At 42.0% G+C, this 286,716-nt stretch overlaps 12 protein-coding genes, 1 non-coding gene and 1 pseudogene across 22 annotated transcripts; 8 read left to right on the top strand and 6 right to left on the bottom strand.

The window, feature by feature from the left end:
* Positions 1–19,929: 19,929 nt before the first annotated feature.
* Positions 19,930–27,598, bottom strand: LOC112435965 (tubulin alpha chain-like; annotated as a pseudogene).
* Positions 27,599–32,655: 5,057 nt separating this feature from the next.
* Positions 32,656–38,663, top strand: aqp11 (aquaporin 11). Of its 2 annotated transcripts, XR_013093037.1 has the most exons (5): positions 32,656–34,277; positions 34,732–34,909; positions 35,007–35,097; positions 35,887–36,003; positions 37,902–37,922. XR_013093037.1 is itself a non-coding variant. In XM_004569658.2 (3 exons), exons 1-3 carry the CDS (start codon positions 33,512–33,514, stop codon positions 38,000–38,002), a joined length of 984 nt encoding a protein of 327 aa, XP_004569715.1. In that variant the 5' UTR covers positions 32,671–33,511; the 3' UTR covers positions 38,003–38,663. The 2 variants fall into 2 exon arrangements, 1 of the variants encoding a protein (XP_004569715.1); XM_004569658.2 differs by lacking the exons at positions 34,732–34,909; positions 35,007–35,097 and having other exon boundaries at positions 32,671–34,277; positions 37,902–38,663.
* A 1,761-nt stretch (positions 38,664–40,424) lies between these two features.
* Positions 40,425–45,694, bottom strand: clns1a (chloride channel, nucleotide-sensitive, 1A). The gene is made up of 7 exons (XM_076873450.1): positions 45,295–45,694; positions 44,206–44,342; positions 43,877–44,008; positions 43,661–43,771; positions 42,232–42,405; positions 41,471–41,537; positions 40,425–40,794 (listed from the first exon to the last, which is right to left on the bottom strand). Coding segments are annotated over exons 1-7 (741 nt in total). The 5' UTR covers positions 45,414–45,694; the 3' UTR covers positions 40,425–40,793.
* A 51,940-nt stretch (positions 45,695–97,634) lies between these two features.
* LOC101471250 (rhomboid-related protein 4) lies at positions 97,635–108,778 on the top strand. 3 transcript variants are annotated; one of them, XM_004569655.5, is made up of 8 exons: positions 97,635–97,722; positions 99,585–99,736; positions 101,247–101,559; positions 103,733–103,865; positions 104,009–104,097; positions 104,320–104,376; positions 106,646–106,789; positions 106,918–108,778. In XM_004569655.5, the coding sequence occupies exons 2-8, from the start codon at positions 99,593–99,595 to the stop codon at positions 106,962–106,964; spliced, it is 927 nt and encodes a 308-aa protein (XP_004569712.1). In that variant the 5' UTR covers positions 97,635–97,722; positions 99,585–99,592; the 3' UTR covers positions 106,965–108,778. The 3 variants fall into 3 exon arrangements, with proteins under 3 accessions (XP_004569712.1, XP_076729563.1, XP_076729564.1); XM_076873448.1 differs by lacking the exon at positions 97,635–97,722 and adding an exon at positions 97,896–99,508; XM_076873449.1 differs by lacking the exons at positions 97,635–97,722; positions 106,918–108,778 and adding an exon at positions 97,896–99,508 and having other exon boundaries at positions 106,149–106,783.
* A 29-nt stretch (positions 108,779–108,807) lies between these two features.
* LOC101471740 (solute carrier family 35 member F2) lies at positions 108,808–116,727 on the bottom strand. Its single transcript, XM_004569656.3, has 8 exons — positions 116,571–116,727; positions 114,830–115,005; positions 114,214–114,341; positions 113,518–113,677; positions 112,348–112,504; positions 112,212–112,264; positions 110,870–111,024; positions 108,808–109,063 (listed from the first exon to the last, which is right to left on the bottom strand). Exons 1-8 carry the CDS (start codon positions 116,633–116,635, stop codon positions 108,815–108,817), a joined length of 1,143 nt encoding a protein of 380 aa, XP_004569713.1. The 5' UTR covers positions 116,636–116,727; the 3' UTR covers positions 108,808–108,814.
* A 1,491-nt stretch (positions 116,728–118,218) lies between these two features.
* On the top strand, positions 118,219–142,913 carry LOC101470783 (cullin-5). 2 transcript variants are annotated; one of them, XM_004569652.2, is made up of 19 exons: positions 118,219–118,311; positions 121,111–121,220; positions 124,699–124,798; positions 125,409–125,585; positions 126,123–126,264; positions 126,576–126,721; positions 126,904–126,984; positions 128,553–128,646; positions 129,057–129,187; positions 129,597–129,704; positions 130,353–130,417; positions 130,524–130,656; positions 130,749–130,880; positions 131,704–131,827; positions 132,037–132,212; positions 133,069–133,230; positions 134,141–134,259; positions 134,440–134,563; positions 135,532–142,913. In XM_004569652.2, the coding sequence occupies exons 1-19, from the start codon at positions 118,288–118,290 to the stop codon at positions 135,724–135,726; spliced, it is 2,343 nt and encodes a 780-aa protein (XP_004569709.1). In that variant the 5' UTR covers positions 118,219–118,287; the 3' UTR covers positions 135,727–142,913. The 2 variants fall into 2 exon arrangements, with proteins under 2 accessions (XP_004569709.1, XP_004569710.1); XM_004569653.3 differs by lacking the exon at positions 118,219–118,311 and adding an exon at positions 118,380–118,747.
* A 1,552-nt stretch (positions 142,914–144,465) lies between these two features.
* On the top strand, positions 144,466–152,540 carry dcun1d5 (DCN1, defective in cullin neddylation 1, domain containing 5 (S. cerevisiae)). 2 transcript variants are annotated; one of them, XM_076873446.1, is made up of 10 exons: positions 144,466–144,613; positions 147,326–147,375; positions 147,540–147,582; positions 148,174–148,270; positions 149,194–149,299; positions 149,531–149,622; positions 149,700–149,808; positions 150,367–150,471; positions 150,588–150,690; positions 151,266–152,540. In XM_076873446.1, exons 4-10 carry the CDS (start codon positions 148,206–148,208, stop codon positions 151,319–151,321), a joined length of 636 nt encoding a protein of 211 aa, XP_076729561.1. In that variant the 5' UTR covers positions 144,466–144,613; positions 147,326–147,375; positions 147,540–147,582; positions 148,174–148,205; the 3' UTR covers positions 151,322–152,540. The 2 variants fall into 2 exon arrangements, with proteins under 2 accessions (XP_076729561.1, XP_004569707.1); XM_004569650.4 differs by having other exon boundaries at positions 149,134–149,299.
* Positions 152,541–152,578: 38 nt separating this feature from the next.
* LOC101469446 (uncharacterized) lies at positions 152,579–157,755 on the bottom strand. Its single transcript, XM_004569646.3, has 4 exons — positions 157,588–157,755; positions 156,518–156,687; positions 155,127–155,514; positions 152,579–154,927 (listed from the first exon to the last, which is right to left on the bottom strand). Exons 2-4 carry the CDS (start codon positions 156,678–156,680, stop codon positions 154,093–154,095), a joined length of 1,386 nt encoding a protein of 461 aa, XP_004569703.1. The 5' UTR covers positions 156,681–156,687; positions 157,588–157,755; the 3' UTR covers positions 152,579–154,092.
* Positions 157,756–159,828: 2,073 nt separating this feature from the next.
* LOC101469159 (calpain-5) lies at positions 159,829–191,874 on the top strand. The gene is made up of 13 exons (XM_004569645.2): positions 159,829–160,083; positions 167,031–167,190; positions 177,150–177,281; positions 185,990–186,198; positions 187,209–187,401; positions 187,473–187,666; positions 187,761–187,838; positions 187,931–188,126; positions 188,210–188,332; positions 188,454–188,650; positions 188,961–189,082; positions 189,442–189,578; positions 189,681–191,874. The coding sequence occupies exons 2-13, from the start codon at positions 167,035–167,037 to the stop codon at positions 189,855–189,857; spliced, it is 1,914 nt and encodes a 637-aa protein (XP_004569702.1). The 5' UTR covers positions 159,829–160,083; positions 167,031–167,034; the 3' UTR covers positions 189,858–191,874.
* On the bottom strand, positions 182,097–184,597 carry ompa (olfactory marker protein a). Its single transcript, XM_004569644.6, has 2 exons — positions 184,421–184,597; positions 182,097–183,561 (listed from the first exon to the last, which is right to left on the bottom strand). The coding sequence occupies exons 1-2, from the start codon at positions 184,493–184,495 to the stop codon at positions 183,130–183,132; spliced, it is 507 nt and encodes a 168-aa protein (XP_004569701.1). The 5' UTR covers positions 184,496–184,597; the 3' UTR covers positions 182,097–183,129.
* A 788-nt stretch (positions 191,875–192,662) lies between the features above and the next one.
* On the bottom strand, positions 192,663–210,908 carry rsf1a (remodeling and spacing factor 1a). 3 transcript variants are annotated; one of them, XR_013093036.1, is made up of 19 exons: positions 210,638–210,908; positions 206,736–206,827; positions 206,526–206,618; positions 206,235–206,440; positions 206,023–206,147; positions 205,134–205,241; positions 203,485–204,805; positions 203,150–203,351; positions 202,844–203,056; positions 202,002–202,106; positions 200,914–200,993; positions 200,699–200,747; positions 200,241–200,347; positions 199,768–199,832; positions 199,205–199,379; positions 198,895–199,127; positions 198,032–198,229; positions 196,764–197,783; positions 192,663–195,285 (listed from the first exon to the last, which is right to left on the bottom strand). XR_013093036.1 is itself a non-coding variant. In XM_012924241.2 (18 exons), the coding sequence occupies exons 1-18, from the start codon at positions 210,789–210,791 to the stop codon at positions 197,017–197,019; spliced, it is 4,293 nt and encodes a 1,430-aa protein (XP_012779695.2). In that variant the 5' UTR covers positions 210,792–210,908; the 3' UTR covers positions 192,663–197,016. The 3 variants fall into 3 exon arrangements, 2 of the variants coding, with proteins under 2 accessions (XP_012779695.2, XP_076729559.1); XM_012924241.2 differs by having other exon boundaries at positions 192,663–197,783; XM_076873444.1 differs by having other exon boundaries at positions 192,663–197,783; positions 203,150–203,333; positions 203,491–204,805.
* A 5,317-nt stretch (positions 210,909–216,225) lies between these two features.
* On the top strand, positions 216,226–228,093 carry LOC101468551 (pannexin-1). Of its 2 annotated transcripts, none has more exons than XM_004569643.5 (8): positions 216,226–216,388; positions 220,087–220,286; positions 221,389–221,504; positions 223,082–223,269; positions 223,455–223,733; positions 224,108–224,330; positions 225,339–225,537; positions 225,999–228,093. In XM_004569643.5, the coding sequence occupies exons 2-8, from the start codon at positions 220,106–220,108 to the stop codon at positions 226,076–226,078; spliced, it is 1,266 nt and encodes a 421-aa protein (XP_004569700.1). In that variant the 5' UTR covers positions 216,226–216,388; positions 220,087–220,105; the 3' UTR covers positions 226,079–228,093. The 2 variants fall into 2 exon arrangements, with proteins under 2 accessions (XP_004569700.1, XP_012779687.1); XM_012924233.4 differs by lacking the exon at positions 216,226–216,388 and adding an exon at positions 217,154–217,313.
* Positions 228,094–232,231: 4,138 nt separating this feature from the next.
* LOC111501261 (U1 spliceosomal RNA) lies at positions 232,232–232,396 on the top strand. Its single transcript, XR_002721447.1, has one exon. It is a non-coding gene; the product is annotated as a U1 spliceosomal RNA (small nuclear RNA).
* A 1,918-nt stretch (positions 232,397–234,314) lies between these two features.
* Positions 234,315–285,615, top strand: map4k1 (mitogen-activated protein kinase kinase kinase kinase 1). Of its 2 annotated transcripts, XM_076873443.1 has the most exons (33): positions 234,315–234,411; positions 236,848–236,966; positions 258,385–258,442; positions 261,348–261,438; positions 261,524–261,588; positions 263,281–263,336; positions 264,597–264,644; positions 265,139–265,181; positions 265,511–265,583; positions 268,362–268,493; positions 272,162–272,224; positions 272,400–272,481; positions 272,804–272,920; positions 273,006–273,087; positions 273,699–273,751; positions 274,047–274,093; positions 274,182–274,226; positions 274,661–274,681; positions 274,770–274,815; positions 275,704–275,857; positions 276,076–276,176; positions 276,498–276,539; positions 277,769–277,847; positions 277,940–278,016; positions 278,791–278,851; positions 280,481–280,583; positions 280,684–280,742; positions 281,931–282,034; positions 282,897–283,074; positions 283,183–283,251; positions 284,143–284,235; positions 284,319–284,445; positions 284,967–285,615. In XM_076873443.1, the coding sequence occupies exons 1-33, from the start codon at positions 234,330–234,332 to the stop codon at positions 285,061–285,063; spliced, it is 2,667 nt and encodes an 888-aa protein (XP_076729558.1). In that variant the 5' UTR covers positions 234,315–234,329; the 3' UTR covers positions 285,064–285,615. The 2 variants fall into 2 exon arrangements, with proteins under 2 accessions (XP_076729558.1, XP_004569699.1); XM_004569642.3 differs by lacking the exons at positions 234,315–234,411; positions 236,848–236,966 and adding an exon at positions 242,276–242,576.
* Positions 285,616–286,716: the final 1,101 nt, after the last annotated feature.

The following is a 286,716-nucleotide window of genomic DNA, read 5'->3' as shown; positions in this document are numbered from 1 at the left end:
AAAACACAATCATGACTGTTATAACTGTATGACTCTGATACAGGATATTGGACTGGATTATCAAAGTTAAAGAGGTAATTGCAGGCTAGCCAACAAGCTACCAGGCTAACAGCTGAGAAAGCTAACAGCTGACCGAGGAAACAGCTGACTGAACCTGCTACCAGTGGAACCAGATACAATGGGGCTGAAGAAGACTCCATCAGCTGAGGACATTAAAAGGTCTCTTTACTTCTTAATGGAGGAAATTTCCACTATCAGGTTGCAGCAGAAAAATATCCTTGAAATTGTGGAGGTAAAGCTCCTTCACATCCAAAATGCAGAAAAATTACTAGACTACCAGGATCACATCACATTGTGCAACTCTCATAGACAACATTTTTACAAATGACATTAAAAATAAGACTGTAAGTGGACTCCTGATTAAAGACATAAGTGACCATCTTCCAATTTTTACCATCTATGATAATAATTACAAGATCAATAAAGTGGACAGTAAAAAACAGTACAGACAAGCAAGAACAGAAGAAAGAGTGAATGCATTGAAAAAAGATTTAATGAAACAGAACTAGGGTGAAATATATCAGAAACAAGACGTTCATAGTGCGTATAATGAATTCCTTAGAATGTTTACATTATTGTATAATACCAACTGTCCAATAAAGCAATATAGTAGGAAACATAAATATATGGGCTGTCCATGGATAAGAAAAGGTCTGCAAAATGCATCTATAAAGAAAAATGTCTTAAGAAAGAGAACTGAAGATGCTGAAATCAGATACAAAAGATATAAAAATAAGTTAATTAATATACTTAAATATAGTAAAAAGGAATACTATAAGAAGCAATTAGATATAAATAGAAATAATATTAAAAGTTTATGGGAAATACTGAACAGTGTTATAAAACGTGGAGCTGGACAAGAGAACCATCCCAAGTATTTAATTTGTAATGACCGTGAAGAATATAATATGGATGTTGTGGCAATCTTTGGATTGTACTGATATTAACAATAATGATAATAATAAATTGTATTTATGAGCGCCTTTCAAGTCACCCAAGGACACTTTACAATAGGATCAAAACATAATAAAACAATGTCAAAATAAGAACAATAAAACAAAAAGCACAAGATTAAATTAACTAACAGTTTCACAGTGAATATGCAGATTTGAACAGATGGGTTTTGAGTTGGGATTTACACTGGAGGAGAGAACCAATGTTTCTTATATATGGGGGTAGAGAGCTCCACAGTCTGGGAGCAGAGCAGCTGAAAGCTCTGCTTCCCATGGTGGTGAGGCAGAAAGAAGGTACAGCAAGCTGGATAGAAGAAGAAGATCGAAGTAAACGGGCAGAACAGGTACTGCTTAACAGGTCAGAAAGGTAAGAAGGAGCGAGGTTATGAAGGGCCTTGAAGGTGAGCAGAAGAAGTTTGAATATTATCCGGAATTTCACAGGGAGTCAGTGAAGTTCCTGAAGAACAGGGGTGATGTGCTGGTAGGAGGGGTTCTAGTGATAATGCGGGCAGAAGAGTTCGGAACCAGTTGAAGCTTATGGAGGGATTTTTGGGGGAGACCATGCAAAAGAGAATTGCAGTAGTCAATACGGGAGGTAACAAGACTGTGGGCAAGAATGGACGTAGACTGGGTGGAAAGAGAAGAACGTAATCTGTTAATGTTACGTAGATGGAAGTAGGCAGAATGGGTGAGATTATTGATGTGAGATTTATAGGATAGTGAACTGTCTAGGATGACACCAAGGCTCTTAACCTGAGGAGAAGGGAAAACTGTGGAGTTATCGATGGTGAGAGAGAAATGGTTCACCTTCAAAAGGTTGGATTTGGTACCAATAAGAAGAATTTCACTTTTATCCTCATTGAGCTTGAAAAAATTAGAGATAAACCAGGATTTTAACTCGGATAGACATTCTGAAAGTGAGGAAGGTGGGACGGAGGAATCAGGTCTGCAAGAGAGATATAACTGGGTGTTATCAGCAAAACAGTGAAACTGAAGATCAAATTTGCGGGAAATGGTACCTAGAGGGAGGATGTATATTATGAAGAGAAGAGGGCCAAAAACTGAGCCTTGGGGTACACCAGAGGTGACGGGGAATAGACGAGAGCGGAATGATCTTAGTTGAATAAACTGGGAGCGGTCAAGGAGATATGATTGAAACCAGGCGAGGGGTGTGTCAGAGATGCCGAGAGAGGAAAGTCTGCTTAGAAGTACAGAGTGAGAGATGGTGTCGAAGGCTGAGCTCCGATCCAAAAGGATGAGAATGTTGAGAACACCAGAGTCAGCTCTGACTAAAAGATCATTAGTGACTTTAAGTAAAGCAGTTTCTGTACTGTGACATCAAATCAAATCAAATCACTTTTATTGTCACATCGCATGTGCAGGCACACTGGCACAGCACATGCGAGTGAAATTCTTGTGTGCGAGCCCCACAAGCAACAGACAAACACAACAACATAAACGAGCAAAATACAAGAATGGCTACATCTGAAACTAATAAATATATGTACAATATATAATAGTGTATGCATTTCTGGATGTGTATACTAAATATTATCCTACGTGTGTGTCTGTGTGTGTGTGTGTGTGTGTGTGTGTATACACAGTTTTACAAATTAAATAGTAAAAAAAATAAAATAATAATAATAAATAAAATATATAAAAATATACAGAGTTGGATATGTGCAAAACAAGTGGCATTTATGTACAGTGTGTGGAGTGCATAGTGTTGCAGTTCCCGTAGTGAAGCTGAGGTGTCTATGACGTGTTCAGCAGTCTGATGGCCTGATGGAAAAAGCTGTCTCTCAGTCTGCAGGTACGGGACCGGATGCTGCAGAACCTCCTTCCTGATGGAAGCAGTCTGAACAGTTTATGGCTGGGGTGACTGGAGTCCTTGATGATCCTCCCCGCTTTCCTCAGGCACCGCTTCCTGTAGATGTCTTGGAGGGAGGGAAGCTCACCTCCAATTATCCCTTCAGAGCACCGCACTACTCGCTGGAGAGCTTTGCAGTTGTAGGCGGTGCTGTTGCCATACCAGGTGGTGATGCATCCAGTGAGGATGCTCTCAATGGCACAGTGATAGAAGGTCCTGAGGATGCGGGGGCTCATGCCGAATCTTTTCAGTCTCCTGAGAAAGAAGAGGCGCTGCTGCGCCTTCTTCACTGTTTTGTTTGTGTGTACTGACCACGTAAGATCCTCAGCCAGATGTACTCCAAGGAAACGGAAGCTGCTCACTCTCTCCACAGCAGCGCCGTTGATGGTGATGGGGGTGTGTACTTCTCTGCACCTCCGGAAGTCAACTATCAACTCCTTTGTCTTTGCAACGTTGAGGGTGAGATGGTTGTCTTGACACCAGTGGGTCAGGGCGCTGACCTCCTCCCTGTAAGCCGTCTCATCACCGTTGGTGATGACATGAGCAAAAACCAGATTGAAATCTCTCATAGGTCTTATTGTTAACCAGGTGTAAATAAAGTTGAGCTGCAACCACTTTTTCAAGTATTTTAGAGATGAAAGGTAGATTAGAAACCGAACAGAGGTTGTTAAAGTTGCTAGGATCTAAGGAGGGTTTTTTCAGTACTGGAGTGGCTGAAGCAATCTTGAGTGAACGATGCCGGTGGTGAGTGAAGAGTGAATGATAGCAGAGATGAGTGGGAGTAAGGAACAGAGGCAGGATTTCACAAGCCCTGTGGGCATGGGGTCAAGATGACATGTGGCAGGTTTTGATTTACATATGAACTCGGAAATATCGGATAAATCGGGAAGATGAAAAGTGGAAAACGGCTCAAAAAGGAGAAAAGGTTCTGGAGAGGGCGTAGACACAACATTTGATCTGAGTTGCTGGTGGATGTTATTCATTTTCGTAGTCCAGAACAGCATCAAGGAGTTGCAGGTTTCAGAGGAATAGAAGTGTGGTGGTAAAGCGTTGGGGGGTTCAATTAGTTTGTTGGGAACCTAAAACAGAGTCCTTGCATTACCCTAATAAGACCTGATAATACCAGAGTAGAAACTTTGTTTGGCCTTGCTGATGGAGTCTTTTAAGTACATGGTATTTATAGATTTCTGCGTCAACAGTTAAAGCAGATTTCTTATATTTACGCTCTAGCTGCCGAGCTTTGGCCTTCAAAACTCGGAGGTCAGAGGTAAACTAGGTGTTACAGGCCTTCGATGGGGTCTGTTTTTAAACTGTTTTTTTAACAGAAAAGCAGAGACAGGAGACATCATTTGGGTTCGGTCTGCAGGCTCTTCCTCGTCTGATTTATTAACAGAGTTTAACAATGTCTTTTTCTTTTCATTTACACACACATTTCTCTTTTAACAACACAAACATTCAATTAGGTCCATAGCTCAAACCCTTTTTGTTACCTTGCACTCTCACAAGAATAAACTTACAAAATAATCATCGTATATGAACGTCCTTATTTACAATAAATCTGTAACCAATTCTGCTGCTGTTCAGCATCAAAAACATTTCTGTGCAGCACCACTAACACTGCAATTAACCCGCTTATGTCGCCTTTATACTTTTCTTATACTTTAACAGATCCAAACAATATATTACATTTGTAACCAATAAACAAAAATATTCTTCCATTGCTCACAAACAGTTCACAATCATCCACAAACAGTATACATCAGACTATTTACATTTGACACATAAGAACTGGGTAGGTCCTATTCAACTGTAACTTCCAATAATGTCAGGATAAAAGAAGTGTCTTAAGAGCTGCATTTGTCACAAAATAGAACAGGTAATAAGACCAGCTGCCTATTTAGACTACGAGTGAAATGGCGGCTTCCATTACAAATGGCGGTATAGTTAGCTTTCTCTCAGTCAGTGAAAACACACTCTCTCACAACATTCGTGGTCTTTAAACAAAGACAGACAAAGGTTTCTTGCCTTTATATGTACATTGCAGTGAGCAAACTTGAACCACTAACCTGTTTTTTTAACAGAAAAGCAGAGACAGGAGACATCAGTTGCGTTCGGTCTGCAGGCTCTTCCTCGTCTGAGGCAGAGACGCGTTGCAACGGCCTATCGCACTCACCACTATCTCCCCCTTGTGGCAATGCCACGCAATTACATTGTCCATAACGCTAAACGAAAAGTGCAATACCACCATAAAATCAGGTCTTTTACATCAAAAACAATTCACAACAAAATTACAATTGTGACCATACACTTGTGGGCGTCACATAGGCAGCAGAGCGAGCAAAGGAAACAGAGTGGGTTTTTACAGGAGCCAGAGAATCAAGGACACATCTGGGGAGAGAGATGAAAGATGGGTTAGTAGATTAGCAAAGTCACTGAGGAAGACAGGGTTAGGTTTGGGGGGGGCAGTATACAGTAGCTATGATGGTGGGAATGGGTCCAGTCAGCTCACATGCAAGGCACTCAAGGGAACTAAAGGTATCAACATTAACTGGCAGGACTTTCAAGTGCTGGCGAAAGAAGATCGCGAGACCACCCCCACGACCTATGCAGCGAGGTTTAGAAAGGTAAACAAACCCCAGAGGAGTAGATTCATTTAGCTGAGAAAAGTCATCAGGTTGTTGCCAGGTTTCAGTTTAGCAGAAAAAGTCAAATTTACGGTCAGATAGGAGCTCTTGGATGAGAGGTCCCTTTATTTGTCATTGAGCGAATGTTTAGAAGATCGAAACTGAGTGGAGTATTTTCTTTTTTGCTAATCGCAGTCGGCGCCCTGGGCAGGTGGGCTAGAGATCGGTGGTTGACAACCCGATCAGGGTTCCTGAGAGGGCGGCAAGTAACAGACCAAAACGATTTAGTTCCATTGGAGTTATGGAAAATCCTGCGGGACCCGCGATGGATGTATCTCCGGCGAGGCTGGAAAGTGATGTCTGGGTGGTAGTGGAGCTCCGCCGGCGACGGGAGCAACAGCTGCCCACGAAGGCGCAGGAGCTCAGCGGCTGTATAGCGGAGCAGTCCAGCCATAGGATGGTAGACGAGTGTCAGGAGAATCCATAATAGTGCCGACCAGCTCAGGAACATCTTGGGCCACATCTTCGATTATGTGGAGGAAAAGGAGACGAGCCAGCCGGAGCGACGAACAGGTAGACTAAAATAGCTCAAACAGTTAAGCTAGTGCAGCTCACTGAGAAGAAGACATAAGAGCACATTCAGCTGAAACAGCAGATGTTGAGGACAAGCGTTGCAAATCAATCCCTGGCAGAGATCGATCTGGTCCTGAGTGTGAATGTCCCTGTTCATTCAAATCTGAATCCAAATAATCTAGATAATCAAAAATGTACCGGTGAGTAGCTCAGCCAGGCGCACCAGTGTTCACTCAAGCAGGAACCCAATTGATATTGATATGATAGTGGTTAAAAGATATAGTAAGGCTATTATAAAACCGTTTACGTACATCTGTAATTAATCGTTTCAAACTGGTCGATTTCAAGACAGAATGAAAATAGCAAAAGTTATACCTCTATACAAATCTGGCAACAAACACCATTTCATAAACTACAGGCCGGTCTCTTTACTACCTCAATTCTCAGAAATTCTTGAAAAACTGTTTAACAACCAAAAGTGTCCAAAGTATTAAAAATGGTTCTCTTTGCTGACGATACAAACATCTTCTGCTCTGGTGATGATCTGCAGAATTTATTGGATGATATGACTAATGAAATAAGTAAAGTGAAGTTCTGGCTTGATAAAAACAAATTATCATTAAATTTGAATAAAACTAAAATTGTGTTATTTGGAAATAGTACTTTAAATACAATGCTAAGATTAAACTAAATGGTGTTGATAACCCCCCTTAAACTAAATGGTGTTGATACCCTAACCCTTTAATCGAAAGGAGCCAGCTGAGGTGGTTCGGGCATCTGATGAAATTAAGTGAATGTCGCTATTTAGAAAATTTCCTGATGTGATATTATAGTATATATTATATCAGAAATCTGTTCACTATTTTTATTACAGATTATATCAGTAAGGAAGCTGACTAAATATTGACGGATAACTTATGGCAAAGGGGTGCGATTAAATAAGTGTGTACTTCTTCATGTCACGGTGAGTGAGAAGAGCCGTGTGGAAGAAATCAAGGAGGATCCAAGCGCAGGCAGTTGTGAAGGTGGTTTATTGAATAAATGGCAAACGAAGACAAACTAAACTATACTGGAAAACAACTGAACTACAGCGCAGAAACCAGAACACGAACATGAAGGAGGGCGAGCAGAGGCAGACGATGGTAGATAGCAGGGAACACACAGCTGAAACATGGTGAATACGCAGACGGACCAGCAACTACAATGACAGAGGACACGACTTAAATACACAGAGAAACACAGGGGAATTACACACAGGTGGTGGACACAGCTGGGAATAATCAACAAGACGAGACAGAGGTAAAACTGAACACTCACATGAGACGCAGACCTTCACAATAAAACAGGAACAAGAAACCATCACACTAAGATGCAGACTCGACATAGAGAGAGACAGAAAATGACACATGGAACTAAACTAAACCTGCAAAAAGATGACAACTCAAAATACTGGGTCAAACTGACCCAGAACCATGACACTTCTCTCTCCCTTTCGACATGTAACTGAATCAGAACAGAAGCAATATTGAAATGTATTAACTTTATTTTGTATAAAAGGCAACGGCGGCGACTCAGGCGATGGCAATCCGGGGGCCGGCCGCGCGGAAGGCAGCAGCGAAGGAGACGACGGAGCAGTTCAGGGGGCCGGCCGCGCGGAAGGCAGCGGCGGCTCCCAAGTGTCAGGCGTACCGGCCGAGGCTTGGAGGGCACAGGACCAGGCGAGGCAGGACCAGACAGGGGTGAAGACTCGGATGAGGCCGAACCAGACGACGCTGAGGATGCTGAAGCTGGACCAGATGAGGCTGAAGCGGAGGCTGAAGCGGAGGCTGGACCAGGCGACGGCGTGGGCGAAGCTGGACCAGGCGACGGCATGGGTGACGCTGGTGGAGCAGCAGGCAGCTGAACGGGCCCCTCGGACCCTCCAGCGGAGACGGGAGCCTGAACGGGCCCCTCGGACCCTCCAGCGGAGATGGGTGGCTGAACGGGCCCCTCGGACCCTCCAGCGGAGACGAGGAGGTGCTGGCCGGGCTCACTGGAACCCCCAGCGGACAAGGTAGATGGCGGCGCGGGAGCCGCGGAGTCCTGGATGAGCTCATTAGAGCTTCCAGCAGGAGCTGATAAAGAGCCAGAGAGGATTGGGACCCCTGGCTCAATGTTAAGCTGGCTAGAAAACTGCACTGCTACGGGGAACTGGGCCAATGGCTCAGGTGCGAGCTGAGCTACTGGAGACACGGGTGAGAGTGGGAGCTGAGCTACTGGAGACATGGGGAGCTGAGCTACTAATGGTGGTGAAGTAGATAACTGCACGGGAGACTGAACTGATGTCTGTTATAACGGTGGTGGTGAGAGTGGAGTAGGCGGTGGAGTTGATGACTTCACAGGAGACTGAGCCAGAGGTGAGTGCACAGGAGACTGAACTAGAGGTAGTAGTGATAGTTGGGGGGAAAGTGGAGCTGGTGATTGAGTGGATGACTGTGCTAAGGGAGGCTGCACTGGGGAAAGCTGAGCTGCAGGGGACTGAGCTGGAGACTGCAGTGACGGTTGTAGTGGAGGTGTAACGGGTGGAGGAGTGGCTGAATTGGTTGCGGGTCGGGCGGCTAATGGCTCAGCTATAGAGTGTATTAATGGCAGGGCTATGGGTTGAATGACTGACTGAGTAGCAGCCTGAATGGCTGGGTGTAGTGATGGTTGTGGTGGAAGGGAAACAGGTGGTAGTGTGGATGATGGAGCTAAGGGCGACTGAGTGGCAGACCGAACTGATGACTGAAGCGATGGTAGAGGTGAAAATGGAGCTTGTGGTGGAGTTAATGACGGTGCTAGCAGGGACACAGGAGATGCAGCTTGTAGCTGGGCAGCAAAGAGAGCTTCTGGCTGGGCAGCTGAGTGAAAACAAACGGCTCCGGAATAAACAGTCCCAAATCCAGGAAACTCTTGAATATTGTCTCTTTCTTTTACCACAGCTGGTAACTCAGAGGACTCAGGGTCCGGCTGTGGCGATGGACGCCGGCGGCGTGATCGCCGCTTCTTTTTTGATGATGGCTCCGACAGGCCGAGCAGCTCCACGTCCAGCCCTTCAGGCAGGCAGGTGGGCAGTAGCAGCTGGGGGATGAAGGTGGAGCTCATTTCGGATTAAATCCTGTTCGAGTGGGTGGAGCGCACTGAGTAGCCAAGGAAGACCAAAGATTAAACGCTGTAGTCTGGTTTCCACAGCACGGCGAAATTCCCTCCCCTCATGTTCAAGCCAGAGATGCAGGAGTCTTTCCACGGAGTAAATTATGTCCAGAAGCAGTTCTTCTGGTGGGTTGAGTGCTGCTGGGTGCATGTCTGATCGCGTCATACTGTCATGAATCGCTGTGCGGCGGGCAGGAGTTGGACCCAAAATGCAGGCACGAGGTTTAAACACAAAGAACTCAACTTTATTCGCTGGCAGGAGAAAGTCATACGAAGCAAACTAACTGGAAACTCACAAACTAAACCCACAGGAGACACAGGGAGATGCACACAGCATGAGGGACGACACAACACTGACTCAGAGAAACACAGGGTTTAAATACACTGGGGAGTAACGAGGGGAATGAGACACAGAAGGAGGGCACAGCTGGGAGAAATCAGGACTGACGAGACAAGCAAAGCAGGACACATTCACATAAGACACAGACCTTCAAAGTAAAACAGGAAGGATCACACAGAGACGCGAACTTGACACAGTGGAGACAGCAACTAAGAAACACAGAGCCATAAACCATAAGGTAGAGGACACTAAGAACCGAGAAACACAGAGGGGAACTCAAACATGCAGACACAGACTTACACAGAACAGAGGGGACACAGAGCAACATGAAGGGCAAGGGATCAAAACTAGAAACCATAGAATAACTCAACCAAGTACAATAATACAAACATCACAAAGAACTAAAAACGCTGGGTCAGGAAACCCAGGACTGTGACACCTGGACCCATGCAACGAAGTATAAAAAAAACGTGTCCACACTTTGGCCTGTGAAGAGTGAAAGCAGATATACGGCGTGATATCGAGCCAAATGCTTCAAAGTGTTCCTTGATGATGTGATAAAGAAGTGACGTTCCTCCTCCAACCACAAACAGGAAGCTCATGAAGCGAGCAGTGTCAGTGCTTGTACGACACTCACCAGGAGACCTCTGAGCAGGATGGCTGCAGTCGCACAGCTCTGCTTCTCCCTGCTGTTCACTCTCATCAGCAACATTCATGCAGAAGAATTTATCGCCATAAGAAAAGAAGGAGACTCTTTACAGTTCAAGCTCCCAGATCGAAACAGCTCCTGCATCACCTCCAGACGTGTTGGTGAAGATACTCTGGTCCTGTGGAACATCTCTGACCCCCAGAACAGAAAATTCACAGTACATGAAGACCTGACAGGACGACTCTCATTTCCTGAGACATTTCATGGTTCTCCTTCATTTACTCTCAACAACCTGGCCCACTCAGACTCTGGACTGTACCGAGATGTGTGCTGGACTCAGGGCAGCGTGACATATGAGAGAAACATCAGCCTGACTGTGTGCAAGACAGTAAAGGGGGAAGAATCTATCACAAGTCTTGAAGACACTGAAGACGTACAATGTAAAGGAGCAGGTGAGAATCTGACGGTGCGTTGGATCAGACATTACGGGGAGTGGCAACAAGCCGGGCTGAGTAGTTTCGAAGACAGAACAATTTTGAAGGTGAATAAAGTCCAAGAAAGTTTCCTGCAGGTGACAAACGCATCACTTCTTCATGTCAACACACAACCAACGTCTTACATCTGCCTGTTGATGAACCAACAGCAGTGTGTGAGCACTTACTCTGTACATTTGACCAAACAAACAAAGCTACGTTATGCTTCAGAGGGAGACACAGCTGTGCTGGAGTGTCCCTTCATGGACCCCATTCATGACCAGCCCCCGGTTTGGTTGATGATAACACCTCCCGACATTATTAATCAAGACATTGGTCGAAACTTCTCGCTGGTACTTCCATCATTAACGTTAAATGATTCAGGTATCTACTACTGTGTAGGTGAAAAAGTAATAAATGCGTACTGGCTTTTGGTGTGCCCTAAATTTGGTCCACCTGCAGTAAAGGTTTTCTCAGAGGGAGATGAAGTCACTATGAGATGCTCTGATGATTGGGAAAATAGTACTTCGGGCTTTTGGCTCATGAAGTCGATCCAAACAGAAGGCAAAATTGTGTACGATGATGAGTTCTGCAGTGACAAAAGAATCACTTGTTCCCATGACAGCCTGATAATCTCTAATGTCTCACTGGAAGATGCAGGAGAGTATATGTGTGCAGGTTTTAAGTCAGAGTATGAGTGTGTGTCAGGAGAAAAAACAGTTCTGATCTACAGAGAGCCTTTTGGGGTTTACTCGACCTTCTACAGAGTCAGGTGGATACTGCTCAGCGGTCTGCAGGTGATGCTTTGTGTTGTTGTGGTCTGTGTGACACAGAAAACCAGGAGAGAAGAGCAGCTTTCAGCTCAGACACACACTTAATATGCTTATCAGCATTTATAATGATAATAAATAAATAAATAAATAAATAAATAATAATACATAGAAGTGAAGAAATCAAAACAAAAACAAACAAAAATATTATTGTAGATATGAATCTGTGACCTGACTGGACGGTTCAGTCTCTTATGTGATTATATATTTTAAACATTTTGCCTTTTTCTATCTTTCGACTTAATTCTTCTATATTTCTGCTCATATTTTATTTCAGCTTTAATGATTTTGTGCTTTTTGTTTTATGTGATTTGATGTTTATTCATATCTCATTCATGTATCTCTCAGAGTATCATTTTGAATATTCTTCTGTTTCTATCAGTGATCAGTTCGATCTATAAGAAATGTTAGAAACCAGTTGTAAATGTATTCGTTCTTCACTCTGATGTGAATCATTATCATCTCTCTTGGAAAATGTATTTTGTTATTGTGTTTAAGAGCAGATTCATTACAGCGCCATGTTTATCTGCACTATATTGTTTTCATTGTTGTGAATAAACATGATTGTCTGATACAGCAAACACTTCATAATATGGACTTTACTGCTTTGATTGTGTTTTTATATTCTCCATTTTTGTTAGGAATCATTTCTGAAATAAAAATATCTAAATATAATTTAACAGGCTGAATGTTGATGCTCTTCTGTCAATGACTCCGTGATGATTTTTAATTTTAATAAACACACAATCCTCATATTTCAGTGCAGGATGTAGAGCAGAGTATATCAGTCAACTGGATCAGAGCTCATCAGCATTTTGACCTTAATATGCAGCCAACACACTTTAACACGTGTCTGATGTTGAGTGAAACACATCAGGGAAAAATGGAAGACGAGAGAAGCTGCACATGGTTATCATCATTTATTTATTTGCCTGTCCCATTTGGATCTTTAGCCATCAGAATTGTTGTTTGAAGGCCGAGAAAGATGCCATGTTGGTCCATTTGATTGACCTTTATTATAATTGTGTATTTATTTTATTTTATTATCAGTTGTTACAGACGGGTGTAGAATAAGGAGGGGATGTTTTTCTCATTATCATTTAATATTTTAATATGTCATTATTAGTTCATTAGAAGTATATAACCAGCTTTGCATTAAGCATAAATTGAAGTTTTTGATCTTATATTATTCTTTGCATTACAGTGATGGTGATAACTTTAATTTGATCTTTCTTACAGGTATCAGAATAATAACATGATTTTCCATTGCAGATGTAACCATGATCATTCCACACACATTGCAGTTTGTTGCTCATTTTAGAGTTGTGCTCAAGGTAATTAAAGGTTAAAAGCTACAGCCAGCGCGAGTCTGGCTGATCTATGGAGGGCAAAGGCTTTGAGCTTGGAAGGCCGCACGCGCTTACACAGCACTTATAAGATGTCATTCTTGGTGATTTTGTGCTTAGTCATGTTTTAATATGTTTTAAGTAGAAGTAGCTGATCCAGCAATATTCATTTAATATTATATACTTGATTTAGAGCAATACACACTAATGGTCTTAATAAATGAAAGAGTCCTTGTAGCTGCCATGTTGTGTCTCAGCAGGGTACAGACGGTTCCAGGAGAAGGGGGGCAGTTAGCGTCTGCCCTCGGGAAGGAGACAATGTTATTCTTTGTGTTAAATAAAATTGTCAACATTGATTGTATTACACCTGTCACTACGCATGAGGGGGCGTTCTAATACCCTGATTTCATAAAACTATGGAAATGTGTTTTTTGAGATGAGATCTGAGACTGTCTGCATACAGTGTCCATCTCCCACGTGTGTGATCATTAAATCATCGTTTGACTCAACCCGACCGGACCAGTGTTGTTATTGTGGGTTTTTCCTCTGGTGTCCATCTCCAATATTTTTGAACCATAACACGGGACAGACATGACTGGGGGAAAGGACAGGGAGAAGGAAAGAATGAAAGAAAGAGGGAGAGAAAGAAAAACAGAGGGGAGAAGAGATGATGAGAAAGGGGGGAAGGAACAAAAAGAAAAACAAACAAAACACCTGGATCACCTGTATGGAGAAAAAAAACAGAAGAGAAATCAAACAAAGAGCAACATAATAAATACATGTTATCATCATTTATTATTATTTTTATTTTTTGATTTTTGGTGGTAGAGTTTAAATTTTTTTTAAAAATATTTTATTTTAATTAAAATATTTTAATGAAAAACTATGAATTTTTAAGCATTATTTTTTAAAATCTTTTTTAATCATTAACTCTGTTTCCCTGGGTCTTTTCCCATGTGTTTTGAATAACTCTTCTTTTTTTGGCAGCGGTACTGGTTTTATTTTGTTGTATTTATCCTCGACACCTTAAAGGCCGGTCCTTGAGAATATTGTCGGTCATAAACCGGTCCGTGGCACAAAAAAGGTTGGGGACGCTGGTTTACAGGACTGACGGGACTCCAGGAAACACAAACAAAGTCAGTGTTTAAGTGGAGACTCATCAACAGACCCGGGCTATCTTTCCATCATCTGGATTCACGTACCCTAACGTTTGTTATCAGGATAAACTGTCACACAGAGTTTGTTATCAGTTCTCTAACACAGGGTCTTCCCTGCACGCTTACATGAAAGGGGCGGAGTTTGGCAGGATTGAGAAAAAGATGCCTGCCAGCAGATTCGGATACAACACAACCCACAATGCACTGTTAGCACAATTTGAGTCTACAGCAGCGATAATGTGCAGAATCTGCAGTGGCGGTACGCTGGACCTGACGTCCCTAAAGGGACCCCACATGACTCCACTCACTCACCTCTGGCAAGCAGAGTGTGTGATTCAGTTGAAACAGCCCTCATGTCAGCTCTGCTGGGCACACTGGGCTGTCAGGTGTCCCTGTCCCTTTTTGCCTGGGCTCCAACAGACTTGAGAATCACCCCTGCAGGTTACATAGGAAATATATTAAACCTTTTCTGCTTCAGCAGAGGATCTTTGTCTCGCTGTTTATCACTACTACTGTAACTCGTGTTTTCTGAGAGGTTGCCATCAGTCTGTGAGCTGTACATCTGGACTGCACAGCAGTGGAAAGATCTCGTCCACTGTCACTGAAGTGGTTCTGTGTTATCTTAACTGAAATACCTCTTCTGTTTCAAAATACATTTCTAATAAAATCATTTTTAACATTCATGAATGCAGATTATGACTGTAAAAGGAGAAACAACATTAGTGTTCCCATGTTCTAGTTATGGTGCGACTGGATGGCCTTTGAACCCTGGGGCACATACTACGAAGTGATTTCAGCATGCCCAAGTTTTCTTTCCATCATCTGGATTCACTTACACTGATCAGGATAACCGCTGGTTAGCAAAGTTAATCCAGGGTTTCTCATGCACCTTCACAAGGAAAGGGAGGTGTTGGCAGCATCTGACCAATCACAAAAAGGGAAATTCACAGATCATATGACTTGTCTTGATGCGTAAAATGTTTTTATGCTTGATTCAATTTAGCTGTTTAGTGTCTTTTACTCTGCTGGTGCCGGTTAGGTTCCAGATTAGACATCAGCAGGTATGAAATCACGACGTACTGACCAATCACTTCTCCAGAAAATAGTGTCACTATTCCTGGAAGATCCCTTTGACTTCTGTTGGGGGAAGAGAGGGTCTAAAGTTTCATTTTTGTCTAATGTCTTTGTGTTTCACTAATGAGCATCAGTAAGAAAAAAACGTGTTCTTAGATGCAACTTTTCTCCTTTGATGTTTTTTTGTTGTCAGCAAACAACCACACGATCTGCGTTAATGTCATGGTCCTGGGCCATGTTGGCCCAGTGTTCTTAGTTTTCTTGTATGTTTGTATTTTGTTCCCTGTTTAGGCTCTGTTTCCTGAGTTGCCCTGTTGTGTTGTTCCCTGAGTGCTTTTCCTTTGTGACTCTCACCCCCTGTGCTCCCCTCTGTGTATTTATGAGCCCTCGTCTCCCTTTGTGGTTGTTCCATGTTTCCCCAGTCCGTTATGTCTGTGTTTTCCCCGTGCTCTCTCTCCTCCTGTCTGAACCTCTGTACTTCCTGTTTTACTTTGCCCGTCTCCCGCCAGTGTGGTGTTCACTCCTGCCGTGTCTTGTTATGATTATCAGTGTCACCTGTGTTCCCCGTGTGCTCCCACTTCCCTCGTTAACCCTCTGTGTATTTATGTCTGCGTCTTCCTCGGTTCTGTGTCGCGTTCTCCCTCATTGCTGTGTGGATTCCCTGTGTCTCCCTACGAGTGTTAGTTTATTGATTCCCAGTTTAGTTGAGTTCTGTATTTCCTATGTTCTGCCTGTCAGCAATAAAGCTGCTTTTGAGTTCATCCCCGTGTTTGTGAATCTTGCGATTGGGTCCTCCTCCCGCCTGCCACACAGCCGAATCATGACAGTTAATTCACTAACGGAGATTTGCCGCGTGGCGTTAACATCATTTTAATGAGATTAACACTGACAGCACTAGTTTTAATATTTAATATATTTAAGGATTTAATTTTGAAATCTTTTTTTCATTTATGTATTTATTTTATTGTTATTTCACTTTCTTTGTCTGTTTATGTTTTTTTTTACTTTTATCTCAGTTTTTGTGATGGAAAGCACTTTATTCAACCATGTTGGTTTTAACGTACTCTATAAATAAAGTTGGATTGGATTGGACTAATATGATGAAAGCAAGCCCAAGCCTGAAATCGACTCCTGATCTTTGATCCGTCCTCACCTGGTCGTGAACGTGATGGTCAGCCAGGTATCCAGTTTACCTTTGAGTGTCAGATTTAGGCAGATTTGATTGCTTCCGTTTCATGATGACAGATTTAAGTGAACTCCTCTGTCTCCATTCCCAGACTGCTACTTTTGAATAAACTTTCCTTTAACTTGCTCCGAGTGCTCTTTTGTCTGCATGGTGTAACTGCAGCCTGGCACGCTGAATAACCAGTGAGTGGACCTTCCAGAAATATGTGATTTTGGCTGTTGAAGTAGGTCAGTCACCTTTGAAGGGCTGAATAATTATGGAGTCATCAGTTGACGTTCGTTTGTGGAAGTCTGTTTTCATTCTGATAATAAAGAGGATTTATTTATTTCATTGACCAATAATAAAAAGACTTATTATATTTTTAACATTATATGATTACATTCACAGTGATGCTTTGAGGAAGACTGCACTGTTTGTCCCAGAATAATCAAACTGCCATGAAATACATTCACTAATTTACTATTTGGAACTAACACACTATTAGTACATCTCAGAGATACCTTCTTTCTCAAGAAGTCATATGAAGAGTAACAGATTACATCTCTCACTGTGTCCGACCAAACAACTGCTGTGGAAAGTCAGTTATTAGCAGTTTTTTTTAGCTACACCCGTAAACGAACGTTTGACTGAATGCTGATAAGTGAATACTGAGAAGTTATGAGGAAATGTTTTCAAATTTTCCTGCAGAGAATCTGATTAAAATGTTTTTTGCACTCAGCCAGCAAGAATCAGTTTGATCAGTGACCTTTTTTCAGCCAGAAACCTTTAAGGTCACACATCTGCTGTAATATTATAATTTGCTGTGCTTTTTTTAAATACACCTTTATGGAGAAGAAAAACATCTGGATGCCTGGTGCTTTTCTTTCCAAGTTCTTTACAGTGGCTTGCAAAAGTGTTCGGCCCCTTAAACTTTTCCACATTTTGTCACATTACAGCCGCAAACATGAATCAATTTTATTGGAATTCCACGTGAAAGACCAACACAAAGTGGTGAACATGTGAGAAGTGGAACAAAAATCATACGATTCCAAACATTTTTTACAAATAAATAACTGTAAAGTGCGGTGTAAGTAATATTAGATTAGTATATTATTAGATAATTAATAATTAATATTACTAATAATTATTATTAGTAATATTAGAGTAAGTAATATTATAGAGTAATAACCCGCAGTTCAAAAAAAGGGTCAATATTCGTACTTGTAACTTGCAGAGATTCACACGTTTTTTTTTTGGCTAAGTCCACATACAAATCTTTTTTACACACACACACAAATTCTTTTTACACATACAAAAGTACAAGTACAAAATATTTATAACCACATTTTGAGCCCACAAAGCTGTACGTAAGCTCCACTGCAGTGGCTCGTGCACCGCTGCGTTCACGGCGTTTGCTGTAAATTATACAGCATTGACATATGTATGTAAAATGTTTAATGAAGTTAGTGAAACAGTGTTTGTAAGGACTATAAGGTCCATAATTACTGAGGCAGTTGGGCTGTTTTGCAATCTTGGCTCAGTACACACACACACACACTAGAGCAGGGCGATATGGCCAAAAATATTTATCACGATATATATTTGAAAATTTGCGATAACGATATAACTGACGATATAATTGATGCGAGACAAAATACAACTCCACAACATTACTAGCGCAAAAAGACAACCTTCCATTTATTTTCACTTAAACAAGAAGCTGGTTTTTATGTACATTAAAGCTTTATAAAAATGTAACAGTGCAAATGCAAATTCCTTGCTGAAAGTTTAACCAAAAGGCATTTCCAGTAGAAATGGGCTGACATATCCTGAGCATAACCATGTATAATATCCACTGAAGTTAAAAAGAGGTGCTTTGCAACATTAAACTGCAGTGTGCAGTACGTATTTTTCGGACCATAAGGTGCACGGGATTATAAGGCACATTAAGCGAAACAAAGCAGTCAGATAAATCAAACTTTATTAAACTCATTCTTCTTGCTTCCTCCAATTCTGTACCATTGATTCATTAATGTTGAATTCTCTGGCAGCTGCTCTATTCCCATGTTGTTGCAGTATACTAATGACTAACCTCGTATTGTGGACGGATTATCTCAGTTGTTCTCCTGACTGAAGATTGGTCCTTTTACAGCATCCTGCCATGCGATTGCATTTGTCTCTAACCATGAGGAACCTTAACGTTAACTTTTATAAGTGGAAAAGTGTTAGTGTTCGTCCTCCAGCTTCACTGTTTATGTTATGCTAACATAGCTGTGTCGCTAGCGATCACGTAGCACATCATTATATACCAGCTAGCCCAACTTCAGTAACCCTACAAACGTCACTGCTGTTTAGTTTTCTGTCTTCATTTATGTTGGAAGTGATAGCAGAGCTGTACGTTTGATTTTTTTCAGAAATCTCTCAGTCAGAACATGCTATATCATGCTTAGGTAACTAGCGAAACTAGCGAGCTAACTTCCGCTAGCTTCCTGCTAGCTTCTAACTCCGTTAAATGTAATACATTTTGTTTTCATGGATGCCTGGAAGTTAAACTTCATAGTTACACCTGGTAAAGCAGCAATGCTGATCGTTTTATTAAAGATGAAAGAATTTAGACAGTTTTTAACTCTTAGTGATGCTGCAGTGTTCGTTTGACCTGAAGTATACGGAGTTTAGGACCCAGATTACTCCCAGATTTAAGGGCATCTTAGTCCGACAAATACGACAATAACGATGGCCGCTTGCATGTTCTGCAAAAAAATGTGCTTTGTCGTGTATCTGACGGACAAACACCAAACCAGTTCCACATCACGGAAGTTGCACCATTTTTACAAACCAATTCTGGTTCATCTGTTTCACTCAACAATCGGCCATGTGCGTATGAAAACAAAGGCACTGCGCATGCGCGTTTTACTCATATTCTATCGCGATATTTCATTTTCCTATCGTTGCCTAACATTATACCGGTATTACCGTGAACGGTATAATATGGCCCAGCCCTAACACACACACACACACACACATACACACACACACACACTCCATTTTTATCTGTATCTAACATTTCCGAGCAGCATGTCTTCATTATCTGTGTGTCTGCACTCTGCAAACACTCTGATTTCTGTGGTTTCAGATCCATTTCTCTCTCAAGGGAAATAAAGGGATTACACGGCCGTCTTTTCCTGTTTCATATGTTAGGCTATGGCTGTTTCCCAATTCAGGGTCTGCAGCCTTAAAGGCCGCATTTTAAGGCCGATTACGTCACAGCGACGCGACGAAGGCTGTCCCACTTCGAAGGCTGCTCGAAATCCGGCCCTCAAATGCGTCCTTCATTTCCCTGAATTTTAAGGATGTGGCGGTGTAGACTTTGTGGCCCAATATATCCCAGAATGCATAGCGCGGCAGTGGGTGTGGATAATTTTGGCGGAAAAAAACGGGGGATGAGGGGCGCCCGAAGAGTAAAGGCTTTGTGAACTAGGGGGGTTAAGAAAGATATAGATTCACTAAAAATGTTGCTTTTAGTTATTATAATGTTAAATTATTATATTTTAATTTATTTACGTTATTTTACTTTATTCAGAATTAACCTAGCGGTTAACTTTCTTTTCTAGATTTTGGAGGGTTAAAATTAAGCATACCAGTGATTAAACAGCTCATGTACTCTTTATTAAGCAGCACCTTAATAAAAGAAAGTGCTGATATTGAAAGAACAGAACTACAAAACAAAGTGGTCATGTCTCCATGTTACACTCTCACATAGCATTAAAACACATTTTCAAACACATTTATTTAAAGTTGAAAAATATACACAGGAATGTGTAACAAGATTTGGTAGAACGTAACAGTGCTTCTGAGCGAACTTGCATAACTTTGATGATTTTATTGCAATGAACCTACTCCTCACCTTCCTCATCTCCCTCCCCATCAACAGAGTCAACTCCAACCTCTTCATAATCCTTCTCTAGAGCTGCCATGTCCTCTCTAGCCTCAGAAAACTCACCCTCCTCCATTCCCTCACCCACATACCAGTGAACAAATGCACGCTTGGCGTACATCAAGTCAAACTTGTGGTCAAGTCATGCCCAGGCCTCAGCAATAGCGGTGGTGTTGCTCAGCATACACACAGCCCTCTGGACCTTGGCCAGGTCTCCACCAGGAACCACAGTGGGTGGCTGGTAGTTGATGCCAACCTTGAAACCGGTGGGGCACCAGTCCACGAACTGGATGTTGCGCTTGGTTTTGATGGTAGCAATGGCAGCGTTGACATCTTTGGGCACCACTTCGCCACGGTACAAAAGGCAGCAGGCTATGTACTTGCCGTGGCGAGGGTCACATTTCACCATCTGATTGGCTGGCTCGAAGCAAGAGTTTGTGATTTCTGATACAGTTAACTGCTCGTGATAAGTTTTCTCTGCAGAAATGACGGGGGCGTAGGTGGCCAGGGGGAAATGGATACGAGGGTAGGGCACCAAGTTGGTCTGGAACTCTGTCAGATCAACATTGAGGGCGCCATCAAAGCAAAGCAGTGATGGAGGACACAATCTGGCTGATCAACCTGTTCAGGTTGGTGTAGGTAGGACGCGCGATATCGAGGTTCCTACGGCAGATGTCATCTCGTTATCTACCATGAAGGCACAGTCAGAGTGCTCTAGGGTGGAGTGGGTGGTCAGGATGGAGTTGTATGGCTCAACCACAGCGGTGGACACTTGGGGAGCTGGGTAGATGGAAAACTCCACCTCCTGTGCAAATCTCCCATCCAGACGTTTAGGAGACACAGAGTGAAAGTGGACAGTACATCTTTGGTTTCTTAACATGAAACTCTTTGCTGTAACCAGGGGGAGCACCAAAGTGACCCCCCTTAGACTTGTTAGTTTTAATCTTGTTTTCCACTGAGGTTCACTGGTTTTCTAATATAATGTAAGTCTATGAGCTGCAGCCAACCCACCAACCTGATGACGTCACGTTCTGTTGTAAAAACGTCAAGGACTTCTTTCTTAAATCTAACTTCACAGACAATGTTACATCTATGCAAGTTTGTGAGAGCAGGGCTTCATGGTGCAAATTAATGGCCTGTATTTATATAGCGCTTTACTAGTCCCTAAGGACCCCAAAGCGCTTTACATATCCAGTCATCCACCCATTCACACACTGGTGATGGCATTGTAGCCACAGCCACCCTGGGGCGCACAGCCAGTAATCCTCCCCCTTTACTAAATTATAAGTTTGGTGTATTTTGCTTTACTAAGTATTACTTCTTAGGGCTAAATGCCCGCAATGTGCTGATGAAGGGATGCAGGGATCAAGAGTATGGAGGGTCAGGAGTGACAAAATTAATTAATTAATACACCATTAATAATTAATTAAATGTGGCAATAATTAATAGATACCCATTAATTTCATTTATGTATTCAATTTTTAATTCCATCCATCCATTCGCTTCCGCTTATCCTTTTCAGGGTCGCGGGGGGCAGGGTCGCGGGGGTGGGGGGGGGGGGGGGGGGGGGGTGGGCAGCTGGGATAGGCTGGAGCCTATCCCAGCTGTCATAGGGCGAGAGGCGGGGTACACCCTGGACAGGTCGCCAGTCTGTCGCAGGGCCAACACACAGGGACAGACAACCATTCACACTCACATTCACACCTAGTGGCAATTTGGATTATCCAATTAACCTATTCCCACAAGCTCAATTTTTAATTAATTATACAAAACATTTAATTCATTATTTAATTATGTTTTTTTTTTTTGTTCATTTTGGCACTCCTGACCCTGCAGCTGTGTTCTTGATTTATTTTTATCCATCAGCTTCACCCATCAAACTCAGAGGGCGGGGTTAACGCTGTTTGAGTCAAAACCATTGCTTCAGGCTGGTGGCCATTCCTTCAGCGGGTGTGATAAGTTTGTAGCATAAACCTATTCACTGGAACGTTAAGGACAATTCAACTACACAGAAAGAAGCATTAAACACCAAGTAGGCAAAGTTCTTCACGTTACTCATGCATGAGGGAGAGAACCACGACAAGCGCCGTTCCTTCGCTTGACCCCAGTCGCTCTCGTCCACTCCCCCGTAACACTGCTCTTTTATTGAGGTTACATGAATATACATAGGTTCATTAACATATGACGTCTACATACACACAAAGAGTACCTTGCCTGTGTGTGTGTGTGTGTGTGTGTGTGTGTGTGTGTGTGTGTGTGTTGTCAGAGTGTGACCCCATAAACGACTTCCCTAACCCTGCTGGTTTGGAAGTCCAACAGTTCATCTAAACAAAAGGCACTTAGCCTAAAACAGATATAGACACGTTTATCCGACCATAAAACAATAAGAGAAGGTACGACCTCTCCCATGCTCCCAGAGTGTGGGTGTGAAAGCCAGAGCACTCTGGAATGCACACAAAGCCTTTGCAGACTATTAAGGATCACACATCCTATCACTACACAATCGATTATACACCTCTAAGCATATATGGTTAAATATTTCTAAGCATAAATGACAATAAATAATACAAATTTAACAGGGCGTTTCTCAGCAACAATTATGAACATGTAGAAAATAATAATAATGGATACTTTATTGATCCCCATGGGGAACTTACTTGTTTTTCTCTGCATTTGACCCATTCACTCAGTGAAGCAGTGGGCAGCCCACTAAGCAGGCGCCCGGGGAGCAGTGTGTAGGGACGGTACCTTGCTCAGGGGTACCTCAGGGTAATCGTTAAGTGGATTCGAACCGCCGACCTTCCGATCATGGGGTGACCACTTTACCTACTGAGCTATCCCTGCCCCCTAACTGAACTGTGCTTTGAAGTACTCTGTTTGTGTGTCACCAAATATACTTTTAATATTTTTTTAGCCGAGGATGTAGCGTTTTTTAAGATAGAGCCTCTTTGCAGAAGTGCTGATTTTGTGGATTTCCTGGATGTCTGCCCAGCCCAGCTCTCATGACCCCAGCTGACGGTACACCGGCTTCATTTCCTAGGGTTATATCTACTTGTTTCAGTCGCCATTTCTGAATTATAATGAATATTAAAAAGGAGGAGAGAGCAAATAAATCAGATTAACACCTGATCTTTGTGCTTTCTGTTCAATAATCAGCGTGACCTGTGTATACACATGTAAACTTTATTAAAAGAGATAATATTGGTGTTTCTGTCATGTAGCAACTCTTAGGTTTAACTTCATCAGACTTGTTCGACACTGTGAAACCCATCAGTATTAGTTTTCTTCTAACATCCAGAAGTCTGCACGATGTGTTTTGTCTTTCATAGTTTCTAAGAAGCCTTTGAGAGTTAAAAGGAACATGAACATCATTTTAAAAAAAGAGAGAGAAAAAGAAAACACCCCACACAAATCAGATGTTACTCTGATTTTATTTTTATTTTAGTAAACTCAGAAAATTCTACAGTTGAATAAATATTAAACAGTGGATATTTCTGGACAGACTGGAGTCTTCATGATCAGCATGCTGGTTCAGATGCTGCTCCTCTCGGTGGAAAATGTGCTTTCTCGTTCCTCCTCTGTCAAGAGATTTATTCTAAGAGACACTTCTTCAGCTGAGAGTCAGAGAGTGGAGACACACACGCTGCAGTTTTTACTTGCAAGGGCGATCACAGAACGCTCACACCAGAGTGGGGGCCCTGCGATGTGCGCTCTGCCACTGCCCTGGTTTTTATTTATATACAAAAGTAATACAATAGTGAATAGACAGAGGAATGTTGGTGCGTATGTATGTGCGTATGTTAGGTGTATTTTGTGTGTGTGTGTGTGATTCTGAAGGACGCGGCCCCTCTTCTTGTGAGGGAGCGCTGATAAAAGTGTCCAGCTCTCCTCTTCCTGGTAGGAGATAAACTGCTTGTTCAGCTATTATCGCTGTGGGAAAGAATTTATAAAACAGAAACAAATCTTATAGTGGACAACAGTCTAAGTCATACAAAGGTCATCATGCAGTGTTCTATCACATGTAAACTTATATCATTAAAAGCTTATACTGACTACTAAGTACAATTTTCCATTGACATCCTCATATAAAAAAGATTTTTAATGTTAGTTTTAATTCAAAATTCACGATTAAAAAGAAAAAAACGTAACACATACGAACACCAGATAAAGAAAACCGAATGTTTCAGTCTAACATGTGTGCCAGTGAGACAATAAACTTCAGTAAAACTACGCAGTCATGAAACTTAACTTTAATCTGTGCCAAACCGATTTGCTCAGCTGTAAATAAAACAGCGAAGTAAGCACAACCTGACAGACAGAACCTGAGTGAATTGAGTCCAATGTTTAACCACTGAGAGCTAAAACTCAGTGGTTTTAAAGCTGTGTGCCAGTGATTGGATAATCAGCCACTGATAAAGTGCTCTGTAGTTTTCTAACTGCCTTTTAAATCCTGTTTGTCATCTTTAACCCAGGTCAGTCACTTTATGTTAATCTTCCCAGTTATTGTCAAAATCAGCTAAGCTAGAACACCGGGGCTGTGAGCTCAGTACACTCTGTCAGCTGACTGTTAGCAGAGCTAGCGACATCACCGAAAACATCGCCTGTGCTGAATTTTCACAACCTGAACAAACGTGAAGATTACATTACTACATTTGTGGCTAAAAAATTATTAAAAATGTAGTTGGTGACAGAAAAACGCGGTATTTTAAAACTTTACTTACATTTTAGGGCGCCAGCACGATTGCTCCAATGACTGTAGAAAACATTGTGTTTTGAAATGCATTCTGGGATACCTGGCTGCCCCAAGTCCACACACCAGTTCATAGCAATTGATTGTTTAGGCCCTGTCTTCACTTACTTTGCAGGGTAACCAATCAGATGTTAGACAAGCTGCAGTGGCAGCATTAACCCCGCCCCCTGAGCTTGATGGATAAGGCTGACAGATAAAATGAATTCATGAACACAGATGTATGACAAATTCATCATTAAATAATTAATCAAACGTGTCAATAATTAATTAAAAATTGAAATAAATAATTTAGTAAATGTTGTAAATGAAACGAATTGGCATTTAATTAATTATTTAATGGTGTATTTAATTAATTCATTTTGTCACTCCTCACCCTCCACAGCAGAGAGGCCTGCTGCTGCATTTTGTCTTTTAGGTACGTGTAAATGTTAGAGATTTTGTGTTATGTTTATAATGAGTTCGTCACCTAAGGCGGCACGTTAAATAGTGTTTTCAGCTATCCTGGGAAAAGTTACTTTTTTATGAATATGTGTTTTGTAATTGACCCATCTTAGTGAAGATTTAAATATTTTGAGTAATTATCAGTAGTTTATTTTTACTATACTTTGCTTCATACTTTCAGTTTTACCCCACTATTACGTATGATTTTGAAGTGGCTGTTGAGGGAAACTGTTTGTCATTTTTATGTTTTTCATTTATTGTGGGCCAGAGTTGCATGGACTCCACACTGGGATGAACAGATCGTTCAGCATCGCCTCAGTCAAAACACGCGATGGGTGCTTTGACTTACGAAAATTTTCGACTTACGAAAGACCCTCGGGAATGAATTAATTTCCTAAGTCGGGGGTTCCACTATAGTTTTTAATGTTATTTTTGCACAAACTGGCTGGAAAATCCTCAGTACTATAAATTTAGGTCTTTGACATTTAATGAGAAAAGGGATTTCATTCAAACACTTGATTGTTTTTAGGAAACAGCAACTAATACACAAAGCCTGTGAATGCTCCGCCAGGGCTGGGTATCGTCACTGATTTCTAGAATCGATTCGATTCTAATTCACAAGGTCCTGATTCGATTCGATCCACGATTTGATTTGGATTGGGGAAATTGTGCCTCAGACAGTCAGAAATTATTATAATTCTGATCATTTATCAGTACATATCCATATTTTTACATCTATAAAAAGAAAGCTGACACTTGTGACACTTCATCAGAGGTGTAAGCATCACAGCAGATGCCTTTGCGTCAAAGTAACTGAACATAAAACACAGACAAAGATGAAGGAGATTTTCCTGGCCTGGCTTTTTAAAGCAGATAACCTAAAAACTATTCTGCAGTAGAAGAAGACAGTTAAATAAAAATTTAAAAAAAACAGCGGCCAACAGTGCTGTACACAAAGGTAGACTGGTGTGGAATAAGCAAGCGAATAATGCAGAAAAGAGAGATGTTTAGATGGGAAACTGTTCTTGAAGTACACTGAGAGAGAGAGAGCTCAGCAGGAAGTGGGATTTTATTGTGGTGGTTCAGTAAAAGGACTAGATGTTACAATCCCTGATAATGCACTGCTTCGAATAGAGAAAGTCTTGAGGGATGGCTGTTATGAGGAAAGGCAGCCCATAAACTTTACCAGCAGGACACATCGTTGTATGCCTGAACTTAACAGGGTTTTTTGGTCTTTTACCCAGGCTAATCTGCCATTTTTTAACCTTCCTTGGTTATGTGTAGGGATTAGAGATCTGATCTAGATTATCATATTCAATTTTGGGACACATCGTCAGTAGTGGACCTTGGAATCATCAGGTGTTTCGGCCTTTATCACTAGACACCCTCATCCAAGGAGGCTCTGCCAGGGTTGATCAGGCCCTGGAGTGTGTCACTGGTTTATGTTAAATTGTTTTTTCTCTTCTTTCTTCTGTTTAGTTTTCTACAATTTATTTTCTTCTATCAATTCCCTGCTACTGACAAGTAATACTTACCTCTTTAACATTTATGGAGGCTCACTTCTTTAAAGGGATAGAAAAGGTGATGGAGAGAAGTAAAACAAAAGAGACAAGATAGGAGAGAGCAGAGAGGAGAGCCGGAAGGGGGGCGCCCAATCTGGCTTCCCATACCTCTCCGCCAGATCAGGCTGTACGCTCTACCTCCCCACTGCCTCCCAGGAAAGAGAAGAAGAGCCCTCTACTTAGGCATGCCCTCCACGGGATGATCCATCCTGGGCATGTGTGCCGCGGTTAGCTGACTGCCTTAGCTGCCAAAGTGATGTCAGCCCTTTTTAACCATAGCCAGTGACTGGTCCTCTCAGCAGTGTTAGCTAATTCTCTTATAGCCTGCCATTGCACTGTCCTCTGATCCCAATCTCTCTAAGCAGTTTTGCTGTTGTACTGGCAACAAAGCCCCTGCACCCCACTTCCACTTGGCGCACCTTGATCTTCCAGCCTCTGTCCTCTGCCTCAGCTGCCAAGTTGGCATACCGCAGCTTCTTACGCTCAATTGCTTCCTCCCATGGTACCGTCAGCTCAATGACGTACGCAAGTTTTCGGGAGTTGGACCAAAGGATGAGGTCTGGTCTCAGAGTAGTTGTTACGATGTTTGAGGGAAACATTAGCCTCTGATCCAAGTCCACTTGCATCTACCAATCCCTGGCAACCTTCAGCGGGCCCAGGTCCGGGGTTGAGGGGCTTGTCCTCGGCTTGTCTCCCTCCCGGACAAATGTTGATGAAGGCCGACGATCCTCTTGGTTTGTGAAAGGTTGAGTGTTGATGGATTTTCTCTTGCACTCAACTTTCTTGGCTAGACACCTGAGGACCTGGTTGTGTCTCCATGTGTCTCTGCCCTGAGTAAGGCTAGTCCTACAACCAACCAAGATGTGCTTGAGTATTGCTGGGACTGTACACAGGGGGCAGGATGGGTCCTTTCCAAACCACAGCTGCAGATTTATTGGGGAAGGTAGCACATCGTATGTCGCTCAGATGATGAAACTTAGTCTATTAGACTCCATTCCTCAGATTTCACTCCAGGAGAGTTCCTCTTTTCAACAGTCTCCCAATTCATCCAGTGACCCTGCTTGGCCAGCGCTACAGCTTACTGTTTCCTCCTGTTGACGCACCTCCTCCACCACCATTTTCCGACGTTCGGTTATGGATGCCTGTTGCCACAGAGGTGTTACTGTTCCAAGACCAAATCCTCCTCTGCCCTGTTGGATGTGACCCACCACGTCACGATGGCGAAGAGCAGATTTGGCCTGTAGCACAGATGTGGCTGGAGTCCACTTCCTCCCCTTTCTTCTCACTATGGGGTCCCGGGAGTCCATGAGTGACATCTCAAGCCTCACTTTTGCACATTTAAACTCCTCTACCAGACTAGCAATGGGCAATGACAGTATCCCGTCGCTGTAGAGTCTAGCGCTGGGAATTTTGGAAGGCCGAGCCACTTCTTAACGTAGGGAATTCATGACGGTGTTTATGTGACGCGAATTGTGAAATGTAGTTGGGATCTTCTTTTGCTGCTGGTTCAGTTAATTTTGGTTGGAGAGTGATAAGACCTGCAGCTTCAGAATCTAGCGCAAAAAAAGACGTAAACACAAAGTGTAGACCCGTCATCAGAATCTGTGAGCTGTCAGCTTTCCAACGGCATGTCCATGGTTGGGTGAGAAAGCCGACATCTGTTTCATCACTTCTTTCTCCCAACAGTTGCCATAAGAAGTCTGTGTTAGCTGCTTGTGTTTTGTCCTGTGTTTTAAGAATTTCTGCAGGTTGTTCCTCTACTGAAGTGCAGTGGGCTGCTGATTGGACCATGGATCACGTACCTGGGTTGAAAAAGCCCCTCCGACAGCTGCCGAGAAAGAGAGAGAAGCGAGTGCTTCTATAACATCGTCTATGACATTAATATCATATCTATAAAATGCAAACAAGATACTTACTCAAGGGTATAAACTACACCTTGGACATGCATTCAAAAACACAATCACGACTGTTATAACTGCTGCTGTTACACATTTACATGTGACAGTTATATACTACTGATTTAAGAAGTGTGGATGCTCCGCAGCCTGTTTTTTATGGTAAAGTTGTTTTCTCTTTGACTTTATAATCTGATACTTTAGAAAATGACCCTCTCACACACACACACACGTGGCTTTTATCTGTTTCGTACACTTTCCCACATGCAGTTCTTCATTATCTCTGAAAACATGTTTACTTCAGTGGTTTGACGTCCGTTTCCTCCCACATATCCTCCACATTGTCCATCAATCCTTTCTCTGCAACAAATGACCTTAATTTTTTCCACTTGTGTAGATTTGGTATAAATCCCTACAGATACAGGAACAGGATGTATTCAGTATGTGCCACATCTGATCCTGGGCCTCATAGTGAGAACAACAGGAAACACCTGGAGTGAAAGGCAGTTGAGATCCTAAGTGTTATAGAAGAGTGCCAAAAAAGGAATTCTATCTAGCCGCCACGAACTGTAACTGACGCATGTTATGTTATCTGCTTACTCATGAAGGGGCGTGCACCCTGAAAAATAAAACAGTAGATTTCATGTGTTTTTCTTTGAGAGCGACACAGAGACTGGTATTTTGTACTTCTCCCATACATGTATGATAATAAATAATTGTTGATTGACTGGACCTGCTCTGAGTATTGGTTGTTTGTTCTCAGCCCAACATCAAAGAATTCGGGACAGCCTAAAACATATTAACTATGTATTTCTTCTAAATGCTGCCAAGATAATATAATTGTCACATGTGTAATGCCATAGTTCCGCAGCGACCTAGCGCCCCGCCATCTTTCTGTCTTTTTTGTGAAAAAAAAATTCAAAAAGTTTTAAATAGTTTAGAAAGGACTTTTACATTTTCATAAATATTCATGGCTGTGTGGTAAAGCTGACATTATCTCACTTGTAATGGTTCAGATTGGACACTGTGACTGGCCGCTTCTGTGCTCCAGACCACATGTTTGATACCCCTGGACCCATGCAATGAAGTATAAAAAAACGTGTCCACACTTTGGCTTGTGAAGAGTGAAAGCAGATATACGGCGTGATATCGAGCCAAATGCTTCAAAGTGTTCCTTGATGATGTGATAAAGAAGTGGCGTTCCTCCTCCAACCACAAACAGGAAGATCATGAAGCGAGCAGAGTCAGTGCTTGTACGACACTCACCAGGAGACCTCTGAGCAGGATGGCTGCAGTCGCACAGCTCTGCTTCTCCCTGCTGTTCACTCTCATCAGCAACATTCATGCAGAAGAATTTATCGCCATAAGAAAAGAAGGAGGCTCTTTACAGTTCAAGCTCCCAGATCAAAACAGCTTCTGCATCACCTCCAGACGTGTTGGTGAAGATACTCTGGTCCTGTGGAACATCTCTGACCCCCGGAACAGAAAATTCACAGTACATGAAGACCTGACAGGACGACTCTCATTTCCTGAGACATTTCATGGTTCTCCTTCATTTACTCTCAACAACCTGGCCCACTCAGACTCTGGACTGTACCAAGATGTGTGCTGGACTCAGGGCAGCGTGACATATGAGAGAAACATCAGCCTGACTGTGTGCAAGACAGTAAGGTGGGAAGAATCTATCATAAGTCCTGATGCCACTGAAGACGTGCGATGTAAAGGAGCAGGTGAGAATCTGACGGTGCGTTGGATCAGACATTACGGGGAGTGGCAACAAGCCGGGCTGAGTAGTTTCGAAGACAGAACAATTTGGAAGGTGAATAAAGTCCAAGAAAGTTTCCTGCAGGTGACAAACGCATCACTTCTTCATGTCAACACACGACCAACGTCTTACATCTGCCTGGTGATGAACCAACAGCAGTGTGTGAGCACTTACTCTGTACGTTTGACCAAACAAACAAAGCTACGTTATGCTTCAGAGGGAGACACAGCTGTGCTGGAGTGTCCCTTCATGGACCCCATTCATGACCAGCCCCCAGTTTGGATGAAGGAAATTTCCTACGATGCTGATCAAGAAATTGGTCGAAACTTCTCGCTGGTACTTCCATCATTAACGTTAAATGATTCAGGTATCTACTACTGTGAAGGTGAAAAAGTAATACATCAGTACTGGCTTTTCGTGTGCCCTAAATTTGGTCCACCTGCAGTAAAGGTTTTCTCAGAGGGAGATGAAGTCACTATGAGATGCTCTGATGATTGGAAAACTAGTACTTCGGGCTTTATGTTCATGAAGTCGATCCAAACAGAAGGCAAAATTGTGTACGATGATAAGTTCTGCAGTGACAATAGAATCACTTGTTCCCGTGACAGCCTGATAATCTCTAATGTCTCACTGGAAGATGCAGGAGAGTATGTGTGTGCAGGTTTTAAGTCACAGGATGAGTGTGTGTCAGCAGAAGCATTTGTTCTGATCCACAGAGAGCCCTTTGGGGTTTAATCGACCTTCTACAGAGGCAGGTGGATACTGCTCAGCGGTCTGCAGGTGATGCTTTGTGTTGTTGTGGTCTGTGTGATACAGAAAACCAGGAGAGGAGAGCAGCTTTCAGCTCAGACACACACTTAATTCTTCTATATTTCTGCTCATATTTTATTTCATAATGGATTGGATTTATATAGCGCTTTACAATGCCACAATTCATTCACTCTCGCATTCACACACTGGTGGAATGCGCCATCGGCCCCCTCTGGCTAACAGCAGTAGGCGGTAGGGTAAAGTGTCTTGCCCAGACAAGATACGCTTCCCAACCCCCTGAGCCACGGTGGCCCCAGTTATAATGATTATGTGCTTTTTTGTTTTATGTGATTTGATGTTTATCCATATCTCATTCATGTATCTCTCAGAGTATCATTTTGAATATTCTTCTGTTTCTATCAGTGATCAGTTCGATCTATAAGAAATGTTAGAAACCAGTTGTAAATGTATTCGTTCTTCACGCTGATGTGAATCATTATCATCTCTCTTGGAAAATGTATTTTGTTATTGTGTTTAAGAGCAGATTCATTACAGCACCATGTGTATCTGCACTATATTGTTTTCATTGTTGTGAATCATTTATATTTGCATTTCAATTGTTGTGATGCAGCAGACTGTAAACATGATTGTCTGATACAGCAAACACTTCATAATATGGACTTGACTGCTTTGATTGTGTTTTTATATTCTCCATTTTTGTTAGGAATCATTTCTGAAATAAAAATATCTAAACAACAGGCTGAATGTTGATGTTCTTTTGTCAATGACTCCATGATGATTTTTAATTTTAATAAACACACAATCCTCATATTACAGTGCAGGATGTAGAACAGAGTATATCAGTAAACTGGATCAGACCTCATCAGCATTTTGACCTTAACATGCAGCCAAAAACAGAATGCCGGCCAACACCTTATTGATTTAAATAATTTAAGGGATGGTTTATGGTGTCTGCTTTATTTCTTCACTAATTTAGATTTCACTGCAGAATATGAAGTAGGTTAATTGAAATAATCTACTGCAACAAAATAGTGAAGAATACTTTAATGAACCAGTACTCATGATCATACTTCATGATTCTGCACAATATAAAAGTATTATTGACATTAAATATAATTTGATAGTAACTCTTTTGTACTGTAAATATGATTATTGCTTCTGTTTGAGTAAATTTTAAAATGTTTGTGTGTGATGTCACAGGGCCGCGAGTGGGAGAAAAAACATGGAAGAAGGAGAAGAAACGCAGTGAATCAGCCCTCCTTTCCCTACATCGTTATACTGATCTGAGTCCGTACTAGTGATGGGATTCCCGGCTCTTTTTAGAGAACCGGGTCTTTCGGCTCAGCTCACTAAAAAGAGCCGGCTCTTCAGGTTGTTTTGTTGCTTTAATTTATTGTTAACAATAATATAACATTATGCACAAAAGGAATTACTAATGTAAAAACAAGTGGTTTTATTTATATATGTTTATATATAAATATATGCGGTGGCCCCTAGAGACAAAACACTTAGTACAAACTCCAAAACACATTTCTAGCATTAACTGAACTTCCAAAACAGAGCTACTAGATCACTTAAATTACACAATTGAAAGCATTTGTGTATTTTCTGTGTATTTATACACAAGCACTCATATATGTTCAAATAATTTAAAAAAAAGTTCATTTACCTGTTACTACCACACACCAAATCCGGTCGTTGGTACTTGCTGGCTTGTGTAGCCACAAGATAACAAAAGCTCAACACTGCGCCCAGCATCCTGGAGCACTTCTGTTGTCTTTTGTATGTGTTTTGAGTTTTTGTGTGTTTCTGAGTTTTTATGTGTTTTGGAGTTTGCACATGCTTTGTCTGTAGGGGCCACCGTAAATATACTTTTATTTATTCACTCCACATAAAATGTAAGAAATAAATCATATAATACAAAAACCAACTATTCACATTTCAACTCTTAACTATTTAAATTTTCAGCCTTTTCCTTTTACATTTCGTTCGCGACCGACACATCACTAGTCCGTACTGTGAGCAGACAACCAGCAGGAGGAGGACTGCGGAGCTCAGTCACTTCCGCACCATGTGAGCCACCGGGACTGGAGCTCATTTGCTCCCGCATGAACTCCACATCCTCCGGTATAGAGAAACAGCACCCCGGCACAGCAAAGACTTCCGCACCCCATCATCAGGGCGCTCTAGTGGGAGAAAGGAGGCCCGCAGCTCAGTGCACGCAGCGGCCACGCACAGGGATTGTCCCCGGCTGGGAGCACGGACCGGCCGGCAGCATGTCTGCGGACGTGGCGGTGTCTTTGGCGGTGCTCGCGGGGATCGTCGTGCTGAGCGACGTGACCCGCAGGTTGCTGGCTCGGGCCCTAGCAGACACCGGGCTCTCCGAGTACGTGGTGGAGCTCGTGTCCACCTTCCAGCTGTGCTGCTGCACCCACGAGCTCAAGCTGCTGTCCGAGGTGGGCGGCATCGAGCCTGGTCTCGCGCTCACCTTCACGTATTTGGCGTCGGTGGTCCACGGGCTCACCTTCAGCGGGGCGATCGGGAACCCCTCCGGTGCGCTCGAGCGCGCCTACCACGCCAAGTTGTCGGGCTCCCGCGCCCTGCGGAGGATCGCGTGCCAGTTCGCGGCGGCCGCCGCTGCACGCGCTGCCGTGCCGAGGCTGTGGGGGGTCGGGCTGTCGAGACTGCACGCGCGACACAAGCTGTTCGGGTTCCGATGCACCAGCCCCATCCACGCGCCCCTGCACGAGGCCGCTGCGGTTGAGCTCGCGTGCGCCTTTGCGGTTCAGACTGTTATCACGCACACGCAATCGGTGCAGGAGAAATTCCGCGTGCACGCCGTGGCTGCGGTCATCACCACAGCGGTTTATGCAGGTATGATAACTCTATATGACTGCTGCAGGGAATCAAATCCGGCTCCACCGCTAATTAATCACGTGATCGGAAATCACGAGCACATCAGAGTATTTACATGGTGCCGGGGTCTGTTGGGGGAGACACGAACCGGGCACTAATCATACACTTCAGCCACGAATACATAAAAATCACCTAAATGTGGCTGAACAGTGGCTCAGACCTCCTGCTCTCATAAACACGCATTAGCGGTGTGAGGGTCGGAGCCGCATTGGTTGTGTAGTTTTCATCATATTACACACAAAAGTGTGCAGCTTATAGTTATGTGGCAACGTGTCCCACCTCAGGGTAGTGCAGGCATCAAAAGGCAGTGACACGTTACCCTGCGGGAGAGCCATCATAACGGTCTCTCATCACAAACACTGGGGCTTGGAAAAGCCTCAGTCCTAAAGTGTTAAGAATGGGAGCCAATCAGGTGGCAGCGTGACCGGTGAACCTTTACTCTGAGTGTGTGTAGAGGAACACATGTTCACTGTGTGTTTATATAGAACAAGCAGACTGGAACAATTATGATCAAGCCAAACTCAACGCTTAAAATCGACTCCTGATCTTTGATCCGTCCTCACCTGGTCGTGAACGTGATGGTCAGCCAGGTATCCAGTTTACCTTTGACTGTCAGATTTAGGCAGATTTGATTGCTTCCGTTTCATAATGACAGATTTAAGTGAACTCCTCTGTCTCCATTCCCAGACTTCTACTTTTGAATAAACTTTCCTTTAACTTGCTCCGAGTGCTCCTTTGTCTGCATAGTGTAACTGCAGCCTGGCATGCTGAATAACCAGTGAGTGGACCTTCCAGAAATATGTGATTTTAGGATTTTATAAGTCATTTGGCTGTTGAATGAGGTCAGTCATCTTTAAAGAGGTGAATATTTATGTAGTCATCAGTTGACATTCATTTGTGGAAGTCTGTTTTCACTCTGATAATAAAGAGGATTTATTTTTCCTCATTGACCAATAATAAACTGTTATTATTTTCACAGTGATGCTTTGAGGAAGACTGCACTGTTTGTCCCAGAATAATCAAACTGCCATGAAATACATTCACTAATTTACTATTTGGAACTAACACACTATTAGTACATCTCAGAGACACCTTCTTTCTCACATGAAGAGTAACAGATTACATCTCTCACTGTGTCCGTCAACCAACTCCTGTGTAAAGTCAGTTATTAGCAGTTTTTTAACTACACCCGTAAATGAACGTTTGACTGAATGCTGATGAGTGAATACTGAGAATTTAGGAGGAAATATTTTCAAATTTTCCTGCAGAGAATCTGATTAAAATCTAAGCAAGAATCTGTTTGATCAATGACCTTTTTTCAGCCAGTAACCTTTAAAGTCACACATCCGCTGGAATATTATCATTTTCTGCTCTCTTTTTATACCTTTATGGAGAAGAAAAGCGTCTGGAGTCCAGATGCAAATATGACCTGGATGACTGAGAAGCTTCACAGACTTTAACTTTCTAAGGCAGATTCAGGAATGCATTCAGCTGCTTTGTGCTGTATAGCAGATTTAAATGATGAGCAAATGTGAGTTCACTGATAAAACTGTGCATGTGTGTCCAGGTGGCAGCGTGACCGGAGCTGTCTTTAACCCAGCGCTGGCCTTCTCCACACAGTTCCCCTGCGGTGGACACTCCTTCCTCGAGTACTGCGTGGTCTACTGGCTGGGCCCGCTGCTCGGTGAGACTAACACACCTGACAGAGACGTTAGAAAAATCTCAACTTAAAGAGATCACAAGTATTTTTCCTGCTGCCGACTGAAGCCAGTAACATCAGTTTGAAAATAGTTTTTATTCGGATTTTTGCACAAACTGGCTGGAAAATCCTCAGTGCTATAAATTCAGGTCTTTGACTTTTAATAAGGATAAGTGAAATTTCTTCTGGCTTTTCATTTTGTTTATAAACACGACAGCTCAAAAAGTCCTGAATGAATTCTGATAAAACTTTGAGGGGGTGTAGCGTGGAGTCATGTTAACAGTCCAGTAACATTTGCCTTACATGCTATTTGAAAACAGACAAAAAGCCTTTTAACTAAGAAACTATGATTCTTACAAGTGTGGTGTGTATCGTCAACATATAGAAAATACCATATAAAGGTTTAAAATATCATATCACATTTGACCTCCGACCTTTCCTTCAAGGTCAGTTGATTGCTCTGAATGTCAAAGGGATAATAATAGAGCTATTTAAAACTATGTTTCTTACTGTCATTGTATTTTCATTGTGTCGGCGTATAGGGAATGATAAATGGGGTTCCTGAATATCACTTTATTTTGGACCTTCTTTCTGACCTTCTCAGTCTTTCCATGTTCTGTGCAATATTTTGGTCTCAGTGAAATTACCATCCCCACCCTAAATGACCATAGCCCCTCCCTTATTTATTTATTTATTATATTGTATAACTGTCCTTGTATACCGCCCCACAATGTTTCTGTTTCAATTTTTGTATGCACACACCATGCAGTTTACATATATATTGCTTTTTATTTTTTATTTTTTCCCTCCTTGTATATTGTTTTCTTTTCTTTACTTTTGCACCTTTGTGGTCCAGCTACCCAATTTCGCTGTGCAAGAAACCGCTCGATGACAATAAAAGGCTCAAGGTCTAAGTTCTTTAAGGTCAAATACAGCCAAACCTTCATAAAACGTTTTTAATCTGTAAAACTGTGCTTAAAATGCTGCTGCCTTTGTTTGTATTGACGACAGTTAGGAAGTTGCACTGGTATATGCGGATTTTAAATATCACAATATAGTTTCGATCCAAATATCATGTCACATTTGACCTCTGACCTCACTTTTACCCTTCACATCTGCCTTTCTTTCAAGTTGAGTCCAAAACGTGGTGCAGCCTTAAAGACAGTTTCGTCTTTATATTTCCAGGACAGATTCAAGATAGAAAATATTTTTACACGACGGTACACAGAAATAAAGAGCTGTGGTCATAAATGACCCCTCTTTGCCACGTGGATCACCAGTAAAGGTTTTAATTGAACTGTTAGACAGAAGAAACCGCATTAGCGATGAGCACTGCTACGTTTTAGTGCCTGTGTCTCTGGCAGCCAGCGAGCCAGTTGTGTTCAAAGTGTTGACACAAATCTGATAAGCTGCTTAAATATTAAAATCTCATGACTCATTTGTTTGAAGCAAAGATGTGTGTAATTTACCTTCACTGGCAGAGCGACGAGCGTCTAAAAATATCTCTCGGTGCTTCAGGAATGACATCGTTTGTTTAATGGAATAAATCCCATGATTGCCGTTTCAGGATTCAGGCACATTTAATTTGATGCAACAGCAAAACTCAAAAACGTGAGAGAGCACACATCAGATTTTGGTCGATGAAATATTCCAGTTTTTGACTGACATTTGTTGTGTAGTTAAAAAATAAGACAGCTTTGGATACAAAGCACCTCGAGGTGACTGTTGTTTGGGAGTTGTTTCATTTATCTGAGCGGTGTGCATCGCTTCACAGTAACACCTTAAATGTTTTATTCAGAAGTTTCATGGTTGACATACAGAAAACAACTTTTGTCTTAAAAGTTTAATTTTTTTCCTCTTCTTCTGCATCGTGGTTCTTTCAGGGATGATGAGCTCGGTGCTGCTGTTCGACAAACTCGTCCCTGCGCTCTCAACAAAACCGTCACCTCGCCATCTTCCCACGGAGAGCAAGAAGAAGGCGTGAGCGTTGCTGGACGGCGATTTTCAGGTGAAGCTGTTTGTGACGGACTGTCAACCTGCTGCTGAGAAAGAAGGAAGAAGAAGAACCGCACGAATGCACTTCTTTTTAAGGGATACCAGAAGCACATCTGAGAAGTTCAACACAAAATTAGCTTTTAAATTTGTGAACAGGGCAACGCCAACATTTTACTTTCAATCAAACCTGTAGAACTTTTTGTATTTAATCCTGAGTCAACACACTGACCTTTTTTAGGGTTACTAAAATAATGTTTGCATGAGTTTTTTTTTTTTTTTTTAAAGACTGGAACCACAGAGCTGATATAAAGGACACAGATGTGTTGTAACCCTGCAAACAAATGTTATACAGTAACATACACTTAGCCCCTATTTTATGTTTCAATCACTTTTTAAGCTACTAAACTAATCTGACAACTGCAAACTGAAAATGTGATGTAGCATAATATTGCAACAACCTCATTAGTCTGTCTTTGAGTGAATGATCTGTGTATTTTAGTCATATTTTTACCTAATACAACATTCCTGAGCCATGCACAGTGTAGGAGTGTACATGCACATGTCTGTTAGTTTTTGCACAAATGCAATTAGTGCCTTTGAGCTCTTTGTAAATACTGTACATGCAAACATAAATAAACAGTGTAATCAGTGCTGATTGGTTGTTTCTTTGATCCTGGGAAGGGTTCAGCAAAAACATTAGTGTTTCCAAAGAAGCCACGAAAAGTTATTAGCTTCATACTTCATATTAGCTTCATGAAATTTTGCACATTTCAGGGCTGAAAAACACATTTCAGCCAAATCCAAGTGTCAGTCTGAACACATCTGTTGCTGTTAAATATGCATCAGTTTTATGTTGATACCATAAAGCAGGGGTCTCAACCTTAAATGAGCTGTGGGCCACTTTAGTGTTCAAGTAGTACCAGGAAAACAAGAAAACATTGCATAATTGTGTTTGTATTTAACAAAATAAAAACGCAGACATAAGTGTGCATATCAGTTTTTGACTCTCTCACTGGACTAACAGCCAATCCCTCAGCATGTTTGTGCTCTCTGCTCTTGTTGCCTTCATATTAAAAAACTTTTTGCTTTTTAAAGAACTCACTTTAACAAGGACCAAATTCCACTGTATTTCTTCACGTCAATATATGGGCCGCAAATAGGTGTGACGTGGGCCGCGAGTTTGAGACGCCTGCCGTAAAGTTTGATCCGTTTTCTGAAGATTAACTGAAGGAAACTTCAAAAATGGTGTTTTCATTTCACCGTGTGGGATACATGGCTGCTCAAATAAGTTAAATAAAGATATTTTTGATTTCTTCTGTGCAGATAATCTGCAAGATGGAAAACTTTTACAAGCTGATGCAATAATTGGCTCATTTACTATTTTATGATTACCGTTTTTTGATAAAGTCCATTAAACATTTGCAAAATTCAAGACTCAATCCAGTGTCAAGATGCCCATCAAGAAAATATAATTTTGTGAGATTACACTTCCTCTTTTGACTGACCTTAGTGAGACCATGCAAAGCTGAAAATTACTCAGAAGCTTCTATCATATATAAAATCCTTAAAAAATTGCCACCAGAGGCTCCTGGCGCTGCTCCTCGCATATCCAAATGAGTGGGCATTCACTGCCTGTTCAATGATGGCTGAGGAGGAAGTGCAGGCTGTTTACCATTATTGGAAGGCTGGTGGTTTAATGGTCAGCTTCTCCAGATCCACCAGTATGGTCTATAGAATATAATGTTATGGAACTGTTCCATTTACAAACCATGTAAAAAATGATGCAATCCAGCGGTCCCCAACCTTTTTTGCGCCACGGACCGGTTTATGCCCGACAATATTTTCATAGACCGGCCTTTAAGGTGTCGCGGATAAATACAACAAAATGAAACTAGTACCGGTACCAAAACAAAGAAGATTTATTCATAACACACGTGAAAAGACCCAGGAAAACCGAGTAAACGATAAAAACGATAACAAAATAACGCTGAAAACCGATAAAAACCCTGAAAACTATACATTTCACACCTGAGCCTCAACTCTCGCAGCCCGGTACCAAACGACTCACGGACCGGTACCGGTCCGAGGGTTGGGGACCGCTGATGTAATCAACACTTGGAGGACGATGGTTCAGCTTTTTTAGTTTGTAGGAAATAAATCACATCTATAACTCACACAGCTGACACCGACTTTAACCAGGACCGCTAGAGCTGCTGGCCTGAGAACAGCGCCTTACAAATGAACTGTTGATGCTCAAAAACAGGACTGAAGACAAACACCTCAAACTGTTGTGGTGTTTGAAATTCTGTGATATACGAATTAATGAGCAGCTCCAGACGGACAAACTTTGGTGCTCCCATCCACATTGAGTTTGACTGTTATCTGCACTAACACTGAAATAAACAAGCTGATACAAAAACTACTTGTTTATTGACAATCACATACAAAGATCCACTGTCCTCAGCAAAAACATCAAATATTCAATTGGTCATTAGGTACAAAACAAACAAAAACTCAGCGTTAGTTGGTTTTACAAACACGTTCAGGACTGCATCTCAAAAGTCCAGAGTAGCTTTGTTACAGAAGTGCCTGACAGTATGTCGATGTGACCGTTATCGAATTAACAGAAACCACACGATGCGGCAGAGCAGATGTCGGAAGCTCAGCGGTAAAAGGTTTCACAGAAAAGAGAGTAAGAGCTTTAAAGAAGTGCTGTTGTCCTTGTCTTCAATCCCACGATGCAACACTGATGCTTTGACCGGCTGCAGACACGATTTCCATCTACAGAAAGAGTCAGAACGCACACGAATGAACCAAACTGCAAACGGGCAACTTTTCTGTGGTCGCAAGTTCACGACACGGTTAATCAATGCAAACACTGATTGATGGGCCGTGTGCAGTATGTTTCTCATCTCAGCACACATTTTACATTTTATTCTGCATATGATATTCTGTATATATTATCACTGCCTTTTTTAAATGGTAAATGGCCCCTAAGGACCCCAAAGCGCTTTACACATCCAGTCATCCACCCATTCACACATTTTTAGTTAAACAAGTGGTAGTGTAGTGTGAGTGCAGTTACATTTCACCGGCATGGTGAGATTCAGACGGTGGATCTGGACCCAAAAGATCATCACATGATCTTTTGCAGCCATTATAAATGTAATTGTACTTATTTTTGAAGCATGACGTAAATGAATTCTTATTTCAGTGCTAATTAAAATCAGCACTTATAGCATCACCTGTTAAATCAGATTAAAATGCTTAAAAGTGTGCCACCTTTGCCCCAAAATGAAGTTTTAAAAAGATTTCCACCCTCAAGCTACTGTTTTACCACCACATTTTTCACAGAGCTTTCTCTTTCTCTTCATAACGTCTGCTCTTTGGCCAGACTGCCTGTTCCTGCTTCTAAAGGCCAATTCCTGCAAATGCTGACCGACACACTGAGACCTACCAGTGCTCTACGTCAGCATCCTCGAACTGACCCGCCTCCATCGCTGCTGTGTCCACCTCCATCCCATCTGTCAACATAAATGTACACACCAGAAATAAATCTTAAAATAATTGATCCTCATCTTGCAAATCATCCAGAAATACTTTAATTTTCACTGCACAGAAAAGATTTTTGAGGAAATGCAAGTAATTTATATTTGCTCTACATTATAAACTGAACAGTATATTTATTAGTCTCTCATTGACTGGTTAAAGCAAGAAAAACATAGGATAGTTTCATTTTTAGTAACAACTGTACAGGTGATGATAACTCATACCAGAGCTTAAAGTTAGGGACTGGCTGCTTTGATTCACAGGTGTGTCACCACAGGTGTAGCTGCTAGCTGCCTGCTAAGCTTCACCTCCACTCTGTCTATGCTGCTGGTGCCTCCTGAAGCATTTTAATGAACTTATCTGACAAATACAGTTCGTTGAATAAACCAACATGGTGGCAACCAAAACACTAATGCTGCAAAGTTCAGATAGCAATGGATGACAGCCAGGCTGCATGCTGATCAACCATCCGCCTTCCCGATACGCATCAGAGCAACGTCGAACATGAGTTGACCTTTTTTGTATCTACGGTGCCATTTTGTTTAGTTTTAGTCTAACTTTGTGTTATTGTGTCCCTCACATCGGTCTCATCGTGCTCCGTGTGTCATGCCATTACTTATTAAGACTAAAACACAAAGAGCGACAGGTCGAGGTTTGTGCGACTCTGACCTTCAAACTCGGCTTTTGTTTCTTCCGTCCGGACTCCAGCCATGTGGTACTGCTGAGCGACTGACTCAGCCAGCATCCCCTCTAGCCTCTCCAGCGTGGCCTGACCCTCCTGCGTTAGCGCCGACAGGCCCTCATCGCAGGTGTAGAAGGTTGGGATGTCAGCGTGACCGTGCTCTAAGCAGGTGGAGGAGAGAGATGGTGATTCAGCAGCAACAATTTAAAGACAAATTGGACCTGGATGCAGGGTTCACACATCATCACTTAACAACAGGATAGCACAATCCCCTCACTCTTATTTTGAAAGTTCAGCTGCTGATAACCATCTATTCTCAGTCCTGCTGCTTCTTCAATGATTTAAAGACAGATTTACAAAGAGTACTGTTTAATCCACCTGTCCACACTGCACTGCCATAAACATCAGTTACTCTGTGCTCATCTCATTTAAACTTACCAGCCTCTGCAAGCAAGCAGTCCGAGTCACCAGTCCGTGAAGTGGAAAGAGAAAAGACAGAAGGAGAAAAATGAAAAGACTTTTACATTCAGACAAAAGAACTATTTTATCAAATGTTCTTTACAGTAAACTATTTAAACTGGAACTATTTGGTAATCCTTATTTTCTGTCATATATGCAGCTACAATGGTGCGTGCTCAGAGTAAAACAGCCACCATAACAAATCATGAGATCACCATACTAACAAGTAATCATTATGAGCTTTTAAGCGCTTATTAATGAGGATTAGTTTATAACCTGGATCTGTCTAATCTCAAACACGGGGACATCCATAATGTGGCTAATCAGACCTTCTCTTTGCTAGACAAAGCTAATCAGCAACAATTTCCCTTGTGGGATTAATAAAGTATCCATCCATCCATCCATCCATCAGAAGGAAGCTTACTTAAATGGGAGGAGCTAAAGGAGATAAATGGGAGGGGTTTGTGTCAGACAAAGGAGGATCGAGGATGAACTGTGGTGCTGTCGGAAGGAGGAATAAAGTAAATATGAAATGTGTTTAAAGATAATTTAGTGTCCAAGAATAAAACTTTAGGTTGGAAATGAGCAGAACAGATCAACTTTACAAGAACAGCCATTGGTGATGTAAGAAATTCACTTCAATAGAAATACAATTAGGCACAAAGCCATTTCTACTCTGTATTCTCAAATACAATAAAATGCTTAAAAAGAAAACTTTTTTTTCTGGAAAGATTTTCTGCTTGTTTTGTGTTTCTGAATTAATTTGAGGATTTATATCACTGTTTGTTGGAATGCGAGGAGCTGTTGTCTTCTTTGTGTCTGCTAAAGAGACAAAGAAGTGCATGAAAAGAGGATCCTAAATCATCCAGACTGAAATCAGACCCATTTTTACAGGCCACTCCATTGTAACGTTGAGCCAGGTGCATTCTGCATCTATGCGTTTGAGTTTTGCCTCACCGGCTTCCTCCACGTCGTACTCCTCTCCTTCAAAGTCGTTGTCCGAGTCGTCATCCTCGGGATCGGGGTGGAGCGCCTGGCACTCGCACATGGCTGAGAACATGGACTCCACTGCAAGTAAGGCACACAAAGGTATAAGTGTGATGCTGCGCCATCTCCAACTGTCGTTTATACAGGATGTGCAGCCTGCTGCTCATCCTCAGCGAGGTCACTCACATGCCGCTTTGTCGCTGGGAACAAATCGAATCTCTGTGATCGCCCCTTCGTCTTCATCATCGTCACCACCATCACTGCTGCCGTCATCATCATCATCAGCTGCTTTCTCTGCCATTTCTGCCTCGTTCTCTTCTGTAAGGAAACAGGAGAAGTCAGCAGTGACCCAAAAACTCCTTCAGAAACTGTAAAGAAACTATTTGTACACAACAGGTCAAACACGCTTTAACAACCCTGAAGACTGGACTCCCCTCATCCCCCAAAACTACATATTTTTGGGGGCCTAAACAAGTAAAAAGAGATATAAAGTTCAGATGTAAACTTCGCCTCACTGTTGAGTTTGCCGTTGACCATGACGTAGAGGTGTTCCTGTGGGTAAGCGCTGACGTCTCTGGAGATGGCGTGCAGACCGATGGAGGGATACTCCAGAGAGAAACCCAGGCCTGAGCTGTCAAACCACGACAGGCGCCTGATAAAAAGAAAACAAACTGCTTTAAACAACCGCACTAAACAACTTTTAGATGCTTTTAAATGTCTGCCAAGCTTATTATCTGACTTTTCTGGCAACGACTAATTACGGTCTCAACTGACTATTAATTTATCATATGATATTTTAAAAAAATGTTACAAAATGCCAACTAAATTACTTTAACATTGTTTGCTTCTACTTCCTAAAAGTAAAAAAGTGCTTTGTAAAAAAATATGTAATAAGAAAATATGTAATTGTAATGCAACAGCGAGGGTCTGTGAGAAACATAACACAGCTGTAAAATCTGAATTTACACACACACACACACACACACACACACAATGTTTCCTTCCCAGTTTATTGCTGTTTTGTGCTTTTCCAAATTTTTTTACTAGCTTAAGAAAAATAAATATGAAATTAAATTAAGAATTGAATAACTGAAATAATATAACAACACGAAGACAACAAGAAGAAAAAGAACGCAAAGACAATGTAAAAAAGGAAAGAAATAAAATGATAGCACAGAAACAAATTCCAAAAAAATTAAAATAAAAAATACATTAAAAAAAAAAAACATGAAAAAAAGGAAAAAGAAACCCGCCTTTTAACATTACCGAGAGTCCAAGTAATACCAAAACACACACAAAATATATCATGTTTACGGAGAGGTACCAGAAAAAAAATGTAATATAAATAATAAGTAGACATATTTCTAATACTGGATTTAAAAGAAGACATCCACATTTTGTTCTGCAATGTATTATTTTGAAAGAGTGCGCTCCGGAAGTGATTTCAGCGCGCGGAGCAGACCTTTATTTTATGTCTATAATGTAAACTGGTGTGATTTCCAATGAAGTGCGCGTGAAATCCCGATAAGAACCTCAATAAACACGAGCCTGAACCCCAGACCCACGAGCCAAAGAGCAAAACACGCGCCACGTGCACCACTTACGTTTCTGCGACGTAGAGGGTGCCGCAGCCGAGCCGCTGGCCGTCCAGAACCGCCGTGGTCTCGGCTTGTTCGTGTCTCACTCCCTCGGTGGGAGGGTGGAGGTTTTTCAGTAATACCATAGTCCTCGGTCCGCTCGGACGGAAAAGAACAGAAACCGGTGAAAACGCGCAGCTGCGTGACAAATTTTGTGCTGGCTAAAGCTGGCTAATTTTACCCGGGGTAACTTCTCAGTGCTAAATCAAAGTCCGACAGCTGGAGGCGAGTAAACGTCAGCCGTGCTATAACGCCTCTTCCCTTGGATTAGCAGATCCGGGACAGAAAGCTTTGAGTGCGAGAACAGGCGTGACAAAAACTGAAAACAGGTTACAAAGTGCTTGTTCAGGGTGACGTCACGCTAAAGTATCGCGACAACACAGAACTCCCAACGAGAATTCACATACTCCAGATTGGCAGTTTAAAAAGCTGTCGCGAGATGGAGCTGTTTCGTAATCTTTTATTCCTAAAGATGTAGAAACATAAATTCTTACATTATTTACCCCCCCCCCCCCAAAAAGTAAAAAAAAATAACATTCTAACAAAGACTGAGCATATAGACAAAACAAACACGATTTTTTAAATAAACAAGCACAAATCAACAAGGTAAAAAAGGGAAAGGACACACTGAGTAAACACCACTGATTTTATAAGATTTTTTTTCTTTCTTTTTTTCACTTGTTGGTAAAGACATTAACTTAAGGGCTTTATAAACTGATTTAAACACTGACTTAATAAAAAAGAATCATTAATATTCAAAATAGTAACTCATTACGTTTGGATAATTGATCCTCGTTATATCAGTTTCTTGAAAAATAGTTTGGAAACAGAATAAAGACAGAGTTTGTTTGTTTTTGTTGTTTTTTTTGTTTGTTTGTTTTTTTGCCAGTCCCATTTGGTTCTTTAGCCGTCAGAATTGTTGTCTGAAGACCAACAAGGATACCCAATGGATTTACTTTGCCAAATGGATCATCGTGGCATTGCCGTATTGGTCCATTTGATCGACCTTTGTTTTTATTGTTTATTATATTTTATTTTCAGATGTTACAGACGGGACAGACATGAGTGAGGGATAGGAAAGGGAGAAAGAAAGAGGAAGGAAAAGAAAAACAGAAGGGGAGAGGGACAGTGAGAAAGGGGGGGAGAAAAAAATCTCCTGGGTCACCTGTTGAGAGAAGAAGAATAGAAAACAAGCAAAAAAAAAAAAAAAAACCAAAGCAACATACTAAACACAACACCATCGCATTAATCTAGCTAAGTGTAAACAGCAGTAAATACTGAATATTCAATGTTGTTGTGCAGCACGCAGGACAGACAGCGCACAATGTGCTTTGAAGTAGCAGCCAAGAAAGGTGTAATTTAAGTCTACGAGCAGTGAACACCCGTGTGCATACCTGTGTGGATCAGCGCGCTTGTATTCAAATGGTTTCCACATGTAATGGTCTGCAAGAGGATGTAGCAAGCCATAGCCCCGTCCCCCAGGGCATGAAGCAGGCATGGAGGAGATCCAGGCCCCAGACATCCAGAGGCTCCCAAAGCACGAGAGCCCAAAGAGGACCACCGGAGGGGCATCCGTGCCACCCTCATGGGAAGGGCTGAGGATCCCCAGACGAGGCGTCACCCAGTAGCCACCGAGCAGAAGCTAGAGGGGGCTGCACCGGCGTGCCCGCCGGCTCTGCCGGCAGCCACCTGTGCCAGAGTGAACCGAGCGGCAGGCCCAGAGGCCCGAGGGCCCCCCGCACCCCGGAGGAGGCCCGACCGAGCAACAGGCGCCAGGCCCTGCCAGGTAGCCACCGGGAGTGAGCCGGTACATACCTGAGTGCCCAGCCCCGGACACCAAGAACCACCAATGCACCGACCCCTAAAGGCATCAGTCACCGGCAGGGAGTGTGGTGAGGGGAGATAGGCCTTGGAGGGCCTGGGAGTTCCCAGAGAGGTGGAGTGTAAGACCCGACCTGACATAGACACAGAAAAACAGGCACACACAGACACAAACATGCATTCCCACCCTCATGCACACATATACAAACACTCAGCACTCACCCAACGTAAGGATTGACATAAATGGACATGTACACACAATCACACTCCCCAAACATATTCTATACCCCGGGTCCAGGTACCCTCGCCCCCAGAGGGGGAAACAGAACCCAGACCCAATAGATGTTACCCTTCCCCCCGGGGTGGAGGCAAGCAGACCGTCCCAGGCTCCGCAGCAGCAGGGAGGCCAATCGGACAGCTAACATCTCCTCCCAGCCCCCCCGCCCCAATGGCTAGCAGAGAACGGGGGTGTGTGAAGACCCCATACCTCCCTCCTCCCGCTCATGTGTAGTGTTGCTGCGTGTTGTTCTAAAGTCTAAAGTGCATTTAAAACAAGGGAGAGCATGGTGCTGCTGCCAGAGAGCAGCAGGTGTTAGCACGGCCCCTCCCGAGAACCCTCAGTGTCTACATGGATTTAAAATTGGGAGGTGGGCACCAGCGCCAGAGGTAGGTTTGAGTACACAGACCGTCCACTGGACGCCGTTAACGTGCCCACCCTCAAGGCCCTATATATATGTGTGTGTTATGAGAGTGTAAGTAATGTGGATGTCTAAGTTGTGAGATAAAATTGAGGCACAGGTGGCCAGAAGGGGACGGGGGGTGGACGGGGGGTGGGGTGGGGGGGGGGGGGGATGTCTCCCATGCACCCTTGTGACACACCCGCACCCCAAGGCCCTACCTGTGTGGGTGAGTGTGGTGGAGCGGGAAGAGGGAGGTAGCTGGGGATGGGGAGGAAAAGGAGGGAGTGGAGGATGCCCCTCCCTAGGGCCAGCTCCCCCGCTGACCCCAGTAGGCACCCCCGTCCTCTGGTACCCACCAAGGCAAGGGAGCCCAGGTCCATCCAGACCGGGGCCTACAGTAGCAAAAGACAGAGTTTGTAAGGACTATAAGGTCCACAAGCACTGAGGCAGTTATGCAATTTTCTAATCTTGCCTCAGAACACACACGCACACACACTGATTACTCATTTTACATCAAAGTTTGGGAGCTCTGATCCGGTTAATTAAATCCTGCATAGAAATATGAGGATTGTGTGTTTATTAAAATTAAAAATCATCATGGAGTCATTGACAGAAGAACATCAACATTCAGCCTGTTAAATTATATTTAGATATTTTTATTTCAGAAATGATTCCTAACAAAAATGGAGAATATAAAAACACAATCAAAGCAGTAAAGTCCATATTATGAAGTGTTTGCTGTATCAGACAATCATGTTTCCAGTCTGCTGCATCACAACAATTGAAATGCAAATATAAATGATTCACAACAATGAAAACAATATAGTGCAGATAAACATGGTGCTGTAATGAATCTGCTCTTAAACACAATAACAAAATACATTTTCCAAGAGAGATGATAATGATTCACATCAGAGTGAAGAACGAATACATTTACAACTGGTTTCTAACATTTCTTATAGATCGAACTGATCACTGATAGAAACAGAAGAATATTCAAAATGATACTCTGAGAGATACATGAATGAGATGTGGATAAACATCAAATTACATAAAAGAAAAAAGCACATAATCACTTTAGCTGACATTAAATGAGAATATATGAAAAGAGATCATCAAGATGTACATCAAAGAATTTAAAAAAAAAGGCAAAATATAATAATAATAATAATTTATAACTTATATAAGAGAGTGAGCCATCCAGTCAGCTCAGAGCACAGATTCATATCTACAATAATATTTTTGTTTGTTATTATTATCATTATTATTATCATCATTATTATTATCATTATAAATGCTGATGAGCATATTAAGTGTGTGTCTGAGCTGAAAGCTGCTCTCCTCTCCTGGTTTTCTGTATCACACAGACCACAACAACACAAAGCATCACCTGCAGACCGCTGAGCAGTATCCACCTGACTCTGTAGAAGGTCGAGTAAACCCCAAAGGCCTCTCTGTGGATCAGAACTGTTTTTTCTGTGAACTTGCACTCTTCAAAAAAGTCTAAACCTGCACACCAGTACTCTCCTGCATCTTTCTGTGAGATATTAGAGATTATCAGTTTGTCATCAGAAAGAAGGATTCTGCTTTGATTTTCAATAATCTCAGTAAACTCAGTGATTTTTCCTTGTGCCTGGATTGACTTCATGAACCACCTTGTGAGCCATTCACTTTTTTGTGAACATCTCACAGTGACTTCATCTCCCTCTGAGAAGACGTCCACTGCAGGTGGACCAAATCTGTGGCACACTACAAGCCGGCACAATTGTTTGATGGTTTGACCTCCACAGATGTACCAACCTGAATAATTTAACATCGTGATGGAAACACATGCGAGTAGTTTTGCCCGGCTTTCTTTGATCCAAAGTAAAGGTCCACCTTCTCCCAAACCGGTGGTTGGCCATGACTGAAGGGACACTGCAGCACAGCTGTCTCTCCCACTGTGTGATAGATGAACATTATTGCTTTGGTCACATCTATAAAGTGAGTGGTCACACACTGCTGTTGGTTCATCTCCAGACAGATGTAAGATGTTTGTGATGTGTTGAATACATGCAGAAGTGGTGTTTTTTTCACCTCCAAGAAACTTTCTTTTAAACTTTTCACCTTCACAATTGTTGTCGTTGTAAAAGAATTTCTTTGCCGTGTATCCCCCTCGTATTTGATCCACTGGACCAGCAGATTCTTATTTGCTCCCTCACATCGTACCTCCACTGTTGCTGTTAATAAAAACCACAATCACCTTCCACCTCTCATTCATGTGCGTGCTAAGGCTCCGCAAGAGCCAATGAGAAACTGGAGGTGCTCAGCATAGAAATTATGCTGTGTGCAATGTATGTGAGAAGACAGTTAAATACTGTGGCAACACAACAAAGCCTTGAAGAGAGGATGTAATGTGTGTCAGTATGTAATAAATTTCCCAAAGAACTTCCAAGCATGCCTCCGTCGTCAGTTTCGAGTTGATCGCTGTTGATGATGCACTGCTCAACACTTCTCCAAAAAAGTAATCCAGTTACTAAAAGTTAAAAGTAGTTAGTTGTATTGTGAGGTTAGGACTTTGGCACTGGAGAGGGTGGCTGAGACTTTCATCCTGATTTGCTCTGCTTCTGTTTGTGATAATTCATTAATCCATATGGCAGTTTCTGTGGCTGTGATGAGGGCCACTATGGGCAAATGTTGAGGAGAAATGGCAAAAATGAGTCCTTTGGCCAACACTTTCTTTTCAGGTTCAGTGAGATTCCGGTCAGAAAGGTTCTTCACCCATTTTTCCTGACTGTCCTCAGGTGTGTGTTCTTCTCTGAGTTGTGTAGATTCAGACTGAGGAGTGAGTGTTTTTGAAAGCAAGCTGTGGATTTTCCTGCATTGTCTTTCTTTTCCTTTAAAGTGTTGGCCCGCTGAGCCTTGTCCACAAACTTATAAACCTCTTCTAGGATAGGAGAGGGTAGAAGGGTTTGTCTAATCTTGCTCTGGAGGGCATCTATAGTGACATGGACCTGTCTTATCCACCATGTGACCCTAGAACTGAAGAAGCTTCTCGGAAGCTTCTCGGATGAGAGGTGAAACGTCTTCAAGCAACCTAAAGAAGTCCAGACGACTTTCTTTACAAGCTCCTTAATCTCTAGTTTATGTTTTTGTTTCTCATGCTGCTGCTCAAAATCACGTTCTTGTACCTCTTGTCATAGTTGTTTCATCGTTCCTCATTGTGGTCACGGTTTGTCAAATTATTTAGTTCTCCCAGTTTAGGTTTTAGTTTAGGCCCAAGTTTGATCTCGCCTTGATTTTTGGTTTCTTGTGTATCAGCCCCCAAAAAGGTTCGCTCTTTGTTTAACTTCAGTTCAGTTCTCCCGTGTCCGCATTTGGGTCTGTACCTTTAACACACTGGCTGCTCAGCAGTGACAACTGCATCTTTAATGATTTTTTTAACAGTCTAATTATTTACGTAGCACTTAAAAGTGAGAGAAATACAGTTTAGTTATGAAGATAGCTGTTAGTTTCTTGAGTTTTTCTGAATTTGAAAAGAGTATAAAGATTAGTTTGAGAATTTTAATCAGCTTATCTGGAAGAAGTTTAAAACATCAATCTCTGTGTCTAAAAAAAGACTAAAAAGACTAATAACTGACTTTCCACAGCAGCTGTTTGGTCAGATACAGTGAGAGATGTAATCTATTACTCTTCATGTGACTTCCTGAGAAAGAAAGTATCTCTGAGATGTACTAATAGTGTGCTGATGCTTTCTTTGTGGGTAAAAGATGAGGCGCATGAAACCAGTCCAAGTAGTTTCTGGTCCTGTTTCTCTTTTCATGTCACAAACTGGACGGTAGATTAGTGAATGTACTCTAGGACAGTTTGGTTCATGTGTTAATGTCAGACATCCCGATCCCTCGCAGCACAGAGTCACAGACTGTGACTCTGAAAATCAAATGGATTAGAAAGAAGATGGATGTTTTTTTTCCTCAGTTGATTATTTTCCATCAAGTCAAACCAACAAAAATATTTTTGTGTTTTCAGAATTTTTTTTGTTTGTCCTGTTGGTATTTTTGTCAAGTGAGAGAGACAAAAATTTTACAAATCAGTTTGATCCTCACTAAATGGCCTGTATTTATATAGCGCTTTTACTAGCCCCTAAGGACCCCAAAGCACTTTACATATCCAGTCATCCACCCATTCACACACTGGTGATGGCAAGCTACATTGTAGCCACAGCCACCCTGGGGCGCACTGACAGAGGCGAGGCTGCCGGACACTGGCGCCACCGGGCCCTCTGACCACCACCAGTAGGCAACGGGTGAAGTGTCTTGCCCAAGGATACAACGACCGAGACTGTCCAAGCCGGGGCTCGAACCGGCAACCTTCCGATTACAAGGCGAACTCCTAACTCTTGAGCCACGATCGCCCTATATCAGCTTCTTGAAAAATAGTTTGGAAACAGAATAAAGACAGAGTTTGTAAGGACTGTAAGGTCCATAAATACTGAGGCACTTGTCACATAGGAGGAAATCACAGCTGATCCTAATTCACAATATGAAAGGGAAATACAAGCTGAACACAGTTAAGTCACACACAGATCTCCAAAGTAAAACAGGAAGTTCCCAGACAGAATACAAAATCAGAATAAAACTAAACATGAGAAAATAATCAAAACAACAGCACTGAGTCCACAGACTCAGGACCATGACAATTATATAAGTTTACATGTATACATTATATACATCAAATGCATTAAATATACAAAGGTTTCATATAAATAGTCTATAACTTAAATATTTTCTTTAGCTTAGATAATTAAAGATTTCAGTTACATAAAAAATTAGAATTTTGATTTTATGTTTTCTATTCTCTATATAATGTGGACTTCAGGAAGCACACAGCTCCACTCCCCCCATCATCCTGTCTGACACCCCCATCACCTCTGTGGACTCATTCCGCTTCCTGGGTACCACCATCACCCAGGACCTGAAGTGGGAGCCCACCATCACCTCCGTCATTAAGAAAGCCCAGCAGAGGATGTACTTCCTGAGGCAGCTGAAGAAATTCAACCTGCCAATACGGACGATGATGCAATTCTACACTGCAATCATCGAGTCCATCCTCACCTCCTCCATCACCGTGTGGTACGCTGGAGCCACTATCAGGGACAAACAGAGACTGCAGCGTGTTGTGCGCTCTGCTGAGAAGGTGATTGGCTGCAGACTCCCATCAGGACCTGTACACCTCCAGGACATTGCGGCGTGCAGCTCGGATCACAGCTGACCCTTCTCACCCTGGACACAGTCTGTTTGACCTGCTCCCCTCAGGCAGGAGGCTCCGGTCCATTCGCACCAGAACCTCTCGCCATAAGAACAGTTTCTTCCCCTCTGCTGTTGAACACATGAACAATAACCGTATGACTGTTCCCACCACTAACACATGACCCTACGCTGTGTTCACTGCATCATTCCATGTTTGGCACTGATCACCACCTGCACTCATGTATATATCATGTATATATCTATCCACTTAGCACTTTTAATTCTTATTCTCATTTTTATTTCCATGTCTATTTAAGCGTAATTTATGACAGTATGTTTGCACTGAAGCACCGCAGCAATTTCCTAATGTTGTAAACCTGCTCAACATTTGGCAATAAAACCCTTTCTGATTCTGATTCTGATTCTGATTCTGAATAAATCCGTATGTAGCTCAATAAGTATAAAATCAAGAAAGCTACACAACATGGGGTGGTTCATTTACAAACACTAGTCTAACTTAACTTTCACTCTGTTTTTGTTAGTAATAATCAAATTGTTACCTGCTTTAATTTACACAAAATGCCAGAAATCATTGTCATGAATACATTTTTACCAAAAATTTAAACCTAGCTTCTCATGATTTATTGGATTAAGCCTCTGGGGTCCAGGGTATAATTGGCCATTTTTGGCTACTTTTGATTTTACCTTTCTATTTCATCACCTTTAAATTGTTTTTACATTTTTTATTCTTGCCTTGTTTGGTATCAACCTTTTCAGCACAATCTCACATGTCTGAATTTAAAGTTATTTATTTATTGACATACCGTACTAACACAACTGATCTGAAATCACACAAAAACATAAATGAGTAAGAAAAGGCTGTCGTTGGTTTTTTTTTGTAATGTAAAAACCACAAACATATCTATAGAATTATTTTCACAGCTTGAAATACAAAAATGAATTGTAAATTAAAAAAAAAAACCTAGGCACAAATGTTATAAACAATAAAGTTCATACAACTATTTACCTAAAAATGTTGTCAATGCCTCAGGTGTTTTTTGAACAACCACTTGAAACTACTAAAATTAAAATGAACGAACAAAGGAGCTGTAATCTGATGGAAAAATATAAATCATATTTAGAGAGTTCGTCCGCTAGTCGAACCTCGGATACAGGAGGAACAATGCGGTTTTCGTCCTGGTCGCGGAACACTGGACCAGCTCTTTATCCTCTCCAGGATACTTGAGGGTGCATGGGAGTTTGCCCAACCAGTCTACATGTGTTTTGTGGACTTGGAGAAGGCATTCGACCGTGTCTCTCGGGGTGTCCTGTGGGAGGTGTTGCGGGAGTATGGGGTGTCTGGCCCATTGCTACGGGCCATTCGATCCCTATACAACCGTTGCAAGAGCTTGGTTCGCATTGCCGGCAATAAGTCGGACTCGTTCCTGGTGCGTGATGGGCTCCGCCAGGGCTGCCCTTTGTCTCCGGTTCTGTTCATAATTTTTATGGACAGGATTTCTAGGCGCAGCCAAGTGGCGGAGGGCTTTCGCTTTGGTGGCCTCAGAATCTCATCTCTGATTTTTGCAGATGATGTGGTTCTGTTGGCTTCATCGGGTGAGGGCCTCCAGCTCGCACTGGAACGGTTCGCAGCCGAGTGTGAAGCAGCGGGAATGAGGATCAGCACCTCCAAATCTGAGGCCATGGTTCTCAGCCGGAAAAGGGTGGAGTGCCCACTCCCGGTCGGGGATGAGTTCCTGCCCCAAGTGGAGGAGTTCAAGTATCTCGGGGTCTTGTTCGTGAGTGATGGGAGCCGGAGATCGACAGACGGATTGGGGCTGCAGCTGCAGTAATGCGGACGCTGCACCGGTCCGTCGTGGTGAAGAGGGAGCTGAGTGTAAAAGCGAAGCTCTCAATTTACCGGTCGATCTACGTCCCTACCCTCACCTATGGCCACGAGCTGTGGGTAGTGACCGAAAGAACGAGATCGCGGATACAAGCGGCAGAAATGAGCTCCCTCCGAAGGGTGGCTGGCCTCTCCCTTAGAGATAGGGTGAGAAGTTCGGCCATCCGGGAGGGGCTCAGAGTAGAGCAGCTGCTGCTCCACATCGAAAAGAGCCAGCTGAGGTGGTTCGGGCATCTGACAAGGATGCCTCCTGGGCGCCTCCTGGGTGAGGTGTTCCAGGCATGTCCCACCGGGAGGAGGCCCCGGGGCAGACCCAGGACACGCTGGAGAGATTAAATCTCTCGGCTGGCCTGGGAACGCCTTGGTGTTCCCCCGGATAAGCTGGAGGAGGTGGCTGGGGAGAGGGAGGTCTGGGCCTCTTTGCTTAGGCTGCTGCCCCCGCGACCCGGAAAGCGGATGAAGATGGATGGATGGATATTTAGAGATGAAACAGAAGTCTGAACAAGTAACAATGAAGCAAACAGTAAACGAAACATGAAAGTTGTACAAATATCAGCTTTTACATTCACATCTGCTTGTGGGCTTAGAGTATGACGTTTTTATCAACGGTTTCCTTTTTCCATTTATTTATTTAATTAATTAATAATTTACTTTAAATTGGTTTAAATTAAAATGAAGGAATGTTTTCAGAAATACTTTTAGTGCAGTGAAAAATGTCTGAAAAGTCAAGCTGTCTGTAAAGTTTGGTCTATTTGACATTTTCAGTTTTTGTGAAGAAAGCGCCACCTCTTGGTGCCACTCTGTGACTGAATGAAAGGGGAGTGTAGAAAGCCCAAACACCCCAGGAGGAGGAGGAACGGCCAACAGGTAACTGGCTGGCAGTTCGCTGGTAGCTATCTGGGGGTGGTCATTCTATGTGGGTGTATCTGTACACTGAGACGCACAACCAGACGACTGGGGTAGTGCACGGGAACATCTGTGTCACATGTGGATTACAAGTCCTCAACTCCAGCTGTGCTTCACTGTTGGAGGTGGTGGAGAACAACTGGAATTAGATCCTGTGGGACACACATCAGCCCCCCAGGTGTGTGAGGGGAAGATAAATGTGACCGCAGCAACATCCAGTTTGCTGTTTCTCATCTCTCTCCTCAAACCAGGAGAGAACTATTCAGATTAACAATCGCTTTAGAGTAACAAGTTATTTAGGGTCCTGAACCCAGATCGGTGACATTGTGGAGCCATGATCCTCGCTGTTCTTGCTCTGGCGAGGATAAGAAAGCACAAAAGTGATGTTAAATCCATTGGCACAACCCACACTTTAGTCTTATTTCGGTATTATCAGTGAACCTCTGAATTTTTTGCTGTTTTCCACTGTGTCAAAAACACCTTAGCAGTGTATATAAATGCACGTGGCTGTTATGATGTTATTGTTGGTGTGTGAAGCGACCAGTGCAGTGGGTGTAATGGTTCTCTTAGCCTGAACTGTTTTTGATGACTGGAGAAATTGGAGCTCCTTAAGAAAACATGCAAACCCCTCACAGAGTTCTGACCAGGTTTGATCCCAGGACCCTCTTAGTGTGAGACCACAGAGCTAAGGACAATAACACCTGATTTACATAGCACTTACAAATTGGAGAAAATGTTTAAATTATGAAAAAAAAAATAGATTTCTTGAGTTTTTCTGAGTTTGAGAGAGTACAAAGATTAGTGTGACAGTTTTAATGAGACTATCTGGAACAAGTTTAAAACATTTCCTTCTAAATTCTCAGTATTCACTTATCAGCATTCAGTGTGCGCGATGCAATCTATTACTGTTCATGTGACTTTCTGAGAATGTATGAAAAGTGATCGGCTCTACCGCAATGCTCTTGTTTTGAACACCCACAGCAGGACTGAGGCCACGATTACAGTTTCACCTCAACTTTTATCCTAAAATCAGTCAGGCTCGTGCTTCAGTGTAAATGATTTTCACTGATTGATGTTGGTGATATTATGTGATCTACAGTGCATTTTATTTTCATGTCCTTCATCATTCTTTTATCTGCCATTGTGAGCTAAGTGCATGATTTACACTAAACTATCAGTGCACATTAAAGAAAAGCAGGACGACATTCCTTAAAACCTTTTGTTTGATCATTTCTCAAAAATAAGGTGAAATGAACAGTCAGACAGACATTTCTCTCTCAAACAATCACCACGTTAATAAATGATGTAACAGCTCTGTTTCACTCTACATCAGAGACATGTTAAAGTGTGTTGGCTGCATATTAACTCAAAATCCTGAAAACAAAGTTTGGGAGCTCTGATCCGGTTAATTAAATCCTGCACTGAAATATGAGGATTGTGTGTTTATTAAAATTAAAAATCATCATGGAGTCATTGACAGAAGAACATCAACATTCAGCCTGTTAAATTAGATTTAGATATTTTTATTTCAGAGATGATTCCTAACAAAAATGGAGAATATAAAAACACAATCAAAGCAGTAAAGTCCATATTATGAAGTGTTTGCTGTATCAGACAATCATGTTTCCAGTCTGCTGCATCACAACAATTGAAATGCAAATATAAATGATTCACAACAATGAAAACAATATAGTGCAGATAAACATGGTGCTGTAATGAATCTGCTCTTAAACACAATAACAAAATACATTTTCCAAGAGAGATGATAATGATTCACATCAGCGTGAAGAACGAATACATTTACAACTGGTTTCTAACATTTCTTATAGATCGAACTGATCACTGATAGAAACAGAAGAATATTCAAAATGATACTCTGAGAGATACATGAATGAGATATGGATAAACATCAAATCACATAAAACAAAAAAGCACAAAATCATTAAAGCTGAAATAAAAAATGAGTACAAAAAAATAAGAATTAAGTCGAAAGATAAAAAAGGCAAAATGTTTAAAATATATAATCATATAAGAGAGCGAGCCGTACAGTCAGGTCACAGATTCATATCTACAATAATATTTTTGTTTGTTTTTGTTTTGATTCCATCAATCCTAGGTCCCTGTATTAATATTAACACTATTATTATTACTTATAATAATAATGTTGTTATTAAATGCTGATGAGCATATTAAGTGTGTGTCTGAGCTGAAAGCTGCTCTCCTCTCCTGGTTTTCTGTATCACACAGACCACAACAACACAAAGCATCACCTGCAGACCGCTGAGCAGTATCCACCTGACTCTGTAGAAGGTCGAGTAAACCCCAAAGGGCTCTCTGTGGATCAGAACAAATTTTTCTGCTGACACACACTCATACTCTGACTCTAAAACTGTACACCAATACTCTCCTGCATCTTCTAGTGAGACATTAGACATTATCAGGCTTTCATTGGAAAAAAGGATTCTGCTTTGATTTTCAATAATCTCAGTAAATTCAATGATTTTGCCTTCTCTTTTGATCGAATTCATAAACCACCAGGGCTTCATACCCAGTTTTCTCTCAGTAGTACATGTGAGATTGACTTCATCTCCCTCTGAGAAGACCTCTACTGCAGGTGGACCAAATTTGGGGCACACCAAAAGTTTGTACCATTGTTTTATGGTTTGACCTCCACAGGTGTACCAACCGGAATCATTTAACATTAGCAATGGAAGCACCAGCGAGTAGTTTTGACCGACTTCTTCATAAGTCTTCGAGCCCATTTCCCACTTCCTCCAAACCGGGTGTTGGTCATGAATGAAGGGACACTGCAGCACAGCTGTCTCTCCCACTGAGCCATGGACTATCTTTGCTGCTTTGGTCAAATGTACTGAGTGAGTGCTCACACACTGCTGTTGGTTCATCACCAGGCAGATGTACAATGTTTGTAATGTGTTGAAGACGTGAAGAAGTGACGTTTTCTTTACCTCCAGGAAACTTTCTTTTAAACTGTTCACCTTCAAAGCTGTGCCATCATCTAAAACTGTTAGCTTTAAGTCTTTGTTATACGTAAAGTCATGTTTGATCCACTTCACCATCAGATCCTCACCTGCGCCTTCACATCGTACGTCCACTATGGCTTTGTGTGTTACATTACGCGTTGTTTCCTTACTTACTGTCTTACACACAGTCAGGCTGATGTTTCTCTCATATGTCACGTTGCCCTGAGTCCAGCACACATCTTGGTACAGTCCAGAGTCTGAGTGGGTCAGATTGTTGAGAGTAAATGAAGGAGAACCATGAAATGTCTCAGGAAATGAGAGTCGTCCTGTCAGGTCTTCATGTACTGTGAAGTTTCTGTTCCAGGGGTCAGAGATGTTCCACAGGACCAGAGTATCTTCACCAACACGTCTGGAGGTGATGCAGGAGCTGTTTTGATCTGGGAGCTTGAATTCAAGAGAGCCTCCTTCTTCAATAGTGAGAATAAATTCTTCTGCATGAATGTTGCTGATGAGAGTGAACAGCAGGGAGAAGCAGAGCTGTGCGACTGCAGCCATCCTGCTCAGAGGTCTCCTGGTCAGTGTAACATAAACACTGACACTGCTCGCTTCATGAGCTTCCTGTTTGTGGTTGGAGGAGGAACGCCACTTCTTTATCACATCATCAGATTTATGCATGAAACATTTGACTGGTTATCCAGTGGTCTGTCTGCTTAATGTTCACTTCACTATATGTCTATTTTTTCATCATCTCTTTCTCATTATTTCTCTCCCCTCCTTCGTCACAGCTCCCGCTCCTTCCTCATTTCCACCTCAACCAAAATACAAAAACATGCATAAACACTCTTATTTACTCCTAATATCATCAAGTTATTTATTAGATTAGATAAACAAAACTCTCACCTCCCAACAACTGACAGGAGCAGACTAAACAACAACAGCTGGTTAAATGCTAATATTAAGCTAACATTTTGCCAGATACTTTTAGGTCCGAGTGTCTTAAAAATCAAACTTTCCATCCGACTGAGAATCAGTTTCCCTCATTTTGACAGATTCAAGTGGAAATTCTAAGTGATTCCAAGTGTTGAACTCATATTATTATTTGTATTAGAGGATCAGAGATGTAAATCAACACATTTTGAAGTTTGAAAAATGGACTCAAATGTCTCGGTGTGGTGTGATCCACTGCCTTCCATTACCTGCCTTGTTTATGTTACTCAGAATGTAACGAAGAAGTATCTTATCAGCCAATCACATGGAAGCACCAAATTTTTTGCAATGGTCTGAAAAAAGTTGAGTGCCGACAAACTACGCTTCACATTTGATAAACATCATCATGAATCTTACCGTTGCTGCTTTGCTTCCACCACGATAAAAATCACACTTCATGCACAGCTCTCTCTCTCTGTACTTCCAGAACAGTTTTCCATCACAAATCTCTGTTTTCTGCATTATTCATTCGATTATTACCCAACAGTCTGCCGTTGTTTACAGCGCTGTCGGCCGCTGGCTTTTGTTTTTTACTTAAATGACCTCGGACAAGAAAGCCTAATTTCTGCTGTTCAATACTGAAGAAATTTAGACTTGCAAATTATGTAAAATTGCAGAATATTGCAGAATGTTTTTAAGGTTATCTGCTATAAAAACTCGGGCCAGGAAAATCTCCTTCATGTTTTGTGTTTTGTTCTCAGTTACTTTCACACAAAGGCATCTGCTGTGATGTTCACAATTCTGATGAAGTCTCACATGTATCAGTACTGATAAATGTTCAGAATTATAATATTTCTGGCTGTCTGAGGCTAAATTGAATCGAATCAAATCGGGACCTTGGAAATGAGAATCGAATGGATAATAGAAACCAGTGATGGTACCCAGCCCTAGTCAGCAGCCTAGGCCCGACAGAAGTGGATGTAGCTGTGAATAAGAAAATATGAAAAGAACTACTGATAACTTTTTTGTTAAGTTAAGGCCTGTTCCATCTGAAATTCATAGCCAGTGTTCTGACACGGAGCCATCAATCTCTGAATGCTGAAAAAGCACAGTGTATCCAGAAAACACATTATATGCTGCGATAAATGCACTGCAGCAAGTGTCCCCTCTCCCCACTGCTTTTCAGCGGCAGGCAGCAGCAGACAGGTCGTCAGAGGAGGCCGAGATGATGGTTAAGTTTAACATTGTCTACAATACTACCAAAGAGTGCCAAACCACTTTAAGCACAAGCACAAGATTTTTAGTTAATCATTTACAAATCGATATGGACGGCAATTTTCCTCCCAAAAAAGTGCACATGTAAAATTGCAGTGCTAAGCGAAATGGTGAAAAACTTGGGTGCGCCTAACTTTACATTTTTGTATTTTTTATTTTTTTACATTTAGGCGCACCACACACACACACACACACACACACACACACACACACACACACACACACACACACACATATATATATACCGATATACAAAAGAGATGTGCCTGAACATCACTCTTGTTAATTTGGGACAACTCAAGAGGAGCATGGAGTCTCCTCTTCAATTTGCCAGTTTACTCACAATACAGTACTGTGCTTAGGTTTGGAGTCACCCTTCATTTCTTAATACTTTGGTACAAATACTTTGGAAATAGGAAATATGTACATATGTATAAGGTTGAAATTCAGTATTTGGTGTTAACACCTTTAGCCTGCAACACAGACCAAACTCTCACTGAACTCTACTTAAGGAAATTAGAAGAAAGATGTCTTCAGGAACAGTTCTCTGGACTTTGGGGAGGCCAATCCCTGACTGTTTTTATATCTAGGTATGCTTTTACTGCATTGGCAGTATGTCATACTGAAAAATGAAGCCATGTCAAATCAGATGTCTTACTTAGTATCAATGGCTGTGTGATTATGTCGTTTTTGGTGCATGAAGCATTCCCTTAGCCTGAAATGTATTTTTTGGCTGGAGAAATTTAAGCTCCTGAAGAAAACATGTTACTGTGAGGTCACAGAGCTAACCACTGAGGAAAATAACACTTTGCTGTGAATTATTTACACATAGCAAAAAAATAAGAGCAAAAAATGCAAATGATGAAAAAGAGTTGTTAGTTTCTTGTTTGCAGGGTTTCAAAAAAGTATAAGGATTAGTGTGACAGTTTTAATCAGATTCTAAATTCTCAGTATTCACCGATCAGCATTTAACCAAACATTTTTTATCTCTGTGCCTAAAAAGACTCAAAGCTGACTTTCCACGGCAGCTGGTTAACCAGATACTGTAGAGATGTAATCTATTACTCTTCCGAGAAAGAAGTTGTCTCTGAGAGATCGTGTACAGTGATCGTGTATCTAGCAATGATTTCTTTTAAAACAACTAGAATGAGGCCATGATTATAGCTCCTCCCAAATCATATTCAAAAACAGCCAGGTGTTTAATTTTTATTTTTTAAACGAAGCAGAAGCGAGCTTGCAGAGTTGGAGACAGCCTCACAAACCACCAACCTCCCAGCCTTTTCCTCACTAATACCAGATCCCTCCTCAACTAAATGCAGTCATGGAGAAGCTGAAGTTCACATCTAACTAGCGGAGAAGTTGAACTGCTTTTTTGCTTGTTGTCACTATAAAGGCATCAGCCTCCTGCTTCAGTACAAACTGCTCTCCCTCCTGGCTGCAGCACAGTTCCTCCTCCTCCTCTTTACTCTGTGGAGGCTCTGGCTCCTCCTGGTCATCCAGACCCTCCTCTTGCATTAATGCACCAGAGAAATGGGCAGTGGTTTCTCAGAGTGACCCAATATTTTGTTCTAACCAGTTTCGAAATCCATGCTGCACTTTTTCAGAGAGCAACTTAAAGTCTCCAGAGCTCAGAAATCAAATTAAAGGTGCAGTCGCAATTTAATTACGCCATATTCTTCCTTTTTTTACTTCTCACAACATAAACAGCAAATTTATAAAGAAAAAATAAATGCCTGTTTTTATTCCCTTATTTGGACTCTCAGTCCTCAAGAAGCGACTCATTCTCACCACTAGGAGGCGCCATCTCCCCATTCTCCTCCTTTAGTGGCTGAACGCGGCAGTGACGTGGATTATTTAACTCAGTGTGTTATTTTGCAAAAAGTAAAACCATAAAAAATTGTTTATTTCTGTATTTTGATTTCAGTTTTTTCTGTTTATATTTTTCTACAGTGTGAACAACAAGAGAGGAATAATGATATTAAGAAAGTTTGATCCCAAAAAGTTGATTCTGCTCATCTGGGCGTAGCGTGTTCAGTGGGAGAAACGGTTCGTCACTCATCCAGGTGACTTCTTCAGTCTCAGCTGACTGCAGGTTTCCCCAAATCTTATAAACAGTACATTTGCACAATGACTGAAACCAGCACCAATGAAGGAACAATGGGCTGGGAGGTCAGTTCCTTAATCATTTAAGGTTTGACTCATCATCAACTGGAGTACAAACTGGGTGTCATCAGGACGCAACACAGACCGAATAACATCCCCACAGACACAGCGGCCAGGGAAGCAGAAGAACATCGTATCAAGAAGGCCCTGAATAAATGTGGTTATCACAGCAGCAACATCCAGTTTGTTTTTTCTCATCTTACTTTAGACGTTTTTCTTGAACCAGGAGCGAAATAACCAGATTAACAATCGCTTTAGAGTAACAATTTCTTTGGGGCCTTGGAAAGTTAGTTATTAGTCTATTTTTAGACACAGCCGTTCACCTGAATCCTGATAAGTGAATACTGAGAGTGTTGCAGGAAATGTTTTTAGTTTTCCTCCATTAGTGCTGCCACACTTATCTTTATTCTTATTTTCACAGGTGTGCAGAGACATTCTTTGGGGCATGTGGTCAAGCCAAAAAAGGGCAAATTATTTTTTATAAATATTTCTAATAATATTTGGGTGGCATTCAGAGGCACTATCCATCCTCTTATCCTTGTGAGGATCACAGCTGGGCTGGAGTCTATCCCGGCTGTCATAGGGCCAGAAGCAGGATACACTCTGGACAGGTTCCTAGCCTGTTACAGGGCTAACACATAGAGACAGACAACAATTCAAACTCACATTTACATCTATCGGCAATTTAGACTCATCAATTACCCTAACCCCACTAACTGCATGTCTCAGACTGTGGGAGGAAGCCGAAGTACCCAGAGAGAACCCATGCAAACACGGGGAAAACATGCAAACTCCACACAGAAAGATCCCGGCTGAGTGGTGGAGTTGAACTCAGGAACTTCACCTTAGAAAGAGGTTGAAGTCCCCCCAGCTGCGTTTACATCACAGCTAAGAGAGGATAAAAGGTCTTTATGTCCAACCTTATGTGATTAAAAATGATCAAAGTGCTAAAACAGAGCTTTTCTCTAATGCCTATTAAGAAATTAAGAAATTAGAATGACACTGATTCTAATAACAAGCATCACTGTAGCCTGTACAGGGTCTGATTTTGGTGTGTAAATGTGTGGTGCAGGATGGAGCTGGGCTACTCATCGTCAGTTCGTTCAGTCACCCACTGGGGTCACTAGGCCTTGTCTGTGCTCCACTCTTCATTCGTGTTAAGCCGTGTGATTAACTCTGTTTCTTTGTGCTCCGGTCCGCATTCACTGCTCACTTTCACCATTGCCATTCCTCATTAAGGAAATCCTCTATCAGTCGCTTCGCCTGCCTAAAGGAACCATACCCCCCCCCCCCCCCCCAATTGATCATTAATCAGTGATCAATGGTTTTTGATAAATGGGATTTGATCTGTGGTTTTTGATTAATAGTCATGACAATTTGCATATTAATGATCAAGGAACTGACCTCACAGCCCATTGTTCCTTCAGTGGGATGTGAGGTCATTGTGCAAATGTACTACTGGTTGAGGAAACCTGCAGTTGGCTCAGAGTGAAGAAGTCACTTGGATGAGTGAAGAAACGTTTCTCCCGCTGAAAATGCTACATCCAGATGACCAGAATCAAGTTTTGGGGATATCAGATTTCAGTTTAAAAAGGGAAACTATATAATTAATTAACTAAAAATGCTAGTGTTGCAAGAAAACCTGATGAGATGGAATTTTTAAATGATTTTTCCCAGTTTCACTGAGTCAAAAGTATATAAGAAACAAAAATAAAAATCCTGTGCAGTTTTTTTGGTTACAGACCTATCTAATCCACATCAATGTTTTTTTCAGCCATTAAGTCTGGTTGTGTGCACCCCCACCCCCTCACTTTAGTGTTCCAGTCACAATTGACCAGTCTGTTTTAGCAGCTCTTAAATGAACATAAGAAATATTTTCCCCACCAAATTCAGTTCAGTGGGCCATTCAGGGGGTCTGACGCCAAAGGGTGGGTGCTGGGTGGATTCCCATTCATTTCCTATGGCGGTCACTCTTGACCAGGAACACCACACAATGTTTTAACAACATTGATTAAAACACTCAAAGTTTAAAGAAAAGGGTGCCCATCACTTTTATATGTTCAAGTGCGTAGTGCAAATGATGTAAAACACAACATTTATTTATGAGTTTTTAATTTGTAAATCGGTCAGATTTGACCCGAAAGCAACAGAAAGAAGGCGAATGAGCAGATGGCGCCATCTAGTGGTGAGGGTGAGTGGGCTGGTGAAGACTGTGGGTAAAATAAACGTTATTATATTGCAACCATTAAAGGAGGAAAATGGGATGTCAAAGTTCCACCACAGCAGACCCTGTCATGAACTTTAGATTTAGAAACACAGAGCTGAAAGCAGACAGGAAAACAAGACCTTACCTTATGATGTTGTAATCATCACTCTGTGTGCGTCTTATTTGTGTGATCAGTGTTTTCTGTTGTTGATACAGATACTAAACTGCAGCGAGGCAAAAAGAAATGAAACCAGAAACACACGTCTCATCTTTTACCCATAAAGAAAGCACTCCACTGTTGGTACATCTCTGAAACACTTTCTTTCACATGAAGTCACAATGAGACTTTTTAATTAAAAAATAAATTCTGCAGAATTATCACCTCACACAGAGATTGTTTCTTTTGCATTCACTATTTTTCCATAGGCTGTTTGAGGTCAGATATGAATAAACAGTGTTGAACATGATAATCAAAACCAACCACAGTGGGATGCAAAAGTTTGGGTAACCTTGTTAATAGTCATTATTCTCCTGTGTAAATCGTTGGTTGTTACAATAACAAAAAGTCAGTTAAATATATGATATAGGAGACACACACAGTGATATTTGAGAAGTGAAATGAAGTTTATTGCATTTACAGAAAGTGTGCAATAATTGTTTAAACAAAATCAGGCAGGTGCATAAATTTGGGCACTACAAAAAATAAATGAAATCAATATTTAGTAGATCCACCTTTAGCAGAAATAACAGCCTCTAAACGCTTCCTGTAGGTTCCAATGAGAGTCTGGATTGTGGTTGAAGGCATTTTGGACCATTCCTCTTTACAAAACATCTCTCGTTCATTCAGGTTTAATGGCTTCCGAGCATGGACAGCTCTCTTTAACTCACACCACAGGTTTTCAATAATATTCAGGTCTGGGGACTGAGATGAACGTTCCAGTACGTTGTACTGGTTCCTCTGCATGAATGCCTTAGTGGATTTTGAGCAGTGTTTCGGGTCGTTGTCTTGTTGAAAGATCCAGTGCCGGCGCAGCTTCAGCTCTGTCACTGATTCCTGGACATTGGTCTCCAGAATCTGCTGATACTGAGTGGAATCCATGTGTCCCTCAGCTTTGACAAGATTCCCAGTCCCTGCACTGACCACACAGCCCCACAGCATGATGGAGCCACCACCATGTAGGTAGCAGGTGTTTTTCTTGGAATGCTGTGTTCTTTTTTCTCCATGCATAACACCCCTTGTTATGCCCAAATAACTCAATCTTAGTTTCATCAGTCCACAGCAGCTTATTCCAGAATGAAGCTGGCTTGTCCAAATGTGCTTTAGCAGCTCTGTTTGTGCTGTGGGCGGAGAAAAGGCTTCCTCTGCATCACTCTCGCATACAGCATCTCCTTGTGTAAAATGCGCCGAATGGTTGAACGATGCACAGTGACTCGATCTGCTGCAAGATGATGTTGTAGGTCTTTGGTGCTGGTCTGTGGGTTGTCTCTGACTGTTCTCACCATTCGTCGCTTCGGTCTATCTGAGTTTTTTCTTGGTCTGTCACTTCGAGCCTTAACTTGAACTGAGCCTGTGGCCTTCCATTTTCTCAATATGTTCCTAACTGTGGAAACAGACAGCTGAAATCTCTGAGACACCTTTCTGTATCCTTCCCCTAAACCATGACCATGTTGCTACTCTTCAGAGAAAATTAAAAGAGGAGGGAAACTTACAGTTGACCCCCTTAAATACTCTTTCTCATTATTGGATTCACCTGTGTATGTAGGGTCAGGGGTCACTGAGTTTACTAAGCCAATTTGAGTTCCAATAATAAAGTCTAAAGGTTTTGGAATCAATAAAATGACAACAGTGCCCAAATTTATGCACCTGCCTGATTTTGTTTAAACAATTATTGCACACTTTCTGTAAATGCAATAAACTTCATTTCACTTCTCAAATATCACTGTGTGTGTCTCCTATATCATATATTTACTAACAACCAACGATTTATACAGGAAAATAATGACTATTAACAAGGTTGCCCAAACTTTTGCATCCCACTGTATCACATTTAAGCAAATAATACCGAACATAACTAAGTGACAGGAACTGACTTCCAGAGCACTCTCGGGTTTTGGACTTGCATGGTCCATGCGCAGTTGGAGGCTAATCCAAGAGGCAAATATTAGTTCTTGAAACTATATCAAAACATATAGCTTTTTGTTTCTTTTTTTTTCTTGGTATCATAACAGTGACATCATTGGTAATTTGCCCTTTCTTTCCTGCACTGCTGAGGCTAGTGGTCTCTCCCAAAGTCAGCTAGCTAGTAGATACGGTACTGCTACGGTACAAAATAAAGGAAACAGGCCTGATGGGAAAACTTAAAATCACTATTTGCTGTTTAACCAGTTCAGGATGGATCTTCATTCAGTCCGGCAGATGTTGTGTGTTTAGTCTCGCCTCACAGAAGAGGCAGGAGAGCCATGTTTGTCTTCATGGTCAGCCAACATCGGGGAGATGAAAGCAGGAGGGAACTGAAGTGCACACGGATGCATTTCAACACTATTTTTCATAGTTAACTTCCTAACTAAAAGACGTGACCTGGAGAAATAGCGACCTTGCTGCCGTAAACAGAGCCGTTCCAATTCTTACCCTCGCCCTCTTAATAGTGTCTCTGTGTTTCATTTCCCTTACCTGTTCATGTGTGGCTCTCATTGTTTCTTCTCAGCTCTGCTGTATGTTCATTGTTTTACTTGTTTATTCCCTGATGTTGTGTCAGTCTGTGTGTCTTAAGTCTGCGTCTCTGTGCTCTGCACAATCATGACGGATTTATGTCCTCAAAGTCTGCCTGGATCTAAATGAAGGAGCCAGGCGGCCCTCACCAGCACAGGGCCTGCTGCAACACACAAACAAAGACATATGCATGCAGAAATATCCCTACTTTACCTGATTATTAGTAGTAGTAGTAGTAAGATAGAAAAAAGTTGTATTTTTCCCTGTTGTCACATCCAAAAAGTTGTTTTCCTGATGAAAGCTCTCCAACCTACACTTCATTATTGATTCAACACTCATTCTGGAACAGGACCGTGTTACTGTCAGGAGGTGCTGAAGGGAGGTGGTGGTTACTTCTCTCTCTATCCTCCCCTCTGTCTTCATGCTGTCACCCAAAAGATAAATGTAACACTGAAATTTTTTACAACCCAATGAAGTTTATAACAACACGCTGACTGAATGTAAAAGACATTTCCATTAAGTCAGGCTGTGTGTACTTACTTTAATTCACTTTCCATAAACGTCCCAAAAACTTGATTCTGTTCATCTGGACGTAGTGTTTTCATTAAAGTGACTTCTTCAGTCTCGGCTGACTGCAGGTTTCCCCTAACTTTTAAACAGTACATTTGCATAATGGCTGAAACCAGCCCACTCAAGGAACAATGTTGCTGTGAGGTCAGTTTCTTGCAAGCAATTTGCCCGTTTACTGCCTGTTCTTTGAAGTAAAGTGTGTTTTAAATCTAAACCTCTGATTTGTGCCATGAAATTACCTCTTCATCTGCTTTCAGCTGCACAAACTCAAGTCCCAAATATCAGTGACAAACCACACTTGTGCTGTGCTCTGTGTGAGTGCACTGCATCATCATTTTTTTTTTTTTTTTTTTTTTTTTTTCTTAAATGACATCAGAAACAGCAGTATGCGACATTACGTGATGGCAGAGCTTCAGTTCATCCTTTGTCATTTTTTTTTTTTTATAAATAGGACAGGGGGAATGAATGAGAGAAAGAGGGGGAGAGAAAGAAAGAAAACCAAAGGGGAGAAGAGACGGTGAGAGGGGGGGGGAAGAGAGAGAAGAAAAAAAAAGAACTCCTGGGTCACCTGTATGGAGAAAAAAAAAACAAACAAAAAAAACAAACAGAGGAGACAGCAAACAACAAAGAGCAACATAATAATAGAGAAAACAAAGCACCATCACAATAAACTAGCTAGTCATAGATATCAATATTTACTAAATAATAAACGATATTGTGCAGCACGCAAGATAGACAGCGCACAGTGTGCTTTGAGGCAGCAGCCAAGAAAGCTTTAGTCCGCGTCTGTGAATACCCATGTGTGCATACCTGTGTGGATCAGCATGCTTGCATTCCAAAGGTTTCTCCATGTAATGATCTGCTAGGGAGTGTGGGGGGGCCACAGCCCCGTCCTCCAGGATGTGAAGCGGGTATGGAGGAGATCAAAACTCCAGACATCCAGAGGCCCCCAGAACACAAAAGACCATGGAAGACCAACAGAGGGGCAGCCGCGCCACTGTTCCAGTAAGAGCTGAGGAGAGTCCCAGATGAGGGCTCGCCCAGCAGCCGTGGAGCAGAAGTCAGGGGGAGTTGCAGTGACGCGCCCGTGAGCTCCGCCGGCCCCCAGCTGTGCCTGAGTGACCGAGCCCCAGGCCGAGAGGCCGGGGGCACCCCACCTCCAAAGGGGCCCGAGCGAGCCCCAGGCCCCAGGCCCCGACAAGCGGCCGCCAAGGAGTGAGCCGGTGTGTACCCGGACGCCCACCCCCAGACACTGCATCATCATGAAGAACATTGGACACTTAAACCTGCTTTCAGTCTAACATTTACTTTTTATCGCCAACAGACAAGTTGGCAAAATGTAACACTCAGAACATGGAGTCAGAAAATAATGCTAAAATGTTTTATTATTACTACGATTACCTTTGACTAAAACTCTACTTTGCAAGCATATTGATCTTGATAAGGACGTGCTGCTTACTTGTGTGAAAACAGTGAAACATAAAAAGTGTTTACTAATTTGTACCAGAGTGTTTGCAGACACACAGATAATGAAGACATGCTGCTCGGAAATATTAGATACAGATTAAAACGGAGTGTCTGTGTGTATCTGTGTTTGCGTGTGTGTACCGAGCCAAGATTACAAGATTACATAACTGCCTCAGCCCTTATAAGTCCTTACAAACTCTGTCTTTACTCACTTCTGTGAGGATCATACGTACATACATCACGACAAACTGCTGCAGTGGAGCTCACGTACAGCTTTGTGGTTCAGACTGTTTTCACACACACACAATCAGTGCAGGAGAAATACCGTGTACATGAGGTGGCTGTGGTCATCACCACAGCGCTTCATGACTGTCTGGACTGATATATTGTAGGAAATGACTTAGAGTGCAGAGGGGTAACTGCAAACATGCTTGCACACATTGATTATGAATAGAATAAGTCTCTGGGTCAGAGGTTCCAAATATGATATTCTAAACCAGGGGTGTCGAACTCCAGGCCTCGAGGGCCGGTGTCCTGCAGGTTTTAGATATCACTCTGGGTCAACACACGTGAATCAAGTGATTAGTTCATTAACAGGCCTCCGGAGAACTTCAAGACATGTTGAGGAGGTCATTTAGCCATTTAAATCAGGACACACATTTGGATCAAGGACACATCTAAAACCTGCAGGACACCGGCCCTCGAGGCCTGGAGTTCGACACCTGTGTTCTAAACCAACTTTGAAGAAGTATGATGGATAATAGCATTACGGTAGATTATCAAGGCTAGGCAGGGAAGTGTTTTCCTTTTCTGTCTCTTACAGAGGAGGCAGCGGATACCAGACGAGGTCACAGAAATACGAGGATGCTTCGCAGCAGACACCAAGACTGCCACGTCCATGTGGGTGAAAGATAGCTGCTATAATCTCTGTTTTTGTCTCACTATATAATGTTGTACAGCCCATTTGAGGGTCATCCTTTTTGTGAAACATGCTGCTGGTTTACATAGAGGTCCGCAGCGCTGTGTAAACTTGTAATTTCAACTGCCAAAAGCAAAGTAAATCCTTTTTTAAGAAGACAAACTTTTCTCCTGAGATTCCTTCCAAAAATTCTGAACACAGCAATAATTAATAAATCTGCTTGTTACAGATTTCCGACTTCATTTTAAAAGAGTGCTCACCTGTTTGCAGGAACACTTAAATATGCTTTAATCTGTTTGTTGTGTCCCAGCTCACTACTGATTTATTTTCATATGAAATCAACATGAAACAAAGATAACCATGAGGTAGGGAGGGGGGTGAAGCCCACTTTAAGGTCTGATGTGTTACGTACTTCCTGTCAGCTCAAAGCAGTCTGACCGTTCTCCTCTGACCAATGACATCAGCTAGGCGTTTTTACGCTAAGCAGTAATGCTCACTGGATGTTTTCTCTTTTTCAGGTCATTGATAAAACAACTGATCCAGATGTTTAACCAGCTGAATCTGTCAAAATGAGGGAACAAGCCTCACCTGGACATGAAACTGATGCTCAGTCAGGTGTTCAGTTAATTCAGAGCCTGTGAAAATGAGAAACTGTATAAAGATGTCTGTAATTCCTGAACAGTTAACACAAACCTTCTGTTAAACTCCTTGAATTAAAGTTTAAAATCCACTGTGGTGGAGGGCATTACACTACTTGTGTGTCTGTGTGAGTCTGTTTGTGTGATCAGTGCAAGAAGCAGAACCACATGACGCTGATGTCACCTGTTTGACATGAACACATGAACCAAACTGTCCTAGAGTACATTCACTAATCTTCCATCCAGTTTGTGACATGAAAAGAGAAACAGGACCAGAAACTACTTGGACTGGTTTCATGCGCCTCATCTTTTACCCATAAAGAAAGCATCAGTACATTATTAGTACATCTCAGAGACAATTTCTTTCTCAGGAAGTCACAGGAAGAGTAATAGATTACATCTCTCACAGTATCTGACCAACCAGCTGCTGTGGAAAGTCTTTTTTTTTTGACACAGAGATGAAAGATGTTTGACTGAATGCTGATAAGTGAAAACTGAGAATTTAGAAGGAAATGTTTTCATCTGAGAATCTGATTAAAACTGTCACACTAATCTTTATATTTTTATTTTTGGACACTCTCAAGCAAACGGATCAGATATTCTCTTAAACATGAAGACTTGCTGCTTTCTTTTTAAACCTTTATTTTTTTATATTTAGTCAGTAAAAACAGGCACAAAGATGATGGAAAAAAAGAAGAAAAACTTGAAACTTAAATCTTTAATTTTTTTTAATCTTTAACAAAAAACAGGCACAAAGATGATGTTAAAAATCATCATGACATATGAGTATATTGGAAAATAATTCTGACCCTGAGGTTGAAGATGATCCTGGGATTCAAATGTAGGTTGAAATGTGTCCTTTCATAAACTATAACTAATACGACCCTTGAAAGTTTACTTAAAATACACTTTTTGAAGTTTTCTCCAGTAAATGATCAGAAAACAGATTGCGCGCGCTCGGAGTGCACCAGTGAAGACAATGCATTCATCATCACAGAGCATGCCGTGAGGAACACCTTCAGGAGGGTGAACACCAGGAGGGCAGCAGGACCAGATGCGATCCTTGGCCGGGTTCTGAGAGTCTGCGCTGACCAGCTAGCACCGGTGTTAACAGAGATCTTCAACCTCTCCCTGGCCCAAGCAGTGGTTCCCACGTGCTTCAAACAGTCCATTATTGTTCCTGTTCCAAAGGAACAACATCCCGCTTGCCACAATGACTACCGTCCAGTAGCACTGACTTCAATTGTAATGAAGTGTTTTGAAAGACTGATGAGAGATCGCATCACTTCTTCACTTCCTGCCACCATCGACTCACTTCAGTTTGCTTACCGGACTAATCGTTCCACAGACGATGCCATATCTCACCTGCTCCACACATCCCTGAGTCACCTGGACACTGGCAGAGGGAATTATGTTAGGATGCTGTTCGTGGACGTTCAGCGTTCAGCACAATAATTCAATCTAAGCTTTTCACCAAGTTGACGGATCTAGGACTCAGCTCATCACTGTGTCAGTGGATCCTCAACTTCCTCACAGACAGACCCCAATCAGTGAGGGTAGGAAAACAAGTCTCCCCCTCCATCTCACTCAGCACTGGAGTGCCTCAGGGCTGTGTTTTAAGCCCCCTGCTGTACTCACTGTACACTTATGACTGTGTAGCCACATCAGACACCACCTCCATTGTCAAGTTTGCTGACGACACTGTTGTTGTGGGCCTGATATCCGACAACATCGAGACGGCCTACCTGGAGGAGATTAGGAACCTGGAGACCTGGTGCCAGGAGAATAACCTCCTCCTAAACATCAGCAACACTAAGGAGCTGATCGTGGACTTCACTACAAAGCAGGTGAGGAATTACAAGCCCCTCATCATCATCAGTGGCACGCCAGTGGAGAGAGTGGACAGTTTCCGATACCTGGGTGTCCACATCACTCGGGACCTGTCATGGTCCTGTCACATCAACACCCTGGTTAAGAAAGCCCGTCAGCGTCTCTTCTTCCTCAGAAGACTTAGAGACTTCCATCTGCCACTGAGGGTGCTCAAGAACTTCTACTCCTGCACCATCGAGAGCGTCCTGACAGCAAACATCTGCACCTGGTTTGGGAACAGCACCAAGCAGGACAGACGAGATCTGCAAAGAGTGGTGCGCTCAGCCGAGCTCCCAGACCTGCTGTCCATCTACACCAAGCGGTGCAAGACCAAAGCCAGGAAGATTATGATGGACCTCTCCCATCCCAACAATGGACTCTTCTCACTGTTGAGGTCTGGGAAGCGCTTCCGCTCCCTTAAGACCAAAACAGAGACAATGAGGAGGAGCTTCTTCCCCCAGGCTATGCGGGCCCTGAACCAGGTGTAGGACTGGACTCTCCCACACATATCACATCACCACACGCACTCTGGTTTTTCTTTATGCACACTTCCTATAATTTATAATCTTTATAATCTCTTTCTGCTATTTGCACATTTTTTACTGTAAAAGTTAATCTGTAAATTTTTGTAGAAAACTGTAAATTGTAAATACTGTAAACCTACTGTCATTTAATGGTCGGGCATTGCACAGCTACAAGCATTTCACCTCATGTCATACTGTGTATGGTCGTGTGTGTGACAAATAAAATTTGAATTTGAATTTGAATTTGAGTACCAATGCTGGTTTCTGTTACTGTACGTCACAGACATGAACCTGGTGCGGCTGTGCTAAATATGAAAAATAATGCAAATTCAAAATTTGAAAAATTTAAACCAATATTCTTAATTAGGGATGGGTACCGTAACCAGACCGAAAAGCAGCGCACATTTCGGTGCTTTATTTCGGTGCTTTTTTTTCCTGAGCTGTGATACACGTCTAGCCAATCATTTTACGTTTCCGAGGATAGTAGGCGGGCCCAGGTACGTTCGTTGAGCAGAGCTACAGATTAAAAATGCCCAAGGCGAAGCGGTCAAAGTCTGGCTGTACTTCACAGCAAAATATGCAAACTCAGCAGTCTGCAACAAGTGCTTTAAGCTGATATTGTGATACTGTCAAAGGAGGTAACACCTTAAATCCGATGAAACACCTGGCGACGCATAGCGTTTTTTTTAAAAGCCCAGAAATGCGCCGTATTTGATAGCTTGCTGTGAGACCTCATACCGAGCTCATCTACTGCGGGTGGGTTGCCTGTTATGCAACATCCCCCAAAAACCCCGAAGAGTAGAGTCCTGGCCCCTAGCCCTACCAGTGTAGCAGAAATAATGACGGATGATGATGGCAGCAGCAGCCGTTCTTCTCTGCGTGAGTAGCTTAATGTTGTTCGTGTGTAATTTACGTTGAGTAGGCTAACCACGTTATTACATTAATGCATGTAAGGTGAACTAGCAAACATCATCATAGCTACATGCGGCTGTCTTCTCGTTTGATGGCAGATGCTCCCTTCACCCTGGCCAAAAAGGCTAAAATGACCAAAGAAAAAGTGGAAAACAGTTAAACATGAGAGGTTTAGGACAAAGTTTGTGTTTTTTCCATTGTTTAAGCACTGCTTCCAGCCAAGAGTGATACCATATATGCCCCATAGCTGCAGAAAAGGCTAACATTGTTATCTTTTTACAAAAAACAGCTGAACATGAGAGGTTTTTGGACCAATTTTGTGTTCTCCAATCTTTAAGCACCGGTTTGAGCACCGTTTGAGCACCGGCACCGTTTCAAAAGTACCGATTTGGCACCGGTATCGGATAAAACCTAAACGATACCCATCCCTATTCTTAATATTAAGATTTTATGGCTTTTAAAAAAATATACTACAGTTATTGCACACAAAGAAATCAGCTGATTCTTGCTGGTTTGGGGTCCAAGGCAGTTCAGCTCTAGGATCAGTGTCTCTGAGATTTACAAACTTCTAATAATTTTTTTCTTATTTGAGCTGCAAAAGGTTTTGTAACATTAAGCAGACAGAGCACTTGATACTGAGCCAAATGCTTCAAAGTGTTCCTTGATGATGTGATAAAGAAGTGGCGTTCCTCCTCCAACCACAAACAGGAAGCTCATGAAGCGAGCAGTGTCAGTGCTTGTACGACACTCACCAGGAGACCTCTGAGCAGGATGGCTGCAGTCGCACAGCTCTGCTTCTCCCTGCTGTTCACTCTCATCAGCAACATTCATGCAGAAGAATTTATCGCCATAAGAAAAGAAGGAGGCTCTTTACAGTTCAAGCTCCCAGATCAAAACAGCTCCTGCATCACCTCCAGACGTGTTGGTGAAGATACTCTGGTCCTGTGGAACATCTCTGACCCCTGGAACAGAAACTTCACAGTACATGAAGACCTGACAGGACGACTCTCATTTCCTGAGACATTTCATGGTTCTCCTTCATTTACTCTCAACAACCTGACCCACTCAGACTCTGGACTGTACCAAGATGTGTGCTGGACTCAGGGCAGCGTGACATATGAGAGAAACATCAGCCTGACTGTGTGCAAGACAGTAAGGGGGGAAGAATATATCGAAAGTCTTGAAGACACTGTAGACGTACAATGTAAAGGAGCAGGTGAGAATCTGACGGTGCGTTGGATCAGACATTACGGGGAGTGGCAACAACAAGCTGAGCCGAGTAGTTTTGAAGACAGAATTTTGAAGGTGAATAAAGTCCAAGAACGTTTCCTGCAGGTGACAAACGCATCACTTCTTCATGTCAACACACGACCAACGTCTTACATCTGCCTGTTGATGAACCAACAGCAGTGTGTGAGCACTTACTCTGCACATTTGACCAGAGAAACAAAGCTACGTTATGCTTCAGAGGGAGACACAGCTGTGCTGGAGTGTCCCTTCATGGACCCCATTCATGACCAGCCCCCAGTTTGGATGAAGGTAGCAATTTCCTACGATACTGATCAAGAAGTTGGTCGAAACTTCTCGCTGGTACTTCCATCACTAATGTTAAATGATTCAGGTATCTACTACTGTGAAGGTGAAACAGTAGAACATGCGTACTGGCTTTTCGTGTGCCCTAAATTTGGTCCACCTGCAGTAAAGGTTTTCTCAGAGGGAGATGAAGTCACTATGAGATGCTCTGATGATTGGAAAACTAGTACTTCGGGCTTTATGTTCATGAAGTCGATCCAAACAGAAGGCAAAATTGTGTACGATGATGAGTTCTGCAGTGACAATAGAATCACTTGTTCCCGTGACAGCCTGATAATCTCTAATGTCTCACTGGAAGATGCAGGAGAGTATGTGTGTGCAGGTTTTGAGTTACTGTATGAGTGTGTGTCAGCAGAAACATTTGTTCTGATCTACAGAGAGCCTTTTGGGGTTTACTCGACCTTCTACAGAGTCAGGTGGATACTGCTCAGCGGTCTGCAGGTGATGCTTTGTGTTGTTGTGGTCTGTGTGATACAGAAAACCAGGAGAGGAGAGCAGCTTTCAGCTCAGACACACACTTAATATGCTTATCAGCATTTATAATGATAATAATACCATCATTATTATTATTATTATACATACAACAAGATGAAAACAAAACAAACAAAAATATTATTGTAGATGTGAATCTGTACTCTGACCTGATTGGACGGCTCGGGCTCTATCTGATTATGATTTTATCTTGTCACTTATATGTATATTATCTTTGCTGATATTGTATTTCAACTATAATGATTTTGTGATTTTGTGTGTTTTATGTGATTTGATGTTTATCCATATCTCATTCATGTATCTCTCAGAGTATCATTTTGAATATTCTTCTGTTTCTATCAGTGATCAGTTCGATCTATAAGAAATGTTAGAAACCAGTTGTAAATGTATTCGTTCTTCACTCTGATGTGAATCATTATCATCTCTCTTGGAAAATGTATTTTGTTATTGTGTTTAAGAGCAGATTCATTACAGCACCATGTTTATCTGCACTATATTGTTTTCATTGTTGTGAATCATTTATATTTGCATTTCAATTGTTGTGATGCAGCAGACTGGAAACATGATTGTCTGATACAGCAAACACTTCATAATATGGACTTGACTGCTTTGATTGTGTTTTTATATTCTCCATTTTTGTTAGGAATCATTTCTGAAATAAAAATATCTAAATCTAATTTAACAGGCTGAATGTTGTGAATTGAGGTTGTGCTGCATCATGTTACAGAGAGCCAGGAGAGCCATGTTTGACTTCATGGTCAGCCAACATCAGGGAACTGAAGTGCACACGGGTGCGTTTCAACAGTTTATTTTTCATAGTCACGTTCCTAACTGAGAGACGTGACTCGGAGAAATAGCTACCTGGCGGCCATAAACAGAGCCGTTTAATTCTCTGAATACTGAGGAAAGGAGCTTCAGTGCTTCCTTTGTTGCCTCCTTTAACACAGGAAACACTGGAGCATCCTTTATGAAAGGAGACGAGAAAATGCTGTTCCATAATTCACTGCAGCGGACCTCCATTCATAAAAACGATCAATACAATAAATAAAGTGACACAGATCATGGAAATGTTCATTCTAACTGTATTTTCCTATTCATGCCAAAACCTGCTGTCATATTTGGAGTTTTAACAGTTTCTAAGCTCACTGTTGAACTCTGAACATCACACTGCTGGAATAAAAACTGCTTCTTGTTGAGTTGTTGCTTTACATGAAGAACACAGATCTATATAAAGTCAGGTGTGTTTACGGCTCGATATAATCAGTTTGCATTAATAATGCCCTTTTCTGAGTTCCAACCTTTAGGATTCATTTTTACTTCAGTAAAGTTCAGCAGCTGGATTTAAGGAATTTTACTGCAGTCACATAACCCATAAGAAGGGAGGAGGAAAGGAGTCTCACTGAATCACAGCAGGTAAATATAAGGAAATAAGATGTATTTAATGTTATATGATGTGTGAAAGACTTATTAAGGGTGACCTAACGATCTTTTGTTACAGCCAGTTGCAGCCAGTTCACTTCAGCACAAATGAGAAACTCCAAAATCCCGAGGATGGAGCGTGAGGGAAAGCCTAACAGACCAAACCAAAATGATCTGAAAACAGTAAATGAAACTCAGAAAAATGAGGAGGCTGAAGAAAAATCAACATGCTGTTCATATCACAAATAACTCTTTGGGTAGAATTTGCTGAGCACTGTGCAAAGGGTCTGAGGATTAGGACTCAGGTGCAGATTCATCAAGGGGAGCGTGGCGTTACTACAAACTGTTCCACCCTATAAACACTAAATGCATTTGAACAGCTGACCTGAACAATGAGCTGAAGAACACAAAACGTTATTTACCTTCAGATCACGAGCCGTCCCAGTCGAAATGTGCATAAAGGACATTTTTTTAAAAGTATATTGCAATACTCAGTTCATTTCATTTCTGCTCTGAGGAGCAACAAGTGGGACTGTAAACGGTCAGTGTGAGGGCTGAGTGAAAAGTTTTAGGACCAAGTTTTGACTCTGTACTCTGTGGGAATTTGATCATTTTATAAGGATATACATTTCTAGGTTAGAGTTAAGACATATTTTGCTCGTAACTGCACTTTGTGGCTGCATAAGCAACAGTTTTTGCAGAATGTGCTCCTGATGTTCCAGAGATAAGCGAGAAGAAGATCAACAAGAAGCACCTGGCGTGGAGACGGTGAAAATGTCTCTTTGAGTGTGTTAAAGGTCGTCAACAAAAGAACTGTGGTGACTGTTATTTATGCATGTTATGTATCTGCTTGACGCAAGAGGGGGCGTAAAACCCTGACATATAAAAATCATTTGAAGTGTGCTTTTTAGCAGAGATTTATCCTGAGGATTGTGATGGTGTATTTCTTTCCACACTTGTGTTTAATAAAATCATTGTTTTGACGCCAGTGGTCGTTTGTCTCACATCTCAATCACGAATCGGGACAGTTTTTTGGTGCCGTTGACCCAGATTGAGGAAGGAGGTTGTTTGGTGGATCGGACGAAGGAGGCCGAGGTCCAGTGGTCATCAAATGGATGGACAAGAGCCAGCAGGTCGACTGAGTGGCGGGCCCTTAATAGAAAGGTAAGGCACCGCCTATTGATTAAAGTAAATATCTAAAAGGTGCTGAATTAGAAATCAAGCTAAATTAAATGCCCACTCAGTGGATTTTCTGGTGAAATGCCCGTGGTGATTTTGGGTCATTGGTGATAAAAGCAAAAGTTTGGGGAATATTTGATTGACAAAATTTATTGTGATTAATGCTGGGGTGAATTTCAAAAGTTGATGTGACGTGTGTTTGAAGTTGGTGTGTTATGTGTGTCGAGTGTGACGTCAGTCAAGAAAAGAGATTATATTAGGGCATTTGGTTAAGGGATTTCATTCCCAAATTGATTAGCAGGGTTAGACTCGGGCACCAGATAATTAAACTGGCAGTTAGAGTCCATAGTGGTGCTTTTAAATGTATTTAAATTATCTAGGACAGGAGTTGGACTCCGAGGAGCGCGATTGCTCAGCGGCCTGGCGACGTCCAGTTAGCCCGGGCAGTTCCCTCCCGCGGGATTTCGGGCACCCGAACCACTGGTTCACCACTGGTGAACAACAGGCTGTATGGTCAGTTTCTTACAAACACATACTTCCTACAGTTTGTTTCACCACTGATTTGTGCCATGAAATTACATCTTCATTTTCTTTCAGCTGCAGAAATTGAAACCACACTGGTGCAGTTGGAGCATCCACAGCCTCTGTGGATGCTCAGCAACATCATGACATGAAGAACACTGGACACTTAACCACACTTAAACTTTTACTTTTTATCTCCAATAGACATGTGGGGTGGGGCTTCTGCCGGGTACCGGCTGGTTCTTGGGCACCCGGAGCACTGGGACTCTGATCTCAGGTGGGAACAATACAAAGCAAACACAGCCTATGTTTTACCTGATGGGGTACAATGTTGCTGTTGAGGGGTTGCTGCTGCTCCTGCTGCCGATAGTGCTGGAGGGCAGGGCTGTGTTGATCTGAGACTGCAGACATTAAAAAGTCCATAAGTCTGATTAAAGTCTGACTAAACAAGTGGTATGAGATAACAATAAAATGCAAAGAAATACAATGGTAGGCTAAGAATGTAACACAAAAATACACACACGCACATAAAGTGAGATACTTTCTCCAGAACACTGCAAATACAATGGCCACAAGTTTGGTTCATGGTGCTGATCCAGAATCCTTCCCTTACTATTTATTTCTAGTGCTATAATAATAAAGTAATAAGAATAAAAAAATAAAGTGATAAATATTTTTTAAAAAGTATTTATGATGATTTAAGTTGTTTGACTAATCACTCTGTGCAAAGAAAGATTATTAAATGTTTAAACTGTAGAGATATAATAATTTTGCTGCTTTAAAATCGCCACTTTGTTATATTTGAAATGTTGAATTTGAAATCTAATATAATCTGTTTCTTAATGCATTTTCTTTAAAACACAGTGAATGTTTTTAATATAACAATTCTAATAATCTACATTGAATGTGAATATGCATACAGTAGAGTTTTTAACTGTTTCTGGGGGTTTTTTTTCTTTTTGTGTGATTTTAGATATTGTGTTGATGGTATTTTACCCTGCTGTCGTCTGTAGGGTTTCCTGGGAGCAGCTGGTGTGTTCACTGGGTGTAGTCGGGTTTTTGGTGGTACCTGGTGAGATTTTTGGCATATGATGGAGTTAGTGAGCTCCAATGCTCCAGACTGTGCTGCAACCTCTGTCTGTCCCATTGTCCACCTGAATTTTGGTTGGACCAACGTTTGTTTTGTTTCTTTTTTGCTTGTTACGGTGCTTGAACAGGAGATTTCTGACTGCAGTGTTGTCTTCATTTTAAAAGAGTGGTCACGGGTTTGCAGGGACACTTAAATATGCTTTAACCTGTTTGTTGTGTCCCAGCTCACTACTGATTTATTTTCATATGAAATCAACATGAAACAAAGATAACCGTGAGGTAGGGAGGGGGGTGAAGCCCACTTTAAGGTCTGATGTGTTGCGTATTTCCTGTCAGCTCAAAGCAGTCTGACGATTCTGAATCAGAATCAGAATCAGAATACTTTATTGATCCCTGGGGGAAATTATTTTTTGTTACAGATTCTGCTCTGACATCGACATTTTCACCCAAATAAGTAACACTGACTGGATGTTTTCTCTTTTACAGGTCATTGAAACAAACATTCCAGATGTTTTACCAGCTGAAATAAGGGAAAAGGCCTCACCTGGACATGAAACTGATGCTCAGTCAGGGGATACTCACCCACGAGCCTCAACTCTTGTGGCCTGGTACCAAACGACTCACGGACTAGTACCGGTCCGTGGCCCGGGACCGCTGTCCTAGAGTACATTCACTAATCTTCCATCTAGTTTGTGACATGAGAAACAGGACCAGAAACTACTTGGACTGGTTTCATGTGCCTAATCTTTTACCCACAAAGAAAGCATTAGTACACTATTAGTACATCTCAGAGACAACTTCTTTCTCTGGAAGTCACATGACGAGTAATAGATTACATCGCTCACAGTATCTGACCAACAAGCTGCTGTGGAAAGTGAATGGGTTAAATGCAGAGAGGAATTTCCCCACGGGGATCAATAAAGTATACGTTATTACATTATTATTATTAATACCAAGAATTTAGAAGGAAATGTTTTAATCTGATTAAAACTGTCACACTAATCTTTGTATTTTTTAAATTTGGTCTCACTTTAGCAAACACATCAGATATTCTCTTAAAAATGCAGATTTGTTTATTCCTTTTTTTTTTTTAAATGTGTATGTTTGTCTGTAAAAACAGGCACAGAGATGATGTTACAAATCCTTTTTGGGACATTTTCTTAGAATAATGAAATATGAGTAATTTGAAAATAATTGAGAAAGAATCTCAGTTTGATGAGCCTCGGTTTAAAATGTAACTTAAAAGGAGACCTTTCATATGCTATGACTTGTTTGGAGCAGCCATCTATCGCACATCGTCATATGACCCTTAAAAGTTTACTGAAAATACACTTTTTGACGTTTTTTTCCAGTGAATTATCTTTTGGTGTCCCTGGAACTTGAACCTAGCTTTTTCTGTTTTTTTATGATTTCATGGTCTGTTTGGGTTTTCAGAAAGGATTTATGTTTTGCTCTTTAGTTTTCTAATTAATCAGTTGTTCCTTTTTGGTTTTCAGTTTTGTCTTTTCATGGCTTAAGCCCTTGCCTAGCTCTTGTTTGTAGTTTTGTTAGTCGCTGTGGCATAGGAATAACAGACCCGACCACATACTTTTCTCCCAGTGAAAATGTTTCTTCCTGAATTTAAGGGGCCCGGGTGGAAGTACAAAGAGTCAGCATTGCAGGTAAAGGCGACATGGGAGGAGGGAGTCCAAGGGGTCCGGGTGAGAAGTGATCCAGAGACTCCAGAATGTACGTGGTCCAACAGCTCTGGCAGGGAGGCAGGCAAGTGAAGTGCCACGATACGTAACCTGACAGCAGAAAACTTGCATCCAGACAGAGGTGAGTATTGTTCCGTCTGTGAAGCATGATGACCAGGCAGGTAAACGAGTTAGCTGAAGATCTGGCGGAGGTCTGTTGTGAGTGCTGGTGTTAAATGCTGGAGACTGCTTGATTGCTGTCAGGTGTGAAGGCTGATTGAACTCATCACAGTGTACTGTTATTTCTCAACAAATCAGCTGATCCTGAGGTTTCAGATGTCATGAGTTTATATGGAACGACCCTCCCTGGTTTATTGCCTGTTTGGGGTCCAAAGGAGTTCAGCTTTAGGTTCAGTGTCTCTGAGATTTAGAAGCTTTTAATAAAATGTCAGCTTTTCTTGTTTGAGCTGTAAAAGGTTTTGTAACATCCACACATTAAGCAGACAGAGCGCTTGATACTGAGCCCAATGCTTCAGTGTTCCTTGAGGATGTGATAAAGAAGTGGCGTTCCTCCTCCAACCACAAACAGGAAGCTCATGAAGCGAGCAGTGTCAGTGTTTGTCCGACACTCACCAGGAGACCTCTGAGCAGGATGGCTGCAGTCGCACAGCTCTGCTTCTCCCTGCTGTTCACTCTCATCAGCAACATTCATGCAGAAGAAATTATCGCCATAATCAAGGAAGGAAGCTTTTTTCAATTCAAGCTCCCAGATCACAACAGCTCCTGCAAAACCTCCAAACATGTTGGTGAAGATACTCTGGTCCTGTGGAACATTTCTCACTTTGGGAAGAGAGTCCCCACATTACATGAAGACGTGACAGGACGAGTCTTATATTCAGCATTAAATGGTTCTTCTTCATTTACTCTCCATCAGCTGACCCACTCGGATTCTGGACTGTACCAAGATGTGTGCTGGACTCAGGGCAACGTGACATATGAGAGAAACATCAACCTGACTGTGTGCAGCACATTAAGTAAAAAAACAAGTGATATTACAAGTCTTGAAGCAATACTGAATGAACAATGTAAGGGAGCAGGCAACAAACTAACGGCCCAGTGGATCAATTATGAATTGACAAATTTGGATGACATATATACAGGAACTTCCAGGATCAGTTTGACTTTGGGGAAGAATGCTGCAAGGCTACGTTTCCAGGAGCTGACCAACATGTCAACTCTTCATGTGTCTAACTTCATAGTCCACACATTTTACATCTGCCTGGTTATGAAGCAACAGCAGTGTGTGAGCGGTAACTCTGTACGAGTGATCACACAAACAAACACAATCTATCACTCGATGGGAGAGACAGTGGTGCTGCAGTGTCCCTTCATTGATGATCAGCCCCCGATTTGGCGGAAGTTTGACGCTCACACCAAAACTTACAGAGAAATCAGTCGAAACTACTCGTTGGTGTTTCCATCACTGATGTTAAAGAATTCAGGTTGGTACACCTGTCAAAGTCAAACCTTAAAAAAGCAGTACCAGCTTATAGTGTGCCCCAAATTTGGTCCACCTGCGGTAGGGGTCTTCTCAGAGGGAGATAATGTCACCGTCAGATGTTCAGCGAAGAGTGGACAGTTTACGAATCTTTTGTGGTTTATGAAGTCGATCCAAACAGAAGGCAAAATTGTTCAAATTCCACAAAACAGAATGAAACTGTCAGATAAAGGCTTGATAATCTCTAATGTCTCACTGGAAGATGCAGGAGAGTATTGGTGTGCAGTTTTAGAGTCATATGGTCCGTGTGTGTCAGCAGAAAAAACAGTTCTGATCCACAGAGAGGCCTTTGGGGTTTACTCGACCTTCTACAGAGTCAGGTGGATACTGCTCAGCGGTCTGCAGGTGATGCTTTGTGTTGTTGTGGTCTGTGTGATACAGAAAACCAGGAGAGGAGAGCAGCTTTCAGCTCAGACACACACTTAATATGCTTATTATTATTGTTGTTGTTGTTGTTGTTGTTATTATTATTATTATTACATGTTATGTCTCTCACATGATTATATTTTTTTAAACATTTTGCCTTTTTTTAATCCTTTGACTTATATCTAAGATAAATATTTTATTTGTGCTCATATTTCATTTAAAAGGTAATTCTAAAGTGTTTTTTTTGTTTGTTTTATATGATTTTAATTTATAATCTTATCCATTCTATCAGTCAGTGATCAGGTAGATCTAGGATAAATTTATTAGTTCTTCACTCTGATGTGAATCATTATCATATCTCCTGGAAAATGTATTTTGTTATTGTTTTGGTGCACGCGCAATCATCCAGTAAAGTACATCCCAAGTTGATTCTGCTCATCTGGACGCAGCATGTTCAGTGGGAGAAACGTTTCGTCACTCATCCAAGGGACTTCTTCAGTCTCAGCTAACTGCAGGTTTCCCCAACCTTATAAACAGTACAATTGCACATGACTGAAACTAGCACCACTGAATGAACAATGGGCTATGAGGTCAGTTCCTTGATCATTAATATGCAAATTGTCATGATTATTGATCAACAACCACTAATTTGATCAATGGCCATGAGTACCCTTCACAGAGAGTTGGGAAATTGCTGCAATTGTTGTGGATTTTATTATGATATATATACCTGTATACACTGGACATATAATCATAAATACTCACATATATACTTTGCATATAATATCTATATATACTCTGTAATATATCTATATTATTGCTAATATATATTTTGTAATATATCTATATTATGGCTAAAGCACTTCTGGATGGATGCAAACGCATTTCGTTGCCTTGTACTTGTGACATGTGCAATGACAATAAAGTTGAATTCTATTCTATTCTATTGTAATCATATATACTCATATACACTACATATACCTACATCGTTTTATAAGTGTTTTAACCTACATGTTTAAATCACAAGATGCATATATTTAGGTCCTATATTATCTACAATTATATTAATAAAGTCTGTGTCTTTTGTTGCATGAGCACCTGTTGATCCATAGTGTTTGAAATGTAATAATTAGGATCAATGAGTAACCTTTGGTCATGTTATTGCCAACAGTGATCAGTCCAAACACAGGGTTAAATAAACTTCGTCCTGCTAAAGATGAAACTGGGACTCTCTCATGTGTTGGTTTTGACATCATCCTCTTGTAAAAAAGTTGCACATTTTCCAGCAAGTTTTTCTTCTTTTTTTCATCATCTTTGTGCCTGTTTTTACTGACTAAATATAAAAAAATTAAAGGTTTAAAAAGAAAGCAGCAAGTCTTCATGTTTAAGAGAATATCTGATCTGTTTGTTTGAGAGTGTCCAAAAAATAGAAATATAAAGATTAGTGTGACAGTTTTAATCAGATTCTCAGATGAAAACATTTCCTTCTAAATTCTCAGTTTTCACTTATCAGCATTCAGTCAAACATGTTTCATCTCTGTGTCTAAAAAAGACTTTCCACAGCAGCTGGTTGGTCAGATACTGTGAGAGATGTAATCTATTACTCTTCCTGTGACTGTGAGAAAGAAAGTGTCTCTGAGATGTACTAATAATGTACTGATGCTTTCTTTATGGGTAAAAGATGAGGCGCATGAAACCAGTCCAAGTGGTTTCTGGTCCTGTTTCTCTTTTCACGTCACAAACTGGATGGAAGATTAGTGAATGTACTCTAGGACAGTTTGGTTCATGTGTTCAGTGTCAGACAGGTGACGTCAGCTTCATGTGGTTCTTTTGCTTCTTGCAGTTTAGTATCTACAGCAACAACAGAAAACACTAATCACACAAACAGACTCACACAGACACACAAGGACCGAGTCAGTCCAGTCATAGTGTCTTCAGATCGCTTCAGCCTTCATCTCCCTGATGTTCGCTGACCATGAACCCAAGCACGGCTCCCCTGCTGTGTAGCTCCTCCTGTCACGGTCCTGGATCTGTCACCCATCATTTTGTTTTTGAATTATTAATAATCTTTGATTTCATTGTTATTTAGTTTCCAGTCTCTTGATTTCTGTGTCTGTGCTTCCCCTACGTTCCTTACGTCACATTTAGTAAAGTTATGTTTTCGTGTCTGTACTTCTCATTGTTTCAGTGTCAGGTTTGTGTCATGTTTCCTGTTTTACTTTGACAATCTCGTGTGCTATGTTTGTGTTTTCAGTTTTGCTTCCCCTGATTTTGTGTGATTTCTCCCAGCCCTCCTCCTGTGTCTCATTCCCTCGTTACCCCTGTGTGTTTTAAGCCCTTTATCTGTGTGGAGCATCTGTGTATCACCTGCTGCATTTCTCCGTGTTCCAGGTTTCATGGTTTGTGTTTCATGTCTCTGACTGTCAGGTTTTTAGTTCCTTTGTATTGCTTCTGTAGTTGCTCCTAGTTTAGGTTTAGTTTAGTTCTTAGTCACTGTCTGCTTGCATTCTGTTCCTGCCACCATCAGAGATACACTTAGTGTCCATTCATCAGTGTCTGCAGTTGGGTCCATACTCTCTCTCGGCACTAAAAACAACGACGGGTATCTGCTGGACTGAATGAAGATTTGAGCTTAAAGTGTTTCCTTTGAACAAGTTTCTATAGAATATAAAAGTATGTTTTTAATTAAATCACACTGCTCTGTTTTAATATTTGCATCATTGTTACACTTAGGGCTGTGCGATATGACCAAAATCCCATAAGACATCTATCGCCCGATAACAATATAAATCACAAAAACTTTACATTTTCTGTAAATTCTGTGAATCTCAGGCAGCTCGACTTGCGTGAAGTGTTTCCAGCTGGGCGTCGTGCACCTGGAGTCGAGTGTTTTAACCGATGCATGAAACTATACATTTTTAGACATAAGTTGTAATGGCCGCTGTTTTCTTTGTGAGTGTTTATTACACGGTGTGCTGCGGGGAAAAGCCTGTTCTAACGTTTGAGACTAAGGTTTATTTTTTAGCAGTGTGGTTATATTAAATATAACAGAAAGAGAGAACTTTAACAAATTAATATAGCCACTACAGTGGCCATCAAAACGGTGAAAAAATATTGCCGTAAACAGTTTATTTTGCGACACCACGAAACAAACGATAGCGTAAAATGAAACATAGACGTTTTTATATCGTCATCCGATATATATCGTTATATCGAACAACCCTAGTTACTCTATTGAGAAAACTGACCAGGAAGTGAATTCCCATTTGCTCCTTTTAAATCCACTCATCTGCCAAATTGCTCTACATGAATGATATGACCTGATGTGATGAAGTCCACAAGGCTTGGCATGTTTGTTGGTATGGCCAAATTGATGAAATTGAGACTTGTCATCTATTTCCCCGAGTCATGCCTGTGCCACATCGAGTCTGCAGCTCAGAGAGTAAAACGGCCTCTGTTTCTACTCTGGTCGAAAGAATCCACGCTTCGTACTGATGTCCACAATTCTTTTATTCCTCTCACAATCATGGAGCACCGTGAAAACTAGAAACAAGTAAAATAATATCAATAGCACATATGATATTCATCTCAGCCACTTATTTCCTTTCACAAAGTGCACAAGTGTTAAACAAATAACAGCATAATGATTTTTACCGTGTACGTCTTGTAAAACCAGCAGTAGAAAAGTTGTACATTGCGAAAAGTCCGCCGTGTTACCTTCTGTCTTGTCTCTCCCGCGCACAACTTCCGGTTCCCGCAACTCACAGGAAGTGACTACTTCACAATAATATTTTAACAGAAACATTTCTTATAAGAAGGATATATCACTGGATTCATAGATTATCTTTTCCTACTGCAAATTAGGGCTGCCACGATTAGTCGACTAGTCACGATTATGTCGACTATTAAAATCGTCGACGACTAATTTAATAGTCGACGCATCGTTTGAAGCTTTGTAAGATCACAAAGGACGCAGGAATGAGTAGTAGGATTTAAGAGTGTAATAACGGACTGAAACAGAAGATGGCAGCACTGCATGTACAAGGATGCCAGCTGCCGTTAAACCCCGAAGAAGAAGAAGCTGTGTCCCAGAATTCATAGCGCAGCCCAGCATAGTTGTCAACAATGGCGGCAGCTAGTTAGTTTTAACTTTACTCTTATTATTCTTTCTGGGTCACAAAATAAACGTTTAACATATTTTCAGGCGAGAATGTAGCTGTGTAAACCTCAAATATCTGCTCAGTTTATCAAGACACCACATATTTTCAAAAGCGCTCCGACGTTTTCGGAGACGTCTGTTACCCACTAGCTCGTTAGCTAGGCGGGGGCAAGGCTAACTAGAGCCGTGAGAACACCGGACTCCCGGCAAATCGTTTTCAAACCCACCGCCGTCTTTCGCTAGTCAGGTTAAACATGATATATAAGTCACTTAGATAACTTAAAAATGTTATTGTTTGGCTTTCTTTAGTATTTTATTTGTTCCTGAGTAAATCGGTTTGGCTGAGATTAAAGTTATAGTTTTTGCACAGCTAAAACTGTCAAGCAGACAGCTGATTATCAGAAGTGTGAGACGCTGGAGAATATACTCCGGTGTCCTGTTATATTTTAGAAAGCAAGGAGTTTATTAAACTTCACCGAAACAATCTGCAAATTGTCATGATATGAGTGAACAGTTGTTGTTTAAGGTGCAGTTCATGTGGAAGCCACCGGAGGGTGGTGTGGAGATAATAAAAAAGTGATGGCTAAAACCTAAGACGGTGTCATGTCTGCTCCCTGAAGTAATATCGTAACATGGTGTCAGAAGTGAACTGATAAGGCTATAGAAGAGTGTCGCACACATGGAAGGGCTTAAGCCGCCAGCTGGACTTGATTTGCTGCAAGGGAACCTCTCGGAAAATTGGAGACTGTTTCGGCAACGGTTCGAGCTGTATCTCGCGGCTACAGGAGGTGCTAGCAAGCCACCCAAGGTACAGTCTTCACTATTTCTTCACGTTGCTGGAGAGGAAGCGGTTGAAGTGTATAATACCTTCACGTTTGCGGAAAATGGTGATGAGCATACACTGACGAAAATAATGGAGAAATTTGAGGAATACTGTAGCCCAAAGAAGAACATAACCTATGAAAGGTACAAGTTTTTCACGTGTGTGCAAGGGGATATGCCAATTAGCCAGTACATCACGGAGCTAAAGCTAAGGGCCAAGTCATGTGAATTTGGACAACTGCAAGAATCCCTCATCAGAGATCGGGTAGTGTGTGGAATTACATCGGATGCAATGAGAGAAAGGCTGTTAAGAGAAGATGATATTACTCTCGAAAAAGTAGTTCAGCTTTGCATTGCAGCTGAGACCACAAAAGCTCAAATCAAGCAAATGCATGAGGAGGATCAAAATGCTCAAGTCTCTGCACATGAAAGTAAAGACGTAGATGCAGTGAGACATAAGCAGACATGCAAAAAAGACAGACAAAGTAAGATGAAACTGAACGACAAAGACCAAGCAAGCACGTTTAATTGCAAACGATGTGGAACTAAGCATGCATTACGCCAATGCCCTGCTTATGGCAAACAGTGCAAGAACTGCGGGAAAATGAATCACTTTGCCAGAATGTGTAGATCGAGAAAAGTGCACACTGTCGCCGATGAAGCTACGGATCAGCAGGCAAGTCTGTTCATTGGAGCTGTAAATGCAAAAACACAGACACGAACAGATGAATGGACTGTAGAAATAAAAGTTGGCCACAAACCTGTGAAATTCAAACTTGATACTGGTGCACAAGCCAATGTGGTTCCCTACAGTCTACTACGAAGAATAGGAAATAAGCAAATGCTTAGACCCACAAATGTCAGGTTGTCAACATACACCGGAGACAAAATAGCAGTTAAAGGAAAGTGCACTTGGGCAGTGAAATACAAAAAGAAAAGTTTTGCTTTGGAGTTCATTGTCGTAAAATCAGAAACCAAGCCAATTCTGGGAATTCAAACATGTGAAGAAATGGGACTCATCAAGAGAGTGATGGCACTGAATAAAAGTGATGAAATGGACATCTTCAAAGAATTTGCTGATGTGTTTGAGGGGATAGGTTGCCTTGAGGGAGAACACACCATTCAAATTAATGATAGTGTGGCACCAAAAGTTCATCCACCGAGAAAAATCCCCGTCACTTTGAGAGAAAAACTCAAAGTAGAACTGGACAGAATGGAAAAAATGGAGGTGATTACAAAAATTGAAGAGCCTACCCAGTGGGTAAATCCAATCGTCGTTGTGGAAAAGGCTACTGGACGACTGAGAGTCTGCCTAGATCCACGTGATCTCAATACAGCAGTCATGAGAGAGCACTACCAGTTGCCAACAGTTGAAGAGATAACGAGCCGACTGGCAAAGGCCAAATACTTCACTGTGCCGGACGCAAGCTCAGGATTTTGGCAACTTAAATTGGATGAAGCCAGCTCTCGTCTCTGTACATTCAACACACCTTTTGGTCGTTACAGATTCCTTCGCCTGCCTTTTGGAATTAATTCAGCTCCAGAAGTATTCCACAGGACGGTGAGGCAGCTGTTTGAGGGGATTGATGGCGTCGAGACATACATAGACGACCTTTTGATCTGGGGAGAGACTAAAGTACAGCATGACGACAGACTGAGGCAAGTGCTGGAGAGAGCAAGAGCAAAAAATTTTAAGCTGAACAAAGACAAATGCAAGGTAGGCCTGGAGGAAATTAAATACCTTGGCCACATCTTCTCGGCAGATGGTTTGAAACCAGATCAGAGCAAGATAGAGGCAGTAAAGAAAATGCCTACACCAGAGTGCAAAAAAGATGTGGAGCGATTTCTGGGTATGGTGACATACCTAGCAAAGTTCATTCCAAACATGTCACAACACACAGCGCCATTACGCGGCCTTACCAGAGATGATGCTGCATGGCAGTGGGAAGGTGAGCATCAGCACGCATTCAACAAATTGAAAACAATTCTTACTGAAGCTCCTGTGCTCAGATACTATGATGTACAGCTTCCAGTAACACTATCTGTCGATGCTTCTAAAAGTGGACTCGGTGCTGTCTTACTACAAGATGGCAAGCCAGTTGCTTATGCATCACGCTCATTAACAGAGACTGAACAGCGTTATGCACAAATAGAAAAGGAGATGTTGGCAATTGTGTTTGGTGCAGAGCGTTTCCATCAGTATGTGTATGGCAGAGAAGTGAACGTGGAGTCAGATCACAAACCACTAGAAGTGATAATGAAAAAGCCGTTGAGCAGTGCTCCAGCAAGAATACAGAGACTCCTAATGAGACTGCAAAAATATCAGGTACAAGTACAGTACAAGCCAGGAAGTGAAATGTACATCGCAGACACATTATCCAGAGCATATTTGCCAGTGACCAGCTCATCTGATAATGAGATAGAAGACCAGGTGCACATGGTAATTTCCAACTTACCTGTGACAAGTGCAAAACTAAAGGAATTCAGAAAGGAAACAAGGAATGATATGACACTGACTAAACTTACAGAGACAGTTCTGGATGGATGGCCAGAAACAAGAAACCAAGCTGCAACAGAAATCCAAGCGTATTGGAATTACAGGGAACAAATTTCAGTAGTGGATGGAGTTCTGTTCAAAGGAGAGCAGCTTATTGTTCCTGCAGCACTGAGAGCAGAAATGCTAAAGCGCATTCATGAGGGTCACTTGGGTATTGAAAGCTGCCGACGCAGAGCGAGAGAAGTACTCTTTTGGCCTGGAATGTCACAGAGTATCACAGAGATGGTGAACTGCTGTGATGTGTGCAGTACTCACCAGAAACGACAGAACAAAGAACCACTACATCCACATAGTGTTCCTGAAAGACCTTGGCAGAAGATAGGTGTGGACCTATTTACTTTTGACCAGCAGGAATATCTCCTCTTAGTGGATTACTATTCCAAGTTCATTGAGGTTGAGTGGCTGAAGTCAGACACAAGAAGTGCAACAGTTATCACTCATCTTAAGTCACAATTTGCCAGACACGGGATTCCTGAAACGGTGATTTCAGACAACGGACCACAGTTCAGCTCCCGTGAATTCCAAGACTTTGCAAAAGAGTGGGAGTTTTGTCACAACACTACGAGCCCCCACCATGCACAGTCAAACGGAATGGCAGAGAGAGGAGTACAAACAGTGAAACTCTTGTTAAAAAAGGCAAAAGCCGAGGGGAATGACCCGTATCTATCATTAATGAATCTGAGGAGTACACCGTTGGAGGACATTGGAGCGTCACCAGCCCAGCTGCTAATGGGTCGACGCATAAGAACAAGACTTCCAACAACATCGCAAAGATTGAAACCCCACATGGTCACTAAGACAGTGCAGCAGTTGTTAGAAACAAGACAACAGAAACAGAGAGAATACTTTAACCAAGGAACCAAAGCACTTAAGCAACTGCAGGTTGGTGACACTGTCAGAATGTGGCAACAGGGTGTATGGAATCCAGCTCAGGTGACAGGTTTATCTGAACATCCAAGATCTTATGTTGTTCAGATGCCTGATGGACAGACATATAGAAGGAACAGAAAGTTTCTAAGGCAGTCAAGGGACAACCAAAACGTAACACAGCAAAATGAGTGTGATGAAACACAGGGACAAAGTGAGATGGACATGCAAAGTACAAATGTCACTCCCACAGAGTTTCCAAGTTCCCCACCCAAAACTGCGAGTGGACGTATTGTTTCCAAGCCCAGAAGGCTTATTGAGGAATAAAATGAACATTATGTTTTGAGCACATGCTGTGATTAAAAATAAAAAAAAATAAAAAAAAGTGTTCACTAGAGAGAAATGTGAGTATGCCAAGAGGCATTTTTTTTTCTCCCTTTCTTTTTTCCCTCTGGTCATGGGCCTTGAGTGGTGTTGTGAGTTACTTTGTTGTTTGCCCCTGTTGTTGAAAAAAAAAAAAAAGGGGGATGTCATGATATGAGTGAACAGTTGTTGTTTAAGGTGCAGTTCATGTGGAAGCCACCGGAGGGTGGTGTGGAGATAATAAAAAAGTGATGGCTAAAACCTAAGACGGTGTCATGTCTGCTCCCTGAAGTAATATCGTAACACAAATTTCATTAAAAATTAATAAACTACCATCTTGTCTTTATTTTTAGTTAGCACAAACACTTCAAGCTGTAAGCTAATGATAGTTATATAAGACCAGATGCTGCTGGTGCAATAAGCTGTACGCTGTATGTCCAATGGATGATGATCTGATTAGTCGACTAATCGCAAAAATAATCGGTGACTAGTCGACTATCAAAATAATCGTTTGTGGCAGACCTACTGCAAATGTACACAAGCATGAGAAGCAAATAAAGAAAACAAATAGAAAACAATAACGATCTCAGATTCACTTTGGTGTTGTCATGGCAACCCACACAAACATTTCAGCTACAGCCTCCATTTAAAATGAATCCAGTTTCAAATTCAAATTCAAATTTTATTTGTCACGTACACAGTCATACACAGTACGATATGCAGTGAAATGCTTGGACAACTGCTCGTGACCTAAAAAAAAAAGGAAAAGGCTATGAATAAGATAGGAAATAAATATGAAAAATTAAAAAGGGTAAATTTAACTAGGAAGGAATAAAATATAAATTAAGGTTAAAAATGAAATAACTGCACAACACAAATTAGAATGAAGGGTAAATTTAACTGGGAAAGAATAAGATAAAATATATAAATTAAAGTTGAAAATAAAATAACTGTACAACAAAATACACAATACACAGTATAGAACTATATAAGAATGTATGAAGAAATATAAATAAATAAATAAATATATACACAATAACAGCAGCTGTACAAGTATTAACTGGAAATGAAGAATATAGTGACCAGTGTTGTGCAATCCACATTATGTCTTGTGCAGTGCAAATATGCTTAAAGTGATTTAAGTGATGAAGTGAAAACAATGTCCAGAAAGTCCAGTGTGTGTGTAAGAACTGTATGTGTGGGTCAGTACTGTGTGGTGGTGTGATTGAGAGACCGTATCGCCTGCGGGAAGAAGGTCCTCCTCAGTCTCTCTGTGTTGGTCTTCAGGGAGCGGAATCGCTTTCCTGACCTCAGCAGAGAGAACAGTCCACTCTCTCCACTGGGCACTCGTTGATGACGGGGGTCTGGTAGTTCCTCTCCTGCTTGGTGCTGAAGTCCACTATCAGCTCCTTTGTCTTACTGACGTTTAGAAGGAGGTTGTTCTCTGGCACCAGTTCTCCAGATTCCTAATCTCCTTCAGGTAGGCCGTCTCGTTGTTATCAGAGATCAGGCCCACCACAACGGTGTCGTCAGCAAACTTGACGATGGTGGTGGAGCTGGTAGGGGCCACACAGTCATATGTGTACAAAGAGTACAGCAGGGGGCTCAGAACACACCCCTGGGGGGCTCCAGTGCTGAGAGTGGTGGAGGCTGAGACATGTCCGCCCATCCTTACTGCCTGTGGTCTGCCAGTTAGGAAGTTGGAGATCCACTGACACATAGATGAGCTGAGTCCCAGATGCTCCAGCTTGGTGGTGAGTGTGGAATCAGAATCAGAATCAGAATCAGAAACTTTATTGTCATTGTCATGAGAACAACGAAATTAAGAATGGTCCCCGATCATTGCATCATCCCTAGCAATATCAAAATATAAATAAAACAATAAAATTCAATAAATAAAATAGATAGAATACTTAAAATACTAATAAGATATAACAGTAAAACATTCACATACATTCCCACACACATGCTTCAGACCGTGCATAGATTAACACAAGAGTGGCGTGATAGACATTTTTTTGTAGTATTCAGATGTGTTATTGCAGTTGGATAACAGCTGTGTTTGAGTCTATTAGTCCTTGCTCTGATTGCCCTGTACCGTCTGCCTGAGGGCAACAGTTCGAACAGGGAGTGGCCAGGATGTGAGGTGTCTTTTATGATGTTTTGGGCCTTTTTAAAACAGTGGGCGTTGTGTAGAACTTCCAGTGTGGGGAGAGGGCAGTCAGTGATCTTTTGGGCGGTGTTAATGATCCCTTGGAGTGCTTTCCTCTGAGCCCCTGTGCAGCTAGTGTACCAGATGCATATGCAGTAAGTTAGAACACTCTCAATGGTGGCTCTGTAGAAGGACACCAGCAGTCTCTGTGTGATGTTATTCCTCCTGAGAATTCTCAGGAAGTACAGTCTCTGTTGGGCCTTTTTCAGCAGCTCGGAGGTGTTCACACTCCAGGAAAGGTTCTCCTCTATATTGACTCCCAGGAAGCGGAAGCTTGCCACCCTTTCTACACAGTCCCCATTTATGAATAGTGGTTGGATCTCTGCCTTTTTCCTTCTGAAGTCTATTATGAGTTCTTTGGTTTTTGAAGTGTTGAGGAGGAGGTTATTGGCCTTACACCATGACGTCAGCTGCTCCACCTCGTCTCTGTACGTAGACTCGTCTCCCTTGGAAATGAGCCCCACCACTGTGGTGTCATCTGCAAATTTCACAAAGATGTTGCTGTGGTGGCGAGGAGTGCAGTCGTGTGTGTAGAGAGAGTAGAGCAGTGGACTGAGCACACAGCCCTGGGGTGAGCCAGTGCTGAGACTCAGGGCTGAGGATGTGTGATGGCCAACTCTGACTCTCTGTCTACGGCCCGAGAGGAAGCTGTTGATCCACATGCAGGTGCTGTATGGAAGCCCCAGGTCTTGTAGCTTGGCCACCAGTTTGTGTGGAAGGATGGTGTTAAAAGCTGAGCAGTAATCCACGAAGAGCATCCGCACATAGCTACCATGCTCTTCCAGGTGAGTTAATGCAGCATGGAGTGCTGTGGCTACAGCGTCTTCCGTGGATCGGTTTGCTCTGTAGGCAAACTGGTGTGGATCCAGGCTGCGGGGCAGGGCTGCTGTGATGTGTCTGCGGACCAGCTTCTCAAAGCATTTCATTACCACTGGGGTGAGTGCCACCGGTCTGTAGTCATTCAGGCCAGTGATGTGGGGCTTCTTAGGCAAGGGGACTATGGTGGAGGACTTCAGGCAGAGTGGGACAGTCGCCTGTGCGAGGGATTTGTTGAAAATCCTGGAGGGAATTATGGTGTTAAATGCAGAGCTGTAGTCTATGAAGAGCATTTTAACATAATTCCCCCTTCTAGTGTCCAAGTGAGTGAGTGATGTGTGGAGGAGATGAGAGATGGCATCGTCTGTGGAACGATTTGGACGGTAAGCGAACTGTAGTGGGTCCAGTGTGTCTGGTAGTGAAGAAATGATGAAGTCTCTGACCAGGCGTTCAAAGCACTTCATCACTACTGAGGTGAGGGCTACAGGGCGATAGTCATTGAGAGAAGCAGGGTGGGGTTTCTTCGGGACAGGAACAATGATGGACTCTTTGAAGCATGTGGGGATCACCGACTGAGATAAAGAGATGTTGAATATCTCAGTGAACACAGGAGCTAGCTGGTATGCGCAGTCTCTGAGGATACGACCTGGGATGCCGTCTGGTCCTGCTGCTTTCCTGGTGTTCACTCTCTTGAAGGCTCTCCTTACTTCATGCTCGGAGATGACGAGCACGTTTCCGGTGCTGGCAGTATCTTCCTATCTGCAGCCGTTAGCGCCGCTAACACTAGCATTGTTGTAGTAGCATTTAAACTATGTAGCATAGTTTAAAGCTTCCGAGCTGCCGTCACCTTAGAAATAAACAGCAGGGTGAAGTAAAGTGAAACGCCCACTTTTAGATTGATGATGTGCCACAGTGCCACCCGTGAACGCGCAGGAGAAACCTGGGTTAACTTAGCAAGTTAACAACCAGCCTAGTGTGGTCGGTTATCCTGATCAGCGGTGTTAGGGTAAGTGAATCCACATCACAGAAACGTAACCCACTTCGCCCTGGGCTCAGAGCGGTTAGTTATCACATGCTGCAGAGCTTTGTGTTTGTTAGCTGTTCTTTACAAACTCATATATTTTAATAGAAATGTAATTATGGAAGGATGGAATAGGATATAAGCATCCACGGCGCAGGATTTACACGGATGCGTTTCAGATCGTCTCTAAAGCCCAGCTCCGTCCTCAGCCAATGAAATCTCGCTGTGCAAACATACCGAGGGTGACGTGTTGCCCGCTGATGGATTTATTGCCCACCGGCAATCAAACTGTTTGTGCTGCTATTTGTTTATTAATTTATTGCGCGGGGTCGTTCTCCTCTGAGGTATCACTTTCGATTTTCGTCCCCCGGCGGGAGCGCGCAGACAGACCCACAGAAGAAGTGTGCGCCCGACCCAAAGCATGCATAAACAAACACATCGCCAGACGGCACTGAGTTGACCTGTAAGTTTGTTCAGATCCTGCTGATTCTTATTAAAAGAGAAATAATGAGGACGAGGAGCAGACACTGCTGAGTCTAAAGACTGCAGATTCATGTTTACATTATGTGAAAAAGTGAAGGTTTGGCTGTAACTGTGTGGGCACCGCTAATCTCGTGATGCACAGGTCTATACAAGCCTAGATGCTAAACATTTTTCTGTTTGTTTGTTGGTTTGTTTGTTTTTTAGATATTATTAGATAGACCCCGTCTTTGTCATTTAGTTCATGAAATAATGAAATAAAGTGACTCATCTGTGAAAAAGAAACATTAACATTTCAACATTTAGGGAGCTAAAGGAGTGCAGATAAATGCTCAAGAGAATGTGTATTTGAGCGTCTTTCAGCACACAGTTATTATAATGTTATATCTGATTATCAAACTCTAAACATGTCCATTTGCTCACTTAGGTTTGACAGTCTCACTCTGTTTGTTCTTGCACATCCACCTAAGGGTGCAGGGAGATCTTTGAGGCTGTGCGGCGCATGACCAGTGGAGAGCTCTGCCTGCAGCACTGAGCTCTTTTAGAAGTTAGCTAAAGACTTAAATACTAATGTTATGGCGTGTATCATCCCCCAACTGAACCAACCCCACTCTGCACGTGCGTGGGCGCGTGCTTTTCCCCCAAATCATGACTATGCTCACTCATTGTTTAATGTTTAATTGCAATTAATTTTGTCAAACGCCAAAAGATGTTACTAGCATGTTTTTAATTTTTTTAAAAATTGTCGATCTAAAAATGTCTCAGTGACAATAACAGCAAAAGAGTGGACATCTGTTAGGAGCATCTGTAATGGGATAAATTGTGTTTTTTCATCATTCAGACTGTGATGTGATTACATGAAATGGTCCCTTCAGTATTGCTGCTGTGAGAAAGAAGTTTTGACACATACTAGTTTTTAATAAAAGGTTTGAAACAAAAACTGTAATATTCTCTTTTGGCTGGATGGTTTTTGTTTGTTTGTGTTTATAAGTGTAAATTATATAGTCGGTGGTAATACAATCAATTTTACTTTTCATTGTCCATGTTTGTTTGATAGTCACATCTTCCGACAGAGTAGCGCTGTCGACAAAGTAAAACAATCCCGTGAAACTTTATTTTTCTGCTGTATAGTTTTGTTACTAACCACGCAGTGGTTAGTGCCACACAGTAAGGTTGAATCCACCGGCCTGCCGGTGCTGTCTGTGTAATCTCTGGCCTGTGTGGGTTCTCTCTGGGTACTCGGGCTTCCTCCCACAGTCCAAAGACATGCATGCATCGGTCTGGTTAATTGGTGAGTCTAAATTGGCCTGAAATGTGAATTGTTGTCTGTCTTTATCTGTCATGTCAACCGTTCCTTTAAACCTCAGCTTTCAGCATGCAGAGGGGTTTCCAGGCAGGCCTCCTGCTCCTGCTTGTCCAGCTGTTCCAGGAGGGTCCGGGAAACATCCCAGCCATCACCCTGGCTGTCCTGGGATTCAATGTGTACCTGTACGTGTTTCCTCCTGCTCCACCACTGAAGGTAACTCCCCACTGTAACATTATATTATATTATATAGATTTATGTCTATTTATGTCTGTCTCCACGTTGGGTGAGTGCTGAGTATTTGCATATGTGTGCATTGGAGGGGTGGGGGGGTCGTATCTGTGTGTGCCTGATTGTTTGTGTCTATATGTCAGGTCAGGTATCAGACGCCACCTCTCTAGGGACATCTCAGGCCCTCCAATGTATGGAGGGCTACACCCCCCGCACCACCACCATCACTTCCCCTGCCAGTGGGTGGCAGACGCCCTCAGACATCATTGAATGGCCGTAGCAATGGGCCAGACACCCCATACTCCCGTATCACCTCCCACAGGACACCCTGAGGGACACGGTTGAATGCCTTCTCCAAGTCCACAAAACACATGTAGACTGGTTGGGCAAACTCCCATGCACCCTCAAGTATCCTTGAGAGCATAAAGAGCTGGTCCAGTGTTCCACGACCAGGACGAAAACCGCATTGTTCCTCCTGTATCTGAGGTTTGACTGGCGGACAAACTCTCCTTTCCAGCACCCTGGCATAGACTTACTGAGAATTTGAGGTGTTTATTTACACACATCTCTCTAAAGGTCTCAGCCACAGCCTTTTATTTAGGATGAGGTCTAGACTTTGACTGGTTTATTGCAGCACCTTGATTCTTTTCTTTTGTTGCTTTGTTGTGTTGGGATCATTGTCCCGTTGCATGACCCAAAGCTTTAGACGTCTGACAGATGGTCTCACATATGACTCTAGAATACTTTAGTGTACAGAAAAGTTCATGGTCTCTAGTCAATGACTGTAAGGTGCCTGGGTCCTGTGGCTAAAACACAAGTCCAACTCTCACTTGCTGATGATCAGTTAACCAATGACATTTGATAGCAGCACCTCTCTGCTACTTAAAGTGTACCTGTTGGGACAGAAATTAACCTGTCGTTTTATAATTAGTTCATGAACAAAACGTTGAGTGCAGCGATTGCATCTTAGACTGACTTTCTTCAGAATCAGAAGTTGTTTTTATTAGTAATAAGCAGGAGAACCAGAAAATGGCAGGCATTCGGATGACAGGCAAAAATATATAATTAAGTCATAAAAATTGAAGATTATCTTCCCGGTTGAAGAGAATCATGTCTTTAATGATGAAACAACGAGTCTGAACAAAAAATGGAAAAACCCTGAGGTGAGCCTTTAAACAGAGAGACAGGCGAGAATTTTGTTGAATAATTTAGCAACAGAAAGAGGAAACTGGATTTAAAAAAAACAAACAGCCCACATGGCGGTGCTTCTGTGACAGCCAACACCTGCATGGCTGCAAACAGAACTGACAAACTGGTTTTTGTTCATGGTTTTTCTGCTGACGAATATAATAAAAGGTGTGCAGGAGCATTCTTCATACTGAACCATCAGCTGAAGCATCCTGCCTTCAAAGTCGCCTGTCAATGATTTTGGATTCACATTATTGATGTATTAAAAAGAATCAAAAGCATACGACTGTTTTTACTTTGTGTCCAGGCTTGCATGAGCCTTGATCAGGTGTACCGAAATAAAGAGTGGCGACGCCTCTTCCTGTCCCCCCTGCATCACATCGATGATTGGCACCTTTACTTCAACATGGCGTCCTTCCTGTGGAAAGGCATCAGGCTGGAGCGACGTCTGGGTGGACCTTGGTTCCTGTACCTGCTGTCAGTCTTCTTTCTGCTCACTGGATTGGTGTACCTGCTGCTGCAGGCGCTGATGATTAAGCTCATGGAGGGCACGGATTCTTCTGATCCATTATTGGAATATGTGCAGGCTTTCAGCAGAGAGTGTGCTGTCGGCTTCTCAGGTACAAACTCCCAGCAGTAGTAGTGATTCAAAGGAAGAAAATCTAGATGTATGTATAACAAGATAAGATAAAAAAGTACTTTAAGTAACTGTTAAATAAAAAAGCGAAGGAGTGATCCATCAGCACCAAAATTATCAGCATAAATTTTTTTAGACGTGATTAAATATTAACTTTTGAAGTATAATGTAAAATTTTGGTAGTTGAATGTGTTGATCTGTGGAACCAGCATCCCAATACAGGAAGTCTGGATTGGCTCTCTGTTCAAATAGACCAGTCACTGATCCTATGGGTTGTACCCGGTAGGCAGTGCAGAGCTTGGATGCAGATGGGTGAGGGCACTAAATTCTGACTGCCCCTGTCCTCCAGATGTCCACCCTGCCCTGCAGACCCGGGTAACCTTGCAGGCCCACTTTCAGGCCACCAACCACACCTGTTGGGGCAGCTCCCCTCTAGATCAGTGCTCTTGGAATATGACTGGGTTTAGTTTAGTGACCTTGTCCACAATAACATTTAAGTGGATACTGGTGAAACGTGAATAAACTCAAACACTAACAGAAACCAACTAAGACCAAGGATCCTAATGACCTCATACAAGTTAAAGATACAAAAACACAGATGAATAAAAGACAGCTAAAATACTTAAGAACAAAATGAATCAACTAGAAAAAAAACTAGAAACAAAAACAAAACGTAAATCTAAAAACAATAAAATATACAAAGGAGAAAAAAGGCCAAAGCCAAAAGAAAAACATTTTTTTTAAAAACTATAAGAAACTCATAGTACAGAAATAATAATATACTACAATCCACTCAATAAGAATTCTAAACCGTGTCGGGAGTATCGGAGCAGTTGAGACACATTTTTTCTAAACACCGGGTGTCTCTAGCTTTTAAACCCCAAAACATGCGCCAAAACTGGTCCACCCCAAGGATCGGCTCCCCCGACACGAACAGAGTAACACAGTGTACGCTGTTAAGTGCCAGGAGGATTGCCAGGATTTATACATCAGGGAAACCAAACAACCTCTGGCAAAGCGGATGGCACAACACAGAAGAGCCACCTCGTCAGGACTCTGCAGTCTATTCACACCTACAGGCCAGTGGACACTCTTTCAATGATGAGGATGTAACATCCTGGACAGGGAGGAACGCTGGTTTGAGGGCGGAGTCAAGGAGGACATTTACGTGAAAAGGGAAAGACCATCTCTGAATCGAGGAGGGGGCCTAAGGGTACATCTGTCACCATCTTACAATGCTGTGATTGCAGCCATTCCCCAACTCTCTGTGAATGGTACTCATGGTTATTGATCAGTGGTTGTTGATCAATGACCATGAGAATTTGCATAATTAAGATTAAGGAACTGACCTCCCTGCTCATTGTTCCTTCAGTGGGCTGGTTTCAGTCATTATGCAAATGTGCTGTTTATAAGATTGAAACCTGTAGTCAGCTGAGTCTGAAGACGTCACCTGGATGAGTGACGAAACGTTTCTCCCACAAAACGCTACGTCCAGATGAACACAATCAACTTTTGGAGATTTTCTTTCCTGGATGATTGAGAATGCATCAAGACGTAAAGAACCAGAACTAAACATGTCTGTGAAGGTTCTCAGTCATCCAGGTCATTGTAGTCTGTTAGACCTCTGCCTTACTACAACATACTTCAAATACAACGAAGGCTTCTACAGACAAAAACATGGCTGTGCCATGGGCTCCCCCGTTGTAGCCAACCTTTACATGGAGGAAGTGGAAAGGAAGGCTCTTGGCTCTTTCAAAGGAAGAGTACCCAGCCACTGGTACAGATATGTAGACGACACCTTAATTAATTACTTAATTAACACCATTAATATTTTGTAGTTGAATGTTTAAAATCCTGCAGCCACAATAAATCCAAGTTATAAAATCAAACAAATATATAAAATAAGTAAGTAAAAAATAGTCTATATTAAGCTAAATACACTAATTTAAACATAATAACTATAATACGTTGCCAGAAGGTGAAACTTTCATCTTTTAAAATGAGAAGATTTGCTGTTTTTCTTCCTCTCAGAGAAACTGAATTCTTTTCATTCTTGGACTAAATATATATTTTCACCTAAATGATTAATCAACTAATCATAACGAGATATTTATAACATTTTCCTTCCTTAATTTTACAACCACATCTGTTTGCAGGGGTCTTGTTTGCTCTGAAGATCGTCAATAACCACTTCAACCCCGGTGGTGTGACGTACGTTATGAATATTCGGGTGTCCAATCAGTTTGCTAGCTGGGTGGAGCTGGTGCTCATCTATCTAATCGCTCCTGGGTGAGAGACTGCTCCAGTCCAAGATGATCACTGAGAAAACAAAATCGATTTTGAAGCGTAGATTTGAAGGCAGCATCTTTTTTTATCTAAAACTGAGCAGATATTTTATCATCATGGTCTTTTTCCCTGCTGCTCTCTTTCAGGACCTCTCTGGTTGGCCACCTGGCAGGTGTCCTGGTGGGTCAGCTCTACACTGTGGGTCCACTGAAGACCATCATGGAGGCATGTGCAGGTCTGAATGCTGCTTTTTCAGTTTGTGTAGCGAATGAATTCTTCATTCTGCAAACAAATAAAACAAAATGATAAAATTGTGTTTTTTACACAGTCATGATCAGCAAACATCACATTAGCAGTTACAGCATGTTGTATTTGTTAACTGTGTGAGCCTGTGTGAAAGAAATCTTTAATACTTATATATGAACCTGAAAATGCTCTTTTCTCTCTCTCCAATCAGATATGATATCTTCAGATGGAGTTACTTCACGCCAGCGTTCATACTACAGCTTTTCAGGTACAACAGCAATGTTATAGAAAACATAAAGGATCCACTGTTTTATAGAATATGAAATAATCCAGTGAGAAAGACTGTTTGTTCCGTTTTCTGGTACAGCTTTTAAAACCTGGGTGCCCACTTTCTGAAAGACGAACCACTTTAGGATCCATGATGAGGTTGCCTCAATTTATCTTCAACACTTTATTATTGGAGATAAATTATCTGAATTTCAGGAGTGGGACCATGCCTCCAAACACACCCCTTCCAGGTCTTAAATATATATGACAAGCTGTTCGCTCTTGTTTTCGTACCCAACCTCCCCCTTTTTCAGTTCTTTCACTTCTTCACTTCTCATTAGTACACAAGGATCTGACGGGCCCTGGAGCCACCGCATGTGCCCATGAAGGCCTTCCACAAACCGCAGCTCAATTCTTGATCAAGCCATTCACCTTTATCTACCTAAAAACGCTGCCAAACCTAAGATTAGTGAATGTGCACCTTGCAGTCTTGGACCCTTTTTGCCTTCACAGCAGTCTGAAGAATTAAGGTCACATATTTATTGACTTATTTATTGATTGATTTCTCCTGTTTTGGCTTCCCTTCATTGGCTTCCTGTTAAATCCAGAATTGAATTCAAAATCCTGCTCCTCACATACAAGGTCTTAAATAATCAGGCCCCATCTTATCTTAATGACCTTGTAGTACCATATCACCCTATTAGAGCACTTCGCTCTCGCTCTGCAGGCCTACTTGTTGTTCCTAGAGTATTTAAAAGTAGAATGGGAGGCAGAGCCTTCAGTTTTCAGGCCCCTCTTCTGTGGAACCAGCTTCCAGTTTGGATTCAGGAGACAGACACTATCTCTACTTTTAAGATTAGGCTTAAAACTTTCCTTTTTGCTAAAGCATATAAGATAAGATAAGATAAGATAAGATAAGATAAGATAAGATAGAACTTTATTAATCCCTCGGGTGGGTTCCTCTGGGAAATTCGATTTCCAAAAAAGCACAGCACCGACAGAAGTTACAGAGTTACAGAATATTATATATATATATATACACACACACACACACACACACACACACACACACACACACACATATATAAATACAGAGACAATATAAATAAAATATACAAAGGGGATAAATAGAATAAATAGGAATAAAAAATAAAAATACAAGTGAATTGCACATTTCAAGTATTGAGTCTATTGCACTGTTGACTATTTACAAAAGTATTGCACAAAAGGTATTGCACAGTGAGGTGAAGAGGCACTACAGCTTAGTTGTTCCCCCCTCCTTTGTCCTCCTGTTTCCCCTCCCTCTCCCCTCCAGAGAGGAGTTAAACAGTCTGATGGCGTGTGGGACAAAGGAGTTTTTAAGTCTGTTAGTTCTTGTCTTTGGGAGAAGCAACCTGTCACTGAACAGACTCTTCTGATTGTTTATGGCCGTGTGCAGAGGATGCCTAGCATTGTCCATAATGTCCATCAGTTTCTTTAATGTCCTTTTCTCTGCCACTGTCACCAGAGTGTCCAGCTTCATGCCGACCACAGAGCTAGCCCTCCTGATCAGTTTCTCCAGCCTGGAGAAATATAGTTATATGGATATAGTTAGGGCTGGACCAGGTGACCCTGAATCCTCCCTTAGTTATGCTGCAATAGACGTAGGCTGCCGGGGGATTCCCATGATGCATTGAGTTTTTCCTTTCCAGTCACCTTTGTCACTCACTATGTATTAACAGACCTCTCTGCATTGAATCATATCTGTTATTAATCTCTGTCTCTCTTCCACAGCATGTCTTTTATCCTGTCTTCCTTCTCTCACCCCAACCAGTCGCAGCAGATGGCCCCGCCCCTCCCTGAGCCTGGTTCTGCTGGAGGTTTCTTCCTGTTAAAAGGGAGTTTTTCCTTCCCACTGTTGCCAAAGTGCTGCTCATAGGGGGTCATATGATTGTTGGGTTTTTCTCTGTATCTATGAAGTGCCTTGAGGCGACTTATGTTGTGATTTGGCGCTATATAAATAAAATTGAATTTAATTGAATAAACATCAGTGATGTGACTCTCATGTTGTAGATCTGGTGACTGTGGAGGCCATTCGAGTAAAACTCGCAGTTATGTTCAGGAGACCAGTTTGAGATGATTTGAGTGGATAGAGTTTATAGACACTCAGTACTTTTATTTTTATTAATTTTCTGTGTTGTAACCTTTTCATTTTTACCCAACGTTGCAAGATTTAAAAATTAAACTCAAGTTAGAAACTTTAATATTTTAGTGCACATGTGTGCCCGCAGGATACAGCGGGACCAGACGAGAATACTTTGAAGAGCCTCGACCTGCGGAGGATCACACGTCTGATTATTCTGAGAGCTACATCTCAGGACTGACGGAGGAGGAGCAGATAGAGCTGGCCATCAGAAACAGTCTGAAACATCGAGGCAAGAGGCAGAAGTGACAGTCTTCTTTCACTGCTAAAATTAATACTTAATTTTATAAAATAAATTAGATACATTTGAGCCAAATTATATTTAAAAATTAAACATTTAGCTACAACTTAATTTTTCAGGACAAACCAGGCGAAGAGAAACTGAACATCACCCAGGAGACTCTTGAGGATCTCAGGAGGAGGCGGCTGAGGAGGTTTGAGCAGGAAGTTACCAACCAGAGAAGAAGATTGTAATGACGGATTTTTATTTTCCATTTTTGTTTTTTTTCTCATTTTCACTGGTTTAACTGGGAAGATGCCTCCCATCACTCTCCCTTGTTGCTGCGGGTCACATAAGAGGATTGAATCCAGTCTGATGTCTCATGAAGGTGCGGCCTGCAGCGGTCTTCGAACAAAGACTCCCTCCTAGTTTGGACTTCTTGTATTACTTGGTGACTTTGTTTTCTATTGCATGTCACCTTTGCTTTTACTTCCTGTCTTTATTTTCCTGCTGTCTGGTTTTCTGCCAGCATATCGGTTTTATCTGTGGTTAATTGTTTCCACTTGTGTCTCGTTATTCAGTCTCTTCTGTGTATATTTAGTGTTTTTGCTCCTTGTGTGCCACTGGCTTTTCCCTTTTTGAATTTCACTGTGGGTTTTGCCATTGGTGGTTTTTCATTACTCTGCCAGCTGCTGCAGCTTAGACCTGGATCCTCTCCACCATGTTTAGGCTACTCAGCGTCATTCATGTAGACCTGCACATCTGAACCCAGTGAGCACAGACCTGGTTCACCATCACTTTAATATGTGCCTCAAATTCTGTGTATGTGGAACGCTCCTTTGTTGCCTTCGGTAAGCCATTCCAACATTTAGCTCCTGTATTGACTAAATGTTGTGCACCTACAGACTGCCCCACACTCCCCCTAGCGGTGGCCCTTGTGCAACTTCACAATCTGACTTTTGATTAATAAATTCCTTTAAAGGATGTGGAGCAAGTCTATGTAGATCCTTATAAATAAAACAGGCATACTTATTTTTTTTTTTAAATTATGAAAACTCAGAAACATGTTTTTCCAGAATTTTTCAGGGATAAAATAGCAATGAGTTTTTATCAAAAAGTTTAAGTTTTTTTTGTAATTTCAACTATTTATAACCACATAGTGAAACAATACTCAATATATGATAAAAGTCTTGAACTGTAGACACATCCTCTCTGCATTGATGGTCTGGAACAGTCTGATTTGCTTGAAACTCTGAAGGTTAAATTTTACAAGCCGGATAACTTTTTAGAATCATGTTTAGATGTTAAAGTCGGGTCCAAAGTGAGCACAGCATATTTATACTAATTTACAGCATCAAGCTCCTCCCCTTGAATCCTTGACTCCTCTCCTTGCCTCCTCTGATTTTGTATTAGTCCCTCCCACCAGAGATGAGGAGGAGAGGGGAAACATCCATCCAAAGGTGTCCTTTCTTAAACCGATCTCAGTAAAATTTGACATTTGATACACTTCATCATAGTTTTGTTAACGGGTTTACGATCTCAGGTGTGACACTGCAATGTGTCATATTTAGGAACCCTTTTAATTTAAGGATATCACACATTTTCTTGAATTACACACACAGAAATTGTGGAGGGTAGAAAATGTAATAATCTTAACTGAAACATCATCATAACAGATAAAAAGCACTCCCTGTGTGCAGGGCCTCTTTTATAAAAAAAAAAAGAAGAAGACATTATCAGGAAAGACTCACCTGTGCACCTCTGATTATCACTCCTCCTGCAGCTTCACGATACATGTTAGGATTTGAGACAGCCTTCAGTATGGCTCAGTGAAACACAATGTGTTTAAAGAGGTAAATGCTGAAATGTAAAATCACTCTTTTCTTTTGCATTTGCACTTTTATTTATCTTTTTTTACATGAACTTCTGTATTGTGTGTTTTTACATGTACCATATGTGTTATATAAGAAGCAAAACTCAATAAATAACTGGTTAAAAATACATATACGACATGTTTGGAGACTGTAAACCAGCTGATCACATTCTAGTGCCGAGCTCTGTGCTGCCGTAGCTCTGCTCTGGCCCTGAAGTGCTCCTCTTCCTCCTGTCTTCAGTCGGCTGCAGCTCTTGAGCATCCACAGGGTTTTCAGAGCAGCCTTCCTCGCAGGTAGCAGCAGGTGAAGACGAGGGGCTGGAGTCTGTGGCAGCGGTGGGAGTCGGAACAGCGTTGAAGGCGACAAAGCCAATGAGGATGACCACCAGCGAAACAATGTAGAGGCCGGAGAACTGAGCAGGAGCAGAAAGTGAATGTTCAAATTGCATTAAAAAAAGGAGTGCAGAAGGAAAACCAGTTCATTGGGTTCAAGTTATGAATGACATTTTACCTGAGCTGGGGTTTGGCCCAACTGCACACAGTATTCTTTTCCAATGACCAGCAGGGGGCGAGTCTGGATCCGAAACAACTTTTTATTTGACTTGGATTTCTGATCCTGAATGTGCAATATGATGTCCGTGTAAAGTCTGACACTGGACATCTGTGTTCACATTTATGAGTTTCTCTGTTTAACGTTTAATTGCAGGATTTAACTTCATGGTAAATAATAAGAACAGGTCTTTTTGGTAAATGAGACTTTAAGTCTCACCTGTATAAATAAAGGTTAAATTAAAGAAAAAACAATATGGGAGTTTAGATGTTGACACAAAGAATGTAATTATGCTTATTAATGAGAAAATGTGAGTGTTTTATTAGGAGAATACAGTGCCACCTCTCATCTGGAACTGACTCATTTAAATTCACTGGCAGGTCAAAAGAGAAATTCATATTCAACACATGCACAAACTGCATACATGCATGGAGCTCTGCATGAGAACACACAGCACAGAGTTACATTTTAACTTTTATCATTATTATTCATTAACACTTCTGAGCGTGCATAACACTCAGCAGGTCATTATGACCCAAAGACGGGGTGGGAAGAGATAATCAGTGTTTATATGTGTGTGTGCTGGAAATAAGTCCTGTCATTAACTGACATTAAAGATTCTCATCTGACCCTGACTAGAAAACACATTAAAGCTCTGTTGAAAGGCAAATAAATCATTTTTGTATCTATTCAAAGTTTCACACTCTAAAGATTAAAAATCTAATGTGTGTTCAGTATTCCTGTTGTCTCTGTGTTATTAGCAATTTTGAGGACGTGCACATCCCCAGGTGTGTAACTTCACACCACTGTCAATGCAGCCTGCACAGGTATGAATGCTGGAAATGGCGCTGACCACTTGCGTGTACAGTGCCCTAGACTCTTAATTGGATTCACTGCAGAAGCACAATTCAAGCATCATCTCAAAAGAGAACGTGGCAAACTAGCAACAAAGTAACAACTTGATGTTTCAGTGAGCCTTAATTGGCTGTGAGAGGAACTACAGTCGTTTCACTTTGTTTTGGCTTTATTTTTTTAGCCCCTGTTGGTTGCGTACCATTTCAGTGAAACATGTTGTTCAATCCAGAAACTACAGAAAATCTTGTGTTTTCTCATTTGAATGTTCTAAGCCTCTGTTCATACACCTACATACCTTACCCAGAGTTGACTGATTGCCGTTCATTGTGTTTTCTCAGTGTCTGTGCTGCTGACAAAGAAAGTATCCACGTCATGTGCAGTTAAGTCTTGTCAGAGCCTGTCTTCCATGGTAGGAAAAATGCATAACTTAGGGTAAAGGTAAAGATCATAATCAGTCCTCCTGTTGCATGATGCTGGTGCTGGATGTTCAGAGGGAAGACTTGAAGACTGATTAAACTGATAAAACTTCAGCTCCTGCTGATGGTGGGCTTTTTCCAATAACATAAATTGTGAAATTGTTCCCTCTAATGAGAAGGAATCACATACTGGAATACACTGGATAGATCCTGTAGTCATGACCTTGTAGGATCAACACATTGACAGACGATGTGATGCTTTTTACTAAGATTAAAATTGTTTTTTACAGTCCAACAGTGGGGAGGGTGTTAAAGTGCAGGTCAAGTTTCCTCTTGAGGCGGTTTGAAGGAAAGGACTGTCAGATATATAAAGTAAGAATAACTGAGTGTGCACTCACGTTGTAGTGGAAGAGGAAGATCCCACAGAAGAGGCCGAAGAGGTCAGCGGTGAGCAGGGAGAGGTTGACGGAGGTGGCGCTGCTTAGCTTTATCACTATAGGCATGAAGCTGTACAGAGCATACATACACAGTGCATAGGCAGCGAACAGCAGTTCTGAGAAGAGACATGACCACTGTTAGTTCATTTAACCCTTGTGTGGTGTTCGTATTTTTGTTACTCAGCCAGTGTTCATGGGTCTGGTGGACCCGCTAGAGTTTTGGCTTTCCAAATTAACACTATCAAACAATTTTATGTTAAATTACTCAACAGATGTTTACTTCATCCCAATTACAAGACATATGAACAGCAAACATGGTTAATTTTTTTCCTTTACCTTTGTTAGATCACATTTATGAATTAATGTGCTTCTCGTTTTTCTTTTATATGAAATGTTATAAATGAATCAGTTATAATCAAGTGGAGTGAGTGGAAAGACACAACACATTTACACGTGAAAAAATAATTAATTGTTTAATTTTTCTTTTGAAAAAAACTGAACACGGGTCTCACAGACCCGAACACCATACAAGGGTTAAGTATTAAAGAAAACTCAAACATGAAAGAAAAAATCTCTTTATTTCTCAGGTCGACTTCTCCAACATGGTGATCAAAAGTGTCTAATAAAACCTCTAAATTAGTCATCTTTATACACTCAAAGATAAGTTTCATGAAATAATGAATATGAGGGGTGATGCTGTGGCTTTGTGATTTTTAGAAAATGTTTTTTCAAACTTTCACTGAGAAAATGTGACAAACGAGACAAGAACTGTGTTTCTGTGAATGTGGGTTAGATTATTTCTGCCCCTTTGTCATGGTCCCTGCTGTGAACATCAGATTTTAGTTGCCTGTAATTTCATTTTCTTCTCATTTCTTTTCTTTTTTTGTTACTTTTTGCCCTCCTTGAAGAATTATTGACCTTGTGTCTCCTTTCTTGTGCTTTTATGTTTTGAATTATTTTTTTAAGTTAGTTTTGTCGCATTAGTTGGTTGTGACACATTGGTTTTCCTACCAGCTTTGTTCTTTTCTTCTGGCTTTTATTAATAAAGTTTGTTATTTTTTTCACTGTGAAAATCTCAGTGTGCATAACCTTATGTTCTCATAGTTTAAAGCATTAGTTATTCTGACACATATTGTGTTTATTCAGGTCCCAAAGAGTATACACTTAGGAGTATTTGTGTTGACTGTACCATAGCTCCTTTAAATATTTATAGTTTCATAATGTGTTAACATGCGTAACCATCTGGAGGCTTCGGCAGTCCTGTTTTGTCTTCAACATGTTCCTGATTCAGATCAGTACTCACCGACTTCCCAGCTCCACTGGATGGCAGGAATTTCATTATGCTCCAGGATCACCCTGAGTAAAAATAAAAACAGAAACATCAGATAAACCACAAAGTCCACTGAGTCCTAAAACTGATGCCAGTCACACACACTTACATCTGTATGGTGCTGATGATTGTGCCAAAAAGGCCGACCATGCCCAGGAACTCCACCCTGCTCAGGTTCTTCACGGTGTACTCCTGACACACGTTAGACACCGCATACAGCGAAGCACTGAGGAGCACCAGACCATCACCCAACAAGATGTTTGAGGCTGAGGAGAGAACAACAAGATCATCGCTAAGGTTCAACATCATCAGACGAACGCTAATGTTGCCTCAGTGTTGGTTTCCCTGCATGTCATGCACAGGCTGGAAAACGCTTTTATCCCAGATTAGAGACCAAAAAGTCAGCAAAAGGTTGGAAAAGTGGTAGCAATGGGATGTATTGTTGGTTTTATAACCATAGAGAAAGTTTTTTTTATTTCTTATATGTTTTGCATTGATTTTTTCCATCGCTAAGTGTAAAACATGTATTTGGTTTATACTTTTTTGTCTATTACCTGGTTAGGTTTAGGCACTTACACTACTTGGTTTGTGTCACATGTTGGAAAACACTGTGGTTTGGATGAAAAACGCACCTTCACGACCGTATCTAAACTTTTTTCTGTAATAGAAGGTCTCAGGAGTTGAAAATATAAAACTGACACAGGTCTTTATATCTAAAAATTACCTGATATGTGAAGGATTTTTTCTTTAGTCGTTCACTTAAATCCAAAACATCACATGTGTCATAATTTAGGATTCATATAAAGGTTAAGGTCACTTCCTGTTTTATTTTGCACTTCCTGGCCTCTTTACCATGTTTTCAGTTTTACTTCTTTTGTAATTATCACCTGTTTCCAATTAGCCACCTATGACCTGTGTAGCTCTTTCTATTTTCCAGATTGTCTTTGAACTCATCATAGTCAGTTTTCCAGCTTTCCAAGTGTTCCTTGTATTTTTCCATAAACAGAATAAAAGCTTATGATGAAGTCTCGAGTGTTTTCAGTGTAACCATCTTGGTGTTGTTCTGTGTCTTGTAGAGGTGGGTGGATTGATCCAAATAGTGATAGATACCAACACTGATAGTGATATCAGATCAATACTCACGTGTTAGGATTCGTCTCTGTTCTCTAAGTTAAGTTTTTTTTTCACTGGTGTCCTGCATGGACTTGATTTATTAAACAATTTATAGTCTTCCATCAGGGATTTGATTAGTGAGTAAACTCTTTGGAGAATTCCTTACTGGAGCCCTGGTCTCGTCCAGCCAGCAGGTCGGCTCCCACCATGGCCCCCACTCCGAGCAGACAGATGCAGACGGCGACAGAGTGGATCAGCCTGTAGCGAGCCTTCAGAATCCACCAGCTCAGACCCATCAGGACCGGGATCACGAAGCAGTCCAGCAGCTGGAGGCAGAAATGATAGCTGTGCAATAACGTGTGCGATGGATCAATTAATTTGTTTTGAACTAATTTTAATGACCACTAATTCACTCTGATTTTTTCTTTTACATAATAATTAGTTAAAATGACAAAACACCTTTCAGTTTCAACCTCAAGACAACTCATTAATTTAACACAGTTTAGTGGGCTACATACTGAAGTGAACTGAACTCCAACACCAATGCCAGCTGGTATTGATACGATCGATTCTTTGGATCAAACCCCACACTTCTAGTTTTTGTGGTGCCTTTTGGAGCAAATTGATGGAATTATTTGATTTGTATTATTTACCGTGTGGAACATCCAAAACGCTTCTGATCCAGCTGTGACTTTTGAGTTACAATTTACTGACATGTGTTTCCATTTTAGGAAAGATTGATAGTGATCGATTGATACGATTGAGCATATTATGTTACATTATGTACTGAAGGAGTGGTTGCACCCTTAGTAATCTTGGCACTTTCATAACACACTGAAATAAATTTTGAAAGTCTACTCACCTGTATGCTGGTGATGGTGGTGTATTGGTACGCTTTAACCACAGTGTAGTTTGCTTCCACGTCCACCAGCCCGAGCAGCAAGTACTTCCACCATCGTCTCTTCAAAATCTGTAAAAAATTGCCATCCCCTGCATTTTAAAGGGGAGCACCCCTGAACTTCAGTACTGATGTGTTTGTTTCTGCAACAAGCCTGAGGACACTCTGCCTCACTGCAAAGCAAAATATATTTGCATATTTACAAAAAAAATCCAAGACAAAATCTCACAAATTTCTGAAAAGGACAGTCCTAAACTTAGAAGAACAAATCAACAAATTTACAAAGAAAATTTTAGATTTTTAGTCAGAGAACCACCTCGCTTTACTTTTCTAGTCCGTTTGCAAAGGGCAACACAAAACAATATTTCTATCATCACAATTACTTTACACATTCTGTTAATCACAATACAACACCCAGTTTGGAAAAACCTGCCTCTGAATATCCCAGTAAAGACTGATCAAGTGTTCTGTGTATTTATGTGTAATATGGCATATAAAGATTTAATTTTACTGCCATGAAGTGTTGCTATGCATGTCATAAATTTCAGCATTAATCTCAGGTGTTCAGCACGGGTGTCACCTGTTCTGCAGAGCAGCATGGTGGTGTAGGTGACAGTCAGCAGGAGGTAGTTCAGGAAACTCTGCAGCATGGGCGTGTTCACGTGAAAGTTTGAGGCCAGGAACTGGGAGGTGATAGCTGTGCCACAGATGAGGCCCGCCAGCCCCTGACCCATAGCCAACGTCTTGGCCAGCTGCCTGAGAGAGAGATGAGCAGCGGATCTTTAACAACAGGCACAACAGGCAGCTTTGCTTTTTGAAGTCACTGTAAGCAGATTTAAGAGAAACCTCCTCCCTGCCTGGCAGATGATGCTGTTCAACATGTATATACAAAGTGTTTTTCACTTTTCTAAAGAGTTTGTGAGCAAAGCTTGCTTTACACAAGGTGTTTGGTTGATGAGGTTTCTACATGGAGTTTTCCCAGTATAACTAACACAACTCACTTTATGTTCCACATAAGAGTTTGGTATCAATCATATCTCCTGTTGTAAACTGCCACATTATTCCTTTAAAGGCAAGTTTTTTTATGTTTTATAATTTGATGTTAAAAATGTATTTGACAAAAAAATGTAAGTACAAAAAAAAATTTGTTGTAGTCAACAATTTAACCTATGACTCTTTAAAATAAAATAGTAGAAATGTAAAGATGTGTGCTGAAACACTGGAAATAAAGTTTAAAATAGATGATATTTAAATATTCATAAATGCTGCGAATAACATTTTTAGAAAAGTCTTCATTATCCAGCCTGCAGCCCACTGCAACCGTGGTGTCACAGGTCCACAAATATGGAGGCAAATGAAACACAACTTTAGCAAAAACACAAATTAAAATCAATAAATAAATTGAAAATGGCTGCTCTCTTAAGTTTTCCTACTGCAGACCATCCATGCCACATTAGGGTTTGGGTTAACTCTGACATGGCACATACACGCACAGTAAAAGACTAAATAAGTTTAGAAATGTTATTTAAAAAATAATCTGCTGTACTGAATGCTGCAGGATCTTAAAATATTTGTTTGTTTTTAAAATGTTGAGTTAAGACTTGTCATTTAGGTTTAGCATTTAGGTTTATGCCCCTCTGCAGAGGGGTACCGGCTTACAACAGTGACCTGGCTGTACACAGCAGTGGCCCAACCACAGACAATGGTTTGAAAACTGCTTGTGCATAACTAATGAAGTCGAGCTAAAGAATAACTTCTTTTTATCTTTCAGCCTCAATCTGTCATTTGCATTTAGTTTGAAAAAAATGTTGGACTTTGGTTTATTTTGCCCTTTTGAAAATTGTTCAAGCATTGGCCCTTTGGTGAGGCTGTTGTTCACAGCTAATATTTACAGATGTCTCCTACATGAAGGCAAATCATAAAGTTGTCTGTTCAAAGCTTGACTGCAGCGATATCTGTGAAAACATTCACCTGATTTGGAATGTTTTAATTAATTTCATGTGAAATTTATATGTGAGACGCTGTAAATAAAATATCAGAATCTGTGAGATCTGCATATGTTTAGGGACTACAAGCATCCATCAGTCTATGTAAACCGAGCTGCACACCTGAAGGACTTAGTTTCTAGATAATATGATCTTAAATGGCCCCTCAAAAAACTGCTAGAAAAATGTTTACTCGGCCTCCGTGCCATTCAGCAGCTTTTTCATTTAAAAAAACCCAACTTTTGATTCACTTGAAAGTCTAAATAAAACACAAGTAACTGAACCACTTTGAATCAGACTGCTGGTCTCCCCCTCTCGCCTCCTCTGTTCACTCACCAGGTGAAAACCTGTTTGGGGTTGAATTCTCGGATCCACAGCAGGATTCTGCTCCTTTCGTTCATTTCGCTGGCGTTTCTGGACGAATCCTCGGACCGTTTAGCAACCGTGTCGTCTCACCAGTGATGGAGGAGTGAGTCCTCTCTTTAAGCTTTTAGCTCCTCCACCTTCACGGTATCAGAGCTGAATGATTAACAGCCTCAGAGGGCAAAGATTACTACTTCACTTATCTGTTTGTGTGTGTGCGCCAAAGACTAAAAGATAAGAACCGATGATGAAGGATATATATTTTTAAAGTCATCACTGGGATTCTTTTCACCACTGATGAGATGAAAAAGTCCTTTATCCTTGTTTTTTGTATGCAAATGTCCATGGTGAAGAATATAGTTTAATCATGACATAGATTGTTACTTAAATCTAAGTTAATATTTCCCCACTTTAGACAATTGTGATTTACTGCTTTTAATATTAAGATAGAATTTTAAAAACGTATAAAACTGAAATTATTAAACACATTTAAAAATATATATATTAACCACGACATCTTAACCTCTATGGTTAAAAGTCTTGGGGCACTTTTCAGTCAAATAAGGTTTGGGAACATAACATGATTATTTTATTTGTAAAATTTGACAGAGATATCCTGAAGTGCATGTGCAGGTTTAACACCTGCAATCCAGAACAGGCAAATAGCCCATGGCAAAACAAGCCTTCAGGGATATTTGGATAGTCTGTAGCCTTTTTACCCAAATACTCTCTCCATTGAACAGATTTCTGTGTGGATGAACAGTTGGTAGCTTTCAAGGGCAGGTGCAGTTTCAGCAACACATCCCTGCTAAACCGGCCAAGTGTGGCATAAAGATCTGTTGTAAATGTGATGCCAAAACTCCCTTTTTACACAAAAATGATTGAAAACTGTGAGCATGTGAATGTTTGTAATGAAAGCTGATCTCATAGTAAAAAAAATGGTTTGCATATGAATCCAGATCATCCAGTAAAGCACTAGAAATTGTTTCTTTGTTCAGATACAGAAATCACTGCAATAAATAATATTTACTTTAAACCTCTCCACCCGTCAGCTGCAGGAAAAGCAAAAGAATCTCAACAGGGCTGAAAGACTATTTGTGAGTGAACATTCATCCCCACCATCCCAAATAACAGCAAATAAAAAAAGAAACTCTACATCATACAACACATGTACAACATACCATCATATAAACAATACATAACAATTAAATTTCAGATTAAGAATAAAACTCAATGTCAGTTTGGAACAAGATTTAAAATGAGATATAAAAAGCATTCTCCAATATTCAGCATAAGACAGTATAGCATATAAATATTTACCACCTCTAAACTATTTCAATAAAAGGTTATTAATACAATGTCACCCTAAAATAATAATCCTAATCCTTTTCAAAGTCTTTCCAAAAAGTTATACAGCAACCACAAAAGAGATGAGTCAACATTATTATTATTGTTGTTGTTGTTATAAGTCCATGTTATTACACAATTTTATTGTTGCACTTGTTAAGACTAATTGTGACACGTGATCCACGAGAACAAGCCCTCCGCCCCTTCGTGTGTGTGTGAAATAAGGTTTCTGGGAAGATTTCACAGTAAAAACGCTCCTTTTGTGCGGGCTGACATTACCTAATGCTGAGCCGGCTCCAGCAGGAGTCTCGCGAGATTCTGCGAGGTGATAAGTTGAAGAAACATGGCGACGTCTAATTTGTTAAAGGTAAGAAGCTCTCGAATATATCGCATTTCCTATGCTTGTGCGCACATTCAGTCTCTCCGTTTCAGTGTGTGTTCACGCCTCTAACGGAGATATGTGCTGTCGGTGCCGTGTTTTGCATAAAAGCGCGCTAATTTTTAAATAAACGGATTAAATGTACAAATAGGTGCGCCTGAAGTCACAGTTGTCACCGCTGTCGTCTGTCCGGTGTTAATATCGGAGTCCGTTTGCCCCGGTATTCGTGTATGGCTCCAGCAGAGCAGAAGCAGAACCGAGCCCGTCTCCTGCGGTTCTTAACTCGAGCCAAACCGTAGCCGTTAGCCGGTCACCTCAAGCCGGCGACGACGAACCGACAGCCGGAGCCAGCTTGAAGCCAGGGAAACACGGTTCGGGGAGAAAATCAACCGACAGGACATCGCGTCAACCCCGCAGCTCAACCGTAAATACGTTTCTTTTGGCCAGGTCTTTATTCTTAATTGGTTTTAGCGATCTAACAGCCGGTAAACCGACACCCTCCCTCTGCAACCGAAACCTGCTAAATCTACAAAAGCCTCCATTAAACATAATGTCTTCCAGCAGCAAACGTTAATAACACACCGGGCTACTACCTATGACAGAGGCGGTCAGGTCGGTGCTGAACATAATTATCGACAGGCGGCTCCCCTCCCATCTGACCCTTGACCCTAACTGCTGTCACACTGTTGGGAGACTTGATGAGCAAACACACGTGCTGTTTTTCAAGCAGACTTGATCTCTCCAGTGTGTCCCAGTGTGAAGGAGCAGGAGCTCTGCTTTGAGTGCCTCCTAAATCACAGAGCCCCTCACCTTATCCCTGTCCATAAGCTGAGCTCATACACTCTTCAGGGGAAGCTCATTTCCGGCGTTTGTATCCACAATCTCATTCTTTTGTCACTACCCAGAGCTCATGGCTTTAGGTGGGGGTAGGAGCGTAAATTGGTCAGGTCTGTGTCAGATTATGAGCTCCAGAGGATGAGCAGCATTCTCTCTGCACCACAATTCTCTGATTTTACGGTCCAGAGGTTGTTGAAAAGGCCAAGAGGAAAAATCTTGAGGTCGGGAGCTTTTCCCTCTTTCTAAAACAGCCTGGCTTAAATACAGCGAGCATAGCCCTGCACATTTGAACAGAAATGTGACAAAGTGCTGAAATGTATCAAAGTCCATGAATGTCCTTAAACATTGCAGAGTGCTTAAAATCGAGTCATTCTTCCAAAAACCTTGCTTTGATTGCTTAAATGAAGTGTTAGATGGGCAGATATGAAGAAAGAGTATGAGAAGTGCTCCAGTACTCTAAATCTGTGGTTCCCAAATGATGTAAAACAACCAATATTTTATTATTACTGTGTAAGATGGCATATAAACTAATGTAACAGTACACAGTCATTTCCCCTGGGGGAGAAAAAAGAGAAAACCTTTGTCATAGGTAGCTCGGTCTGTTTGCATAGTTACTGGATGATGGGGATTATGAGAGTGAGAGACAAACCAGGAAGTCAAAGTGGGTGTAACAGGATCATTTTGTTTTGGGGTTTGTTTTGCGTGTGGCTCAAACCACAGCTAACTACCAGCACCGATCACCCGTCAGCTAAAGAAAGAAAAAAAAATGTTCACAGAGGGCTGGAAAACCATTTGGTGGATGGTTTGAAACTGAGCAAAATGAAATAAATTAGGTGATGACAACAGCCTGCATGCTAGTGGAGGTTCATGCCGACAAACCCAGGTTCATGCTGTTTTCAAATGGCTAAATGTTACCTAATCTTACTAAGATCAAACTGCTGAAGGGAATTCAATTAAATTGATCACAACATACATGAATTAAGACATAATTATAGATCAGAATTTGTCTTTAAAACACACATTGAAGGTTTGTGTCCAAAATGAATGTTAAGTTTTTGGGGGTTTTAACAAATAATTACTACTTTTGAAAAAGAAGCTTTTTTTTATGTTATTAGATTAGAGTGGATCATCTGCTCCTAAAGAATAAGATGATGAAATTTATTATACGTTATAATTATTTATTCCGCTCAAATAAATGGAATGGTGCATAGCTCTTTAAAAGAAAAGACAAAATGCAAGTACAGCTAAGTGGTTGTCTTTTCTCACTCGCTTGGGTTGGTTTCCTCTTATCTGTGTACGTGTAAAAACCGTAATCAGTGAAGCCTTTGTTTTCGTGATATTTAACACATATTTGTCCCCAAAGTCAGGACAGAGTTGGGGCTCAAAGCTTTTCAGTTTGTTAGAAATCCACACAAAGAGCTGAAAGAACTGGTGGCTGTGGTAGTCTTTAAATTAAGAAATGAAACCGAACCTTTCTGTTGCAGTCAGTGGTTCTGTGTGGCTGTTGTTTTTGTGCCATTTTAAATCCCTCTCACCTGAATAAATAAAGGTTAAAGCCTATATTGTTCTGATACATTAAGTCCTCCTTATAGTGTCTCTAAGTTTGCACAGATGTAAATACAGGTGTGTGTTCAAACACTGATTTGAACTTTGCTGTGAGTTTAACAGAAAAAGTTTGAAAACCTCTGCTCTAAAGTCGTCTTTTCCTTCTTCCAGATCTTATATAAATGTGTGCAGCTGAACAGCAAATGTTACCACAGGTGTCACACGAGTGTTTAAAAGTCTTGCTTATGTAAAAATATTAAAAACTTCACTGCAGTGACTGGCCTGTGGTCGTTTGTCTGTATTTGTGTACGTCTGCCTATTCTTGCTTTCTGTCTTCACGTCTCTGTTCTCATGGCTGTTTTTCTTCTTCCTCCTACTCCCATCCATCCCATGTCTCTCCTGCAGAACAAGGGGTCCCTGCAGTTTGAGGACAAGTGGGATCTGATGCGGCCCATCGTCCTCAAGCTGCTCAGACAGGAAGCTGTCACCAAGCAACAGTGGTTCGACTTGTTCTCGTAAGTGATGCTGTTTTGCTTTGTCCGTTAGTTACACAGCACCTGCTGACGTTTCTGGAAGCAGCTGCTTTATTAGTTCATTTTCATGCAGGTGTTCTTCAACGGGTGTTGTTATAGTTCTGCAATGCTTTCACAGGTCCTGCAGATCTTTCAAAACTCTTAAAGCTTCTGAATCTATAGAGCACAACAGTGAGATTCTGGAAGTAAAAATCCAGTTCACGTCCTCCACAGGAATTTTGATAATGAGCCATAATGTTGTAACCACGTGAAGTGGACTGAAATATTGTGAAATGCTGCTAGGCGCTCCTGTAGAAAGCACACGTCCATACGATATCAGCTGTTTTAACCCAAAAAAAGACATTTTATTTGTAATGTCATGAAGAACTGTTTGACCCACAATTCTAAATTTAAATAACGACTGATTGGTGCAGGTTGCTGTTACCATGGAAATGTTTAAACCAGTGCACGTCGGGTCACTTAGTGAACGCAAAACTTCAGAAACTGCAAGAGCGGTGATTAGTCGGGAATGAAGCTCTGCAGCATATCGGTCCGAGGCTATTTTTACTGCACACACCACGATAATGAAAAGGAATAAACTCAAGAAGGCTAGAAGTCGTTCTCTGTGGAATCTGGGATTTGTAGTCCTTTATGTAATGAGTTGTTCCTTCACAGTTAAAAGTAAGTATGCACATGGTTTTGTACAATTTTTTTTTTCCCAAATCACATCTTTAATGGTCATGATGCAAATCGGAGCAGGTTGGTTTGTTCAAACTTTAAAAATCTTCTATTTAGGATTTTCCAAAAGGTCAGTGGAGAAAGTAAATGGGGAAATTCACTTCTACATACGGAGCCCTTGAGAAAGTGAGCCGTCACTGTTGTTGCCCTCTGTTCACCTAAAACTAATGTATTAATATCAGTGTTTTAAGATTCATTTATTAGAAGTAGCTCAGTGAACAGTTGCTCCTCGGGACGTAAAGTGGGTGGTAATCAGAAGGCCAGATCAATGTGGTATAAATGCCAGCAGTCCCTTTAAATTCAGCCTTTCTGACATGCGTTAGCTCACCTTTTATGTTATCTCTGTACAGAAATCCTTGTGCTAGATTCCAGACTAACCAGTGTGTTGTGGAAACCTCAGAGAAAACTGTTATTCGTAGTTTAGTTACAGGTAACTCTGATATTTCCTCCCATAAAGCACGAGTGGACAGGCCCACCAACTCTGTCGGTTTCTTGAAGGAGGTACAAGTTCCTTTTGTGTAAACATGGGCATTATATGATTTTTTTTTCCCTTTTGTGAATTAAACAGCTCATTGAGATCTTTACTTACTAATGTGTGCCTGTTTCATGTGTGCATGTGTGGTCATGTTGGTGTTACCCCCAACGGGAGACAATAAAATACTTAACCCTATTTTTTGTTCTGCTAAGTCTGTTAGTCCAGAACATTTCTGACGAGACAGCAAGTTTGCAGCTGATGTAGCCCAAAACATCTCAGAGCAGTTTGTTGTTAGTAATAACAGGGACACCTAACAGCTCACAGAGCTGAACATCTGGAGACTTGTTGTTGGTTTTTCTGTTTTGGTAACTATAAAACTGGTCTTGAATTTAATGCACAGTAGCATTAAACATATCTTACAAAGGCTGAAGATGTGGGAATCCTCAAAGTAGTGTGGAGTTTGTGTTTCCATAACCGCTTCATAGAATAGAAAACAACAAGCAGCTGCAAGTAAACCCCACAAGGACATCAAGGCATCTTTTCACCAGTGCTTTGACCTGTTTGCTCATGAAAATATGATGATTTTGTCTTTAAAATTTGTGTTAAATCATAAAAGGCGTGAAAGTAGCAAGTGCTATTTCAGGAATTAAGAGCTGTATAGAGGATTACATTTATATTTAGTAAAGCACTTGTAACAGCTTTGTTGGAGAATTTCATTTATCTAGCCTTCAGTCTTGTCAAAGATTGCAGAAGATCGTGTGATTCATAGGTTAAAAGCCCTGCAAGCCTTTTTTTTTGTGATTTTTGCACTATTTAAACTTGAACTGTGTGGAGGCCAAAAGAGGTGAATAGGAAGTTGGTGACTTGTCATTTGGTATTGAGAAATATGATGAAAATAGCAGAACAGGAACATGGAGAGTTTTACTGCGACTTCTTATCTTATCCAAAGATGTTTAAAGAGAGAGTGGTCCAACAGTTGATGGAAATTTTAGCAAGTTTATAACGTTTCATGTGGAGACAGGAGCTCACAGAGCGTTCATATGTAAGGTGCTTAGTTATAGGTGAGAAGGATTAAATAAACGTGGCGAGCAGGAGAAAGTCCCCAAACTCAGTTATCCAAGAAAACAGCTCAACCCACCATTTGTTGGTGGATCAAACCAGCAAAATGTTGTTTGCTGGTTTGATCCACCAGCAAACATCATTTTCTCCACATCACGCTGGAGTTCCTGGATCCAGAATAATATCTGCATCTGGGCTTATTTGGACTATTCTCTTTTGAACATGAAGGAAACATCTCACAGTTGTTCTTATTTTAATGTGATATGTATTTGTAAAGATATGATGTCAAACCTCCAGATTTTCTTATCTAACCTCATTTCTTAGTGACACAGAGAGCAAAAAAAAATCCTGGATCCAGATCAGGTTCAGGTTTATCACAGTGCAGCAAACTGGGAAGTGAGAAAAAAGAGAAAACCGGCCTGAACATTTCCAGAACAGCAGGTCCTGTGGTGTGGAGGTGGGGCTTCTTCTAATCAGTTATTATCATCAGTGTTGTGATTGTAACGATTAAAGCCCAGCCTTGGGTTGTCGGGGCAATCTAATGTACTCCTAGTGTCAGTCCAACGCTTGGACTGATGGGAGGGTTGCATCAGGAACAACATCCAGTATAAAATCAGTGCCAAATGAAATATGCAGATCCATCTGCTGTGGTGACCTCGTGGGAAATAAGGGAACTGCCAGAAGTATTTTACTGAGATGTAACTCAATTAAGCACGTAAACAGATTTATTGAACTTAAAAATAATTTTTAAAGTGAATGTCTTTGTATTTTAATTATGATTTAATTGGAAAATAATCATTTGAGCTGAATACAAATGCAGTAGCATTGCAGGGAGTGAATGTTGCACTAAGTTTGAGTAATTTCACAGCCCTGAGCTGCAACACGAGGAGCTTGGATGTTATTAAAGAAAGTTATAATAGAAAGGTGTCTAAACACATGTGGACACAGATGTGGTTGCGAGGGTGGTTTTCCACTGTCATTAAGACCTGTGGGTGTTTTGGGTTAAAGTTTTTAGACTCTCTTGGGGGGTTCGGTGTTTGTGTTAAGCACCTGTATTTGCTTTGTCTTTGCACTTTTTACTGTCAGGCAGCTGATGACCTCTGACCTAGAAAGGAGCTTTATGAAGAAGCTTAGATTACTCTAAATTTAAGTTTACATTAAAAAATTTCAGGTCTAAAGCCTCACAGATGTGCTCTTTCTGTCCTCCAGAGATGTTCACGCTGTGTGTCTATGGGATGACAAAGGACCAGCCAAAATCCACCAAGCCCTCAAAGACGACATCCTCGACTTCATCAAACAAGCACAAGCTGTAAGCAGATAAACTCAGATCATGTCAGGAGGATTAGGCGGAGTCATTGTCCAAAGTTGCCCTTTTCCACATGTTGCATACTCGCTCCTGGCATCTTCTCAGAGCTACGAGTACTGTGATTGGTTTAGAGAAGGGACCTGCTTCAGTAGAGTGACCAGGAGCCTCTTTACACTCACTTGCTAACTGTGATTTCCCCACAACATGTCATGAAATCGGTGATGGGGAGCTGGAAGGTTAAATCCTGTTTCAATGTGACCTCATCAGACATTTGGGCTCTCACATCCAGGTCCATTGTTTACAGTATAAAATGCCTCAAGATGACAGTTGTTGTGATTTAGTGCTATATAAATACATTTTGAGAGTTGGGTGGTTTGGTTAGCAAGCTGCATCCATATACTGTACAACTACAGACACAGACATCTGCTAATTAGTACAAAATAAGAGACTAATCAATTATTAGAAGCAAGCATGACCATAAAACGCATGAAAACCACCAGATGTGACCTTTAATTGTCATGCTTACTCTGGAAAGGGACAAACACAGACATGATGAGTGTGTTTGTTTGTTTGTTTGTTTTCTGGTTGATCCATATCACCTCCATCTTCGCAGCGAGTGCTGAGCCACCAGGACGACACAGCTCTCCTCAAAGCCTACATTGTGGAGTGGAGGAAGTTCTTCACCCAGTGCGACATCCTGCCCAAACCCTTCTGTCAGCTGGAGATCACACTGATGGGAAAACAAGGCAGCAACAAGAAAACCAACATGGAGGACAGCATTGTACGCAAGGTGAGAGGTCAACATATGAGCTGGGGAACCAGAAGCACTAAAGGAAGCAGAAGGGAAACACGGTGGCTGGTGTGGACGGCTGATTGTGAAGAAAAGCTAAAGAAGCAGGAGGGGATTAGATGAAAGAAGACAAAGCCTTTTATGAACTTTATAAAGTCATAAGTGGAAATCGTTAGTAGGGAGGGCAGATATCAAAGTGGAAGAATAGTAAAAGGCAGAAAGGCTGCGAAAGAAGAGGCTCACGCAGAAGAAAACATTGAATTTTAACTGTTATATGTAGACGGTGGAGAGCAGCTAAGGGTCAGTTAGCCTCGAAATCTCGAATCAGTGAACAGCTTAAAACATGACTCATACGATATTTATTTGATCTCTGTGAGGAAGGTCTCGGAAGTGAGGGGGATGCTGTGGGTGAGGGAGTGTGACTCAGCAAGCAGGAGGTTTTGTTAGAAGTGCTTCATAAATAAATTCGGCTTCACTATTCTCAGGTTGCAGGAAACTGATGGTATTATTGTTTAACTCCCTCCTTATTTTTCACAGCTGATGCTGGACACGTGGAACGAGTCGATCTTTTCAAACATTAAGAGTCGCCTGCAGGACAGCGCCATGAAGCTGGTGCACGCCGAGCGGCTGGGCGAGGCCTTTGACTCTCAGCTCGTGATAGGCGTACGAGAGTCATACGGTAAGACAGGGGGGGGGCATGTGCTCCATCACTGCTTATCCAATTTGTAAAACCCATGAATGGTGGATGTTCAAATCTGCCTCGGAAGAGAAGATAAAATAATGATAATAAAAGCCAAAAACAATATTTTTGAAATCAAAGTGATAAATTTAGGAAAGATAAGGGAAAAAAATGTAAAAAATATACAGTGAAAATGTCAAGTTATGAGGAAACAAACTGTATTCAGCCTTCAGTAGCCCCAAAATGTCATCATAGTTTATAAAAAATCTTGAAAAATATAAATAAACACTTTCTTACTTCTCTCCCACCAGTCAACCTGTGCTCTAACCCGGAGGACAAGCTGCAGATCTACAGGGATAACTTTGAGAAAGCCTACCTGGACTCTACAGAGAGGTTCTACAGAACTCAGGCGCCGTCCTACCTGCAGCAGAACGGTGTCCAGAACTACATGAAATATGTACGCCACAATAGTACTGATGCATATAAAATGATCCCACTAATGAATACAGAAGTCCACCTTAAAACATTTTGAGGACAGAGCGTAGAATAAAGTTGTGCTCCTGGCTTTGTGCATTAATGAAAGCTTTAGCTGTTTGAACCTAATCTTCATTTTCTGTGTTTCTGTGTGTTTCCTTACAGGCAGATGCGAAGCTGAGGGAGGAGGAGAAGAGAGCGCTTAGATATCTAGAAACACGTCGTGAATGTAACTCTGTTCAAGCAGTAAGTGTCTTTAAGAGGAACAGAAGTTCTTTTACTGTCCTGAACGTGTGTTTCCAAACTGTCCCATCATCTGCTCACGTTATATTCAGTGTACTGATGCAGAACATCGTAACCGAGCCTGATTGTGCTCTACACATGACACCGAGGTAGGACAGATAAGATTATTGGCCTGTGGAGAAAGCTCATGTTAATTTCTTTGCCTTCATAATTTATGTATTTCTTGATGTATATAACCAACAAATTAGCAGATTTATATTTTTGATTCTATGATCTAAATCTGCACAATAATTAGTATCGATCCATCCAGCCATCCATTTTTCTAACAGCTTATCCAGTTCACGGTCGAGGGAGGGCTTGAGCTCATCCCAGATGACTTTGGGCTAAAATTATTTCTACTAAGAGCTTCTCAAACTTTTGGGAGGCAGGGACTCCTCCTTACAGCGGGTAAAAAGTTTTCGAAGGGCTGCCTTACGATCCTCATGCTGATAAAACTCTTTACGCTTTAGCTTGGCTGACTTCATTTGCTACCACTCGAAGACACATAACCCGTTTTGGTCTTCCATCGTCATTCTCGATAAAGCCAAACTCAAACATAACCGTCGTCATACTTTCTAATTTTAGCTGGTTTGGCTTGGACTTAAAAATGTGTCCATTGGGCTAATTAGCTCAGGCCCGGGTGATGCACATGTATTTATGTGCCACGACATGTTTCCAGTATATGGCTCGTGGAGCCCTTGGGGTCCAGGCACCCCAATTTGAGAGCCACTGTTATAATGAATAAATGAACATAGTGAATAAGCTAATTAAAGTTTATTCTGCTACCCGCCTGGATGCTGCAGGCATCGCTGCCAGAAAGAGAGACGGCTTTTTTATTTCTGGAGTTCACCTGAAATCAAACGGCTTTCATTTGACTTTAATTGAGTTGTGCTGTCGCTGTGTCGACACACCTGAAGGTAGAAGGAGATGCTTTTCTTCATGTTTAAGCTTGTTGAACAGGTGCTTTCATGAAGAAAGGGTTGCCATGGACCCTTTACCCCCTCAGGTTTAATTCTGACTGCAGTAAAAAGCACAGCTGGTGCTGACTCAGCTCCACCTGTTTTCACCATCTTGTTTGCCATGCTGGCTCTTTGCTTCAAACTTCTGTTGTTTGTCACATATTTTGTTGTGGAAAAATGGGGCCTGCTTGGGCTCCTAAATATGTTTTGCAGCCTGCGTATGCTTACTTTAACTCAAAACTTCTGACTGCAAGAAAAAAGAACTTGTTATATCTTGTACACCTACGACTTCACCTGTGAAAGTAACAAGTAGTTGTAACAACAACTTCACCTGTGAAGTCGTGAGGAAACAACCTCAGGTCAGCAGCTCATCACTGAACTTTCTCTCAGTCATCCGTTGGTTGTGTTGAACCTCCCGTGTGTGCTTTCCTTCATCTGGCCTTTCTTTTAGGGTCACTTCCTGTGTTGGTTTCAGTTTAAACTGAATTTCGGGAGTCTTGTTAAATGTACGTGCTGCCTGTTAATTTATATCTTGTCCTAACGGCAGTCTGTATGTTCTGTGTATCCTCACAGCTGATGGAGTGTTGCGTGAACGCTCTGGTGACCTCGTTCAAAGAGACAATCCTCGCCGAATGTCCAGGAATGATCAAACGCAACGAGACAGTCAGTGAGTACCTCAGCAACGTCGCTGCTGAAGTTAACTCTGTTGATTCGCACTACAAAATATAACATCTGCTGAAAATAGTGGCTTTGAAATTCACTGCTGCATCAGTCAGGGTCGATTTAAAGATAGAAACTGCTTCTGCTCTGGTTTCCTGCATGTAGAGCTGTTTGTTCACCAACCACAGTCAGGGCTCGTGAGCATTTACGACACAAGTTGTTTTTATTAGTAGAAGGATTTATAATTAAATGAACAAGTTCAGCTTACTCTTTAAGTTGGCAAAAATCTTTTTGAGGACTTGGATTATGGCAGTCCTCAGCCATCTGGGCTTTCCATGAGCCAGAAAGAGCAGGAAGTTTTAGTTTCATCCCACGTGCTTCTTGTCCAGTGTGTGACGCTGCTTTTCTCTGGAGCAGAGCTGCACCTCATGTTTTCACTGATGGACAAGGTTCCCAACGGGATCGAGCCCATGCTGAAAGACCTGGAGGAGCATATCATCAGTGCTGGACTAGCGGACATGGTGGCTGCTGCAGAGACTATCACTACTGTACGTGCACAAACACACACTTCAGCAACCACGGTCACTCGAGGAAGAATCAGTCAGTTCCTGCAGCTGTTCCCCTCAGAGTCGGCTCAATGTTTTTTATTTAATGAAGCCATGCAAATACATTTAACATAGTTACAGGTGTACGGGTGAAATCTGGCACTTTTAAAGTTGCTCTTTTTCTTTAAGTGCAAGGTTTGGACTCCTTTGTTGTACTCGGGAAACATTCATAGTATGAATAAACCTTGCATGGCTTCATTTAAGTGGGAACCTTTTTGAGATTTGAAATCATTTTTTGTATTTTTTATGGAATGAGCCGTTTGTTGGCATGTTTGAAAGATGAAAGTTAATATTCGAGGTCTGCTCTGACAGCATGCTCAGTCATTTTTAATGTGTGTGTGTGTTTGTCCAGGACTCTGAAAAGTATGTGGAGCAGCTGCTGACTTTGTTTAACCGCTTCAGTAAGCTGGTAAAGGAGGCTTTCCAGGATGACCCACGCTTCCTCACAGCAAGAGATAAGGTCTGTTTTATCTGACTTCCAAAGAAGTCACTCCTTTAAGTTTAAATATCCAGTGATATTTAAATGAGAATGTGCAGGCCTGTGTATTCCTCACAGGTCAGGGTCAGGTGCAGCGTTTGGGCTGGTATTTTGGTCAAAGTTCATATGAACAGGTTTCACTTTTACAGTGTCGGTGCTACAGCACAGCTTCAGAATAGCAGGAGGGTTCTACACGAATACTCCAGGTTCATAAGAACTTAACTGTAGCTTTATTTATCCAATGTAATCCACCGGGAAGAAAAGTGATCCGGTGTTCACACATGTGGATTCATCGTACTGTCACATCCTGATCTGTGCTGATTCGAGGAGGTTTCTGCTAAAATAAACAGAACATCTTAAATCAGAGCAGCATGGACTACTGGAGGTGGGGGCTGCTGGGATCTCTGTTAGGGTTACAGTAGAAATCAAACATCACATGTTATTTTGTTCAGCTGTTAGCTGGTTTATCAAGGACTTCGGGAATCTTTAGTCTGCTGTGCTTTTGCTAAAACCACTAGTGAAGAAATCAAATTGTTTCAATTTATTGTCTGAAATGGAAAGGCTTTAGGGCTCTTTGGTATTTTAAGAATTGTTTTTCTCATTGCGGTGGTATTTTCTGTTACCTCGCAGGCTTACAAAGCGGTCGTCAATGATGCCACAATCTTCAAACTGGAGCTGCCGATGAAACAGAAAGGGTATGTTTGGCCACTGTGGGTCTTAAATCGCTCGTCGCTGGTTAAAACTGGTCACAGTGTGTGTGTGTGTGCATAAATGTGTGAATGCATTTCCTTGTTGAATCAGAGTCGGAATGAAGACTCAGCCGGAGTCGAAGTGTCCGGAGCTGCTGGCAAACTACTGTGACATGCTGCTAAGGAAAACCCCGCTCAGCAAGAAACTGACCTCAGAGGAAATTGAGCTCAAACTCAAAGAAGTGGTGAGTCTAATCTCAAAGCATATCAGTCCATTTATGACTTCCCCTTCTCTCGTTCTCTCGCAGATTCATGCTTTTCTCTCCCCTCCTTGCAGCTCTTGGTGCTGAAATACGTCCAGAACAAAGACGTGTTCATGCGTTACCACAAAGCTCATCTGACCAGGCGCCTCATCCTGGACATTTCGGCCGACAGCGAGATTGAAGAGAACATGGTGGAGTGGCTGAGAGTGAGTTCAGCTTTTCTTGAACTTTCAGCAGCAGAGTCATAAAATCGCTACTGATTTCAGCGACATATTAACATATGTATTAATATCGCATTAATATATTAATGCAGCAAAATTCAATTCAGTTTTATTTATACAGCACCAAATCACAACATCAGGCACTTTATATTGTAAGATAGACCCTACAATAATACATACAGACAAAACCCAACAAGCACATGACCCCCTATGAGTGAGCACTTTGGCAACAGTGGGAAGGAAAAACTCCCTTTTAACAGGAAGAAACCCCCGACAGAACCAGGCTCAGGGAGGGGCGGGGCCATCTACTGCGACCGGTTGGGGTGAGAGAAAGAAGACAGGATAAAGACATGCTGTGGAAGAGAGACAGAGATTAATAACAAGTATGATTCAATGCAGAGAGGTCTGTTAACACATAGTGAGTGAAAAGGGTGACTGAAGAAGAAATACTCAGAGCATCATGGGAATCTCCAGCAGCCTACACCTATTGCAGCATAACTAAGGAAGGATTCAGGGTCACCTGATCCAGCCCTAACTATATGCTTTAGTATAAATTAAAGTATTAAGCCAGTTTTAAGTGCTTTTATCATTTCTAGGGTGTCCTGTAAGTGATTTATGTTTTTGTGCTTATGCAAAACATCTGCTCTTCCCGACGCAGAAAAACTGGTTACTTGATAGAGACGAAGGCTTTGGTTCTTTTAAATATTTTATCACATCATGCCATGTGATGTAAATCTGATGTTTAATAATCAAACTACCCGTTTGTCTGATTTTATTGCTTCCTTTGTGTGTCTGTGTGTGGCTGTAGGAAGTGGGAATGCCTGCTGATTATGTGAACAAGCTTGCCAGGATGTTTCAGGACATCAAGGTGTCAGAGGACCTCAATCAGGTCTTCAAAGAGATGCACAAACACAACAAGCTGGCACTGCCAGGTAACACACACACGCACTGTAGCATACAGCGCAACTATTTTTATGCTAACATGCGTTAGCTATGACATATGTCTGCGATATTATGTGTAGCATGGTGCCGCACATGTCTCAAACAGTTAAAGCACATTTTGATTATGACGTGTCACGTATTAAAACGAGCGTAAACGGTTTCTCTTGATTATTCACTTCATCTTTTCCTCTCCGTGCAGCGGACAGCGTGAACATTAAGATCCTGAACGCCGGCGCCTGGTCACGAAGCAGTGAGAAGGTTTTCGTCTCGCTGCCCACAGAGCTGGAGGACCTGATCCCCGAGGTGGAGGACTTCTACAAGAGGAATCACAGCGGTCGGAAGCTCCACTGGCATCACCTCATGTCCAACGGCATTGTGAGTGTGTGGAGTACAGCAGAGTTCCTGCTGCCATGAAGAGCGGAAAACACGAATCTCCTGGAAACTAAAATCTGAATACATTTTTCTGTTTTTCTCATCTCTTCTTTGTTTATCTGTCATCCATACAAATTTGTTCAAATTTTTTCTGCATGTGCAAAAAACAGGGCATCTTCCTGTCTGTACATTTCAGAATTAAAGCCCTAGAAATATAGCAGTGTGGGAGATTCTGGGAATTTAAATTAAATTAAATTTTTGATTTTTACAAATTAGGAAATAGAAGATTTTTGTTTCTTAACGCCTTCTGTTATGAAGAACGCCTGATATTTGGAGTTAAGGGAACTCTAAATCTTCAATTTTATTATCAAACAGGACTTTTATAAGAAATTTGGATGCAAGAATGTCCATAAACGTAAATAATTGAGAAAAGAACTGGATTAAATAAAAAGAACACAAGTTATTGAAAATATCCTTTTTAAATGATACTCATGTGTGCACACCTGAGCATTTTCTCACGCTCGGGTGATACTCTCTCAGTTTTACTCATATTTTCATGAACTGTTCTCCTTCAGACGTTTGTTATCTCTGTGATCTTTTTTCTGGTCACCTCTGTTTACACTTTCCAGTTTTCAAACAGGGATTCTTTGGGTCATATGGAAAGTTAGAAAAAGAGTTTAACTTGACAGTCTTTTGGAAGTGCTGGTTGAGACTACTGGAGAGTTATTCTGGTGTATTTTTTAGCAACTTTTGTTTACAGCCTGCTGCTGCCCACCTTTCTCTTTAGAAGATATCGGGCTACCAAATCAGCACTGACACTCGCCTTTCCTTCCTTGTCCTTTGGTTCTGCTCTGATCAGATCACCTTTAAAAATGAAGTGGGGCAGTACGACCTGGAGGTGACGACGTTCCAGCTCGCCGTGCTGTTTGCCTGGAATCAGAGACCCAGAGAGCGAATCAGCTTCGAGAACCTCAAACTGGCCACAGAGCTGCCCGACGCAGAGCTACGCCGAACACTCTGGGTCAGACCGAATTTCTCCACTTACAAGTTAGACGAGAAATACAGAGGATTTAAAAGTTACTGAGGTTACATCAATTCTTCGTAACTTGTAGTAGAGATAACGCTGCCTGTATTGCAAAGCCATCCACCCAGTGGAGACGGCAGATGTTTAAACAACACTGTGATTTGGTTAAAACGTGAAAAGACTTCTAAAATAAAAGGGAAGATTGTGTCTAACTTTGTTTGAGAAGTGAAAGGACATCTATTCCTTCTCAACCTTTGGACAACAGGCAGGTTTGAACTCAGAGTCAGCTGTGCTCAGCGCTGTTAGCACTGCCTGTACTACATTTTTATTTTAAGACTCTTAAGATTAAAAATGTCTTTTGCAGCAGTGCCCCGGCAAAGGCAGGCATCGGGTCAACCAGCAGTGGTTACATAGATTAATAATGCATGCAACAACACGGAAGAAGTTTAAACATGTAAGATCATTAATGAAAATACTACATGACATAAAAACATAGTAACAGGTAACTGTCACAGTTATGCCACAAGGGGGCAGTAATGTTCCAGCAGCCATGAAGTAACTGTCTGCAGGTCAGTTAAAATGAGCTTAATGCTGTTTAACGTGAGCAGCTCTTTTAGGTTTGGTTCATTTTGCAACTAATTCCACAGAGAAGGAGCCTGTGAACGCCTGTCTGTACGTCTGCAAGTAAGATGGGAACAGACCAAGAATGGACTTATTAAGCGTACACCAGTAACCGATTCTAGGGAAAGAAAAAAACATCCTAGAATGAAACTTAGCAACAGTTATGCCCACAGAAAATCAGTGGTGATTAAATAAGAGTCAAGCTGTCCTTTAACACGCAGTATTTGTGGCTGATGATGATGATAAAGTTTAACTTCAGGTCTCCTGCTCTCTCCTCACTGTGCAGTCTCTGGTCGCCTTCCCGAAGCTGAAGAGGCAGGTGTTGTCTTACGACCCCCCGGTGAGCTCACCCAAAGACTTCACAGACGGCACGCTCTTCTACGTCAACCAGGAGTTCTCTCTCATGTAGGTCTTGGCATTTATACAAATCTTAACCTCGGGAAATGATGTGGACATGTTTAAATGTTTCATTGTTATTATAATCCACTCATGTACGGAGTAACTAAAGCTCTCCTCTATATCACCGCTGTGTAAGTCCCAATATTCAGATACTGATCTGTGTCTAAATGTTGACATTTTTCTCAGTAAAAACTCCAAAGTTCAGAAGCGGGGAAAGATCAATTTGATTGGCCGTCTGCAGCTGACCACAGAGCGAATGAGAGAAGAGGAGAATGAAGGAATCGTTCAGCTCAGAATACTGAGAACTCAGGTACGGGAACACTCCACCCGCACAGACTGTGTGCAGCCTTGATGGCTGCAGGACAGAGATGCTTCAACTCTGCTGCTTCTGTTCAGCTCATCTGGGGCATGAGCAGGTTACGGCTCGACAACAGTGCTGGGTGTTGCCGTTATCACATCACATTTTTCATTAATGTAAAGCACAGTCAGGCTTTACTAAATTCACTAATTTCATTACAGTTATACTGATGTCATTACCTGCATTACAAAAGTTGTTCAGTTATCTGGAAGCTGGGCAAGAAAAAAATGAAACTATTTCTTTTCTTCTTCATGTTTTTCACTTGCGCTACAATCAGCTGATTTCAGTTTGTATGTGGGAGGAAGAAAATTGTGACGTGGTACAGCTTTGAGGAGCGGAGATATAAACATTACTTTTATTTTTATTGAATGAAAAAAAAACACAACTTTAGCAAACATCTGCACAGCCAGCATGCTAACGCCAAGCTAGCCAGGAACCCGTTAAGATGTCGTTAAGGTTGAGTGCACTCTGACCTCAGCACAGCAGCCACAGCCTCCGTTTCTACCTGTTTCTACCTACCTTTGTATTCACACGTAAATACTACAAGAAAGTTCGTATGTGTGTCCTCAGTAGTTATCTATGTGGGATTTGTGTTTGTTTATGTGACCGTGCGTTTCAGGACATTTTACAGAGTAATGATAAGGCAATGTAACGGTAAATGTAAATGACTTCATCAGACAGTTAGCACGAGGGTCCATGTGGCCGTCTTCATGCCTGTGTGCAGACGCGTCCGTAGAGAATTTACGCCACAATTCACCAAATGCCCATGTGCCTACGAGGCAGACTTCAAAGAGTTAACAACAGGTTAATAACAGGAGCAGAGTATAATCCAGGCTTAAATCAGTACGACCCTCTAAATGAAATGTCGTCCATCCCTGGTCTACACAAAGTTCTAACATTTCCTTTTCTTTCCTCTCCAGGAGGCCATCATCCAAATCATGAAGATGAGGAAGCGGATCAGCAACGCCCAGCTGCAGACGGAGCTGGTGGAGATCCTGAAGAACATGTTTCTGCCTCAGAAAAAGATGATAAAAGAGCAGATCGAGTGGCTCATCGAGCACAAATACATAAAGAGGGACGAGGCGGACATCAACACCTTCATCTACATGGCCTAGGCAGCGAGGACGGAGTGTGTGTTTTGCTGTTTTTTACGACTGGCCTGCATCTGGCGCTTTAAAACCTGCGAGATGAGACAAACAAGGACTTAAAGGATGTGTTTGAAGAAGGAGAAGAGGGCTGGGAGCGCGCTGAAGGACACGGAAAAGCCTTTTTAACAAAAGTGTGGCTATTGTTTGTGTTTGTGAGACGCCAGTGTGTTACCGGAGTGTCATTTCAAGCCGTAGCGTTGAGTCATCTGGCCGTGTGTTTGTCCCTGCTGCCCTCTAGTGTCTGCTCAGAGGAGAGGAACGGCGGCGTGCGCCGTCCGCCAGCAGCTCAGAAGAAGAAAAAATAGTGATGTTATTGAATACTTCCTGCCTTACTTTCATCAGCAGTGGACTTCGGAGAAGGAGGTGGAGAAGGAGTGAGGGCAGAAAAGGAGAACAAAGCTGATATCAGTCCTTTGCTTTCACTTCATGCGACGGCTGCCATGTTAGCCGCAGCCATTCAGCATCCCTCCTGTCCTACACTGATCTAATACTCGAAGAGGGAATGCAGAGTGAAAGCTGCCATCGAGGAGGAGAGAGACAAGTTCAAACTACCGAGGAGTATTTTGCCAAATCGTGTGTGTGTGTGTGTTTGAGTGCATGGTGTGTATCTGATCTTTTAGTTGTGCGTGTTTGTATGTGTGTGTGCACTTTCAACAGCATGCTGCTCTATAATTTTTTTTCCCCCTTCAGTGGAGAATCTGTCACACTTTGGTTGTTTCAGAAAGGGTTGGGAATTTAAATGCTGGTATTCAGATTTTTTTTGTGATCCCCTGACCGGGCTGCAGGTGACGTCATCTTTGCAGAGCCTCAAGAACAAAACGAGAAAGTGTAACTGCCCCAGTGTGTGAGGTCTGGACTGTGCACGCACTCAGATGGAAGTTCAGTGTCTAAATTTTTACCTCATTCATTCTAAGAGTGTCTCTGTTTGTTTTTTTGTTTTGTTTTTTTTTGCACAGTTAGAGAAAACCACACAGCTGCTCTGTTGCTTTTACTTAAGGTTTGAATGAGCTGCTGGTGTTTGGACCTTTTTCCAAAGCAGAACACTGTCTAAGTTTGTGTGATGTGTGTGCACCCTTTTGTTCTTCCTTTCTGCCTGAACTCTCAGAAACCTACAAATCACCTTCAGCCCATAAACCTTCATAGTGTTTGAAGCAAAGCAACAATTTAGTCCCTTTAAAGCAGCTCTCACGATTCTGCAGCCATAACTTTAGTTCCGTTATCACCGGGACATAAAAACTATTTAGAATTGTCAGTTTGTCTCTGAATCACAAAAGCCTTTAAAAGATTGGTGACTGCCTCAAAACAAGCTGAACTTATTCTACACACTTGGTCCAGAGCAACAACACGATTGTTTCTCATCACACCAGAGCTCTGAATTTGCTCCATGCTAATGGAGTTGGAGTAAATGATGAAAAAGTGAAAACGTTTCCCTTTTTATTACCATAATGAGGACCTAGAAACACCTGCCACCACACAGTGAAGCTCCAAACGTTTAGGGGGAATTAAATAAAACAAAATCACAGGATGTGTCAGGGGGTCGAACCAAAACAATTTTTAGAGATGAAAGTTGTAAAATTGCAAAGGAAAATATGCAGATGTGCTGTACAGCAGATCCATTACACTTTATATACTTATCATAAATCTGGCACAGGACGACACCTTAAAGAAAAAAGACAACTATGAACTTCCTGTTCAGGCTAATGTGCTATTTCCCTATGTTAAAGAATTCAGCGACCTTTGGGAGGTGACCGCGCACTGCAGTAAACACCATGTTACATACAGTAAAGGCACAGAGGCTGTTTTATCATATTTAACCAAAATCTTAGCATTTTCCATACAATCTATAAACATTTGATAAGCTTATACTCACATAAGGCCAACTTAAATCGAGGAAATGTGTTGAGGATAAACAATAATCCAGTGTCTGATTGGTGCAGGGCACCAAAAATTCCACTAAACGGGAAACAACCCTCTAAAAGTAACGAGTTCTTCTTCTGCTCTTTCTCACCTGATTGTCATTTGGTGCTGTAGCCTCTGCAACATCTTCAAAATGAGTGTGAAAATGTATTTTGTCAGCTGACCGGTCAGTGAATGCGAGATCAGCTGCAGTGAATTATAGAGAATAAAAAGCTGCTGAGGTAAATATGGAGAACCAATCAGTGCCCCCCACCCCTCACAATCAGCAGATGTTGTTTCTGTAAAATTACTTTAGGGAATTTAATGAAGACGTGTCAAACTTTACATCACACTATGTCTGCAACTCACTTAGGGGTGAGTTGCAGACCCTTAAAGTACACAGGGTTGAGTGGAAGATTGAACTTTTTAATTTATTAATTTCCAGCATTTTTCAGCCCTCATAACTCCAGATTAACTTCACTCCACGTGTCATCACCTTAACAGAGTTTTAGTTTTTTCCATGATTTTTGGACACGGAATTATAATAATGTAAATAATGTGTTAGTCCCCGCAGTGAAATTACTCCTCTGCATTTTAATGTCTATAATTCTGAGTAACAGAACCAGGTTTTGGTATCCTGGAGAAAAAGTGCGTTTTGGGTAAACCTTCAGTAGTCATCTCACCATGAGGGATAGGTGGAGGATCAGACCACGCTATGGCATGAAAAGGTTTCATTTTTAGCTATGTTTTGATGCCAAGCTCACCTTCCAGAGGTGATCCCTTCATATTAAAAAAACGTGGCTGATTTTTATCAGTTGCACTGGGAATCTTTTTGCTCTTGTTGAACTGAGAATCAAATCCTGTGAGCAGTGAGGAAAAAGAAAGACGACTGTGAATGTGTGGGGTTGTTTTTTGTTTGTTTGTTTTTTAATATTTATTCTGTATTTATGAGGAATGTTACTTTTTGTCCATTTTTTTTTCTTGCCTTGTTTTTGCAAACACGTCTGTTGCCGTTGCAGTACTGACTTAAACAGTAGTGACTTAAACAGTACTGACTTACTGACGCTCTCTCCTCTGTTTTAGCCTGCAAAAAAAAAACTGTTAGTCTAATTTATTTCACTTTCCACATAAAGATTTATCTGCAATTTTGTCAAAATGCTGAAGCCGCTTTTAAGTTTGTTACTGCGACACATTGATGTTGAGAATAATCCATTTTACACACTGACGTGCAAAAAAAACCATTTTAAAAAACGCTGGAGTTTTCGGATTATTGTGAACTCTTCTGAATGCAGTGAGGCCGTCTGCCTCAGGTTTCACCTGAGATGAAACTAACTGCACATGTCAGTCGCATTATATGCAGTTTTATTCTCTATGCACAGGCCTGGCTCACTTAGTTGTTGTTTTTTGTTTGTTTTTTGCAGATGATACCCTGTTGTATTTTTAAACACATTTGAGGACACTGAGGGACTTTAATGAGTTCTTTCTTTGTGTGATCTGTGAGGAAAAACACTCATTTAATTATATTCAGTCTCATCTGTCTCTGTGTTAGTCAGTAGGGGGTTTCCTCCTCTGGTTTTCTGAAGAGAAAAATCTATCCCAAAACTCTTAAGTCTCAGTGCTGGGCTGCTTTATTCTTATTTTCTGTCAGAGTTGAGGAGTTAAACAGTTAAACCTGCAGTAATCTGTCACACAAAGCACAGAGACGTACAGCAGAACTGGCACAAAATCCCAAATATGGTGCACCATCTAACCTCTTATTCCGCTTGTTCCGGTGGTTTTAGAGGTTTGGTTTGCCTATAAAGATCTAAAAAAGAAGAATTGCTCCACGACTATCAGGTCAGCATGCATGATCCCCGTCTCTTAGGATAGTTAAAACCTCTGAGAATCTAATCTGTGTGTCTCGTACTGTGCATGTGTTAAGCTGCTTTACCCTGCTTACAGGTTATCTGCAACCTGCTTTGCAACCCACCAATACTCAATCTCCTTTTTTTGTTTTTAAACTGCTGTTTCAGATTTATTCAGTTTCAGATCCACAGTCATAGGTGACATCACTAGCTGGGTTTATTTATAGGCGTAAATCCTCAAATGCACATACAGCTAACTGGATGAAATGGATCAATAACTGGACCCAGCACACTAAATATTTTTGGGGTGGGTCCTTCCTTTGTTTATTGTTTCTGATAAGCATCTTTTTCTGGTTGAGTTTTAACTTCTGGCCTCAAGGTGTACTGTGTCGTTTTGATTGAAGAAGTTCCAACAATCACAGAAACTTGGTCTGAAAATCATTTTTTCGATGGTTGGTGCTCAGAAATGATAACTTGTGAAAAACTAAGAAATTCAAGTTTGTTAATCTGTCAGTAATCTGTAGTTGGAGGGGGGAAATGTCACCAGTGAGATTACAGAAGGGCATCAAGGTACAAAGCTGGATTTGTACTTACAAATCTCCAAAAATATTTCAGGCACTGAAACAAAACTTTCAGCTTTGAATCTGCCATTTAATTATTTTTTTCTCTTTTGTTTTTCTCAGACTTCACCTCACTGTTGATAGAAATTATCCTACTGATGCTGAGCTCATAGCCGGGCTAGTGGTTGTCTTCAAAGTTTAAGACTGAAATAACAACCATCCATCCATTTTCTTCTGTTTATCCTTGTCAGGGTCACAGGGTAGCGCACATAAATGCTCTATCCTGTGACCCCAGCTTGATTCATTCATATAAGCACTTTTATTCTGTGCTTTCTTAAGAATAGTTTTCATTCATCATCCCATGGATGTATTGGAGAGTAGCTTGGGGTTGGTATCCTGCCCAAGGATATTTGGTGTCTAGACTGGAGCAGCCAGGGAACCAACAACTTTACAATTATAAGATGACCTGCTCTACTTCCTGACATACAAATCTAAATCTTCTAAATTTAGCTCAGGCATTCATGAATCCAGATGATGTTTGTAATCTTCTCACTTGTTCTGAAGTTTATAAGTTTTAACTCATAATGAGAGGTATGTGCAACAACCAATCCGTCAGATGTATTTGTGGCTTCCAGAGGGTGGGTTACTGTAACTCTGTCCTTTCTATTCAGCCCTCACAGAAAATTGTACAAATCCTTTTTGGTGTTTGTGGGTTTTTGTCCTGTTAATTTTTGACATCAGCTTTATTTGTTAATGTTTGCAAGGTTTGCTGTTATAGTAACAACAACAGACGAGCTCAGTCTCACTCACTCTTTGCTTATTTGACAACTTTGGGTTTGAATTCAAAGAAAGTTAAGGCATCCTTCCCTGTGTGGCCACACTTTGAGAAATTTAGAATTCGTTTTCTAATCACTTTAATGCTTTTTGTTTAATATGTCAGTTATGTAGAACTGAACACCTCCAGTTTAACTGAATTTCCATCAGCTTCAGCTCTGCTTTGTATTAAGTGCTAGTTTTCAACTATTACCATGTAAACAGACTGAACTCAGAGGGTAAGCATACCTGTTGCCTGTCAGACTACTGGCTGAACCCGAGCCTCACTTGAATTGTTTATACAGGCTGACAAACTTGAATTTCTTCAGAGGTTTTTCAGTTTCACTGCATCATTTCACAAGCTGTCAGTCTTCAATAAAGGGAACCTTTTATTCTTCTCACTGTATGTCATATACATGTACTGTTAGAAGCTATTTTACTGGCTAAAATGACAGAGTAGTGTCATTTATGACCCCATTATTTAGCTTAAGGTTTCTCTCCTGATCTTTTAGGAGACTATAAACTTTGCATCAGTACCAGATATTATAATAGAAACTCATGAAATGGACACTTGTTTTAAATGGCTCTGTCTGTGTTTATCGTACCTATACTGTTTCCCTATCTATGACGTATTCTAAGATATGTCTTAGAACTGAAGAAGCTTCTCTGATGAGGGGTGGAACATCTTCAAGAAAATTAAAACAAAATCCAAGCTCCTTAGAGTACCATGACCTGGATAACTGGGAACCTACACAGACATTTTATAATATTCTTAGTCATTTGTTTATTCATTAGTTTTTGATCATTTTTGTGCAAAAAGGAGTCGACTGGACTCATTCCTACATCAGCTGAGCTGTCAGTTTGGGCATTAAATGTCTGTCTCAGGGCTTCTGCAGCAGTAAATCTTTGCATTATAGCTGTGTTAGCCATGGTTCACTACAAAACATCACAATGATTCATTCCCACTTTTAAGCACAACACAGGGATTAGAAATGGGAATTTACCCGTAATGTCTAAAAACATAAATATATTTCCTCACAACTTTCCATGATCTTTACCACACAGGTGGGCAGATTATCTTACAGAAAACTATGAAAGGTTTTCAAAGAAGGAAACTGACAAATTGTTGGGGAAACATTTTTAAGATTAAAAAAAACACAGCAGTAAATATAAGTATTTAGTTGAGGTCATAAAAATTGGATGGAAGCAGATTGTTTTGAGTATGAAGGGAAAGACTGAACGAAAAAAAAATAAGAATGATTTCGATCTTCGAGTCATGCAAAGCTACTCTATCAGAACCCAATCATCAAAATATGGAAATAAGCATAAGTGGACGCCTTTAAACTTCCGTAACTTCCAAAGCTAATTCACTCTCTCCAAAAACAAGCTGTTCAGAATGTGAAATTTAAATAAAGAGAATCCCATCATTTCAGTTTGTATCTTTATTTAAACAAAAACAATACAAAGACAACATATCAAATCTTTTTTAATAAACCTTAGATTTTATTTCAGCAACATGTTCCACAAAAGTCAAACCCAACTGCAGAAACATCCCACAGCTCGTTAAATGTATTAATGACATGATTCCCAAAGAAAATGAGGGTTTAAAAAGTAAATATGAGGAAGCTTTCACCACTGTGAAAGGATGTGTGAGTAGAGTTTCAAAGTTTTTCTCAATGTAAAATTTCTTTTTCCAACTAAAAACAAGGGTGTCACCACCTGTGTGATCTCATTTTATGCCCCTCCCCTTTTTTAAAGATATATTGTCTGATTTTTGCATTTTACTCTCGTTTGAAACATTTGGATTAACCACAGCTGAAGTTAAAAGACTGAGTGATTCTTTTCTTTTTCTTTTGGTTGTCTCATGTGAAAACCCGGCCTGCACTGCACAGAAGTCAGATTTTACTGTAGCCTTGTGTGACGACAACACTTGAACTAAACACAATCAGCCACAGCCTGAAAACCAGCTGAATGTTTGCTATGACATCAAGGAAGGACTTTAAAAGTGTGTGTTGGCAATAAAAGAAAAAAATCAAAGTGGGATGAGAGTGCTTCTTTTGAGTACTGCTTTGTTTTTGCTTGTTTTAAATATTTTTTTTAAAGTTGAACAATTTATTTACTGGCAAAATAAAGACAAATGTTTTCTTCCTACTTCCAGTTGCTGTAAAATTTAATGCATTTAAAGAAATTACTTGAGCTTATTGCTTCAAAAAAACAACCCAAATGACCTCAATTTAACACGAGTGGGTTATACTCGGGTGTTTATTTATCAAGAAGATAAATTACAAGGACTTGATGTAGTTTGCAGACTTATTCTGCAGTTCAATTTCCTGGAGGAACCCACCCGAGGGATTAATAAAGTTTCATCTAATCTAATCTTACTTCATATTAAGTTAATTAAGAAAATGGTAAATAAACAAATGCAATGTCACAGTGAATGACCTCGATTTTTTTATTTAAGTTTTTTTTTTAAATAAATCTATGAGAATTTATGCTGAATATTTACATTTTAAGAGATGGTGTATGGGCCACAATCATGTGCTCCATACACCACACAGTTACAGGAACACTGGGTTTATTAATGTTCCAACAACCCTCAGTATAAACACTAACTCTGAGTTAATAAACACTACACAAGTCTCAGGTCAAATGGTCTTTTGCTTACTAAACCTTTAAAAACAAAGACTAGAGACCAGCAGGGGGTCATATAATGACACCTGTTATATGCATATGTTTCTACTAAACTATATTTTGCACGTAGATTATACTTTTTATCCATAACATTTATTTTTAAACTTGTTATTTTGCAGATAAATTGTGTTATTAAAGGACAAGCTCTCACTGCAGGATTATCTGTGGATCAGCTGCCTCTATCCTGTCCATCCTGCTCACTCCCAACAAACATCAACTCCTCTGTCTTTGGCCTCACCTCCTGTCTCCAAACCATACATCACAGCAGGTTATGAGAGCTTCTCTTTTACTCTCGCTATCACTACCTTTCTGTCATAAATCACGTCACCCCTGACACCCGTCTACACCCAGTGCATCTAGCCTGCATCTCCTCTCCACATCTCCTGTGCACTGTCCATGACAGAGATTTTTTTTTTCATTTTACTTTTTTATTTGTAATTTCACTAGAATTAACCTACCTCAATGTTTCGTTTTAGTTAACTAGGATAACCTTCCTTGTCGTTAACTCAGAGTGATGGACGAGTTTTTGAACTGTGAACAGCTAAAATTAAATAAAAAGTTCAGAGGAAACTCTATTTTAGAAAAATAGCTGACAGAGATTTTACAGTTTTGTATAAATGTTAAAAATATTTTAAACTTTATTACACCCTGCCTCTCGCCCTATGACAGCTGGGATGAATGGATGCATGGACATGAGTACATGTGAGCATGTGAGCCAAAAATAAGGGACTATTTCTTTAAGAACTAAAACGATATATTCGGCTCTTCGGGGTGTACATTACAACCATCAGATGTTGTCGTTTGGATAACTGTTGCCTAAGACCATATATCCTTCTTGTAAATGAGGTTAAATGTCGTGTTTTATAAACATCCATTCTTAAAAAAGAGCGTTCGCGCACATTTCTCTGAAGAGGGAAACGCTAATTTCGTTTTGCACCCCCATAAAGCGGTGGTATCGTCCACTCTCGCGGAAACGCCGGCTCCAGCCAAAACTCCGGCATAAGAGAAGCAGGTGGAACTGAGACAGTAGTCTGAGTGTGACTGAAAGTGGTAAGTGTTTAAAACAGTGCCCTATCAATTACCAGGTGTTGCCCCAGGCATCTGTCTTATATTTGCGTCTAATTATGATGCGAGTGATTTAAAGACTTTTGATGCGTGTTTGGACACATTAGCAGACGTTAGCAGAGCAGCTCTGAAACCCGCGGTGCGCCACTAATGTTAGCTAGCAAACAAAAGAGGTTCCCTGTGAGTCAAGTCTGACTCTCTGAAGAAAATGAAGGAGATAAATGTGGAATTTGTAATACGAATCATGTTTTTGTAACATTTAAGTGGCGACAAAATGCGACATCCTGGCACGAAGTCTATTAGTCATTCTAGCCTGGTTAGCTAACGTTAGCATCAAAGGCGGAGACCCGCAGCAGTTTGGATTTTAGCCCAAAGTTTAAAGTTTAACAGAGTCCAGACCCTTAACAGACTTTTTATTCAATATGTACCTGTGTCTTGTGCTTTAGGTGTGTGTGGTGGAGGAATGGTGACGTGTGTTTCCCACAGAGCTTTTTAAACTGCTTCTGCAGCAGTGCTGTCGTTACCATGTTTATTTTTAACAGTTCAAACGCTGGAAAAAGTTCGCGTTTAACGTCGCAGACACTGCAGCTGCGCGACAGTTACGTTTGGTGGTTTTTGTTGAAATGCAAACGTGACAACGCCTGTTTTCTTCCGAGCAGTGTCCTCGTTTTTCTGGTGAGCTTTTATATCAAGTCTGAACACGAAAACGGAAATTTAGTGTGATGAGGCAGTCCCTGTTTGCTCCTTCCTTTTAACCAGCTATGCAGGCCGAACCGAACAAAAACAGTGTTTCCGAACTGGCCCATTTCAATCTCCAACAATGGCGTCACCATTCATTTTAACAGTACTCAAGTGAATTTTGTGCATTTATGAATCGTACTTGTGACAGCTGCTGCGATGGCACACTCTGCCTCTCCACACATCTCCAGGAATCACTTGAATGATCCCAATGGGGAGTAAAGTCACAGAATTCATTGTTGTGTATGTGTCTGGGATCATGTCTACATATGATCCTAAACTTCCAATGGGTCCTATACTTAAAGGCTGTGGTTCCTCAGTGCTGCCCTGAGACAAGTCAAGGTGTCCCCTGAGATTTTTGCATCAACGAAACATTGTAACTGCACAAAGTACTAAATGTCATTTCAGTTGACCTCATTGGCCTGATTGATAGTGAGGAGATATAATTGAGCAGCTGGACTTGTGATGTCAGCAGCCTTCAGCCCGAGTTAATCTGTTAATGCTAATATAGTGAGCTAATGAGGGCCTTGGAAACTAAACATCCTTTTATAGAGAGACTTCACCTGCTTTAAAAGGGTAGAAGAGAGCTGCGTCTGAACCAGAGGCAGCAGGAATCTACACTACATAAACAAAATTTCTAGGCTGCCCACATAATACACCCACAGGAGCTGCTCTGCCATAGAAACCCATGTCATGAAGCTCCCAGTGTACAGTTTACATGCTGATCTTAATGTCAGAGGTTTTGAGGTCTGCAGTTACTGAGTCAGCAGAACATATGTGCTTTACACCTCAGCACGCAGCGATCGCACTCTAACTTTACATGATCTACCACTTTGTGGATTAATGATTCCTGAACACGTCCACTTTACAATAATACAGCTGACTGCAGAATATCTAAAAGGGAAGAAATTTCACCCACTGACCTGTTGCAACAGTGGCATCCTGTTTCAGTAGTACTCAATTTCTGTTAATTCTTTAGAACGACCCATTCTTTCACAAGTCATTCTAAAGGCTGACTGCATGGCTGGGTGCTTGATTTTATACACCTGTGGCTATGGAACTAAAAACACCTGAATTCAAAGACTAAGAGGTGTGTCCCCATATTTTTGACCATACAATGTATGTGTTCTTGTGTGATAAGAGGATTGATGCAAGTCATACTTTAGTGGTGCTCATTGTTCTTAAAATCAGCTAACATTGCAATCAAAAGAAGTGATGATATTTGAAATGAGAGAGTATGACATGGCATTCTGCACATATGAAGACAGCCAAGTCTTAATTTTTGGTTTGCTGTTTGTTTTGCTTTGGCACAAAGGCTTAAAATCACAGCTCTAAAGGCAGAAATCGGTTCTTTCCTTGAATTTCTGAACGTTCAGTTGACCGTAAGGCCAGGAGGGCAACTGCAATGAAACTTCAATTAACAACGACGCACAGATATGATCCGAATGCCTTGGCTTTGGAAATCTGCTGATACAAAGTACTCACGTCATGCCAGTGTTAAATAAATTTTCTTCAATCTTCATTTAAATCTTGAAAGTAGTTGTAAAAAAAAAAAAATAATAATAATAATAATTCTAGTGTTGTTATTTTGATAATTTCATAAATATCTTGAAAATGACTCAAATTCATATTAGCAGAATGAGAGAACACCACACAAATCCAAATATTTTAGAGACTTCAAGCATCTATCATTCTGAATGAACCTGAGCTGCGCTCCTGAGACTCCATTCATAGTCACAGTATCAGATATTTACCCTAAACCGTTCTGGTTTACAGAAACTATAAAAAAAATTTGGATCTCATCTGAGGTCTTTGACCTATGATCAGATTTTTCCTCTTGGTTTCAAAGTGATGGTGGTGTTAGTAATGCCTCGCATGTGTTTTGGCTGATGCCTTCGGTCTTCCTTGGCTGACATTCCCTGAATGATGCTGAGTCAGTGCTTGTGTGCTTTCTCGTAGGAAAAGTCCTGGCAAACATCAGCACGCTGTCAGAAACGCTGGACAAGCTTGTGAGTTTTTGTGTTGATTTGTGTGTAGCAGACAACGCCGGTGTAGTCCGGCACGTTTACAGTGATAATACTGCTGGACTTTAGCGTACAGCATCCATCAGCTTATCGGGTGCTGTGCAGACTTTTTTTTTTTTTTTTTAAACCAGTTTTCTGTTTTATTCCAGCATTGCTTAGATTTGAATGGACAAGGCAGGCAGAAATATACAGGTACAACCTCTCACACATCTCATATATATCTGTGTGCTGTTATTTTTTTATTTATTTTTTTAATCATAAAAACGTTTCACACCATGAATTTCAGTTTACTTCTATTTTAACAGGGAAGGGTAATAGAAAGATGTGTAGAAATAGAAGTATGTTTTTAAAAAACACAGGCGTTGATTTTTATTAAATTTTTTCACACCTACCGCTGCAGAAGGCAGCTGCTTAAAGCCCAAAGATGTACTGATTTGCTACTGACGTTAAACTAATGAAAGAACACAGAACTTAAAAGTCCAGATTTTTGACCCAAGATTAGATTAACTGATTGTTACACTGCGTCAGTGCTCCTCCAATACTTGTTCCATAATTGGCCGTCTCATTTCAACAGTTACCCTTTCAGATAATTCAGTAATCAAAGTGTTTTGAATGTTTTGAATGTTAGAATACCCATCATAGATGGAGGAAATGTTTTGGGTATGAAGCATACAAAGTAAAGCATTTCTGTAAATGTACTTGAGTTGTTGTAGCTGCTAAGATGGCTCAGTCACTCCAGGGTCAAACGGATGTTTGACTGTTGTCTTTGCTCTGTAAATGTAGCCCAGCTAGTGAAGCCCAGTAAAGGTGCCGTGATGCCTGTGAAGAAGAGGAAGCTGCCTGATGCAGATGATCATGAGCAGAACTGTAAAATTACGAGGTAAACAGATCTATCTGCTCACACTGAGGGTGTCCTGTGTCTGCACCGCTAACCTTTGTCTTCTATCCATCCTATGTGCTTCTTGAACCTTTATTGATTACCTTGTGAGATCGATGCTCTCTCAGCCGGGTGTAGGCTTTCTGAGCCCTTCACCTTCTCCTCTTCTTCTTCATTGTGTATTAAGAGTGTAGATGAATGCTCATGCTGCAGTCACAGTGAGGATGTAGCCAAAACGCATATCTTCACACATGTTGTGAGTTATGCTCCTTACTAATCGAGGCACTCAGCACATACTTGTCATCTTAATCAGCACTGCCTCAGTCTTCAGGACTGTAGGAGAGTATCTAAAGTGCCACTTTATTAGGTACCTTTGCTTTATTCTTGGATATAAATGAGGTGGATAATCCATCAGTGCCTCAGCTCTGTACATCATAAATGTCCGTGCAGACTTAATTTCAGGTTTTTAATGAAATATGGTGACAGTTTGAGTCTCATGTGAATAATCACCCGAGCCATTTGCATACAGCAGCATCTGATCTGACTTGGTAGCAGTTGATTCTAAACTGGCTGGCTGACTGGATACACCAATGTTCTTGGAGAACATCCAGCTGTGAGGCAGCTGTGGTAACCACTGAGCCACCGCGCTGCCATTAATCTGCAGGAAATACTGACAGGCTGTTTTCTGAGCCACTTTACCCTGTTCAGAGTCAGGGGTGCTGGAGCCTATCCCAGCTCTCACAGGGTGAAATCCTTTGTTGTATTTTTGCTTTGACTGTAGTCCAGCTGTTGTATAGCTGCCATGTAACAACCTCCTGAAGTTATGGCTGCACATTTATCTTTAAAATGTTTGGTCTGTGCTGAAGTTTTACCCGACCTCTGATCCGCGGTCCGAGGTCAATCAACACTGACAAGCCCTTTTCCAGTAAGAAGTGCCTGGCCTGGTTCCACAAGTACGCTGCCCCCGACAAGGTGTTCGGCCCAGAGGCCATGGAGAAGTTCTGTGAGGACATCGGCGTGGAACCAGAGAATGTAAGTCAGCAGCTTGACTCTTAGTCACTCTGCATGTCCCTTACCTGATGAACTCCTGACCATCAGGAGTCATAGGGTAACACTCAGAAAAGAGACTGTGAGGCACTCATGATGTGAGAATGTTTTATGGAGTTTTATTTTAGCAACAAATGTTTTTTTTCTGTGAAAAATAAAGATGGTAGGAAACAAGCTTTCTTACACTTGTTTGAATCTCCTCTTTCTTTCCTGCAGATTATCATGTTAGTTTTAGCGTGGCATCTAGAAGCAGCAAACATGGGGTACTTCACAAAAGACGAGTGGCTCAGGGGAATGACGATATTACAGTAAGAAATCTTATTCTTTCAGTTTATTTGTGGTTGAGGTTACAAATACGCTTAAATGTGTTTTCGTCTACATGCAGGTGTGACTGCACAGAGAGATTACAAAGTAAACTTGATTACCTGCGCAGTGAGCTCAACGATGCTGCGACCTTTAAAAATATCTACAGATACGCCTTTGACTTTGCCAGAGTGAGTCTATTTATTTTTTGTTATTATTTGGAAGTTAAGCCTGTAAAAATCCTTGAGCATCATTTTGTAATATGTCTGCAGTGTTTGTGCTCCTGACTTTGTGATTGTTATGAGGAAAAGTTGGAATAAAAATAATAATTTAAAAGCGCCAAATTACCACAAAATAGTTCCCTATGGGGTGACCATGTTTTAACCGGGAGGAGCAGATGCTACATTTAAACTCTGAGCTTCTGAAAAGATTTGGTGTGGTGACCATAAATGAAGCTTAACTTCACCAACACAGGCTTTCAGATCAAGTCTCTGAATTCTGACTCTGAGCTTGATGCAGTGAATCTCCCTGCTGATGCAGCTGGATTTTTTTATTTTTTATTTTTTTAAATAACCATAAATGAGGGAGTGTCTTTTCAATTTCAGTGCAGCAACCGTGCAGTTAGGTTTAACTGTTATGACTAATGGGATTGTGGGGGAAACACTCATCAGCGCATTCATGGGATCATAAGAGATATGAACTGCTGCACTTATTACTGAGCTCACTCACTGAGTTGCTTCTGTCCTCAGGATAAGAACCAGAGGAGTTTGGACATGGACACGGCAAAATTAATGCTGGCTCTGCTGCTGGGAAGGTCATGGCCGCTCTTCCCAGTCTTCAGCCAGTTCCTGGAGGTAAATCTCATTGCTCTGATAAAGGAGATGTGAAATCAGCTCATCTTCAAACAGCTCTTCACTCCTCTCTCTGGGTTGTTTCCTCACGGTCTCCCTCCCATTAATGTCTCCCACAGCAGTCCAAGTACAAGGGATTGAATAAAGACCAGTGGTATAATGTTCTGGAGTTCAGCCGGACCATCAACCCAGACCTCAGTAACTACGATGAGGATGGAGCTTGTGAGTACCACTTGTACTAGGAAAATAGTGCAGGCCTCTCTTACAGAGCTGCTTCAAGGCGGGAATATAAACCTGTATGAAATGTCCAAACATGGAATAGGATGTGTTGGCCAGTTATCGCCCCACCTGGACCATCCAGGGCTTTGGTTTGGGAATGGCCGCTGTCGCACAGTTTGTCATAATACACAAGAACACATCTGGATCGGTTCACACTCTTAGGACAGAAGGATGAGCATGTTATAATTCTGGGGGGTCTTCCGTGATGGCTCACTCATTTCTGTGAAAGGAAATCTAATATCTGTCCATCACTTGTAGTCCAAAATGCCACAGCAGTCCTGATGTTAATAAATTTACACCAGCTTCCCTCCATTTTTGTATTGATTTTAAGATTCTTTTATTTTCTAAGTTTTAAATGGCCAGCTGTTTAAGCAAACTTTTCAACATGTATAACTGCAAAAGAATGTTAAACAAGCATTTCAGTTTTAAACCTTAAAATGGCTTCATGTCTTCACTGAACAGTAATAACGTGCAGGCGCACCTTTGTCTATATTTACGGGTTTATTTGTTTTTTGCAGGGCCGGTGCTTCTAGACGAGTTCGTGGAATGGCGAAGAAGTTGGTCAGCTTCATAGCATTAACAGCCACAAAAACAAAAGGATGAAGAGGGAGAAAACTGAGAACCCGGGAAGGAGTCTGGAAAAAGGTTTCATCCACACATACACAGAAATATGGAGTACAACCTCGTCCCTGTGGACCTTCGAATCCCGTTAGAGGCGCCTGTGCACCATCGTCCAAATGCTAAGAGGCCTTCCTCCTGCTGAGAAGACTTTTTTTTTTTTTTTTTTTAAATAGTGTTAATTTCAAGAAAAGAAACTGTCAGAGGGAAAATGAACTGAGAAGAGCTGTGGAATTTATGTTAAATGTTATGTTTTTTTTGTTTTTTTTTTTCCCCCCCATTTTTGTGTCTTGTTTATAGACGTTTTGACAGTAATAAAAAGGAAATGGAAATTCATCAAGCTGCAGAGCCCAGGTTTCATTCGCCACTCCTGCACCGTGTTAACACACTAAGGCATGCAGAAACTGGTCAGCCTGAAGAAATTTACCATTTCTTTTTTAGGTGTCAGTCCAGCAACCCCTGAGCAGATACAGCAGTTATCCCTTTACCTCCTAACACTTCTTATTAGACCACATCCTGCCAGATAACCAGCACCTAACCTGCTAGAAGCAAGTCTCACCACTCTACAGCTATCCTGAAACCCCTCTGGGCAGTTAATTTAGTGAATGCTTTAAAAAAAAAACAAAAAAAAAAACAACAACTTTAAAGGTACTTTCTAAAATTACCAGCTGCAAATGTCAACTAAAACTGTGACCAGCAGGGGGAGTTGTTTCCCCAGAGCTCATAATGTTTCACATTTCTTCTTGGACTTCTCCACATTTACTCATGAGACTCTTTCACCGCTGTAAATAAGAATATATTCTTGGCTGGTTAACGCTTACTGTTCATGTTGTATGCCTTGCACGGTATAATCTGGGCCCTACAACAAATTTTGAACTGCACATCAATTTAGAATGTGTAAACCAGCGGTACCCAACCCCCGGGTCCATGAGTCGTTTGGTACCGGGGTTGTTGGGCTCGGGTGTGAAATTAATGGTTTTCAGGGTTTTTATTGTTAACTCTGTTTCCCTGGGTTTTTTCCCATGTTGTAGTTGTGTCTTATTTTGAAAGAATTATTTACGCTTTACCGTAGCGACCAGAGAGCGTTAAGGGGCAAAGAGGAGGATGTTACTCTCAATGTTGTTGGTGCATTTTAGGAGGATGCTGCTAATAAAGTTGCAAAATTACACAGTTAATTTGCGTTTATTATTATATTTACAAAATAACAGTTTTTGTCTTGATCGTATCATTTTATTTGTTGTATTTATCCGCGACACCTTAAAGGCCGGTCTGTGAAAATATTGTCTGACATTTAACCGGTCTGTGGCGCTAAAAAGTTCAGGGACTGCTGGAGTAAACGGCCTGCCTTAATAAGTGGAAGATTAATCCTTAATTAAGAGAGCAGGGAGAGTCAACTTATTTCCCCCCCAAACACAAACTAAATTTACTATCTGACATCATGTCCTGTTTTATACATGAAAGCATAATAGCATAATGATTTAATCATTACAAGTAGCGAGGACATTCTCAGAAGCGGCAAGTAATTTACTCACATTTCATCCATACACAAGTCACAGTTTAACTGCTCACACTTAAAGGACTTCATCTACCTCACATACATGACCAGTTAACCTAACATGGATGTCTTTAAACCAGGCCGTGCTCTGAGGTAACAGCGTTAACCTCCATTCACGCCCATGCTGCCCTATTTCAGGTGTTGTGCCTGCACCTTGTGACCTCTGGTCCATATGCTCTGTCTTATGCTGTTTTACTTTTTCATAGTTTAGAGATTTGCCCCTATTGTCCTTCAAAAACCATCAGGTGTCAGTCTCTGCAGAAACCTGGGTGATGGGAACAAGCATTAGTGCAGGAAGGGTTCTCATTAGTTTCAGATGTCACCACAGTCCCAATAAAAATGCACACAGACATGGCACGTACCACTTCAGTTTCAAGATTCCTTAAAATACCTATTTTCCTTGACTTGACCCAGGCTGGTGGATCTAAACTTCATCTGAACAGATACACCCGTATGACGGCGTACAAGTTAAAATCATTGACCCGAGCCATATGTAAGATTAACTTACTTGTTGTGTCACCTTGTGGTACAAAGTGGTATTACAAAAGTGAAGCTTAGTTCAGCTTCAGCTGTAATCTCATCAGCAGGATGCAGAGATGATCCAGGATGAAGTCATAGCATTACTTTGATGATGGCTTTAGCTTTTTTTTTTTTTTTTTTTTTTTTTTTTTTTTTTTAAATTTATGCAAAAATTGATTCCCAGATATAAAAAGTGCGTGTGCAGATTCACCCGTCAGACCTCATAAAAATACAGTGTCCAGTCTTAGGGTATGTATACATCGATCCCACACCCAACATATCAGGTACAGGTGTTCATCATTTCAGTTCAGCCACTGGGAGATGGCTGTTCTGCTTCGTTCAGGTGTTTACAGCATAACTAATAACTTCAAAACATGAAAGTCCTTTTATATTGTACATTTTTGCAGATTTTCTGAGAAAATCAAATCAGTGCAACTCAGATCTGCAAGTAAGCATGAGTGGAAATTATAATATATATAGTTATAATGCAAATATAACTTATGACAAGTTATAAGTTTGTGGCGCTAAATGTGGCGACCCTTCCAAACAAAGTTTGTAGAGCTGGACTCGACTTGAGCCATGGTGTTGTCATTATTTTGTCCACTCTCTGTAGCATCTATCAAATGTCCATGTGGAAGTTTGACGTCTGCTCACTATCCTTCTTCCTGTTGACTCTGGTCCAGTGGCCCTGTTGAGGCTGCAGCCATGATGGCGGAGAGGCGCGTCAGAGAGACTGAGCGCTGTTTGAATCTGGGGGCGGGGAGAGGAGCGTCGGGGCCAGGGTCTGGAAGGTGGCCGTATCGCTGGCCGTCCTCGTCATACTGGTACAGGCGGATGACGCGGCTGCGGCGGGCTGGCCGTGGTGGGGAGGGCGGCAGCGCTCCTTGATCGGTCACCTCCTTGTTTTTGCCTCCTGTCGCCTCATCTTCACTTTCAAAAGTTGACTTTTCAGAATCTCTGGAAATCTCCGTCTCACCATCTTTCTCCTCACCGGCCGCCGCCGCCGCCTCCTCTTCCTCCTGCACCATACTCCTCTTCACCTCCCTGCTCTCGCTTCCATGTTTGTCCTCCTCATACTCATCTGTTTCACTTTGACTCTCTCCATCCTCTCCTATCAGATACAAGCGACCAAACCGGCTCTCTTTCTCCCCCTCTTCTAACTCCTTATCACTGCCTTTATTTCTGTTCTCTGTGCATCTTCCATCTTCTTCCTCCTCCTCCTTGTAGTCACATCCTTCCAGATATGCAGTGGTTTCTGGTGGCTCGTCTTCCTCTCGTTTGTGCCGGAAGCTTCTCTGAGGTTTGGCAGGAGGAGACAGGTTAGGCGCAGAGTTGTTGTGCACCACCTGGTCATTTTCAGAGGCCGGGTTCTCGTTCGTGGGCGGCAGGGTTGTCATGCTGACCTCGGGGCCGTGGTCGGTTGTGTCGCTTTGGCACTTTCGTCCTCGTTTTGGTGACCGCAGCTTTGCCCTGACTGCCCCTGAACACCTGAGAGGAAAAAACAGACCTTTAATGTAAAAAGGGTCAGTCCACATGTGGTGTTCTCATTGGCTCACACTGAGATTATCTAGTGTTTGCATCTTTCTCTATACTTGTTTAAAAATACATTGATTCCAATGCTGGTGATTTAGCTTGGGTTAAAACTTCTTCAAGAGGCACCAATAATGACGTAAGTCCCTGAACTCACCTCAGAACATGAGTCCTGCTCAAAGCTCCAATGCTGAATCCCAACACAAAGGTCAGCAGCACTGATGCAGCCACAGCTCCTGCAAACAGCTCGGCTGAAACACCTGCCTGCTTCGCCTCCTCAGACCCAGCATCCCTCCTGAACCTGAATGCAGCACAGCGGCTGCTTTGCTTTTGGTTTTGACCATCGTGACCGACGTGGAGCTCATACGGCCACAGTGTAGTACCCTCTGTGTGCTGCAGGAGGCAGTAGTACAGGCCACTGTGGAGAGCACTGGTGTTGGGGACCAGCAGGCTCCCGTCATGGTGCATGACGACGGGGTCCAGTTTACCATGGGAACCAGGAGTGTGGAGGTCTCCAAAGGGGGTGTGCCAGTACTGGACCACACCTGCATATGAGAGAAGAAGCAGCTACAGGTGAGGAGTAATGATTTCATGAGTACCAAAAGAGAGAGAGTGTCACAAAAACCTTTCCTTTGTGTCTCACGAGGCAATGCTGCAGTTCCTCTTTCATCCACTCGAGACTGGTTCCAACATAAATAATAAATAGAATCCATCCATCTTTTATAAACAGTTATGGTTTATCGGTATTGAAATGGGCACAAAGCTATGGCTGTAAGCACAGAAGCTCCGCCCACCTGCTTTTCAAACCCTCTGTTTGTGAGGGGTAGCTGGTCAGAAGAAAGGCGCCTTAAAGGGGAGGAGCTAAACAGCTGCTTTTTTTTTTTTAAAAGAAAAATTGAAATAAAGGCCTTTCTGTTTTAAAAATCATTGGTTACATTTCATAAACATGATAATCAACAGTAATAAGTGGGACACCACCAACGTTCAGTTCAGTGAAAGTTTTCTCTCATGTCAGAGCTGCTGGTGTCAGAGACCCAGAGAGACACAAATTTTCTGATTTATCAACCAAAAGAGACAAAAAACAGAGTAAACATCTTCAGGTGTGTTAGTTTGTGTTAGCAGCTGGATGCGTGTGGTGGAGACAACAGCTCTTATATGCTCCAGGGAGGCCGGCCAGGTGCACTAAATAACTCCACCTACTGAGAACCTGCAACACAACACAGAGGGACACACAGCAGGCGCAGTGGGCAACCCCATCCACCTACTACACCTGTGTTTTACAGTGAACATCTGTAAGCATTATCTGTGTTTTATTGTGTAGTTGCGTCTGATTCACAAACCAGCTATTTAGCAGCTATACTTGAATAATTAAAGTTTCATTGTTAGCCAAAATTATTATAAAGTGTTATCGCTTTAGATTCCTTTAGATTGGTTTCTATTAATGTACAGTCTGAAATATTTACAGCAGGAACGTGACCGCTTTCTACATTTAACAGAAGTCAGCGTTTGCCTTCAGAGAGCAGAGAGTGAGATGGAGTCTTCACTCACCTAAGTCCTTTCCATCTCCACAGTGTAAAGTCAACTCCACCTCTGGATGACCTTTGACCCGGCAGGTGGGGGCCACAGTCAGAGTGCCCTGGCCGGTAGCTCCTCTTCCTGGATTGGCTGGGACGGCGAGGAAGGCTGTGAAAGTTAACCACCTGGTTAACATTTTAAACCTGCAGAGGAAATAAAAGTCAGCTGGCTTTTACAGTTTGAGGGCAGTAAAATACACGAGTATGTGATCGCACATGAAATTAAATGTATGCTTCTTTAGTGTCCAAATTCAGTCTAAAAACAGCAGCCAGTAAAAGTACAACGATTCAAGTTAGGAAGAAAGTGGAGCTTGTAGATGCAGAACGGAGCTGAAAGAAAGTGACCTGCAAGTCAAAAGAAGAGCAGCTGAGAACATTCCCAGCTTGTGGTAAGAAGCTTTTAGTTTAGAAGGTAAATGCAAACAAGGGCGAAAAGCTAAAACAGCTTGTTACAGAAAACAGCCAGGATAAAATAAAGACTGCTGTGAATCGTGTATCGTGCAAAGTTACTGTGGCAAGATCCAAAAAAAGAAGCAGTCCCATTACTTCCATCAAATTCCTGCTCTGACGAGTAAAATACTTGAGTGAGCTGTAAATTTAATTACAACAAGCATCTTGGCCGCACCATATAAGATGCATCAGGAGTATATCAAATTGTGAGTCATGCAAAACCACTCTGTTCTGTTAAAGGTGTAACAGGAGTGCTTGTAAAGGACTTTACTGTCATTTCTATTCAAAGTCAGCTGTTTAAAGTGATGATTCAGGTTTTTTACTCACAATAAAAGAGCACCTGAACACATCACAGGACCCCTACAGCTTTAGGAGAAACAAGTCAGTGCGAATAAATCAGATGACAAACCGTCCACAGTGAGACAGTATTTTAGAAAATACCTCAGTTCTGCTCTCAGCCTTTTTAAATTATTTTATGAGGTGAACTGTTGAGTGAGTTGGTTCACAGCAAACTAACTCAAACCAAAAAGAGTGAATCTATGAGTACAGTTTAAATAAAGCAGCTAAAGTAGAGCCCACGTGTTTCATATTTACCTGATGTGGTTCCTTCCTAATGTGGTCGTGTTATCCCTTTAAGTCTGATCTCGTGGCTCTGATGCTCGTGCTGCTGCTACAGTTTCCTCCAGCAAAGTGTAAAGTGCAGTTTCTCACATGACTCTGTGGATGTCTTCTGCTGTGATGGTGTTAAAGATTAATAACGTCACACTGACAGTGGCTTTGTTTTCACCTGCCTTCTGTACGACCTGCACTTCTCACACAACTTCAGAATAACAGTAAATGGACTGTGAGGTCAGGGAGTACCCTAACCCCTTTAACGCCATAGTGTTCTCTTTCTCTCGAATTTATGTTCCAAAGTAAGATAGTCCATTATGAGTTGGGCTTAAAGGTATATAGATATAGAATAAAGATGCAGTTTTAAATTGTAAACATTTTACATCTGGTAAGGTGTTGAACAGAGCTGCTTTAAACTGTTTTACTTGCTATAAACAAACACAGAAAACAGGTAATTATCTGCTTGTGTTATTTCTCCCTGTGCAGACAGGTATCTGCCTGTGGTTGATTACACTGATACAGTACATGTACGCACCACCTCCTCGGATATACAGAGTCTTGATTCTTTGTACCACTGACCTCTATTTTATAAACACAAATGGACGGCTCCCCAGAAAGTACTAAAAGTAAGCTGGGAGTACACCTAAACTCATAACAGTTCATTCTGGCCTTAGCAAAAGTGTCTTCAATCACAGATTAATTGCTGGTTATTCACATTTGAGTGTGGGATACTGGACCATGCTAAATAAGATGTGCTAATCTGAACGAGCTGGGCTGAGGGTACCTATGAAACATGAAATAGGCCAAGCAAAGCCTAAAACTGTATAGAAGTAAATCTGAAGAAAGTAATGGCAGCACAGAAGAGACTGTGATTTGAAACTTCTTTTAAAATAAAGGGTTTACTGAAGATGAATAGCACAAGCTGTGGAAACAAAGAAAAGCAACACCTGGATATGAGTTTGTAATGAATCCAGTGCCTCAGTGTGTGTGAAGCTGCAAGAACAATGCAACAACTTCAGGAAACACGCATCAACTTTCTCTTTTGTAAAATCACTGAGGTGACAGTACTCACAGGTGTTGTGGAAGAATGTAGCGATACATCTGAAACACAAAAGAGAGGTTTAAAAATGAAGGTGGAGCAGCGAATCCACCAGTTGGAGGAGTTTGTGGCAAAAAGAACGGAGAACCAGCAGCCTTGGAGAGAACACCAGGTGATGCCTGACTACACAGCTCAGGTGATCTGTCACACACCAAGTCTATGGAAACTTCTCTTGAATTAAAAGATAAAAAGAATGTGGTAAAGGACTCACTAATGGTTTTTATGAGGAAGAAAGTTATGCATGGTCTTTGTAGGTCATATTACTTGCTAGTTCTTGCTTTATTTTATTTTATCTGTTTCTGTTGTGCTACCTTTTTCTGAAATAATTTGCTTAACCTTGTAGGGGTTTGTCTTTGTGGTCTCTATTCTTTTCATGAAGGCATTTTAATGACACGGGATTTATTGATTAAATAAAACTTCAATTAATATTGCTAAAATGTTCATGTTTATTATCAGCAATAGTAGTAGTAGCAGTAGAAGTAGTAAGTATGATGCATGTGTTTATGGTTCTCTCATGTCAATTACTGGAACAGACACCAGAGGTCAGCGTTGTTTAACAAAAAGCTCAGAAGGAACGCGTCTATGAATAACTTACAACTTAAAACACAGTAAGACGTTTTTCTTGTTTAAAATTTTAATTGTAAATAATTCCGTGATGAAAATCATCTGATCTTAATTAATTTATCACCTGCTGTTACTGAATTTGTTTTAATTTGATTTAATTTCACAGTTTTTAATGGTTATTTCTGTGTTTTGTTTACAGCGTTAAGATTTTTTGTGTAAAGTTAACAGGTTTTTTTTATTTGTTTGGTTAGTTTATTAGAATTAGGGGGGGTATTCCTTATAATTTTTGTGTAAATTTGACAGTTTTTTTTTTTTTTATATATTTGTACTTTTTTCTTAAAAATAAACATTTTTTCCAAAGTAAAGTTGACAAATTCTTTTTTTTTCTCTGTATTTTTTTGTAAAATTGCTAGCTTTTTAAAAACAGTCTTTTTTTTTCTTGTAACTTTGCTTGTAAAGTTTAATTTGTAAGTTTTTATCTCATAAATGTGCCACCCCTCCTCAATCTCTACTTCGATTTAGCGCTTTAATCCAAAAATGATTAAAGGAGAGAGGAGTGGTTTGTCTGAGCGGTACGTGAACGCATCTCCTCCCTCGGTGAAGGCGGGCTGGTCGGTGTGACAGCAGCAGCGCAGAAGCTCCTCCTGCCTGTTTCTGTGTGGTTTTTATTTTTAGGGTCGCAAAGTAACCAAAAGAAACGTCCTCACATCACCGAGCTGACAGCAGGGAGAACACGCCAAAACCACCCGTGAAAAGAGCGAGAGACGCGGAGTGAAGCAGCCAGGGAGCCCGAACCAAAACACAACAATTTCCAGGTGAATATAATTAGTTACAGCTAACTCGGTGCTGAAATGCAGTTACGTCTGCAGTCGTAAATCACTCTGGAACTCTTATTAAATAGTTTTTGGGTTGTTGTTTTTTCATGCAAATATATTTTATTAAATTTGCCGCTTTTTTCCTTAGCAAACGGGACGCAGAACTGTTGGAGTCTGCGTTAAAATAAGAAAACGCTGGAAAAAGATGAATATTGTGCTACAGAGCTGCCCTACAGCAAAGGGCTCTCTGTATTTGTTCACGCTTTCGATTTCCTCGCCTTCACTAAGATCACAAGATTTAGGAATAATAAAAAAAACTTCGAGCAAAACTTCATCTTTTAAGCTAGCTAGCTTTCACATACACATCCGGCGCGCCCTTCAAAATAAAGGCAACGATTAAAAATTGTTGCAAGATTTTGAATGGGTTTAGTAGTGTAGCTCGTGGTATAAGACTCGACTATAAACAAAAGATAAAATAGAATAGAAGTGTTTGCGTTGTGTAGTTTCAAGAATAACGAAAGAAACGTTTAGGGATATTGTAAGTCATTTTGATGGTTAACGTTTGAGTTTCCGGTTTGATTTTAATCTCTCTCCGGGTGTCTTTACAAAGCTGTAAACATCGAAAGTCTTCATTAATGTCATCTCATCTGAGGCAGAGTGAGGCAGGTGGACTGTGGTGCAGATTATTGTGAAAATTCTTCACCCCACACGCATTTTTGTGATGTCACATGATATCACACATCATGCGATGTTTCAACATCTGCTTTGGGCTGTTTGTGTCACACATCCGTTGTGTGTTCGTGCCCGCATAAAACCACACCCATGTCTGGCTGGTATTGGTCTTATTGCTCCATGGTTAAAGCTCTCTGTCTGTAGAGACCAGGGGTTAATCCAGTCACGTCACAGCACAGTAGCTTTACAGCTGCTGGAAGGAGGAAGACGAGCAACCTGCAGCTGTTATTAGCAGACTGATGTAAACAGATGTGTTCGAGTCTTTAAGGTGTTTGTCCTGAAACGGCTGCAGACGCTACACCTAATGAAATATGTTGTCTTTCCTTCACCTCTTGCATAAACCTGTCAACAAATTGACTTCTTAAGTCTGAGTTTAATAAATTGCATTGGTTAGCAGATTCCATTGGGTGACAAATTAAAGGAAAAACCCCAAACCTCTAAACCAACTTTTTAATTTTTGGCTCTCCACTATAAAAGTCCTGAAAATGAGGGTTGATTTGTTAATAACTCACCTGTTTGAATTTCAATATATATATAGTTAGGAGCGTGGCTGTTTTGACTGACAGGTGTCCGATCAGTTTCTGTTAGACCTCACCTGAGTGACTCAAAGGCTCCTGTCGACTGTGTGAGTGTGTTTGAGAGGGTGTAATTGGTGACTTAGGGAGCATTTGTAAAGCTTTCCTTGCCTCCTGCAGTTATCTGATAAATATTGGGTTTTGTTATGAGGTACGGCCCACATTTTTATTCTTGGGCTCTTTTACAGTAGCTTTGCACTATTCGTAGTTCAAATGAATGCTTGTATGTGTTGCACTCAGTTTTTTTGCAGCCCTTCACTTCATCCTCTGTGTGAAACAAATAGTTTGACTCTTTCACCTGTTTATTACCACCTTTTTGTAAACAGGGTAGGTGATAAAGCCCAAGCCCTCTTTTAAATAGACGCCCTTATAGCAGTCTGAATAAAACAATAAAGGCACAAAGATAAAAGAGATGTAAAACAATAGAAAATAAATCCATTCAGATAAAAATAAATCCAAACAGGGCAAGTTGGTTTTTTTTTTTTTTGTTTTTTTTTTAAGATTTATTTTTAGCAATTTATCTTGAGGGGGAGTGACACTTGGGAAGTACTCTGGACCGAACTCCAGCTTTTGGTATATGATGTCAGCTCAACCAGGTGAGCAATAGTGGCACCTCTGGGCTTGAATGTCTGTGTGGGATTGGGGGGCCTGCACAAAGATTAATCTGTGCACAGAGCCACAGTGATCTAATAAAACTCAGCCCGAAGTTGCACCGACTGGCCCAAAGTGGACGACCCCTCAAGCGTTATGAGCTCCATCTGCTGATTCATAAAGTCTTGCTATACTGGTTTTATTGGCGTGATCTAGGGCTGCCACAAACGATTATTTTGATAGTCACTAGTCACCGATTATTTTTGCGATTAGTCGACTAATCAGATCATCATCCATTGGATGTAAAACGTACAGCTTATTGCACCAGCAGCATCTGCTCTTATATAACTATCATTAGCTTACAGCTTTAAGTGTTTAAGGTCTGTGCTAACTAAAAATAAAGACAAGATGATAGTTTATTAAATTTTAATGAAATTTGCAGATTGTTTCGGTGAAGTTTAATAAACTCCTTGCTATCTAAAATATAACAGGACACCGGAGTATATTCTTGAGCATCTCACACTTCTGATAATCAGCTGTCTGCTTGACGTTTATTCAGCTGTGTAAAAACTATAACTTTAATCTCAGCCAAACCGATTTACTCAGGAACAAATAAAATACTAAAAAAAAAGCCAAACAATAACATTTTGAAGTTATCTAAGTGACTTATATATGTTTAACCTGAGTAGTGAAAGATGGCGGTGGGTTTGAAAACGATTTGCCGGGAGTCCGGTGTTCTCACCGGCTCTAGTTAGCCTAGCCCCCGGCTAGCTATCGAGCTGGTGGGTAACAGACGTCTCCGAAAACGTCGGAGCGCTTTTGAAAATATGCGATGTCTTGATAAACTGAGCAGATATTTGAGGTTTACACAGCTACATTCTCGCCTGAAAATATGTTAAACGTTTAAGAATAATAAGAGTAATATTAACACTAACTAGCTGCCGCCATTGTTGGAAACTGATGTCCTCTTTTGACATCAACGTTATTTTAGAGGATTTATAAGCCAGCTTTCTTCTGATTGGATGCCACTTACAAAGGGTAAGTGTGAACAGCTGGTGGGTGGGGCTTCTGTAGGGGGGGAAAACGGTCTGAAACCGAGACTCTAAACTTTTGTTGCTCCTTTATGGCAGAAATCATAATAGGTTATTTCAATCAGCACTGAGATTAGTTATTTATCTTACACATGAAAAATTGTTCTTTTAATTAAGAGGATTTCCATTAATTCAAATTCTGCTGGGTTGAGATTTTTATGGAGGGACCAGGAAGAGGATGTGATGAAATGAGAGCATTACTACAATACCAAATGCAGCACGATAATTATTTATCTTTATTATCCTGTTTAATATAAATATTCAATGAAAGCCAAGGTTGTAAATCAAATTCACATTTAATTGCACAGCTGTACTGGTGTGTACTCTGCACTTCAGTGTGAATGTCTGCCACCGTAACAGGATATAAACGTACATCACCTCTGCTTTATATCATCACACCTTACATTTTAATGTCCTTAGAAACAACGTGCTGTCTCTTTAACACATTTACATTCATAAAATCTGAATAAACTTGATGAAGTCACGTAGGAAAACCACCTCAAAACAGGAACTTATATATAACTACATTCATTTTGAGGAACAATGACAGACCCCCAGAAACAAAAGTAGTATTGAAACATTTTTTACTTTCATCTTCAAGTCAAATAACTGCAAATCAACTGTTCATGCAAATCAGTGGAGACGCCATCTTATTGGTGATCAATCTGTTATTGGTGCCACTAATTTGCCACGACTTATTAAAAATGGCTGTAAATACGAGACACAGAAAATCGCAGTGTCCCCCTCCTCCCATCAGGCAGTGAGTCATTGCTCAGTAACGCTGCTGAAGAAGGTCACAGTGGTTTCTTCTAAACAGACGCTCGCTCAGATCCACTCAGGGTCTGCGTGCTTCCCTTCAGAAATGTTTACTGGCTGTTCTTTTTCACTCTGTCGTACATTTGATGTTTATTCTTACGTTCGCTCAACCTTCAGATGTCTTACGAGCCGTTTTCTGTAGAAGCGCTTCTGAAATTTAAAAGCTCTGCAGATAAAACCCAAGTAATAAAGGTTCATTTCAGCTGCATTTAAAAAGCAATAAATAAGTTCATGTTAGAGGATCTAAAAATGTAAAGTTATTATTTGCATGATGTAAGTTCAGTATTTTTATATTTCTCAAACTTTATTCTTTTTGTCTTACTGGTCGTTTTACTGTTTTTTGTTTTTTGTCACGCGTCATGCGAACTTGGCTTAACTGTATGTTCATGTTTGTCCACATGAATATAAAGGTCTTCAGTTTAAATCTTGAAATATTTAAAGTGTTTTGAGTTTTATCAAAGTCATTTTACATCCATAAGTGTGTCACGTTTAGTTTGTAGTTAGTAAATGTTGGCAGGAGGACTCTGTGTGCTGATGACGGGAGGAAACGGGGACGTTTAACAAAAGCTCCTGAGACACGGGAATGAACTCCGGTGAAATAATAGTTTATAACAAACAAAAACGAGGGAGAGTAAGATAAAACGCCGGCCCTGACAGAGGCGCTAAGGCACAACAGAGTTTAGACTACATTTAGAAAAAAAAATTAGATTGCTTTTGTAGAATAAAGTCAAAAATAACGTTGAACATGTATTCTTAGGGGAAAAAATCTAAATGTGAAGATTTCTGTTGTTTTTTTCTCAAAGTAGAATTACGACTTTAATCCCGAGATTTCGACTTTAGTGTCAAAATGGTCGATAATATATTTTTTTCTTAATCTGGCCCTAATACTCCATCGAGTGGGAAAAGCACAAAGGAGGAGCCAAGTTTCAAATAAAACAGGAAGTAAACTAAAACGGAGGCCGTGCACTTGTTCAGTGTTTTCTGCATCATTCGGGAAATCCGTTCTGTGGCTGTGTTTATTGAACCAGACCACCAAGCAGGAATCTAATTTGTTGGGGGAAACACACGCGCTCATTATTCTGCTCTGTTCAGCATCATCTCCGTGTTTATTGGCCTTATTTGACAGTGATATCATTACAAATGGGCCTGATGATTCCAGTGAAGAGTCTGCATGGGAGCTCAGTCTGAGCAGAGGTAGATTCATGTCAGTCCAGTAATTTTCATACATGCATGACATGCGCATGTCAGTTTTCATAACTGTGGCATTGTTTTGAAGGCTGATTGTCCTGCCTGTACGTGTTGTTTAGCGTCTGAGTCTTTTAATGCGACTCAGTTCTAATGACTTTATTTGTTGTTTTCAGTTTTATTGATTTTCTTATTGTATTCTTTTAGCTGTACAGCACAGTTGTTTCTGAGTGTCCTTATAAATAAGGTGACTGTCACAGTTTGATGCTTATCCCATGCCCCGGCTCGATGAGCTCCTGGGTTTCGGCACCACTGTGACACAAAAAGGACCCGAAGCACACAGCTGTGACCCTATGGAAATGGGGAAGGCATGACCAGGTGTTGAAGAGCACCTGTTTTGATCAGCCTGTCCTGACACCACACCCTGAACCCACTGATCCACCCCTCCCCTGCAACTGAGCCACAAACCACGCCCTGCCACAGTGACTTATTTTACCTGGTAGTCACTTTTTAAAAACAAAAAAAATCTGCCTTTAATGTATCCTGAATATCTGAACATCGCAGTACTAAGTGGCATCTGCAGCTCTCCTGCAATGAATACAGTGTTTAATTGAGGAATGCTTTCAGCTGAAGTCCTGTGGTCAGTCCTTCTCTGTAGATCAGTGTGAGAAAACATGCTCTAACCTCAGTGAGTCACTCTGAATCTGGATGCAATCCCGTTCCTGGAAAACAAAATAAAAATATTCCTTTAGTGCTCAGCAGGCCTCTGGTTTCTCCACCTGGGAAACAAATCACAGCCCTTCCTCTTTTTGTCTCACTTTTTATTTATCTGACAGGAAGCTGAAGCTGCTGTTAGGACGTTTTTGGTCAGATCAGGCTTTAATGTCACTACACTTTCACACAGGCATGAAACTTTGATCGTGTATTTACTTTGCTGCCGATCCGTAGTCAAACATGACCGCCCGAGTTTCTGTTTGCTATCCTGTCACATGACTGGTGATGATCTGACTATCTTGTGTGTGTGTGTGTGTTGTGCATGTTTAAGGAGTTTTAAAGAAGTACTCCCTTGTTATTAATCCTCATCCACAGCTCTGTGTGCAGTGTGAGGCCTTGAACAGGATCAGGAGACACTGAGGCTTCTTAGAAATCTCTGACTGTTTTAATGGGAAATATAGAAGATTAATCAGTCGTTATGGCTTTTTATCATTAATAAGAGGTTTTTTGTTTTATTAAGAATACAGCCCTTCCTGCACACTCACACACCCTCCTAAAACATGACTCGTGATGCTAATCATGCTGCTGTTGGTTTAGGGTTGTATAGTGGCTAAATAGTTGGTTTTGCCTCAGATGGTAAATATATTGTCCATGTAATTAGATTATGGTGAAGTCTCTTCCTTTAGACTGACCTCTAAATTCAGACAGACTCATTTGATGTGTTGTGGTTGAAATGAAATTCAACATAGTCAGATATGTTTTTGATACTATCTGAATTCACTTACTGTAACATCAACAATCTGTCTGTGCAGTAAGTGAAGGCGGTTATTGATTGGATGTGTCAAGCTGCGATTCCCCATTCCACGGTCATATGGTGTGAACAGTCATTTCACATAAAACTGTAATATTAGAACAATATAAAGAGGTTCAGTACGCTACACAGACTGTGTGTGTGTGTGTGTGAGGAATAAGGTCAGTAAGACCAAAGCCTGCAAGGGAAGGGAGCAAACCTGTGAGTCAATACGACATGGCATAATTACAAGTGAATGCAATGGTGATACTGTTTTCCAGTCTTTTCATGTTTTGCATATGCTGATAAATTTCCCAACACTTCATAGGAGGCTAACTAATTAAACCCCTTATCCTTCCTCACAGCACAGCCCTCTGATAGTGAGGAGTCAGTAATTATATATCGTGTAAATGCTGTTTGTGCTTCATTGTAAAGCATTTTGTTTCTGTGCAGGAGGATGGCGGTGCCGTACGAGGGTCAGTCTTTCTCTGCTCTGAGGAGGCAGTGCCAGCATAAAGGAACTCTGTTTGAAGACCCTCTGTTCCCCACCTCCGACCAGTCTCTGTTCTACCAGCGAAATCAAATTGGGCGAGTCACCTGGAAAAGGCCAAATGTGAGTGAAAATAATGTTTTACCGAGAGGGGAAGTAGTAGTGCTGCACAATTATTCTGATACGTATTGTATACATGTGGAAAATAATAATAATGATGACAGATGATATTTTGCAAAGTGAAATCAGTCAGGTTAGCAGTATTTTAAAAAATATATTTTCTTTGATGGTTTGTATCACGTAACAGGCCAGAAAACAAACACGGTTGTGAGGTCTGTTTCAGTGTCTTTAAATATCAGCTACAGCTGCTCATATAACCCCGAGATGAGGTATAAAAGAGAATAAGCCCTCACAGAGTCGTTATAAAAGGGGAAACTATCCATAGAGGCCAGCCCTGCTTTTAGTCACACACTTTAAACATGTTTATTTCTGCTGAAAAGGTGGTCATTTTAACATGGGAGCTATGGGGACTGAGTTTCTTATAAAGGCAGCCTCAAGTGGCCACTAGAGGAACTGCAGTTCTCAGTGTTTGCTGCTTGTTTCCATCTTTTACAGCTCAGTGGGATCAGCTGCATAATCATCCGCGCTGGCGATCTTTTGTAGAGCTCTTATTTTATGCCTGTGTGAAAGAAGAACACAGTAAACTCAAAGAAGGTGGAGAGTTAGTGATACATCAGGGACGAAGGGTCAGCTGTTTATTCACGGTGGAGACGGACAGAGGCAGTAGGCTGGGAATGGCGGCGGTGATCATGAGACAAGGCTCCATATAAAGAGAGGAGAGGTTAAAGCGGCTGAATGGGAGAGGAATTCATGGAATTTCAAGCCAACAGCAAGGAGTTGTGTGTGTGTGTGTGTGTGTTCATGTTGTAAGCAGTTTCTGGTAGTTACTGAACAAAAGGAACTTGAATTTACTTTTGTATTGTGACCGGTGTGAAGTGCTTTACAACTGGTCGTCTTCACACTCACCCTGAGCAAAAAGCACCTTCTGTGAAGCTTTTGACTGAACTGTTCCTGTTAAATATAACAGTTAAATACAACTGTGACTAGGGCTGGGCCATATTATACCGTTCACGGGAATACCGGTACAATGATGGATTGGATTTACATGTATATAGCGCTTTTCAAGGCATCCAAAGCGCTTTACAATACCACTATTCATTCACTCTCACATTCACACACTGGTGGAGGCAAGCTACGGTTGTAGCCACAGCTGCCCTGGGGCAGACTGACAGAAGCGAGGCTGCCATATCGCGCCATCGGCCCCTCTGGCCAACACCAGTAGACAAGTAGGGTAAAGTGTCGTACCCAGGGACACAACGACCAGGAGAGAGCCCAGGGATCGAACTGGCGACCTTCCAGTTACAGATGCGATTCCCAACCCCCTGAGCCACGGTCGCCCGACAATGTTAGGCAACGATAAGAAAATGAAATATTGAGATAGAATATGGGTAAAACGTGCATGCGCAGTGCCTTTGTTTTCAAAGGGGAAAAGCAGATTGTTGAGTGAAACGGATGAACCAGAATTGGTTTTTAAAAATGGTGCAACTTCACTGGTTTGGTGTTTGTCCGTCAGATACAAAACAAAACACATTTTTTTTGTAGAACATGCAAGCAGGCCGTCGTTATTACCGTATTTGTCGGACTAAGGTGCTCGTAAATCTGGGAGTAATCTGGCTCCTAAACTCTGTCTTCTTCAGGTCCCAAAGTCAAACGAACACACAGCTTCACTGAGAGTTAAAAACTGTCTACATTCTTTCATCTTTAATAAAACGATCAGCGTTGCTGCTTTACCAGGTGTAACTATGAAGTTTAACATCCAGGCATTCGTGAAAACAGAATTTATTACATTTAACGGAGTTAGAAGTTAGCAGGAAGTTAGCTCGCTAGTTTTGCTAGTTACCTAAACATGATGTAGCATGTTCTGACTGAGAGATTTCTGAAAAAATTCATACGTGCAGCTCTGCTGTCACTTCCAACATAAATGAAGACAGAAAACTAAACAGCAGTGACGTTTGTAGGGTTACTGAAGTTGGGCTAGCTGGTATATAATGATGTGCTACGTCAGACCTTCCCAAAGTGTGGGGCCTGCCCCCTAGGGGGGGCGCAGAGCCATTGCAGGGGGGGGCGCGGCATGAAAAGGGGAAAAAACAAAACGACGCTTGGACGCTGCTAGCACGGGGCGCCCACACAAACGCAAAGCAGGAGATGAAGCATCGCTGAATATGTTTCCAAACCAACTTCATTTTAAGCCAAAGACTAGAAAATATGGTGAAGCATGTCTTCCCTTTGGCTTCACCTGCACAGCTGCCGAGGTAGGTCTCCCTGCAGGATTGGTTTTCCCTGCATCGAGAGCACGCGCTGGGCTCTCCAAATCACGGACAAACAGCATCCCACATACTTGATTTTTAGTTCACAAACACTTGTTGTAATGACTAACTACTCCTGACATTTTGGAGATGTTAGCTCTTTATACAGTAAAGTTACAGCGGGATACGAATAATATCAGGCTGATCCTGCCACGATTTGTTCCCTCGGTTCAAATCACGGACAAACAGTATCCCAGCTGTTTATGTTTTTAAACCTATTTTGCAGAGGGATTGAAAAATGCATTGATAGCAATGTTGAATATTATTACACTGGAAAAAAACAACTACACGTAAAATAATCACACCGTGACGCCTCTGCCTTTCTAAATAGAGGGACAGTAACTGCGTGTGTGTATGTAAGCGTGTAAAACCTGAAGATAGTCAGATTGGCAGATAGAGACAAAATACTGTTATTCTGTAATTCATCTCCTGTAAACGATAACGTGGCGCACAGCGTGACGTGGAAAAAGGCACATACCTTTAACGTTACGTGACGAACTCTGTATTCCTCATCCACAGGCAGTTATTTGCAAACCTCCAACAACTTCTCTGCGTGACTGAAGTCAGTCCAGGTCACACTGCGACTGTTTGCAGGAAGGTTGAGTCCGATCAGGCAACCTGTGGAATCACCTTACGATCAGAAGTGACCGAGAGTGTTCAAAACGCTCAAGCTCTCCAGAATGTGAAAAAAATCAGTACAGCTTTCCTGTTTTTACTCGTGTGACTGAGACATTAGCTTGCTCTGATTTAGGAGGTAGCTTTATCAAGCTAAGTGTGCCAAGTGTCTGATGATTTTCTCTAGAGCCAATTTAATACAAGTTTACTCGGCTACCGTTATCTCAGGGTGGTTGTCTGCACCTCATCATTGGACCACGGTGGTGATTTGTGCGCAGCCATTTTACTCGTTGCAGGTTTCTGCTAATGAAGAAAAGGCGTAACCGTTAGCTTCATACAGTTTTTACTTGTGAGAATTTATATTTCCTTATTTATGGTCATCTCACACATATGTGACTGAGCACAGAAGCTCCACCCACCCATTGTTAAAACCTTCTGTTTTCAAGAAGCAGCAAATCAGAAGACAGTTGGCTTAAAGGGAAGGAGTTAAAACAGCTTGTTTCAGATTAAATGAACTGAGGGGCTTCACCAAGACAGAGTATGAGATAATGAGGATCATTTAAAAGTGAACAACGTTTTTTTATAGACCTATTATTACTTTTGTAATGTGGTGGATAAATGTCAAATGTTGCCTTAATTCCATGTTGGATTTGTTTAGGATCCTTAAACTGCAAAAGTGCCTCTTGTCAGAGGCTTTGAGTCAGCCCCACTGCACCTTAGGAAAGCTTTATGCAGTGGAACAGCAGCTGTTTAAGTTCAGATGCTGGCTGAACATCGTGCTCGTAATGGAATTGTTGCTTAACAGATTTCCAGCCTCGCTCTGCTGCTGTGTACAGAATCCGTGCTCGGCTTTTCACGTTAATAATGCTGAGTCAAAAGATTCATTTCTTTCTTGTCTTGTGATTTTTTTTTTTTTTTTTTTTTCCTTGACCTGCATAAAATCTAAATGCACTGCTCTTTAAGTGCTTCTCATTGAGTCTTATTTGATTAAATGTGTAATTTTCTGTCTTCCTCTAGGCTTGTAGTGTATATACACTATGAAAGAGTGATTTCTGTGTATTTCGTATGCTTTTACTGTTAATTATTCATGCTAAATTATTAAACAGAGCACTTAAAGCATTTGATCAATATTATTGATTTGTTCAGGGAGTGGAGAGATAAGGGAAATATTTCTTTGGTTACACCCTAAACTTAACCCTGACTTCTCTGTGGTGTCTCGTGAAACTTTAGCACTCAATATCAATGCTTCAGCTCCAGCACTCAAAAGACAGCTGTATATTTAAACCAGTGATCATATCAAGAGCTTATTATTTCAAGCTCTATAAGGCAGCAACCTCGAGGGTTAAAAAAAGTGAAGTGCCCCAGCCTGCAGTTCCTCTAACGTCCACTTGAGGCTGTGTTCAACAGAACGGGTCAGTCCCATATTAAAATGTCTCACTTCAGAGCAGAAATAAACAAGTTCACGACCTGGTACAAAAACTAGCTTTGGTTTCTGTGGATAGTTTTCAGCTTCAGCTCTGGGAGGGCTGAGCTGTCTGTCAAATCATCTGCTGTGGCTGCTTTGATAAAGGTGCTGATGCTAAGCAGGTATAACAAAGTGGATCTGTCGACTGAGTTTGTGCTGTTGGTGAAATTATTATTTTTGCTTCCTGTGTAAAAAGTTTGTGCATCAGTTTTAAATGATAATGAGTATGTATTTATTTATTTATTTTTTGTTTGTTATTTATCACTAATCAACAGCTTTCTGTGTCTGTGCTTATGGGCTACGGATGCCACTCGTTAACCAAGCTAGCTAGTGCTTACGGCTCAGGTGTGGTCACATGGTGGTGACTAAATGTCGAGTTTGTGCCAAGTCATTTCCTGTTTACTGTTTTTGTCAGTCTGTTTGTTTCGGTCAGTTTGACTTGTTTCTTTTTGTAGTGTTATGTTCTCGCTGTTGTGTCCCCTCCCTGTTAGCTAACACCTGTTGACACCACCTCATCGTCATGTTTCCAGGCTTTGGTAAATGGATTGGTTCTTGTATAGTACTTTTCTACTTCTACCCAAGAATACTTTGGCATGCAGACTGGAACAGCCAGCGATCGAACCACCAAGCGTCCAAAGCTGTCTTTACATCCTTTAGATACAGTCTGTGGCTTTTACTGACCTTTCTACACTGGAGTTTACAGCACTATAATTTGCCAGCATTTTCTTTTTTCATAAACATTTCTGATGTGGATCTCTCGTACTGCTTTTATTCATTGTGAGTATGTTAATGTCTTTAAAATGCCACTGAGAGGCTTATTGACTGATACTTGCTTCACTTTCCAAATTTCTGTTTAACAATTTAGCTTTGAACTAAAGAAATGTTAATAATGAGGTAATAAGTTAAATAAAAGAAATCATTAGTTTAAAATCAGAATAGTTCGCTTGTCCAGCATCCTGCATGTTACATGGTTGTAAGCTTTTTTTTTTTTTACCTCTAATTCTCCTGAATGCATGAAGTAAATGCACAAATACACAAGTTAAGATGGAGAAGCAGCGTTTGGTGGCTAGAGGTGAAACACGAATCAAAAATGGCTCCTGCACTACTAACTTCTATAAACAGATGATACAGACGTAGGCAAGTGACCTGAAGGTTTCTGCTCACATTTCTAGTCCATGTTTGAACTCCACGTGGAGTCGAAAAGAAGCGCTGCAGCACTCAGGATTTAACAAGCAGTTTTAATTGAAAGCGTGTGGAAGTAAATTATTGTTCATGTAGGCGATGAGGTGTGTGGAATGATAAGGATGGCGAGGAGGTGGTTCATGGCGTGTTAATATTATGTTGACATGCAGATAATGATGGTCGCGGTCGTTGGGTAAGGCAGTTACATATCAAAGGTTATTTAGTGATTCAAAGTTCATCTTTGAATCGTAAATTAGAAATGTTTCCGTCTGCGTCAGTGATCGAATCGGGAGATACAGACAAGGAACACCGCCCAGATAATTTTGTACACGCCAGTATGTGTTGATGTTTCGGGCAAATCGGTATGATGTCATAGATTTACAGCTTAATGGAAAAATGCTAAAGCAAGGCTCGTGCTGCAGTGGAAGAGCAGCAGAGTTCGTATAAAGATGAAGCTGTGGTGCATTAAAGCGTCAAAGTGAGGACTTTGATCCCTGAGACATTTTGTGTCCTGCAGTGATGCAAAAGTGAAGAAGGAACTATTTTTTCACTCTTTGAATTTCTCACAGTGCTCTTACTTTTAGAGTAAAGTTCATATTTGAAATTAACCATTTGACAGTGTTAACTGTGTATTAAAAGCACTTTTAGATTCATCATTAAAGAAAACTTCTCCCATTTTTCTTTTTCTTTTATCTCTTTTTTTTTTTTTTTTTTTTAAATTTCTGTGAGGGTTCTCAGTCATCCAGGTCATCGTAGTCTAAGGAGCTTGCAAAGAAAAGCGTCTGGACTTCTTTAAGTTGCTTGAAGATGTTTCACCTCTCATCTGAGAAGCTTCTTCAGTTCTAAGGTCAAATGGCGGAGAGTCCCAACCTCACATTACAAGAAAAGAAGGCCGTCGCTTCCCTGAGCAAAGACCACAACATCACTATTTTACCAGCTGATAAGGGAAGATGCACCGTGGTCCTAAACACTACAGATTACCACACAAAGATCACTACTCTCCTCAGTGACAACAATACCTATGAAACCTGAAAGTGAGACCCCACAAGCAGCTACAAAAAGAAAGTTATAGCTTGCCTTCAAGACCTTGAGAAGGACAAAATCACTGACCGGCTTACATATCACCGCCTTTACCCAGGGGATGCCATACCCTACATTTACGGACTTCCTAAAATCCACAAAGAAGCTGTCCCACTCAGACCCATGAGCAGCATAAACTCAGCCACTTACAACATTGCTAAACACCTTGCTACCATCCTTGCACCTCTCGTGGGGAACACCCCACACCACATCAAGAACTCCACCGACTTCACCGACAAGGTCCAGAAACTTACCCTGGATCCAGATGAAACCATGGTGTCCTTTGACGTAGTCTCTCTCTTCACTTGCATACCCACCACGGAGGCCGTGGAGACTGTCAGAAAACGACTACAAGAAGACAGCTCCTTGGAGGACAGGACCAACTTCACACCCGATCAGACCTGCACACTGTTAGACCTCTGCCTCACCACTACATATTCCAAATACAACGAGGGTTTCTACAGACAAAAACATGGCTGTGCCATGGGCTCCCCCGTGTCACCTATTGTAGCCAACCTTTACATGGAGGAAGTGGAAAGGAAGGCTCTTGGCTCTTTCAAAGGAAGAGTACCCAGCCACTGGTACAGATATGTAGACGACACCTGGGTCAAAATCAAGACACAAGAAGTGGAATCCTTCACTGCGCACATTAACGCTGTGGATAAGAACATCAAGTTCACCAGGGAAGACACAAAGGACGACTGTTTGCCTTTCCTGGACTGCGCTGTGCACATTGAAGAGAACGGCAACCTCTACATCGAAGTTTACCGGAAGCCCACACACACGGACCAGTACCTCCTCTTTGACTCCCATCACCCTCTGGAACACAAACTTGGGGTAATTAGGACCCTACACCACCGGGCAGAACATGTTCCCTCTAAGCCTGAAGGAAAAAAGAAGGAACACACACATGTAAAGGAAGCACTCAAAACGTGCGGCTATCCTAAATGGGCGTTCTTAAAGTCAGCAAAGAGGCACAGAAAAGAAGACCAGACACCAGCGAGGGAGGATAAGAAGGACAGACGCAACAACATTGTCATCCCCTATGTAGCCGGTGTATCATAGAAACTCAGGAGAGTTTTCTCCAAGCATGACATCCTGGTTCCCCATCCCATTTCAGACCCAGCAACACGCTCAGACAAAAACTGGTTCACCCGAAAGACAAAACTCCAAAACACAAACTTAACAATGTGGTGTATGCTGTACAGTGCAGCGAGGAATGCCCAAACCTCTACATCGGAGAGACCAAACAGTCACTTCACAAGCGCATGGCACAACACAGAAGAGCCACCTCCACAGGACAAGACTCAGCAGTCCATCTGCATCTTAAGGATAAAGGACACTCTTTCGAGGATGCCAATGTTCACATTTTGGACAGAGAGGACAGATGGTTTGAAAGAGGAGTGAAAGAAGCATCTATGTCCACTGTGAGCGACCATTTTTGAACAGAGGCGGGGGTTTACGACACCAACTCTCTGCCATCTATAATCCAGTTTTGAGTTCCCTCCCCAGACGCCTTAATGCCCACTCACATCCTGGGCCAGCTGACCTCAGGAATTCGCATGACAAGGTGGGGCCAGGTTTCACAATGAACTCACCCGAAACTCTGGCTGATTGGGACCCACACCCAGTTTCACACCTTGGCTCAGGCGATTAGAGGATCATCAGGGGGTCCTTTTGTCCCTCTGTGGGGGGAAACTCCCACTAGGTTTATTAAGAGGTGAAACGTCTTCAAGCAACTTAAAGAAGTCCAGACGCTTTTCTTTGCAAGCTCCTTTGACTTTTTTTTTTTTTTTTTTTTTTTTAATTGATATTATCTCTTTTGAGTTTGTATGGATGACTCACCTGCTGCAGGTTAAATCCTCTTACGGGTACAAATAAAGGAACCTGATATCACACCGTGCCCTTTTATGAGAGTGTGGAGCGTTTTCAGCATCGCTATCTTGGTGTTTTGAAACCAGGCGCGACAGGGGAAGGCTAGCTCTGGCAGTGAATCCGAGGGACGTGCTCATTGGCTAACAAGCTATCAATCATAACTCTTGGTTTATAAACTCTGACTCTAATAATAATCATAATTAACTAAATGACCATCATGCTTTATTTAGTATGATCTCAAACTCCTCAGGATCGTGTTTACTGACGTCACAGAGAGAGAGGCAGCTGAGGCTCATTTCAACATCGACTTCAGCGCCACCAAAGTCTGTTGGGGACCAGAAGAGTCTCCCCCTGGTGGCCATTAAAAAGAATGCTGTTTTTTAAGGCACTTCTGCACTGGCTTCACTTTTCAGACCTGGAGGGCGACATTCATCTTTTATACTGTCTGTTTCCGGGAGAGGTTCTTACCTCTCTGTGACTGGATCTCTACCCAGCACCTGCAGAAGGTGGAGAGTTGCATTCAACTATGCTGAGGCTGCAAAGCAGACCAAGGACCACCATCTGTAGTCAAACTGCAGTCAGCCCACAGGATGGAGAGCTGACTGGAAATGGAGCTGAATATTAGACCTGTTATCTCTTGTCCCAGAGAGCAAACACATATACATCCTCCATCTTTCTCCTCTTCCATCATCTCAAATACAGTCTTAGGGAAACACTGGATCTTTACTGTCTGTGCATGTATAGTAGCTATATGCACTAAAAGTGGCCTTTAATTTGGAGAATGCACACAGTAAAGCTTTCTTCCTGCCGTGGGCTGGCTCTGCTCAGATCTGCAGTACACAAACATACTGTTTTTAATCCATTCTACACCAGATATAAGACCCTGAGAGGCTAACTTTGTGGAGCCATGTGTACATTTGTCTCTACATACAGTTAGTGGTCTTCCTGGGCGTGTGCTCTGGTTTATCCCACCTCTATCATTTGGCTGCCGTCCCGTTAGTCTGCCTCTGTGGTTTGTTTGGCTTTGAACCCTCAGAAGAGACTTGTAGTTAATCGGGGAGTGATTTTACTCTGTATTTACATTATGATGTTTGACCGAGTGCTCCGGGTAACGCCCCGCTTTACGTTCATCCACACCTGGCAGCTGTCCTGACCACATCCGCCTGCTGTTTTCCAGAGACACACTGCAATAAAATAGACAGTATAAAAAGATTCAAACCTGGATTAAATTATAATACGGTTAGAAGTGGATTAATTGTGCCTGTAAATAAGAAGATGAGGATAAGTATTAACTTTACAGGGGCCGTGATGGTTCCTGTACAGCTGCCTGTGGGTCCGATTTTATGAGTAATCAGTTACAGAGTTTTGAGTGTATGTAATGCCTCTAAGGAAGAAAATTAGTTTATCAACAATGATTTGTCTCATCTTTGCTGTTCCAGGAGTTGACCAGCGACCCCCATCTGTTTGTGGACGGCATCAGCGCTCATGACCTGCACCAAGGTCAGCTGGGAAACTGCTGGTTTGTAGCCGCCTGCTCCAGTCTGGCCTCCAGAGAAGCTCTATGGCAGAAGGTGAGAGAAGGAAGAACAAAAGCTGCACTCATTCCAGAGATTTTTATAGACGTGGTGGGAAAGGCTTTATAGGAGAGAGAAGGCATTGGTCCCACACTCCTGTGGCATCCAACTCCCAGGATACAATGCAGCCGTGGCTGTTGTGAGGCACACGGGGGCTTTTCTAGAGGGCTCTTAAATAAAGGCCTAAACTGTTGCAACAACAAATAATAATAATCCAGAAGTCTGACATTTATTAATCCAAAGGGGAAATTTCATTTGTTAAAGGTGCTCAAGTGTGAGTGTGAAATATAGAAAAATATAAACTGCAGTATGTGCGAAACTAAACAGTGAGTGAGGATGATCCAGGTGTTACAGGTAGGAATGATTTGGTGCATCGTCGAGCACTGTGAAGACAGCATGCTCCTGTCTGACGCCATCCTCAGTCATAAAATGATGTTTCAGCTCTTATTTCCAGTCAGGTTGATTTTAATGAAGTTTTTACAGCAAAACTCACAAAAAGGCAGCTGCAGAATATTAATATTTATTTTAAACACGTTAGATACGAGGCCTGACATGGGATAAAAACATGCAGTTTTAAGTGTCCTGTATCATTAATGCACTTCTACAATTTGTAGCATATCAGAGTATTTTAAAATAGATTGAAAATTCAGAATTGTGAAGGAAAAAATGTGCTTGGTGATTTAAGTAAATGCTATATATATAAAAAAAAAAATAAAGTAAAAGTAAATAATTAAACATTCATTATTGTAATGTCTAATAAAAATAGAGGGAAAAGGGAGAAAATGAAAATAACTGAATTAAATTTATCTCGATAGTTTATAACTTAGATTGTTTTTTTTCATGTTATCTGAGCTGAACTGAGAGAAGGAGGCTCTAGTGTGTGTGTGTGTGTGTGTGTGTGTGTGTGTGTGGACATGTGTGGAGAAGCTTGTAAGATTATTGTGAGTGGGTGTGTTGCCTTTAGTTGTGTTTAAGCAGCACTTTGTGTAATCTGAGTGATTTTTCTTATCGATTAGCTGCTAATGGAAGTTCTCTGAAACTGAAACCTCCACACCAGCCATGAACTGAGTCTTGAAGAGGAAAGAGCTTACAAGACTAGGGCTGTTCCTGCTGACTAACATGCTCATCATTTAAACTGGAGAAAATCATCTGGCTTAACGCAGGTCCATAAGTGAGACAACGTGAAACGGTCTAAGATGAGCGATTAAGTGCTGTCCGTATAAATGTTTATGAAATAAGGGACGAGGGAAGCGATGTTTCATGACTTAATCGATTAAAGATTACATCTCCAGATGAAACTGTGCTCGTGAGATATCTTCAGTTCATAGTTTTATATCCTCGACCACACAAATATCCTCTGCTGTTGTGTTATCACCGGTTTACTGAGCACACGAACAGGACTGCACACGTCTCCCTGCTCCGGGATATACCGATAGTTTCTGATATTTTTGAGAACATCAAACTGATTTCTCCCTTTGGGCATTAAACTAATCGGATACTTTTTCAAAGATTTGATCTAATACGCCCAATCTCGAACCATCTCGTGATAAAGATTCCTTCCAAAAATATTCCAGGATGCAGATCTGGATCAAACCCCATCTTTGGTAATGCTCGCATGCAGGTCCATCCATAACTGTTGGAGCTTCCTGCTAATAAATGCCAAACAAATCCAAATGCATGCAGCCTTTGGTGTCGGAGGTCACCGATGGAAGTAACATCTGTTGTCCATAAGATGGCGGTATAAACTGATGAACAGATTTGCTGTGGGTTGCAGACAAAATGACTTAGCCACATGCTTAAAATCCAAAATGTTGTCTTAAATATTGAGATATAAAGTGTGTTTACTTTCTGCTGCTTTGAGGGAAAGATCACCGCTGTTCTAGAAGTATTTAATTAGGCTGCTTTTATTCTTTTTACCATTAAATCAACACTTTGTTACACATGAAAAACCTGTGTAACCACACACACACACACACACACACACACACACACACACACACACACACACACACACACACACACACACACACACACACTTGCTGCCTCCTGCTTCCTCTCTGCTCTCAAAGGGCCTCCTCTCAGCCTCCTAGTTTTCCATCAACTGGAGGGAAAGTGAAGTCTGTTTTAGGTGTAGTTGCCTCTGTGGAGCACCCAGTTGTCTTGACACCCTTCAAAGGTCCGAAAACAAACAAAACCGCTTCTGTGGTGACGACAGCAAAGCACACGGACGCTTATACAACAGTTACTGTTGTGTGAAATGATGTGTTTGTGTCGCACACAGAGCGTGGAAGTGTTTCAGTAACACTTAACATAAATAGCACATTTATAATTAATAAAGTTAAGGTCTTAGTTTGGGAACTGTTAAATATCGCCAAATCTAAGACTGCCGCTAGCTGTTTAAATCTGAAACAATGTTTCCTTCTTTGTGTTTGATTGAAATGATTTATTTTCACTTTCTGATGATTTGCCTGTTGAGACAGATTCTCTAATAACAGCTTTGCTTCCAGGAGCTAACAGCCACACTCCCTTTCAGTTCTTTCTCCTTAATGTTGAAATCCTGTAAGACACGTTAAGGATTTAAAAATAAATAAAGGAGGGGAGGGCCTGAAAATGAAGATTAACTTTAACAGCTTAGCTTAATACTCCCGGAGACTCAAGTGGACAAAAGGCAAATAGACTTTTCCAGAGTTTTGCTGTAGTTTCAGCCACACGACCTGGATGGACTCCTGGCACCATTTACACAACTCTGTTCTCTTGCTATAGAATTTACACAAAATAGTACATAAAGAAAAAGCATCATATTTATCAGCTGTGCTTCTGTTTTTTAAAAAGGAAATTTCTTCAATCTATTTACTGTGGTACAATTTTCCTGTGTTTTGATTATAAATTGCACTTTTTAAAAAGTAAAATAAGAGGAAGAAGCTCTAAAGTTACTTAAAAGTTGTTCAACTTGATTTCTCTTTAATCATAAACAGAAAGTAAGAGCGAAACATTTTGAACCTAAATGCAGAGGTTGAAATCTTGAGGTAAAACTGTCGTTTTTCTTAGCTGCAAATGTTCATCCTGGAAGATTGTGACCATTTTTTAAAAGTAGCTGCCGTTATTTTTCAAATGAGTGAATCCAGAGGGCAAAATGTTCGAGTTATCTGCTACAATGTCCAGTTAAAAGGGTGCTTTTTTTTTTTTTATTATCTTGTGATGCAAAGATTACAGTGGTTAGGAGGCATGAAAAGGAAATGTCAGAACTGTCAAAAGGAAAAACAACTCGACTCAACTTGCAAGCTTCTCCCAGCTCTTGTTGTTGGAATTGTTGGAGAGAAAGCCCCCATCATTTTATTGCTAAGCCTGTTTCAGTAATGTGGAAAGTTTGAGTGGAACCACAGTGGGAACTATTGTAAGCCAAGACCAGATACTGTAGAGCAAACCAAGACACGCTGGAGTTTTTCTAATCTGTTTCCATTCATTCGCAACAGAGAAACACAGAGAGGAGGAAGCAGGATCACACAAGTTACAACACAGACCTCTAACCTCTTCAAACAATTAAATATACTGTTATAATGGTGGATTTATAGACACACAGGTGTAGGAAAACTTGTAGGAAAATCAGCAGAACTGTAATAAAGATTATTTCTGATCATTTATAAGTAGGTTTAATTTACTTTTTTAGTAAACGTGGCAGAAGGTGACAGTCTAAAAGTCCAAAAATGTGTAGTGGGCACACATGGGAAGAAGATGGTGTGACAAACAATCTAAATGAGGTTCAGACGAACGAATGCAAGAACACAAATTCCTGTGTTACACCCTAGAAAGCTCGACTAGTCCTGACAAGCAGCACAGCTCAATCTGGCAGCGAGCAAAGAGAAGCTAAACGCAGAAAACACTAATGAGGGCGGAGCAATTATCAGGAAGGGAGGAAGTAGAGCTGACAGGAACAGACAAGTACCCACAATAACAAAATAAAACAGGAAATGACCTGATAGAAATTTAAAAATAAAATAGTTTGTTTATCAAGCGGCTAAACAGGTGTAGAGTGCAACATGTAAACAGTGGGTGTCTTAACTATGACCCATTGTGCTAACGTTAGTAGACTCCCTCAAGGGCCCATTTTGAGCAGGGAAAACACTGCTGACCATGGCCTGAGTTTCCAGTAATGCGGTCAGTGCACAATCCCTGTGAGTCCACACTGATCTAAAAGCTCTGTTTCATTTAGGTTTCTGATGCTGGATAAAGTTGTGGGCGGAGTTTTACTTATCTAAAGCCTTACTTGTAGATATGTCAATGCTAATTAGAAAACTCAAAAACCAGTTTTATTTTTCTCTCTCATCTACCTGACACTTTGAGTTTCTTTCTGATTTCTCAGACTTTTTATCTAATTTGGTGCTCAGCTAAAATAATTATTGTGAGCAATTTAATTTTAACATACACATAGATGCTGAAAATGACAGCCTCAACACAGCATTCAATCTATAATTAGACTCATTTGGCTTCTTTTAAAAAACTAAAGAGCCCACCCACACTTTGATCACACTCTGGAGCTTTATCTGAAGATCCAAAGAGTGTTTAAATTATAAACAACCACAACCCCTCCTTTGTCTGATCATTTGTTAAAAACATTTACATTTACAATAATGAATTGCAAAGCGTGGGGAATAAATTTCATTACAGTAGATGTCTTTCTGAAGTGCTGTAACTACGTTTAAGTTCCTCCACTGTTGCCTCCTTACATCCTCACTGTGTACGACTGTCCCCACCCTCGTTACTTCTTTCCTGCTCAGTAACACCAATAAAAACCAGCACCAATGAGAACACACACGGCTTTCAGTGGTTATTTAATTGGCGTCACACCATTGATCTCTGTTTCTATCAGCAGGCATGCAGTGGAAATATTTGGTTATCTATAGAAACAATGAAAGGAATAAGAAACAACGAAACAACAACTGCAGCAAGTCAACAGTCACAAAACAAAGTAATCGACATGTTGTTAAAACAGTCAGCTGATCATAAGTTGTTTTTGTTTTTTTTAGTGTTTTTATTCAAAGGTAAATAATTTCAGAAAATTTTAGAGGTTCTAAAAACTGTCAATATTTATTATATGAAACCTAATTAAATAATCTAGTAGATAGACCTGCGAGCATCAGTAACATTGTATTTAGCATAGTTTCAATAGCAAAACTTCTCAGATGTGATACATTGTAACAGAAACCAGCATTGATACACTGAATGTTTCTGATTGTTTACTGGAGAATGTTTGGAAACTCATATCACCACGTGGGCTTCAAACCAGTTAAAACATATGAAAAGTTTTCTTTGTACCTATACTTTGATACCAGGCTCTTCATCTTGCTTGATATCTTCTATAATTTTCTAATGTAGTTGTTTTTTACACACTGACAAATGGATCTTATGTCTGTGAAATAGAGAAACCGGACTGCATCCATTGGGGTGAACTGTCCCTTTAATTAGCACCAACATATATAAAAGCATATTAAGTGTTAATTCAGAGCATTTGTTTTCTTTCTCTTGTCATTGTGTTCGTTTCAGGTTTTATTTTCACAAAAAATGTTGCTTTTGTGTTGAAATACTTGCTTTAAAGCATGTTTTTGGTGTTTATGTAACTTTTGTTGTTAAAAAAAAATCAAACCGGCGTCTTACTTACACTCAAAGATAGAAAGAGAGTTACTGTTTAACTAGTTCGAGGGAGAATATTTAAGCTCATCTATCTCTGATTGGTTGAAACAGAGTTGTCAGGTTTTTCTAATCAACAGTAAAACAATGGCTGATAGAATAGAAATTTTTAAAGGCTTCTTCTGGACTCTATCAGGATTCTACTGGCACTAAATAAAAGTCATTTCTCTGTCGTGAACTCGATCGAGCAGTTGAGATTCGCCGCCTCGGCCCCGTCCTTGAAAGCAAGCAGGAAGTACATGACCTTCCTGACTTTGGCGAGCTCTGCAATCCTTTCGCCGAATTCCTGCATATCCGCCTCCAGGCACTTGAGCTGCGAGTCCTCGGGGTCGCCGGCATTACGCCAAAATGTTCCAATGGGCTCCAGCAGCTGCCGGGTCATCAGGTTGGTGAGGTCGGGGGTCCAGTGCTGGCAGATACCGGTGATGGTGACGCGGCCGTAGCCGGAGAGGGAGAAGTACCAGCGGGAGAAGTTCAGCTCCTGGATGGCGAAGTCCAGCCGATACACGGCCTCGTAGGGCAGAAGCAGACGCTCGCCGTCCTGACGCTTCTGCCCTGACCGCTGCAGGGAGGACACGCGAAGGCGCATCATCTGCACAGGAAAGAAGCACACAGGAAGTCAGTTCATGTTTGGTTTGGAGGAAACTTTCAGTCTGGGTGCCGGTATTAGTCTCTGATAAGACTCATAATGACGGGAAGGTGATGGGGCTCAAAGGTTTGTGCATTTGTGTCAGAATAAGCAGTGTTTTTAAAAGAAAAGCAGATGAATGGCACAAACGGATGATGTGCTCTCTGGGCTATTTTATACAAAGTGCCGTTCACACCTATAAAATTAAAATTATGAGTCTGCAGTTTTATCAACTATTATCATTTTTTTTAAAAATATTTTGTGCAACTCCACAGAGGAGATGATAGTTGAAGTGTCACAGGCACTGCTGCTCTATTTTTAAAATGTTTTAAAAAATGTTTAAAAAATAAATAAATTGTTGACTGTAAAGTTAGTGCGGCTGCTTTGATTGGCAGGCTTGCCGACACAGACTGTTACAGCTGATTGTTACACATCTGCTAATGAACACACGCACTGAACTGGACCTCTCAGCTGTGCCTTTTGGAGCATATTTAATGGAATTAGCCAACAAAAGATATGTCCTGTTGTGCTGTTTGAGGAGTTCACTGTGACAGCCACACAGCTGAGTGATCACACGTCAGTCTGATGGGACTTTTGTGCATCTTTGTTACCATCACACACTTGACCTTTTACATTTTGCCCCGCCACATTATAATAATTAAAAAGAGCTAAAGTTACACAGAAAATGAAACTTTATATGAAATAAACATTAAAAACCGTACTTGCTCTGATCCAGCTGCACTTTATTCTGAAATTTTCATCCACACATTGTGCCAACAGACTTTTCTGTTTTGCATCTGAAGTTGAGAAGTAAAAACCTCACCTCTGTCAGCGCGGTGTCTTCTTTGAATTCCAGCACAATCGTGTTGGAGGGAGATTTGGCCTCATCAGCGTCCATCTCTAAGGTTTTATTCCTGGGATAAGCAGAAAGGAAGAGCCTGCCTGTGTGGATGGATGCTGTGAGAGATGAAGCTCTGATGGAGTTTCTAGTCTCAGCCTCTTTTCTTCTCTCACTCTATTCTCATAGGCTCCTCTCCCCCTCCTCCCTTCCCAACAGTTTCCATCACAGTGTACCACTTTCTCATTTTGTCCCATCTCCCCCCTGGAGCCCACTGGGTAGTTTGGTTGGGACGTATTGATTAGCACGAGGGGGCAGGAGAGATGAGATCGATGCAAACATCTGATTATTGTGACAGTAATGGTCACATTTGTTAGTCGTCTGGTTGTGCAGCCAACCCTGCTCGGGTTATTTCGGTCGTCCAGCCTGAGTCAGACGTTCCTGCAGAAACTGAACATTTCTGCAGAATCACACAGGTCAGCTGTTTGTAAAGCAGTTTATATTTGACATGAACGCTGAAGCTAACACAGAACAGCTGAGAGCATTTTCTGTAGATTCGTTTTTCTCTACAGACTGTACAAAATGTTTGAAAATACTTTTTGAGGTCTTTTTTTTTTTTTTTTTTTTTTAAGGTGTTAAGCAGGCAGGTGATGTGTGAAGGTGCTAAGCAACAGGAAACGCTGCTGACGTATGACAGGGAACGGTGGGAGTTTCCTGAGGGCTTCTGGGAGCCCGGCTCGTCTTAGCTCAATGGATCGCTTATTTATTTATATCACTCACTTCACTGGGGAGTGTGTGTGTGTATGGATTATGTCAACGTGTTGTCAGCTGGGGTTTCAGCGCAGGATGTGGATGGATGACGTTCGCTCGTTAAAAACTTTAATCCTGAGTTGCTCCTGTTAATCAGAGACGCTTAATGTCATTAATGGGAAACGAGTGAAAATCGCTTGTTTCAATCTTTTTCTGTACGTGTTTGTAGTGTGGAGCTGTTGTGTTTATCTACATTGTTTTTTTTTTAATAGAAAGTAAAGATGAGAAAATATATTTTACATTAGAGAACCCACAATCGCTCCCTGTCTGCACCTGAACACGTTTTTAAACACTGTTATGTCCACATACTGTTTGTTTAATATGTGGCTTACATTTAAAACAGCCTTCAAGGACATCACCTGTAAAATAAATAACGCTGTAAGCAGCGATGGTCAGTCGCACCTTTGAGCTGCGGTCCTGGTGTTTCCTTTGGGCGTGATTGAGGTCTGGCCCTGGATTCTAATTGGCTGTTGAACAAACGAGTTATAAAACTCCCAATGTCACAAGGTGGCGCTGAACCTCATTTAACGTTGACGTGCAGATGTTTCCAGGCGTGTAAAAGGCCTGAAAATGACCAAAACGGCATCTGTGGGCGACTTCCTGTTGGATTCAGGGCGCAGATCCCCGGGAGGCTGCTCCCCAGATATGACACAGCTGAGCACACCGCGGTTACGTCTGAGCTCGAGTGGGGTGATGACCATGGTTTTTATGTTTTTTCTGGGGTTTTTTTTTTTTTCTTCAAAGGTGATTCCTGACTGGAAGGATCAGGAGTGGGACAAAGACAAACCGAACTCCTACGCCGGGATCTTCCACTTCCGCTTCTGGCGGTTTGGAGAGTGGGTGGACGTAGTGATCGATGACCGGCTCCCCACGGTGAATGGACAGCTGGTGTACTGCCACTCCAACGACAGCAATGAGTTTTGGAGCGCGCTGGTGGAGAAGGCCTACGCCAAGTAAGCACTTCCTCAGATCAGTAACTGAAAACAGCAGCTAATAAAAACAGAGGATATGAAGAGGCAGGAAGAAATAAAATCACTTAAATATTTTACAGCTGTGGAAAGAAAAGAAACACTCGAGGAAACTCATGTTGAAGAAATGACTCAGGAATACACAAATGCATTAGAAACTGACCCAAGGCTCTCCAGTGACATAAAAACAGGAACTGAAATTAAAGTAATTTAGCTCAGAACCAATAACGCGATACATGGAGGAATTTTAAGAACTCTGATTGGATGGGGTTTTTTTCCTGAAACATACAAACAGGTGAGGTTGTCCCAAAATAAGGACTGACACCTTAAACTCTGAAGGAAAGTGTTCCCACAAACTAACATAGGACAGGAAGTCTCTTTGCACAGCTGTCGCCATCTGGTGGACTTCAGATAGAACGCAGGTTTAAGCCACCTCCACAGTGGCTTCATTTTTCCCACTCGGAAGCTACGTTCATGTCTTACAAGTGCTGAAACCTTCTGATTACAAGGTGCAGCCAATCAGAAAAGGGTTAGTTTAAAGGGGGAGGAGCTAAAACAACCCTTTTCAGATGAAAATGGGCTGAGGAGCCTCACAAAGGCAGCATAAGATAAAGGAGGATTAATGTGAACTGAGTCCGTGAATGAGTCCAGTATAAAGTTTCCTTCTGTGCTTTTAGAGATGAAATCTGAGGGGTCCGATTTTTAACTCTGACATTTTTCCCTTAAACTCAGGGACCACCACAGCAGATCTGTTTTCTCATCAACAGTGAAATTCAAACAGGTGCTGATGTGATCCTAGTTTAACATTTCACAATGTTAACGTCAAATTGATTAAATATAAATTTTACTCCCTGTAATTATGTTTAATTAGCAATAAAAATGAGGGCATGAATCCCTGACTCTGTTGTAAATCTGGACAGTTACTTGAAAAGCAGAATGAGACTCAAACGTTTGTTTATAGTAAAAATAAATGTAAATGTTTGTGTGTTTTCCAGGATGTACGGGTGCTACGAAGCTCTGGATGGGGGCAACACGGCCGATGCTCTCGTGGATTTCACGGGAGGCGTGTCCGAGCCGATGGATTTGATAGAGAACGGGTACAAACAAGACGAAGAGAAGCAGCACGAGCTGTTCGAGAGAGTCCTGAAGGTTCACAACAGAGGAGGCCTCATCAGCTGCTCGATCCGGGTAAGGACACGTCAAACGCAAACCCACGCCAGCCAAACGAATTCATTCATCTTCTCGACGTGTCGTTCCAGGCGACCACTCAAGCGGACATGGAGGCCAGGCTGGACTGCGGCCTGGTCAAGGGCCACGCCTACGCCGTGACGGACGTCCGCAAGGTGAGGCTGGGCCACGGCCTGCTGGCCTACTTCAGGTCAGACAAACTCAACATGATCCGCATGAGGAACCCCTGGGGGAAGAGAGAGTGGAACGGGCCGTGGAGCGACAGGTGAGGAAGAGAGAAATCCTTTGAACAGGTTCTCTTGTTGAGATCTGTGGTGTGATACAGATGATACAGATGAAGCGTTTGTGCCTGTTTGCAGCTCTGAAGAGTGGCAGAAGGTCAGTAAGAGTGAGCGGGAGAAGATGGGCGTCACTGTGGAGGACGACGGAGAGTTCTGGTGAGTTTTAGTGCTGCGCTGCCACCTGGTGGCTCTTTTTCAACTTTATCTCACAGTAAATCATACCAGTCCTTTCTCTTCTCCTCCTGCAGGATGACATTTGATGACTTCATCGCCAACTTCACCGACCTCATCCTGTGCCGTCTCATCAACACATCCTACCTGAGTTTACACAAGACCTGGGAGGAGGCGGTGATGCGGGGCTCCTGGCACCGCCACGATGACCCGCTGCTCAACCGAGCTGGGGGCTGCACCAACAACAAGCACTCCTTTCTCCAGAACCCGCAGGTGTCTCATTTGTTCAGAGTTTCAGGTTAAAATTCATCCTGTGCGTTTATGACTGTGCGCATGTTCGTTTCTGTGTGTCGCAGTACGTGTTTGACGTGAAGAAGCCGGAGGATGAGGTGCTGATCTGTCTGCAGCAGAAGGACCGCAGGGCCACTCTGAGAGGGGGGCGAGGAGAAAACCTGGCGATCGGCTTCGACATACACAAGGTCAGATATTCATGGGCGTTGTTATAAAATGTCCAGGTCGTTTGTATTTAAAGGACGGCTGTGGCTGTATTGGATTCAGTCATTTAAACTGGAGTGAAAACTTCTGCTGCTTCCTGTTCAGGTGGAGTTAAACAGGACGTACCGAATGCACGTGACCCAGCAGAAGGTTGGCGGCAGCATCTACATCAACTCAAGGTCTGTCTTCCTGCGCATCGACCTCAAAGAGGGCCGCTACGTCATCATACCCACGACCTTCGACCCCGGCCTGGAGGGAGACTTCCTGCTCCGCGTCTTCACCGATGTCACCTCAGACTGCAAGTACGCGGCACACGTGGTTTAGCTCGCCATTTTTAGAAATTTTCTTCTGTTTCTATTAATGTAGGCGAACAGTAAAGACGGCGGACGGCCTCCCTGCTGCACTTTCAGGGGAAAATAAACTCTTGTTTTCCATGCTGGGAACTGAGAGTGAGGGGAGATCTTTGGGCTTCCTCTCAGTTCAGACACGCAGCCAATAAAGACTTTATGAAAACAACAACACATGAAAGCATTAATTATCATTCTGTGTGTACTCAGCGTTGCACATTTAAACACTGAACCACAGAAACGGATCTTCCTGTCTGTCCCGCAGGGAGCTGACTCTGGACGAGCCCCAGAAGACCTGCTGGTCGGGGATGTGTGGTTATCCCTCTCTGGTCACTCAGGTCCACATACTGCAGGCCGACGGACTCGCTGCACAGGACTCAGACGGAGGTAAATGCTTCTGTTCTTCACAGGAAACCTGCCTTACACCTTAAAGACTGTATATAAAAGACGGACGTAACCACTGCGATCCACTCAGGCATGTTTGTTTGGCTTTGTGAGAACGATTTGGGGTATTAGACTTTTACCGCAGATCACGGCCTGATGATTAATCAGCTTTTGAATTCAGTGGCTTCCGATCATAAAACCGGAAAACTCAGAATAAAGTGGTTTAAAGTCCTGTTATAAATAAATGTTTAAAGTGTGGTGAGACCTGCATGCGATGCGTTTAGGGGACATCTGTAAATTGTAGCTCAGAAACATCATGAAATGTCCACTGAAGTGTTGATAACTCAACTGTGTCTCTCCAGCGTCGGATCCTTACGTGATCATTCGCTGCGAAGGACAGAAGGTCTGCTCGCCGGTCTATAAAAACACGTGCAGTCCCGTCTTCGACACCAAGGGGCTCTTCTACAGGAAGAAAGCAAACCAGCCAATCGGCATCGAGGTTTGTAACACACAGAAGTGTGTGTGTGTGTGTGTGTGTGTGTGTGTGTGTGTGTGTGTGTACATTTAAAGCGCTGACCTTCTGTCTCTCTGTGTCTCTCAGATCTACAACAACAACGTGCTGAAGGACTCCTTCCTGGGTCAGGTGACGCTGCCCGCCGAACAGGGAGAAATAAAGAAAACGTTCCACCTGAAGGACAAGGGCGATCGCCGTGACAACGACCTCTCTGGTACCATCACTGTTGCGATATTGACGAGCTCGATACTCACCGGTATCTAAGATTTGGAGCCGGGAAACATTTCTGAAGTTCCACAACGCCCGGAAATGTCTCACAGACATATCCATAGACTGTAAGTAAAAGATGGATGCAGCTAACGAAATGATATTTCTCAGCAGCATGATCTCATCTACACAGCCTGAATTTTTGTAGTCCATTTTAAGGATGTTGTAGTCCTTGAAACAGGCAGCAGAGAAAAATCTAATTCCTTTGAATCCTCATGAATTCTCCACATCTTTCCTCCTTTTCCCTCCTTCATGAAAAAAACCACAGGAGGGAATTTTTTGAATCTAACAGAGACCAAAAGTGTTTTTAAAAAGTCCAAATACCCACTTCAAAAAGTTTCAACTGGAGGCTTCAGAAACCAGACACGGCAAACCAATGGATAACATGGCTGTGGCTGCTGCCATCTTTCTTATACGGTCTATGGAATATCCTGAAAACGTCAGAGTTTGATTGTAAAAATTTGTTTACACTTTCACGTTTTCTTTTTCCCCAGATTTAACTTTCTGTCAGCAGCTTCTCTATGTCAGTTTTTATTAGACAGTTTAATGTGTTTTATCTTTAATTTCCACGCGTTCATTCCTGACGGCCGAGGTGAACTCTGGTCGCGTGCTCTCGCTCGTTATGAAGCTAATACTGTTTACGTGTCATCCTCGCACAGGACTCTGTGTTTGTTATTCATGGCAGAAACATGCCAAAGATTTTTAAAATCTGCCACTTCATTATTTGTACCAGCAGTCTGTAAAATATCCGGACAGCAGACATGTTCAGACGTGCATGAGATTATCTACCTGCAGCAGGTTTGTGCCGCCTGCTGTCGTCTCTTTGTAAAACTGTCCCAGAGTCACTTTAATCTTAGTTGAATATAATAATGATTTTTTTTTTTGTGATGTTTCATTATAGATTCAATTTAATCTCAGTGCTCGCTTCGCACTTCATTATAACGCCTCCCTAGTTATCGCGACCCTGAGTTGGAGAGCAAGGTCTCAGCTCAGTATTTTTAGGGTTTGTTATTAAAGTGCTCAGTGAGTGTAGATCACTCGGTAACACTAAAATGACCACTTTGTCCATCTTTGACTTGATGTGTGTAGACCTGTGGATGAGCTGTGTGCTCACAAACCCGCTGAGACCACTGAGTGAGGGGGCAGCTGCATTCTTTCTAATGGCCAGCAGAGGGCAGCCACTCTCCTGTGAGAATGCAGCCCTGCTTGAGTTCATGGTGCCAGTTATTTGTTTGTTTTGTGATTTACGGCCAGTATTAGGGGGGAAAAGGCAGAATAAACACGGTGTTCAGGTGTGCAGTAGGCTTTCTGATTACTGCAGAAGTCAGAATCACAATTATTTTAGCCTTTAATCTCAATTTTTGAACATGACTGAAGATCTGGGCTCCTTTTGTAAACTTTGACCCTGGTCTTTCTACACCATTTACTCTGGGTGTAATCCATATAGTCAAACTTTCTATTACTTCTATTTATATTACTCCTTCTGGCCTACAGTCATCGGGTAGTGTCCGATACCAACATTGTCCTACAAGATGATTAGTTATCAACAAACGCGCACTTCTTCAGATCGAGATCGTCTTGTGTACTTTTACAGTTTTTTGCTTTCAACTTTAAATCAAATCCAGATGAACCCAAGTGAAATGAAAAGGAGGTGAAGGGGGCACAGGGTCAATTGGCAGGGAATGAGCTTTTAAGTTAGTGTAAGCTTTTATGGAGCATACCACTTTAAAGGAAAGGGGTGTGTTCAATTTATAACAGGATAAAAGGAGAGCTTTGAGTAGATGAACGGCTCGATTATTCTGGTTTCAAGACAGACAATGAAATTCAGTTGCATGTCTGATATCCTGTTTCTCACCTCCACAAACGGGGTTCTGTCCATCTTTGATTACAGTCGATCTGTTTCAGTGCTGTTCAGTCTGATGTAATCAGGCCTGTAAGAAGCTTTGTTTCTGTCTTATGTTCAACTCCTGCAGTGTCTGATGGTCGTTTAAATAAAGTTTACTTTTAAAAACTTTCCCTTTGTGTGGTTTGATGGAGGCACTGCACTAAAGTTGTGCTTCATAAAAATCCCACAGCCTCACTTCAAACTCACTGATCATCACAAAAGCCAGTTTGCCGAGTACTGCATGTGTCCTCAAACTACATTTAAACTCTATAAATGTATCTCTACGAAAAAAAAATAGAAATTATCGTGTAAAAGAAGTTTAAAATAACTGATCAGCAGTGTTTATGTAGGATTTACTGTGAAATCTTCACGTGATGTTTTCAGTTTCAGCTGTTCAAAACCTGCAGCTCCAAATGAAGTTTAGAAATAAAACCCCGTTTTTGTGTCATGTGATATCACAGCCACACCTGCTTTCATTTAATGACCCATAATAACAGAAACAAGCATCAGTACTCGTGATGTGTGATCCCTTTCTAATATCTCACTGTAAAAATGTTAAAAGTACATTTTCAATACCATGTGGTTTGATCTGCTGATCAATAATGAACCTCTTTTTCCCTTTAAATCCATTTGCTACCAGGCTCACCATGACCGTCTTGCATTCAGTTGCCTTAAAGTGTTTTCCAGCCCCGGATCTCAAAATGCTGGAAAAATAAAGTGAAATAAAAAGCAAAAAATTTGGACTTTTACTCCGAATATTTCATGAGTTTCAAAGTTTTCCTGGCTTGATTAAAATACACCAAACCAGCTGACTGTGAGGAGTTCATCTGGGAAGTGTGGCTATTTTCACTGGAATGAACAAACACGGAAAGCAGAACAGATCCAGGTGAAGGAATGATAATGAGACACGGAGACTGTTTTCGAGGAGATGCCGGGATGTCGGTTTTAATAACTTAGAAAACATTTATGTTACACCAGTACTACGGTAACAGTACAACAGAGAAATGGAAGGAGCCGCAGTCACATCCAGTTTGAACAGTTTAAACAGCTTCGGCGGCCGACACTCAGCACATCGCGTTCAGTGGAATGATTTCAGACTAGAGGCGTAAAAAGCACATTTTAACCTGCCCTTAATGCTAAACAGGTGAGTGGAGGGTCAGCAGAAGCTTTTACTGACACACGGGACTGAAAATTAATATAAACTCAGATCACTGCAGTTCAGCATGGAGGGGATTTTCCAAAACCCACTTTAAATCCAACACAACATGATAATGAGACAAACCGTCCCGCAACACCTGAACAAGCACGGAAAGTACCTGAAAGAATATTTACCAAGAGAGCTGGCGGTGAGCTTCGGCCATGAGTGAAGTATTAACCTCTGTTTTAGGGAACAGAGGTTCTCCAGCAGGAAGCTAAGCCTTTTCTGAAGCTCAGGAACAACAATAACAGTAATATCAGCTTTAAAAAGGATTTTAAAAAAAGACTAAATAAACCATCTGCTCGCATGTGAGAACCTCCCACTGTTTGCATCTTTATTATCTTCAGCTCAGATATTTTGGATTCTTTGACGGTTCATTTAAAAATAAAAATGTCTCAGGCATTTCCCGTCTGACGTATCGGCGTCTGTGCTGTTCAAGAGCATCACTGGACACCGATTATTCTGTGATGTGTTTAAAGCAGAAAAATCAAATCTTTCGTGAACGTCGAAAGCTTCAGACTTTGACCAAGTAAACTCTGTTCATAAAAAGAAGAACCAACAGGAAACTTTATTTTAAAAACATGAAATCTTTTTGTCTTTCCTTCCGTTTCTGCTGCCAGGTCTCTGTAAAGGAACTTTTTGTAAATTCCTGTATTTAAAAATAGTTTCAAACTTTTTTGATTTAACCAAAGCTGAAAGAAAAGAGATGCTGTGACTTTGTCCATTAAAGAGTTTCAGTTCAAGGTGAACTGGGGCTGCACTTTCCTGTAATGCCACTTTTATGCCACAAGTGAGTAAGCGTAACCTTTATTTAACCAGGCAAGTCATTAAGAACAACTTATTTACAACGAAGGCCTGCGGGAGTCAAGTGGACGCGGTGGTTTAAAAAAAAACCCCAAAAACAACAAACAGAAGCACACGTCTGAAAACATCTCAACACAACTGCCAGTAAAACACTGCCCCCTGCTGGTGAAGTTTAGTTACATGTAGCAGAGGGTCATTACAAAAAGCACCTTTAAAGGGTGCCGTTTGTAAAACTGTCAGTTTAGAAATACTAATAAAAGTTAACAGCACAACGTAAAGATGTAACAGCTGCGACGTTAGCCTTGTTCTGAGCATGACCGCTCCTGCCTCTGACTGTAACGTCCAACCTGACAAGAAGTAGCTTTGCTCAGACAGGCGCCTTGTTTTCTGTGAGTCAGTATTAACGCTCAGGTTTGCGTCTGTCATGATGGAAGCGGACTCAGTGGCCTGTGTAGTTTTTACACATCACACCTTAAAAAATATTCAAAGCGGAAATCATGAAATCATCCAATCAGAACCGAATCATCAGGGCTGAATTTATCAAACCACTTAAAGAGAAATGGATAATCTGTATAATGTTACAGAGAGAGGATATCCCTCATATGGTCATCTGTGGCAGAGATGCCCCACCCACATGCCATTCACGATGGGCAGCCAATCAGAAGAAACTTAAAGTGGGCGGGGCAAAGACAGCTCATTTCAGATACTGGAGCTGAACTGAGGCCCAGTGCCAGATGAATACAGATTATTATGAACTTTGAATCATGCAGAACAGGCCCGCTGTGAGCCATCAGCCATTTATAAGGTCTCAAAGCAGATTCATCGTGATGGCTGTGAGGAAACAATAATATACTAATGCATAAAAAAAACAAACATGTTGACTGGGTTTGTACTTTTCCATGTATTTCCTCCTGTTGATATAATTATGCATTATAATTATATTACACTGAATTATATTTAGTATTTGAGTAAAATTAAATGATTTTAAAGTATCCAAAAACAGCTGCTCTAAACGTTTTTACACCTCTAAGAGCATTTTGAGGTGAACTCTGAGTAGTTTGATAAACGCAGGCCTGAAGTTTAATCATCATCTGAACTCTAAAGAAAAACTTTTCAGTGCCAAAAAAAAGTCTCGGTAAGGTCAGCGGAAATGTTTGAGTCCAACTTTTAAAGGTGAGCTTGGTGGAAATTTAAAGATAAATGGAGCCTCTTTTCATTAACAGCAGGTTAAAGCCCTGACAGTGATTCGACTGTGTGCGACGGTTAAACAGAAGCTGACGGAACAAAACTCTGATTAGTGATCGGTGTTCGTTTTCCTCCCCTGAGCCTCGGTCAGAAATGAAGATTTGTTCCTCCTTAAAACGAGGCGTTCAAACTGTTAAAACGCTCCGGAGACGCGGGGCGGGACTGAGCCGTGAGACGGGGTTTTACTGGTGAACGGGCTCCACGCTGCTCTGATGGAACTCCGCTGCGGAAACAAAAACCGCTGGTCGCCGGTCGATCTGCAGGTCGCTCGCAGCAGCATCTCTCCTCCTCTCCTTCGTATAGAAAATATAACACTATATTTTACAAGAGGACTAAGAGAACAGAACGTCTATTATCTTACAAGGAACAGGCAGAGTATGTACAGCGAACGCGCCGGCACGAGGACGAGAGGAAGCCAGACACTTTGGATCTGAAGCGGTGACGTGGAGACGGAGCTCGCTACAGATTCAGAGTCTATATTTACAACAACTTCTAAAAACTTTTCAGCGCCGGGACCTCCGGACGATTAAAAAAGTTCCAGGATCGGTTAAACCCGGTAACAGAAATCTGATTTATTTGGTTCCTCAAAGCCTGGATTAGCACAGTCAGTGTTCACAGACAGCACGAACAGTTTAAGGTAACACAAAATGAAACGGCAGACGTTCCCTCTTCAGTCATAAACTCTCACATTAGGGCAAAAGTCAACTTTTTCTGTTGAGCTTTTAATAAACAGATCACAGAGCAGATGATGCTTTGTGACCTTTAACCCCTGGAGCTCTCCGTCACCCTAACCTCAGGACTTTTTAAAAAAATCCTCCCAAATCCCAGCGGAGGACAAAATCATCACTGCAAAAACTCAGTTTGTACTGAGAGATGTCTTGTTTTGCTGGGTTAGAATGAGGCTCGTGACTGAGGCCTGGCAGGTAAAAGCAAAGAAGAGGAAGGAGGTGAAAATATGAGCTGATTATAGAGGGCGATGAAGGCCGGCGGCCGGCTCACGTCATTCATAGCTGTTTAAGGACCTTTTTCTTTCCTACAAATCTGTGCAAATTAATAACAATGTGAACTGACTGGAGTGAATGATTCAATCGGGAACGCTGAAGGATCGAGACAATCGACCAATCACAGCCGGACATCATGTATCGTCGGTTACACTGAACGTGTAGCCGTGTAGATCTGACCTTAGAGCTGCTTTGAAGAACCAAATTATCTTTGTGGAGCACAAACTGTTTAATCCGACTTTCAGTTTTATCTGAAAGTGTCGGTTTCATGGACCAGCTGCAGGCTCTGATTATTTTTATCTCAAATAATTACATTTTCTGGGGGCATAACAGGCAGCTTTTTTTCAGTAGTGGTGTTTCATTTTTAAATGTCAATATTTAATTTCTAACTTCATTAGAAATTTGAAAAGTTACATTTATTTAGTGTAATTAACTTGGTCGTCCACCTGCAGTTCCTTCGTAGCTCACTGCGGCTCTGCATCCCACACTGAGAATCACTGTTTTATAAAATATCATTAAATAATGATTAACCAGTTTTCTAAATCCTAATATTTATATATAAAAGTTTTGTCCAAGCGACACTTCAAACCCACAAATATTCAGCCTCGAGAGAGTTTTCTCCGACCATCACCTGATCCAAAGTGCTCACTTTGATGCCGACGCCCTCCTCGGTGCCGGCTCATTAAGTGCTATGAGAATGATGAAGTGCTTTAAGATGAAATACACGACAGACGAACCGCCGCCCCCAGCTGTGATGGTGTCACACGGACCTGTCGGGTGGACGGTGAGGTGGAGCCATCCTGCTGCCGGGAGGCGTCAGCTCCGCCCGCCTGCCCGCTATAAAAATGGGTAACCATGAGTTTCTGTTCCAGCGTGTAACTGTGGACAATTGCGCTCTAACACAACACGACGGCGAAGAAGAAGAGTGAGGAACGTGAGTCAGAGTGAGATCCGGGCAGTGGGCGGGAGGCTTGAAAAGAAAAAGCAGAACAAAGAAGCGAGCGTTGTGCACGCACACAGCCATCATGACTGCAGACTGTTCTGGACAGAGTCTCGGGAGTCCCTCTGTTCCTCCTCCTCTCCCTCCCCCTCCTCCGGATGTGAGGGACCGTTGTGCCTGCCCTGCCTGCCCGACCCTGCAGCGTCTCTGGGCTCTGGGCCTCTGGAGGTCCGATGTCCGTTTGGCGGAGACAGGCTGCGGCCCCTCGCCTTTTCCTGAGCGTCGCTGTCAGCTCTCCTCTCCCCCGTTGAAGATCTTTTGGTCACCGTCTTCTGTCTCCCATCCTCGTCGTCCTCGTCCTCCTCGTCCTCCTCTTCATCGTCATCTGAGTCGATGCGGTTCAGTCTTTTGCGGACCGGACGATCCTCCTCCGATGATGACTCAGAATACGAGTCGTCGTCCTCCTCGCCCTCCTCCTCCTCCTCGTCCGTCGAAGGCCGCCGTTTCTTCAGCATCTGGGCGAGCCGTTTGCGCCGCTGCTGCGACAGGATCTCTCTCCTCTTCCCCCTCCCCATCTTCTCCAGGTCCTCCTCTTCCTCTCTGTGTGTTCTCTTTAACCTCCTCCGCTTGTCTCTCTCCTCCTCGGCCTCCTCTTCCTCCTGCAGTCTCCTCTTCAGCCGCCTCCTTCTCTCTCCCTCGTCCTCTTCGTACCTCCTCCTCCTCTTGTCTCTCGTCCTCCTTGTCCGGAAGTCTTCCTCATGTCTCCTCCTCCTGTTCACTCTCCTCCTCTGGTCATCCTCCTCCTCGTCTTCATAATCGTCCTCCTCTGAATCTCTGGAAGAAGCCGACACTGAAGGAAAAAAAGACAGAAAAAGTCATTATGAACAAAAATCAATGACTCCTAAAATCAACAAAAGGTAAACATTTGCTTATTGATAGTTATGATACTACCACCTGCTGACTTACTGATGGATAAAGTAAGATATATGACATTTTTTCCCCATTATGGAGATAAATCTGGAAAACATCGAGCAGATTTCTCCTTAAGGGCGACTGAGCTGATTAAAACTCGTCCTTTACGCTCTGATGGTGACTGACCGTCGCTGTAGTCGCTGGAGAGACGCTCCTTGCGAGGCCTGCCGTGGCGCTTCACCTTGTCCTTGTTGGCGGAGGCTCGCGAGTCGTCCGACGACTCCGACGTTTCACGGTAGTTGACTTGTTGGCGCTGGCCCCGCCTCAGGCCCCGCCTTTTTTTGTCACTGTTGCTGTCCGTCATGTCGCTGAACTGATCCGAGTCTGAGAGACCAACAACCAACAAGTGAACTAGTTATCAGTCAGCACTGAGACACCTTTCCATCTGTCTCCCTCTCACTCACACACATGTAATCTGTTCCTATCTGAACCTCCCCGGCTCTCCCCGCAGATCACAGTCCACAGAAACTCCGCTGACAGATGAGGTCAGGCAGAACTACTCAGAGCCGACCCCCGATGTAATCCCACCTCCACCTTTAAACCATCCGTCGCTCCCACTGCACACCTGACCACTGCCTCTCTGTACTTGTGCATGTTCTGCATCACCCTCACTTTGCTCTTGGCTTCCTCATGCAGCAGCACAGCTTCTCGCCATCATCTGTTTTCTCCAGATCAACAAAGACACAGCGCAGCTGCTTCTGAGCTTCTCTAAACTTCTCCATCAACACCCTGAAAGCAAACATTACATCTGCAGAGCTCTTTCTCAGCATGAAGCCAAACTGCTGCTCACTGCCTGCCTGTCTCACATCTCCCCTGTTCTGGAAAGTAGAGGACTCCAGGATTGTGTTAAATGTGTCGTTATAATTAACTATATTTATAGTTTTCTGATAATTGTCTTAATATTTATTTAATCTACTGTTAAACTTCTTTATTCCACTAAATACACACAACTCAGTCTGTAATAAAATCAATCAATCTTGCCGTCTCACCCATCTCTTCCTCGCTTTCCTCCTCTTCCTCGTCGGAGGAGCGTCTCCGCCGCCGTCTCAGCCGCTTCCTGCCCCGCCCACGGCTCCTGCCGGGTCTGTGTTTAACCACTCCTCTCAGCGCCTGTCTGGGGCGAGTTTTGCTATCCCAGCTGCCGGCATCACTGCCCGCGTCTTCGTCTTCCTCCTCTTCATCGTCGTCTGCTCCGGATGCGCCGAAATCTTCGTCCTCTGAGCTGTTGAGAGGAAGAGGGGGATAAATAAGCCGGCAAACAAGATGAGTGAGAAATCTGGAGAGAACCCGCTGTGTCACCTGTTGCTGAGCATGAACTCGTCTTCGCTCTCCGCCGCCGTGCTGTCGCTCTCCAGGTCGTTCAGTCTCCGCTTCTTCCTGTTCCGTGCAGCGTGAGTCTGGCTTCTAATTGGCCGCTGACTCTCCTTCCCGTCCTCTGACAGGCTGGTGGGGAGGTCTTTGCCCCGCCCCGCTCCTGAAGCGAGAATAATGCACGTGAGTGCTGAAAAATCGACTTTGGGTGAAAGTAAATGAAAGCAGACCGGATGTTCTCATTTATTTCATCTGTTCATCCTCAGTGCACCCCCTCAGCTCTTCCTGTCTCAAACAAGCTCCTCCCTCTTTAAAACTGCTTTTTTATGATTGGCTGCCCCTCATAAACTGCCAGACATGCAGTCTGAAGTATTTGTACATACAGTGATTAAAATAATCCAAAATTTGAAAGTCAAAAGAATAAAACTGTGCTAAGAATGTAAAAGAGAATAACATTCATATGAAGACACTTTGATATATAAACCATGTGAATGAGTATTTAACTGGGATCTAAAAGAAGGCCTTACTGGGCCTGCAGTTCCTCCACTCACCTCCACAGAGGTCCCTGAAGTCCTCCTCTATGGCCTCATCAATGGCATCATCAAAGTCATCAAACCTGGAACAAAACAGCTGATTGAAGCCTCTTTCTGTCATTTCACTTTTTCCCCCCACGTGTGCGGGTCATTAAATCATCCTGCAGGCAGCGTTATAAGAGCCTGGTGGCTTGCAGAGGTCAGCAGCCAGAAGCATAACCCTTCCACCCATCACCAGAACTCACAGACACACACGAAGGTGTCGTCTTCGTGGCTTCTGCTCATTGGAACGATGCATAAATACAGCCACCATATTGCCTCCCAATTAATGTAAATCAATGACGGCAGAATTTTCAGCCGGTTTATGTTGATAAACTGAACTAAAAGTAGTTCTAAGATTTTCTGTTTTTTTTAAATATTATACTTCAACAACTGAGAGTCAACTGTAAAAACCTCCTCCAGCACCTTGAACACCCCCAGGCGACACCCACCTGTAGCTGATGTGCTTCCTGGTCCTGGTTGATCGCCTTCCGAGGTTTTTGCTCTTTTTGGAATCCTTCTTCTTCGCAGACTTCTCCTCTTCCTCCTCATCTCCCTCCTAGGACACCAAACAACGTTCTTTTAAATGCTCCACAGTAAAATCTAAACTTCTACAGATTTAAGATGCAGAAGATGAAACACAGTGTTTATGTGAAAGCAGGAGAAAACAGCGACACTGGAGCTAGAAGCCGTGTTTGTTGCATGTTGATTGTGCCTCACATACCTTAGTAACAGCTTTGATTGTTACATTTGTTTTTTGGCACTTTTGATTTTTTTTTTCAAACATTTCAGTGAAGAGAAAAATTCTAACAAATGCAGATATTTAATTTCCATAGTCTGAGGCAAAAGGAAGTGGGCGGAGCATCATTCCAATGAAGTGACGAAGAGGCCGTGCTCTTCATGTACTCACAGGGATGATGTTCTCCACACTGATTCCTACGTACACCAGCCGTTCCCTCCTGACAGATAAGAACAGAGAAGCTGTGTCAAACTTTTAATGCTGATCGCAGCATTTTCATCCAAACGTGTGTGTGTGTGTGTGTGTGTGTGTGTGTGTGTGTGTGTGTGTGTGTGTGTGTGTGTGTGTGTGTGTGTGTGTGTGTGTGTGTGTGTGTGTGTGTGTACCTTCTCTCTGCTCTCTCCTTTTTCTTCAGAGCGCTGTCCAGATTCTGCAGTTGTTCCTCCAGTTTCTCACACAGCAATTTCTGAACAGAGGAAAAACAAACCACCGCAGCTCTGTCACTCTGTGATCTATAAATTATACACTGATGTCGACTCATCTTCCTCACCTCCCTTTTAAACTGTTTACACAGTAAGCCAAGCAGATGGGCTGGTCTAAGTGAAACTACTATGCTTTTACATATTTTCTGGCAAGCATACACCATTATGACAGATACTCATAACAAACGTGGACCCAGTGTCAAATAAAAAGCTTCAGCCTGCTTTAAATGCTTTGTTCCAGACAGTTTTTTCTACACTTGGATCTGTATGATGTCAGCAAACACGGATCCTCCTTATATGGTCATCTCAAGTTCACAGCTCAGGATGTGACCATGGAGGCTCTGTTTACGAGGGCCAGCCAATAGAAACAAAGTCTCAAAGTGGGTGGAGTTAAAAGGGCTTGTTTCATGGGGCCTTTACGATCGCCACATCTGCTGGTGCAAACTGACTGATGCCATTTTAGCCTCTTTATTTCTGTGATCTGCTGCGTTGTGCCGACGCCGGGTTGAAGACACGAGTGTTAATGACACAGAAGCTCAGCGAGTCTCAGGTTACAATGAGGGAGGTTTCTTTTCTTCCAGTTTTAATTCTTCTCCTCTTTTACAAAAGCTGATCTGGAGCTTTTGTCTGAGTGGTGAACAACACAGTGAGTACTCGCACCCCAGCACTGGTAAACTGGTATGTAGCTGCCACAGTCAGCATACAGAGTGACCAGTGTGGCAGGCATACTGAGGCCCTCAGTGTGAGGATGAATTAAGGAGAATTATTTCAAACTGTGACTCATGCAAAGCTACACTGGAAGGATCCAGGCTTTTGTTAACTGGGAACTTGTTAATGTGGCGTTTATATTCACTCTTCGTGAGCAAGCATCAAGTATCAGTACAAAACTGCTTCCTCCTGTCAGTTATCTGAACCATAAACAGGACTTTGGGAGTTATATTCTCATCAGCAGACATGACGGAATCAGTCCATCCCCTCAGTGTCACACTTACATGTTGGCAGGGGGGACAGAACCACTCTCCATCAGGGATCAACATGAGAGGCGGCCGCAGACAGGCAGTGTGGTATCCACTGTCACAGGAGTCACACAGCAGGATCTAAGGACAGACACACACACACATTAAACTCCACACAAACCAGCAGAGATGACAGCTTCTATCATTTATGGTTTTATTCAGAGAAAGTTATCAAACATCTGCTTTGCAGCCTCTGAGTTTCTGTTCGTGTCTCTGTGATTTAGACATTATTACAGAATTCTTTCAGAGTGCAGCTGGAACTGGTGACAGTTTACAAACAACACAATAAAAAATGAAAAGGTTTCAGCAGCATTTTAGGTTCTGCACAAAACTATATACTCAAAGTAAAGAGACACAGACCCTCAAATTATTTTTAGAAATGACTTTAAGGAAACACGATGCATGATGGTGAAAATGCTCAAGTTGGAGTTTGATAACGGGGCGTCACAAACTAATGAGTGACGTCATTCTGGCTACAACCATCTGGTCTGCTGACCACACCCCCATTGACCTGCTTCTAAAACTGCCTCCATCCTCCAAAAAAAACAAAAAAAAAAAGACTTGCAGAAGATTTTGGGATGTTGGATTTCCTCCCACTCAGACTCCTGAGCATTAAGTCAGGATTATACTCCCACACACGTGTGCACACAGACCGCAGACACCTTAAACAAGTGTCTTCTAGTGTCAGCACAGCCTGGAGGATGAGCTCTCACGTTTATGTTCTCATGATGAGTTCAAGTCATGAGGACTAAAGCAGAACCGGGCGCAGCGTCCAGACATCTCTGTATCTGTAAGCACTCACGCGAGCGCACACTCACCAGTTCGGGGTGGTTGGGCAGGCAGCAGTGAGTGCAGGCGTCCTCGCTGGGAATCTCCTCGGATTTATACGATTCCTCCTCTGAGTCGCTCCCTCCTTCGCTCTCCTCCTCTCCCCGTTTCCTCCCCCTGTCCTCCACCTCCCCTCCCTCATTAAGTTTGCGCCTCTTTGTGCGTATGTTTGACCACCGGGGGCGCCGGTGCCTTCGTTTACCCTGGAAGTACAGAAAGCCAGAGGGAGAACGAGATGGTCACAGAGACGAAGAAAAAGAGCAACAAGGTAAAAATGACCTGACAGGAACTGTTACCCTTCGCTTCCTTATCTGCTCGACGGGTTCAGTTTTTTTGTCTTTCTTCGTAGCTGAGCTCTGCTCCTCTTCATCCTCTTCATCCTCATCCTCCTCCTCTTCTTCCCTCGTTCTGGTGGGTAGTGCATGTTTTTTCTGTGGGTTCTTCTTCTGGCTCTCAGCCACCTTCGAGCTTGGCCTGCAGGTTGGCAAAGCAGATGATCTTCAAGAAAAGAGGTTTAGATGGGATGAATTTATCGTCACAATCAAACCGACTGCAGCTGAGAATAATGGACAAAAATAAACAAACATTACTGTGTAATCCCCCAGCTTCGTGGATTTTACTGAACACATACCTGCAGATCCTCGCAGACCTCCTCAGCGGCCTCCCTTCCTCTTGCGTCTCCAGCTCCCTCCCTTTCTCCTCCTCCTTCATCGCCTTCCCCTTCAGCTTGTTTCTCCGGTGGGGAGGAATCTTGATCTTTAGCCTGATTCCTTCCTTCTGGAGCTCAGAGGAGGCTTCCTCCAGCAGTCCCTGCCGCTCCTCCGAGGCCTTTGCCTTTTTCTGCTCTGCTAACCCACCGTTGACGCCCTCCTCCTGGTCGTCCTTTTTATCCTGTTGGTCCAGTTTCGGAGGTGAAACAGAGCTTCCCGATTCTGCCTCCGCTTGTACTAAAGTTCTTTCATTCTTCACTCGGTCGTCTTTTTTTAATCCCTCTGCCACACTGAGCACAGACACCTCCCTGCTCCTCTCCTCCCTCTCATCATCCTGCCCAGTTTTCTTCTCCTTGTCCAGCTCGTCTGTGGTGTTTTTACCCTCATTTTCTGCTGTCTGCCTCTTGGGTTCCTCTGCATTCTCAGACAGCGAGGAAACGCCAACAGAGTCCATTTTTGTGGGTGCCGGAGCCTCCGTTAGTGCATGAGGAGGAAGAGGAGGAGGGGGAGGAGAAGAAGTGGCAGCTCCCGCTGGTGTCTCCCCTTCTGTAAGGCCCTTCCTCACCAACACTGACTGCCGGCTCCCTTCACGTTGTTCCTCCGCTGCTCTCAAGTCCCGGAGGTCTGAATTTGGCCCGTTTTGTTCCTGCTGCTTGGCACCGGGCGCTCTGTGACGCTCAGATGGGCTGCGGATGACTCCTACGTGACCCACCACCTGACCTACTACCCCATTTTGCCCATCTTTGTGCGGCAGGAGCAAAGCTCTCCCATTGGTGAGTTCCAGCCTTGATGCGCTGACGACCAGATGCGGCTGCGAGGCAGATGAACCACCAGGGGGCACTAAAGAGTTAGACAGCTTGGCCTCCCTTCCGTGACCGTCCTTGGCGTGGATCACTGACGGGTTACAGACAATAATACTGCTGCTGTTGGTCTTGTTCAGGTGATTGCTGTGGAAGCTTTCTGCCAGCTTGAGCTCCCTCTTCTTCAGTGGTATCTTGGCCTGCTGGCTGCTCCTGACGACCGCTCGCTCCGCTTCCTCTTCCTGTTTAGCCACGGGCGCCATGACAACAGACACTGTGTTCCTGGGGGCATCGGCGTCCCTCGATTCTGATTTGATGACTGTGGTGATGGTGCTCACGCGGTTATCAAAGACAGACGGTTTGAGGAGCGTCTTCTCCTCCTTCACCTCAGCATCAGCGTTTTCCTGCTTGATGGGCGGCGGTGTGAGCTCCTCCTTCACCTCTGCAGAAAGAAAAAAGGTTTTAAAGATGCACGCAGTTAGGTTGGTTAGGTAAATTGGCGACTGGCGACCTGTCCAGGGTGCACCCTGTCTCTCGCCCTATGGTAGCTGGGATAAACTCCAGCCTCCCCGCAACCCTGACAAGGATAAGCGGAAGACGATGGATGGATGGATGCAACTCATTTTGATTCTTCAGTCTCTTTCGGGTTGCTCGTATTTTGTTTTGGTCATTTTGTATGTCCTTGTTGGGCATTTAGTGTGTCCTTTTAATGGTTTTGCTAGTTTTGGATAGTGGATGGAAACCTGAGGCAGTTTCGTTCACCTACATACCTGGCCTGGTTTGTTTTTCTCTGTTTTGAGGGTCAACCTTCTTGCTGTCAGCGTAGTCCTCTGAAGTCTTTGAGGCCTCAGGGTTGGTGCTTCTGATCGTCTCATCCCCTGCATCAATATGAAAAAAATACAATAGTTTGAATCAAACGTTTGTTTATTATAAAGGACAGAAAAAATCTCAACAATTTTTGCCGTTAAAATTGCTTCTGTAGGGTCAAATAATAATAATTTTTTTTTTTTGTGGTGAGATGCGGGATTTTATACATTTTTAGACAAAGATCAGCTGCTGTGGACTCAGATTATTTGTTTTGACCTGTATTAGTTGGATTTGAGATTACTCAGTATAATTTTTGCCTCAATGGAAGTTATCGTTTCGCTGTTGTTAAATCAGGAATCTCTCAGGTTTTGGTTGCATGTTTTTTTAGACATGAAGTGTAACCTTCAAATGATTTTGAAGGTTTACTCCATTTAAACTATACGGTTATTACTACCATGCATTTACAAATCCTCTGTTATCCGATTGTGGCTCAAGAGTTGGGAGTTCGCCTTGTAATCGGAAGGTTGCCGGTTCGAGCCCCGGCTTGGACAGTCTCGGTCATTGTGTCCTTGGGCAAGACACTTCACCCGTTGCCTACTGGTGGTGGTCAGAGGGCCCTGTGGTGCCAGTGTCCAGCAGCCTCGCCTCTGTCAGTGCGCCCCAGGGTGGCTGTGGCTACAATGTAGCTGCCATCACCAGTGTGTGAATGTGTGTGTGAATGGGTGGATGACTGGATATGTAAAGCGCTTTATGTAAAGCGACTAGTAAAGCGCTATATAAATACAAGCCATTTACCATTTACTCTGTGCACTGATTAAAACTCAACTATATAAACTCAATAATCCAGCGTACCAGCTTCTTTCTGTCCAGGGCTGGCACTCCTGGATCCAGCCTGGTTCTGGTCTCGTTCCTGATTGTGGTTTGGATCAACCTGAGCCTTCAGCAGCTCCAGAGCCTCTGCCAGGTCGTTGCGAGTCCTGAGAGGATGGGCGCACATAAGAGTGTAAGCAGAAAGACAAACATGAGACAACCTACATAACTTTAGCTTGACACAAAAGTACAACCTAACGATGCACTTCCAGGTGGATCCGTCCAGATCGTCCTGCTCCTCCGTGTACAGCCGGATGTTCTGCTCCTGGTCCAGCTGAAGCCAGTACATCAGGCCCTGCCGGTCCCGACCTACAGGCTGCAGACGCATCTTCTCCGGGTCCTCGTCGTTGACCGCCGTTTTGAACTTCAGGTTTTCGTCAAACTGACACTCGCAGAGGTACTGAAGAGTGGAGAACATCAGTGTAGTTAGCGCCTTGTCTGGAGAAGTTTCAGCCTTTTATACAAACTAAAGTAGGGTGTCATACTTTCAGGATGCTGGACTTGCACTCCATGGACATCTCCTGGTAGCCCTTCTGTTCCAGCTCCCATGCCCAGGTGCTATTCAACTCCTGGCAGACCTACAAGAAACAGTGATTCTGTTAGGATCAAGCTTTCAGTTTTAACTGCGTCCCTTTACCCACTGACTGACACGTTACCCTTCCTTCCTGACTCCTGAGCTCATGTCAAACTCTCACCTTAGCCAGGTATTTTTCCCAGCGGTCAGCAGACACAGACCTCCCCAGTTTCCTGAGCAGCTTCACATGGAGCTCCACGAGTGGTTTAGGAACTGGAAAACACAGACAGGGCGATCAGAAACACGACACAGTTCATCGTAATGTTCCAGAACCAGTGTCAACAAACATTCACCCCACTGAAGTGGCCTCGCTGTGTTATTCTGGTATCTGAACCTGATCTCTCACTTCTCTGTGTGCCATTTCTGAGCTCAGTCACTCACAAACTGTCGGATAGTGCTTACATTCTTATGGCATGTTGACAAATTGTTAAATTATTTTATTTCTCAGCAGCCAAAGAAAGTGTTTAACACAAATGTTCCCATTTTTTTATTAAGAGGGTGAAATATGCACTAACCATATCTGCAGAAAAATCCTTTAGACAAATCAAAAGCAAGAAGATTTGTAGTTTATGCTAACAACCAACCACAGCTGAATATCAATCTAAACAGGACCACCTGTAAACTGTGAAAAGACAAAAACAGCTCCTTTGACTGGCATGTACCACTTCAGATGTAGGGGGGGCTTTTTAATTCATTTTTATCAAAAGCTGCGATAAAACCAGGCTCACCCGAACAAATACACTGCTCACTGGGCCAGTTATCATATATGGCAGCTTCATTTTTCTTATCACCTCTGCACAGAAACTCAGTCCAACTAATAAATATTTACTGTGTCACGGGTACAAAATAAATGAGTAAGGCAGCTACTTAGTCGACTAAATGTTTGATTTTCAGGGAATATTTCAGCCAACTGTCAGCCCATCACATCAGTGGGTTAAAAGCCATAAACTGAGATTCTAAATGAAACATTATTACAGTTTTATTTCATTAGTCTGAAGAGTGGCTTGGCTCATTTCACTTCACGTCTTTGTCGTTTGAAACTGTTTAGTTTTTATTAATTTCATTCTTTTTTATTATTGCTGTCAGAGCCATGCTGTATGTTTGTGTCACAGATCCTGCCACCAGTAGGGGGCGCAAGAAAGTTGCAAATAAGGCAGAAGTATTTAATCAGCGAGTTTACCTGAGACAGGTGCTGCAGGAGAGAAAGCACACTTTTTAATGTTTAATTCTTTGAGGTATGCTGAATCACACATTTAAATAAAAAAAATAAAAGAATGAAGATCTGAGATTGATTGAAGAAGGTAAGCATTAAACTATATTTAAATTATATCTGGATTTAAACTGTGGAAATGCTTCATTCATTTTGGCCATTTCATTTTCATTGCATGCTTGAAAAGATGTCCTGCTGTCACAGTAGGGACCATTTACTTGGTCATTAAAATATGGTAGAGTACTCTTCAGGGACTACATTTAACTGGTTTAATCATCATTACATTACAAATAAAAACACACTCTAAAGGCAGACAACTCACAGACATCCCAGACTCAATAAAACTACCAAGACTCAATCTAAGGATGTTTATTTTTCTTTTTTTTAGCAATTAAATTTTAGTCAACAGTGATGTTGTTGCTTTATGTCAGCGGTACTAAGTTTAATTAGCACGATTTCTGTAGGGAAAATAAAGAGTTTGCTATTACTATCCCGTTGACCTTTATCTTACTCAAATTCAACTTGGATCCTTTTTTAGTGTTAATGATTAATTTTTTTTAAAATGTGGAATGTGAGTACAGTTACCAGGTTTTCCTCTTTCTGTGGAATTCCACACCATTTTTAATCCCCGGGCCCACTTATTACACTTTATTTAACTATACTAATACTTGTACTTATTCACTGACTTGGTTTTAATTTTCTTAGCTGCTGAAACTGAAGAGTTTTCCAGATCTCAAATAAGTAAAATAATCTTTGTATTATTATATTGAGACAATGACAGGCTCTAGTTTACAAAAGTCAGGTGAGTCTCAGGAGAAATGTTTGGCGTAAAAAGAAGCGCAGATCTGTGTGCATCTCAGCTGAAAAACAGAGATGATCAGCAAAAATAACAGCACACTCACATCACACCATAACGACAAACTTTTGCTTCCATTCATGTCTACTGTGTTTGCTTAGCAAACACGATAAGCATGAATGCTCTTCACATTTCAACACTAAACCTGTAAAATCCATAGTTTGCTTATTTTCTATGTTATAAATACTTTATAGTTAAATATATATTTAAATATAGTTAACTGTGTGTGGCTCTAAACATGTTGCTATTAACAGTTTAATATGAATAAATGGTAGGGTAGGTGTAATAACTTCACCTTGTCTGTGAATAATTTGTATTTTTTTCCATTTAACTGAATATGTGAACTTTTAAGAGCACAGTGTCTTTTTGACGTTCTAAGACTGCATTACAAAAATACAAATAACCATATTTTAGCTGCAGTTAAATACAGAATAACATACTATATTAAATTCTAAAACTACCTCTCAGCACTATTACCGTGTCCCACTTTGCCCCACAAAAAATATGCTTTGTCTCACATTTAGTTTGTTGGGTTCTGCTTCTGTTAACCGTTTGTGTAGACTAAATCTATTTATAACTTTATTATGATTATATTATTATCATTATTGTTATTATTATTTGGGAACTCAGAAAAGAATGGGGATTAGGTCAAATCCAGCATTAAGACATATTAAACTGGGCTTTATGGAAGTCCTTAAACGCCTGTGACTCGTTGTGTGGTCTAGTGTGAGGCTTTTACGCAACTCCAAAATTTGGGGGAAATTCCAGTTTTCTCTGTTGGCACGGTAAACTGACAAAAAAAATCCCAGAATCACATTTAGAATTCAGATTAGTAATGGTTATTACTTATTTCAACAAAAATATCAGGGATACATTACTGATGACTACCATGGACATTTTAGTTCTTATGTTTATCTGAACGCTATGGGCTAATTATACGCTAGTAAGCACTAGATCTAACGGTCATTTAAAGTCACCAGCGAAGAAGAAGCGATTTACAAAGCTACTCATTCGACAGATATAATCCTGAAATGGATGTTTATTAAATCCTAACGTGGTGTGTTAAGTGTAGCGGTAAGTCTTCTACTTTTATTAAAAGTTGACGAAATAATTGAAGCTAACTAGTTAGCAATGGCTGGAATCTGCGCCTTCTGCGCATGCGCACATTTAACAGCCTTTCACTAACGGCCAAAAAAATAACATCCAGTGTTTTCAGCTAACGTCGCCGCTGTGCGGTGACAGCGGTCTGAAATAGCCACTAAAGCTGTAATACATACACACAAACAGCACCAATAACCTACTGGACACTGCTGTCAATTCAGCCCGCCTGCCAGTGAGGCAGCCGGTGAAAAATTACACCTGACAGCGCTCCGGAGCGAGCTGGTTGGCTGTGTGTGTGGTCACTGCTGCATCATGGCTCCCACATCAAGTTTAACGTGAGCGGATCAATAGCAACCTCGACACAATCATCGATAACCTGTCACCTGATATCAACTAAAACCCCTCGGGACCCCGGGCCAAATGTCGTGCCCCCGGTCTCTTTCACCTAACTTCAGCACAGAGTCCAAACTGTTAAATTCAGAGCGTCTGCTAGCTCTATGTTAGCACGCCAGTGTTTTCCAGCTGCCCGAACGTTTCCTCGGAAACTGGGGAGTCGGACTCGATTTCTGCGAGGAGAAAAGTGGCTCTAACCGGGACCCGAAAAAACGCCACAGCCGATCTGAGCTGCCTAAACTCTCGGTGTGATGCTGTCCTGCTGGGCCATAGACACACACACAGGCGCACACACTCCAGTTTTCGTCATCTTCATCGCGACCGTGACGAGGATGGTGATGGTGGTTGTTGTGGTGGTGTTGGCCCCCTTCTTTGGCTTCAAGTGTCGCAGCTTTCCAGCACTTCTTCGCCCCACCGCCACCACCACCACCACCACCAACACTACCATCAACCGGGCTCTCACCTGTAGTCGTGTCCCGTAGATATCTCTCCATTTGCGGGAAAGTCATCTCGGGCAGATCCAGCGCCGCTCCGTACCGCTCCAGGAACGAGCAGACCTCCGCGAAGCTCGGGCAGAGCGGCGGGCCGGAGCTCCTCAACACCGCCGGAGCAGCCATCTTTCCAGGCGGAGAGAAACAGGAGGGGAGGGCTCGGCTCGCTGCTGGGATGCGACTGTGTGCGAATGAAATGAATGGAGGGAGCGAAGCGTCGACCGGCGTCAGGCTGCGCGGAGGGAGAGCGCGGAGCTTCCGGTCCAGACTTTCACAATAAAACATCCAGGTTATGAAACAGACAAAATACATACTTGTCTGAAAGGTTTGAACTTATTCTGTCCCAGGGCCAAAATATCAAACACAATTTACAATAAAACCACGTTGAGAATCTAAATAAAACGAAACATGGTACAGAGTTGCACTGTTACATTAAAAGACACAAAACGAGGAGTTCTGTTAAAAAGAAAATAGCAAAGAGGTCAAATAAAGAGATGGATGAATAAAATGTTAATATGATACAACAGGGCGTTTAATAATTAGACATCTTAACAAATAGAAGCAGGTGTGGTATGAGGTGATAGAGATTTCTGCCCCCTGGCAGCAGAGCCGAAGTTTCTCCAGGAAGAGGATTATTCATTTATCATTTATAGCGGTTCATGATCTCAGTGTCTACAGTTTACTAAAACTAAAAAGCAGGAATGAAAAACATTTTTTTAACTTGCTGAATTTAAAAAGAAAAAATGACTGCAGTGAAAGTGAAGTGAACCGTAACACCAACAAAAGAATATAAAAGAAAAGAAAACACACAGGAAATGTATTTTGTTTTAGTCTGTGTCAAATTTATCAAACAAAATTAAGCCCGAGAAGGGGGATACATGTGTGTTTGAGACAGATGTGGGTCTCTATTTACATCATCTGTTCCATTCACATCTGGCATCTGACTCATGTTATGACTGAAGAAATAATAAAACGGAAGAGTGATGACGTCGCTCCAGAAAGCGATACTAAGCTGAGAAACAGAACAAAACAAATCTCCAAAAAAGTTGATTGTGTTCATCTGGACGTAGCGTTTTGTGGGAGAAACGTTTCGTCACTCATCCAGGTAACTTCAGTCTCAGCTGACTGCAGGTTTCCCCAAACTTATAAACAGTACATTTGCATAATGACTGAAACCAGCCCACTGAAGGAACAATGGGCTGGGAGGTCAGTTCCTTAATCTTAATTATGCAAATTCTCATGACCTTTGATCAACAACCACTGACCAAAACCCACCGATCAAAGACCACTGATTTTCACTATCCTACCCTGGAACACCACCAAGCCATTGGTTCCGATATGTGGATGACACCTGGGTGAAAATCAAATCTCAGGACGTACCACAATTCACGGATCACATAAACTCGGTGGACCGACACACCAGGGAGGATATGAAAAGTGGCAGGTTAGCCTTCTTAGACTGTGAGATTTCCATCAGTAATGGGGGACATCTAAAAACTGACGTGTACCGTAAACCTACACATACGGATCAGTATCTAAGGTTTGACTCATCATCCACTGGAGCACAAACTGGGTGTCATCAGGACGCTACAACACAGAGCGAACACCATCCCCACAGACACAGCGGCCAGGGAGGCAGAAGAACAGCACATCAAGAAGGCCCTGAGTAAATGTAGTTATCCCAGCTGGACTTTTGTCAAAGCTGGAAAGGCTCCTAAAGAAAGCTCCAGCCGATCCACGAGAGAAGGACAACCGCTGCCCAAGTGAAAACCTGTAGTGATCCCATACGTGTCAGGAGTATCGGAGCAGTTGAGACACATTTTTTCTAAACACCGGGTCTCTGTGGCTTTTAAACCCCAAAACACGCTGCGCCAAAAATTGGTCCACCCCAAGGAACAGAATCAACTTTTTGGAGATTTACTTCCCTGGATGATTGAGAATGCATCAAGAAAAACAAAACAAAACAAAAAAATCTATTTAAAAAATACAAAAACAATAACTCATACCCATTTTGATGAACCAGCTTCTTATTTGCACACCTTGGGAACATATTGGCCACTTTATGATCTCAAAGCACCCACACAACCTCATGATTGATGTGCTTATGTTTTAAAATCTTAATATGCTTTATTCTGTTTATTTTGCATTGTTGAATTTCAGATTCCAATAAATTATAATCGTATTATTACTAAATATGTGTATTTAAATTATTATTTTATTATTGTTTACCTTAGTAAGGTCAATGTCTTGATACGTTACATTGTATTGCACTAAGCTATTTTAAAAAATCGGTTTCCTGTGTGGTTTTAGGACTTTTCCACCTTTTGGGATTAATAAAGTGTTAGTTATCAAAAACGTTATATCGATAGTCACTGAAAGAGAGCGGACAGTTGAGGGTTTCTTTTTCCCTCCAGCTTCTCGGTTATGTTTTCTAGTGTAACATCCTCCCATTTCCGGCGCATTTGTGCCCATTTCACTGCAACTTGACGCAGCTGGAGAAGTTTGGGAGGACCGCGGAGGGCAGAACGAGAATCCCCAGAATTCATAGCGATAGACCAACATCAATATGACTTCAAAATGGTTTTCGTTCTGACGCCCCAAATATTTCCAGAGCAGAACAGCTCATCTCAGATGGCCACACTTCAGAAGAGGCGCAGGCGCGAACCGGGAGCCTGACGCAGGCACAGGATCCCGGCCGCTCCTCATCACTCTTCTCCACACTTCAGCTTGAAGAGCTGCTTGTTGTTGCGTTTCTATGAATCAGTGTTTTTCCTCTTTGCCACAGAGCTGCTGCATGCTGCGCAGATCCACAGTCACGCCGCCCTGGAGGATGCTCCCTTTACGGGCTCCAATCTGAGCCGGAAATCCCAGCTCAGAAACAACAAATCGTGCCGGGGAGGAGGGAAACTCCAGGGTTGATTAAGACTTTTATAATATCATCATTTCTCTAAATGAATATCGTGACCAAAATAATTAACTTTGCTGACGTTACTGGATACCTAATATAGAAAATTTGTCGAGGAAAAGAAAAAGAAAGGACGACAGGTGGCGGTATAGGTGATACTCAGTCACCTGTGTGTCTCTTTTGTTGGCAAATTAATCGCTCTGAAAGCTGAAGAGAGAGTTTGTGGCCACAGCGCTACAACAGATAGACAAAAAGAGCAATTACACGATTTTTAACACGATATTATAATTTTAACTAGCAAAATAGCAACAAGCCAGCATTTAAACTGTGCCACAGCCTTCATCCGAAGGCTCCCTGAGTGCAAACATTAGGGACCAGTCACCCTGTTTGAACACTAATTTTTAAAGTTATGTTCAAGCTACACATGAACCCATCACAAACACACTGAATACCTCCATTCAAAGCACAGACACAGATGAAGGCAATCATGCCAGACTTTTTAAATAGAAAATGGGAAACAAGAGGGAAGTCGAACTCTTTTATTAATATCTTTATATTCAAGAATCAAAGGGATTAAAATAAAACACCAAATTTACTAAATCAAAACACAAGCTGCAAAGATTCAAGCAGAGAAAGTGTGTTTTAATTAAATTCTATTCAATTTTATTTATACAGCTCCAAATCACAACAGCAGTCACCTTAAAGTGCTTTATATTGAAAGGTAGACCCTACAATAATACATACAGAGAAAAACCCAACAATCATATGACCCTCTATGAGCAAGCACTTTGGCGACAGTGGGAAGGAAAAACTCCCTTTTAACAGGAAGAAACCTCCAGCAGAACCAGGCTCAGGGAGGGGCGGGGCCATCTGCTGCGACCGGTTGGGTGAGAAAAGGAAGACGGGATAAAGACATGCTGTGTTTTAATGACCGGCTGCTCTGTGGTTAGCTCCTGTGAGGGACCCAAGCAGTGAGGCTCAAGGACAAAGTGTGGAAGCTAATTAGATTTTAATCAGATAGAAGAGTTATGAGAAAAATTCCCCAAACTATGAAGAAAAGTAGTTGTTAAGTGAACAGGTTTAAAAATGAGGTCAACCAAACACAAAGGAGGGGAAGCTTACACAGCAACTGTATATAAACCTGAACAAATGGACATATTAAATTAACAGATAATAAAACATGTGTTCCTTTATATCATATTTATTACAACCAGAACATTTTTATTACAACTCGTTAACTGCAGATCCTCTGCAGTTAACGAGTTCTTTGGAGCTCGGAGAAAACATACAAAGTAAATATGATTGTTTTAATTAAATGTGTGCACTCCTCCTAGAAAACTGAATATATTATATGAAAACCAGCAAATGCCTTTAGTTATATCAGTGTTCAAATAAAAAGTCATAATGGATTCTAAACTGTGTGCAGCAGTAAGTATAGTTTCCTAACATCACGTGCATATAAAGATGTGTGTATATGATTGTGTGTAACAGCAGCAGGAATAGGTTTGGTGCTGAAGTGTCTTCACTGTGCCGAGACTCTGCGCTGCCGTCCTGATGTCAGAGGAGAGGTGTTAGTCGCTGTTCTGAGAGTAGCATCGTCTCCCAGGTTTCCAGCGGTTTGTGAATGTCTCCTGTAAAGCTTTGTTTCTGGTTTATGCGCAGAGATGGTTGTGAGCATTCACACTTATGGAAAAAAGCTTAATTTTCCATCTGATATCAGCTACTTTAAAGCTTTTACTGAAGATATTTTTGTGCCCTAAATTTTTGTAGCTGAGGTGCTCTGATTTATGTACTCATACATTCTACGTGTAATTATTGATGACGGGGTGGGAAAAAATGAATAAACTCGGTGAGGGCTCATCAAACTTTGTACATTTGTGTCATGTACATCAGTCCTGCTGGGTGTCCGTGTCTTAATCAGCAGCAGCAGGCCTGCAATTTAAAATGTAGTCTTTCACACTTCTTACTGAAGCAAACTGAAGCTCATTCTGCTCTCTTTTTATTAAAAACAACTTGACCTCTGACCTGGACCTTTGTAACAGCACTGGTCTGTATGCCTGCTGAGCATGCAGGGACTGTCTACAAAGTCCAGCACTGAAATACATCACAGATGGCTGCCCCAGCCTACTTCTTGCTCAGTGCTTGCTCATAAGGGGTCATTTGATTGTAGCGTGTTCTCTGTATTATTGTAGGGTCTTTACCTTCATTATAAAGCACCTTGAGGCGACTGTTGAATGAATATCTTAAGAATCAACCAATAAACACAGTTTTAGTAATTTGCATGACTTCTGGAAACAGAAGTTTCACGATCCCTCGGAGAGTGTATAAAAGTTAGTGCTGCATCCTCTGGATGAGCACCTAACTCTGATGTGTGTAGCCTGCAATAAATTTAAGATCAGTGACTATTTATATATCAGATAAAATACTTCTACTACTATATATCAGATAAAATACTACTAAGAGAAAGAAAGAAAGAAAGAAAGAAAGAAAGAAAGAAAGAAAGAAAGATTTTTCAGCAGAGTTTGCTCGCCGATTGACTCCCGAGCTACAAGTTACAAAATCCCGCGCTGCACTTGAAGGCAGCAAGAGATCGGAAAATTCTGAGCCAATGTGAAGGCATCACGAAGATGAACGGAAGGAGTTTTGAGTCTTACAGGAAGAGGATTGATTTCGAAAGTTGTTTTGTTCTATCTGTTGAATGCCTGGCGGCCACACCGCCGAGCAGCTGCGCTGGAAAGCACCTGAAGTGATTCCCGCTGCACACAGCCTCCACCGCGGCCATGACGCTTTGATACACACCTGACGGAAGCAGCAGCAGGTAAGCGCGGGTTTATGATGTGTGCCAGCTTTGAGTAAATCACAGCTTCGTTAAAAGTCACTCTACCGTCTGTTTATGCCGCTTCATCGCTGTTAGCCACCCCAGCCGTCGGGGGTGTCAAACTTGCGACCCGCCGGCCAGAACCGGTCGTTTTCGGTCCACCGGCGGTTTTTAAAGTGTGAAAGTGAAAGTACAATTATTAATAAGTCCATATTTTTCATTATGGTGATGCATTACAGAGGAGGGAACGTGTCTGGAAGGTTGGAATTATTGTTAGATGGAGACAAACAGGTCAAAAATCATTAAGAGATTTAAAAAAACAACAGCAACCTTGTTTAGATACAAAAACTCTACATTTAAAGGTTTTCTGTCCTTCCTCTGTGACATTAAATTCTATCTATAGCTTTATAAGGTACACTTTTCCATTTGTTTATTAATAGAAATGTCAGCCAATCACATGGCAGCAGCTCAGTGCATTTAGACATGTAGGACCAGCTGATTTTCAAACAGCATCAGAATGGGGACTTAAAAGTGACTTAAGTGACTTTGAACGTGGCATGGTTGTTGCTACCAGACAGGTGGGTCAGAGTGTTTCAGAGAGTGGTCAGAAAATGAGAAAATATCCAGTGAGCGGCAGTTTTTGGAGTAAAGTGGTGTCGCTGATGGCAGAGGAGAATGGTTGGATTGCTTTGAGCTGATATGGAGGTAACAGTAACTCAAACAACAGACACGTGCTACAGCCAAGATAACACAGAAGCACATCTCTGAATCCACAGCTCGTCGGAGCGCGCGGCAGATGGGCTGCAGGGCCAGACCACAACCTCTCGGTATTTTTGGTGCATCGCTGTTGCTTCAGTTTCCTGTTCTCAGCTAAGACGACAGTTCACACGGGGCACCGACGTTAAACAACAGAAGGTTGGAAGGAGTGAGTGTCAGTTTCTGCTGTGGGTTTCAGATGGTCGGGTCAGAATTTGGCATAAAGAACAGTATGGATCCTGCCTTGTGTCAGCTGTTCAGGCTGCTGCTGGTGTGATGGTGTGGGGGATATTTTCTTGGCACCAACTGATCATCACCTAAACACTACAGCATACCTGAGTGTTGCTGCTGACCACACCCACCCCTTCATAACCACAGTGTTACCTTCTTTTTTCAAGCTCTTAAGACACGCGGCAGGAAACAAACTCCAACCCTGATTTGTATTTTTTTAAAAGTGCCATGGAGATTGACATGAGGTTTTGTAACACTGTCATTAGCATCAGGTATATTTAGCCTGATAAAACTTACTTCCCAAGTACAACAATTCATGACAAATTGAAGTACTCTTCTTGTATTTTCTAATTCTGCTTCTTTAAGCTTTAAAACCTTTGGAGGGACGTGTGTTGTTATGCAGTCGTCTTTCCCACTTCAGATCAGGTCGGGTCTCCTGAACTAAAACATGTTTGACGCTCCGGAGTTACGTAGTCAGCCCATCTTTGAGAATAATGAAGACTTTGCATTAAAAATGAAGAAAACAAACAAGTAAAGCAAACAAAGCAGGCCGATGATGTCGTGGGAAGATGATCACGAGGAGTTTTGAAATCCTTCTTTATTAAAATCAGGCTTCGCTTTACTCCACGAGTCTGAGGTTGCACAGCTGAGGAGCAGCGGCGCTGGTGGCTGAAGTGGCCTGTACCTCATGACTCATAGTGACTAATCTTAATCTTTGTTCATGGCATAACGCTGTGGATAATAACCGTGAGGCTCCAGGCTTTAACAGAAGGTGATTTTAAAGAGCTCTGTGCTGTTATGTTAATGACTACAGAGCAAAAGTTCTCAGCTTAACCAGACTTCCAAGAAATGCTCATGATGAATATTTAGATCAGGAGGGAAACTGTGGATGTAAGAAGGACTGGCACACACGGTGAAGACAAAGAGGCTGTGTTGCTTTACTTAACAGAGGTCTGTGTGTTTTCCTGCTATTTTTGACCCTTTGACAAGTGAAACTGTGTGCGAGCTTCAGTTTATTAAGAGGAAATTGTTGGAATATTTGTTCAGTAGAGCAAAATGAAACCAATATCCCTGTAGAGCAGTTTGCTTTGCAGACAGAACCCGTACCAAACACACTACAAGATCCAGAAAACGTCTGCTGTCACCGTGAATCATGGAGGAAAACATCGACATGACTGTCGGTGTCTCTGAGTGCCGGCTTTAAGAGCTGAGCATGAAAACACTGCTGAGGGTCTGAAGTGATGCTCACAGCTGAGCCTCGTTCCATAAACATGTTGAATTTATGCCGAAGGTCACTCGGAGTGGCACAGCCTGACTGTTCCAGCCTGTTTAATGCTTTTCTACAGTTGATAAAATAAAAAATAAAGGTGCCCAAAGATGGAAGTTTGAGTTCAGAGGGTCGGCCTCAATAAAACCCTGTCCAGCAGTTTCTCGCCCTGCACTGGATCCCCTCAGGGATCGATCGTCAGAGCTGTCGTGGACCAAGAGTTGTCTTAAAGTATGTTGACAGCTCGCTGATTATGAGTTTTCTGCAGGAAGTGGAGCAGGAACGTGGTCTGACCTTCACTAAGTGGTGTGAGCGGTTTTTCCTCCAAAGACCAAAGAAATGTCCAGTGAGGAGGCTCCTTCATCCTCCCCCTGCGCCCATTTCGGTTCATGTGAACCAGCAGCTCTAAATAATCGAGACAAGAAGTCAAAGTTTGATTTAAATACAGACACTTTAGATAAAACGGTAGATCGGCTGTGGTTTGCCTTTCATTTTTAGCAGATATTCTCAGTACTGCAGATGGAGCGTGTCCTTTCTGTCTGTGATGATTTTCTTTTCCCGTAGATTATCCCAACTTTAATCTCTGTGACTCTGAGTAATAATAGAGTTTACACAAATTATCTGAATCTGCCACATGACTGGCTAATTTGCACGAATGCACATGGAGCCGTGATCCTAATAAAGTGCTCACGGAGTGAACACTGACAAACAGGAGAAAGTGGAGTTAAATAAAGCTGCTGTTGGCGAACAAAATGAGCAAAACCTCATTATGGAATCTGGAATGTCTAATTAAAGACTAATACAGGTTATTATGTTAGTGCATTATTTAATTATGGCTGCGTTAAAGCGATATTAGGCAGCGAGCTGGGAAATTAAGTAGCTGCTGTAACAGGACACGTTCACCTCGTGTGCTGCTTTGCATCGCTCACATTAAATTTGCCTGGCAAAAAGGCGACGGGAACTCGGGGAACATGTCAGAGCCGTGCAAACTCAATTTAATATAATATATAAAGGCCGTTTTCACAGTTACAGGCCCTCGAGGTGCACGGGTGTGGGTCGAAATTTGACAGTTTTTAATTCGTAGTTTCGAAGCATGTTTCACACCCTCGTAACTTCAGAAGTACAACAGATAGCCAGATGAAAACAAGCCCACACTCAGCGTCTCAGTGTAAAGCCAAAAATATTTTGTTTCGAGCAAATTTTTCTGTAACCAACTTTGATCATTAATATCACAGGATATGTCAAAGTTTCTGAATATCTGCTATTTCTAAAGACATCAGTACCCAAAAATACTGCAAAACATTTGTGAAAATGCATCAGATTTAAGCCAAACGTTTTCATAGTATGAAGGTAAAACAACCAAAGTCATGGCACAGAGTGAGCTGATTCCGCATTACCTCTGTGAGACGTGCTAACGGAGATGCTTGTTGATTTGTGTCTACAGGTAAGAGCAGAGCATAGACATGGCCATTGCACACGTGGCTACGGAGTACGTGTTCAGCGACTTTCTGCTGAAGGACCCGAACCAGGCTCGATACCGCAACGTTCGAACGGAGCTCGCCGTGGACAAGATCGTGACCTGCGTGGCCGTGGGCCTTCCCCTCCTCCTCATCTCTCTGGCCTTCGCTCAGGAGGTCTCAGTCGGTGAGTGAAGCCGGGGGAACGAGCAAAGTTGGCTCCATGACGCAGGTGACTGTGTGATAGTTAAATGTTAGGTGGTAATCTCATGAAGAAGAGTTCATCAGAAGTCACAGAATCCAGCCTGAATAGCCTTTAAGAGACTCCAGCTGCACATCTGTACGCGCCACTGTCATATTTCTAATCATAGAAACGTTTTTGTCAGTTTTCTTCTCCTAAAGCTTTTCATTTATTCATTTTCTGTAGTTTTCCGCTTCTAATCACTGCCCCGTGATGTTTTTCAGTGCGTGTCGGCTAACAGACGGTTCTACCCTTTTCATAAATATCTTCTCCTTAAAACACTTCCATTTCCTCTGACGCTGCTTCTGCTTACATGTGGCCGTTTTTCTGTCCTCGCTTCTTGGGTTTACCTGCAGTTTTTCTTCCATGCTGCTCTTAAATTGTGTCCGTACTTTGGTGGCAGATGCAGAAATTATGTTCATAGATAAAGGAAACGGCACAGGTGTGATAAACACATACACATTGGTTTATAAAAAGATTTCCTGTATAAAATATGAGGTCAGTTGGGCTTTTTAGCCTCTCGGGTAGCTTAGTTCCTCGGATCTTGTCTGTGTGGGTCTAAAGTGGTCTAAAGATCTGAACTTGGAACCAGTCCACATGTCTAGGTGTCCATCGGGAAGATGCTAAACTCCAGGTGTGTTTGAATTTGTCTTACAGCAGCATGAAAACACAAGTTTCAGACAAACAACAAATGAATGTTTAAAAGAGATGAAAGAACCTACAGAAGGCCTTTTATTCATCGCCTGGCATTTCTGACAGAACATCTCCTGAACCAACCAGCTGGCGTCTCTAACGCCGTGTGACTGATGTTTTCTTCAATTTTATTCACAGTCATGTTTAAAAAGCCTTACAGTCTTAACTCGAACCTGTACGAGTCCTGTCTGGGTCACTTCATTCTGTGAGAAATCTTTCTAAGAAATCCACTCAACCACAGACAGATCTGGTCTTGCAAGAATCCTGATCTGTTTCCAGGAAGTAGACTGTGGACTTAAGGTTATGCCGTGTCACTGCTGCTGGGGCTTATTTCATGTCTCCATGTTTCTCTCAGGTACTCAGATCAGCTGCTTTGCTCCGACTAACTTCTCATGGAGGCAGGCAGCTTATGTGGACTCCTTCTGCTGGGCGGCCGTGCACACGCAGACTCTACCTCTGTGGCTGCACAAGGTACACACACAGTGCTACAGTTACTGAAAAGGTGTAAGCCATCTTAATCTCACTGTGTTTGATTCAGAGTGAAAGGAAAGCTTTCTGACGTTCACAGGCAGCCTCGGGTTTGAGATTTCAGGGTGTGGTTCGGATATTTTTAGTAGGGTGCATTCTGAGGACTGTAATGGGCGTGCATGTTTCCTTACATACCTACAACGATCTTTCTATAATGACACCGGATAAACCTGCACAAGAAACTGACGATCAAACAGCTGATCGTGCACAAAAGCACAGTTAACCCTCAGAGCTTTGCTTTCTGCCTTTCAGCTCATTCTGTCGGGTTTGAAACGTGAGTCTGCTCTACCAGTCCTCTTCATGGTTCAGGTTTTTGTCGTTAATGAGAAAGGGCATACCCATATCTTTCTTTTGTTATGATTCACCACTTTTTTGGGGGGGGTTTGTGGTTCTTATGTCACTCAGTCTGTAGTTGGTTTCATTTCTAAGTAAAATCCACTGGAGTCTGGAGCCTAATCACAGAGAGAAGCTTAGATTCAAATCAAACTATCGGTTCGCCTTCACACTTTCACTCTTGGCTCATTCCCTCTCTAAATCTGCTGATTTCTTTTTGTTTTTCATTTAAAAATGTTTGTTTGTTTGTTAAAATAAAGAGTTGATATTAAGTGAGTGTGATCGCCATGGGAAACTTTGTTTCCACCCTTTTTAATTCACTTTATTTTTGGAGACTACGTGGAGGCATCCACATAAAACTGTCACTTCTTAAAAAGGCCACATTTTACACCCAGTCCAAGTGATCTGTCTGTGATCTGTCTGTCATAGTTTCAATAGCAAAATGGAACCGTATTAATATCTGTCACCTAAAGAACAGAAACAAGCTGACACTCAATATAAGAGCATCAATAAACAAAAAGGCGAGTTTTGAGAAGTCTCTTAAATGTTTCATAAAAAGGTCGATGTGAAGCTCAGAGCCTTCAGCCCACAGTGAAGGCTCTGAGCCCAGAGGCGAGGGATAGAAAGCAGACGCGTGGTTGGGTGCAGCAGGTCAGAGGGGTGCTGAGGGGTCAGTGGAGATTTATGAGGGTGGGGGTGATATGTGCCCAGAGCTAAGAGCCTGTTAGAAGGTGAAGGTTTGGACAGAGTGGAGATCTTTCAGGGCTTTGCTGGAAATCCCACTGCAGTAATCGGGCCGGCTGGCTGAGGGTCTCTGCTACAGAGCCAGAGAGAAGATTAAACATTTAGTGAATAAACATTTCAGTTTATTCACATCTGTTTAATTTCTTAAAGCACTTGTAAACTTTATGGTTTATGATGTGAGATACTACTCCACAGTAAGACCAGAGAACTGAACACACACTCTCTCATTTCTCTATGAAAGTGAAACTGTTATCTCTGTCTGTTTCATCAGGCATTAGTTTATCAACGCAAACACCAGCATAACAGCAGCCTCGGTGTCAGTGTGTCAGCTGTCCACACCTTTCTTTTATCAGCAGTCGTATTTGTGGAAACGTCACCGCTAATGTGATTGTTTATGTCTTATTTAAAGCTCTGCTGCCTCCTCTCCTGTGTCCTCTCTCCAGTTCTTTCCTTACATCCTGCTGCTGGTGGCCGTGCTCATGTACGCCCCGGCGTTGTTCTGGAGATTTTGCGCTGCGCCGCTCCTGCAGTCTGACCTCGCCTTTATCATGGAGGAGCTGGACCGCTGTTATAACCGCGCCGTCACTCTGGCCAAACGGATGGCGACAGCGGAGCAGCCGTCCGCTGACAGGTACAGCACTTTACAGCCAACAGGGTGGGAAGGATGCACTTCATTGTTTGGGAGCATGGCAAAAAGCTTCCAATCAGTGGAATAACTGTTGCATCCACTGGTCTGACTGTGTGTTTACCAGCAAATCCATAAAGAACCAGCACGACCTCACTTTAATCTGCTCTTTCTACCCTTTCTTCCCACAGCGATCCCACCGAGGGCTGCTTCAATTACCCAATGGTGGAGAAGTTCTTGATGACCAAGCGCTGCTCGCGGAAGCTGATCATTTACTACTTCCTGTGCCGCGTTCTGACTCTGCTCACCCTGCTCTGCGCCTGCGTCTGCCTGGGCTACTACCTCCGCCTGGCCTCCACTACAGACGACTTCGGCTGCAAGCTGCGTGTCGGCTTGCTCGAGTCAGACACCGGCGTCCCCGACAGGGTGCAGTGTAAGCTCATCGCCGTGGGAGTCTTCTCCTTGCTGAGGTATTTTCCTGAGCTTTGCATTGAAGAGTTTATGCATCAAAAATCAGAATAAGCTTTGATTTGTGCTTTACAAACAAGTTTACCTGTGGTGCAATGATTAGATCTGAACTCTTGCTTTCAAGAATAGTAAAAACTGAAATTCATTAAACTGGGAATGGCAGACTGCAGGTACCAGGCAGGGGGTTAAAAAAAGTGGCATAAATTGCAGTTCCTCTAACGCCCACTAGAGGCTGGCTCCAAAAGAGGAGTCAGTCTCCAAAAGACACATTTTTGACACATTTCATTGGATAAAAAGAGTTTTTTGTTGCCATTATGCCAGTAGGTTGGTCTTTTGGGATACTTAAGGCCTCCATCTCTCTGATTACTCTTCTCAGCTTCGTAAACTTGATCGTCTTCGCCACGTTGATTCCAGTTGTGATCTACGCCAGTCTGCGTCCCCTCTACTGCTATGACCACGCCCACTTCCTTGAAACCTACCAATCACTGCCCACTGTGAGCGTCCTGCCCAAACCCGGTGGCCAATGTGACGATCTCTCGCTCTACCTGCTCCTACTGGAGGAGAACATCAGTGAACTGAAATCCTACAAATATATGAAGGTGTGTATTTTAAAGCATCAGACATGACAAACGGCCGAACTTTGTCAGCATTGGAAACATTTTGGTCTGTGTTTATGTGAAGTTGTTTGACCATAAAATCAAATCATTCGTACATGAGAAACCAGATCCTTCTGTTGTGTTTGGAATAGTTACGTTGACCCGATTTCCCTCTTTATGTCCCATTCTCCCATTTCATGTGTTGTGATAAAATCCCACATTCTGATTGGCTTAAATAGATGTTGCACAAGAAACTCGGGGCTAAAAAAAAAGGCATCGTGGCTCTCTGACTATGTGAGCATATGAATGAGAGCATGAAACCAAACATCATCCTTTTATGCCTGTTAGAAGAAAACAAAGTGCATATGACTCCTTCACATGTTAAATGCCAAACCTCTCCCAGTTTACCCTTCATTGTCAGAAACTGTCCCACATAAGCATGCTCTTTGTCCTACATGTGGTTTGGTAACTCTAATACTGGGAAAAAATATCTCAGAAAGTTGTTTCAGTTCATCTGGATGGAACATTTTCATTGTGAGAAGCGTTTTGATCACTAAGTCTCAGCAGACCTTATAAACAGTATTATAAGAGTGTGACTTTTATCATCCACAGTGCCGTGATCCATTCCCTGTGAATAGCCCACATGACCACTGACCATTTATGATGACGCTCTCGTGGTTCATTGTTATGTAATCGCACTGGTTTCTATGGTTACGCAACGTTAGCGTTTATAAGGTTGTGGAAACGTGCGGCCAGTTGAGGCGCGGATGAGTGAGGACACATTTCTCCCACTGAAAGCGTTGTGCAGGTCCAGAGAATCAACTTTGTGGTTATTGGACATGCATGAACACATAAAAAGTACTGCAAACTGAATTGGAGGCACATTTTTAGCTTTCTTCATATATGCACTTGTGTTTTGTTGTGGTGTTCCTGCAGCCCTGCCGGGTTTAAATAAAGCATGTTTTAGTATCCTACATGGTGCGTTTCTTCCCTGACGATTTCTGGCCGTAGGTGTTGGAGATGTTGAGGAGACGAGGCGAGCACGCCGGAGAAAGCTTCGACCCCATGGGCCTGCTGCAGAATCTCTGCCTGGTGAAGATGGACAACGTAGACGGGTTGAAACCCACCAGTGCTTCAGCGATGCCTGATAACGACGAGGGTCCAAACTCGTCCAAAGAAAACTGCAGCAAGACGGAAACGGAGATGAAAGGTGAGAAAAGAAACGGCTTTGAAATCTCACTGGAAGGAGTCGGTGCTCTCGTAAGGATGTGGATGATAAAGTATAATCTGACATCACAGTGGTGTTTATTTACCGGAGGGACAGAGAAGCGACAGACTGCAGGTTTCTGAGGAGATGATGGTTCAACCAGCAGAACCAGTTCCCTGCGATTCCAGAATATGAATAACAGCTGCAGTTTCAAGGCTTCAGCCTCAGGTTTAATATTAAAGTTGTTACAAATAGAAGAATAAGTTCCCACTCGAGCTCTTTGGAATCTGGCAGAGAAATCTGATATTCTTCAATGACCCAGTCAGTACTTGATCTTTTATTAAATACTAAATTGTAAGTTGTGAACAGTTGACGCAGCACTGTGAACTCTGTTTTTACAAACCTCTACAGACAGGTTTTCAGGTCCATTTCAGTAACAGACGGGCTTATTTGTGTGTTTTTAGAGCTCAGACCTCTGCTGCAAGAGAACAGCGATGCAGCAGGAAGCGGCGACGGAGGCGTTCTCCGACAGAGACCGATGTGATGATTCAGCGTGGGATTAACAAACTCAGACTTTAAATCGTTTTCTTCAGAGGAGAGAGGATGGAGAGTGTGTTTTTTGTCTGTCCGGTAGATCGTGGAAAAATGGCAGGACGCTGGAGGATGATTGGCTAAAACTCCCGATGGTACTGATTTCGACTTCCTCTGAATTTTTTTTTTAAGGACAATTTCAAACACTACAATCATGAAAGCTTAACTTGGATTTTTACATTTTCTGACACACAATCACTGAATATGGAGCTCCTGAAAGGTCGCACTGGGAACATCTTTCCTCCTGACGATGCTTTTATGTTCCCGCTGACGTGTTTTGGTCCAGCCTTCGTGTATTATGTAATGTATGCATTGCTCATTTACACAGCCACTTCCCGAATGCAGAACTTTATAAAAACATCTGTTTATAAAAACACTGTGACCCGGTTCCACCTCTGCTGCCTCGGTCGCCCTTATCTGCTCCCTGTGAGAATCTAGCTTCCTGCAGGGTCGTTCGTTAGGATTTTTATGCATAAACAAAGCAGGGAATCAGAGCAATGCAAGGTTGTTTTCTTTCTGTTGTACATTCACGGTTCTCGCTCTATCTGCTGAAAAATCTCCCAGGACTTCATCAATAAGCCAAAAAATAAGCCTGAACAACCTCAATGACAGATTCAGACTTAAAAAAATATATGTGTGTGTGTGTTCTCTTTTTTTGGCCTTTGCTGTGTCTCAGGGTGTTTAACAGACTTAATGCATGGAACATCTTCATGGACATAGTGTCAGAGTCTGATAAACCTGCGCTTTGGGCCACAAAAACACTTCTAGTTGTCTGTGTGAAAACAGCCTTCAGTGACCTCGGTAAACACTCTCCCGATGGCCTTGTGAGCTCAGCTGCAAGGTTCAGGCTATATTTAATAAAACGTGAAATTCTTTTTGTAAATTATGATCGTTTATCCTGTTGACTTGTCAGTCTCAAGTCGTGACACAGTCAGTTCTGGTCCTAACTGATCACGTCGTGTTTCAAAAACAGTCATTTCAGGAGCTCCGTATGGTTCCATGATTATCAGACAAAAGTTTACCTTCCAGTCAGGGTCTCGTTCACGAGTGAGAGAAGAAGGGAGCGTCTGTGGAGACCTGAGCGTGGAATCTTTTCCACCCTCATCGTGACCGAAGTGATGAGCTTTCTCTTCCTTTAGAGACCAGACGAGGCGCTCAGAGGAGAGCCGCTCCTCCTCCTGCCACTAAAACTGCTTTTAAAGTCAATATTGTCAGACTGATTGTTCCTGCGAGCTGCCTTAGTGGGAGAACGAGTTTTTCATGCGATTGTCAATCACATTTCAAGTCAACGTTAGCGCTTTAAAGGAAAATGAAAATGAAACTGGAATCATTAAAAGGTAGCTAACTCATGAACATGCAGTCCCAGTATTTGTTCAGGGTTTGGCTCCCCAGACTGATTTCCTGCTTAAGAACTGAACGTTTTTCTCATGTGTGGATGTGATTAAACTGTCCTTTGCATGTCAAGCTACAAGAAAAAGAGGTACAACTGCATGAAGCTTGGTTTTGTGTACATATTTTTTAGGTTACGAGGTTTTCTTTGTTTAACATAGACGTAAATAATCCAAAGTCAGGTTTTAGGTTTTATCGCTGTGAGAGAACTCGTGTAAATCTCTCAGATGTTCAAAAGTCTTGATCTGGAAATCAACTCGTCGTGTCTGCTGGGGGATCTCAGGGATAAAATCCTCTCACTGGACTCTGTGTGATCGTCGGTTTTTGTGTTTTTAAAGTGCCTGTGGAACTTTTTTGCATGCATTGATGAAACTTGTTCTCTTCACTCCACACCAGTGACTGTTTTCTGAACTTGTTTGTGTTTTGAATGTCATGGCTGAGTATTATTGGGATTCAGATTTGTGCAATGTGTAAAGAGAGACTTGATGTTGTTAACGTTTCCTGTGTTTCTGGATTTGAAGTGAAAGTTTGTTCATTCGTAAACACGACTGCAGTGGTTAAAACTGACCTCACCATAAACTGTGTGTGTGTTGTGTGGGTGGGTCGGGGGCTTGAGCAGATCTATACAATGCTCAAACACATGGTGCTATTTACATCCTTAAACTCGTGCTGTTTGGTGGCCCAATCTGACCTCAGGGGCCAGACCAGTTGTTTTTTTTTTCTTCTTCTTCTTCTTCTTCAATCTGAGCTGCAGGCAAGATTGTTAAAAAGCTGCGCAGAAAAAGGGAATATTTACTGAGAGAAAGCACGCATAAACAAATAATTTGTAATTATACAAAGACTCCTGACAAAAAAGAAAACTGAGGGGAAAGAAGACAAAAAGGAGCTCAGAGCAGGAGAAAAGACAAAGTACAGGGGAGAGCATCATAGAAGCCGTCAGCATCTTAGACCTGTTGCAGCATAACTATGGGAGGTTTCAGGGTCACCTGATCCGAACTGGGAAGTGGTTCCACAGAAAGCTGAAGGTTCTGCCTCCTGAAACCATGAGTAAGGCCTGCAATCTGAGAGCAAAGTGCTCCGTTGGTTAATATAATACTACAAAGTCTTTAACATATGTCTGTCATGGCTGTGTGCAGGGAGAGAGGATCCAAAATGCAGGACTCACAAACGCAGAGACAAAAAGTTGAACTTAAACAGCTTTATTTCTGTGCACAAACTGAACTGGGAATACAAAAAAACTAGCAAACAGAACAAACGGGGGTGGTATGAAGGTACGATGCAGACACTAAATACAAGAGGTTTACAGAGCTAAGCGGAAACAGCTGGGAGACACGGCTGACGCTGATTACACTGACGAGACAGGGAGAGCACAGACCTACAAAGTAAAACAGGAAGTAAACAGACGAGACACAGAACTTAACAGCCGCAGACTAATTAGCAGATGTAACATCGTGGACAGACAGAGGGAACACAGAAAAGTGGGACCAGGGGAGGCACAGAACAGAAACCTACCAAATGGCAAATCTTAATGGAATAAACAATCAGAATAAACAAGAACATAATAAAGAAACACAAAACACTGAATCACCAGACTCAGGACCACCACAATGTCAGGCTGATTTTTCAGATTATTTCATAGGACTGCAGCGTGAGGACCTCTGACTGTGGGACAGGATCTGTGGGAATTCCAGTAATCCAACATGTCTATTAAATCACCGTGAGACACCCAACCTTCATGTTTCAACAACATGAGATAAACATGATTCCCATGAATGTGCGTCGTGCTTTTGATATGAGCACCTCTGCTCCATTAACCTCCAGCTTACTCACCAGAACAGATTCAAACTTTTACTAAAAATGGATGTCCAGTGATATATTGATGAATTATGATGCTGGCGAGTGCACTGTTTTACTGTGGTTGGACCTGCCTTTGATACTGTCGACCATCATATTCTGTTAGATAGACTAAAACACTGGGTGGGTATATCAGGAACTGCTTTGGAGTGGTTTAAATCCTATCTGTGTGACGATCCTTCTCTGTGGCTACCTCCAAGTTCAGGTCCTCTCTCGCTTCTCTTGCCTATGGTGTGCCACAAGGTTCTGTCTTGGGACCCTTACTATTTTTTTGTTGTATTTACTCCCTCTTTAGGAGATTCTCAGCACTTTTAAGGACATTTCGTATCATTGTTATGCAGATGATATTCAGCTATATATCTCCTTTAGGCCACATGATGTTTCTAAACTTCAAAACTTGCAGAGATGCTTAGATTATATCAAAGGTTGGATGGCTGATAATTATCTTCGACTTAATGCTGAGAAAACAGAAGTCCTTGTCTTTGCTCCTGATAAATTTGTACCTTTGGTAGTAAAAGATTTAGGCCCCCTCGCTTCTTTTGTTAAATCTTCTATTAGGAATCTTGGTGTTACATTTGACTCAGCTCTGTCCTTGGATATTCATGTTAAATCTCTGGTCCGCTCCTGTTTCTACCACTTAAGAAATATTGCTAAGCTGAGTCCTATTGCGTCACGTTCTGAACTTGAAATGATTATACATGCTTTTTCATGTTTCGTGTTGTTTAGACCATTGTAACTCGTTGTGTATCTGTCTAAGTAATGCTTACTTGGAACGTCTGCAGGGTGTTTAAAATGCTGCTGCAAGGCTTTTGACCAAGGCTTCCAGGTACACCCATGTCACTCCCCTGCTGATCCAGCTGCATTGGCTCCCCATTAAATTCAGGGTCCATTTTGAGATTATAATTCTGACCTTCAGGGCTCAGCACGGACTACCTCCAATTTACATCAGTGATCTTCTTCATCCTTAAATTCCCAGCAGGTCCCTGAGGTCTTGTGACCAGGGCTTGCTGGTTGTCCAGCACACCACATTAAAAGAAAAGGTGACAGAGCTTACTTTACTTTAACCATTTTATAGATTTTTGTACATAAATAATTTCCAGCCTAAATGATGCAGAAAAAAGTACATATTCACATCTGAGCTTAATTTCAGATTGATCTGCTGAAATGTTCATTTTACATTTCTTTTAAAAAAAAAATGTTCACACTATGAAATTATATTTATAACAGGAAAAATTCTAAAATAATAGTTTTGATTCAAATAAAATTGCAAACTTTTATTCAACGAATTCAAACCATTTTTTTCATTAATTGAGTTGCTGTTACTCAAATGGTACTGCGCTCTCTGATTGGCTTACTGGTGACCGCGTGTGGCGCTTCGAAGAATGGCACTTTTCCTCCGGAGTTTTGCAGAGGTTTTCTTTGGGAATATGTAGCACGTTTTAACCTTGAAGTGCCCCACCCCTTCCGTCCCTTGTGTATCTTATCTTATCTGTGCTGTTTGCCACGTTTATTACCTGCCTATAAAGCTGACCTGCTTTGACTTTTACATTTTAAGGTAAGTGGTTTAGAAGCTCATTTACACAACTCACATGTTTTTCTTCCGAGCGTGACGGGAAAATGCGCAGTGACATAAATTATTCAACAGGGGGCGCTGATATTTGGTTACATTAGAATGACCATTATGTATATATTTTTTAATGCGTTTGGAGTTTATGTGTTGAGGAATTGAGGAAAAATATGTATATTGATAAAATAATAACTTTTTAAAAACTACAAAAAGTTCTTGTGTCCAGATTAATGAGTAATTTTGGTTCATTTGCATTTTCCTCTTGTGGTCATTAGATGAGGGGGGTGATTGTAATTTTCAAATGGTGTGTATTTGTGTAGCGCTTTACTAGTCCCTAAGGACCCCAAAGCGCTTTACACATCCAGTCATCCACACATTCACACACTGTTGGTGGCAAGCTACATTGTAGCCACAGCCGCCCTGGGGCGCTCTGACAGAGGCGAGGCTGCCGGACTCTGACCACCACCAGTAGGGTGAAGTGTCTTGCCCAAGGACACAACGACCGAGACTGTCTGAGCCGGAGCTCGAACTGGCAACCTTCCGATTACAAGACGACCTGCCAACTCTTATATAAAAATATTCTGGTTTATTAAACTAAACTATAATTTATAGTATATTTATACTCTATAGCACGTGTACTAACACGTGCATGTGCGCCGGACCCGCGTGATTTTGCTGTCTTTAGCAGGTAATAAACTCCCGCCAAAGCAAAAATTCGCTCTGAGTGAATTCAGTCGTTGTTAATGAGTAAATTTTTAGAGTGTTTTTATTTGGATTGTTTTCTGGTTGTTTGTTGCACTCGGACATGTTCACAGACGTGTTTTCGTGAGCAGCGCTGTTCATACTCCGAGACCGTAGCGGGAAACTGTTGGTTGCCTAGCAGCAGTTAACGAAAAGACCGGAAGTCACTGTGCTTCAACTCGAAAACTTTTGCATTTATCCTCTTTTCCCCGAGTATCAGACAAACTCGTTTAGCAGCGTGCTTGACCTTTGAGTTAGCTGAACTTCCTGGTGGTCTGTTGGTGGATTTAAGGAGGTTAAATGGATGAAAAAAGTTATCTTTCAGCTAGCTCTTGTTGCGCAGATGCAGCAATGCATGATGGGAAATTCTCCCGGTATTTGTAAAGCTAAATAACCTTATGGGGCTCTGTTGGAAACTGCTTCATGTGTATATATAAATAGTGTGTAGTCCCAGCTTCCTACAGACTGTGTTTGTGTTGATTGTGAGATTGTGAGCACCGTGAGTGTGCACGGTTTGTGTGTGAAACACTTCCCTATGCGTGAGCTGGAGAACTCATACTTACCTGGTAGGAGAGATACCATGATCAAGAAGGTGGTTCTCTCAGGTCGAGGCTCAGCCATTGCACTCTGGCTTTGCTGAAAGCCTGCGAATTCCCCAAATGTGGGAATCTCGACTGTATAATTTCTGGTAGTGGGGGACTGCGTTCGCGCTCTCCCCTAATCATATGTTGAAAGGAAATTGTGGCGACATTTACGCTTATTATGAAGAACCAGGTCATTTAACATGTGTATATGAAGATGATATGACTGATATGGAGTAGCGTGCAGTTTCCTCGTTTCTCCGCTAGAGGCCGGTAGAGCTCTGTAAATGTTCAGAGACGTCACAGATAAGATAAGAAGAACTTTATCCCGAGGGAAATTACTTTGTCATACACATGCTCAACGCAGCAAGAGAGACAGAGGAACAATATATACAATAAGAATACTAGTATACAGTAATCTAAGGAGCTTGGAAAGAAAAGCGTCTGGACTTCTTTGAGTTGCTTGAAGATGTTTCACCTCTCATCCGAGAAGCTTCTTCAATTCTAAGGGCCAAATGGTGGAGAGTCCCAGATTTAAACCCAGTGGGAGTTTTCCCCCCCAAAGAGGGACAAAGGACCCCTGATCCTCTACCTAAATATGATTAGGTAGAGGATTATGATTAGGACTCTCCACCATTTGACCCTTAGAACTGAAGAAGCTTCTCGGATGAGAGGTGAAACGTCTTCAAGCAACTCAAAGAAGTCCAGACGCTTTTCTTTCCAAGCTCCTTAGACTACGATGACCTGGATGACTGAGAACCTTCACAGACAGTATACAGTAATATACAGTAGGAAGAATTGGATTAACTAACTGTTAGTAACATATAACTAAATGGTAAGGATTTACAGCTTCATCATCTAGACGAGTGTCACTTTTAACTTTGCAGATATTGTTCTCAGATATTGGACTCCAGGTGGCCTGTCTGGTGGATTTAAATCAGGGTCGCGTGTGTTTGTTATCTTTTAAATGCAGTGCCTGGCCACATTCAGTATTTAAAGTTAGTATTTCTGTAGGAGTGCTCACTGGATTCAGATTCTTATTGTTCAAAGTGCTCTTTGGAAGTGAAACATGTATATAAGTTTAAAAACAAAGAGCTCTGAGGCAGTCACCTCAAAGTTGAGGTGGATGTGACAAAGCTGCAGATTTCCTGTTTCGTAGCTATGCTGTTATTTGCTGCTCGGTGTTGTTTTTTACTGTTAAAAATAAATGTTATCTATTGAGGTTTTGCTGTCATGTGACTCATCATGACACGTCACTTTGGGTGTGTGAAGTTGTAGGGTCAAAAATTAAGACCTTAGTCACACAGGTCTGGAGACGACCCTCCAGTCTGAGTGGTCGCTGAAAGACCTACGATTGGGTAAATGTGTATTCCCTGGTTGGCAGGTAGATAGAAACCTCCTTGTGTTAGCTTTGGTTGCACACTGTTGCGGTTCTGAGTAGTTTGCATGCAGGACGCCAACTTGTCTGCAAACACTCGCCAACTTCTCCGTGAGCAGTAGTGAAACTGAAAAGTGAGTGTTTGCCTTCACAATAAAACCTTTTTAACGTGCAAGTGTTTGCAGACAAGTTGTTCGGGTCGAGAAAATGTTGCATACCTTTGTTTAGCGTCCTTACATGATTTGCTGATTGCTAAAATCAGTATTTTTTGACATGTCAGGGTGATGATATGACGACACTCCCTCCTGCAGCCAGCTGAAACGTAGCCACGCCACCTTTATCTGGAGCGCTGATGATGTATCCGATGATGTCATTTGCAAATGGCTGTCTATGTTAGCAGATGAGCTACAGGTGTTTGTTATTTGGTACATGCAGTTCACCCATGTTAGCAGGGACCATAGAAATGTAGCAGGCATGCTGTATAAAGCGTATAAAGAACCAGCCCATGTACCATAATAGTTATTTGTTGTGTTGTTAAAGAAGTTCAGACATTCAGTGGTGTGTTGTGCTGTCAGCCTTCTTTATCTAATCATTGGATCTCTGGCATATGCCTTTCACGCCACCTCTGTCACCCTAAGCTGTTAAAAACTCAAATGTCCCCTGTGCACTTTACGCTGCCTGACATTTGACCACAATGAAAAACAGTCGATTTGTCCTCTGTATATCTCAGCATGGAGGTCAGAAGCCAGAACCTGCTGGAGGAGGCAAAGCTCCAGGTGGGTGAATCGCAGCTGGGGAAAAGTGGCTAAAATGCATGTGAATACAGTAGGGCTGCCACAAACGATTATTTTGATAGTCGACTAGTCACCGATTATTTTTGCGATTAGTCGACTAATCACATCATCATCCATTGGACATACAGCGTACAGCTTATTGCACCAGCAGCATCTGCTCTTATATAACTATCATTAGCTTACAGCTTTAAGTGTTTAAGTTAAGTGCTAATTAAAAATAAAGACAAGATGATAGTTTATTAAAGTTTAATGAAGTTTGCAGATTGTTTCGGTGAAGTTTAATAAACTCCTTGCTATCTAAAATATAACAGGACACTGGAGTATATTCTCCAGCATCTCACACTTCTGATAATCAGCTGTCTGCTTGATGTTTATTCAGCTGTGTAAAAACTATAACTTTAATCTCAGCCAAACCGATTTACTCAGGAACAAATAAAATACTAAAAAAAAGCCAAACAATAACATTTTAAGCTAAGTGACGGCGGTGGGTTTGAAAACGATTTGCCGGGAGTCCGGTGTTCTCACGGCTCTAGTTAGCCTAGCCTCCGCCTAGCTATCGAGCTAGTGGGTAACAGACGTCTCCGAAAACGTCGGAGCGCTTTTGAAAATATGCGGTGTCTTGATAAACTGAGCAGATATTTGAGGTTTACACAGCTACATTCTCGCCTGAAAATATGTTAAACGTTTATTTTGTGACCCGGAAAGAATAATAAGAGTAATATAAAAACTAACTAGCTGCCGCCATTGTTGACAACAGAGCTGGGCTGTGCTGGGACGGAGCTACTTCTTCTTCTTCGGGGTTTAACGGCAGCTGGCATCCTTGTACATGCAGTGCTGCCATCTTCTGTTTCAGTCCGTTATTACACTCTTAAATCCTGCTACTTATTCCTGCGTCTTTTGTGATCTTACAAAGCTTCAAACGACGCGTCGACTATTAAATCAGTCGTCGACGATTTTGATAGTCGACGTAATCGTGACTAGTCGACTAATCGTGGCAGCCCTAGAATACAGTACGGAGTGGGATTTCTGTAGCACATGTAAACATGAATACAACAGAACAGCCAGTTAATCACACATCAACGTTTTTGGACTGTGGGAGGAAACCAGAGGGCACAGGAGGAAACAGACCTCAGACAACCAACGTGTTAAAAGTCAGAAATGTTCTTGCTGTGAGGCGATCGTGGTAACCGCTGCAAAGATGGCCTGTCTAAAGCTGAAAGATGGGATAGATAAAATATAAATATAAGCCAGAGTGAGACTGCAAAGACAAAAACACGAGTGCATATCTGTGTCAGCCTCAACCTCACAAATGAAGCCGACACAGAAGTGCCAAAAACTGCAGTTCCTCTAACAGCCACCAGAGGATGTCTCCAAAGTGAGCCGGACGCCGCAGACTCACAGACGCAGATTCCACCCAGACAGCAGAAATAAACACGCTGGTGTAAGAGTATTTTTGGCCCGTGGTTCACCGAGTTTCAATCTTCCCATTTTTAGAAGGTTTCCGATCTGCATTCAATTTTTATGGTCCAAAGGGACACTTGAGCTCCATAAATACATTATTTTAAAGTTCTGTCCACCCACTTTTAGTTGATTCCTTCCAACAGTGATATTATAGAAATTTGATGTATGGAGCTATTAGGACAAATCAGCTGATATGTGCATCTAACAAAGCTTGCTATCATTAGTTGATAGGTTGGAGCTCCACTCTCTCATATAAATATATTCACTGGTGGGTCTAAAAAACCCAGCAAACAGCAGCTCAGACACTAATGTCGACGCTTTACAATGTGGACACCACAGACCCTCAGATATATATTTATATAGTCTATGGTTTATAAAAAATAAATGCAGAAATGGAATTTTTTAAAAAGTTGAAACTTGTAAAAGCCCACAGAGAGACAGACATGCTAATTAACCATAGAGCGAGAAGAACAGCAAGGTTCAAAGTTTGCTTTTGAATCGCCGCTCCTCCCACAGCGGCGGCCAGGTTCTCGTGTAAGATGCACACTAACCTGCTCAAGGCCACCGCATCCTTTATCTGTTTAACTCTTTGCACAAAGCAACCCAGTGTCACTTTCTTTCTGCACTTCCCACGTTACGCTAACCTGTGAGCTGTGATGAAGCATGAGCCGGATGAGCTGCTGACGTTCATTATTAAACTTGTGTCCGATCATTAGGAACATTTTTGACTCAGTCATGCAATGAGACTTTGCAAGATTCAAACCTTCTTGAGATGAAGCTATAAACTAGCTTTTTAGCATCAGTATGAGAGTGAGCTGTGCACAAACATTTAATTGTTGAGCGTTATTGGATGTTTTGGTTTGGTTTTTTAATGCATAAAGATAAACCAGTTTGTGATGCTTCAATTTTGCGCTTTCATTGCTACGCCCAACCACTTCTTGTATTCTTTTTATACAGAAAAACATCTGCAGACAGAGTTCCTGCTGCTTCAGATGACATCTGTGTCTCTCTGTGTTCCCTGGGTGAGGCAGCAGCAAGTATTCAGAGAACAATGCTGCACAACATGCGAGGAAAACGTAAGAAAAAGTCTTTTGCTTCCAGCTTTCTCTCCGAGCAGAGAAATTTAAGTTGAATCACGGCTTAGCCACGCTCTTTAACTCTTGCACGGTGATTTTTCATGCACGTTGTCGTCCTCCCCCACCATCTTCTGTCTCTGCTGTGTTCACTGCATGAGTGAGCAGCTCCCCAAACCTCCCACCCACCCACATGCTCACTGTTTCAGAGAAGACGAGGCTCAACTTAAGTAGATGTTCCGCCTTTTGGTTTTTGGACCGTCAAAAATAATCCGTCTGGTCCCTTTTTATGCCGTGATGTCAGGTCCTGTTTAGAATTTGAGGGGTTTTTTTTCATGTTTGGGTGCTTTGTGTCTGTGTTACTCACTTCCTGTTTATTTTGGTTAGTTAAGTTGTCCTGTGTTTTCCCTCCTTTGTGATTGATGGACCCGCCCTCATTAGCTGCACCTTGTGCTTCACCGTATTTCTGTTTTCTTTAACTTCTCATTGGTTGTCATTCAAGCTTATTTTCATATTCAAAGATCAAACTGGTTTGTTGGTCATTATACTGGTCAAACAGCCTCCACAGTCACCACAGTCTGCACTGAGTGATCTCAGTCCAGTAGGGCACTGCTGGCATGTTTTAACAGGAGGTTTGCATCATTGTGCAGCTCATGAATAAGTTTCCAGCACTTTGTCAAATTAAGGAAAGAATCAAGGGACAAAAAAGGGCCCAACGTGGTATTACCCAGGCATCCCTAATATAGTGGCAGGTGAGTGTATATACTGAGAGTCTAATTGGAAACAGGAGTGACAAAAAAACAAGTGAACCTGAATAGTTTTAAGTACTAAAGGAAAAATACAACGAAAGACAGGAAATAAACCTGAGATTAAAGTGACTAATAATACAAAATAAAACAGGAAATGATTCAATAGAAACTCAGAAATGTGACAAAAGAAACTTTCAGGTTATTTTCATCCCCAACACCTAAGCTGTTAATCGTTCATTTACAGAAACTTTGGAAATACAGAAACAGATCATTGTTACTCTTTAGTGTGCTCAACTTTCAGCAACATTTGAAATAACAGCCGCGCAGCTCTGCAAGCTGAGGAATGATTCTTTTTTAGCACCTCCATACCGTTTGGTTGAGCAGCACCACGAGTCCATCCAGGAGTAGGATAAACAAGTAGTGCGAACAGCTGAGAAGATCATTGGAGCCTCTCGTGCCTCCATCACAGACACTTATCGCACCGGCTGCATCCACAAAGCCACCGGCGTTGGCGAGGACCCCACACACCCCACACACACTCCTCAACCTGCTGCCTTCTGGCAGTGAGGTACCGGAGCAGCAGGGCCCTTCCTGAACACTCAGTGACTGGACTGAAACACACACACATCGATTCATACACATCACTAGCAAGCATTTATCTGCAGAATCTCACACACACACACACACACACACACACACACACACACACACACACACACACACACACACACACACACACACACACCGAGTTAGTTTTTGCACAGTCTTTTGCACATTTCTGTTGCACTGTATCGTTCTGTTCTGTCGGCTGTTGCACTGTCTTTGGTTTTTCTTGTTGCAATTCTTGCACACTTGCACTTTATGTAGCCCTGTGTTGATCGTCTGTCACATGTAGCACCATGATCTTGGAGGAAGGTTGTTTTGTTTCACTGTGTGCTGGACCACTGCGCATGGTTGAAATGGCAGTAAAGCTGCTTGACTTGACTTGAGATCTCAACAAACCGTGTGTTAGTCTGAGGAATCGCTGGCTCATCACTAATTCTGAAATTTTCAGATGGTTTCAGCACTGATCGCATGAAGGACGAATGTTCGCTGGGATGACCTTACGTGGGCGTTTCCTTAACTTATTTACGCCGTTCGCCGTCTCAGTAACTGCAGAAACATGGCTGTTATTTCAGCTGCTCTTTGACTTTCGACAACGACGTATTAACACGTCTGGTTCTGAGCAACATGTGTCATGTCAGACTCGCGCCTGTTGCAGCAGGTAAATGTCAGGATATGTTGATGCGTCTTTGTGATGAAGCCCAGTGATAGTCTGTGTTTATGCTAGTACACCTGGAACTTTGTTGAAATGACATAACATTTTGAAACATAGCTTATTAAATTGATTTTCTAATTAATAAGCATGAGGCAGCACATTCAACAAATCTAAGAATATCTAAAAATAATTTGAAGAACGGTCAGAGGACGTGAAGAACATGCGGGGTTTGATGAAGACGTCCTAACAGGAGCAAACCAGATGATGCAGCAATGACAAAGAGGAGAGAGGAGCCATAAATACACACATACTGACTCAAAACAACAACAACCAGAAGTCCCAAGTTCTGGGGTTTATTGCACATGTTTGGATTTTGGACCTTATTATTAAACCGTTCAGACATTTGAAGTAAAACTGAGAATGTGACATTTTTGATCACTTGAGCACCTGAGCTCTTAAAGGAGTCTAATATTCTTATTTTGATCAGTAACCTCAGCTTTATCAGTAACCCCGTCAGTCCTGCTCCTAAGGCTCAGTTGAGGTTGAGGCAGTTAGTTGAGGTTAACTGGCCTCTGCTGAGTCTGTCACATGTGGGTGCTGAAACGAGAGTGTGGGCAGGCCGCTGGGTCGTCTGCTGAGCTGAGGAAGGAGGGGGAATAAATGTCAAAAGATGAAGATGGTATCGTTATACGATGGCAAGACAGATGTTGTCTGTCTTTCAGATTTGCTGTTTTGATTAACCTTTTAACGACTAACACGTGCTGAGCTGCTTTGTTTTCTTTTAAATCTAAATAGTAGCTTCTGATGATGGCGGCTCGCTTTAGATCGGTGCTTCTCCAAGCAGGGTCCTGCATGAGGGGTGTCGCATCTGTGTGCAGGTCTCTTGATTTAAAAGAAGGTGACGAAACTTTAAATATCCTGCAACAACAACCGTTTGCAGCAAATGCAGAAAAAAATAGTGTGAAATAGGAAGCAATGGATAAAATCTAATTAGCATGTTTCCTGTTTTCATGACTGCAAGATATTTTTGTGTGTTTACCGTGTAACGAGTCAGTACAGAGAGGAGGACACAAATGCAAGAAGCTGTGGTGAAATCCAAAAACCCCCCCACAGCTTTATGTGCTCATGCACATAAAAACTAAAGGGAAGGCACACAGGGGACAAGGAGCGGGTACAATCAGGCTAAAAAATCTGGTAAGATTACACACGCGTGCACGCGTGCACACAGATAACCCCTGAACTATCCAAAAACTCAGAGGTCAAGTTGGGCTAGAAATTGAGCTGACTGAGAACTAAACTGAGGGTAACTGGGAAGTATGAGGGTAAGGGCACAATAAAAAAAATATGTGATATCATTAGGAAGACGGAGCTAACAAGTTCCAGGAAACGAAAACGATAGCAGAGAACGTGAAGCTCTGGCTCTGTGGACTTCCAGATCCTTAGGGGGCGCTCATGAGGCAGTCCAGGGATGAATGAGGCCCCAAAGAGCCCCAGATAGTAAATTTCGTGGGGTAGACTTACGTTTGGCAACTTCAGTTATCTTCTTCTTGACAAAATGGGTTGAAACATTAAATAAAGCTCAATTTGAAGAGTAAGAGGAATTAGCAGAAGGCTGAAGTTTTATGAGCAAAATGTAAGGCTAACCACTTTTTCACCCAATGGCTGCATTAAAAACACTCAGCTCGAAGCTTGAAAAGCAGCACTTCACAAACCAGTGGGTGACATCGTGATGCTACATCCATCTCTTACATACAGCCTGCCGGTCCTGGGTTTGAATCCAGTTTGTGGCCTTTCTATGGCGTTTGCTTCAGGTATCTCCGATCACTCCAGCTTCCTCCCACAAACAAGCATGAGGTTAGGTTAACTGGTGACCTTAGATGTTAATGTGAGTGTTACTAGGTATTTGTCTCTATGTCTCAGCCCTCCAACAGCAAGTCAACAGGGGTTGACTTCGGGTTCCCCCCACTTGTGACCCTGAACTGGATAAGTGGATGGGTGGATGTGGTGGATGTGATGGAGGTAAATGGGTTAAGACCTTCATGGTACCAAATAGATGACTCGTCCCCGTTTCCTCCAATTCTTGACTTTTTAATTGGCAGCTGTTTAAAAAAAAGGTGCAGTTGTTTAACAAGGCATGTGTGGCTAAGTTGACTGGATGATTAACCGGCGCTGCTCTCACTAGTCTTCACCAGGTCTGCTGTTTCGGAGAGGTTAGCGCTCTCTGTCACTCCATGGCAGGAAGATGTAAACAGGTAAAGTAAAGCCTCAGCTCTGGAGGACTGTGACCTACAAAAAAGACCATGGTGGTTAAACATTTAAACATTTAACCGCTCATCCACGCAAAGCTACACTGTGCTGCTCGTGATTGTCAATGCTAACATGCTGCTAGCACCGCTAAAGTTAGCCACACTCAGTGTCAGCCACATTTAAAATAAGGCCTGCCCATGGAAGCATGCGATTACTGGTTTCCATTAGACTGTGCCCAGTTTTTACTGTTTCTTAATTTTTGAATACTGGATTAATTAGTTATTTTTTTCACTAGTCAGACATTTAAACAAACAGCAAAGTAGTTGTTTAATGCCCTCCTTCTCTCTCAGGTTCATTTTGTGCCATTGCTGCGGTGCGTTAAGGTGCTGCAGATAAGCACCAGCAACCATGATGAAACCACATCATTCATTCCAATTATATCTCTTACACCTCTCACTAAAAATGCTCTAATGGTTTAAAAAAAAGACGAATTTGAATCCCGTGGATTCTGGTGATTGTAAAAAATTAAGAATTAAAATGATTTTTTTAGTTGTTAACAGGATGTTGTACCCCTTTATTTGAACAGGATATGAACAGGAAGCTGACAGGGAGCTCCTAGCAAGAGTGACTTTTCTTGCAGAGCAACACACACACACACACACACACACACACACACACACACACACACACACACACACACACACACACACACACACACACTTCAGTAGGCGTGAACCTGAGACTGAAACTCGCTCTGAAAACCCCAACCAACTCAACTGCAATTAATCAGCTACAAGCCACACACATGCAGAAGCAGGTTCTCATGTGCGCGCGCGCACACACACACACACACACACACAAACGCACACACTCACACAGATCTTTGTAAAGCTGTCTCTGAAAGTCTCTCTCTCTCTCACACATGCACGATACAAGTAACAGGAAATAAATTGGATTATGCAAATGAGCTGAGAAAAAAATAGTCTGAGAGAGATGAGAGGAAGGAGGGAGTGACAGAGGCAGGGAGGACCGACAGCAGGCTAAGAAAGAGAAACAGGAAGGTGTGTGAGTGTGTGTGGCAGCAGCTGAGTGACAAGTCAGACAAAGAGAGAGTCCGAGCGCCTTTCCTCAGCAGCTCGCGTCTTCTTCGCTTCTCAGGTTTCTATGTAGATGCTGCTGTGTGTGTGTGAGTGTGTGAGACAGACTGTGTGACATGTCTGAGGAGGATTTTTAGTGACATCGAACAGCAAAATGGATTTCCATCAGAGGGCAGCTCTGGATATCTCCACCAAGAACCCTCAGGACGATTTTGAGATCCTGCTGAGAGTCGGAGGAGGAACCTACGGGGAGGTTTACAAGGTCAGCTGCTTTGTACTGCCGCTACATGTACATGTTCGCTTAAATCAGGTTTATTCAATTCTTACTTGTATTTTAAGAAACCTTTCACCTTTCAAGAGATCATGAGTATCTTTAAACTGTTTGAAGAAAGAAGTGGAAAATGTAAAGCTGAGTCTAAAGGAGGTTTTTGCTCCACTGGCTTCTCGCATCTCAAGTCAAGCATGTCTTACTTCTGCCTGTTTTACAAGTCGCTCACTTCTCCGCTTCCCGTCCCTGCACTTTAATGTACAGCAGCAAAAAAAGGGGGGTGGAGGGGATCTCAGGCTGAGCACGCGGTGCTTTGCTCGCTGTGAACGTCTTCTCTGTGAGTTTAGAAGAACATAGGTGTGATGGAATTTAGTTTCAATGGTTTACTGCAATCACAACTTAAGTGCATCTTCTATTGTGCTGGAGGAAGTGGTTTTACAAGAAGTGAAAGTATTCTTGTCGATAACTATTTTTTTGGCAGTTTTACTCCATCTAATAGAGAAGTTAGTGTAAACTCTGAATTGTAGTACAAGTACCACGAATTCCAGAGTTAAAGATCCTCTTTTCGAGCACTGATGTCATCAAACGCCAACAAACGGGGCTCAAGCTTTCAGAGCTACTAAAAGGTGTTTCAGGTGCTTCAGGTGCTTCAAGTGCACTCTAACATCATCCTCGACTCTGACGGGGCGTCTACACAATCACACCTCTGAGTTGTAGTTGAAGTTTCTCCCTATGTTTAAAAGTCTGTCCTTAAAAAGTCTCATTTTAAGTCATTTAAGTCAGACTTTAACCTGAAGCAGGAGCAGGAAGGTGAGGTCTGAACTTAATATGGTACATTGTATATTCCTGCACACACACACCACACATTTTCAGTTTGTGGCTTGATATTTAAGGTAAACAATATCACGGTTTCTCCAACCACAAAGCCAAGCTTCAATAATACATCATCTGAAATATTTGGTTTTATGTTGATTCTTCTTCGCCTGTGGCAGAGTTCATTCCCATTTCTGAGCAGCAGTGAAGGTTTCGCAGGGTTAAACCCATATTTTCACACAGTGGGGAGAAGTTGGTTAACAGGCTTTGGCCTTGAATGTTGCTGTAAAGGTTCAGTTTAAAGAAATGTTCAGGTTAAACATCTCATCCTCTTTCTCTCAGTGGAACTTGTGTTGTTACTCCGTCACTTGCAATTTCATGTAGTTTTGCATGTGATGTCACCTGGCGTTCCAAAAGCAATCCTTCCTGTTTTTCGAAGGAATCCACAGATCATTTGAGCTGTTTTTATTTGCAGTGTAAGGTTACAGAAAGAGGAGTGGTTCCTGCCACAGCTGCACTCCAGAAATAAAAACAGCAGCGAGACTTGTATTTGAGAAACCAGCTGCAGCATTCAGAGTTGTTGTGGTTGAGGCCCAGGACTCTGATTCTAGAGCACAAATGGTCCACAAGTAGTTGTTAATTTGATCTCAGCAGCCAGGGTTTAAACCAGCGGATTACAAGCCCGACGGCCCAGCAAGTATCACAAAATATTCAGTTTCATTTGTTTAGATTAGGCTTAAAAAATCAACCTGATTAAAAGTGGCAGGAAATGAGAGCCAAACGCGTTGCCAGTGTAGTACGTCTGCTTCTGATCGCTAATTATGTCTGAGTCGTTTGTCGCCCAACTCGTATGTTAACGAGTTGGGCGGTATTTAGAGTTGGCATTATATCAGCTTTCACCGCAGGATTATTGTGGCAAAAGAAATTTCCCGATAACGACACCAAAGCTGCAGAAAATTTGAATGACAGTAAAAATAATTGTGCTATCAGTAAATATCATCTTTTAACTTTGATACATGTGTTTTATCTCTCTGTGGCAAAAAATACACTCAGAATACGAGTGTAGGAAGGTGAAGAAGGAGTCTGTAATCAGGGAATCATGCAAAAACGTACATACTCATCTAATTGCTCTTTTGTATGCTATCATAGGTGTGTTATAAACATTGTCAAATGTCACAGCGGATGGAGCCGCGTTCACAGAGCAAGCCTTTCATACATTTCTTGCAACTGTGTCGACTTCACAGGCGTCCGTCTACACATATATGGATGTGATTAAGTGCGGGTTTTTAAAAAATGGATACATTTTGAGTGAATTTTGACTTCCTTCGGTGTAATTCCGTGCTTTGAATGAACACGCGGGCTCCTGTGTAGGTGCATGTGTTACCAAGGATTGTCTGGGACTTTCCTCAGGTCACACCTGAGATGGAAAAGTTACCTAAGTCTCTCCAGTGACGGCTCACATGAGTGATAGAGTGATCTGAGTGGACTATGCGCCTTCTTTTGTACTGCTCAGTGTAAGTCACAGAACAGCAAAGCTCCATTCAGCGCTCGGAACAACAAGCGACTCATTTATGAGAATTTGAAGCCAGACAGAGCTTCTTAAAGGCTGATTTGAGTTAATCTGTTAGCAACAAGTTATGTTTGTCTGAACCCACAGATTGTGTTTACACAGCTCTGATTTGCAGAACGTTTACCACCAACACTTAGTGCCAGTGCAGACAGCTTACTGTGACATTTAAATCTGTCGAGATCGGGACTCTGGGGTTTTCAGCTTTTGGACTTTTTAATCCATCCCCCAACTCCAACCAAGAAACTTTCTTCACTGTCTTTGATTATCGTGTGCTGTGGTTTGCTGAGGTGCACAAAAAGAGAAAAATAAGCATTTAGCTATCTCATCCGTCTATCTCATTGGAGATACTTAGCTCTGCAAATGCTGAGTTATAAAATCATCTGAGGTTGTCACGGTGATGGACCATTGCGAGCTCGTCGGTGATTAGAGTGAAGAGGATGCAGATCATTTTGGTCACTGTGCATCGTGTTGCTTTTGTAAGCGATATAAAAAAAAGACTTTAATGACTTTGTGGGTCCTTGGAGTTCAAATGTTATTGTGAGTTTTTAGTTTTATTTCTTTAGATAATGATCTCTTGCTCCACCTACACTGGCTTGTATTTATCTGTGCCTCCATGAGTATGAGCTCTTTGAAGTATTTAAGCTGTGATGCATGTTTTTTTTTGTTTTTTAAACAAAATCTATATTAAAATATGGCACATTAGCAACATCCTGCACGGATACGCTTTACAGAAGGTAAGTTGAGGCTTCAGAGTTTCTCAGAGTCGCTCTCGGCCACCTGCTTCAGCCCATGTGTGGACTGTTTTTTTTCATGTGCCAGTTTTGGTGGATATGGAGCATTTCAGAGTCGAGCTGTTCAGCAGTTCATGCCATGCGCTGTAAAACTGTAACCTATGCAAAGCAGTTTATCTGTAGAGTGAGCACACTTCCTCTAAACAGGTCAGTTCTGTGACCTTGTTCTGTTTTACAGGGAGGGAGATATTTGCATAATTGCCCTTCCTTCACATGTGGACACACGCTCACACAAAAACACCCATGCACAGATATGATCACACCCACACACATGCTCGATCACATGGTTTCAGCTACGCGTTGTTGCACAGCCTAATGGAGGTCATACTGCAAGCAGCGACTGTTTTTGCACCATCAGCAGTGGTGAAAAAGTAGGACTTTAAGTTATGCCTGTTTGTCCATGTGTGTGTGAGAGAGAGAGAGAGGACCATTATGGGAACTGTACAGCGTCTTAGCCTCATGTTGTACAGGGAGGGACATTCACAGGAAGAAACATATACCTGCTTTCATATCAGACAGTTCCTCATCCTCAGGAGTAAGAGTAGGTGCATCTGATGTAGAGATAGAGAAGAAAGGCTGTGTCGACCGCAGCTGATAAGGCCAAGTTGTGTTGTAGATCATTTCCTATTAGTTCATGTGTCTTATATTGATTTCGGCACGTAAGCTGCACGACTTTCTGTGGGCATTAAACACTTTTTACCCCATAAAATCTCTTTAGGGGGTAAGTATCTGATTTTTCAAACGCTTTGTACCCCAGGCGTTCAAAGACTGAGCCTGATTTGAAAAGCACATAATCTGCATTCAGTTCTTCCTCAAATAGCTTCTTCATTGTCTCACATGCCAGCAGTCGGCTTTGTGTGTTCTCATCAGGCGGAGGCACTTTTGACAGCTCATTTGCAACACGAGCTCCTGTGACACCTGCACAGGGTCACCTCTGTACTGGCACATACCTCGTCTTCATCGGATGTGTAGAGATGTTCACGCAGTCCTGCGTGCAGCCTCTGCTGCCTGTGGTTCAGATGCAGCGCCAAGTTCCTCTCAAACACCGTGTTAGCATCAGCCAGCGTCGTCTAAGATAAGTCAGCTGGGCCCAGAGTACTCATACGGTAAATTCATAAATGATCATTTTTCATTTCGATGATGGTTGTCACATCATCCTGTGGCCTATATAAACTGGTGTAGATCACAGACTGTATATAAAAGATGGCTGTAGCCAGCGTGACATTGTCCGCTGGTTCTGGACTCCTTTTTTTGGAAGTTCCAGAGTTATCTGGCTTTGTTGTTTGGGTAGCAAGCTTTGTTGGCAGCCAGTCGGAAACTCCATTTTATGTTTGATAGATAGCGTGAATGATGCTGATCCGGTGGCATGCTCCCGGTCCACATTTTTTCCTGCTGAGACATTTCTTAAACCTTCTTTCTGTGTTTGTCAAACCTGTAGGACAACACTGCACAGCCGATATTCCCGTCAGAGCATTTTCTGTAGCAAAGTTTATCCGAGTGTTTTATGTTATGAGCAGATTTCATTGAATGAAGAACTCATTTTCGTTTTGAGATGAGGAAGTGCCTAGCTTCTAAATTGGCTGCATGCCCACGTGTGTATAAATAACTTCCTTACAGGCAACAAGAAAGAGAAGATATTTACTAAGAAGCTACTGTCGCTGCCGCTGTTGTTATATTTGCATGTTAAGTCATTCACAGACGCTAGATTGTGAGACTTTGTGCTGTAAGATGATCACTTAAGAAGCTGAACAGAGGGAGTGTTGAGGGGTTAATTCAATGAAATCGCTGAAAGCAAAATCATCGTACACACGTGTTACAATTACACGTAAAACCTTAAAAGCACAGCAGAACTCTTTTATATTCCTGCCGAATCTCCACATGTAATGCTGAGCGTGTGCACATATATTACACGTGTGATATGTTGCTTCAGCCTGAAGATGCTATTTTCACATGTTTGCGTGTCTGCAGTTACAGGTTTACGATGCGGCTGCTTTGAAGCTCAGAGTCGCAGCTTGTTGTGGGCATCGTGCTGTCGTTGGGATGTCCCGGCTTTTCAATTAAGAACAGGAACTGTATACGAAGGATAGACGCAGCTGATGGTTTTTAGAGTCCACATGTTGAAGCCTCAGTGGGAGCATTTTGGCTGCTGAGGTTTTCATGTTGACTCAAATACCTGGAGTGCAAAGTCTTTAGCTAAAGGTAGCATATTTTGGTTAGCATCACTGTATGGCTGCATAGGTGGAGACACGTCCCGTATAATCAGCACTAAGTAACATGTTCCATGCTAAAAACTAAAGAAGAAATTTCTTGGAGTTTTGTTAGTAATGATCTAATTTCATAATTAACCCTTGTGTGGTGTTCGTATTTTTGTTACTCAGCCAGTGTTCATGGGTCTGGTGGACCCGCTAGAGTTTTGGCTTTCCAAATTAACACTATCAAACAATTTTATGTTAAATTACTCAACAGATGTTTACTTCATCCCAATTACAAGACATATGAACAGCAAACATGGTTAATTTTTTCCCTTTACCTTTGTTAGATCACATTTATGAATTAATGTGCTTCTCGTTTTTCTTTTATATAAAATGTTATAAATAAATCAGTTATAATCAAGTGGAGTGAGTGGAAAGACAACACATTTACACGTGAAAAAATAATTAATTGTTTAATTTTTCTTTTGAAAAAAACTGAACACGGGTCTCACAGACCCGAACACCATACAAGGGTTAAAATGTTCTAAAAGGCACTTAAAACACAGTTAAAGGACTCCAGTTAGCAGGCACAGACCATTCCCCAAACTCCAGTATCCAGATGGATGTTATAAATACATAAATATGCTCTTTAATGCTGTAAATTTGGCTTTCTAAGATGGGAGCATGTGGGGGGGGACACTCTTGTGCCACCATCACCAGTTTGTTGGAGACACAGACTGGTCCATACCTGAGCTTACAGTAGCTGCTTTAGCCAGGTCCTGTTATAAGCAGACATGAAAGCATACTTCATGTCCTCAAAACTCTTTAAAGGATCTGATTTAAGGCGAACTAAATTTCAGCTCCAGCTGTTAAAGCCAGTCTACTTAAGCTAATCCAAAAGTTACTTAAATTGCAAACTCATTGTCATCGCTGCTAACGCTTAGGACCAAGAAACCCAAATGAAGCTGAAGCTGATGTTGATGCAGTTAGCTTTATAAGTATTTAGTCTTAAACATCCTCTCATAAATAAAGATGATGATGATAAACCAACATGCTGATGGCCTGATGGAAAGATGGGATCATCACGTGGTTTAAATAAAACCTGGCAGTTACCTGGAAGAGCATGAAAATCAGCAGCAGTCATCATCTGGAGATCTGCACAGTGCAAGAGTTTGTGGTAATGTAGCGGATGTTTTTTGTTTTTAGTAATGTGAGTGTCTATGAAGTTCTGTTATATATATATATATATATATATATATATATATATATATATATATATATATATATATATATATATATATATATACACACACACATTTTTTTAATATATATATGTGACTTGTTTAGTGGAAAAATCCTTTGAAGTGTGATACCGCTCACTGTGGTCACGTGACTGTGACTTTTTCAGGTTTCATTCAACACTTTTAGTTTCAGAAATAGACGGCTGTCAGTCGCAAACAGCGAATTTTCTCTTATTAAAGCTCTCGTTGGAGACATTTTCTATAATTTTACTCACTCCTTCACTTTCCACCAGCCTCTCTTTGTCTTTTACTGTCCTGTTTGTAGTATGAGCCTAAAGGTTGAGTGAAACCTAACATTTCTGAAAGTCTCTTATTTTTCAAAATGTGAGCGACTGTTGACATTTAAGTTTATCACCTCTAATGGCATAACCTTTATTTTATCACCTTTGTTGACTCATCCACATTTAGGGCATGAATATGATGATAGGAGTGTGGATTAAATGTTGAATGACGCAGTGATTCAGCTTTTTCCTTCAGAAGTTGACAAAAGTGTAATCACTGTCACCAAGTGACATTTTGGTGAAATAAGTGTCAGCACTGTGTTATGAGCAAACTCCTATTTGTTTAATTTTCCTGCAAAAAGCACCTCATATTTCCCCCCTGGTCATTCACACCCCTCTGCAGTGACTCTGTGACCCACCGGTGGGCCCTGCCCCTCAGTTTGAGATACCTTGACATAGCCCTGGATGGATGTGACGTGCCTTTACTGACCACTCTCGGTGCTGAGGTGTTCTGAGCATTGTTAAGTATAAAAACAAACCCTCTTTGTGTGCAGATATGATCTGATGTGTTGGTTTTACTCTTAGGTGGTCACCTCCTTTCAGCGTTTGTACTCTCACTCCATCGTAGGGACTTTAAAGCTGCTCTTGAAATTCAAATCATTTCCCTCTGTAGCTGGTGACTAAAAACTATTTCCTTCCCATGCATTTAAGTTAAAAATCAGTCTTCTGTTGCAGTGATGTTTCCTGCACAGCGGAGGAGAAACTTTGCTGAGACTTGGTTTTGCTTGGTTTTCTCTGGCTTGGGAAGTGACTCAAAGTTAACTGAGCTGGCTGCAGGTTTGCACCTCATCATGTCAGGATCTTCCTCCTCTTACAGTAAAAACCCCGAGTCTCCTTATCTGATGTGGCTTGTGCTACTAAGCTGCACTTTAGGGTTGCTATTCAACATCTTGCAACTCTAGTTTCATGCTCATAGCCTCACAGAAGCTGCGGGAAGCTGCGGGCTGCACCTGGTGTGTGTGCAACCTCAGGCACAAAAAGAAGAAGTGAGACAAACGAGCAGCAGACTACATACAAAATCTGCCTGCAGAGCCAAGTTAACTGTGTCAGAAACAGTGTGGTTTTGTCTGTGTGTGTGTGTGTGTCGGTGTGTGCTTTACAATGAAATGTGCTTGAATTTTTGGTTGGCTTGGATTTATCTTTAACCCCAAAAAGAGGAAGAGAGATCATTTTTATGACGCTGAGAAATTCAGACAAATTATGCCAAATACCTGCACGTGTGTGTGTGTGTGGGTGTGTGTGTTTGGCTTATTTGATAACTGACCTACATCAAAATAAGATGATAAATGATCAGCTTCAGGCTTTCTTGTGTTTCTCGTGTCTGAACGTTGAGCTTGCTGCCATACTGGAAGAAAAAGAGGATATTTTCAGGAGACTGAAGTATTGCAAAAGTCCTTTCTGACCTAATCTGGAGGCATCATTGTATTCTGAAAAAGACTTAGAAATGCATATTCCCCCACAATGACTCATCTGCAGTGAGTGACGGAACAAAGTTCAAAATGCTGCTGCTTGTCTAGAAGAACCAAAATACACTTTAAGTGCTTCTCGTCTTTTTACACTCATGAGCTGATGGATGCATCAGGGACGGTGTGTTGGCCGACATGCAGGCTGGAGGATCAGGGGATCGAACCATAGACCGTCTGAGGAGTAGAGAACATGATCTACCTTAAGTTAGACCAAATCTCCACATTCCGTATATTTCAAACACACCTTTATGCCGTACCTGGACACATTATACAAAAACTGTGAAAACCCCTATGCAGATGATTTGTTTCCCTGAAGTTCTTCTACTGTTGATTTTATAGTCTGTGTCCATAAATCTACAAAAGAACAATTATTTAAGATATTGTCTGCATCATGCACATGTCACCAGTAATCCTTTTTAAAACATCACAGTATATCCCAGTGGTATATCCCAGTCTGGGATTAAATTTATTCAGATTACAGATGACCTCTGAGTTTTTAAGAGCTTCACCAATCAGACTGTATCAAAATGTTTAGGTCGAGGCATAAATAACCACGAGGTTACGCTAAATTTAAAAAAATCATCAAAAGGAACTAAAGTAGCTCAAATATTCAAGTCTCAAGACTGAGCTTGAGCTCCGACCGTACACACAGGTGTGAGTTTTAGCTCGTGTGCTTTTTGACTGACCTCGTTTCTGGCTGGTGTTTGCTTTTCAGCTCCGTCCCTCCTCCACCCTTCCTTTTTCCATCCCTCGCAATGATCTGTGTGACGTTTTGCGTCGAGGAGCCAGTAGTCGTTGTATGCCCTGCTGAGAGAAAGTGAGAGGGAGGAGGCCGCCTACGCTCAAAGCGCGTTGGCATGTGCGCCAACGCACTACGGACGCTGCGGCGTTGGTCCTGCCTCGTGTGGAATAAGAGAGCTCCGCCATCAGCCATGTTTGCTCTATTATCGCTGCTCAAAATCGACCATTAGCTCAACACAGCGGGTCAAAATGATTCGCACGCCGTTGTGCAAAAATCCCGAGTTTAGCTTTAGCATCTTCTCTGACCGCTTCTCAGAACTGCCAGGTGTGTTTTTTAGTTTTAAGAATGAGATGCGGACACATCCATCCGGTCTGTGTGCACTAAACACACCAGAGAGGAAGCACGGAGAGATGAGACTGACAGAGATTTCTTATCTTTAGCCGTAAGACAGAGTATGACTAATAATATGTTTAAAACCAGTGCAGGTGTTTATATATTTATGTCTGTGCTGGGTGTTATGGGGCTGCTCAAAGTTAGATATGTTTAAGTAAGATATGGTTAAGATTACAGCTGGGTTTATATCCGGCTGCTTTCAGGGACAACAGACTCATGTGAGGTGTAATCGGAGTTCTTGTTTCCCTTCACCTCGTTCCTTGTCTCGAGACTGTAGGAAAGCAGAGTATGATGATGCTTAGAGTGTCATCATCACAGAGGTCAGCGAGAGGAAACACCCCTCTGCGGCACACACTTCAAAGTGGAAATGTTTCTGTGGAAGGTCCACAGCTTCCTCTGTGTGTTTGTTTGTTTACTGCACAGGGTGTCTTTCCTCTCAGTGACCTCTGCTGTGTGTCTCTCTCACACAGTGATTGAATGGAGTTTCCATTGTCGCTGTTGTTTTTCTTGCCTCAGCTTTCAGGCTCTGATTGCTTTTGTTTGACTGTACTGCTCGTGTAAGCTCAGCCATTGTGCGACCAGACCTTTGCTTTTCTCAGTAGCGAGTTAGAAACTCTCTACTGTGAAGTGAAAGCTTTGTATTGCTCAGTTTTACCCAGAAATGCTGTGTAAGATAGTCCAAAAAGGTACCGCACAGGTACGTTTTTATCTCGTCCCTAACGATAAGAGTGACTAAACTTTCCGAGAAGCAACTCACAAATCATCATCAGACAGATACCGAAGCTCTGCACGGCCTCTTTAGGTACACAAGCGATGCAGTTTCAGTGCTGCCGTTTTGGACATCGGCCCTGTGATGCACAGTGGAGGGATTTTTATGACAGTTTCATGTTAGAGACCACATCCAAAACAAAACATGACCAATATTGTGAAATGATCACAGAGAAGCCCAGCAGAGTGAGCGTCCGGTAAAAACAGCTATCCAGCTGGAGGATGGGCCAGATTTAAGCCTATTCAAATTAAACTAATCCATTTTATTTTTTTGAAAGTAACTCTCAAACTGGACTTCCTCTGATGGCAGCTTGAGGCTTGTTCCAAACCAGTCAATCCCACGTTCAAATATAAATCTCTACAGTAGAAATAAATGTGTCCAGGACCTGTCTGTGGTTAGTTTCCACCTTTATAGCAACTGAAGTTTTTTGTTAACCGTCCTGGAGTTAATCTGATAAGGCTTAGAGTGAGGAGCATGCAGATCTGCCAACATTACTAGCCTCCCATTGTCTGGTAGCTTCACCTGCACTAACTGGAGTCTCTTGACTGTGTTTGCGCTCTTTTTGTCTTTTTAATTCAATTTTAATTCGGTTTTCTGGGTGCTGGAGCGTTTCCCAGCTCTCATAGGTCTGGAAGGTGGAAACACCTTGGGCAGGTCTCCAGTCTTAGTGCACAATATGCTAACTTCTCTCAGCAGTACTGTTTTTGTTTTCTTCTACATACTGGTCTGCTGTATCTGATCAGAGGCAAATGTGAACAGACCACAGGGTAACTCGTTACTCAGCTAAAGATCAGCTCAGCTGCCTGCTTTGAACCTGATGCAGGGTTTCCCAAATGTTTAGATTCATTTCGTGGCACATGTTCAATGAAGAAAGAAGCCAGCTTGCACACTTTCTCCTCCACCTTGTAAGACAGCAGCTCATCATGCTTTGTTTTCAGAACAGGTGGTTGGTCATCCACCTCAAAGCTTAACTCAGGACCACCCGGTTTGCGTCACAAGCCTGTTGTTGTTGCATATCGCTGAATTTCATTGACATTCTGTGGTCTCTGGTTGCTGGTGTCTTCCTGTGTGTACGCCACCTTAGATTGCAGCTGGCGAAGAAGGTAGTGTTCTGCTCTGCAGCCGCAGCTAGCTCAGCCCAGGTCCACATGACTCCCCGGGGTCAGGCTGGACCTCTGCCTCTGATGGAACCACCAGGAGAGCAAAAGGCCTAACCTCGCCAGCTGCAGTGAAGGCGGTGGAGCTTGATGATATCGAGGACCGCCACTGCACCAACCCGACAGAAACTCAACAGTCAGGGCTGAGGCTGGCTGGTTATCAGAGATCGAGGAGATTAACTGTTCAGAGAAACATTCTCAAGATAGTCAAGTGACCAGAAAAAAACTGCAGCTGTCATCACATGTGGCTGTGCAGCAGAAAAATGTGGAGCGAAGGTGCTGAGAGGGAGTGCAGTAAAGAAAAAACTGGAGCATGAGCCAAAGTTAGCAGAGCTGCACGAGCATCTCACATTATCACAGTCTCTTAGAATAAATGCATGAGCTTGCTGTCTTAGACAAAGCTGTGCCCGTGAAAATAAGAGTCTTTATTTATTTTTTATGCCATGAGGATGTAGGTGCTGCTCCTCGGAGCTTCACAGTTCTCCAACCGCCACTCTGAGGAAAGATTTCCCAAGCGCCTGAAAACTACCTTTTGACTGGTACCAGGAAATTTTGCCATATTACCCCTGTCCTAGCTAGCCTGCATTGGCTGCCCATAAAGTACCGTATTCAATTTAAAATATTACTCCTTACCTTCAAAACTATTAATAAATTAGCGCCAAGTTATCTTAGTGAACTTCTCAAACCACATACTCCTGCTAGAACACTCAGATCTGCCACTCAACTACTTCTGACCCAACCCAGATCTCGACTGAAGTCCCGGGGTGACCGTGCGTTTGCTCTGGCTGCCCCGGTACTGTGGAATACCCTTCCTCTCGACCTCCGCGCATCTGATTCCATTGCACTGTTCAAATCACGATTAAAAACCCACTTATTCAATCTTGCCTTTCCCTCTAGTTAATATTTCTTTTATGATTTTATATCATGCACTTTTATGCTCATTTAAATTCTTGTTTGCTCTGTACCTGTTGCTTTCCTATGTATTAGTGACAGTTATCTGCTTGCATATTTAGTACTTGCTTTGGTCCTATTTCTATTATCCTCCTCCTATACTCTATTTTACTTGTTAAGCACCTTGGCATACCCTTGGTTTTTAAGTGTGCTTTATAAATAAAGTTTATTATTATTATTATAACTACCTGTGCTCTAGTTTAACTCCAGTTTGAGATTTAAACTTTAGTTTGTGCTTCAGTGATCTCCTAAACCGTTGTCAGTGTTTGGCCGTTGGAGGCGCGGGGGTGGGACAACAATGTCTCCGCTGTGATGCGGTGTGTTAAATTTGCTGTACACAGTTTAATCTCAGCAGGTAAACTCGACACAGCGATCGTTCTTTTACCTTTTTGAGTTTGTGAAAGGATGGATTTATAGGTCGGTCATGGCTAAAAAAAGGAAACCCCTTAATGCAAATGAAGTCGTCAGTTGTTTGTGACCACCCTCCCACTGCGACTACAACACCCAGACTTTCCACTGTGCCATTTCAGTATCAATCTCAGAGGCGCAGACCGCCTACCGCCAACGTTAAATTTACCTCCAACTGCAAAGTGTCGACTTCCATCGTTGTTTTTGCCGATGGCGTTAATTTTCCGACAAATTGAATTTTGCGCCTAGCAAGGCGGAGGTGGCCGCCGTTTTGGCTTCTTGCGTTCTTCTCATTTGATTAGCATCTTAAACATGCCTGCTGTTAAAATGCTAATGATGTTGTTCTAATGCCACAAACTGCTTTGTAAACAGTGGTTTTGTTATAATGACTCAGTAGCAAGATGAGTGTGAAGGACACGGATGACATAACGTGGCAGTTAGTGTGCTGCTAGTGTAGCTCTGTGCTCGCGGGCTGACGGAGGATGGTTGGAGGGGGTTAAACTGCCGTCATTTTGACATCACTTTGTGAACACTTTGTACCTCGGACAGAGGAGTGGTTGAAAAACCCATGTGTCACCGTGTCGTTGCTTTTTGAACCTCCCTCTCTGAGGCAGTGGAGTTTTCCGTGTCACACGTGTGCAGGCTGTCATGCCCTCGCTGACCGACTACACTTATGACTGTTTCTCTTCCTCTGAGTGCAGTGAGAGTGTGGGCAGCTGTCACATCTCAACTTTGATGTTCAATATGTGTAAAATCATCTCTGCGCCTGTAACCACTGAAAAAAGGAAGTTACTCCTGAGTTATCTACCTGATCACCGTGTTTTTCTCCATCTTTGCTCGCCGCCGCTCGTCCAGGTGAGCGTGCGCTGTGGGCTTGTTTCCTTTGTTTGCTGAATAATTAAGTCTAATTAAGAAGACAACATTTGACACTCTGTACCCGTAATGATGAGTCTCCACACCTCAGCATAGATCAATAAAGACGTGGTTTGATAGTCTCCAGGTTTTCCGAAGGTGCGCAGACAGAGAGCACCCTCGCTAACCTCTGATGCAAACCCGGTCATTTTGTTCTATAAGTGGGCCTTAAATGTGACGGTCTTCATCGGTTACTCCTCGCCAGGTTTCAGATGTCTTTTCTGTCACAGTTAGTGTTCCCCGCGGTTTTTCTATCACACCTGTTCCAGTCAGTTAATCACGCTCCTGTGATACACACTCACCTGTTTCCCTCATTTCCCTCCCACATCGCCTTGTCTCTGCACATTTCCTACTTCCTTTGCGTTACCCCTCATGGGTTTTTTGTTTCCTTGTGTATTACAGCATCTGTTTGTGGATTTTTGCCTCTTGCTAAGCTCCCCCTTTGTAACTGATCTGCTGTAGGTGACCATTTTTGTGGTCCCTTTTCCTTTCTTGAAACCTTTACGGGAAAATATGTCACAGACAGGGTTAAAGGTTGTTTCTATGTTCTGTATGATATATAAGAACCATCCAGCCAAAGTAGCACCTACAGGAACTGCAGTTTTCGGTGCCTCGCTTATGTACAACTTCCCTTCACACATATCGGGCTTGCAGCTCTGACTAGTGATTAGTCTCAACAGTTAATGCAGTATAAATAACTCGGTGATGTTTCTAGTGCAGTTAATGCTAAAGCTTAACTGTTAACTAGTTGTGTAAGTCCGTACTAAATGCAAGGATTTATTTAAGCCAAAAATGTTTCATAAGTCTTAAAGTCTCTGTTAAAATGAAGAAGATGATAAACATGATATCTATCTAAAATTTGGTTACCATGGAGATGACCAACATGAACACCTAGTGTTGCTTTTGGTTAAATTCTCTAAAAATAACAAAAACCTTTAAAACGTGAGACAGCTGTGAAACATTAATTCGTTGATGATTGACGTCCTCGATGCCTCGTGTTCGAGACGGTTTGTTGGCCTTCGTCTTTCCTCACCGTGTTTTTGCGTTTAGCGTGTAACAGTGTTCGACCTGCTTTTGCGAGTTTATTTTTATCAGTAAGTTATTGTTAGAATGGCGTGCCCGTCTTTGCCCATTTATTTTAACCTCATACTCCCACATGATCACTGAGGTCTGCTGATACTGTGTGTACCGAGGTCCTGACACTGGTCTTTGCTATCAGGTCCTCATCAGCACTGAAGACCTTTGAGACCTTTGCTTTTACTGCTTTCGTACAAATCTGTTGTGTTCCTTTTTGGTGATTTTATTTTAGTCACCAAACTACACATTCTTCACCAGTTTGTTGGTTTTAAATGTGCTTGTGAGTAAATTTCACTTGACTTTACTTGACCGTGTGAAGTCTGTGTGTGCGTGTGTGACTGTGACGCACAACTCAAGCTGTGAAGCGATTAAACCTCACTCAGTTTCTTTTTAGACTTCATCAGACTCACAAGGCTAGACTTTCTGGGTGGTGCTGTTTGTCTCATGTCACATGATGTGTGCGATCACCCTCATGTAAGAGAGCTTTAATCGTCTCTGCCAGCCAAAGGAACAATGCGCCTAGCGATCGCAGCGGTTGGACAAAAATAATTGTGCCGTTTTTATTTCTCGGTACGACTTTTACCGTGTGTAAGAATGTAGCGCATGAGCTTCAACCCGGAGGAAATGTTTGTGTGTGTGAGAGCATTTTTTTATAGTTCTTTTATAAATAAGTGCGCAAAGAGAAGTGACACCTTCTGGGATCACACTTTTAAAGGTCATCGTATGTCTGTGTGTCTGTGTGAGTGTGTGTGTGTGAGTGTGTGTGTGAGTGTGAGTGAGTGTTTAATGCCACAGCTTTGTGCAGTGGGCTGTATCTTGCACTCCACTGATCTGGACAGCAAAAATGCAAATTACGCTTCTACTGGCACACAAGAAAACAACAAAAGCAAAAGAAACCCACCAAAGTGCTGAGATCTAATAACTGACTGATGCACTACATTATAAAAAATAAAATCATCTGTCTTTTTTATGTTTTCAGGCACGGAACAAGCAGAATGGAGAGCTGACAGCTATCAAAGTTATCAAGATGGAGCCAGGTGAGAGATTTACCTCAATCTTCAAACTTTTGCTTGATTTTTATCATCTTTTAATTCTTGTGAATCTTCGTGTTCATGTCGAAGTGTGAAAGTTGAGACGACATCGAGATGTTACCTCAGTGTTGGCTCGAGGTCCAGTGATCTGCACGGGGACTTAAACTTATAAACCTTCCTTCGGCACGCTCTCCTCCTGAGCTGCCCAAGTCAAACTCACACATCTGCATCACAAGGTTTTTAATACTGGCATCAGGTGCCGACACACACAGAGGCTCTAACAGTACAAATAGGTTGAGTTTGTCATGCAACAAATAAGACAGAATTGGGATGTTTCAGCAGTCATATGAAAAACTGAGTAGACTTGCTTCATGACATTGAAGTTTGCAGACATTCATTTATGCACGGCTCTCTGAAGGCCCCACCGCAGCATTTCAGTCGCTGAGGTCTGGACTTCGACCGGAGCATTGCAGCTAGGGCTGCCACAAACTATTATTTTGATAGTCGAGTAGTCGCCGATTATTTTTGCGATTAGTCGACTAATCAGATCATCATCCATTGGACGTAAAACGTACAGCTTATTGCACCAGCAGCATCTGCTCGTATATAACTATCATTAGCTTACAGCTTTAAGTGTTTAAGGTATGTGCTAACTAAAAATAAAGACAAGATGGTAGTTTATTAAATTTTAATGAAATTTGCAGATTGTTTCGGTGGAGTTTAATAAACTCAGCCTTCTGCTCCTTGCTATCTAAAATATAACAGGACACCGGAGTATATTCTCGAGCCTTGAACCCCGGCTAGCTATCGAGCTAGTGGGTAACAGACGTCTCCGAAAACGTCGGAGCGCTTTTGAAAATATGTGGCGTCTAAATCTGGGACTCTCCGCCATATGACCTTAGAACTGAAGAAGCTTCTCGGATGAGAGGTGAAACGTCTTCTAGCAACAACGATGACCTGGATGACTGAGAACCTTCACAGACATGTGGTGTCTTGATAAACTGAGCAGATATTTGAGGTTTACACAGCTACATTCTCGCTTGAAAATCTGTTAAACGTTTATTTTGTGACCCAGAAAGAATAATAAGAGTAATATTAAAACTAACTAGCTGCCGCCATTGTTGGAAACTGAGCAGGGCTGCGCTATGAATTCTGGGATAGGTTGGGCCACGAAGGATACACCCGACCCATCCCTCAAATCTGGGGAAATGAAGGGCGCATTTGTCGGAGTCTTCGAATTTGGACAGTCTTCGTCGTGTCGCTGTAACATAATCGGCCTACAAATGCAGGCACAGGAAGATGCGGTTCCTGAATTTGGACACAGCTATGACACCGGACACAGCTTCTTCTTCTTCGGGGTTTAACGACAGCTGGCATCCTCGTACATGCAGTGCTGCCATCTTCTGTTTCAGTCCGTGATTACACTCTTAAATCCTGCTACTTATCCCTGCATCTTTTGGGATCTTACAAAGCTTCAAACAACACGTCGACTATTAAATCAGTCGTCGACGATTTTGATAGTCGACGTAATCGCGACTAGTCGACTAATCGTGGCAGCTCTAACTCCAGCACTTTCATTCTTTTGATTTTCAGCCATTCTGTTGTAGATTGAGGTCGCTCTCTTGTTGCATGACCCAATTTTGGCTGGGCTTTAGCTGTCAGACAGCTACCGATACTTTACAATAGAAAGGAGTTCACGGTTCAATGCAAGGTGACCAAGTCAAGTGAGTGTAAACAAGCCCAAATCATCAGCCCTCCACCCCCGTGTTGACAGCATGAGGTGTTTGTGCTGATGTGCTGTGGTTGGTGTTCCAAACGAAATTGTTCCACAATTGTTTTGTGGTTTGTTCAGATGCCTTTTTTAAGGCTTTCTCTTGCATTTCATATAAACAAGCTGTAATTGTTGTACGGTTGTACTGTTACACGCTAACAGAGGCCTGTAGAGTGCGAGATGAAGATGGTCTTGCTGTTTTTTTGAGGTTCTCTGAACATTGCATGACTGACTTTGGGGTGAATTTGCTGGGACGTTCTCTCCTAGAGAGGCCATGGTGTGGCTGTCTGTTCACAACCGTTTAATAACCAAAAAATTTCATTTAATTCCTGATTTTTATTATCTGATCACTTTGTGTAAGACCTTCTGTCTAGACCTGGTACGTTTCAGTTTTTGCAGTTGCACTATGACCAGTTTGGACCACAGAGATGACATCAGCGTTTTAGCCATCTTTGCTGGGCTGTAGATGTTTTATCTCGGCTATGGACAAAGATAATAAATATTATTTCAGCTTTGTTGCAGCAAAGATCTTGAATTTGTTTTTAATGCAGTGCAATTACTGCGTCCAGTCATCATTGTATTTTGATTAGGGAGGTTTAATTTTACAAAATCGTTGGCGCAGCAGTTGGAGCAAACACATAAATCACACATACAGAGGCAGGAAACTGTTAGATTCTACCGGCGACCAAAGAAGGCAGCAGTATGATCATCCTCATTATTTTCCATCAAACGGATGGAAATCATGTCTGATTAGTCTGACCTCCAAAAATGAGACTAATTATTTAAGTGTATCATCTTAAACATTTAAATTTAAATGAAAAATATTGAAAGAAAAACAGAGGGAAATGATTTGCAGTTTAAAACACACAGGCAAATGAAAACAGTACAAAAAGCAACATAACACATGCAGAAAACAAGTCCCTTTATTTTTTATGTTGTATTTTGGTCAAAACATGATCCACCTGCAGCCAGTTTTGCACAATATAAAGGCAGATCCAGTCCAATAGCATGACTTATAAACCAAAATGTGCTATTAGGGCTGTGAAAATACATGAAAGGTGCTCTCCGACTGCACCTGTGTTTGCATCTAATGCGGTGTTGATGATAATAAAGACGTGTCTTCTGTGTCTCACCCCACAGAGGACGATTTTTCTATCATCCAGCAGGAAATCATCATCGTAAAGAGCTGCAAGCACCGCAACATCGTGGCATATTATGGCAGCTACATTCGGTGAGATCCCTGTTTCTCGTTCCTTCCTCCCTCCTGTTTTCTTAACCTCGGAGTTAACGCACAGGTCTTCCTTTTCTGTCTGCAGAGCTAACAAACTGTGGATCTGTATGGAGTTCTGCGGCGGAGGCTCCCTCCAGGATATCTACCATGGTGAGTCATGTGACACAAGGTTGGTCTAAAGATGGAAACCAGAGCGTGATAAGATGCAAAAGTGTCTCCGACTGTCAGATAACTGATATAATCGCTGCCTGTGCGAGTGGATTGATACGGACCCAATAATCCTTTCTGTGTGGAAAAAGAGAGAGAAGAGGATCTTTTTTCCCACACCCACACTTTCATGCTTTACAAAAAAATAATAAAAACTGCCAGCGTGACAGTCTCGTTCACATGTGTCAGTGATTTTCCCTTTCAGTAAATGGACAGATGGCAGCCGAACAGTGAAAACTGTAAAACGTCTGAGTCTTTAACCAGCAAACACAGCCACATGAACCTTTAGTTTAAAATGAAAACAGCGTGCAGAGACTCTGTCCTTCTGGGGGTTTTCTCAGCTGATGATGGAAAATTGACTGGTGCTTAGAGAACCCAGCTTTACTGGCACGTTGGACCAGCAGTAGCTGGGTTTGACATTAAAAAAAAGATATTGAAATTAACTGACTACACCTGTATTTAGTAATATTTTGCAATTCACTCTTAATGCTAAGAAGTGCCTTTCAACGCACCTTTTAGAAAACAACTAAAGGGTCCAGTGTCTGACCCAAAGAGCAGCATGTGGACTAGATAAGCTCCGCCTCCTAAGCCACAGCCATGGCTCATTCATCACAGAGGGCAGAGCAGAGCTGCGAGCACGAACATGATGATTGTCTTTGTATTCTGATTACATTTATTATAAATCTGAAATACTGATAATATTTATTTGTAATGAGCAGTTGTGGCTCAGGAGCTAGAGGGCATTTCATGCTACGTTAAAAGTCACAGGTTCAATTTCTTTGAACGACACCCAATTTTGTGTGTGTGCAGTGAGTACAAAGCTTTTTATGGCAGAGAATAAAGAGCAGTGTGAATGGGGAAAGGTGGCTTGGCTTAAAGTGAGAGTAGAAAAGTGTTAAATATTAAGTATTAGATGGATGGAAAGCTATTCACAATCAGTCTGACCATCATCAATGTCAGAGACACACAGACATGTACAATACTTTACATAGCATGTGAATATTTAACCAGTTATACCCAAAATATTCAACCGAAGAATACACGAAGGTTTAGGAAACCTGCAGACATCTTGAAAGTCGCCTTAATAGCACTTTTAAAAAGATTAAGGAGGGCAGTTTTTTATAAATATGAGTGTGAGGCCGCCTTAACAATACCACAATTTATAACGGGGTTATAGCTGATTTACAACAAAAGATCCACGAGCGTGAAAGCTTGAGGCTTTCAGACATCCTGCACAGGCAGCTGGGTTTATTCTGCTTCTTAACGAGGACAAATTTCTGCACGAGAGGCCAAAACAGTCCTGAATACAGAAGCACTGTGACAGCTACAGATCCACAGTGGTTAACAGCGCACTGAAGTCTTTGTGCAAGCATTAAAAATCTTAAAAGGAAATGACAGTTCAGATCGTTTCCCTACACTGAGCATCGTGATATCTTTTTTTAAGATGTGTCTTTGTGCTTGTTTGTAGTGAAGCTGGTCAGAAATGTTCTGAAAACCAGAAATATCTTTTTTAAATCTGCAGCCTGAATTTAATCATTTGAATAAAAAATGATCGCTAAATTAACCCTTTTCAGCTCTGCGTTGTTCTGTGACTGTTTTGAATCTGTATGTTAAAAACTGCATCATGTTCCACAGTGACGGGTCCTCTGTCCGAGCCACAGATAGCCTACATCTGCAGGGAGATGCTACAGGTAATCACATTCTTTTAAATTTACTGTTTCCTGTTTGTTCCTCTTTAGTGCTGACGTGCATTTACTAAATAAAAATATTAAGTAGTCATACCTGTAAATACTTGTGTTTACTGGGTTTTCTGACCATCTCCCAGCAGCCTCGTATTTTCTGTTTCTCTGAGGAAAATATATGCATTGTCTGGTACGGGAGTCAGCTTAGCTTGTATATGCCTGAAGCTGGCAAACCTGACAACCCACAACATGCATAGAGAGCTTCTCCTGTTTTAATGACAGGAGAAGCTGGAGCTCCAGGAGAAAGCTGAAAAAGTCCAGGCTGAGTTTGAACTGCTGTGAGGCAACGTGTTATTGTGTGAAGGTCATCGGCCAGCGGCAGTTATGTTTATTAAAGAATTAAAGAGTTGTTTGGAAAGGAAAAAAGGGTAGTTCCAGTACTTGGATGTTCATCTAACTATTGCAGCTAAGACGACAAGCTGAATGAAGCCTTGTGTAAAAAAAAAACCCAGAACAAATTAAAATAAATGATGGGAAGTCGAGCGATGTCCCAGCCGACGTGGATTACGCATTGACGTCATTTGTTCAGTCAGACTCGGTCGCGGTATGACTGCAAAAACTGCATCTTAAACGTAGAGATGCTGATGGAGCCTTTCAGTCACACCAAATACAGGAAGCAAATAACTGTCAACTAATCGGGTTGTGGAATGACTGTGAGTCGACCACCACATGACATCCAACCCACATACACAGAGCAGTATGACCTCTGTTTTCACTGAGACATCAGCTGTTCAGGCCTCCCTCACAGCAACTTTTATTTTCATCAGTTTCTTTTTGTTCTAAATGTTGAGAAGAGACATCAAAATGTTTGCTGGCATCAGGAAAATTATACAGATATCCACAGTTTTCACCCTTGTGGGGCCTTTGAATCATATGTTATGCCTCTTTGCAACCGTTGCGAGGTAAACAGCGAGCTACAAAATAATTGATATAAAACAAATCGTCCCCTAAACCAGACAAACGTCACAGGTGTGTGAAATGAGTGCACAGGCTGTCTCCAAAATGCAACACTGAAAAAGGAAACTACACTTCAGTAACTTCAGTCCTACTGTACACAGTGTGTCACCAGTCTCATTTTACACAGCAGTGGTTTCCTGATGGTAAACTAGAGCATTTAGAGGAATTTTTAATTCCGTCAGAGTCTATCAAGTGTAAATGTTATCAGGTTAAATTAAAGGCTTTTATTTTGTTGTGCGTGTGTGTGCGCAGGGCCTGGAGTACCTGCATGCAGAGAGGAAAATCCACAGAGATATTAAGGTGAGCGAAATGTGATGTGAGATTTTTATTCTTTGATTTTTGTTCCCCCCGTGTTGCTTATTTTGTGGGAGAGCACATTAGACCTCAGCAGATGAAGCTTGCAGACTGGAAAAACTGGGTCAGTGCGGTGACAGAGAAGAAGATGTAAACAAGGCCAACGTTGTCCTTAAGATTTGGGTTCATGGTAGTCCTAAAAAATATTATTATTATTTTAATCGTAGCAGCTCAGTGATGTAATTTGAAAGAAAGCGAAAGTTCTTCATGTTAAAAAACAAACAGACAAAAGTTAGGAACTATAAATTATATTAGTCAGAACAGACGCTATAAAAATACATTCTTAAATGAAGCTGAATGAATCTTGTGCATGTTTTTTTTTATTTCCATCCTGTGTGGGTTCAGTTAAAGATCACTGAGTGGGTAAAGAAGACTTTTTTAAATATATAGAAGAAGATGTTTTTGTGTTGATGTTTTATCTCGCCTTCTTTTCCTCTCAGGGTGCCAACATCCTCCTCAACGATCAGGGCGAGGTCAAGTTGGGTAGGTGGAAGTTTGCACTGTCTGCTTTGCACTGTACCGGCATGGTTAGCATGACTCATTCACCGCAAAAAGAGACGTTCTCACAGCGACATCTCCCCTGTCGTGTTTATTGAAGAATCAAATCATGAATTAGATCTCTGAATTTTCACCTGATTTGCTGAAAGCACAAACATGTCAGAGATTGCGCTCTTAGTTTTTGAAGCGTTTCGCAGCAACTCTGAAATAAATAAACTTGGTGAGTCTCATTTTAGTCACTGAAATTCATGAACACGTGTTTAATTTGTGGTTATTTTGGCGTTTATTGATGTTTTCTTTCCTCTGTTGTGCAGCTGATTTTGGGATCTCAGCTCAGATCACGGCCACGCTCGCTCGCAGGATGTCCTTCATCGGGACGCCGTATTGGTAAGATCTCAGACGTCGTTCAGCTTTTATCCCTTTCCACTACAAAACTGATCATTTAGACCACCCACCACTTTATTAGGTACACTTTTCTAGACCTGGGTCAGAGCTGCCTTAGTTCTTCATGTCATAGATTCAACAAAGTGCTGCAAACATTCCTGAGAGTTTAATCCACGTTGACGTCACGTGACGTCACGTGACCTCACATAGTATCGTAGCATCGCACAGTTGCAGGTTGGTTGGCTGCACGTCAGTGATGATCTGGTGACTCATGAGATCAGGTGAGTGTGGTCACCTTATCTGAGTACAGTGACCTAATTGTCATGTTCGAAAAACCAGTTTACCATCAGAAGTTGGTACACTGTTATCGTTAAGAGAAATACTCAGGTAGACTGTGGTGTTTAGACGATGCTTAGATGCTACTAAGAGGTCCACAGCATGACCAGCAGCACCCTGGCAGGATGGGTCCCTGCGTTCCCGTCGCTTATGCTAAACCCTGACCCGACCATCTGAAGTTTACAACAGAAACTGAGACTCATCAGTTCAGGCGACGTTTTTCTGATCTTCTGATGTTCAGTTTTGGTGAGCCAGTGTGAACTGTAGCTAACAACAGGATATTCACACCTGGTGGTTGTGGTCTTCTGCTGCAGCCTATCTGCTTTTGCGTATCTTAGTTATACTTTTGTCTTCCTTCATCTCGAAGCAGCCTGCCCATTCTCTTCTGACTCTTTTTTACCCAGAGAGCTGATGCCACTGGAAATGCTCTCATTTTTAGACCCTTCCTCTGTAAGCTCTGCAGATAGTTGTGCAGGAAAATCCCTGAAAATCACTCAGATCAGCCCGTGTGGTACAAACAGCTGTGGCACATCCAGAGTCACTTAAATCAGCGGTCCCCATCCTTTTTTGCACCACGGACCGGTATATGCCCAACAATATTTTCACGGTGTCACATGAAAATATATAAGGTGTCGCGGATAAATACAACAAAATAAAACCAGTACCGGTACCAAAAAAAAGAAGATTCATTCATAACACATGGGAACAGACCCAGGGAAACCGAGTTAACGATAAAAAATAACGATAAAAACCCTGAAAACCATACATTTCACACCCGAGCCTCAACTCTCGCAGCCCGGTACCAAACGACTCCGTCCGTGGCCCAAAGGTTCGGGACCACTGACTGAAATCACCTTGAACTTCAACAGGTCGTGTTAATCGTGTCTACGTGCCTCAGTGCACTGAGTTGGCAAGCTGGACAGCGTGGAGTGCTACGACTTTAACTAGAGCTATTAAGCTACATTTATAACCTGTATGAGTACAACAGCACAGCTATTTGTTATTACATGATATACAAACATCATCAAGGACAGCTTCCATCCTGGTGCATCAGCACAAAGACCCACAGACTCAAGCATAGTTTCTTCACAAAAGCCCGAAACACCCTGAACTCACACATGCACTGACAACACAGCTCCACCCCCAACCCAAGGTCTTCCCTCTATACACAGACTCACAACTACCACCACCACTGTGCAATACTTAATTTACATGCAATAACCCAGACTGTAAATATTTAACACAATTTTTTTCTTCACAATTTGCATATTTGTACATTTTCTATTTTTTGAATAGTGTTCATATGTGTATAGTGCTGCAGAACTTTGCACCTCACCCCCCTTTCTTTTCCCACATGTCTGCACTGAGTAGGAGATGCTCTGTATCTCATTGTGCATGTGTATAATGACAATAAAAGGCATTCTATTCTGTTCTATTCTATTCTAATTAGTGCTGAGTAACAGGCTAATAAAGTACCACAGCTTCATTTGCTAAAAATAAAGCACAAACCTCTTGGATGGTCTGTACAACACAGCAAGTTATATTATTATTCCGGTCACTGCATTAGAAAAGCAACAGCACAAACACGGCGACGAGATCCAGTTCAGTGACCAATTAGGTGAGGTGAAGCCTGGCCAACAGTGACTGGCTACAGGTGACTCATTTGGGACACCTGCCAAGCAGCCAAGGAGCCACACTGATCACACCGCTGCCTGTAAAGCAAAATGCAGATGTGTTTCTGTCTGCAGAGGCACAGCTTTTTGCACCAGGTTGTGAACATGTTCGTCTATGAGGACCGGCTCATGGAACCAGCCTTCAGTGGCCGTTAGAGGAACTGCACGGCCGTGCACATGCTTCATTTCTCAGTCCAATCGAGAATGTAAACCGGTGACGATTAATTGTTAATTGATTTACTGATTTTCGAGCTAGTCTCGCTTCGGCGTTTCCGCTCCTCTCTGCTTTCCGACCGCTCTGAGCTCTCGGTCTAACGTTCCATTAAAAGGCGCTACAGCTTGTGGCTGGCCACACTGAGTCACTGCACAGCATACGGCATATATCGCTGACATTTCTTCATGCTGCTTTAGCCAAGAATCTTTTATACCGTTTGCCCTTTATAACACTGCAGTGTTCTTGGATGATTTAATGTTGTTTTTATGCCGTGTGGGTGTTCTGACCTCGTGGTAATGGCAGTTACTAATTACATAGGCAACTTCTAACAACCGCAAACACCCACCTGTGTACCCATGTGGTTCACTCAACCCCCACGTCAAACGTCTGGAGCCGCAAGACACTTCACTAATTATTTTGGTAGATATTCTCATTAAGCGTGCAGTGTAAGCCTGACACAGTGACAGTCTGTATCACCGTAACCGTCTGGCCTTCTTCCCCCTCTTTGTTTTGTATTTGTGTTAAAAACACTTGCTGCTGTATCCCTCCTGTCCTCAGGATGGCCCCAGAGGTCGCAGCTGTGGAGATTAAAGGCGGGTACAATGAACTTTGTGACATCTGGTCTGTGGGCATCACAGCCATCGAGCTGGCAGAGCTGCAGCCTCCAATGTTTGATGTCCACCCACTGAGGTAAACGCACACCGAAAGACACAACTCACATGCCCGAGCACGTGTACACTGCTGTACCCACACACAGACACACTATGAGGCCTTGCAGCCTCCATCTTTAATTTATTTAACCACATCAAGGATGTTTCCTGTTGCTACCATAACAATATTTCAGGTCAGTGCTGGAGACGTTTATATTTCACACAGGAAGTCCCTTTCCTGACTCCCTGATCTGTGAGCAGAATAGGAAGTTGAGACGTTATTCCGATTATTCCATCACGGGTCCGACTGATTCTGCTGACTCCGTCCCTCTCCTTTATTTAATTTAAGGGCAATGCAATTTCCATCACATTATTACTTCTTTAATACTCTTTATTTTATTTTCCTATAACTAACCTCGGTTTTCACCTGATGCACAGGTTTGTATGTAAAGGTCAGTTCATGCAAATTATGCTCTTCTGCACTTACAGGGAGTGCAGAATTATTAGGCAAATGAGTATTTTGTCCACATCATCCTCTTCGTGCATGTTGTCTTACTCCAAGCTGTATAGGCTCGAAAGCCTAATACCAATTAAGCATATTAGGTGATGTGCATCTCTGTAATGAGAAGGGGTGTGGTCTAATGACATCAACACCCTATATCAGGTGTGCATAATTATTAGGCAACGTCCTTTCCTTTGGCAAAACGGGTCAAAAGAAGGACTTGACAGGCTCAGAAAAGTCAAAAATAGTGAGATATCTTGCAGAGGGATGCAGCAGTCTCAAAATTGCAAAGCTTCTGCAGCGTGATCATCGAACAATCAAGCGTTTCATTCAAAATAGTCAACAGGGTCTCAAGAAGCGTGTGGAAAAACCAAGGCGCAAAATAACTGCCCATGAACTGAGAAAAGTCAAGCGTGCAGCTGCCAAGATGCCACTTGCCACCAGTTTGGCCATATTTCAGAGCTGCAACATCACTGGAGTGCCCAAAAGCACAAGGTGTGCAATACTCAGAGACATGGCCAAGGTAAGAAAGGCTGAAAGACGACCACCACTGAACAAGACACACAAGCTGAAACGTCAAGACTGGGCCAAGAAATATCTCAAGACTGGTTTTTCTAAGGTTTTATGGACTGATGAAATGAGAGTGAGTCTTGATGGGCCAGATGGATGGGCCCGTGGCTGGATTGGTAAAGGGCAGAGAGCTCCAGTCCCACTCAGACGCCAGCAAGGTGGAGGTGGAGTACTGGTTTGGGCTGGTATCATCAAAGATGAGCTTGTGGGGCCTTTTCGGGTTGAGGATGGAGTCAAGCTCAACTCCCAGTCCTACTGCCAGTTTCTGGAAGACACCTTCTTCAAGCAGTGGTACAGGAAGAAGTCTGCATCCTTCAAGAACAACATGATTTTCATGCAGGACAATGCTCCATCACACGCGTCCAAGTACTCCACAGTGTGGCTGGCAAGAAAGGGTATAAAAGAAGAAAAACTAATGACATGACCTCCTTGTTCACCTGATCTGAACCCCATTGAGAACCTGTGGTCCATCATCAAATGTGAGATTTACAAGGAGGGAAAACAGTACACCTCTCTGAACAGTGTCTGGGAGGCTGTGGTTGCTGCTGCACACAATGTTGATGGTGAACAGATCAAAACACTGACAGAATCCATGGATGGCAGGCTTTTGAGTGTCCTTGCAAAGAAAGGTGGCTATATTGGTCGCTGATTTGTTTTTGTTTTGTTTTTGAATGTCAGAAATGTATATTTGTGAATGTGGAGATGTTATATTGGTTTCACTGGTAAAAATAAATAATTGAAATGGGTATATATTTGTTTTTTGTTAAGTTGCCTAATAATTATGCACAGTAATAGTCACCTGCACACACAGATATCCCCCTAAAATAGCTAAAACTAAAAACAAACTAAAAACTACTTCCAAAAACATTCAGCTTTGATATTAATGAGTTTTTTGGGTTCATTGAGAACATGGTTGTTGTTCAATAATAAAATTATTCCTCAAAAATACAACTTGCCTAATAATTCTGCACTCCCTGTACAGCTGAGGCCTTAAAACGTTGCAGTCATCTTGCCTGCTTAACCTGATCTTTGAAGAGACGCTTCTGCAGAGGCAATATTTGTTTTGCATTTGCTATCAACAGCGTTAGATATCTGATCTTATTTCATCCTGGAGGCTGAACCCTCGTTCTGCTGGCAAACTCGAGTTACCAGCATCGTTTCAGCCTGACTTTGAGAGAATATTTCTAACAGGGAAAAGTTGTGAAGTCACCAGAAGTCTCTGAATTTCAAACCTTCTGATCCTGCAAGCACCGAGGTTATCGTAGTGTACTAAAGCCACGTGTAAAAGACCTTTAGCAGATGTCCACATCAATAACTCAAATTAAAACAAAAGCTAGAGTTTAAAAAAAAAAATCAAACCACAATATTACTGAAAATAAACTCGAATTAAATTAAAATATAGAAATAATGTCCTCAGTTTTGGTCACATTTAACAGCCCGGCCTGACGAGGCTTCGGTGTTTGCTGAGACTTAAATGTCACCGAGAGTCTGCTGCCGCGTTTCTGCTGTGATGCTTCTTCTGAACTTCTCAGATTTCACCTTTGTGTTATTATAATGTGTGTTGTGCATTTTACAAATACACAACACACATTATAATAAGAAAAGGATTGAAACTAGCAACAAAAACTAACACAACAAAGTGAAACTAACTGAAACTATATTCATTTAAAAAATTCAAAACTAAATGGAAATAAATATTAATCACGCTCATTGACGGAGAGGAAATCCTTCACTATGAGCTGCTTCTGAACCTCAAACTCAGTAGAGCTCACACAAACAGTCCAACACCGCAGTAAAAGACTCAGCGTATGTTTAATGTCACGTTTTGAAACAGACGGATCACAGGCGCCTTCGCATGTTTCTCATTGTTCCTAAAAATTAAGGCCAAATATCTCTTGCCATTGTGGGTAAGAAACAGTTTTCAGAGAACAATTTAATCGGTGAGAACTTCACCAGAAGCAATATTGTTGCAGGCTTAAAAAAAAAAGAAGAAGAGGAGCCTGTCTGCATCTCTGCTGCAGGTTCCTGCAAAGCAGAGGAAGCTGAAAAAGTCCAAGTTGAAAGGAAGTCGCTGGTGTTAAAGATAAAGGCATGGTGCTTTTTTTTTTTGTTAAGGCGAGTGAGAGATGTGAAGTCATCGAGTCGAATCACTAGACCGGTTCACATCTCATCATCGTGGGTTTGTAGTCGTATCATCACGCAGTCGTATCAGTCACATCTTACAGGTTTCTCACAGAGCTCACCGCTTACCTGCAGTCAGAGCGTATCGACTGACTGCAGGAGGAAAAATATTCCATAAAAGACGCACCGAGGATTTCACGCATTGAGCTGTTATCTTGTTGCAATCACACGCGTGCGTGTGCGTGTGCAATAAAAATGCTCTGCAGGTCTTTCTCAAGATGTCTGGAAACATGTGTGCACGTGACACTCACCTCAAATGTTTCCCCTCGGTACATCGGCGTGCATGTGGACACACAGCCGAGCGTGCTGCATGCGCATGCTGACATTCATAGAAAACATCGAGTGTTTCCACCACCCACATGTACCTGGTTACTCACACACCCTCAGCTGACTCAAACAAACACACCATAAGTCATTCTGTGTGTTTTAATGCTGTGCTCTGTTTCCTCCTGTAGAGTGCTGTTTCTCATGTCCAAGAGCGGCTACCAGCCTCCTAAACTGAAGGACAAGTCAAAATGGTAACTAAAAGCCTGCAGCACTACTGAAACATGTATTATATGTAATCAGTTCGTCATCATCAGGTGCAGCCTTGAATCGTTGTATGCTTAAACAATATATTAACATAACGGAGGCTCTGCCCATCAGATAACAGTGTTGTATTTTCTTGACCTTGCACATGTCTCCCGTCTTCAGGTCATCCAATTTTTATAACTTTGTGAAGGCCATGCTGGTGAGGAACCCCAAGAAGAGACCGAGCGCCACCAAGATGCTCACAGTCAGTAGCGCTCACTCTCGCGTGATTGTCTTTGGGTTCGTTTTGTGTTATTTCTGCATCAGGCTGATCACACGATGTCTACGGCGCCTTAAAAAGTCTCAAAACATACAATGTGTTGTGGAAGATGCCACAACACACTAGCTTTACACCCTTTACACATGCAAATGAGCCCCTCCCTCTTGATTTTTCCATCACACAACCATGATTACTTCCTGTGTCATACGCGGTTAGACCTGGTGCAGGTTTCAAACCATGAGGAATCGCCTGCTTTCTCACTTTTTCTGCTAGCTTGTCCTGATGTCTGTCTCTCTGCTCTCTGCAGCACACCTTTCTGACCCATCAGTGCCTGAACCAGGAGCTGACCCTGGACCTGCTGGAGAAGTACCGACACCCTGAGAAACTGAAGAGCTGCCTGGTCACAGACGATGAAGAGATGGAGGTCAGACTGATGAAGCTCTCTGTCTGTGTGGCGGTCCCAGCCTCGGATGTTTTGGGGTTAATCGTATGTTTTGCTGTGATTTAAGGTGATTGTTCCTGGATCGTTAAGGAGAATCCAGTCCATCAACAAACACAACAGAGCGGGAAGAACCAACTCTGACATAAGCTGTAAGAAAACAAATATATTTCACTTTGAAATATTTTATGTTCCCAAGTATTCCCTTCCAGGTATCATTTCCTCTTTGGTAAACAAAGAAACATGTGCACATTTACAACTCACAAGAAGTGCATTGCTGGGTACGTTATACTGTGCATAGAAAAGCAAGAGCAGTCCAAGACTCAGCACCTCCACCAAGGCTGAAAATTCCCCCCACACTGCATTTACTGTGTCTCTGGATCCAGATTAAGTTTAAATTTCCCTGAGAATATCAACATGAGATGCCTGGATTCTTCCTGTTCTTATCATTCTGTGTCTTTATGAAGATATGACACCACATGTCCATTTTCCACAAATCTCAAAAGAGTCAAGAATCCTTCCAAAAATGTCATCATGCAGATTTGGATCAAAACTTAACCTCCTCTAAGTTGGACCTCTGATAAAAAGTTCCCACAGACCCTGAAACACATATTTGGCCGACGTGTGAATGTCTGTGCTTCTCATAGTTTAATTTTCTTGGCCTTTGCCTTGTTAGCTGTGGCCACAGAGTGTTTCACTGATCCTCTGTCTCAGTCCTGTTGCTTCATGATGTTTAAGTTTCTTGTTTTTTGTTTTTTCCCAGTGAATCAGATCTACACTCAGAGGCCCACGAAGACCGACTCACCGACTGTAACTGTGAGTTTATATTAGAGGGCACACGTGCATTATATGTGCTGAATATGCATGCATACAAGTTCTACATCCATATGTACATTGTTAAAAACATACTTTATATGTATTTATATAAAGATCTTTCAGTTACAAGGAGAACTGATCATTTACACCTGGAGAAGAGGCAGAATGTTGATCATATAATCTGTACTCATCCCAGTGAACTGAACATGTTTCCCATTTTAGCTCCTGGTTTTTGTACATCTGGACATTTGCACACTTTCTAATCTGGTTTTGGGTCTGCTTTTTGTTTTCACAGTTAAGGCCATCGATGGGATCGAGTGACAGCAGCAAGAGCCCACCAGGGTATGCAGATCGCACATCAGTCCCACAGTCACATTAAAGCCAGTATGTTATTCAAATGTTGCACCTGTCTGCCCTTTTCCTGTTGCAGGGACCAGGACTCAGAATCAGACGACGACTATGATGATGTGGACATGTAAGAGACATCACACAGTTTCCTAAGTGAGAAAGAACAGACTGTTGTTTGTCTGCGTTTCCACTGCAGAGAAGACTGCAAAGAGCTTTTTACATTAGTCCTCTGAGGTAGAGACAGATGGACTTCAGTGGACAGATTATTGTCTGTGTGACGGCCGGTACAAACAGTCGTATCTTCCTCCAGGTCATGTGGGAAAAATTTGACTTTCGGCCGTTCGTCACCCAGTGTAGGTTGCAGGACTTTCACAAGTTTGCTGTGGTTGTCTTCTCTCACTTTAACCAATTAGCACCAATAATCTCAGTACGTACTTCTGTATATCTCAAAAACAACCATATTTCAGCGGAGGTGGACCAAAAAGCCGTGTTTGTCTCTGTATGCAGTAATCAGTGATTTCAGTGAATTTGCATTGACACTGTCTGTTTGTCTGTCCTCAGCCCGACGATACAGCCTCCTGGGTAAGCCCAGTAAACACACGCATATTAATGTGAAGTTTATTCCCATCATTAACGCAGCAGACTGAACCGACACTCTCTCTGCCGACAGGTTCATAATGCCGCCTGATGAAACGCCGCCTCCTCTTCCTCCAAAGGTGATTATTAAGGCTTGCTGTTCGTTGTTTATTTAACATGCGATTTCTGCTAAAGAGTTATTTTGTTTATTTATTCTTACATGTTAGAATAAATCAGTCGAAATGCTGATTATTAATATCAGCCTTTTATCTTTTCAAAATTAAACCCATTACATAGTTTTTATTTTGTAAATTTTATCTTAGGAGGAAATTTAAAAGCCTGACAGATAGACAGCGCTGTGTGGAGATGTATGCAGTCAGAGTTTTGTTTCACGACTCAGTTCTCGGTTCTCTTTGGATCTCTAGCACAGTTGTAAGTTATTTAACGGCCTGTTGAACTTGCTCTGAGGCGCTCTCTGGCTTTTCTGTGTCTTTGTCTAAACGCAGAGTGATATCTTGAAGTGGATCTATTATACTTGTCCTTTTTCTGTCTAAACACATTGTTACAGGCATGGATGTTCATATTAAACATGGCCAGAGTTTCTTTTACAAATAACAGGCTGCTTTAAACATTCTGTTTCAGACAGTTTTTTCTATTCTTGGCTCTGTTTGATGTCACAGAATGTCCTTGACATGATCATATTGGGCACAGACTCCAACCACCTACCCTTCAAATCATCTGTTTGCGAGCGGCAGCCAATCAAAAGAAAATTATCTTAAAGGGGGGAGGGCCTAAAGCAGCTTGTTTCTGACAGAGGCTGAACTGATGCTGCACCAAGTGTCAGATAAATAAGGATTATTTTGATCATGCAAAGCTACTTTTATATAGCCAAAGAATATAGACATGGAAGCTGACATAAGAGATCTCCCTTTAAAATATTATGATTCAAAGATGAAAACTGCAGAAAACGCTCATCAGTCATTTTACCAAAAGTCTTTTGTGCCTGATTTTTTTTTTCTTTTGTGCAGCCCAAACAACGAACCAGCTCAGAGGAAAGCATGGCGGCAGAAGACGATCGAACAAGAAAGCTGACCTCTCTGTGCGCCCCCACCCCGCTCATAAGGACGTCCAGCGGGACGCACGTCCGGCCCACACCACAACCACGAACTACACGACACTCAGGTGAGCGTCAAATGTGCTGCAGTGTTTCTGCACAAGTCACCTGCTCAGCCAACTGAGCTGTGGCAGCAAGATGTTAATATCGAAGCATATTTTATATGACGTGCAAATTATCAGTCCATTTTCTTATTATTCTGTGTGTGTGTGTGTGTGTGTGTGTGTGTGTGTGTGTGTGTGTGTGTGTGTGTGTGTGTGTGTGTGTGTGTGTGTGTGTGTTCCAGACCCTGCATCCTTACCTCTCCAGTTTAATGAGCCCCCACCTGACCTCCTTCCTCCTGAACTTCCCCCTAAAGGCATACGCAGACGGCAGCCAACAACAAAGGTAAGGCGAGGGGAAGATGACATTTCTTTTGCGCTTTCAAACAGTGTAACATTGTCCCCGTCCACTTCTTAGAATAACTGTGTCCAGAACACAGAAATAATGTCCAGATCAGAACAAACTACCCTTTCTGAGGAAGCAGAGATAAAGTTCAGTGACAGCCTGGCAGAAGATGATTTTTCTGACAGTCGTGGAGGAAACTGAGCCGCACATCTTCCCATTTCCCTATTCCCAGTTATCCACATCTTCTCTGCTGCCTCACAGTGCGACTGCATCCTGCCACAGTTATCGTCATCATCATCATATTTTTCTTTCTGTTTGCAGGATCATCCTGAGTGTGCCAGCCCCGTCCTGAAGAAACCTCCTGTGAGTTTCTCCTCCCTGCACATCAGCTCTTTGCTGAGCGTCTCAGATTTTTGATGTTTTAAGTTTATGTTTCAAGCGAAGCGATGAACGGCATAAATTCAACGGTGGAATTTTAATCTTGCAATTTTATAGACGAGTGTTAAAAATCAAAGGGGACCTTTTATGTTTGTCCTTAGTTCCTGTCATATATACATACGTGTTACTTTGGCAGATGCTTCTATTAAATATGGCCAAAGTTGTGAAAAATGAGTTTGGCTTACTTGCAAGTATGTCCCTGTGAGGCAAACGCTCAGGTTTCAGATAGTTCTCGCTGGTCCTGCTCTGTATGACATCAGAGACACACAAAAGGTATTCGAGTCTTCTGTTTAACTAAATGCAGCCAATCAGAAATCCGAATAAAGACACAGGAACTCTTCAGCTGAAGGGGATGCCACCTCCTTGTGGCTTGAATGGTTAGGCACACTTGGGACACCATAATGTGAGAATGCAGTGATGTGTGCAGCGCCCCACCCAGCCCTTTCGGTTCTTTGCCTTTTATTGTTTATTCCTCACAGTTTAAGGCAAAGTGAGAAAAGGAGAGGCAGAAAGCTGGAGGTCACTCAGCAAGCCTGAATATTTTTTTGAAATCAGCATCGATTTTCATTTCAAAACGGTGCAGAACTCCTGGGCCTAAAAGGCTGCATCAAAACCACCAGGATATGCTAAATAAGGGTTATTTTGAGCTGTGAATCATGCAAAGCGACTCTAGAGAAAGCCCAAGAATAAAATACAAATAAGCAAAATATGCCCTGTTAAAAGAATTTAATAAAAAATAATACATGAAACAAATAGCAAGCATGGAAAATAAAACTGTTCAAAATGTGTGCAAGTAACACGTCATCACATCCATGTAAAGTCCACATAAACTATAGTTTACTTTAGAGATGAAATGTTTAAGGCTTCTACATAGAGTAATAACATTTAAAGGTGAAGTAAAACTCAGACTTCGTGGTACGTTTGGGTCTTATTCCACAGCTGCTTTTGCTTTCCTTCTCTAAATGTCACTCCTCTGTGATCCTGTGGTCTTAAAACCTCTTCGACCTTTAACGCTGAAGGAGTAACCATTCAGTGGGCGTGTTGTAGGTGTTTGTTTTGTAAGATTCTTTCAGTGGTTTGAAATCATGTCTACTGCAGAGAGGACAGCGTGAATAATTGAATGCCTTTCCCTCCCTCTCTCTCTCTTTCTGCAGGTCTACTTTAAAAAGATCTTTCACGGCTGTCCTCTTAAAATAAACTGCTCCACGACCTGGGAGAACCCCACCTCTAAAGGTTGTATGACAGAAAGACGAGCTCAGAAAATTCTCCACTTTGCCACCTTAAACTTCTGTCTGACCTGCCTGTGCTTGCTGTCCCTCCCTCAGACCAGCATCTGATCCTGGGGGCAGAGGAAGGGATCTACACCCTGAACCTCAACGGCTCTGAGGCCACGATGGAGCTGGTAAGCCATTTATCTACTTTAACAAAGTTTTCAAAAAAGGCAAAAAGACTCAAGTGACCCTAAAAGAGACTGTTGGGTTTGGTTTAGTTGCTATTGTCGTTTCAGCCTGACTGTCCTCCTTGAGTAGTCATGCAGAGGCCTGCGCTACAGGGCAGGCTTTGGGGCTCAGCAGGTTAACCTCAGGGCTTTATGAGGTTTTTATGAGGTTTTATCTATAGTGGTTCCCTTCTTACTCGGGTAATTCCCCACCGTAACTTGTGCTGCATACCTGACCAGTGCAGGAGATTAACAGGTATAAAATGTACCAGCCAGTTCCCTGGTAATCAGTGTGTGGTGAATCAGTGCAAAGATAGTAAAAGGTTTTAAAAGCTTTCCTTCCCAAACAAGCTCCATATAGATTCTTAATAACTTTATTCTTTGCGCTTTTGCTTTCTGGCTTTGAATTTTCAGTTTAAGTTCTCTTGTTGTGAACATTAATTATAAACTCCCAGCCTTCAAAGTATTCAGATACAGTGTCTGTGACTAAAGAAGGACAAATATTGCTGAATGGGCAAAAAGTAGAACCTTGTTTAAATCACTGCATCCTGTGTGTGCGCGTGTTACCATTATTATCCTCATTAATGTGGTATTTCAGTTAGTTCCTTCCTTCTGCATTGAGTTAAACGAATCACACTTTATGAAAAAGGCTTTTCCGTAAGTGGCCTGAATATAAAAAAGCTGACAAGCTATTACATAAATAAATGAATGAATGAATGGTTCTTCTTTCTCTTCCAGTTGTATCCTGGGAAGTGTACCTGGGTGTACACCAGTAACAACGTCCTCATGTCTGTATCAGGTAAAGCAGATCCTCATTTAGCTGGTTGTCTGTAGTAAGACTCACACTTGTTGCTGTGGACCTCATTGCTCATTTCTAAGATTTTCAGGGCCGAGTACAATAACCTCAGTTTGATCTGAATTAAGAAGCAGAAAGTTAGCGGCCATCCAGGTCTTTATGTCTTTAAGACATTCCTGCAGTTTAACTAATTGGTGTGTGTTATCTGGCTTCATGGATAGTTAAAGCTGGGTGTCATCTGCATAGCAGTGAAAATGTATGCTATGCCTTCTAATGATGCTGCCTAAAGGAAGCATGTATAATGTAAAAAGAACTGGTCCTAGCACTGAACCCTGTGGAACTCCATAATTTAGTCTATTAGATAGAGATGATACAAACCACTGCAGCACAGTAACTGTAATGCCTACAGCGTGCTCTAATCACTGTGAACTCTTAAAATAAACCAATTCAATCTGTTAGCAGTTTTACAACTACTCTTTCAATAATTTTGAGATAAAAGGAAGGTTTGTGATTGGCCTGTGATTACCTAAGAGAGCTGGGTCTAGAGATGCTTTTTAAGTAACGTTTTAACTACCACCAGCTTGAAGGCCTGCGTACATAGCTGATTAATAGATTAAGTTATCATATTTAAGATTGAAGCATTAATTAATGGCAGGACTTCTTTGAGGAGTCTTGTAGGAATGGGATCTAAAAGATGAGGATGAATGACTTCTCAGCTGTGGGTCTCCAGCTGTATGTGTGCACAACAGAGTACAGTCAAGGCTTTATGCTTCAGTCACACAGGCCTAGAGACCAGTTTGTAACGACTCTGGGGATTACCAGTCACTAGGAAAAAATGCATATTCCTCCACTGCTTGGCCAGTGGTGGCTGGAGCGTGCTGGCAGTTGCTAGAGTGCTACACCCAAACATCCTTAGTTGGTAACAGCTTGCTGCTGTCACCTGCAGTTTGCATGGAAGATGCCAACCTGTCTGCAAACACTTGCTAACTGTTCACCCAGTGGTTGTTAAACTTGAGAAAAACAAAGCAAACATTTGTTTTCAATACATTTTGAAAAGTATTTGAGATGTCAGCCATGTTTAACATGAATATCTGATATTGTAACAGCATACGTGTCAGAAAATAAGGAAAAGGTGTAATGGGTCCACTTTAAAGAACACATTAGGAAGCTGCTGGTAGACCCGCGAACACGCTTTAATTAAATGGGTCAAAGGACCTTTGATTACATTAAAACCTCTGAATGTTTTCATTAATTGTTTTTACCTTCTCTCTTTGCCTCTTTGTTCAGTGTTATTAGAACTGCTTTGGTCTGTTTACTTAAACATGTCCAGTCTAAAACTGTTAAAATCTGAATTAAAATAAGATTTTTTATTCTTTTTTCTTCACCGACTGTCTTGTCAGACTCAATTTTATCTCTTTATTTTTTTAATTTGACACTTTTACCTGATGCTTTGTCCCTTTGATGTCTCATGTAAACATTTAATGTGATTGTTGGTAAAAGTTACCAGACAAATAAGTGAGCATTGCTGTGACTTTGTGCATTTAGTGGATTTGATCTCAGGTCTGGTGATGTCGGAGTCTGTAAACAGTTTGCAGATCAGTTCGTGAACTGTGTCTGATTTTGCGTTTGCAGGTAAATCGTCGCAGCTTCACTCCCACATGCTGAAGGAGCTGCACGAACAGGCGCGCAAAGACCAGAGGATGAGCGCCTTACCGACTCACAGACTGTTGCCTAGGTAACAACCACACTAAGTTTCTCTGCAGTTCATTTTCAGTCGTGATTGAAAGATCCGCTCGTCCCATTTAAACGCTGATTTTCTGCATTTTTGTGTTTAGAAAATGTGCGGTGACGTCTAAAATACCCGACACCAAAGGCTGCAGGACCTGCTCAGTCGGTGAGAACAGATTCTGTTCAGGCGTAGTTCGATACTTGGCTTTGTGTCAGAGTTTCTATTTCACTTCTCTACATCCCCTAAAGGGGAAACACCACAGGGGAAGAGTGTAAAACATGAAACTACAGCAGCTAAATTATTAAATTAGAGAAATCGTGATAGGTTTTCTTAAAGTCTGTCTAAATGTAAAACTGGAAAATGCTGCTGATGTGAAGATTTCAGTCTTAAAACTTCTTTTAAAGCTCTTTTCAGTAGAATTCTTTACATCAAACCTCTGCAGGTGATTACTTTAGTTTAGTTTTACTAAGTTTTTTAACATTTTCAGTTTGGAAATGAGCTGTTATCTCATTAGAAATGCTAATCTGAACTCTTCGGTCACTGTGTTAGGTAGGCCTGTTCAGCTTCTGATTCATAAAACTATCTATTCAGTCACAATTCATTGCATTGAGGCATGTAGACATGGTCAAGAAAACCAGCTGAAGTTCAAACTGAGCGTCACAAGGGGGAAGAAAGGTGGTTTAAGTGACTTTAAAGGCAGTGTGGTTGCTGGTGACAGACAGATTGGTCTGAGTGTTTCAGAAACTGCCGATCTGCTGGGATTTTCCCACGCAGCCATCTCTAAAGTTCACAGAGTGCAGTCCAAAACAACAGAAGATATGTTGGCAGCAGTTCAATGGGAGAAAATGCCACATGATGCCAGAGATCAGAGGAGAATGATCATACTTGTGACAGTCAGGGCATGCAGGAGAGCATCTCTGAAGCAGCAGAAGACCACACCGTTGCTAATCCTGTCAGCTAAGAACAGGAAACTGAGGCTAAAATTCACACAGGACATGTTGCGTGACCTGATAAGTTTTGTTTTTTGCTAAAATAATCGGACTTGGTGTTACAGACGTGAAAGCGTGGATCCATCTTGTCTTGTATAAACATTTCAGGGTGGAAGTGTAACGGTGTGGGTATCGTCTTGGTGTACTTTGGGCGTCTACATGAGTGTTGTTGTTGACCATAATCCTAAAACTGACCAGTGCATGAGATTAAAACGTGTTTTCCCTGTAATGTGTCATCTTAACTGTTTGACGAGGTTTAAAATATTAATAATAAAAATAAAGGATGCAGATTCCTGTGCATGTTTATGGTGATCAGTTCTGAGTGAAAACCGGCTGATCTGTTGCTTGTTTCTGCCTCTCGCAGCAGGGAACATGCAGCGAGGCTGTGCCTTCCTGTGCTGTGCTTTGGAGTCCAGTGTGGTGCTGCTGCAGTGGTACGAGCCCATGCACAAGTTCATGCTGATTAAGGTACGTGTGTCAAATGTGAATTACTAAGGAAAGCATCCTGTCCTTTCTGTTTTCACTTCTCAGAAGAGCAAAATCAGTGACAGAAACCTGACTTTTACAGCGTTGGCATCCAGCACAAAGTTAAACAAGCCTGCTACTGCATTATACTTTTTTCCCCATCATGCATAGATGCTATTGGTGCTGAAATTTTAATGCTTGATGCACAAATTGTAAGCATTAGGACCCTTAAACACCTCCTGATGTAGCTTCTAGTTGGTTTTATTTGATTTATTTATTGTCTCCAGTTATGTTCAGTTAGTGTAACATGCACAGGATGTAAAGAAGCATTTTAGTATGAAATAATTCAAGCAGTGCCACAGAAAAGTAGGTTTCAGCCACATAAATTCCCCGAACCTGCAGTGAATAAACTGTAAACCTGCTGAGATGGGAAAACCCGTTAACGCCGAAATCTATTGACACGACAAAAACACAAGAAAGATTATGTGATGATCTGAGATGTACCTGAAAGGGTGCCACAGTCATGCTGCTTTTATTAAACGTGTTTCTGTTTTGATTTTATTTTTTTAGTGGGCTGTTAACATTGACAGCAGCTTATAAAATGACTGCCGGCGGTCACACAAAGCTTTTTTATTGTCTCCATTAAATTTATGAGTTAGAGCTGAGGCCTCTAACCATAAAATTGTTATGGTTTGGAGAACAGACTCAGGTGTCCTCGGTTACTCCTTCTGTGTGGCTGAAAGCCTGCAGGTTATAAGTCCTCGAACAAAACACCGTAACGATCTGCTTTGTTAGCCGCTCCTTCAGCCGAGAAGCGAACAGACGTTAAACTCCTGATTTTTTTTTTTCTCTTTCATGCTTGTAGCATTTCGACTTCCCTCTGCCCAGCCCTCTGCGGGTGTTTGAGATGGTGGTGGTGCCCCAGCAGGAGTACCCGATGGTGTGTATCGGTGTTTCTCGCGGCTCCAGCCCCAGCCATCCGGTCTATGTAGAATACATTAACCTCAACTCCAACACGTCCTGGTTCACCAACACGGGTCTGGGTAAGCTGACGGCTCGTTATCAGAAACACATCAGTGTTTATCATGAAGTCGTGCTGTTGTTGTTGTTGTTGTTGTTGTTGTTAATGGTGGCGGTGTTTGCTCTTACAGAGAGACCATGTCCAGAAGTAGTCCAAGTAAACCAGCTGGACAATAACTCGCTGCTCGTCCTCTTGGAAAGTAAGTATCACACTAAACTTTGTTGTCTTCAGAAAGAGGCCTGCGTTTGTTGAATTTGAATTCCACACTTTAAAACTTCATTCTTACAGTTCTGACTGCTGCCATGTGGGTGTTTATTAAACCAGCACGATCAAAGTTACTGTCCCTGTGTGTAGTGCACGTGTAATCTTGTCGGGTTTGAAATGTTTACTTGGGTCGGGTGCCATCACTGTGACTACTCCCTGTATTCAAAGTGACTTCGGTGCATCAAGATGCCAATGAAAGGGCAAATAACCAGCAAACAGTCTGTGATTGGTTTGTGATTGAATGGGATCAGGTTGGCATTTAAATCACATCTGTAATATGGAATATATAACTGTAATAAAGCAGCATCAATCAAATCAAACAAAATCACAAATCTGTTGTAAATCAGATACAGAATGACGAAGGCTCTCTGCAACCTTCATTTCAAATGGGATTATAACCAGATACAGCACGTTGAATAAAGATGCTCCCATCTGTGCAAACTGACACAGCTGGATTGCAACTTGTTCATTTTGTTAAAGCGACCAACATGGCAGATAATTCGCCTTTGGAGCCAGTTTTGAGTGGTTGTCTTTCATATTAACCTGTCCGCTCTCTTAAGGAGAGCACTGCTATAATGATGTTATGGTGCCGTGTTGATTCTGACATACTGATAATTTATTTGTCTTAAAAGCTCAGATACAAAGAAATTTTGAGCCTTTCTGAGTTACTTTCAGTCTGACTAACCTGAAAACAGCTCCAGATATTTATTATGTTGCCTAAGGACTATTTTAACTCCTCGTTATGATTTGAGCACCATAATGCTGTCTACCTTCATATTTCCACAGAGATATTCTAACACAAACACTGCCCCTCTCTCCTCCACAGGGTCGGTACAAATAGTTGGTCTTGATGGGGAGTTTAAGAGCGGCAGAACGCAGCACTCTGAGACCATCTTCTCTCAAGATGTTGAATCTATAGGTGAGAGGAAGGAGTGAGACCCTGGTTATGGTGAATTTCGGAGACGCTGAAGGCTCAGCACTGACTCTTGTTTGTCTGTACAGTGTATTTTGATGACACGCTGTTGGCAGTGTGGCGTCACGGCTGGTTGAGGAGAGGAAAAGGTTTCACGGAAATGCTGGAGGAAATCACGGACCACAGGAAGACCCACAGACTCGTGCAGTCCGACAGGTACAGCACGTCCTCGCTTTGAATTTTCTGTGGATAAAAAAAGCACCTGCAGTCTAGACTGTACATAAAGGATGGATGCACCCTAAAGGCACAGCTCAGGGCAGACTGGATTCTACACTGACTCACAGGCGCCACCATGTGGTACAAATGAGCATAACAAGAAAGTACTGCCTGGACCTATTTTAACTGAACTTCAGTTGACGTGTGCGTACATGGATGTTTTGGAGTTCAAGTCCCATCCTGTTGATTTAACTTGCTTTCATTCAGTTTGAAAGGTTTTAAAGTATTATAAACGCAGTTACCTACAATAAGTACTTTATAAATTAAAGCATGCATTCTGCTTATTGGCCAGCAGGTGGTGAGTCTGAGTGTGTTGAAGCTGCTGCTAATTTAATTTGTAATTAATCAGTAAACACTTTCCTGATGTTTATCTTCTCAAATGGTAGTTTCAGGTCTTATTTAATAGAACTTGTGTTTTTTTTGTGCTGATCAGTGTTTGACACGTGACCTTTTCGCCGCAGGATGGTCCTTTTAGAAACTCATCAGAGCGAGGACCCGTCGGGGCTTTCCAACCTCTACGTCCTGGAGATCGCCGAGAACTACGTCATGCTGGCCTGACTCTCCCACACCCTGCTTCTACTGGGACTTAATACAAGAGAGAAAAGACACATTGGGCTTCGACATTTGGATCTGTCATCGTTAAGTTCGATGCGTATAGACGCCTCACTGCCCCAGTATTTTAATTTCTAACCAAAGGAGAGGTAATCTGTCAGAAACAGGTGATGCCATGATGCTGAAAGTTCATTCTGACCTAAGAAGATTTCTGTGTTGTAGCCTTTATCCCTCAACCTCGGGGAGTTTGCTCTTATTTATGCCATTTTCAACTTTGGTTTGTGCGATCCAGAACAAACCAGAGCATCCAGACAGCTGAGAAAACCCTGAAGGAAGGAAGGACCTCCTCTAACACTAAAGAGGAGGGGGGCATCCTTTGTTCTGCCACCGTATTGTTGATCAGAGCAGCAGCAGCTGCCTGAGGGGACTGACACACGGGGCCTCCTGAAGACGCCACAAACAAGCTGAAAGCACTGCTGCTGCTCGCGCTGTGTGTTTAGTGACTTGAGCCTGTATGTCACACTTTTTACTGCCGTTACAGTGTAATAAAATGAGTTAACACAACATGGAAAGCTTTGTTGATTTTGGAGGCGGGTGTTGGGGCGGATGTGTTGACGGAGGGCCACGGCATCTTTAACTGCAGTGATTTCTGTTCTGTGTATCACCGTCATTTGTGCCTGTGATTCTAAGGCAGAATCGTGGGTTTGTTTCAGCACTGACGGGACGCTTTTGCTTTATTTGCAGCATCTATCGCTACCTTTTCTCTCAGTTTATGGTAGAAACGTCTGGAAAGTAATGCAGTTAGGCTCCCAGGCATTCGATATTGCTTTCAAATAATTATCCCTCCTTCCACTTCCTTAACCTCTTATCTATTGAGGTGCGTTAGGGGGCCGAAGCCTATCCCAGCTATCATAGGGTGAGAGGTGAGCGTACAATCTGAACATTTCTCATCCTGTTCCTGCTGAGTCGGCACACACATATGCACATCTACATGTTTCTTCTGGAGAACATTTATCTGGGCTTACTGACTGCAGCACGAGTCTTCACATAAACACGGGGAAGCTGTGGATGCATCAGCGTAATTTATCCTCTTTAAGAAAATTCCCTTTTATCACCCTCTTAAGTCTCTTAAGCCACGTTGTATTTCTGCAAGGACACAATATCCCCGGATGCCCCCAAACTTTTAAAACACGATCTTATATGAACATATGGCATAAAACACTCAAAGCATATGAGTAAATATAGGCTGTTAATGAAGAAGTACTCGACTACACTGCTCATGGCTTCAGATCGTTTAAGAAGCCTTCTCCTGTGTGCACACAGAGCCAGAGGAGGAGGTGCTGACTGAGAGCACAAATCCATGGTGCTCAGGCACGATAACGTTTTAGTTTGAATTCATAATTCTGATTCAGAATTTAGGAGTTATAAACAGACGCCGAGTGATGTTACAGCAGTTTTCCTTCATAATTCCTCCAATTCTTTCGTGTTTTTATTGGAGGGAACAAATACATCCTCTACATGCTGTCTCCGGTGTCCCTGCTTCATGTGGAATATTTCAAAGCCCTACAGCCGTAAATTATTTCAATTTGTTCCTCGCTGCCTTATGAAGAAGCTCAAGCCATTAGTGCCGGCACAGATTATATTTATTTTTCAGAAATC

The sequence above is a fragment of the Maylandia zebra genome, linkage group LG14 (assembly GCF_041146795.1).
Source record: "Maylandia zebra isolate NMK-2024a linkage group LG14, Mzebra_GT3a, whole genome shotgun sequence".
In the NCBI taxonomy this organism is placed as follows: Eukaryota; Metazoa; Chordata; class Actinopteri; order Cichliformes; family Cichlidae; genus Maylandia; species Maylandia zebra.
This window is presented reverse-complemented; position numbering and strand designations above follow the sequence as displayed.

Bases quoted from the DNA above. Each gene is read 5' to 3' on its own strand.
- LOC101470783 (XM_004569652.2), top strand. From the start codon at position 118,288: ATGGCGACGTCTAATTTGTTAAAG. The intron at 131,828-132,036 runs GTAACACACACA...CTCTCCGTGCAG, and splicing joins CAACAAGCTGGCACTGCCAG to CGGACAGCGTGAACATTAAG. The intron at 134,564-135,531 runs GTACGGGAACAC...TTTCCTCTCCAG, and splicing joins TCAGAATACTGAGAACTCAG to GAGGCCATCATCCAAATCAT.
- dcun1d5 (XM_004569650.4), top strand. From the start codon at position 148,206: ATGCCTGTGAAGAAGAGGAAGCTGCCTGATGCAGATGATCATGAGCAG. The intron at 149,300-149,530 runs GTAAGTCAGCAG...TCTTTCCTGCAG, and splicing joins TCGGCGTGGAACCAGAGAAT to ATTATCATGTTAGTTTTAGC. The intron at 149,623-149,699 runs GTAAGAAATCTT...GTCTACATGCAG, and splicing joins AGGGGAATGACGATATTACA to GTGTGACTGCACAGAGAGAT.
- LOC101471250 (XM_076873448.1), top strand. From the start codon at position 99,484: ATGCATGCATCGGTCTGGTTAATTG. The intron at 101,560-103,732 runs GTACAAACTCCC...ATCTGTTTGCAG, and splicing joins GTGTGCTGTCGGCTTCTCAG to GGGTCTTGTTTGCTCTGAAG. The intron at 106,790-106,917 runs GCAAGAGGCAGA...TTAATTTTTCAG, and splicing joins AAACAGTCTGAAACATCGAG to GACAAACCAGGCGAAGAGAA.
- LOC101468551 (XM_004569643.5), top strand. From the start codon at position 220,106: ATGGCCATTGCACACGTGGCTACGGAGTACGTGTTCAGCGACTTTCTG. The intron at 221,505-223,081 runs GTACACACACAG...TCCTCTCTCCAG, and splicing joins TACCTCTGTGGCTGCACAAG to TTCTTTCCTTACATCCTGCT. The intron at 224,331-225,338 runs GTGTGTATTTTA...TTCTGGCCGTAG, and splicing joins AATCCTACAAATATATGAAG to GTGTTGGAGATGTTGAGGAG.
- LOC101469446 (XM_004569646.3), bottom strand. From the start codon at position 156,680: ATGTTAACCAGGTGGTTAACTTTCACAGCCTTCCTCGCCGTCCCAGCC. The intron at 155,515-156,517 runs GTGAGTGAAGAC...TCTCATATGCAG, and splicing joins TGGAGATGGAAAGGACTTAG to GTGTGGTCCAGTACTGGCAC. The intron at 154,928-155,126 runs GTGAGTTCAGGG...TTTTCCTCTCAG, and splicing joins AGCAGGACTCATGTTCTGAG to GTGTTCAGGGGCAGTCAGGG.
- rsf1a (XM_012924241.2), bottom strand. From the start codon at position 210,791: ATGGCTGCTCCGGCGGTGTTGAGGAGCTCCGGCCCGCCGCTCTGCCCG. The intron at 206,828-210,637 runs GTGAGAGCCCGG...TGTGTTTTCCAG, and splicing joins TCTACGGGACACGACTACAG to TTCCTAAACCACTCGTGGAG. The intron at 205,242-206,022 runs GTACGCTGGATT...ATATTGATGCAG, and splicing joins CCCTGGACAGAAAGAAGCTG to GGGATGAGACGATCAGAAGC.
- LOC101469159 (XM_004569645.2), top strand. From the start codon at position 167,035: ATGGCGGTGCCGTACGAGGGTCAGTCTTTCTCTGCTCTGAGGAGGCAG. The intron at 187,402-187,472 runs GTAAGGACACGT...GTGTCGTTCCAG, and splicing joins TCATCAGCTGCTCGATCCGG to GCGACCACTCAAGCGGACAT. The intron at 189,579-189,680 runs GTTTGTAACACA...TGTGTCTCTCAG, and splicing joins ACCAGCCAATCGGCATCGAG to ATCTACAACAACAACGTGCT.
- ompa (XM_004569644.6), bottom strand. From the start codon at position 184,495: ATGGACGCTGATGAGGCCAAATCTCCCTCCAACACGATTGTGCTGGAA. The intron at 183,562-184,420 runs GTGAGGTTTTTA...TTTCCTGTGCAG, and splicing joins AAGACACCGCGCTGACAGAG to ATGATGCGCCTTCGCGTGTC.
- map4k1 (XM_076873443.1), top strand. From the start codon at position 234,330: ATGAAAAACAGTCGATTTGTCCTCTGTATATCTCAGCATGGAGGTCAG. The intron at 261,439-261,523 runs GTGAGATCCCTG...TTCTGTCTGCAG, and splicing joins TATTATGGCAGCTACATTCG to AGCTAACAAACTGTGGATCT. The intron at 282,035-282,896 runs GTACGTGTGTCA...TCATGCTTGTAG, and splicing joins ACAAGTTCATGCTGATTAAG to CATTTCGACTTCCCTCTGCC.
- aqp11 (XM_004569658.2), top strand. From the start codon at position 33,512: ATGAACTCCACATCCTCCGGTATAGAGAAACAGCACCCCGGCACAGCA. The intron at 34,278-35,886 runs GTATGATAACTC...ATGTGTGTCCAG, and splicing joins CACCACAGCGGTTTATGCAG to GTGGCAGCGTGACCGGAGCT. The intron at 36,004-37,901 runs GTGAGACTAACA...TGGTTCTTTCAG, and splicing joins CTGGCTGGGCCCGCTGCTCG to GGATGATGAGCTCGGTGCTG.
- clns1a (XM_076873450.1), bottom strand. From the start codon at position 45,413: ATGGTATTACTGAAAAACCTCCACCCTCCCACCGAGGGAGTGAGACAC. The intron at 44,343-45,294 runs GTAAGTGGTGCA...TCTTTTTATCAG, and splicing joins ACCCTCTACGTCGCAGAAAC to GCGCCTGTCGTGGTTTGACA. The intron at 42,406-43,660 runs GTGAGGCAAAAC...CCACCTGCTTAG, and splicing joins GTACGACGTGGAGGAAGCCG to AGCACGGTCACGCTGACATC.
- LOC101471740 (XM_004569656.3), bottom strand. From the start codon at position 116,635: ATGAACGAAAGGAGCAGAATCCTGCTGTGGATCCGAGAATTCAACCCC. The intron at 111,025-112,211 runs GTGAGTACTGAT...GTCTCTTCTCAG, and splicing joins CCAGTGGAGCTGGGAAGTCG to AACTGCTGTTCGCTGCCTAT. The intron at 109,064-110,869 runs GTGAGTGCACAC...GCTCCTGCTCAG, and splicing joins TCTTCCTCTTCCACTACAAC to TTCTCCGGCCTCTACATTGT.